Here is a 254,736-nt window from a genome sequence, read left to right as displayed (position 1 = left end):
CTTTTAATCAGCCGCTTCCTCTCCGCAAGCTGCGCAGGGTCCGATATGGCACACCGGACATAGAAACCTAGTTCTAGCTGATTCGAGCGGCACGAAACATATGTCTTTTCCCTGCCCTGATGCTTTATTTTTAGCATCATTAGTCGTTGCAATTTAATTCCTTCTGATGAATGCAAGGAACAGAACGAATAAAACAAAAGAAAAGCGTAGACGCGTCAAAAGCGCTTCGAACCGCTGAAGGCACGGCCGGCGCAACTGCGGCAAATCAAAGGCGCGTAGGCGGTCGACGGCACGTCGACGGCACGGATGGAGCGTCCCCTTTGAAACGGGGTGGTAGCAGCGTAGCAGTAGCTATCATGCTCATTTTTCTCCATATATCTTAATTATTGATTTAAAATGGTTAACTAAACCATCATTCTATTTATTAAATTTTGCTCCTACATTACTAACATTATGTCACTTCTTATGTCACTTATGTCACTTCTCTGCTTTTAAGCCACCAATCTTCCAGTCGTTTTTTGCTAGTTTCCACCGCCGGTTTATTCACCCGGCCACTGTTATCTCTAAACCCCAGAGCTTCAGGAACAGTGATTGCGCCTGCATCAACTTCCGGATGGATACCATTGCATTCGAGTATAATATGGGGTGCGTTCCAATACCCCCTCGTAGACGTCTACTTAGACGGCTACGCGAGCAGCCGCCATCTTGGGACGCGTTCCAATTCTCGCGAAGCCGTCTCGCGAAGACGGCTTCGCCGAAGTCAACATCGATGCAGACTACTTTGCTGTCTAAACATGGCGGACAGAGCGCGTTTCGCGCTGAGCGAGTCGTGCGTGCGGTTGTTGCAGTAGTACGGTGGTCGTGCCAAGGGTCGTGCTCTTTGCGAACGCCGGAATATATGCATATGAACGATCTTTCAAACGTGAGTTGTTACGTCAATGTATGCGCTAGCTAGAGGCTAATTTAGCTGTCTTTATGATCGTGAGATTCATAGCACTGCAGATTCTTTTACCGCGCTTAGGAGGAAAGCGTGCGTTGGATGCTGTTGGTGTTCTTTTTTAACGACGAGTTTCTTCAGTCGTGATGTTATCGACGAACTCGTCGCTTTCTGGGCACCTCGCCGGGAGTCAGAACGGCTGCTGTACGGCGCACGTGTGTGTTTCTATATTGCTGCAGTAGCCGTGGCAAACTCTTCCGCGGATTTTCAGTTAATCTCGGAAGAACGAACTCGCCTGACGATGCCGACTTGTTGCGCATTGATTTTTTTTTTTGTGCCTGTAGATTATTAAAACGAGTTGTCTTTGGTTTCCTCGTCTAGTGACTACAGATAACAGGTGTAACGGCACAGTTTTTCGTTTGCTGTAGCCGGTTATCACCTTTCGTCCGTAATCCCCTCAAGTTTACAGTATTTTGCATGTTTTCATTCTTACAGCCGTGTGAATGAGACATCTGAGAAGCATGTACACTTCAGCGTCAGTAATAAAAAAGGAAAAACGGACTAACGTTCTCTTCCGTCAATTCGTGATAGGGCTCACTGCGTGAGAAGTCTGTCTGCTACAAGTTAACCTATTAACAGTCTATCTACGTTGTGGCGATTACACATGCAATATTGTTGCTGCAAAAAATCGGCGAACCGTTAAAAACGTGATTTTCACCTGTATTGTCGTAAATCTTTAAAGAAAACAGCGTTATAATAGTTGTTAAAACGGTTTAGTTCAACCTTTATGCCGCGAGGTGACGCTAGGCGTAAAGAGGTAGACGCGTTCCAATACGGGCCGGCGTTGCTGCGACCCGGTTGGAATAAGCTAGAAGCTTGGTGCAACCGGGTGAAAATAAGCAAATCGTTATTGCAACCCATGGATTGGCTTGGCTTTGTTTGTTATTTTCGGATTGGGGTTTTTGCAGGAAAGCCAAAGGCAGATCACGTGTCGTGTGTTTGTAAACGACGTTTGGAAGATTTTTGCGCCGTGCACATTTCGTGCCTCAGTGCTCATCTTGCAGTTTCTTCATGGATTACGTTAGTAACGACAGAGGCGATAGACGCAGTAGAGAGTAGAGGCTTCGTGCATCCATGGAAGTTGAAAGAGTGCTCCTACCTGCGGACCCCGTCGGTCTCTCCGTTCATTCTGCAACAAATCATATTTGCGTGTTGCTTCACGAACAGGGCATCTTGGATTTATTTTTGAAGCATGAGTGGTGCACAGTGTGGCATACTAGAAACCAAGAGCATATGTAAAAGGCCTGTGTATGGGGATCGTGATTTGGTTTGTGCTGCCATGGAAGAAGAATATTCTCAACGTGTAGGTGGTCTTGGCTTTCGTTTTGAAGGTTGCGATGTTTATGTAATCACCGTATGTGATCGCTTGGCTGATTCTGGAAGGGTGTTTATGTGCTCTTTCTTTTGCAATGCCGGGCACTCCAGATAAAACGGGTCTTTTCGAAGCTGCGAGCAGTTTTCCCAAAACTGCCTTAGCGAAAGGACACTTCTATTTCGCGTTATTCACGAGGTGTGCGCGTTCGCGTAGTGTACAAGAGTGTGTAAAAAATATTTAGCATTCACCCGTTCCTACGTTCCCTGAATCGCACAGGGTATAGGCACTAAGATGGAGCCGAAATGGTGCCTTTCGCCCTCAATATATCCCAATATTAACTTCGAAAAAAATATCCAGCAGGTTCGGTACTGGATTTTCTTTTACCGCTTTTCTCAAGTTGCGTCGCCTGTCTGCACGCATTTTTCACGTTGCCCGCATTCTGCTGAAGCTGCCTGAATTGAACAAACCTCTATCCACTAGTTTGATCCAAGGCTTTCTGACCGACCGCTCGCGGTTTTTATACTGCTAATACTCAGTCCTCTTTTTCAAAGTTTTCTTTCAGCTATGTGTTCCACAAAGCACTGTCCCTTACTCTTAACAATCTCCCTTCAGTAACTTCTACCATCCACATTTTAGTTGATGACTGTGTACTTCGCTGCTCTGTAACCAACTCATCTGACGCTTCTGCCTTATATCTATATCTAATTTGCATACAATAGTGATGTGCTATGTGGCCTCCATTCCTGAGAAGCTTTAAACTGTTGATTTCTTCTCACCACTGCCAAAACAACACATCCTACTTACAAAATTAACACTAGTATTACTTTTTCAAAGAATTTGTTTAAGTACCTTGGTGTTCACCTCACTAGTGGCTTAACATTGTGTTACCTTGTAAGCCATGTAACTAATTACTCTAATAAAACTGTTGGATACCTCTATCGTAACCTACCCATGGCTGGCACCTTCTTGTGTAAAATTACTAGATTACAAAATCCTTGTGTGATCACAACTTTAATATGCCAATGATATAGTTGATCCACACTACTGTAACTTTACTGAACCTTATGAGCCTGTTCAAAACCATGCCACCAGTTTAATTCCCTCGAATACTCCTTCAGCATCACTGCCATGAAATCTCTGTTACAGTCTCTGTTCTCATCACTGTACTTCATGCCCCTGCCTTTATCACAAGCTTTTCATACAAGACCTCATGGCAGTCGTCTCGGCTAACCTGTGTATAGAACACCTCGCACAGGTCATCCTAAAAGTGGCGTTTCACCGCATGCCCGCCCAACTACATTTCATGAGTCATTCTTCGCAAGCACTGTTCACAACTGGAATCATCCCTCATCAGTGATCCTGTAAGCTTCAATACTGCCATCGAAGAACCTGTCTAATCATAGCCATGTATACCACTAGCCTGTCGCCATTTATAACTGTGCACAAGCCCATTCCTTCTGTAAAGTCTTGCATTAGGACCTCTGAGGTATCAATAAACACATAAATAAAATAAATAAAAGCATGGTTGATAAAGATTCCTTACAATATGGGAACTGTGATTATGTTCGGCAGGAATATATATATATGTAACTGGATCATGTTGAACGGTGTTAAGCTGTCTTTCCTGTGATATTGAGCTTAGAAATTAGGATACTGAGTGATAACACTGACATGGTGGCTTGTCTTTTGAACTTAGAATGAACTTAGAATTTAGAATTTGATTGCAGTATTCCTTTATTTGCATTCATCCTCAATGCAGGGGTGGAAGTGCTGCTTCATTCTGCTCCAGCCTGCTTTCCCTGCTCCAAAATTGCTCCAACTTGACTGCATCAATGTTCTGACATTAAATTTAGTGGAGCACGGTTTTGCCGCACAGTGGGCCATTACTGGTATTGACAGCAAGAATCGCAATCCGAGACAATTAAGTTAAGCGACTATGAGAAGCGCAGCTGGGCAATGGTCTGTTATGAGTTCTGTATACAGGGTATGTGGCTGGTGTAGTCAAAACGATGGCAGCACACCGGTAGCAGAGGTGTAATGCATGTCACCCGAGCCTAATACATATAAAATTTTAATATTACTTTTAGTATGCAGCATAATGTTTGCGTATAAGCAAATTTGAGGAATTCGTTACGGAAAATGTTCTGTGCACTTGATATAGCACCTACTCCCGGCCTTTTGAATCGCCTGTGGTGAGGGAAATGAGATCAGCAAGTGAAGCAGGCGCACCAAACTACTACGAGGTAGCGAAGCACTGTAAGTGGTAGACGAATATGTTTACTTAGGACAGGTAGTAACCGCAGATCTAGATCATGAAAGGGAAATAACTAGAAGAATAAGATTGGGATGGAGTGGATTTGGTAAGTATTCTAGTATCTTACCGGTATTGCTCAAGAGGAAAGTATACAGCAGTTGCATCTTACACTTACTCACCTATGGAGCTGAATCATGGAGGCTAAGGAAAGGGTTCTATTTAAGTTGAGGACAACGCAGATGACTATGGAATGAAAAATGGTAGGTGTAACGTTAAAAAATAGGAAGCACTAGAGTGAGTTAGAGAAATAACGAGTTAATTACATTCTAGTGGAAATCAAGGAGATGAAATGGGCATGGGCAAGGCATGTAATGCGTAGAGAGGACAACTGATGTTCGCTTAGGGTAATAAACGATTCCAAGGGAAGCAAATCGTCGCAGGGGACAGCAGAAAGTTAGGTGAGCGGATGAGGTTAAAAAGTTTGCAGGAGTAAAGTGGATGCAGCTAGCACAGGTAGAGGAGTATGGGAGAGGCCTTCACCCTGCAGTTGATATAGCCTGGCCAATGATGATGACTACGAGCCATTGGAAACTTGTCCAGCTGCAATGAACTACATGGTTTGTTTCTAGCGATTCTGCTGTGAATACAAGCAGGTGCTTCACCATCTAGCCTGTCATGCCTACGACAAAAGCACACTTGGAACTCTTATGGAGGTGATGCCACTTAGGTGCCAGTCACTAAATGTGTTTTCAAAAGTGTTGGAAAGTCATATACAGGGCCTATCGCCAGTGTGTTGAAACTAAGATAGCTCAAGCAATAATTTGAACAGCCACAGAGGGCCATAAAGTAATGAATTTGAAGGGGAAAAAGACTATACTTAAAGTGTCACCTATCTTCCCTGAAGGCCTTACTGGCCAGTACCCAGAAATTTATCTGCACAGGTGCAGGATCAAAAAGAATATGCACAAGATAGAAAGCAGAAATGTACTGTTCATTGATGTGAACTTCAAACTAGTGGCAATACTTGAGTGCATCAAAGTGGTGAAGTCCACCTTTGAATCTTACAAAACAGTATAAATCTCTTAGTTAAACGATCTTCAATGATGTGTAGAAGGCAGCATTCCATTTGCTGCTATTTAACCCTTTGACTGGTTTTGCTGTACAGGTGCTGCGGCCGCATGCCGTCCCGCGGCGTTTTTGCAGTACAGGTATTGCGCTAAACGCATGGTATTTGAAATAGCTCGACACTGGAGGTGATTTTTTTTTTTTTTTTTCGGAATATTCGACAGTCAAAGAGTTAAGTGAGGAAGCTAGAATTCTATTATTAAAAGCGAGTAAAGAATCTTGCTCCAAGACATAATGTGATTGCTCCAAAACTCTCACTTTATTGCTTCAAAGCTGCTCCGAAGTTACTTTATTATTGCTCCCTGAGCTGCTCTAAAATGCTTGAGCCTGCTTCCACCTGTGTAAATATGATTACTTTCTTCCCCTGTACGGCGCTTCAACCAAGAAAAAACTCGGTTATAATTTCTTTCCCGTGTTTTTTTGTTTGTGTGACTAAACTATTTAAACTAATATTCTGCCTTGAGGTCTTAACCAACTTAATAATCTCCTTAATAATAAGCGAAGCATATAAGCAGAAGGAGTGATCACTTTCACTTCGACGTTAGATGTTGCAGAAAGTCAAGTTCATCATGGTTGACAGCAAAGTCTTATTCATTGTAATAAATTTATGACTGTATCAATACTTGTGCATGTTACTATATTGGAATGAGGTCTTTGAGATTGAGATAGATGTGGTCAGAGATAGGGAGATGAACACAGCACTGACTGTCAACTGAGGTTTATTGGAAAACGGAGGAATTTATGCACATTTTCATAACATGTGACTCAGCCGAAGTCAAAATGTCATATACACGTGTACCAGTTTTCTCTCCTAACAAAGCATTGACAAAAAAAAAAAAAAAGTAACAATAAACAAGAAATCACAAAAATCCAAAACGCAAGTGAAGTAGTATACACCATGAGCAAGCACATGCCTCACCGCTAAACATTCGATGAAGACAAATGAAAAAGCCAGGTTGAGCTGTACATGGGCTTCTGTTGTCAAAATGTAAAGTATGAATGAGCAGGATTAAGTCGTGTCATTAGCCTTAAAAACCACCAGATATAGAACCGAAAACTGCCATACAAGAAAAGATATAACATACTAAGCATTTTGAGTAAACCTACGCTACTTACAGGATCTCAAGTTCTTTTTCACTGAGCATTATCGAAGGTGCACTGACGCACAAGCCCTTTTTCTGTTTGATGACTCTTGCCTCCAGAATCTCTGTTGTAATCTGCTTGTTGCTTCTACCAATAATCCTTGTTTTGTGAAGCCCAGTGCTTAAAGTCTGGCTCAATCGGAGGGGGTCTGTAGTGTTCGAGCATTGGTGGAAAGGGAAATAAAGAAAGTGGCTGGTTGCTTGTTTTGCAAATCATTTTATACAAAGGGGAGAAATCATTATTTTTCTCCATCTCTGGTTTTTATTAATACTCAATGTGAAACTGTTAAACTGCTAAAACGATAGAGAAGAAATCTTCCAATTACACCACTGACAAGAACAAAACAATGGTTACCTGGTTTGTATTCTTACAGTCCTCATGCTTGAATTCAAGCTTGTGGGGATCTCGGACCCCTCTTAAATATTACGGGGGGGGGGGGGGGGGGGGGGGTCTCTGACACACCCCCTGGCTTTAAGCCCTGTAGAAGCCAGGGCATACAACCTGTGCACCTGCTGCAGTGCAAAGCAACGTTTCCTTCGCAGATGTTTCTTTTTTGCAAGTTTTTCATAGGTATAATTGTGTTCTCAGAACCGTTCATTGAGGCATCTACCCGTTTGTCCAATGTAACGTTTCCCACAGCTTAATGGGGTCTCATACACCACACCTGTGCTGCAGGGTACAAATAAAGTCTGGTGTTCTATGCTGCGTTGCTGCACACCACAAGTTTGAGTGATGCTACAAAGCTTCGATAACTTTTCCGGAGCTGTAAAAACTACTTTGATGTTTACTTCTTTGCCTATTTGTTTCAAATCATGCGATATGCTGTGCAGATAGGTTATTGCAACCAGATTTTGTTGTTGTATTCTGTACGCTGTGTTAGGCATAGCTTCCTTGCTGTTTGTTTTCATTTTTTTGTAGGTTCCTTCAGCAACTGAGATGACACCATGTTCCGGATAGCCAGCTTCTTTCAACCTGTCAGTTTGATGAATGAAGCTGCTTTCCAGGAATTTTCGAGATTATCTCATTCTTCTTTTGATACCTCTTCCTTTCCTCTGTCACATGAATCTCATGTCAAACGTAAAATGGGTACAAATTTTCTCTCCATCCCGGCACATTTCATTTTCCGCACTTTTCTTCCCCGACTTAGTGGGTTTGGCTAGTCTTGCACCAGCTGACGGACTGGTTGGCTTTGGTGACCCGTACTCAGGACATTCTCGGTGCCTAATACTCCGTGTCATTTAAGTTTCTTCCTCCCTCTCCCAGTGCATTTTTTTCTGTACCGTTTCCACCTAAAGCATCTTGTACCAACTATATCTCCCATTTGCATTAACCTAGAACACTGCTTTTCCTTTGCACCACTGCCATTCAGTCCCCCATTTATCTTGACTCTCCTCCTTTTAATTGGTGTACCTGGCTGGAGTCCTCCATGTCGAAGTGACAGATGGCCCTGGTTCTACAAGTTGCAAGCCTCTTTGGCACTCATTTTTGTAGCCAAATAAAGTTTATTACTACTACTTCTACTAGGTCTTGAAGTACAGTTTAAAGAGTTGAGGAAAGGTCTACAGGGACCAGCATAGCTGAGAGCGAAACTTAAAAAACACAATAAGACCTTAAACGTGGGTCGTTTTATTTTGCAGTTTATAACTTATATTTTGGATAGTTCCAATGAAGCTCTGAATGGTCTCTTTTGATCGTGCTTCTATACCTTAACATTTCTAACTGAAGGTATGAATGCATTCTAGAAAAGAAAGCAAAAGCCGTCAGGGCTGGGCTTTTTTTGTGCTTCTAAGTGTTGCAATTTTTTAGAAAAATTTGGCATTGGCAGAACAGCCAAGTTGAGTATTAAATTTTGGTAAAATGAATTCTGCTTTGCCCAGTACTCTTGCTGAATTTTGGGGGTGCTATTAAAATCACTTGTTTTGACATTTCAAAAGCCTTTTTCTGTTTCTTCTTTGGCTGCATATACTGCAGCTAATTCTCTTGATTTTAAGTGAGTATCTCAATTTTAAGGCACTTTTGATGACTCAGTACTTGTGCCTTTTCCTTTCTTAGAAATTTTTGCCTCAAATTCAAGTTAGTTTTTTATTTCATGCAAAGAGGAAGCAGCCACAGTTAAGCAATTACTGTAAGTGTCTTGATGAGCTGGCCCATCAGGTGATTAGGAATGCTTTGTATATACTGATTCACTAAATGAGAAGCATGGGCATGTTCAACTCAAATAAAATTAGCTACCTTTTCTTAATCTTCAAAAAGCATTTGATACAGTGAACCATAAGATTTTAACTACCAAACTGAACTACTTAATTGTCTTCTGCTGTCCATTTATTGATATTCTTATGAATTTTTGCATCAGATTAAACAACCAAATCAAACCTTCTGATAATGTATCAGTAAAGGGGGTTGTAAAGGGTGGGGTTTATTCTATCTCCCATACTTTTTTCCTTAATTTAATAACACAAGCCCCAAAATTTAAACTTCCACGAGTTTGTCCTTCTAGAATGAACAAATTATGTCACTAAGTGTTCTGACAATGCAGTTTCAGTGAATAAGAATCTGTTGGCACCATGCAGGAGGTCATGCCGACGCCCATGTCAGTATTTCTACCTATATCAGTGTAAACTTTCCCAAAACATAATTCTGTTGGCGTATTTAGCGCAAAAAATTTTTATGCGCGGGCTAAATTGAAACCACTGTGATGATCGAGCGCGTACCTGGCCATAACCTCCTCTATTTTTTCGAAAAAATAGAGGAGGCTATGACCTGGCTCCCTTATGAGCCCGTTTCATATGTGCGGGTATACCTTGCTCTCGAAGCTTGCCGTCCCTCCTGTGCGCTACGAAGGAGCAAGTGACAACTTTGTAGCAGTACGCTGCCATCTACGCTACCTGCTCGGGTAGTTTCGGCCGTACACAGGCGAAACCGAAACTATACAGCGGGTGAGCGCAAATCGCCACGCTAGTCATGCATGCTGAATACGCGCCACGCACCGCCGCGGGTGTCACTCCTTTCATAATGTTCGGGAGCGCCCGGGAGGAATGGCTAGCGAAGTGATCGTACAACGTACACCCGTACATATATATGCCGCGCGCACGAAATTATCCTCGACCGAGAGGTTTCGTTTTCTGCCATGCGCGGCCTAAATTCATGTGCTAAAAGCGGGGACGATAATGGTGTTTCCAAAATTTAAAAAACTGATATAGATATTATAATTGCGACCTCAGCAAACCTATAGCTGTTAGTAAATGAGGCGCTAGTGCGCATGACTAGTTAAAAAGTATTATCAGTTATATACCAGCGCCTGCTTAATTAATTGTTATCGCACCACATACACGGGCACAATTAAAAGCCTCCAGCCGAACCACCCCGTGAAACTGCATGTTAATTCTGCAATGCCCGCAGTCCCGGCATAGTTTCTTTTTTCACGACCCGCACCCGCAGCAGCGGAGGCTGCAACGAATTGCATGCCGCCCGTAAGCGTGTACGTGGCGTCGATCGGCATTGCAGTGCACCGTTGTGATCATTTAAGAGCCAACAGATCCCGTACGTCTTTGTTGGCCAGCGTGTATAAACGAACTGTCTGGCGACTCGAGCAGGGTAAGCCACGCTAATTCGACCAGGAGGCGACTTCGTGCCAGGAATTGCATGGTTGCGATTTTATAGGAAGTCGAGATTGAATTGCGATGGCCCAGTGGAAGCTAGGTGGAACGGAACTGCATGGCCATGTCACAAAAACGTTGCAGCCGCGGGCAAAACCAAGCACCCAACAACGCAACAGTGTCTTCTGCAGCCCCCCCCCCCCCCCCTCCCCCTCCCCCGCTGTGCTGGTGCAGTTGGCGTACTCGACTTCTGTGTCCAAGGGTGTGGGATTCAATCCTGACTGGGGTGACTGCTTTTCGATGGGAGCGAATACTAACAAGGCGCCCGCGTGTACTGCGCGGTACGGTAAAAACCCAGCTAGATGGTCGAAATTCTCGGAGCCTTCCACTATATACGGCGTATCTCATAGCCTGATCGAGTTGCTTCGGGACCTCATAAACCAAACCAAGCCATCTTTTGCAGTGCAGTTTAATTCGTCCCCCACGTACCCACCTCGCATACACAGCATATGTAACGCGACTCATTCGAACATTTGACCTCGAGAGCTATTATTCGAACTGAAGTGGAAGCGCGAATTTTCATGTGGCACTTGATCTCAGTGCGTGGTTATGCATATGTTTGTTGTGAACATAAAATATAGAAAAAGAAGTAAATTTTTTTTACTATATATTTTGGGCGGCCGGATTTACAAGCAATGGTATATCCAGCAGCCAAATGGCCGTTTATATCGAACAATTTGTTCAAATTATTCCATGTTGGTCTCTAACAAATCCAGTGCGTAAGACATGCATCAGAGTGAATCGCCGAACTTTCATCCTCTGATGTGCTCTTTATTCGATTCGCCGGTTACGCGACTGCCATAGGGCTGCGCTGTAAACTAAATTCGATAAAATATTTTATTTATGTGCTCAATTAGTAGAGATGGCTTACCTGCTTATAGTGCAATAATCAGCGAAAATTGATGGCCATTAGCAACCAAACTGGAAAGAGGGTTGAATCCGTGCCGCGGAGGGCGTGGCGTCACTAGGGGAATCGACGGCGACGATGCGCCGGCCGACAGCTGCCAGTCGATGACCAGACGCATAGCATGCTTGGTTTGTAAAGGTGACCATTGCACAAGTGCTGCCGATACTTTACGTCGCAGTCGACAAGAAAGAAGTGAAAGCGATTAAGTTGACTTACGTTGCACTCTCTCCAGGCGTTTTAATTGAGCAGTAGCCCGTCCATGTTTGGTGTCGGTGCTGCGTTTTCATTTTTAGTATCAACTAAGCAGCTCGATTAGACCACTATTAATTGTGCTTGAGGGAGTATATATGACAAACACTAAGTGACGACTAGATATATCAAATTTTTTTTATTAAATATAGTAGTTGGCAGGGCCCTTACCTGCAGGTATACTTAAAGCCTGATAGCATCTGGTTTAAGCACCCTTCCATATATATTTCATGGAAATCAGGTTAAGCCTAGCTGAGTCCACTTAGAAAGGTACCCTCTCGCAAAACATGGCTTGCCAGTGCGAAAGCACGAAGGTGCTGTATAGAAACTAGCAGATGTCGTCCTTGCATGATGGAAACTGGCAGCTTGAAATATGAAATCTATGTGTGCCAGGAGGAATTCTATGTAATATTAAGCATTGCAATACTTTGCTTGAAAGCATGTTTCTTTTTTTTTTTTTTTTGCTCATTAGTTTCATTCACAGTGCACATGGGGTGTCCACTCAGAAACATCTACTCTATTTTCCTTTTTCAAAACCTTGCTTTGCCCCTCACAGAGTACTGCCAAATTTTTGAAAATTTCTCACTGCAAAATGGGAAAGTGTGCCAAGCAATTAAGTAAGGCAACAATGCTATGCTTCAGAATACTCAGGCTACTGGAGGCATTAAGCTGAAGGTTTCATCATTAAAATCTTGTCAAACATGAGGATAGTCTGAAACTGAATTGATAAGCTACTGATGTTAATACTGCATTTATGGTTCCAAAAATGGCTGGGATCACACGTGTATGCTGATGGTACAGTGTAGCAACTTTTGCTGCTATACGTACCTTAATTATTATTTCTCCATTTTTTGGAACGCTGTCATCTTGACAATGCTATTTTTTTAACTGCCAATTTTACTTACAATTACTGTGCCTAAAGGTGTGGGAAAGGTTATACCAGAAACTGAAATACACATAAATTGAGCAAATGCAACAAATATTTCAGGGGCACTTCAGCACCGCTGTTAAGGAAAACATGCCACAGCATTTACGACTCCTGTATCCTCATCCCTGTACATTTAGTTGGCTACTGGTTGACTCGCCAATCTTTGTTTGCACTTTTATCACACATACCAATTTGTAAAATTACCAATTACCACATTATGTAAATGAACTCCCAACTCACACATCTGACGGGATTCTGAAAGGCAATGAGTTCTTCTCATGTCAAAGGAGCTGCTTGGGTAGGCAGCTGGACCATACCATGGCCCTCACATCACACAGACCAGTCTATCCGGTCATACTATCTGCCACTCATCCTTGTCACTCAAATTGCCTTTTTTGGTAAATATGGCCTTTTAATGCAGTCAAATTAAATTAGGCGAGGGCTTGAACTATTGTTACATGTAAAGAATTACTGCACACACTTTTTTTTTATGCCCTTTCAGTATGCTGCTTCACCATCCCAGTAGCATAAGAGGCACAGCAATAGTGTATTAAGCGGGTATCCAAGGTTAGATCTGATCTCATTGCTACAAGCATGTCACCTCGCTACTGAACACAATTCACTTTGAAGGGCCAAGAGTTCAATATTTTAGTAAAGTGATTAGCACTGCCAAATGTTTGAGCATTACATGAGGTGACAGTATGGGTGTAAGCAAGCATTGCAATTAAGAAAGTTGCTGCTCATCTGCAAAATACTGAATTAAACCAATCTAATGCAATTCAACAAACACCGCCCACTTTGCCATTTTATCATCAGTCCCTGTCTGCAGTTCGAAACATCTTCATTGGGCTTACCTCTAAAAATTGTCTACGAAACATATCTGTGAACTTTTCTTACTTACTGGTTTTGCGGATTATTTCCAGTCTCAAAAGGAATAACAAATACATGTGGTTCTATGACACATACAGTAAATACTTACCTTTCTAGGTAGGTTACAAAAGGGAAGTAATGCAGAAGGTTGGCAGTCTAAACATAAATGAGCGTGTCAACATGGTGTTTTGGCACTGGAGTGTTTATTACTCCAATCATGTGCGTTAATAATGAATGAAAAGGCACATAAGTAGGAATACTTTATTTTGACACAGAAGCTATGGGAAGCTATGGCCAACATGTGTGTGTTGCCATTACGCTCTTAAGTGAAGTGCAGACTTGTGAGTACACTGTTGAGCCAGTAGCACAGAGAGCAGTCAACTTGGGCCAAGGAATGCCATGCTTTGAAAGGTGGGCAGCTGTTGTGATCTCTCGACTAGTATCAGTCACGTGCAGGGTCGGCTGTCATGGGGAGAAAAAAACAAAAGAATGCAAGCTCAGAACAATAACAAAACACCCGGAGAAACTCAGAGACGTACCAAATTTAAATAAAAAGATAACAGGACTGCAGACTATGCAGCAGCTCATATATTCTAATAGTGGATTTGCATATGGTCACTACACCCTCACAAAGGAAAGAAGCAAAAATGCTGAATTCATGACTCGTCAAAGGAACTAGACAAAAAGAAAAGTGTGCACCCTGTAGCATAGCTCAAGAACGAGAAAAGCCAAAACAGCGAAAAGGTTACCCTAAGTAAGGCCAGTACTAGTGCTCTCTGCATGCATGTGACAATGTATCACTGCAGTGCACATGCACAGCAGAAATGGACACCATGGGTAGTAAAGAACTGATATGAAGTTATCAATACTGGCCGCAGACATCAGAACAGACAGCTGATTTTGCTTTGGTATAACGCAAGCGTGCGGGCTTTGGTAGGTTGTGAAGCATATAAATAAACGTTGAGACATCTTGAAAACCATGTGTGCACATTTTCATTTGCTGCTGCATCCAAGAAGTTTCGCTTGCACTGTTCATTAGACGACATGCGTTGCTCTCAGACTGTAGCGTTTGTCGACTACACAGCATGATTCCAGAATCGCGACTAATTCAGCTGTGGACTTTTCATTTTCTAAACTTGCGAAATCCTTCTTATGGGCTGTGAAAAAGAATGAGGAACTGTTCCACCCAAATGTCTATAACGCACATGATGGCAGCCACAAGTCATTTTGTGCCAAACAGTAGTTTCCATACAAGTAACAAGAAGTTCTCAAACTGTGTGACAGGACCACAGCTATTTACTTGAGGGTGGCCACAGCAAACAGGCAACAACCACAAGATGGCCAAATCCCTCATCGAACTGCAGCACCACAACAGTTGCTACAATGCCAGCATCATAAAACCTCTGGCTGTCTTTGATATACAGTCCTCATCACAAATACACCAGTTCATGTTGTTAAGGAGGCTGTCCATGAGCATCTTACTTCTCATAGCAGCTAAAAAATATTGCAAACAGAGACCAACACTTGACTTTAAGTGCAGTAGCAGCACTACCAACATTCAGTGTGTTAATGGAGTATAGACACCCTGAAACAGATAAGACAAAAAATCAATAATAGATTATTTGGCTGTTGAAGATAAAAATCAGGTGATGATCTGTACAGAGCAATGTCTTGCATGTCGTTAACAAGCAAAATGCGACCAAGATTAGGTGCATATGCTCCTGTAAGATGAAGTGCTGCACTGGCCTAGCCCAAGCAGTGCGGGTACCTCCAGTCAAAACGCTTTCAAGTGCCATCATCCATGAGATGGTTGCCCAATAGCAATCGGAATTTTCATAATGCTGCGTTCCTTATCTTCAGCCAGCATTTTCACTCTTCCCAATGGATGCAACCCTCCCCAAAACTCCAAACTGAAGACATCAATTCAGTCATGCAGAACTGTCAATAATGACCTGAACCACAAACCAACTTGGAGAGGTGGAAGCAGGCTCGAGCACTTTGAAGCTATAAAACGGAAGTTTTGAAGCATTCAAATTGTTTTAGAGCACGTTTCTAAAGTCAAATGATATTGTTACGGACGACATCAAAGAAGAAAAAGCGGGCAGTGGCGCGGACAAGAGCGCTCGCGCTAGGCCCGGCAACACTTTTCATTAAACGTCATCTCACTGTCATCGACCATCTCTCTGTCCTGTGTTCTCCTGTTTTCATCGGCTTGCCGTATCGTAACATTTGGTTGGAGGTGCTGGTACTTCATCATCACCCCCCCATCCTGGTCCGGAGCATCAGCACCCTACGACTTCTTGCGCCGTCGTAGAAAGGTTAGGAGGAAACGCAAAGTAGCCAATAGCGTGCGTATGTAGCCTTCACGCCATGCCAAAACTGCCATTCGTCAAGCGTAGGTACTACCTCCATCAAAGAAAGAGAAAGCCAATATTCTTCTCGAATTAATGTATCTTGAACTGGAGGTGACGGCGGTAGAAGAAAGACAAGAAGCTCAGGTGGCGTGCCCGCCCTGTGGTGTGCGAGAGGTGCCGTTATATCATAGGTCACAACAGCACCGCCGCCAGGGCCGGCGCGTGTTCTGGCTGCAATGCTCTTCGCTGATTCTGCATGAAGAAGATGGCGCCGCTGCGGCAGCAAGACTGTATCTGTGGCTGAGGCGTCACGAGTGTTGAACACCAACCTTGAAAAAGATTGCACCTCATCAAGCGTTCGAATGTTGGCCCTTACCAGTGGTTTGTATAAGGTTTCCAGTTCCTAGCCTCCAGTGGTATACAGTCGTTCCCCCTTTAATATGGACGACCCGAATTATGGACAGTTTTTCTGGGGACGAAACTTTTTCAGTGTAGTTATTCCTCGTTAATATGGAAACTCGCTGTCTGGACAATGGACAGGGGAAGAATGTACACGGCCCACTTGGGCCCATGTATTTTTGTCTCGGTAATATGGAAAATGCTTGAAAAAAAAGCAGAGGAGTCCGAACGCAAGTTAAATAAGGGCACGCCGCCCGCGAACCTACGCAACAGCCGATACAACCGGATGCCTGAACGAGTCCTGTGGGGTTGGAAAGAATAAAAGTGAGCGTGGGGCGCAAGAGCGGAGAGGAACTTACACAGCAAACCGAGGGTTGGCGTAAGAAAGACCCTGAAAGGGGAGAACCAGGAGATTTCTGGGTGCAGCAGCAGTGCCGCCGCAGTCGGGAAAACAGCAACATGTGGTTGCAATAAATTCTGCTGGACGTGAACAGAGAGGCCGGTAAAAGCGTAAGAAAGAAATGACAGGAAGAAAGAAAAGTGCATACAGTGGTGGTGGGAACTGAAGTTTTCTTTCCCAAAGCACAGTATGTGTTCCATGAAGCCGTAAACTCTTTTCGGTGAGAGTTAAGACACACTCACAAAGTAGGGCGACAAAAGAAAGGCGATGTACGAGCATGCAACCGAGACCGGGCGTCCCGTCCTGGGCGCGGTTCCCTCTCAGGCTCCTGGTTTTCGTCCCTGTTGCTGCCGAACTGCCACATTTTGCACCTGAGGCGGGTCCGCATGTCGGCTTCGCTTTAAGTCAACGATGTGGCCTTGACAAGGTCTGAGCTCTTCGTAGTCGGCTAATCGTCGTTCTAAACTGTACTTCAGCTTGCAGTGTTTGTCTTACACGAACACATAGAAACGGCGCCAAGAAGATGGGATGCTCTATAGCCTCCGCATAGCAGCTTGCCAATTTGACTCTTGCTTCCTTACGGAAACAGTACAAGGCAAAAAAGAAAGAATCAGAAGAACGGAAAGGCAGAAAGGTTAACTAAGCAAGAAAGTGCAAAGTATCAGGAGCCTGTAACCATCAACTGGAGTCTGGATTTTGGCATGGTGGGAATTAAACGCAAAAGAACAGAGCTGAACGTCGGCGCGAAGCAAGCAATCTGTGAACACAAGCAGCAAAAGCCATCTCAGTCAATCTAAGCCTTGAGGGACTAGTATCGACAGCTCGACTGTTTCCTCGCCTCAGAAGAATCTCAAGCAGCTACTTAGCGGCTACTTTGCTCAGTGCCGAGCCCATTTTGAAAGTGATGGTGAGTAGAAAATCGGACGCCGATTCATGCTCGAAAGTTAAACCAACACCAACACAAAGCCCACCATCACGTGTGTCATTGTACGCGAGTTGCTTCAGACTCCACTACCAGTTTTCGAAGACAACAATGATAAGGATAATGCATTCAAAATTGCCGGTGTTCTGTCAAAATTTGTGTCAAGTGCACACCGTTATCTACAAAAGAAGTCATTAATTACAATTCTTTTTTTTCTCAATAAAATTCTTTTCGTTTTATTCATGACTCGTTATTATGGATGACTCGCTTTATGGACAGTTTTGTTCGGAAACCAAAGTGTCCATATTAACGAGGCACGACTGTATAAAACTGACCATATGTAGAAGTGCCTTATTGCAGACCAGACTGTCTGTGCTCGCTGATAGCTGAAACAGCCTCACCTGGCGCTACTCTAATTTATTAGGCGAACTTCACGCTTCACCACACCAGCGTAACCCGCACATGGCATTTTACGCTTTAAAACATGCAGGAGCGGTGTTTGACTGCTGCTCTTTAGTAACCGAGGGGAGTAATTTCATATATTCGTTTGTATCGTTCAATGTGGCCGGCGCACGCCTAATTGTTTACGACTCTGATCGACTCGATTTAAAAATTGCTCATTCAAGATTTATCTTATTCCATCATCAAGGACATTTCTAAACTCTATCAAGCCTTTGCGGCTATTTCAGTTATGAGACGTTCCAATCAACAGATTGAAATGAAAACCATACCCACATTTGGTTTTGAATTTTTTCACGTGGAGAAAAAAAAAAAAGTGTACATGACGCCAAAAAAACAACAAAAGGGCTATGTCTCTGGAGCAATGGTCCCAAATCGGCTCAAAGTGTGAGGACGCCGTAGCAGAGGCTTCCAGATCACTTCGGCCACCTGGGATTCTTCAATGAAACTGCCATCGTTAAGTATATGCCTGCAATGCTTTCAGCTTCGACCAAAATGCTGTTTCCCAATTAGGATCAGACTAGGGTATCCCAGCTCAGTACTCGAGAGCTTTAATGACCAAGCCACCGCGGTGCCGTAATAAGTAAATAAATAAGCCAAGAAGACTAAACTTCTTTCTCGGAGCGTACCATGGTTATTTTATCCATTTCGCTGCAGCTACGCCGCGAATGTGTATTTTACTCTGACAAAGTGACTATAAAGGACATCGGCCCCATGTGTACAAGCCCGAATCCGGCTCAGACCCGTACGTTTAAGCCCACTCAGAGTCCAGCAAAAATGTTCATGTGTCGGCCCAGACGGGCCGTGGGTTGAGCCACACTCAGCTTTTGGGCCTGTCCATGCCCACGCAGTGTCGTGTGAAGCGCGTGCTACCTTCACTTGACGCTTCTACAGAAGGTTTGACGATCTTCTATTTTTTCGGTTCCTGGGGCTGCCTTTCAGTGGGTCGCTTTCTACTTTTCGATGTCTGAAAGGTAGGCAAGGCAGGCAGAGAATATCGTGGGGACCGCTTCCTTTGCTAGCAACGCGCAACGCTTTGCAGCACATGCCCATTTAACTCTGTCGTCCATGTTTTGGACACAAACCTGGGCTCCAAGTGCCCCTCACAAACAGTGGCTGTATAGCTCGGTCCTTTCTTAGTATGCCGGCCACCATAGCTGAAGTCGTTTGACATCTTTTCGCACCGAAGAAAGCTGACATTTTTCATTGCAGAATACGTAGCCTGTATTGCAGTGGTGAACAATGCACTTTTTTTTCCACATTACATTACATTACAACTTAGAATATACCGTGATCGAAGAAAGGCGTGGAGTGGGGGCGTCAGCGAGAAAAACAAAATGTGCACCGATGCAAGTTGAGAACTGACTGGCAATCCTTGCGGCACCCAGCGAACCCGCGGCCACCAACAGTCAACGCAGTCTCTCGGCAGCCTAAGGAAATCAGAGCATCGGTATTGCCACTTACTGTTCGGTGCGGAGCGACCCGTTCACACACTTCTAACACCATGATGCGGAGGTTGTGGGTCTGGGCCGACCAGTGGCATATGGTCGCTTTTTGCTAAACAATTACCTTTCAGACAAACTAATTATGAATTATCCATTGATCCCCACGCCATTATGGGCATAGAGCAGGGGGTCTCAAACTCATATTGCTACGTGGGCTGCATTGAGAAAGCTTTTTCTCTCATGACCCAGGAGCCAGAAAGTCATAAAACAACAGGAAACAAAGTACAGTAAATAACAATAAAATGAACAAAAATAAGCAAAATTTCGTTTTGTCAGACCAAGCGCTCCTATTATTGCAAAAGAAAAGCAATGTCTGCTGTTTCCACTTCAATGCCGGACAAAAGCAGCTTCAGGATCGCTCAGAGAGAGGTACTGAAATGGTACACCTGTTAATAAATATCACACTTATAATCTTCAACAAGAAAATCAAAAAAAAAAAAAAAAAAAGAACACTTAGAAATAAAAGAGAAGGCAGGATGTCTGGCTCCTTGCTTTTGAAGGCATAGTGATGTCAAATGAAAGTTCACGCAGATTAAGTGGTCAACGCCTTTTCAAAAATGAATGCGTACTAACTGGTACAAAATCTGAGTTTATTTTAGTTGGAAATTAGGGCTGGTGGCAATGCTTTCAAAACGTCAGCTGAAAATTTTGAGCTGGCGGACTGCAGCACGCAGCTCCACGGGCTGTGCGCCAAGGCCCCTGGCATAAAAGGATAATCTCTGATGAGCGGAAAGAAAGTGTTCGACATTGGGCTGCATTCCCCATTCTCAGCAAGGGAAACTAGAATGCTTCTTTGCTCGTCAAGTGAAGAGGATATACATTAGGCAGGCATTGCCTCTGCTACGAAATGGACACCACCGTAGGCAGTGTACACCTGGACAATGTTTTAACAGTACCACGTGACCGTCGACTGCCCGGCGCTGCTGCGCCGGAAGATGCAGGAGATGACAAAGCAATAGAGTGCGAGGGCGTGCTCACAATTCTTGCTGCTGCAGTGAACCTCGTTTGCTACGCTGCTTTGATCAATGTGAAGCAACCCTGCTACAATTGGCTGGCAGGCATGCCGGTGCCCGGAGAAGCTGTCATTGTTTGTTTTTAGCCGCAATAGTATCTGCATATCATGCGAATATCTCCAAAGTACACACATTTCCGATAAAAAATCCAACATGCCCCATAACTCTTGCCATCGATACTTTTGAAAAATTGTTGTATCGGTACTCTCATTGCATAAAAAAAAAAAAAAAAAAAAAAAAAAAAAATCCTTGAGACACCCAGGGACAAGTGTAATATTTGGAACGTTACAAGTTTGCACAGATTGAAGCCACAAGCACATAGCAGAGCGCTCCCAGAACTCCGATATGAAACTTGATTCAAGGGGTTGCTGCCAATGGAGCAGAACAGCCAAGCAGACAACACTCGCTGAAGCAGCATGATTACATCTCCCTGCTTGTTCCCTCTCCTGATTTCCACTTTGCTTCTGCTCGGACAGTCGACGCTCAAGCGATACTGTTAAAGAATTGGCAGGGTGTATATTCTGTGCTGCTTGTCTTGCAAGCCATTGATGCCAATCTTGCAGACCTCATTTTATCTTTCACAGTGGTTTGCAAAGCTATAAAGTTATTGCAGCAACTTTGTTACACGCACAAAAAAGCGACACAACCAATCTGTGCAGGAATATCATTCGTTAAAGAAGGCAGCTTTGCCAGTTTTTCACAGCAAATTGAGAAGACAATAAAGCGTGGTTTGATCTTCCATCTCGTGCAAACATTTGTTTGTTTTTGGAGCTAGTCTGGTTTTCTTAGTCTGAATCAACTGTTACATTGCACACTGTTTGCAATGCATTGATTGCATCTGAGAAAAAAAGGCTGCAAACTACAAGCTGGACACTGCAGCTGCAGGAATGCTTGCTTGCTTGATTCATTCATGCACTCTATGCAAACTGGTGACCTGTGCCATGTTCCCCATGTAAAAGTTAAAACAAATGACCAGTCCCGGTGGCACAACAATTGTTTTGAAATTAAGTACAGGGCTCACCTTGAGGCGTTGGAGCATAGGCTGCCTCCGCCTTTCATAGTCCCATTTGTTCAGCCTCAGCAACCAGCAAGCCCATGCTAGACTCCAAAACACATATCAGGATGGTCCCTGCGTACCAAATATTAGACGTCAGCTTATAAGCGATGTTTACACACACAAAAGAAATTAAGACAAGTACATGTTGATGCATTTTAAACACAAGGCGAAATCGCTTACCTCACCGCAATTAGAAAGTGGCCCTGCATACACATGACAGTGCGCAGTCATAAAATGAGGTATTAAATCATTATTCTACACCGCGTCACAGCAATGAGGGTCACACAAAGGGTCACGTCGCACAAATGGTTAGTACGTCGTGGTGCACCGAAACAAAAGCTTCCCACACAGGCCTGAGTGATCCTCGCCTTTCTTGCTTCTACGCGTTGTTTTGTCATGTCCTAGTATCTCCTTAAGTCCCTCCATCAGCTCAAAGACGTTACAATCATTAATTATTCGTCCAGACCGCTGAGGAAAGCTTACCCAAGTTTCCCGCCGTTTTCAGGCGCACGCAAGACTGGTAGTCAGGCGTGTTTTACATGACTGAGACTTTCGTGCGGTTGGCCTAATAAGCGGTATTTAACCGCATGTTCCTTGGTGTCGAACTACGTTGAGCTTTCGATTGAAACTTTCTATAATACACCTTCGGGCCGTTCGGGCCCACTGCCGGCCAAGCAGGCTCAATGGTCGTCAACAGAACATTCGGGCGCACGGAAGTTGAAAACTAAATGTAGAACTCCAGACAGCGGGCAATGACTCAATACATGCATACTGAAGTATCTAAAGAATAGAAAAAATTGCTTACGTACCGTACAACACGAGAGCACCCAGCTCTCACGGCTCCCACCATGAAGGACGACGACCAGCCATTTTGCTACTAAAAGCAACACAAAACCGACAAAACAATAGCCGGATGTGACGTTATTCTTAAACCGGATAAGACGTCATGGGTTGCAGCAAGCATTTTGCTCCTGCAACCGGGTCGCAGCAGACGGCGCCTCCAATACGCGAACCTGTAGACGTCTACGTAGACGTCTACGAAGCAGTCTTGCTAGACGTCTAAGAATTGGAACGCACCAATGGTCAATTGCTTCACTGGAGTTCAGCGTTGCCAGATTGGAAAGTGGCCGCGACACCAGAACCTCGACGAAATTTCCCCAGATTTCCCCAGAATCTAAAAAATGCTATAAAATGATTACAAATGACCACGAAATAGCTGTCATCACTCATTTGATTAAAATAAAAGCATGTCATGCAGCCCCAAATCATCACTTTGGGCGTCATATATGTATGAGCGGAACCCGCGTATCATATCATCGGTGATGACGAATTTTGATCACGCAGAACATTATGACCTTGGCACATCTGCCTGGATGACAATGTTGAGCGAATCCGTACAATGGCATCCAAAGTTTTCAGCGACTCTTGCTTCAGAACATGGTCTTCACACATGTGACTTGACCGAATACCCGCTCCACTGCTGCATTTGACACTGGGCATGAGAGACAGGCCAGTGCATACAATGCCAGTTCCTAGTAGGGCTTTTCACCCATGGTGTTTTCGTCTTTGAAAACTTTGACCCATAATGTTGCAGAGTCCTCTGGAAGTTTGCCGCCGAAGCCGCGGCCTCCTCACTCCAAAGATGCATAACAATTCCCCTGTATTACACTTCAGTCACTTCCGTCCAGGTTTCCTTCTCTTGAGATTGAGTGGCCGCTTGCGCATCCTAGTGCTAAACGTTTGGATCAGCAGCGCCCCTGAGTGGTTTTCCCCAGATATCACCACATTTTGTCTGGTGTAGTAGTTCGTGGACTTGGACACCAGGACCTCCAACAATTCACCAGATTTCCGAAATCTGGTGGCGAATTTCACCAGATGGCAACGCTGCTGGAGTTTCCACATACAGCACATGCGTCATCTCCATTGTTAAACTTCTTTTTGTAGCTTCGTCAAGGTCAATGGCTTCGTGTTCTAAGGCACCCTGATCTAGCTTCAAAAAGTAGGGCACTGCCTCTTGAGTTATCAAAGAAATCTTCCTTCCTGATCTGCATTTTCCACTTTCGGTATAATTCCACACTCTGTTTTTTTTTCCATCGAATTTATCCAATTTTTACCTTCTGTGTTTTTCACCTGTTGCTTAATGCTCTTTATTTCTCCGTCCTTGTTACTAGCATACTTACTAGTTAGTTTCCTAGTTCTTTTCCTCCATTGTGAGTCAACGCTTTTTAGGTACAGGTATTTAAATACCTTAGCTGCCCATCTGTTACTGTCCAATTTCCTCAGGCGTTCCTCATATAATACTTTACTCTGAGCTTCCCGTGGATGGAATGGATGGATGGATGGATGGAATATAGGAGCGTCCCCTTTGAAACGGGGTGGTAGCAGTAGCTATCATGCTCATTTTTCTCCATATATCTTAATTATTGATTTAGAATTGTTAACTAAACCATCATTCTATTTATTAAATTTTGCTCCGTACTTACGATGAGCAGCGCCCCTGGCGGCCAAAGTTGGAAGGCATCGCCGGTGCGGCCACCTCCCCCTCCGCACGGCACACTAGCAATATTGCGTCCATAATGGTCTAGGGGAGGCGAGCGTTCCGAGCAGAGATGGATGTAAAATTTTCGCCGTACAGAGATAATTATGACACGCCGGATTTCGTGTTTGATTATACATCAGCGTTTGATTATTCTTCTATTCATCACATGACGGCCCTGAAAAAGCCCGAGAAGTATAAAACTATATTTAATTACAACAAACGTCAGGTTGTTGTTGATCTCTCAGGTAAAGTCATTACCTGTTGTCCTTCTGTTAAATGATTAACGCCGCTATTGCTCGAAAACGTAAAAAAAAGGAAAACAAACTTTGAGCTTGTGCTATTGGAGGAAGCAGATACGTGTGCTATAAACTGATGAATGCATCTTATTCCAGATTGCGAGCCCGAGCCGTGGCAATCGACCATCATTAGGACGATCGTCACCTTTTTTTGTTATCTTTTCCTCGTATTCACTTTTCCCGTGACATGCTGGGTCTGCATAAAGGTATTTCATTTCTTACAAGGACTGTTCACTTTTTTTGGCCACTTGCTAGCCGAGCCGTCTGTGCTTGTGTTTTGCGCAGAGAGTACCGTCCTTGGAGAGGATCGCAGTATTTCGTCTTGGAAAGCTGCAGCCTGTTCAGGGCCCAGGTAATTTACAAACAAAATAATTCTGGTGTGTCTTAAGAAGCAAGTTATAACTGGCTATGGTTCGTATAAAAACCTAAAAGTGGCAGACCAGTGGCTATGCACATCAGTGGAGCAGAAGGAAGCACAGGACGACGGCGACAATGAATAATGGGGACGCAAATGATAAGGAAACCTAGTTGTGAGGACACAAACACTAAGGTAAACAAACAGACGAATAATTAATGCTCCCCTCTATTTTTTTTTTTTTTCGGACTCAGTGTTCGTTCCCATAATTCACAATAGCTTGCACTGTGTGGAAGTTCTCATTTGGTGTTTAACGTGACAGCTTGATATCTGCACTGTGAACATAAATTCTGTACTTAATGCTTGCATAAACATGATTAATGTAGTTGAAGACTGAACTTGGTTGTACCATGCCAAACAGAAGGCAATGTTAAACATGAATAAAGTCACTAAGCTGATATTTTTAAATATTCACATCTGGAGGTTTGAAGAGCTACCTGCCCCATATGTGCATAGGTCATGTGGACAAGTGCAATGAATCGAACAATGAAAATCCTAGTTTGGCATCACATCATACTAACAGAATTATGGTGTGATAGGATTTGCATCGTGTTATAAAAGGTGCCCTATTGTTGGCTTGCACCAACATCATAGTGGCTGCCATGTTGGAGGCTAGCAGTGCAGTGAACGTGCACATTTTTCTAACCAGCATGACACTGCCTGCACTTGCTTGCTCTGTGGAAGCTTGCACCCAGTAATCCATTGTGTCACCTATGACACTGCATGCAAGCTGTCTGCTGAAACTTGCTGCAAGGTTCTTGAGGGTAAGAGGGAGAGCATCGAAGGGACACTGGCGACAACTCTATCCAGTTACTGTTCTCAGTAATAAATTATTCGCTTGCTGTGTTAACATTTGTCCAGCTACAAAAAATTTACTTATTGACGAGAAAATTGGATTTGAATACCTTCCTGTCAGTCTATTCAAACTTATGATGTAATTGAATTTCCAAGTCTTCCTGCCAGTTGATTCAAACTATGATGACCTCAAAAAGAACGGGGTTGTCACCATTCTAAAGTGAATGGCTTTTAATGTATCCTCTGAGATCCACGCACAGCAATTGATACAGGCTTATGCATTTTGCTTTTAAGTAATTTCTAGCATTGTTTTCAGCGAGAGTGGTCTCTTGGTGATTAGAATGGTTAGTTTGTTGGTTTATGGGGTCTAACTTCCCAAAGTGACCTGGGCTATGAGAGATGACATAGTAGAGGGCTTTAGAAATTTCGATTACCTGGGGCTCTTTAACATGTACTGCCATCGTACAGCACATGAGTGCCTTGCGTTTTGCCTACATCGAAAAGTGGCCATCACAGCTGGGATTCAATCCCGTGTCCTTAGGTTTAGTATTCAGCACCTTAACCACTGAGCCACCGTGGCGGTGCTTGTAATAAGAAGGCATTTTCCTATCAACGCAGGCCAGCTTCTATCAGTCCTCAGTGTCCCTTTAAAAATGCGCTAGTACAGAAAAAAAATCTTTTTTCTTTTTTTATTAACATTATCATTAAAGGCCCTGTTTTGAAGAAAATCGGCTGCTGTTCGCGTTGTGAGAAAAAAATCACGAGTATGGCTCTGGCAGGTGGTAGTCAGGAGTTGACATGGCCAAGCACTGATTCGGGTTGGGGTGGCATAATGAGACATGGCAGGAGCTGCCAACTTGTGTTGTTAATTTGAGGTTGGAGGGCAGAAGAGGAATCTGCCATCTATGGTTACTACTGGCAGTTCTGGTTCACAGGTGGTCTTTAGCAGTGCTTCATTAATTTCCTTCAATTAGTCCTGTTTACATGCTGTTTCAAAATCTTAGTCCATTGCATAGGCATATCTTTTTATGTCGCTGCTATATCTGCTGCATGTCGCATTTCAGGTCAACGAAATCTGTTTTAACAAGTCTTAGAGGTCACTGCACTTCAGTTTTCTTAGGCTTATCAAGATTCGCTTCCAAAACATTTGTTGAGTTATTAGTTTATTAATCCACTGTGTGTAACTAATAGCACAATGCCATACCCAGGCTAGCTGAAAGGGATAGATTTTAAATGGTATTTTTGCTACTGTAAAAATGCACCATTGGTGACGAGAGTGTGATGCAAAAAGTAGGGACAGATTGTTCTTTACAGGCAAGGAAATCGAGTTTCTGTGTTTCATTTGTAGAGATAAACGTGCTCGCAGTTGCACCAATTTTCTTTTTATGATGCAGGCCTAGTGCTGGTGTTTCCTGTCATTGACTCCTACATGAAAGTGGATCTCAAGCCCAAGGTTTTTGAGGTGCCCACACGTGAGGTATCGTGCAGTGGTACCAGTGGTGTGCTTTTTAAGTCACATGCACTGTATCCAGGTGCTGACTGGTGATGGAGCCATAATTGAGGTGGGAGCCGAGCTACATTGGCAAGTCGTGCACAGTGTGCGCTACGTGACTCGGGTGAAGGAGGTAGATGCCACTGTGGGTGCACTATGCCAGCAGTGCTTGGCATCCCTGCTGGGCTGCAGTGACCAGGATGACATAGACCGGCGCAGGGAGGCCATTGAAGCCACTCTGCTGGTGCGTGTTTGCCTCTAATTTCTATGCGAAGTGCAGCAAACGTGTTGCCTGTCTTCTCAGTGGTCCTTTGGAATACCTCGTTTTAGGTTTTTGATTCAGTTTGCTCAGCATCTGCAGCACATGGTCTAGCACCTCTCCACTATTGTTTTCCGATTGGTGTAGTGCATAATTGATCGCAAACTGACCACGAGTTCATCTTCATTGCCTCCGTAATGTACCTGCCATGCTGCAACGCATTCTGGCACCAAAAAAATTTGAGCCTGAAGTCTGCCCGTCATACTTGGGTTACAGTTTTCAGTTGTAGATGGTGCTGCTGGGACGTAGACTATGCTTTTTGTCCATTTGCTGTGCAGTGTTGGTGCAGAATAAAGAACTGCAACTGGTCAAAATAAATCTGCAGCACTCCACTTCGGCATCCCTCATTGTCCAAGTGCATATCCAGGATGCTCCTTCAGACATTGTACCGCGCTATGCTGGTGCCATGATTTCTTGAATGTGACCCAATGCTGCCAGTGCTGTAGAACCCCGCTGTTGCTTTTCTCACAGGACTGTGTGCAAAAAGAAAACTAAACAGGGCTAATTTTCAGTCTTCCTGAGTGTAAAATAAATGCTGCTTAACTGTTTGAATTTTAAAGTACTCAAAGTTGTGTGAAAAGTTTTCTTTATATTTAGCTTGTGTGCCTGTTTTTCTGCTGAGCTGTTCTTGCTAGCTTTAATGTTTTCTTGAAAATTACGGGTTTTATCCTTTAAAGTCTTAACATTATAAATATTTATTTGCTTTTATGCCTGCATACGTTTATATAGAGTGCTATATCATGTATTATACTGAGTTTACTTTGCCTTGTTTCTCACATATTGCAGACCAAATTGAATGAAACTATCCTTCCATGGGGTTTGGAAGTCATAAAGGTGACGCTGTAAGTATATGAAGTGGTGATTTCCTTGCCCTTGAAGCTGCAGTTTGATTAAATATTTTTATGTTTATGGCAGTCATGTTTGTGAGCAAAGAGCAAAAAAAGAACATCTTGACAAGTGTGATAGGTGTTGCATGTAAATTGTAATTATAGGTTATATTTCTATGGTTAAAGCTATCATTGCACAGAATGAAAGTAAATACCAGTTATAAATTGCCGTTTCTCTTTATTTTGCAAAAATACTGATAATGGTGGCATCAGGAAACACATTACGGAATATCACAGAATATTAACCTTATCTTTATTTACACAATACTGCAGACCTCTTACAATGCAAGCTAGATGAGTTCACTAAGAATTTAGAATATAATTTGAGGGCTAGTAAAAGATATCGACTGGATATATGATTAGAGGTACATCAGAATCTCAGTGATACAAGCCACATGTGGTTGCGAAAAAGTTTGTATGTCGCAACAAAGTCTGCATGCAGAAGTATGAGCACGGGAAGTTCATTTATGCAGATCTATTTAAGGCTGAAGGGATTTGTGTACAGAGCAGCTGATAAATGCAACATCAGTGATGTGCGAGCGGCATGCTGACGCAAACTGCTTCCAATGCATGCAGTGCAATAGGTGATTGTGGCGTCAATTAAATATGGGCTATGTACCACCACAAACACTTCTCTGTGCATACAATGTGACTGGCATTCATGAAGTCAACAATATGCAGCCAACAGGTAGTGCTAGAGGTTGCGCCACCTTCATATCATCCTTTGGTGTGAGAGTGTGTTATGAACATTATTGCTCATTGTATGCAGTGCACTCCCATGGGGAAATTTTAAAAATTCTCATTACCCAGAAGTTCATATCAACTGTGTAGGCATCACTGAGGTTCTGCTGTATACTTATTTAATAAGAACAGTCTGTAGGTCTGTAAGGTTATTGCAGAATCAAAAATACTATAAGGCAAGAAAAATGCAAGCTAACAGTTAGCTACACAGTATACGTCTGTTTAGACACGCTGTTCAGGATCTACAAACTTGAATGCTTTGTGAGAAGTTGGAACATGATTAGTGCATGATTAATGTAACAGCGCAAAATTTTGTTCATTAAAGTTATGTATCGGCACTGAAATAAGGCTTCTCGAGTGTTAACAGTGCCATTTCTTATTGCAAAGAAAAAAGCCATGTGTATAAGCGAACCAATGATTTCTCTTTGTGAACAGAAGTGCTGTTATTTAGACATTACTTGAAGAAATGTTAGTGTTAAAACAGCACATAGGTACATCTCTTTATGTAAATGTGCATGAACTATCCCCCTAGCGAGTATTATTTAGACATTATGCGGACCTCTGCCTGCTTATTTTTGTTGAATCATTGTTCTGCTATACCTTTCTGTTAGCACTTCACTTGTGCATGCATTATTTTTTTTTTCTCAACATTTTCTTTCATTCTGTGAATAAAGCTTAGTTGTGAGTGAGCATCTGTTTTGTGTCCATGTTTTTTATGCGCTGTTATATTAATTGTACCAAAAGATGCCATGGGTTGACTCATACCAGTGAAAAACATGCATCCAAATGATGAACACAGTGCCAGCAGCGGTGTAGGGCAGTATAAGTTGACAGAAGACTAAAGCTAGCCTTCCTGTTGCAAATAATCATGCTGTTTAAAAACTTATTCTTCTGGCTAAACCAAAAACAATGATCCCATCAATAATGATGTACAGTCCTCATGATTCGCACATTATGCTCTACTCCACATATATCATCGTATACTGATGAGTGAGCATTGTGGGAGCACCTGTGGCCACTTGCCCACAGTGAAGGTGGATTATGTTGGCATAGTGTGCTAAGGACTTATGGGCCATGATTCTTTTGCCCTAGGCAGATGAGATGTTGGCCTGTCGTGATCTGTGGTTGATCGTTGTGTTGCTCTGTGCTTTACAACAAAAAACTGGAAACGGAGTAAATGGGCGTGGATGCCCAGGGATATAGCAGTACCGTGCATTCCTGCACTAAAAATCACTGGTGGATACAGCAGTGTTAAGAATTCTTAGTTTGAAACTGCTATATAACCCTAAAAGGGATCGCCTTTGTCGTAAAGCAGCGGCATGACTTTGTAAATGTTGTAGACTCTGATGATCTCTCTTCTTGCTGGAAAATGCCTTCATGACATGAGTACTAGTATTATTCTGTTTGAAATCTTCAAGAAGTTTACATTAAGGCATTTATAATTTGATGTTCTTGCATCATTAAACAGACAAATAGCCTAAATGTGTCATAAAATTCTGGTTGAAGTGAAGGAGTTATGCATTAATCTTGCTATTGTTAAATGCAGTGCTTTTATTTTGAAGAGTGTTTGTTATATTAATCAATGCTTGCACACTTAAGGGTGCCTTGTTCTCTGAGAAGTATACATCAAAGAGCAGGGCTCTTTTCATGTGACAGAATTAGACCACTGGAACAGCTACAGCCTACATAGCTGGGAGCATGTACCACTGTTCTTGTATGCATAAATACGGATAAGAGTGTACAAGTGTGCACATACTTGCACAAAAGCAGTGCAACAGGCCTGAAGTAAAGTGTCAAGGTTACTGTCTCACATTGCTTAGTGCAAAATAGCTTCTTGTGAGCGGCAGCACATTTGTTTTCGGTGCATCAAGTTTGGCAGTGTCCCATTAGGTTTTCTTTATACTGCCATTTCCAGCATTGGAGTACATACTGAGTGTGTCCAGTGAAAAAAAAATCCTAAAATATGTTTTGCGGTGTTTCTGGTGCAATCGTTGCACTATACAGCGTTCTGGATATCAAGCTTTCTTTAACCTTGCAAGGTGTTCTATAAATAATTGTGTATATTGAAAATTCAGAGATTTTTCTGGAGCTCGGAACAGCTAGCAGTGATTTTTTTGTTTTACGCAAATTTAGAACTCTTTATATCCTAAACATAGCTTTTTTGTGTAAACTAGCGAACGCAGGTAATCTATCTTGAAACATCTAGCCGGGTAGTATGTCCTCTGCCATTTTTATGCAGACAAATGTAATAATATAATTTCTCTTATGTCTATTGTCATGCGCATCTTTGAAAGAGTCAATACGAACCATTTGATTCCTGGCGTGCTCATTAGACAAATCCTTGCTTATCTTTTTCGCATTTTCAAACCAATGTGACACTTTGTGTGAAATTTTGTACATATATATAAAGCAACTACTGTTGGCATTTCCCATTAAAATTCAGACTAATGGTCTTTCTTGAAGTCTGCACAAACTATTAAGATGGAAAAATTAAGCAAGCAGCACTTAAACAGTCAAGGTCTTTAAAGGATAGTCTACTGAATTTTAGCAACTACCATATTTCCTTTGTGGCAATAAAAAGTTTCTTACCTAAGCAAATGTATGCCTGGGCACAGTGCTGAGAAGCATTGTAGAACAATTTAAGAAGTACTTTTTCTATATTGGTAGTAGTCTACAAACTTTGACATCTGAATCGGAGTTACTGTTCAGCGCCTGGGCAGTAATGAACATGACTTAATTCAGAGGTGTAGGCTTTCTTGTAGCTGTCATTTAAAGAACTATAGTGGTTTTCAAAAACTAGTAACAAAATAAGACGGGCAATACCTGTCTTATGTATTTGCAACAATATTTTGCAATTAGTAGCACCAACACTACAAATATGGTGGCAGTTTGCATTTTTTTATGCATTTTAGAAGTTGGTGTAAAAAACTTTGTTAGTTTCTGTAAGCTGCCATGATTAATTGTAGGAGCATAAGCATTGAGGTAAATTCCTTTAGCCTTTTCAGCAAAATAACATTTATTACACTCATTTCTCTTTTTGAAATGTTATATTGGCAATTTTCACGATATTGATTCCACGTTATGTTGGTGATACAAACAATGTCAAGAAGGATCTCCATGTACAGAGCTGTGTCATTTGCTTCATTGCTGAGCGGTCATACTTAAGAGGGTTTGAGAGTCTTAAAAACTTGTTTATTTTTCAACGTGTTTTGTTGGAGCTTGGCATGCAAGTGTAGAAAGGAATGCTGATTTCAAATATGCATTTAGGTTTAGAATATCTTGTCAGGAAAGGAAAGTAAGGCAAAATAACTGTCCTATTTGGGTTGTTTCTTAGTGTTCGTTATTGTAACAGGCATTGCAAAAGGTCCACCGCATATTCTAAAGCTTTCCTTTTCTTTCCTTAGTTATGATACATAAGCAATTAAACTAATTTTGATCAGTGATAATGATCAAATGACATTATACAAATTTCTTTAGCTTTAGCACGTGCAGTGGACCTTTCAAAATGTGTACATGTTCCTAAAAGAGGCCCTTTCCAGCAAGAAATTACTGTAATGGCCCATAAGAACTGGATATGTTATTTTGCCATGTCTTCTCTTCCTGGTGAGGTATTTGAAATGTAAATTCATATTTGAAATCTGCATTCTGTTTTGCATTTGCCTGCTAAGTTTCAACAAGATGTGTTGAAAAATAAAGAAAACATCTTAAGCATTGTTCTCAGATTTTTATGGCAAAATTATCTCTTATGAGTCTGTTATGTGAATGTTAGCACACTAATGTGACAGAAGAGCTGCCAAGTGTCTTTTTCTCAAGTTCCGTCATGCTGGCAATAAAGAGGAGGCTTGGGCACAGGAAATTTCCGCATAGTTGAATGCTTGCAGAACCATGACAATGTAGGAAGATAATTTGCCTAAACCAGAAAGGTCCATGCAGATATACATAGCACATTTCTTTAACAAAGATATCTGAGCACATGACCAAGAGGCAGAGTCCCAGCATGAATTAGCTTCGTGTGTAACTGCCTCTGTGACAGCAGATCTCATCATGCCACCCACTGTAGGAATATAGTGCTTTGGTTATCTGCAGGGAGGGGGAGGGTGATTTTGTATGAATTTCATTTTTTTTTATCTAATTATTGTTCCCATACGTTCACTGCGGCAGGTGATATGAAATGAATAAAATAGAGCAGGAAGAATTCTGTTGTAGCAGTCATATTTATGTCCTGCCTTCTGTTCATTGTTAACAAACAAACATAGAATGCAAGGCATAGGTAATTGCTCTGTCCAAACAGCATACAAAAAAAGGCAGCCTCAGTATACTTGTTTTCCACTTGTAGGCATGATTAAAAATCTTTATTTGTATTTAAAGTAGCACGTGGTCAGTAGAACTTATGACCATAAAAAAACATATTAGGGCACAGATACATCAGTTAAAATTCGAGTGGCAGTCAGCAACTGGCGGACTTTTATCTGTGGAAGCAACATGACAGTTGCTAGGTCTTGCTTATCTGAAGTGCTAAATGCAGAAAATAGTAGTAATTAGACAAGGGCCTTCATAATTGATGTCAGTGATTTCCAATTCTCTCCAAAGATAACCATTACCATTTTGCTTTCATGCCAGACTATCGTTTCATCCTTATAAGCATGAGTTTGTCTTTAAATTTTAAAACAAGCCTAGTTCTGCCCATGCTGACCTCATAAGCAGTCCTCTGTTCTGTAAGACACCATCGTACTGTTTAATTGATATAGGCAGTGCAAATTGACAGTACACACTCCAGGTTGCCCAGCCCAACTGCCAGTAGAGTCAGGTGGAGCAACGAAGTTTGAACACAGGTTGCCACCATCTTTTCTCGCCTTGCCTGCTTTGTCAATTGATATGTTAATTACTGGCAAAACTGGCAGTATTTCATTAGTTGTCACAAGAGTTGCGCATAAATTGTTTGAAGTAATGGATTACTTGTCATAAATGATATTTTTACAAAAAATTTTAATGGGCTGATTATTTTTTGCAAGGAGTAACATTCTCGATAATCCAGTTACTCTTTTCACTGACCATTACTAGCAATCAATTTCTTTCGATTCGAAAAAGAAGTTTTGATCACTGGTATGACATCAAAATCTTCAGTTTGGGAGCAAATACTAGTGCTAGTGGGGAATAATGTCTCTTCACGATAGACAATGTCCGGGCCACAGAAACGTCACATGAGCAAGAATGTTGACATGTGAACTCAGGTCGACTGCATTTGACTATCTTCATGCTCTACGTTTGAATTTCTTTACAATTCAACATGATGTCCTGTTTAGTGAGCTTGAGCTTTGTCCCCTCAGAGCTCAGAACAACAAAGTGTGACAATTTGTGTAACTAGGAGCTGGTGCACAAGTTCTTATAACCGTGCCTTTTCCTTCACAGCATACACCAAAAGAGCTTAGAGCCCTTGCTGCCGTTTTTATGAATGCGGAAGACATACTGATGAACAGTTGGAGAAACAACTGCAGGTGAAAATTAACAGTGTGTGATCACGTAACACCTGCACCAGCTCATTCTTGACAGTTTTTTGCAATGGACTTTTTTAAGCAATAGCTTATACAGCTCGTTTGGCCGAAATCCATTGGCGTCGTAATAGTGGTAGTCATAGTTGTCGGAACCGTGTCGGCACTGCTTGTCGGAAATAATTGGGGGTTGAAAAAATTTGTATCATGTTAATTTGGGGTTTTAGTGATTGATGATTGGTGTGTGATAGGCAGTGCCAAGATTACTTAGGTCATTGTAATTGATTATTGATGAAGTAAAAAAAACGAAAAAAAAAAACAGGAAAAAGGGGGTTCAAAAATGTCAAAATGCTGAGAATGAATTGTTGATACTATTTAAAAAGTTTAGAGTGTGTAATTGATAAATTATTTGAAAAAATAAGAGGATGGAAAAAGGGGGTCTTCAAAGGCATCAAATTGGTCTGCATGAAAAGTCATTGCTTATGCTAATTAAGAAAATGTGTAATTAATTAGTTAATAGAAATTATTTAAATGAAAAATTAGAAAAAGGAGTTCAAAGGTTTAAAAATGCTCAAAATAAAAAGTGAATGCTTGATGATCCTAATTAACAAAATTTAAAGCATTAATTGATCAATTAATTGAAATAATTCTAGCGTTCCTGCATATGCTTCAGCAGGGAACATATGCAGGAGCATCAATTCAGGCTTGCTCTAAGCACTTTAAAGGTGCCCAGCAGTGTAGCTGTCCATGTCTCTCTCTTATCTTGCTCTATTTGCAGCAGAGCTGTTACCTCCTATGATCAGGCACACCACACGTCTTTCCAAAAGCCGCAGGTAGCGTGCGTAGTGCTGGTATCTGGCCATATTTGCACCACAGTATTGGTCGTCGCGATGCCATGTGAACGCCTGGAATTTTAAGCCTCATGCGAACGAGTGGGCACTCTTTGCACATACGCGCCAGTGCGGAGCACATGGCACAAACGTGATGCCGAGATTTGACCGTGCTGGATCTCCACCTTTGTGTGCACTGTAATGCCCTAATGCCCTACCTATCCCGCATTGGCAAGAGAGCTGCCCTACAAAAAAGTGCACTCCAATATGAGAGCTTCTCCGCAGTTCTCTGTGATGATGTGTATATTGTGGGCATGTGATTTCTTCTGCGGAAACATGTCGCATATTGTTTGGTGCTCAAGCACAAGATGACTTACTAGCAAAAAAGCTGTCCAGTGTGTAGATGAAGGTGGCAAAATAACAAGTGCAGCAAAGTTTAAAGAAGGCTAACTGGTTTTGCGGCAGCTGCAGCCAGGTGTAAAGGCAGGAAACCGTATCGCGCCAGCTTCCAACTGTGTTCTTCAGAGGTGAAAATAAAGCTTTAGTCAGCTGCTTTAATCAAAGCTGTTGCAACTATCCCTGTTTCATAGAAAGTTTAGACCAGGACTACAGTTTGCATCTTGCAGAAACTAGAGTTATGATAACAGACGAAAAACCTGTATGGATTTAGTCTTCGAAAATAGTGCATTCTGTGTATCTAATTACTTTAGTCATAATAAAACAATGCTTATGGGGCTTAAAGCTCAATGTTTATGTGTAAGTTAAATGCAGGAACAGAAACAATGTGAAGGCATCTGGACTTCCGATATTGTGGATATGATATCATAAACCTGCCTTGAACATGTGCACTATGCTTGTGTCTGTATTTCAAGAAAAAAAAAGGTAATCGCTGGTTTACTTCGGTTAGCTAAATGCAACATAGGTACAGCAGCAAAATCACCAAGACTAACGAAAATGCACAAAGATAAGCAGTGTGATTTTCCCAGTGCATCCACATTGCAGTTTAGTTTAACAAAGGCAATCTGTACTTATTTTTTTTCTTTCATTGACAGTTACGCGCAGATGTCCCATGAGTGCCATATTGCACTAGGTTTCAATGGTTTGTGGTTGCTGTAAAAGCCTATCCTGAAGAACACATGAAACAGTTGAAGTGACTTTTTCTTATATCGAGTTGAATGGAAAACCAACCAATGGTCTCCCACATGTTCATCTTATCCAAGAAATCGTCTTAACCGAGTTCGCCTTGACAGGAGTTTGCTGTAGAGTTAAAGTTGGAATGAAAGTAATGAGACGGTAATCGAAGGTGATCGTTCAGTTTCTTTTAGATGGCTGTTATTGGTCACTGAGATAGGTTACATATCAGATGAAATAATTGTAATCGGTTACTTCTTTCCTCTAATTTGACGAAACTTGTTACCATTGTGTAAAGACATACCGGAATATGCCAATATCTTTTTACTCATTGCTGACAGCAGACGTTTACATTAACGCTCACTTGTGGTCCATTTAGTAATGCCATCTGAACTATATCTCGCTCATTTGCAAAAAAGTAGAATGCTTTGATGTTTGGTGTATTGTAAACTCATCTTTCATTTTAAATGTTGATCAGTTCAATTTGCAAGTCACCTTGAAGGTTAGTGACATCAGACGAATTGCACGTACTTATGCCAGTTATCTGCATAAAATTCTACAGGTCTCTCCAATATCAAAGGGAACAAAGTCACAGCATTAATTTATGAAATACTCTAGAGTTATATGTGACAAACACAATTTTTCTTTTTTCTAACTAGTTTCCACTGCCTGTAATATCCAGAAGTAATTTTCGAACTTAGTAGACCTATAACCAAATTTTATTTGTGTAAACTGGTTGTTCCCATGAATACTAGTGAGACCTGTGTGGTGCAAGCTGGGTCTTGTGGCACAGTGTCGTTTATGAAAATTAAATTTTTTAAGTGTCCATTGATGGTGGTGCCATCTTCATGTAACTAAACCTGTAGTGAAGTTCTGCATTACTATTTCAGTATTTCAGTTCAAACAACTTTAAAGGCTGCTGCACAATGTCTCAAGTTTAAAAAAAAGAAAAAAAAGAAACACAACAGGCACGTAGAAGCATCTCTCTATCCCAAATTGCTGTCTTGCGACTAACTCTTTTGCACCATGCTTGTCCAAAGTCGTGACTCATCAACCTTTAAAATGTTGAAGGGTCATATTCTAGTTACATAATGTATGTAACCTTTCTGGCTCTTTGCTTGCGCATTTAATAGAAACTGTTCTCACACACACCACATACGCAGGAATGAACTTCTGTTTCTTGACTGGCTTGGCAGCCCAATTAAGTTGAAATTGAAATTAAATGTGTGTAACCATGATCATTGTTTTTGCTGGCAAGAGGTTTCACATGGTAATGGAGGTAAAAAGAATGTGTGATGGTTTCTAATACCTTGGATACCATAGGCTGTCCAGCAATATCACAGAGCATGAAGCCTAATGCTCTAAAGTGCCATTCTCACTTTTATGTTCAGCCTGAAGGCTAACAGATGCATAAAATTTTCTGCTTCTCACCTGTTTGTAGATGTCAGTCTGCTCACAAGCCGATGGTGGTGAGCACTGGAACTCACTTTTGCATATCTGGTGCTATAAACAATTGTTGGTTATTCACCCTAGGAAAGTGGCCCGTGTGGTGAAGACTGCTGAACCAAGCAATCCATTGACTCCTGTTATGTCGGCCTTGAAGAGTGCCCTTGGGTTCCCCTCAGAGCACTCCAAAACCCAGACATCAGTGCCTAATGGTCCAGGTAAGTCCTTGGAGCACAGAGTGCTGAGAAATGGAGCAGAGGTAAGAAAGAAATGATCAGCAAAGGTTAGTCCACTGGTCCAAATCAAATGAAAACACATAAATAGACACGACAGGGTTTGTGTAAACAATTTATGTTAGGGGTGAGAGAATATTGAAATTATTTTACACAAATCAAATGTTAATAAAAATTCTTTTTGAGTATTCAGTGAAATATTTGTTGATTGAAAAACTACTGAAAGAGGTAAACAATCAACCTTTGTTGCCCTTTTTTTAAATTGTGCATGGCATTTGCTAGTGGGATGAGATAAAACTAGACTGACTGATTACTAAAAAGATTTGCAGCGCTAAAAGTAACTAGCTAAAAGTAAAAAAGTATCTTTTTAGTAACTATGAACCAACAAGCCCAGCTTGGAGTCTTGCTACTGACTGATTAGTCAGCACCATGTTAACAGCTGTAATGTAGTCATGAAGCTGAATAATCCATGAACTGACACTCAACTTGCAACTAAAATAGAAGGCATAACTGATAGTAAAGCCCTGTTATGTATCGGTCTTTATGAAACCGGAAAAATGACCAAATTACCCGAATGTCAAGTTTTCAGTTACCCCTCCCCTCTCTCCAAAATAAAAGGAATTTCCATACATATGGAAATAAAAATGTAAAGCATTGTGAGGGCTCTGCATCATGTAAACAGCGAGCAAGCCATGGCAAGTATGCAGTTCTAGGGTGTTGGAGAAATCGTGCTGATGTAAACAGAACGAACGCCAGTGCCAGAAAACTATGACCAGCAATGTGCCAACTGATCTGAAAGTGATGCAGCTGGGTTAGGGACAGCTGGCGAAGGTGCGGCCAATAGCAGGGTCATCGCGAGCCGATGACAAGGTTCAAGAAGCAAAACTATGTGGCCAGAGTATTTTTGGCCTAGTGACATGGAGCCTTCTGTTACTTGCAAGTCAAGAGGCTTGCAGGCTACAGTGCACCTGCAATAGGTGGGATATTTACACTGTCTCTCTCCATGCACCAGACACCTCAGCACACCTCCGCTCTGAGAGTCCTATGTAAAATGAGCTTTGCTGCATATCACACTCAACCAAAATTAGATGGCAGAGCTTGTAATGGAAGAGTTGTTATGGTTACATTATGGGCGAGCACCTTGGGTGTGTATATTGAGTATGAAGCCCATTACTGTACAAGTGAAGCAAGCAACATCATTCTTTTTCATTTTGGTTGTTCCAAGTGGGTATTCAGCTATCTTGCTATGCGTTTTTGTCAAACACTGTATGTGGAAAAGCTCGCTTTTGGAATTACTAGCAGTGTCCAAATCTGACTGATCCACTCGGTAAACTACGGAAAAGAATGTGAAGAGGATGCTCATATATTTTCCTGGGACTTTAAACTTGACCTTTGGATATTCTTCTCAAACATTGTGGTTCTGTCACGTTTGGATTTATGAAAGCCTGCATATTTGAATATTTTCAAGTATCTATTTCTTGAATCAGATATGAAGTGAATAACAAACATATTCAATTTGTATTCAAATTTTCGAATATTCTCACACCCCTAATTATTTAACACATCTGTGCACACACTACCATATTTATTTTTCCGAAGTGATTTTGAATATTAAAAATTCGCAGCACACCAAGTTCGATAACAACTATAAATATATTTTTATATTACGGTTAGCCTAAACTGCAGATACCCTGCCGCAGTGGTGCAGTTGTTAGGGCGCTCGACTGCTGCACTCAGGGATGCGAGATTGAATCCTGGCCACAGCGTCCGCTTTCCGATCGAGGCAAAAAGCAAGGTGCCCATGCGCTGTGCGCTGTGATTTCAATACACATTAAAGAACCCCAGGTGGTCGAAATTTTCAGAGCTCTCCACTATGGCATCTCTCATAGCCTGAGTTGCTTTGGGACATTAAACCCCATAAGCCAAGCCAAGCCAAACCTAAACTGCACTTGAAGCGCTTTTCTGAAAAATCTAATGTACTTTTACACAGTTAGCCTTGATGAAAAAAAGAGAGGTCGTACAGAAAAGTGTATGACTCCAGCATTGAATAAGAGCATGATAGGCATGGTTGCAGGCTGGTGTTGGTGGTTGAAACTGCATGATAGTCAGCCAGTTTTGCTGAAAACAGTACATGTACAGTTTTATCTTTCGCCATGTCTTTTCCTTTTTGTCTCTCTTCCGTAACTTCTGCATTGAAATCTTTCTTCATTTGTGTTCTCTGCCACTCTCTGGGCTGGAAGGGTGGCTAGCTAGTTAATATGTGGCAGATGCTCGCTCATGATCATCACCAGCATAATCTTAGTTTTTTTTCCCTTTTCTCTCTATAGTGTTGCTCACAGCACAGCTTTGACAGCCCATTTTTTAGTTGTGCAATCACAAGTCACAACCTAGCACTAATTTAAATTTTGTAAGTTTTGTAAGTATAACAAAAAGTTACTTATATAATACTTCCGGAATTGTTGCTTAGTAAGTGAATAACTGCATGCATAGAGCACGTTAATCAGACTTTCTTTCTCATAAACCCTGTTAGAACTATGGGGACACACATAAGTTGTTTGTATTATGCGTAACTTGTCCTGTGCTTCCGTGTTTCCTTATTCTTCATGCATATCAACAGAAGTTCGTTTTGTCCATAGAGAATTATTCATATAATTCTCTATGGACAAAATGAACTTCTGTTGATTGGAAGATTGGAAGAAAATTGCCTAAGTAAAGCTTTTTAAATACCAGCTGCAAATTACTGGAACACTCAGAGTTTGAAGTTTGTTTGTATTAACGCCCATTTAAATCATTCAGTTTTAGCAGTGGCACAAAATGCCACATTTTTGGGCAACTTCTGGACAAGTAACACCATTCATAATGTTGCAAAAGGACTCTACTTCAGTTATTAGTATTTCTTCAGAGTGTTTTTTTAAACTTTGTCAGCACTGAGTGGTAGCAATTCAAGCATGATGTCCAGGGTGGCATCTTCGCCTCACACTGAGCCTGGTCAAAAACAGTGAAGCTTTGTGTGAAAAGATAGCATCCATTTGTCTTATTTTGGTTTGAAAAGAGATGATCGCTGCACCCAGTCTGGGCTATTAACAGGCGCCCATTTGCAACTTTTGTTATTGTCATTTGCACAAAAATTTACTGCTTTCTGAGTCTCTTTGAAGGTACTTGGCATATTGTAAAAGATTCCATGCCACCAGCAGTGTAGAGGATGCTGTTTCCTACAAGACAGCCTGGGTTTGACCTTGACACTGAATTATGAATTAACCCAAATGGCAATGCTGCTTGCAGGCAGTTGCTTGTAATTTTTTCTGAGTGGAAAATTTAGCACGAAGAGCTAATTTGTAACTCTTTGTATTTGTTTCTGAAACACAGTTTCACATAAAAGTCAGCTGTGACATTCATTGTACTGTGTCACCTATGCCATGTTGCAGGTGGCCTACATGCTGTGCCAGCAAGCCCAAGTGAGCCACAGTTTGAGCAGCTAGTGCAAGTACTACACCAGCTGGCCCTATTTGCTGCTCAACAGGAGGAGTTTCAGGGTGTCTGTGCTACTTATGCACTTAAGATTCGTGGGGGCACAAAGGATGGAATCACAGTTCACATCTGCTTTGACCAAGGTTTGTGTAGCAATGGCTGTTACAGACCTCATGAACAGATTAGCTTTGCGGAAGTACATGTACTGAGGCTGGAACTGTTATATGCTTGTCAGGTCAGCAAGGTGAAGTGATGTGTACTTGGTGTAAATGTTGCTCCGCTTGCATCAGGATGTTAATGGCACTTGCTTTGCTCAATACCAATACCCTGCCAACGTGTGTCTACCTCCATTCTTCAGAACTTCAAATCAACAAATCTGAAAGTAAGGGGGTGCTAGTGTTTTACTAAAGGTGCATCTAAAAACTTATGTTTCAGTTATATATACATGCTTTTGGCGTCAAATGAATTGCAAACAGTGGAGCACGTGAAACAAGTTTCAGATCAGGCAGTCTGCCTATTGTCATCAGAGATAGGCGCGCTCATCCAGGTTTGCGATGATAGATTCGCTTCTGTTTTCTTTTACGTTCTTCATTTTCTCATTGTGCCACTGGAGCGCTACATTCATTATTTTCAGGTGGCGATTTGTACAATGCAGTTTCACTGACGGTAATGACTGTTGCCTATGTGGGTGAAGCGAGCTCCCTTAGCTCGCTGGCCTACAGTGCTTTGATTTTGCTCATGTCATCGTGCCCACTGCTGTTTTTTAAATTTTTTTCAGTGGCTGCTATTCCTTTTTACTGATTTTTGCTCTCGCATTTTGCTTCCAGTGCTTGGAAAGTGCCCTGTAGGGTAACTGTTGTCTCTCATCTTGCTTTTCCAGGAGCATAGCTTAGTTGTTACCCACTCCACGAGCAGGTACACATGCTTTTCTGTACACCACTGGCAATGTGCACAGTGCCAATATCTGGACATCTCTGTTCGTGATAATGTGCATAGTGATGCCCCGTTAGTTGAAAATGCAACCTAGGGGGTTTTAAGCCTCAAGTCAACAAATGGGCACACTTTGCGCATAAGTGCCTTTTAGTTTGTGAAAGGCAATGTGCGACTTGTGACACACATGTGGTGCCGAGGTCTGGCTCATGTCAGATCTTTGCCAGCATAGGCACGATGATGCCCTACCTTCTCCGCACTGGCAAGAAAGCTTCCCCCACCAAGGAAGCGTGCTCCCGCAAAACAGCTTCCCCGCCGTCCTTCATGATGGTGTGTGAAAGCCTTCTTGTGGGGGTGCACGTTCTTGCATTGAAGATTGGAGTATGTTGCACATTTTTTGAAGTGAAAAGCTTCACTAGGCTCGTCAACACCGTGCTTCGCATGAGCCGGAGCCCCAGATTTGCCACTTCTGCGCATGTGCGAAACCGAGTGACGTCATGCATGGCGCAGGTGGCCGTCGTCGCCGCTGCCGCCACTGACTCCGTCGCCTGACCTTTCGTCGCCGCCATGCACTACTGCTCGTATGCACCGTCGCTTCTCCTTCTCACCACCGTTTGACATTTCGCTGCAGCCATGTGTAGTGCGCATTTGTAGGGGGTGGGGGGGTATATAAGGAGCGCTTGCTCATAGAACAGGCACAGACACTCGCCATGGAAAAAGAAGAAGAAGCAACGGTCGGACGTCGCAGAAACACTGATTCAGAAGTGGTAGCTTTGGAGTTAGCTAAAGAGCAGCGATGATATGAAAAGTGCAAGGCTAGACGAGCGGCTTTTTGCTTCGAGATATCCAGGCTCAACCTTAGCTAAGCCACTGCTAATTTTTTTTTCCCCTTGACAGTGCCTTGAGGACACCCCATCAGTGTTGTTACATGGGATCAGCACGGTGCACGGTCTCTGCGAACATTTATTGGACACGCGAGACAATTCATCTTAAGCGAATTTTATTTTTACATATTTCTATAGGAATCCAACCAATGGTCTCATATTGCCCATCTTGTCCGAGAATTCATCTTAGCTGGGTTAATTTCAATGGGAGTCTACTTCTGTCTGTTTTGCTGCAAAACTGTATTTTGAGCTGCAGCTATTTGACACCAGTAATTGACATCTCGCAGGTAATGTGGAGCTCGTTCGTGGTAGTGACCTTGGCAGTCGACGCAAGGCAGATGTGACACTGTGCCTCTCAGCTGATGACCTGACATTGATTCTGTGTGGCAAGGAGTCTCCCATGCAGGTGTACATGGGTGGCCGTATACAAGTTGAAGGAGACTGGTCTTGCCTGCGTCGTTTCATGGGTGTCATTGACAAGTGCTCTAATGGCTAGGAGCTGCACCTTTTTTTTATGGCAAGTCATTTAATTTGTGCACTGCAGTTACTACACTGTCACACGTGACAGTGCTGTGAATGACAAATGAAAATGTGTGCATTTATTTGTCACATATGCTCAGCCACCCTCATCATGCTGATTGTATGTAGACAGGTTTGCAGAAGGAGTGCTATAGGAATGCCTGTATGATCAGCCGTCTGTTGTACTGAGGAATTTGACTGATGGAAATATAGCTGAAAAGAGTACTACAGCGTATAAATTATCATATGAACTGATCGTGTTGAGAGACTGCAGCCATTATTTCATGATTTCATTGAAAACCTTAGCTTGCTAGTTTCATTTTGTTTGGAATGAAATAAGATGCCTCTTAACATTTTGCTGAGGAACCAGACCCGGGCATCATGGTCACATATGCTTGGTATGTTGGTCGTTTCAGGAGTTTTGCAGCATACAGTTTGTAAAAATTAATTGAAGTAGCAGTAAAGATACAAAACTCCTACTTTAATATATACTGTAATATACACAGTTAAGGCGTACCCAGTAAGACACGAAAAACTGCACACAAAGCAGCAGTACGCCCTAACTGAAAACAGATTAAATATGCCCACTCACTAGGCGGCGAGAGAGGAAAGAGCTTTCTCTGTGGGTGTGTCAATAGCAGGAAATGTGCTCATTGTATACTACGCCATGTTGCTGGCACCCGTCTCTTGAAGCATCACCATGATCTGCACGTTAAAATGACTAGTGGAGTTTCTTTTCACTGCATGATGGGGCTTATGGCTGCTTAACAAAAGACAGATTCAGCATCGTATGCAATGGTAGGTGTGTGCTAACCAGGTGTTTGCAGTAAGCCACTATGCTGTGAGTGGGCACCAAATGCATGAGGTTTAAATGCAGAAGCTGATTCTGGGATTTCATGCTGCTAAGTCCTAAATGGAAGTGCTGCTAAGTTAGGTATGTTTTAACGTGCTTTTATTGTATTGCCTGCATGATTTGTAGAAGTCGAGCAAAACCGTTCACCATACTCATGTTTTTTAACATGAAAACAGTGCATTAAAAATCAAGGCTTACTTGCTTCATTTGAGGGATGTTGTTTTTATTCTTGTTAGAACTGACTGGCCATATCCTTAGAACGTAAAGGAACATAAAGGAGGCAAGAACTTTGGTGTTTATTAGAATAATATTTACTACCATATTTTCCAGTGTATAAGACACCTTTCTATAAGACGCACCTCTCATATTTAGAGGCTTTCAACAAAAAATTTCGTATATAAGACTCGCCCTTGTATAAGATGCACCTCAGTTTACCCAGGTTAGGGCAGTAGTACTTGACTATACTACATGCTTGCCGACCATCGCAAACCACTCTGTGCCTGCAAGAAAACTCGTTACATGCAAATGATAAAAAAAAAAAGAAAAAAAAAAAGGAGCACAGTGAAAGCAGCAACACTTTATTGTCACTCAAATCCTTGAAAGACTTCATCTTCGCGCGCGCTATCAAAAAAAGTTTGCAATGCTGAGGCATCCTCTTCGCGCTCATAATCACTGTGGCTGTGCTCAGGAACTCTGGTGCATGACACTGCAAAACACTGCAGGAAGTGGAAAACGCGTATGCATTAGCCACCAAACAATGTAAATCGCAACTGTAAAAGTGAATCGGCTTGCCCTGGCTTGTTTTGGCAGTGTGGAAAGGGTGAGGAGTGCAGATGCCACCATCTTTTTGCATTTTATATTACTAATGCTAGGTGCCTGTGAGGAAGTCACTACTGTTATCGTTTCTTGATAGAGTTCACCTATGAACATTGTGCAAAAAAAAAAAAAAAGACGCACAGAAGAATGATTGTATAGGACAAACTACCAGAATTTTGTAAAAGAACCGTGTCTTATACTCCGAAAAATACGGCAGTTTTAAGCGTCTCTCATTCAGTAATGTTCAGTCTGGGTGGTAGTTCTACATATATTATCTTTGTATATAAACAGTACCTCTTGCTGGGCTAGTTGCTGTGACAGTGTGTTAACAGAAGTTAAAACAACGCTAAATTTTACACAAACCACACAGAAATACGAACAGGGCGGGCGCTGTCCTGTCAGCACCTGTCCTGTTTTTCTTTCTGTGTGGTTTGCATAAAATTTAGCGCTATTTTTACTTTTTTTAAGGCAACATCTTTGTATATGTGTGCTTGAGATCAAAGATAGGAGTACTTTGGGAGCAAATGCTGCAATATGTGCTAGTCCTTTATAGAATAGGACATCCCACTAGATCTACTTGTGTTATTGAAGGTTCATCTGCTTACCTAAATGGATCATTAAATAACATACTCTTCGTAATTTATTATTGTGTTGTTATTGCGATCATTTTATAATGTATCTGAATATTGTAACTATGCTTTATGATATCTGCACTTCATAGTGCACTATTTTTGTGCAGGTTGATATCATGACAGTATTTAAATGCCATATGACAAATGAATAATATTGTTTTTATGAATTGATTGTTCAGAGCCAGATTGTTATGTGAGAGACAAATTGCACATAACCTCATGGTTAACATTTTATGCAGTGTAAATGTGTGGTGGTTATGGTTATGGACTTACCTTTTTGTATAGCCATTCTTTTGTACAGCTTAAAAGTAATCCATACTGCATGACTTGTTATGCTCTTCCTACTTGTAATCGTGTCCCCATGTTCAGAAAAGTATTAGCATTTTAATTTCTCTGTATCATTAGGTTAGCTTTTCCGTTATGCATGATCTACATGTGAATGACCTGCTTCTAATATTGCTGGAACATTCTAGTATTGAACAAATGAGATAGCAGTGAGCATGAGAAGTTTGGGCCTTAACACGGGTAAACCCCTAGCTTTCTATGGCAGACAATTTTAAATTCTGCCAATTGAGAACAAAAAAAACCTGCAAAACAAATACTTGACACTATTGTATTAGGAGCCAAGACGTTAAGTACTATAATGTGAATCCTTTTTTTTTTTTTTTTTTTTTCTCGAGCTGTTTTCACCATCAGGCTAAAGAGATGGTGGGAGAAAGCAGCTTTTTAATGACCTTAGGACAAAATGCACAGCATGCAGTTGTAAATAAGAAGGTGGGTGCATTCTTTAGTTTGATTATTAAAAACAAAGCAAAATAAAAAGTGCCCTGCTGCATAGCTATGGGCACAAAAGGAAGGCGGCGTGAGAAAGAAAAGTCACTGCAGGTGTTGACGGGAGTAGAGAGAGTGAAGAGCAAATGGATGCAGGAGTGGGCAGCTTGAAACACTCAGTTTCAGGTGCACAGAGATGACAGTGGCTGCTGCTGCTGTTTGGGGGTTCGTGCATTGAAGTATCGGAGGCTTAACTTTGCTCAATTATTGCTAGCGGATCTGAAGCGTTGCTGCTGAACCTTTTATAAGGTGCAAGCTGTATGCATCTCTTGCATGTGTACAAATGGCAAAATTTCACTCAGAATATTCCTAGAAATTAAATGAAATTACATTCAAGCCATTTTGACCACTGGTTTGTAGAAAAGAAGGCATATGCATGTGTACCAATAACTTGGTAAAATGACCTCAAATATTTTATTTATCCATTCCTCAGTCTCTTCGAAATGCGAAAAAATCAGCGTTGGAACTGAATATTGCTTCAAGAAGTATTATGAGACAGTTGACTGATAGAAAAAGGCCCGAAAGCTCAGCAATTTCGAAAATGTTCTTTTCCTGCCCAAGATAGGCTGCATCAATCTTACATCCATGCGTGTAAAAACACACAAAACAACAAGGAGTTCTATTACCAGAAGACAAAAGCAATCAGAATCACTATTTATTTTATAGTTCAGTAGTATTAGCACACAAAAAGTATGGCATGTAGGTGCACTACTGTCCATTTGCTGGCATTTTTTGAAGCAAGTGGAACAACATATATCCCTCTGTCTTACAAAGGGTTATGGGTTAACTATTTATATGGCTAACATTTCATGGGTTAAAGGGCAGCTCCAGAGGTTTTTTGACATTCGCATATTCTGGTAAAAATTTTACTGTAGGTTTTAATGTCAGCCCTGATGCATTCTACCAAATTTGGATGCTTTGCAGTAATCCATTCGCGTGCAACTTAATTTTAAAATGTGCAGTTTTCATGGCCTCAGTTTAGACTATTTCTGTGGGCAACACTGCTTTTGTGATGTCATAAACATTATACTCGCATTACTGCCCACTACCCGCGTAATCATGAAATTTCGAAGACTATTAGGCTATCTCGGGCATTTTATATACGTGATGGCTTCCAGACTTTATTTTCACCATTGAATGCACACGAGTGCTTTTCCAGTACAGTATGAGACGTCACCATTTCGTCGGCTAGAGCATCATGTCTGGCCATGAAACCAGTTTTGGTTTTGATTTCCTGTTCTTCATTTTAAAAATAGAGTTACTCGAAATTTCGAAAAACATTTTTGTTTGTGTCAGAGTCAGGGCACCTTGAGGAATGTAATGCAGTCAATAAGCAATCAATAACTCAGAATAATAATAAAAAAAACACTGGAGTTGCTTTTTAAATTTTTTGTAGGACAGCAGGAGACATGTCTTATGTATTTGCTGTTGGCATCAACCTATGTGTTGCTCTTGTATATTATGATATTGTCTGTGCTTTTCTTTTACACCTTCAGCCATGGTTGTTATAAATAGGTTGAGATTGTACTGTAACCATGATAGTATTTCTTTTAAAATTTTTTTGAGCTCTGACACACTCGCTGCAAATAAGGTAAAGCAGTCATTTTCTTATATTGTCATTCCTCCTGATATCCATAGAGGAATGGCATAAAGATGCTGAAGTGCAACTGTAATACTGTTCCTTGAAAACTATTTAAATTCGCTAGTTTTCTTGGAATTGTGGAAAATTAAAGGCCTTAGAGTAAAGTACTGACACAGCACCTCTGGCACTTGCTAGCGTAGTTTTTTCATCTCATTACAATCACGTTATGATTTTGCCGATTATAGCACAGTCCTTCCGGTGCTACTAAACTGAACTTCTGCTGCTCAACACGTAGTTGGATTTTATATGGTATCAAAAGACCGCCTGTCCATTGTTGTGCTAATTTATATTGCTTATGTTTGATGCTGCATTTATAAAGAAACTGCATTATTATCTTGATAAACTGGCATGTAAACAACAGATAAATTTAGATACTACTCTGCCTGACATGTAGTCATTAATACAGTTGTGACGTCATGAAAAGTGGCCAGACATTTTGCAATAAGCTAAGCTTTGAGGAAAAAAGTATTGAAATTTTTTTAATACCAATTCTGCATTGTAAAAACCTTTTATTCAACTTTATTTTGCAGTGCTTATTCATCTAGGCAAGCACCTAATTTATTAAAAGGAGTCTTATGTAGCATCATGGCAACACAAGGAACATGACCAGCAAAAAAAGACCTTGATAAAGCTAAAGGTGCAGGCGGTTCATTCTTGCCATAATTCATATGGCACTGCTAAAACCATCAGCAAGTGTTCTTTTCCACATGTTCTTTCTTTCAATCTGTCCTACTATCATTGCAATGTCCAGTAAGATTCCATCAAAGCCAAAAGTAATAGTGTCATGCATTGGGTATTGGCACTGGAATCGCATTAGGTGTCGCACGTAGTATCAGGAGGGCCACACATTGTGGGATTCTAGCTTGAGTCTCGCTCATTGGCTTGCAACGTGGTACATGGTTTACCTACATGCCATGCAACTGACCGGCTGTTAGCCAGTCATTATTTTTCACCGGCTGCACTTCAAGATATCCAAATTTGGTCAAAAAACGTTCTGAAATAAGCAGTGGCAAATATAAAGTATTGGTATTAGTTTACCGTGCAACAAAAAGAACTTTTGATTTAATGATACTTTAGAGCATACGAGGTCAAGCTAACAAATGTCTATTTGTTTAATGTAAAGTAGATGTTACAATGCAGTGCAAAAATTCGTCCAGAAACAGCTGGCATGAACGGGCTTTATGTTGGTATATTGTTGTGATAATATGCAGTATTAAGTTGCTGTATACTTGCAACATACTGGCCTTAGAAGGCATCATAATGCTTTGTTTTGTGTTAGTACCTGTTGTATTGCACAGCATTAGCTTGGCCTGATGCTTGTGAGAACATGCATGCTTACCGGACACTTCCACAGCCATTACAATTTTGCACTTGTGGGATTGAGCGCCTCATGTTCTTTACTGTACGAAAGGATGTCTTTAGTCCTGGGAGTCAGCTTGTTCCAGTACCTCACTGCTGTCTGAGAACATCAGGGTACTTTGCAGAAAAATCTTTAGGTGAAGCATTTTTTTTTTGTCTAACTTGCATTTTTTTTTTTTATTGCACTTTGCTTGCTTGATGGCATTGCTGCATGAACACAAAAATGTACCGCCTAATGGATTGACAGTGATGTCACTGCAACACAAAGCAGTCACAAAAAAAATGATGCAGGTTCCATTGCATACTGGACAGTCCTAATTGACTCACAAATGCATTATATACACACAAGGATATCTTGTAGCTTTTGTCTATAAAGGAGCGATCCACTTAATGTCATATTGATGCAAGTTTTAATTGGCAATCAGGTTCAAAAATGTTACAAAGCAAGACTGACACCCTCACCCTGCATGCCAAATTTTTTGTGAAAATTGCTCATAGGCAAGATTTTTATCTAGCCTTTCAATGCTAACGTCTTTTCTGTAATGGTGAAGAACAGATATTATCAAAAATGCACATGTATGCATTGAGAGGAGAGTGCCTCCAACACTTGTTTTTGTCAAAGCACCTCCTTTGCACAGCAGTGACAAGCAGTAGCTGCAATCTACAAGAGCAATGTATGTGCACAGTCCAAGACGTATAAAATCTGTGACAAGTCAGAGAGCAAGGCTGAACAGATTCTCCTGTTGTCAAGTTGCTCTTCATGGGAAGAAAAGAAAACACAGACAGTACCTCTTTATTCAAGCCGGCGTGTCGTAGTGCTATGTCCTTCAAAATGGAACTTTACTTTGCAGTGACATGGTGACATGGCTGACTACTCAGAGTTCAGAAGTCCTTGGATTGTTAATTATTTCTTAGTTGGAATTTGAAGATGATTTGTTGGCCCCAAATATTTACTCAGGTATTCACATTTCAATTTTATTTTTTATCTGTTTTTACCAAGTCAAGTGTCACGTCTTCACAATATATTCGAGGTATTTCATTTTGTTCTTTGTCCGATTTTTGATGCTACCCTTTCATTTCACACTTGTTTCATATGCTAATTGGGCTCTTTAATATCGAGATTACATTAAGGAAAGAGAAGACTGTGCAGTCACTAGTCAATTCACTAGTAAAATATGAGCTCAGTGGAATTACGTTTTATGGTTTTTGCAGTAGTTTGTTGCTTGTTACACTTGAATGCAATATGTAATGAATGGACAGTCTTTGCAAACATCGGGCTCTCTTTATGGACACACTGAGTACTATTTTAAATGCACTTCTTTTTGCTTTTGCTTCCGCCATGTAGAACCAGTGACACACTTAATTGGTTACTGTTATTTGGACAGTCGATTTTAATTACAGTAAAGATTGACAACGTGGAATTACTTCATTTTAAGATTGTTTTTAAATGGCCTTCATTTTCTGTGAATGAAGAAGTGAGCAAACCCATCAGGAGTTATATAGTTTAGTCTCTCTTGCAAGTCACAAATACATTCTGGATAAGGGCAGCAAAAAGGCAGTATTGAGGTTTTTTCTCGTGCAGATTGTTGATTTATGTCTATGGTGCTCCTTCTTAGTACTTGCAGTACAGTGGTACTGCCTGTGTCAAAATTTTATGGACCAATGTACACAACTTTTGTGTGGCCTCCAGGCAGTATGAAGGGACCTGTGGGTACTGCTGAGGCTTGAGAGCTTATAGAGCAATATCTCCATGCTATTGTATGCCTCCAAAGACCTCAAAGTGCTGCTAGAGCCTTATCAAGTGAGCCACAGACTGCTCTAGCCTCTGAGGCAGCTACCTGTAAAATTCTGACATGCTGTTGTCAGAACACACAGCATGTGATTATTGCCTACTTATTGCACCTGTTCTTGGAAGCACACATCAGTAATGCTTGCCAAAGTTAAGAATGTTTATGCCACTCTTCATGTGGTACCTCATGTAGAAAGACTATCTTGCCAGCAGAGGGATTGTGATATCTGTGCATTTTCTTTTGTGCATCAAAGGCTTCCCTCTCATGCATCATAGTAACGGCAAGTGCTATTGTGTTGTGCTAATTTTCCATTAATTTTTCGATTTCTTTACGACACATACTGGCTTCATTTGACACAGGTGCATGTGTATTTTGTGTTGTGCATTTTTCAGCAAAAGACTTTTAGAACCTTTGCAACATCAAGTGGAACCGCATCAAGCCCTGTTACCTATTTTCTGCCCTATTTCTGCAGTGTAGTCACATGTAATCAAGCCACAATATTTCAGAAACAGTAATTTTGTTATTGTAGTTGTCTTGTGCATCATGTTATTACACAGTGTGAAGCCCTGTCTAGAATGGCTATATTGTTTAACTGAGGACAATAAGGAATGGTCGTTTTCTTTTTGTCAAATTATGTGTGAAGACATCTTGTACACTTCCTCTGCATGAACTATCTAGTCATAAAAGAAAATCGAATTAAAACTGGGTTAGTTGCTTTGTTTTTGTTTTTTTTTCTTGTAAGAAGCTAGATTTCTTCTTCAAATAACATGTCTTTTGCGTCGACAATATGCTCCAAAATGATTTGAGGAAGTCATTTCTGACAAGGAGTAAAGTTGTTGTTTTTTTTTTTTTTCTTTTTTAAGTGTTGAGGATACCAGCCTCTGGAATGGTTAATTTTAATGATGAGAAGAAAATAGCTTGGTAGTCCTGAAGATGCCAAGAAGTAGAAAGTTTTATTCTTTTGCTGTACTTCTCACTGCCTTGATGTTCCTTCCATGCTGTAACTGTGTACTCTGGAAGAATAGCCATGATTATTAATTATATTAACTTATTTGGAATACTTTAATTAGTACATTTGTATTATAAATGTCAGCATGTTGATGCGTTACTGATGAGCCAGTCTACATTCCATGAAAGCAGTTGTTTTCTGGCACAGAATCCTGAAGGATTATAGCATCTTTTTTTTCTTGCAAGATGTGATAGTTATAATTTTTCATTTTCCAGGAAAGCATCATGCTGTTCTTTCATTCCATCATAGCAGTGCAAGTGAGTATTAAACTGTGGCAGATGCACTTGCAAAGTACTACTTGAGAATTTAGGGCTTGTTTTTTATAGAAGCCAGGAACTTGTAACATATAACACTGGACTACACGCATAAGGTATAGTGGTAGTCATGTAGCTGTGCACACACAGGAATAGACGCATGGGCAAAAATGAAACCAATGTTGAAAATCTAGCATTGGTACTTGGATGGTCTAGTGGATTCTCTTTGGAATAGCTTAGGTTTTTTTAGATATGTTGTAGACTGCTCAGTCATGGACAAAACGTAGCTGTATGCAGTTGCACAGAAAGAAAAAAAAAATTAATGCTGCATTGCCCCAATATCCAGTCAGATACATTCCAGCAGATGAAGGAAGCATGCCCCGTTTAGGCTTTCAAACCTTTCAGCAAACTGGATCACATGGGCATGTATAAGTGCATTTTTTTCATATGCATCCACGTCTGGTAGAATTTTGTCCATGACTGCACATAATGTTTTGGTTATCATGTAGTCACTGTGTTGTACAATCATATGCAGTCCTTGTTGGTTACTAAAAAGCTTCCCACAATAATGCTTGCATTACGCTAACACTGCAAGTTTGCTTGACTATTGTACAAGTTTTTTCAAGGATAAGTAAAGTAATTAAGGAACTGCTTGATTTGTAAGAGTATTTTGTGCAAGATTTTCTCCCTAAATGGTCCAATACCATGGAGGCTGAGTGCAGCAAGACTCTTGTCTTTGCACAGGTGCATACAGCTGCATCAAAAAAACAGAAAAAAAAACAACAATGTCCTCCTCCTTTTTTGAATTGCTAATATTATTGATTTAACATTCAATATACACTGTAAACCAAGGCAGATGGTTATCTTTTGAAGTTGATATTGAATCTCATAGTAGCTTTAGAGGATATTCTTAAAACTCTAGTTTCTCAATTGACACATGAAACAGATGTATTTTGGGAATAAGCAGCATCCACAGTGCATGAGAAGCACATAGTATATTTCCATAGATATGCCAATGCTCATTTCGGTCTTTCTTAGTTTTTCATTGGTAGGTCTTATACATCATAGGCTTGTACATTGGGAAATGTGGCATTTTTCCCAAGAATGCAGAATAATAATTTCCGCATATACAGCTTTCATCACAGCACTCTGTGCAAAGTTTTCTGTACTGTATTGTTGAACGCTTGACCACACAGTCACAGAATATAACAACAGGTCAGCAGGTTTACCAAAATCTGAACCCTTTTTAGTTTAAAGCAAACTAAAGTTACACAAATAGAAGCTGCTTTTTTTTTACCTGCATTATGCCTTTCTGAATCTATGTTCTTGGCTGTTCCCAGGCTACATCTAAAAAATGCAACTCAATTGTATGCGCAGTTGTGTACAAGCTACCTGGAGTTCTAACTTTATAGCAAGGCACAGATTGCTGCTGTTTAATGCTTGACTGACATTATTGGGTTGTAATAACCAGGTCGATGAAACATATTGTGATTTGTAGTGTTTTTGGTCCAAAATATGCAAATAAATATTCTTTAAAGTGTACTGCAAGTTGTTTTTTTTCTTTTCTCCATGTCATTCGCCTTGCAGGGCATGCATTAAAATAGCCAAATTGCTCAAATATTTTGTTGGAACTCACTGACACTTATCATGACAAGCATCAATGCCTGTCATTACACCTATTATAAGCCAACACTACTGATAGGTGTCTGGAATTGTTGGCAGTGTTTGATGTTGGTGAAGATAACATTTGTATAAACGACGGGTGTAGATATAGCTCCATTCATGGCTTCTTATGGCTCCACTTCCTACAGTGACACTTTGGGCCGCATTATGCAACAATCACATTTCAGACCTGTCGCAAATCTGTTACCAAGCAATTAGCCCCTCCTATAGGACAATTCTGTCCAGCAGACATATTGACCGAGAGGGGGTGGGGCTAATTATTAGGTTTGTGGCAGTTTTGGTGATGCGATTGTTGCGTAATTTGGCCCCTAATGCATGATGAACTCCCAAAACAGTCTCGATAGCATCTGCAGAGGGAAGGAGAGGGAAAGGAAAATGTCCACAGTGGGGAGAAGGAGCAAGTGTCGAGAGCCCCTGGAGGCTACCTCCACAGGTAATGGAAGCACGGCTTTGCCAGACGTCCTGAAGGACAGCATTTGCTGCCAGTCCTCTGTTTCAATGTCACATCGTGCCACCACACACGATGATAGGGCCATGGAGCAAGGCCAAGCTCCACTGCAGGATAAAGTGTGTATGCATGGGATACCGGTTCCTCTCCTCACCGGCCTCCCATGCATACACACTTTACCCTGCTGTGCACGTGTGTTGTGTCTCTTCGCATGTGTTTGTGTTTGTTGCACCACATTTCTGGGTATTATGCAGCACCAACTAGCCCCTCAAGTTGTTATTTTGAGAGGAACCGGCATCACTGTAAGTTGAGTCAGGCTCATCCCAAATTTGAGGTGGGTGCTCATACCATTAGGTCACTGCTGCAGTTGCTATGGGGTACGAGGTGAGGGAAAAAGATAGCCATTTCTAATTGCTGATATCTTTCCCTACATTTAGTCAGATAAGCAATTTAGAGTATGAATAAATTTTTACCAATATGACTTCTTTTAAATGCGTTAGGCATTAGTACAACATGGACCACCATAACATATCCTACAACCACTAAATGACATGTAACCGAATCTCTTTTCTACGCAGTTTTGGTCGCATAAGGCATGAAAAATGCTGCAGTTGATAATGCCTAATTGTTCACTATAACGCAATGTGCAGTTGGGGACAAAAAGTTCATGAAAAAATCTTTATGTAACTGGCCAAACAGTGAATGAAATGTGCTTAATCATAAAGGGACATGCATGCCCCATTCAGTGTAAAAATAGCACAGGAAAAACAAGCGAGGCAACGAAGAAATGTGTTTTTACACAAATCTGCATCCTTTAAATGTTTGTCTCTGACTGTACATAAGCCACCCTGCTTCAAGAGTGGTAATAACGAAACTACAGGTCATCCAGCCAAAGAAAACAAAAACAAAAAAAACGTACAATTGAAAATTTTCAGTTGATACCATTTGGCTGAAAACAAATGGTCCGCTTTGCCACCCATTGGGCTCAACCATTCAACTGAACTGGTGCTTCCAAATGGAAATATTAGCTAATATGAAGAAAAAATGGCTCTTCACTTGGACTCTCACACCATACCCATTTAGCCAAAATAGTTTGAACTGGCTTACCGAAAAAAAAAACAAAAAACATTTGAATCTTTATTCCTAGGAGTGGTAGGAGACCTGTTTTTGAGCCAGTATTTTTTACAATGGAATTGGAATTATGAGAATTACATGCTTTTACAGAAATCGAGGCAAGCATTCATAATGCACGAGGAACAAAATTTAAAGAGCACTGCAGAATCTGCATTGGAGTAATGCGAAAGCACGGATGCTGCTGTTGGTTGCTTAATTCACTTTTTGTTTACCCATTGTAGTCTTCGGTACTTTCAAATTGCACGCCAATCCCTCCCTATCCCCTTTTTCGGCTCTACTTCCGGTTGTGTGACGTCACATCCACTACAGCATGAACCCCTTTCTCTCTTTCTGCTTTCACTTTCTTCCTTCCCTTACAGCGCGGTCCAGGTGTCCACAGAACATATGTGACAGATACTGCGCTTTTCCTTTCCTGTGAACCAGTTATTCCAATTAATTACCTAATTAACTTTTTGGCCTAATTTTTTCAGACACGACATTACATCACTCTCTATCGAATGACACCACTAATTAATCCCTACCATTTCTCAATTAATCACAACTGCTGCGGACACGATTTTGCAGATACATTCTGCGGACAGAAATCTGTGAGCATAGCGAAGTAATGCTTTCGCATTAATATAATAGGCTAAACATATACAACTCTTACACGACCTATATACCCCATTCATGGGACTTTCCAGCTGGGGCCAGTGACCCATCATTTATTTGTCTTTTTATTAGGCCCATGCTGATGGTGGACATGAGCATAAAAATATTGCAATATTCTGGTAGATCTTGCCACTTGGTGGCAGTAATGAGTGCACAGCTCATGGCTTAAACAGGAATTGATATTTTAAATTGGGCAAGAAAGTCGGATTTGAGCAGATAGTAGTGCCATGCTTTGTCCTTTCGCAGAGACAAACGTAATAGCCACCTGGAGCTTCTCAAGTGAATACACTATATTTTTTATGACTATGCCACACTGCTACACAGTCATATCTACTTAAGGCAGCCTAATTTTCTTTCAATAAACTACAGCTACTTTTATTATTTAACATTGTTTGATTCGCTTTTAAAATGCTGTTGGGAAAGAAATCACAACTGAAGATGCTACTATGCAGCACCGCTATAGACAAAATGGTTGTTGGCATCTGTGGTATTACTGGGTTTGTTTATTGTTTTGAAGCAAAAGCTTCACTGGCTTCATAACACCATGTATCGGCCAAGGTCAGCCTGTCCAGCCACTTGGCCTTCACAAGGGTGGAGTAACCTTGACCTGATTAACTATACGTGTTCACCCAAAGGTATACTGCGCCTTCATTTCCCCAAAACCTAATTTTAAGGACTGACTGCCGGCAGATGTGTTGCGATGGGTGGGAAATGGGGAGGCATCCATGTGCTTTGCGATGTCAGTGCACATTAGAATCTCAGGTGGTCAAAATCGCTCCGTAGCCTTCCACTACAGCACCTCTTTCATTCTTTCCGCTTTCACTTCCTCTCTCCTCCCTTCCCTTAACTGCGGTGTCCACCGAGAAGTACGACAGATACTGTGCCTTTCCTATAAACTAAACAAAAAATCGCAGATCGAAAAGGCAGTGTTCAGAGGCTATCGTGGCTACTCTCAAGGCGAAGCTTCAATGTCTCCCTAATGGTTCCCACTGCATCTTGAGGGAACCCAATTGGAACAATTTTTTTTTTTTACTGGGATCAAATATACTGCATTTTTGTTCCTGCCTTACATCAATAAACACTCCTTGCAACCATCTTTTGGCTGGTGAAACCTATACAGCATCAAAAACAAATTAATTATAAACTATTTTGCCATCACATGGGAATACAACATTTATTTTATAAGACATACATTTATCAGACATATATTTTAATGTCTTAGGTATACAAAGAATATAGGCATTAAAATTTAGGGTGCGGTATGCAGCCATTTAAAAAGATTGTGAAGAAATCGAAGCAGGCTCACAATCTAAGCACAAAGAGACTAGTCTAACTGAAAACAGAGATTTTATTTAAATTAGAAAAAACCAAAATAATGAGGTACAGGTGCTTCCATCATCAGCTAATTTTGCAAGTAAATCTTGTGTCAACACTGATTTTGTTGCATGGATCCTGGAAGCTATTCCCACTCCTCCTCAGTAATGACAACAGGAGTTTGAATTGACTGGCATGAAAATTTTTAAACCTATTTTTAATGGTGACAAATACACCTTGTGCTGATGGACAAGCATCAACAAGGAATATTAAGCATGAAATGTTTCGAGTACTGTCAGCACTAATTTGCGTAATAGAATAGCGCCACCTCGTGCCCATGATGCAAACCTACCCTCTAACAGACACCTCTGGCAGAGATATGTGCATTTCCTAGAGATAGGAGTATTTTAAGCAATCAAAGTGCAATCCGCAATATTACTGAGTACTTATGATAAAAAAAAAAAAAAAAGATTTTCGAGGTTAGGTAATAGGCTAGTGCCACCACACAGTCTCTCCGTAAAACAGTGGGACAATCGCAGTACTGTGGGAATGGGCGCAATACTGCAGGCACTGTACTAAAGGAGGCATTGGCAAAGCATGCACGGAGCAATATGCAATGCCTGCCCCACAGTTTGCTTGTTCAGCTCGAGTAACCTGTGACAGCTGTTGCAAGCTCATGTTGTAATCCACCCTGCATCATATAACTTGAACATACTCTTTGAATTTAATTTCTGATGTGTGCAGCTAATTGGTCATTGGTAGAGTTCAATAGTTAGCTGGAATGAGTGTCACAGGCTAGAAACGGTGCCAGAAAACGGGACGGTAGAAGGCATGTAGACAATGTACGTGCAATTTTGTCTCTCGTTCACTGTCCTATTTTTTCACACCATGTGGCTCAATGGCAAGGGGCGCGTGACTGGTGAACCCAAAGACACGGTTTCAATCCCGCCAGCAACGGCCACTTTTTGATGGAGGCGAAATGCAAGGCACATATTGAAGAGCTCCAGGTGGTTGAAATTTTGGAGTCCTCCACTACACTGTCTGCCACAGCCCGGGTTGCTTTGAGACGTTGGGTAAGGCACTGGGAACAGTATTGCTGCTGGTGCTAGGTAACAGGTAAAAATACTGCTCTAGTTTCATTCTCATAAAATATGAACCAGGCTCGGTAAGCTGTTAAAGTTACGTGGTTGCTGTATACGATCACCACTTCACGATTCCTCGTTATTGAAGATAAACTTTTAACATGACTAAGTACAACCACTGAATCAAAGAGTAAAGGCCGCTTTTATTTTCAAACTTTGATCAAGTGCAACAAAATTTTCACAAAACACATGGCTCACAGAGTAAGCATGAGCACAGAGAAACAAAACGGAGGCTCATGCACGTACAATAAATAAAAATGGTGACTGCAAGCCAGTAAAATCACTAACAAATGGAGCAACGGAAAATATATGCCATGTTAGCCAATCACAGTAGAGTGGACTAAGCCCATAAGGCCAAGGACAGAGACCAGGCTCTTTGGGCTTTTTTTTTTTTTTTTTCATGCATTCTAGATGCCTGTAGCCGAGAACTCTCTCGCAATGCAAGGAAACAGCTGAAGGCTTGAGTGCCAAGCAGCATCCCACTATCAGCAGCCTGTACACATGGGCTGTTCTGAATCTTCAACCTTTAACACGCACTTCCAAGTGAACTAAATGCTTAGGATATTGGAAACGGTTCCATTAAAATATTACAAACTTTTCAATTCCCAACAAAATATAGTTTCTCACTAACTGCCTCAGTATAAGAAACGTGCACTCTATTGAGGGAATGCCCAATGAGGACTTCATTTTGACTCAAATATAGAGCCACAGTTATAATTCTCTGGCAGCAGGTGAGTTCTTCCTTTTTTTTTGATGATATGCAACACAGCTTTTGAACCTATTATGAGGATGCTTCTCCATGCTCCTATGACTGCCTTGTGGGGCAAAACTGGTCATACCAGTTCCCAGTTGCCTGCTTTATTTGCCCGTTGCCACTTGGGTAAAAATAAAAAAGCCAAGCGCAGCTGACAACTGTTCCATGTGCTTGCTGCTTTTTCAGCTATTCTTGACAAAGGGGTTATACAAGTCCGAATCCCTGGGCATTCTGGATGGCTAGCCGCAGCTTCTCCCGCATGACTGCCTCGCTTGAATACATTGGAAGATCAAGCAAGTTGAAGCATGTGTGGGCCACAGGTAGATGGCTGTCATCCACCTTCATCGGCTGCAGGACAATCTGTGACAAAATGCACAGCATCAAAGGAAGTGAATAGTGCTGCATCAGAATCAATAGAGCAATATATATGAATGGGAAGTTACAAATCATGAACGAGGTAATCTGCCTCCTTTTTAATTAAAATTTCAGCTGTGGCATACCCAGAGTCCTTCCTTCGTTGCTGTCATCCACCTAAGCGTGAAATACTACTGTCCAGCCACTGACTTACGAGAAAGACATCAGCTCGCTTGTGTCGAACAGAACTAAATTAAAGCGTTTTAGCATGACACCATCAAGAGGAGCATGTGACACTAGGTTTGGTTCAGCAATCCAGATATAGTAGTTTGCTGCTTTGTCACAAAACAAATGCACAAACCACATGTTAGTAAATTTAGACTGTAAATTTGAGACCAACATTAAGTTATTGTACAATTAAGCAAGCAAGAGTAGATTTAAGGACAGGACTGCCCCCTCTTCTTTCCAAAGAAAGCACGAGAAAACACATTATCTCCTTTCAAGCACACAATTTGTGATGTCTTAAAATATGACTAAAAGAGAGTTTAGCAGAAGCTCTCTGCATGTTCATAAACACCAGAACAATGTGGCAGTATAAGCTAATCATGTCTCACTTACACATATGTTTTAATAAAAATGTGGCAGTCCTGGCAGTACAGAGAATACAAGCATGTTGCACATGATGTATAAGGGGCGTACAGATGCATTTACAGACTAAGCTGGAAGTGCATCAATATATTTTTACTTCACCATAGCATAGCTTTCAGTTTCTAATATGCCATTGAGGAAATAATGAAAGCCAGAAGCATTTAACAGTATCAATCATTTAAATCGCCTTTAGAGAAACCCTCAAAGCTTGCTACCTAGATTTGCTAGGGTCTTGATACATTACTACCAGCCCGCCACTAGTTAAGCAGTAAATTGTGCTGTTCACATTTTATAAAGATGTAATAAACAAGAATGATGACTCAAACTAGCGCATGTTGCTGATGTGATGCATCCTGGTTAATGTGTTGTTAGCATCGCATGTTAGCAAATATGGTATTTTACCAAAAACTTGACTTTTATAACTCAGAAATTGTATTAAAGCAAGGTATATGTGCTTACAACCCCAAAAATTCCTGCCACTGCATGCAATGCAACATTCCACCGGCCACGACTGGTTCAAAAACAATGACTCTCTTGATGTAGGGGTTTTAAGCACAAACAAATACAAGGACACGAAAGGCGAGACACACATACAAGTGCTAACTATCAACTGACTTTATTCGTGGAAGGCAACACCATATATAGGTCGAAGGGTGAGAGATAATGAAACGAAAGCTAATAACCATGAAAAAAAAAACAAAAAGATCACAAGGTAAAAGCCAGGAAATCAAGGCGCATGTGCATGTGTTACACTTGAAAAGACACTTTTGCCATAGTCAACAGGTAGTAGTGTTGAAAAAGTTAATCTCAGCAGCGCATGCGCCTTGATTTCCTGACTTTTACCTTGTGATCATTTTTTTTTTTTCATTGTTATTAGCTTTCGTTTCATTATCTTCCACCTTTCAGCCTATATATGGTGTTGCCTTCCACGAATAAAGTCAGGTGATAGTGCTTGTGTTATTGTGTGTCTCGCGTTTCTTGTCCTTGTATTTGTTTGCACTTAAAACCCCTACATCAAGATGAACTACCAACTCGCCTAACAGGAAGTTTTAATGACTCTCTTGAACAGCAATAATGATTGCCTTGCCACTGCGAAAGAAACTGTTGAGCACTTCAGCGAGAAACAGACACCAAAGCCGTTCTCAAAAAAAAAAAAGAAAAAAAAAAAAAAGATTTGTAGATCAATGTTTAGGTATACGCCGCCAGCAACCCTCGATGTTTTCAAACAGTAGTAGTGGGATCTCGTAATAAGCACCCAGCTGTTGTCCATGGTTATTTGATGGTGTGAGATAACAGAATTTGAAAAGCAATTTTACCAATAATTTGAAGTGAAAAGGATCAGCACACGAACAATAACTCAAACGACCTGAAGCAGGTGGATCTCACTCTGAACTACATTGCATGTGTTACTACATTGATTTGAAACTAGCGTATGGTCACATGTGAGCTGCAGCACACCTTGCATATAACTTATGTGACTGTTGATACAAGATGGCATATCCTTAACTCTCTAACTTGGATGAGCAAGGCATGTCACAAGCTGACTCATTTCTGGCTCCTGTCGAGTCCTGCTCGTCATGTCTTTTTTGTTACTTTGCAATGAGTAATGCAATGCAAGTAATGCAATGCATTGCAAAGTGGACTCATTGCATTGCAAGTAATGCAATGAGTAAGGATCTTCCAAAACTAATATTGGTCAACCACCAGATGGCGGTGTGGGTGCTAAAAGACCATTCTGGCTAGAATGTCATTTGAAAAAAAAAAAAAAAAAAAGAAGTATGTCCGTTAGGGAGTTAAACAAGCATGTGCCTTGATCGTCATGCATGATGCGTAAAACAGAAAGACGGAGGCTTTCACGTACTACCAACAGCAACTGACGGCCGGTGTCTGAGTAAACCTTTCTGTATGGCCATTAGGATGTATACAGAACTTGCTGTTCAAGGTTGGGTCTTGAGCAGCATTCAAGAACAGCATAACAAGCATGTGCCTTGGAAGAGCTGGACACGCAGCCAGCCAAGCAAATGCCTTGTCTGAAATACCAAAGCCACCCACATATGAGACAAGATAACCTGTCACTAGACCACTAAATGCAATAATTCAGCTGACCCTAAAAAAGGCACCTCTTGAAAATGCTTTACCAATGAGAAAGCCAAGTGCCAGGTCGGGGAAGCTTGACCCGATCAGAAAGTTACCGGACAACAGCTGAAAGAAAATGCATCCCCAGTCTGCATACCTACACAACCATGGAACCTTCACAAAGTTTACAATGAAGTTGCTATTACAAGCACTGTACACTTAAAACAAATGACAGTAGAAAAAAGGAGGTGACCTTAGAGCACCAGGAAGGTGGTTCTCTACCCCCAGTGGTGTAGCCAAGGGTAGCACAACACTTGCAGGTTGAAAGCATAAAAGAGCAAGGAAAGTTACCTTAATCTCGCTCATTCCAAGAATGGGAATTCGGTCTGATCCTGTCAGGAAAACTGGAAAACAAATAAAGAAAAAAATGCACTAACACAATAAAGCCATCGCAGGCAAACAAATGCAATCCCACTGAAGAAAACACATTCCAGCTTGACCCTCGCATGATCTTTTCATGACCCTCAAAGCAACCGATTTGACCGGGCTGCTAAGGTGCGCAGTGTTCAACTCTTTCCTGCGCTACGAAAGTAGCCCAGGACCTAAAATGGCAGCGCCCTTCATCCCCTTTGTAAAATCGTGTATACAAATTGCTCAATGAAACTATAGTTAACTAGCTCATTGCTTCTCAGCTCATGACAATATTCTGAATAACACAAAAAGAAAAGCATAGAAGTTTGCTTTCCTTGCTAGGAGTGCATATGAGCAATGCCCCCAACAGTACTTACAGTTTGTTCACATCAGTAAAATGTAGGGGTGTGAAAGCATTACAAATTTGGAATGCGAATCAAATATGCTTAATATTCAATCCGTATTCATATTAAAAAAAATTGATATTCATATTTTTGGAATATTCGAAAATGACTGAATACACCGAAAATTTTTGAATTCACCAGTTTCACCGCAATGTTTGACCACATGGACTCTGCAGTGAAGCATTCTCAAAACATGACAGGGCTGTTTTGCGAAGAGATAACTTCCCTTCTGTACGAGGGAGGGGCCTTCCCAAAAGTGTGAGCAAAGTGAAGCACGTGACAAAACTGGAAAAACAATGTCGTTCTCACTTCAGTTTCCTCTCAAATGCAGGCAACCATTGTACAGGTGTTTGTCAAAAATACAATTCCTTCGATGCAAACTGTTCGCGGCAGTTTTTTCAGGTTCATTTGGTAACAGCTTTCATTTAATTCGGACATTTTTTCCTGGTCCCTCCAAGGCTATAGCGAGAGTTTACTGTATTTAGTGGCAACGTGACAGCTCCACTCAGTTGCATGCAGGCCCTTCCTGTACAAAAAATGGTACATGAAATCCTGCATGAAATTTATTACACTGGATTTTTCAGTAGGCTAGGCACTTCTAGTTTAATTTTGCTTGCAACTACAATGCGAATGCTGAAATAAACGATAAAAATTTTTCTTTTTTCTTTCTTTTTTTTTTCACTGCTCAGATATTGCATATTTAATTCAATATTTGAAGACACTGTTCTCCCATATCCATATTCGAGTCACATTCAAAGGTTGCAATACTCGCACAGCCCTAGTAAAATGGTGTCCCATTTTCCCTCACACACAAAAAAAGAAATGAGTCATATCTGCATCCTAAATTACATGAAAATGTAATTGCATATATCCACTCACACCTAAGGAGATTTAGTTACGGTTGCATGCCAATGTTTAGTGCTTACTACGAGTGCCATGACCACTATGTGAGTGGTAATCACAGCTTAGCAATCTCTGAGATGTGTGCGACACCAGCGTGTACTACACGACTGGGGTCATAAAGTACTACTTTCTATTTCCATCAGTAGTATGTATTTTACCTATTTTTATCTCTCGCAAAGTTTGCAGCAAAAAAATTTGTCAGAAACCTATGAAGTACTGCCATTTTTCTCCTGGTAACGAAAGAGTTAATAGAAACTAACATTTTGAAATGGCAGCGACAGCTAAGTTACGTTTCCACACAATTCGAAAGCAGTTAGTTTGCAACAGTTTGGCACAATTTTCCCATTTTTTATCAGGATGATGCAGCTTTTCTGGTTTAGTACCCTTGGACCTTAGCTGGTAACGCACTGTACATATACTGCCACATAGTTGCTTCAGCCACTTGCAAAGTCAGCCAAGATTTAGTAATGAAAATACTGAAAAAACAAAATAGTTAAAAAAAAAAGTGCATGAAAGAAGAATGCAATTTCGCCATGAAAGAGACAGCAACTCAAGTGACCTTTACTACAGATTAAGAAGAGACCCTTTCTAAAGATTCAATTCCTTTCTGAAGGCACTCATGGCGATTCCAGAGGACACAAAAGCAGAGCACCAAACCCATGCTAGGATGGTTTCAACGACAGAATAAATGCCAGATAAGGTGATTTTCTTGCTGACCTTACAGGCATGTCACATGGAAAACGCTGAGCCAGAACAAATGCTATCATTATTTTGACCACCTCCACAACAGCTCACCCGAGTTGCACAGCTGGACAGCCACACTTTTGCAAGGACCTCCCAAGCCTCTGCTGCATGGAGCGTTTTTTCCCATAAATTCAATGCATGTGCGAAATGCATGCAGCTGTGTCGTTTAAGTGGCAATACCACAGCCGTTTATCGCATTTGTGTCTTGCACTTGTGATGCTGTTAAGTTTGGCAGCAAGCAGTGCAAATATGCATGCAAGAAACTCTCCATGGGGTGAGGCTTAAAAAAATCTTCAAGAGTTCAGTGATGAGTATAAAAAACTTACGCAGAAACTTTTTCTTTTCATCATACTCAAGGCTGTGGAAGACTCTCCAGAACATTCGTACAGTTGGATGATTTCGGTGAAACTCATCTTTGTATTCAGCATTCTAACAAAATGAAAAAAAAAAAAACAGTTAGAGGGACACTTCGCCGTAAGGGTGTAAGCGCGATGGTGACCTCAAGTCTTCTGCGGCAGTTCCACACTGAGAAATGAAAAGAAACTATGCAGTGTTTATACTGTAAAAGCCACCTTTGAATAAGAAATAGTGGAGGCACAAAGAAGCGTTCCGTCCGGATGTACATTCTATACTGCAAAAACTTAATACTGCCCGTGTGCCACCTTTTGGGACAACAGTGTGCATCAGATCGCAGGAATTTTCCGGTTGCCGCCACATGCTGGCACCATTACGCCATGTCATATCAAGCAAAGAGGATATGAAAGTCCACATGTACTTCAATACTTGGTTAATTACTACTTCGATAATTAGAACCTCTCTAATTACACTTGTTAGCATACACTCTTGAAATAGCAGTTTATATGAAAGGCCCCACAAAATTCATACAAACCCCTGCTTATGCTGAAGCCATAGCAGCCTGCTTTAATTGTTAGCCTGCCTGGCTGGCAGGTTGTTGTTTCAAACCAGACTAAAATTTACAGATATTTTTCTTGACATGAAGCCAATTACTTCATAAAGATGTTACATCTGACATGCAGCACATAACTGAAACTTCTTAATTATTATCATTCCAGACCTCCACACATAACAATCGTTTCTCGACACCATGCAGGTGTGACACGGGTTTCTCGACACAATGTTGACACTGCCTTTTTTGCTGAATAGGAGCTGTGAAGGTTTCACTTTAAAAACTGGGCTACACGCCACTTCATTGCTGAAGGCTGTAAGCTACAGAGCATGCAATCTTGGCATGACTGCATTATTAACACATTACAATAGAAGCCCTTTACAGTAAACTCAGATATAGTAAAGCGAAACCGAAGTCCCATTTCATTTTCCATAGATGACTCTACATTTTTTTCCCCTTTATAGTAAAGACATTTTTGATAATCTGTTATAGTAAAGTGTGTCTGTCCACGGCGACATACTTCCCACGATATGACGTCACCATGTGTATGCTATTTCGAATCATCATGTTTTTTTTTTATTTTCTTGGAAAAAAAAACTTTTTTTTTCATTGGCTTTACCAACATGCATCCCAGCACTGAGGAGAAACCAACTTTACACAGTCCTTGGAGCCGTGAGGGACAGCATGCGGCGCGCAGGAAAACAAAGTAAAGCTGGCTACGAATGAGGAAAGAAGGTGATGTGGTTCATTCAGAAATTAAAGAGAGTAAAAGTGAAGCAAGTAGGGAAGGAAAGACGGGGTCAAACATTTGCAGCACTGGGCAGCACAAAACATGAGGCAGTGGTGGAAAGATGTGGAGGCACGGCATGTGTGGCTTTGCTGCACTTGATTGTAGTATGCATTTCTCATTTGTTTCCGCTTATATGACAGAAATAGCAGAAAATGACTCATTCATGCAAGGCTTTAGTTTTCACATGACATGAAACTTTGCTGTATTCGTAGCCACACTGCATTCATGCTAAAAAGGTACTTCCACAAGATTAAACAAAAAAATCTTATAATTGAAAAAAGAAAATTGTACAAAGAGATGATAAAAGAAGGATAGAAAGTATCACGGGGCATTTTTTTTTCTATAAAGTAAGATGTGCTTAGTAAGCAGCCATTTAATTACCAGACAGCACATTCGGGCCAATTGACATCACCAATAACTGATATAGTAAAGACCTTAATATAGTGAAGACTTTTGCCATTCCCAGTGACTTTACTATAAAGGGGCTCTATTATAATGCCACATATCAGTGCTATTTGTCAAACTTTCACCACTTATGCACCATGCATACCTTCTCAAGTTCATCCCAGTTGTAATTTTCGCTGCCAACAACCAATACCATCAACTCCTGAGCATGAAACAAGTCCTGCAAGGCAAAGTAAACATACATACACAAACATTGTCTCAGTTCCCTTATGGACAAACAAACTTCGTGCACAAACTCTACAAGTGTGCCAAATCTTAGTACTTAACTTTTTTGTGCAATTCTGAGAAGCAGCAATTTTACTTCAAACCATACACTGCATGGTTGAAAAGTGTCTAAATGGCACTCCCTATGTGGGCTAACTTCTCAGCAGAGAAGTAATCACAACCGAACACTGTCTGAGCGAAGTGTGAATTGAAGCTTAAAGGTCGGCCAAAAAAAAGGAAAAAAGAAAGAAAGAAAAAAAAGAAGATTGAAAAATTTATTTAGTAATACGAATAAGTTCAGGACGATAATCAAAATTGCTCTTCTTACATTTTGAATTTAAAGCTCTAGTAGCAACCAGAAGTACTCATCATTCACATTGCTTTGTGTTGAGTATGAACACAAGCTGTGCAATAAGTACTGAATAACAAATTTCTTTCAAAGAATGTCTCTACTTGCCAAAACTTTGCTGCTGCAGACCTTGTAGAAGCCTTGAGAAAAAGCATCAAAGCAATGCTGGACAGATGTAGTGAGGACAAAATCCACATAGAGATCCACATACTCCTGCCTGCAGTACCATGAAACATTGTACAACGTCAGATAATGAGTACTGCAGTAGCCAATCAAATCAAATCAAACTTATTTTCCAACAAGTAAATGGTCGCCTGGGCTAACAGCTGTACAAACAGCTTGACAAAGGCCCAGGAAACCCGTACACAACATAGCAGAGGTAAACAGCAAATTCCAGAAGTTCATTAATAATTCGGCTATGACATCCAAAAGTGTTATACAATACATACGTCACTGCATCAGGATATAAAAACAAAAAATAAAAAAGTTGATCAATAATAAAATCAATGAAAAAAGCTAAACAAGGCAGGAAGTGCGTAAAGGCGAGCATAATATTTAAATTAAGAACAGATGTATGTATGGATTATATTTGCACAAAGTAGGTTCTAAACTGCTTAGGACTAAAACCAACAGTGTCTTTATATTTGTAGAGAAAAACAGGAGCTTATGAGCCAAGGATTGTAATTTGTAGTCTGTTCTAAAATGTGGCAGAGACCACATGTCAGTGCATCTAGTGTTTACTATTGCAGTGCGGTGTTCAAGAGATGCAAGTTTTACCAAGAAATTACCTATACCTGTCAAACCGAAATAAGTTCACTGTAACAAGCGATAAATATTATCCACGTGGATCATATTAAGTGATGTTATTATGGGTTGAATATTTGATGCTGGTTCTAAGTTTACGATGAGACGAATAATTTTTCTTTGCAAGACAAGAAGCTTGCTCATATTTGTTTAGTTGTTGCTGCCCATACTAGAGTACAGTAGTTAACGTGAGAAAGGAACAGAGCATAGTAAATTTGCAGTTTAGCACGTATGAGGAGCAATGTGTGACAGCGTGAGATTGCACCAGTAACAGTAGAGAGCTTTTTAGAAATATGGTTTATATGAGCACCCCATTTAAGATTCGAAGAAAAGTATACACCTAGAACTTTATGCTCGTGAACTATCTCTATGTGCTGGTCTTGGAAAATGAGTGGGTTTACCTTGATTTTATTTGCTTTGGTCCAGGCTGAGAGTTTAGCAAGGACATCATTAGATCTTAATACTAGTTGACTGACATTATTAGCAGAAATAAGTAGGGTACTATCATCAACATAGATTACAAATTGAACTGAGGAGTCAATGTTGACAATATCATTTATATAAGTGTTAAATAAAAGGGGGCCCAAAACACTTCCTTGTGGTAGGCCACATACTATTGGTAAGAGGTAAGATTGCAGTAGAGCCAAAACTGTTCCACGAATTCCATAAGATGAAAGTTTATTAATGAGAATACTGTGATCGATGCAGTCAAATGCTTTGCTGAAATCAATAAATATTTCGGCTGTGAGTAAATTATCAATATTTTCCAAAATTATTTCCTTCAGGATTGGCAAAGCAGCCTCAGTCGAGCGACCCTTCCTAAAACCATACTGAGAGTCTGTTAAAATGTTTTTCTTGTGAAAAACGTTTGCAATACGATAAAAAATTAGCTTTTCTAATCCCCTGGAAAACACTGGGAGTACAGCAATTGGCCTGCAATTGGAAACAAGATTGTGATCACCTCCTTTATATAATAGACACCTTTGCACAATTCATAGCAGTGGGAAATATACCTGACTCAAGTACTAGATTGAAAATATGAGCAAGAGGAGATGTTAGCAATCCTAATACATATTTAATGGGTTTACTTTGAATATCGTCAGCATCTAATGACCTACAGTTATTTAGACCCGTCAAAGTGCTATACATTTCGTTTTCATTAGTAGGATCAAGAAATATGCTTTCAACACTATTATAAGCTATGGCAACTGTGTCTGATGGAGTACAAATTGGTGTTGTAGTGCATGCAATGCATGTATAAAATAGATTTTACTTGCTTGCATAGCAGTACAGCCAAACTCAATATGAAGGTCATCACCTCAAGGCTAACCTACTCCGATAAAATGCTAGAACGTGGCTTATTTCACAATGCAGCGATAGATGAAAAACAGTTAAAAGTCTGCTCTATCCTGCATCATGTTTATGCGAGAAAAATGTTTTGGTCCATTTCACTGAAACGGAAGTGAAAACCACCAAATACCATTAGAATGCACAGTAGCAGCTTCTGCTGTTGTGCATTCTCGCAGTCTTCACGACCGTCATAAACCCCCAGAAACTGAGTGTTATTGCTTCGTGTGGTGCATGAATTCGTTCACGGCATGATCATGGCCTGCAGCTGTGCCACAGTACTTCGTGAAGCGGCATGGACATTACGAAAGCATGACTGGCCGAGAAATTCTAATGGTTACAGCTTAACACGATCCAATTCTGCGGGGCACCACTGCGCATGCAATCACCACTTTGAGTGAACTGCATGCTTCTCGGAGGCGCACACGCACTGGCAGCTGCGCCTGCCATATCGTATCGTGCTAGCACATGTGCATGGGTGCCGCGCGAAAAACGACTATGACTCTCTATTATCTATATATAAATGAAACAGTGGGGGCAGTAAAGTTCGTGACATGTAAAGCTAATTTTTTGCAGAAAAGTAATTTTTTAAGTGTGCATAGATTTTTCAGACTGTTAGATTATTCGGACCATTTGCCGGGTCCCGCATGGTCCGAAAAAACGGTCGGCGACTGACTTAGCAGCCTGAAATATGCAAAACAATGTGGCAGCCTTGTTGACAGATGTGCACACCAAACATTTTCTGCAATGCTTGTTCTAAAAGAAAAAGCTGTAGTGCAAGGCACCAAATGAGGTGCTTGTTCTAAAAGAAAAAGCTGTAGTGCAAGGCACCAAATGAGGTACAAGGTCACGCAATACAGCATATGCAGTGTCCAGATGCCACTGTATTCTCCAAATGAATTTATGGCTTTTATGGCTAGAAAAGACTACAGTAGTACCCCACTGTTATGTTTGCGAATGCTGTGATTTTGTAGCTGCTATGTATTCATGAACCAGTCTTGTTCCAGCAACCACAGAAACCAGTGCATTGCAAATCCACTTGTTACACTGCCATCATGGTAGCATTCCCGCATGGCATGTGTTGCCTCGTGCTTTGTGCGAGACTGGAACAATAGGAGCTCGCACTGCATGCATCATGTGCCACACGGCAGAAGTATCGTTGGAGTTTCGGCTCGCATCAAAGTTGCAGTGGACGGTGCTTTAGGAAAAATCACCACTGGTTCTAAGCAGTAATAAGTTTGATAGTGGTACACTGTAAATGCAATAACAACCTAATAAAAATTGGATACACTTGATTCCTGCATTGAGGCAAGCCACTCGACAGCCGCCACAAGCTTTCAATCAGCTTAGGCTGGCTTCACCATATGATGGATGATGAACCAAATGCTGGCTTACCCGCATAACAGCAGTGTCATGTTCAAAACAAGCATGCCTAACTGAAGACCCCTTTCAAGTAGACTCTACGTTCATCTCATCATGTGGCTTTACATCGTTAGTGCTGCCAGCAGGTGACCTAGGATGCTCATCTAACCCGGCTCAATGCATGCAGCGATAACTTTACATGCATGAAGTTGCCATTAGGAAAATAGCCCTCTTGCAAAGGCACGATGTGCATATCGGTACATCGAAAGTTTCATCAGCAGGAGTTTGATAAGCATGAATACCACTGCTATACTTTTGCGTAGGATTTCCAAGTGGTTATTCAGGCTGTTCGATATAAACAATAAGTTAATATACACCTGCATTATATCCAGGTTCAACTGTACGTGAACGCAGAAGTAACCTACCACTGGGATACGGGGCAGGAGTGCGAATGTATGCAAAGATGCATGCAAGCAGAGGCACGCAAAACTTTTCTAAATACTTTTCTCATTTCACAGTGTAGTCATGGAGGAGGCCATTTTTCAACAGTTGAGGAATACTTTGGAGAAGTGTGTAAATTATGATACAAGTGTGTAAATTATGCTACATCAATTTGAAGCTGTCTTTAAAATGCCACAGTAAACATGCATTGTGAAGCCAGACATTCCCCAAAAAGCTGCACTACCCACTGGGTTTTTCTTCGAATTGCACAAGCTTCTTGGCAGTCAGATGTGCTTCTGTGTGCACATTACCTACTGTCATTCGAACTAAACACACTAGATAGGTCTGAACAGAATACAGTCCTCAAACAGCACAATAAATGAACTTGGCATAGTTGCAGACAATGGTGCCACTAGACCAACACTGTTTTTAAACTTAGGTGGTGCTCACGGATGCCAGAGGCATTGTCTCTACTGTCATCTGCTATAATGCATAATGCTCTTTAATTTACTTGCCATAAAGTTTTATAAGTGCTTTTTTATATAATGCTATCTAGGCAGTCTAGATTCAACTGTATTAGTGAATAAATGTAGTGCATGCGGCCGTCTGTCGGGCTACACCAGAAGCTTGCGAGAAACAATGAAACATCCAAAGGGTAGCACACCATTCTAGGGAATGCCCGGCTCCACAACACGTAATTATTGTGCCGCTTTGAAAAGACATTTTCAAAATGATGTAAAATAGCACTGTGTCACACATTTTTTTTCAAAGTACTACCCAGCTGTTAACAAACTGCCACCCTCATGGTCACTCTGTGAAACGTGAAAAATATTTTAAGAAGTTCTTCTTACATCTGCTTTTAAGGGTTGCACCTCTACCCTGTCCCCCAATGGTGGGGTGACTCTCGCACCCACATATTGTGGCACTTTAAAAATGCATTGTCTCGAAATGACATTTCATACTTTTGCGATCCGTTGTAGAATGTATTCAGCTTTTTTTCTTAACAAGTGAAGAACATCATACATGCACTAAAATTGAACAATTGCATTCGAAGACTTCTGTTTATATGCATTGCTTTGAGCGCTCATCCTATTTATTATCCCCAGACAGATCCAGCACCTGCATGCACCCCATAAGTTTGTAAATGAGGCATTGGTATACACATATGTTGGTCAAGCCTGACTGAAATTGCATGGCAACAAAAATCGTAAAACATGACTCCAGCCACCGGAGGATAAATTTTCAATTTTTTGAGAAACATATTTGCCATTTACATTTCCACAAGCAAACCATTATGGCACACTGAGGTACAGCGTACCAGTGACATTTTAAGTAGACCATGATTATCACTTCAGTCAGAAAATGCAAAACATTGTGCTGCCATCTAGGAGCAACTATTCAAAGTATGTTATTAATGTCATGAAAGGTCTGCCAATGTTCCACCAAGCAGAAACTCAAACCAATCAGCTTTACATAAATTTTGATGCCAGGTTATTCTGAATGGGCCCATGAACTATCAGGATTGTCATAGTGGAAGGCTTCAGATCAGAGTTCTAGAGTTCTATGATGTGCTTTGACATTGCCCAGCATGTGGACGGTTTGCATTTCCCCTCCACTGAAATGCAGCTGGCGCGAAAGGGATTTGATCCTAACCATGGGATTTGTTTTACCGGTCTTACAATGCTCGATTATGTCTCGCGACACATTTATTGACATGACAAATCTCATAACATGCTTTAAACAAAAGCTGTTCCTTATGTCATAGAAAAAGAGAACTGGCAAGCCTAATCATGTGTACTGTAACTTAAGATTGTGCCTTGGGACTGGTGATGAGCTTCATAATGAGCACAGAACAGTGAAGCAATGTTCGCTAACAACTTACCGGTTTTCTTTGGTTACTTTTATATGGCTGCCACCTTTCTTGAGCTCATGACTAAGTGTGTGGCCATAGTGCTCCACTGAGACCTAGTAAAAGAGAAAAAAAAGAAAAAAAAAAAAAACAAAAAACGATTAAGCTTTGCCGTAACAGTAGAAGAGATAGTGCCTTCAACACTGCTTTTCATTCCACCTTTTCGTCACTGAGTGACTGACACAGAGTTTGGCAAAGTGCGAAACGTCTAAGTTTTTTTTTTTTTTTCAGAAAAGAAGGCGCATTATCTATCTTTTTTTCGGCGGACACCTACACTCACAATGAATGGCATACAATGCGAGGACCATATGTCGTCAATTTGAATCCCTATCGCAAAGTAGCCTCCAACTGTATTAGAAGACGGATGCTATATGGGAAGCGAAATGGTATGACACCACTCTGAATGCTGAACAAAGATTGGCTGCAGCACAATTTTGATACCAAATCATGTGGATATTTTTTTCCCGACACATTTTTCTTGAAACTAGGGTATGGCGATAGCAACAGCAATGACGGTAAAGGCCACAGCGGCAGTGGCACTTTCCCAACAAAACGAGCTGTATATGCTCTCACATAAAAATTCCAAGGTTGCAGATTATTCAGGAAAGCAAGTTGAAATAGTACTGAAAAACAATGAAATTAAAAAAAAAAAAGATAATTTTACCAATATGCTCTTATAAGCTGTGCAATTTGACTTCAATGCTGATAAAATTGTTCACTTCTCTAACACAACTTGATGCGAGTTTTAGCCTTTGCCTCTGCATTGCCAACACAAGGTGGGCAACTGCTCATGCCTCCCAACCTCTGCATGAAAAATTCAACTTGCACCTATGCCTCAAAAAATTAGCTTATTTCTGTAATTTCTTACTGTATATGATTACACACTGAGTTACGTTACCACATGTTCATGCACAAAATTAATGAATATTTGTTCATTACCTTCATTATCTTATCTATCTGCATGAGTCCAATCATAACACAAAAGTAGCTGTTGCAGCAAGCAACAGAAAAAAACAAAACAAAGGTGCATGAATGTAACACAAGTTGCGAGGTTCAAGACCACAGTACACAAAAAGTTGGGTAGATGTTTGCAAACAAAATTAGTGCCACATTTTCAAAGGAAGGAAGCTAAAGCATTCTCATGTCTCAGCTGCCTTCGAAGGAAACAGTATGACAGCTGCTTACTGATATTACATAATTTCATGCATTGCTTCTGTTTCAAGACAGCCACACACAAGATTCTCAGGTTAGGCCAATAACCACATAACCATGGAGTCCCCCAAAGGTGCTATCATGTCAACTAGACTGCTTTAGAAGCCTCGAGTTAAAACAAAACTTCTCCTAATCAACTCTTGAAAAGCGCTGAATCTTCTTGGCAGCAATTAAGCTATAGATGTCTTATTATTTACGGCAGCATGAAAAAAATTCTAGGGGGAATTCTGGACCACTAAAGAGTGATGAGGCAAAAGCCTCTATTGCGCGGCGGTCCGAAGCCCTCCAGTACGACACCTCTTTCCCTCTTTTTTTCACTCCCACCCTCCCTTTTTTTAAGGCTCTTTAAGGTGTCCGTGGAGAATTGTGATATATACAGCACCTTTTCTTTCCTGTAAACCAATCTGACTCTCCGTTGATTCCTGCTGTACCACGTGTATGCTGTGTGGTGCGGCATTCAAGAAAGTGCCAAATGAAAGGCGCCGCACAGACGCCTGGATCAGACGCCCCTGATGATGCCATCATTAATTTCAAGGTACAACATACTACACCACTGATGACATCATCATTTATTTAAAGATACACCATATTACACCACTGATGACGTCGCCATTAATTTCAAGGAACATACCGCACCACTGATGATGTCATCATTAATTTCAAGGTATGATATACTGCACCACTGATGACATCATCATTTATTTCAAGGTACGACATACTACACCACTGATGGCGTCATCAAACTAAATCTTTACAAAGGAACACAATCGTGGCCATGACCACGAGCCATCAAAGGCTTTCGCCTTAAAAATTGCACAGCAGCAGCATCTGAGATAGGTGTCCATGAAAACTGCATTAGACACTGAGAAAAGCAGCAAGTGCGCCTTCCACCGGCAATAGCAATGCCAAGTCTTCCGCACCCATAAAAGGGATTACTGTCACTAAAATACTGGCAGTGCGATGGGCATAAGATGGCCACTGTACTACGACAGAACGAAATGAAGAAGACTTTTATACAGCTGATCTCGAAAAAGTCAAACCCAGATATTTTGAATTACTACTTATATTAAAGGGACACTAAACACAAGAGTGAAATGGGCTTGCATTGATAGAATACCAGTTCCTGCTCACAAAGAGACACCCTTACTGAAAACAAACTTCTAGTAAGGTAGAAAAGAGCAATAATAGAGATACAGGCACAACCGAAACGGCCGAACCTCGCAACTGCGAGTCACGTGATGCGCAATAAATCTTTAATTATGCTGCATGTTTGAATCGAGTAGTAGGTTTTTGTTTCCAACACAATAACATGCTTTTATCACGTGGAGATAATGGTGAAAAGGCAGCCTAAATGGGACAAGGCAAGGAGAAACATACTTGGCGGCGCCACAGGCGGCCTTGTTTTTAGTTTCGGTGATGTTCCGGCACAGGTGTGCTCGCATAGTTTTGTTTTCAGACTACTAGGTTTTCTTTGAAAGATCATTTTTCGCCGCACACCTGCGCTACTTCAGCCCGTAAAAGCCATCCCACGATCTGTGGGGTTGAGGCCGCTGAAGTGCAGGCCAGTGGTCGCTGCGAGAACTTCGATTGTTGTTGGATTCAGAAACTGGATCCATGGCTAGTGCAAGCGAAACTATGTTGACAACGGCATGATGCAAAGGCCGGTGGTAGCTTTTGCGCTTTCATTTCGGCTGCTGCTAGACCAGATCGCTCACCGCGGACCAGCGATCACGTAGTCTGTATTACGTCATGGACTGCGTCATTTTATCCACTACGTAGTTGGGTTGAACTGTTTGAATTCAACCGGCAGGAAAAAGAAAACTGCTTTCTTATCGCAATATCTCATCAATATATGCATATTTTGCTGCCGGACAAGTATCAGCAATGTAAAAAAATATTGTACTATCGGATTCTGCTAGCATAAAAATTGTCGTTAGTTTCCCTTTAAACAGTTGACGAATTCACACGGCAATCTCATGCAAATGTATAGCACTACTGAATACGTTTATCAAGCTCCTATAATGAAAACATCTGATATATTACGGTTTCTTTCCAAGTGGTGCTGAAAAGCTTTTCTCTGTAGTTGCATGGTTGCACTTTAGTGGATGCTAATGAGTAATTACTCCCTTATCATAAATCTGTTTCAGCTCGAATGATTGGATGACTGGATCATCACTTAAAACATGCTGGTTCAATTTTGTAATGTAAGAGATTACCTCAAATGTGAGAAAAAATGTGTTTTCCAGGTCTTCTCCATCATAGTCCAAAAGGTTCTGAAGACCCCTACATTGCAAATAAAACACAACGTTAGCACAGCATTCAAAGTCCTAGCCATTGCACACCCAAATATGAAATCTGCCAGCTTACTTGGCTAAAGTAGGGGAAAGGTCCTGTAGATCCTTCAGTGTTGGCTTCCTGCATGAGTTAAAATGTGTTAGTCATTACAAATGCCTCAAACCTGCACAACTCCTGCAACTATGCTTGCATGTCACATGCACTAAGGAAAAAATTATTTTTACTACATTCTATGCAAAGCGCACTGCTAATCTACAGGAATGTTTTAGCAGAACATCGCTACCAAACTGCATAGCATGCCTCAGCAGAAATCAACTACCCCTGCCGCAAACTTTTAACTATTAACTAGAAAACACACTGCCGCACTTATTCAGTTCCAAGATGCACTTTTCTGCCAGAGAAAGTCACCTAAAAATGACATACTCGTTAGGTTCAAGTGCCAAAATGAAACCATGCCAGTCACATCGAATTGTCATATCGTCACCAATGCTCCCAAGTTATGGTGCTCTGCAAAGTTCACTGAGCGCAACGCTGCCCCCACTGCCACTCCTGTAGAACAATAAACTTGCCATGGCGCATCACAAGGCAGCATATTAGACCACTGCCAAGGTCTGAGTACTGGATGCAGATTAGATTATGAACTTGAAGAATGAGCTAAGAAAAGTTGTTGTGCATTAAAATAAAATGACCTCATTGTGTACTGGGGCGAATCGCAATCAGACGGCCTCTATTGCATTTTGTGGTCTTAGACTCTGTGCGTCGAAGCAGCTGGCAACGAGGCAGAAACGTCTAACACGGACGGAGTTCATACCCAGCCAATGCTTGATTATGAAACTTTGCGAGAAAAATGTATATCTTCACTCTGAAGGCACACAGGCATCACTTAAGAAAGGCAGCTGAGGTGATGAGGCTGCATTGTGGTATTAGAACAGCTAGAATTGAGATTAACTGTCTCAAGTTTTCTTTCTGTTTTTTTTTTTCTTACTGAAGCAAGAAAACCTACTGTGCTCTACAATCGAAGGCGTTTTGCAAGTTTTTCTGACTTCAAAAAATGGATTCACATTATAATCAAATAAATACTGTAATTTTCTAATCATGGAATTATGTGGGAGAAAATTTGACTTTACAACTATATTCCACAAAATTCAAAGCATGAGTATGTGCTGCACACCATTTTTCACAGCATACAATACAAATCATTGCATGACTAAACACAAAGTCGGCAAAAAGGCTTTTCATGATTTGGCATGCAGGCCATGCAAACTATCTTTATTCACTCGTTTTAATTCAGCCACAAACCATGCAAGCCATTATCATATTTACTTGTAAAATGAACCCACTCACATAACAAATTCCTCCCTTGCCCACTTTTGTTAAGAATAAAAAAAAAAAAAAAAAGGATCTAGCTTGTGTGTCCCCCAGTTTCACACCACCGCCATCGCAATCCACAGTGTATTCCTTCGCAGCGTGCCAAGATGCTGCGCAGTAATCACATCATGGCATGTTTATCTTCCGACATTAGCTCCTCCAGTAGTGGGGAGGGTGACTGTGCACTCCAGGCAGGAGTGCTAATGGTGGCTCGGGTAGTGGCTTGCTCGGTGCACTGCATGAACTGCACGTGCCCAGCTGCACAAGCTAGGTGCTCAATATGTTTGCTTTGTCACGCTGCAATTGGGGAGACCACCATTCACTGCCATAAAATCGTTGGAAAGTGTGATAACTGCCGAACCATTTTCAAGCAAACAATGCTAAAAATCGTGATCTAGCTAACTCTGTGCTTTTATTGATGATGATGGACAAATAGATAACCGCCGAACCATTTCCAAGCAAACAGTGCTAAAAATCGTGATCTAGCTAACCGTGTGCTTTCATTGATGATGATGAACAAATAGATGAAACATAACCTGCATATGTTAAATTTTGACTCCAGCAAAAAAGGTCAGCCTTTTTTCCTACGTAGTGACACCCCCCCCACACACTTTCCCCATCAAGCTGATGTCAATTTTTCTTGAAAAAGAAAAAAAGAAAGTGGGTACATTACACTACCAAATATGGTATTAGTACTGAAATGTCATGGCACAACACTATATTTCAATTATCAGCACATCATTGCACTACAATATATCATTTACATAGTGTAGGTGAATGAGTAATTTAGCAACATAGCCAAAAAGTTTTGTGACGGTATCGTAAAAACCCGCATATACAGTCGAACCCGAATATATCTAACCCAGATAATTCAAATTTTTGTTATATCAAACTCATGGAATATTCCCTTGAAAATCCCATGTAAAAGTATAAGAAAGCTGCGTGGTATATCGAACTCAATTTCACCAGTCGCTTGATATATCGAACTCAGCACTATGCATTGGAAGGTGCACCTTCCCCAAAGACGACCGCATCAGCCTCGGCCATTTGCCGCGTGACGTTTTCAAGCCATAAGCGGAAGGAATGACGGAGAACAGTTCGGGGAGCCGGCTGCTTCAGGGCAGCACCGTGCCCTTTCTCCAAAGGCACGCGCATCAGCGGGGATCGTTTGCCGTGCGCTAGCACGTGACGTTTGCAAGCCATGTGCGTGACAGAACCAGAAGGAACCAGTTTGGCAACAGGTGGTACGGAGCAGATGCAGCCAATGCAGCTGTGTTGTTCAGGAGAGGGGAAATACGCGATAGAGCAAAGCGCAAGGGTGTGCCCATTCTTCTGCCAAGCTTTCTCTCTCCTTCCTCTTTCTCGGTCTTCATTCACAGCAGCATGCACTACGCATGCGCCGACAAACCAGCTCAGCCCGTGGCAAAGAGAGCGTCGGATGCTTTCTCCAGTTGCGTGTTGTTGTGAACCCCCTGCGCGCGCAGCTGACGTGCGATGTGCGTCTCGTATCGTCATGCTGAACGTGCGTAAGCCATGGCGGCTGCGAGTGTTAAGAAGCGGCAGATTTTTTTAGAGCGCAGCTCTTTGGCGCCCGTTCCTGCGTTTTGGGTCGTCGTTGCCCTCATGCCTTGTAACCAGCTCCCCCCTCTCAGCCCCCCAGCTCAGCCCCAATCTTCCTCTGTGGTAGCGACCGTGCGTGCTCTCCGATTGCTGCGCGCGCTCCTGATACCACCGTTCGCCGCTGTGTACCCCCCCCCCCCCCCCCTTTTCCTGCGTGGCGGCGATGGTGCTCTCCAGTTGCCAAAGTGCTGGCTTGCTATCAGTGGATCACGGTGCGTGCATCCCAAGCTGAAGCGCAGCCACGTTGTCTTGACTCGCGAGCGTTGTCAGTGGCATCAGTCAGTCGCTGCTATCTCTTCACCTCACAACGTTCCTATGGGTCCACACGCTGCCTGACACAACCTACCGATAACTTAAGTGCTCTCTTCATTTCTCCGACCAGCTTCCTTCATGACAGCCAAGAACTGCTGGTGGATTTGTTTCTTGGAATATGTGTGAAAAATAAAAAAGTTGTCTGTAATTGCACATATATGTCTTGCTGGAAATCTTTGCCTCAATCTATTGAAAAAGGTGAAACAGCTGATGAGCTGCGGTCAAATTTCGCATTAGGAAGCAACGTAATCATCAAAAAAATTTTGTTCTTTTTTCTGGGGGGAGGGGGTGTTTTTGTCGTGCTGAACGTGCGGCTAGCGTAAGCTATAGCGACTGCTGACATTAAGAAGCGGCAGATTTTTTTTTTTTCTCTTTTGCAAGAGTCGACCATCCTTGCATCTATGAATCAATGATAGCATGCGGTCAGCTGCAATCATGAAACCGGCTTTTAGCATTGTTCGCTTCAAACGGTAGTTGCTGTATCACGCTTTCCAATGATTTTGTGGCAGTGGACTACGCCCGCCCCAAGCGGGCATGATAAATCGAACCAGGCTTTCGCAATCAAGTCATCACGGGCACTCTGCCAAGTTTGCTCCCCGCCACCGCAGGAGCTACTATCAGATAAACATGCTTTGACGTTATCTTTGCACAGCATCTTGGTGTACTGCCAAAATTAAATGAACTGCGGATGCCGCGGCCGAAACGGAGCGACTCGCCACCGAGTGGCTGTTTCACATGCAAGCAAAAGCGGTCGCGATTTCTGCCGCAGCGCGAATAACTATTGCATCGCCAAGGCAGAAATCGTGAGCATTTTCACTTGCATATGAAACAGCTTGTCGGCGGCGTGTCCCTACGTTTTGGCAGCGGCCTCCGCAGTTCAAAAACCTACTTTGAGCTGTCGTGACGGCTCGAGCGACGCAGTTCCAACAAGTTGGAAATTTTTCGCTCAGTCGCTGTGCTGTGAACCGGCCTTAACTCTTATTTTTTTTTTTCAAATTCTTGGGGGTAAAAGTGGAGGGTGGGTTCATTATGCGAGTGGGTTGATTATGCGACAAATACGGTACTATTTTGCATGATTGCAAGCGGCATCTAAAGCCGATTCTGTATTTTGAATTATCTATATATCGAACTATTCCGCGATCCCCTTTGAGTTCTTTCTCGATTTTATCATGTTCTTTAACGATTTTATCATGTCAGATTTCTGCCTCGCATTATATGCGGATCCGAAAAAATTGCAGCCTAAATTTACAGTTCAGGCCTCGTGAGGCTTGCGGTGAGAGAAAGCGCTATCTAGTGGTGGCGTCAGCTGACTGTTTCGATAGTTTCAGTTTCATCACGCTAACTCCAAAATTCTCGTAACCAGGATGCCCGCGACACACGTGTGACCGGAAGCATACCTTAAGTAATCTTTCACACCCAGCGTGAGTCTCTCACGGGCCACTCCAGCCATGTTGCCGTGCCCTACAGCTGAATTTCGGATGCTCGACCAGGTATTTCCAAGGAGTGCGTCGGTCATGCTTTCGAGAAATGCGAAATACCGAATGAATTTAGAGGTACCGAAAAAGGTTTTACACAAAAAGCTGTCTCTAGCAAGGACTCTCCTCAGACAATACACATACTGGGCAACAGCAATCACGAAAAATCAGAAACTGCGAACACTTCCGGGGTGCACATTCCGGGTGCCTGCACGTAGTGTTATACAGAAAAAGGCGCAAGCGCAGCGTATGATGGCCAGCTGCTTCTAAGCTGCCGTCTCACGTCCGAGCTGGAAGCGTTCTACTATAGTTGAACCCGGATATATCGAACCGGGATAACTTGAATTTTGGTTACATCGAACTCACAGAATATCCCCTTTAAAAACCCATGCATAAGCATAGGAAAGCTGTGTCGTATATTAAACTCAATTTCACTGGTCGTTCGATATATCGAACTCTGCATCACGCACTGGAAGGTGCACTTTCCCCAAAGACAGTCGCATCACCCTCGGCCGTATGCTGCGTGATGTTTTCAAGCCACGCACGGAAGGAATGAGAGAGAAAAGTTTGGCGACAGCTGGTCTAGGGCAGCGCCGCGCCCTTTTCCCAAAGGTGCGCGCATCTGCGGTGATCAATTGCCGAGCACCAGCTGCAGACGTTAAGAAACGACAGATTTTTTTTTTTTTTTTGCGTGAGTCATCCAACCTTGTCGTCGTGCTGAACGTGTGGCGTAACGTAAGCTATGGCAGCTGTAGGCATTAAGAAATGGCAAATTTTTTATTTTTATTTTTTGGCAAGAGTGGTCCATTCTTGCATCTATAAATTAGCGAAATCACGCGGTCAGCTGCGTTTATGACATCAGCTTTTAGCATTGTTCGCTTCAAATGGCATTTGCAGCTATCATGCTTTCCTGTGATTTTTTTGGCAGTGGACTACGCCTGCACCAAGCGCAGCGCGATAAATCGAACCAGGCTTGTGCAATCAAGCCATCACGAGCACTCTACCAAGTTTGCTCCCTGCCAACGCAAGAGCTATCAAAAGTATAGTCAAAAGATAAACACGCTGAGAAGTTATTGCTGCACAGCATCTTGGGGTGCTGCCAATAAATGAGCTGTGGATGCGACGGTCGAAACAGAGGGATATGCCACCGACTGAAGGCTATTTCACATGCAAGTGAAAGTGCTTGAAATTTCTGCCGCGGTGACGCAAAAACCTGTTTTGAGCTGTCGCGCTGGCTCCAGTGAAGCAGTTCCAACAAGTTGGAGACTTTTCGCTCTGTCGCTGCCGCTCGTCGCTGAGTTCGCTCAATCGCTTGCATGCGAGTCGGCCTTAACACATTTTTTTCCAAATTCTAAATGATGAGTTCATTATGCGAGTGGGTTGATTACGCAACAAATACGGTATCATTTTTCACGACAGCAAGCGGCGTCTCAAGCCGATTTCTGTATATCGAATTATTTCACGATCCCCTTCGAGTTCGATATATCCAGGTTCTACTGTAACTGTAGAACTACCAAAGGACTATGTGGCTTAATTTCGCGATTGACGGGTTGAATGTGAGCTGCTCTTCTCCTCACGGTGCACACGTATGAAATTCTCAGATCATGTGTGTTGGAGTGAGAAGGAGAGCAAACCAGGACCGGCACATGATGGTTCGTGGCACTAATCGTGGTAGCATTGGACTCAAATGTACAAAGCGCATACAGTCTCGCGGGGCAACTGCGAAGTGTAGTACAAATAAACACTTTTGCTGACCTTTTCTCATTCGCATTATACGCGGATGAAAACTATATATATATTTTTTTCTGTTTTTGCTATCCCAAAATTGCTTCCCGTTTTATATGCAGGTCCGTATGATATGCAGGTTTTTACGGTATATCAAACCACATGCTTGTTACAAGAACAGTAGTTAATTGAGTCATTTCAAAAGATGAGGTAGCAAAAACTATGTCTAGTAAGCAATACTGTGCCACTGAACAAAACACATGATGATACTAAAACCTGGCAAAATTTTTTATCATAGGACTACTAGCATATGATGTCTTACCAAACAAAAAAAGGTAGGGCAATTAGTAATTCCATTTTTTATCTTTCTTCAGCAACACAGAATACACATGAAAGATAAATATTTAAAGCTATAAGCACTTCATACCCTCTTACACAAATAGACAGAGTAGTTACTTCCATTCTTATCTTACATGTCAACAAATTTAATTTCAAGTAACAAAGTCTTCATATATTGCTCACAGCGCATATCTTCAGCTAAATACATAGTATGCCTAGGAATGAATACTAACTGTTTGAGGAGTTTCTTGTACAAAACTAGTGGAAATGGCAAGGCTATGATGGTGAAGTTGTATATGGCCAGGCCACAGACGATACCAATCAGGTAGTACATGACGTCTTCCTCAAAACTCTGAAAAAAAAAAAAAAAAAACTTTTTCAGAAAGAATTTTGTAAAAGTCATGCATATACTGTTTGTTTCAATGAATATGAACGAAAAATATTCTTTTTTGAGATATCAGGATGCCTTTCGTGACACTGTTATACCAGTTTTGGTAGACATCACAGAACAGGTGAAGTAAGCTAATTAAAAAAAATTAACAATACTTAACTTTCAAATATTAGTGTTAGATGCTTGACGGCAATTGAAGGTTTGTAGCTGGCCATTAATAATATCTAGAGCTGTGTGAATAGCAAACTTTTGGTGTGAGATGAATTAAAGATTGAGGGTGAATCAAATTGAATATTTTCCAAATACTATACTTTCCAAATTACAAATAGAACCTTCTGCGAACCATGGATTTATTAGAGATGTGCTAATAGCACATTTCTGGCTTATTTCAGTTTGTGGGGTTTAACGTCCCAAAGTGGCTCAGGCTATGAGAAACGCTGTAGTAGAGGGCTAAAAAAAATCCGACTAACTGGGGTTCTGAAATCGCACAGAACACGGGCGTCTTGCTTTTGCCTCCACAGAAAAGTGGCCGCTGAGGCTGGGATTCGATCCCGCATCCTTGGGCACAGTAGTCGAGCGCCCTAACCACTGCGCCACCGTGGCGGGGTGAATAAAAAAATTTTCAGCGCTTAGAAAAATATGAATAATGAGAATAGGTAGCAAACAGAATACTTTCTAATCATTTTGAAAATGAATACATGTAATTAAAGACAAAAAGAAAGAAACATTTCCCTCAAATTACAGCTGTGAAAAGAAACAAAGATATTGCAAAAAATTTATTTTCACTCATTATCAGCACAATTTGTCAACAAGAAATTATTAAGAAAACAAGAATTAGGTAGTAAAATAATTTGTTTACAAATACTTATTTGATAATAAGTCAAAGTTAGAAGGAAAATGGGAGGCTAATGAATGCTGTCACGAAGCTTTGTAAGGTGGCTACCTCCTTAATGGAGGAGTGATCTTGGTGGTTGATTGACGGCCAGGCACGGCACAGGAAAAATGCAACAAGACACCTCTCGCAACAACACGCAGAGGAGCAGCAACCTGAGCGGCAACACTAGCGGGACTAGCCCCTCCATGCTCCCTCACACGCCTGAAAACAAAGCATCAGTTGTGGAATACCACCTCGGTGTTGTTTGTTTCAAAAACAATTTGCTTCACAATCCTACTTAGAGCGCGTGTGCCTATGTCATTTTGAGGGAAATTGTCGCTGTGGCCAGACATACTTTACCAATACAAAATTTCACCACAAATATTTTAACAGTAAAGGGGGAAAAATGTATAGTCGTCTATGGAAGATGAACTTAGACTTCAGTTTCACTTTACTATAGCTGGGTTCTACTATAACTACGAATGGTTTGCATGCATGGCAGTGAGGCACATGGTGACTATGAAAGTGCACAACATGCAAGGTAAAAAATATCCACTTACAAGTTTATATTACCTAAATGAAAGCTAAGGCAATCAAAACTCGTTCACTCCATGCACAGTTTTTGACAAAAACAATGTGTTGTAGGTACTGTTATCAATGGTGAGGTGGCTTCAAAGACTTAAAGGAACAGTGCCCAGTTGTCATCCCTTGACAAATCAGAAATGGCGGTGCATTATGTGCATGCACCAGTGCATTGCAAGCCACTTCAACAAGACCAGCAATGCTAGAACACCTGCAATATGCACTATGTGCCACACCCCTGCATTCCCTGTACTATCCCGCCCCAGGCATCAAAACAGGGCATTCATCTCTACGTGCATTATACTGGCTCAAGCTCAGCTTGCAACAATGCTGTAAATTTACTCTAACCTTACACGGGAACCACTGAGATCAATCCAGCAACAGCATGCTAGGGAATAAGGTCCTTTCTCACCTGCGTGTTAAACCAGATGCACCGGGACTCTGGGTACTCAGTGAACATTCCATACTTCGGATCCAATATCTCCTTTAGCAGCAAGAGAAAAAACTCCTGCAAGTGAAACAAGTTCGTGCAAAAAGTTTACAAAGGAAAAGAAAAAGGGAGTGCACAGACAGATACACAAGACTTCGCAATAACTACATTTGCACAAGGGAAGCGGGGCTAAAATCACAATTTTTCACCCCCGCAAAAAAAAAAAAAAAAAAAAAAAAAAAAAAAAAAAAAAAAAAAAGTTTTTAAATCTTTCTTTTCTTTGTACTGAGAATGTATTAAAGAAACTTCTCACCAAGTTTGGCTGTGATCTGCACAGTAGAACAATAAACTTTTTTTTGCGAGATGGGATGCCCTCATCACCAAAAAAAGTGCCGATCAGCGCTGATTTCAAGACTCAGCCGCATAGCTGGCAAGAAGCTGAAGCCAAAGTGGATCTCCAAGTTAGAATGCTTGTTTCTCGTGCTCTTTAGCCAAAAAGGACCTGCTATGAGAGTACAGCAGACAGCCAAAAAGAAAAACGGAAAGGAAAGGCAAATTTCGGGCCTGACAACTGCGGATTGGCTGGTAAACCGAAACGCGCTGACTATAACGCAGCACGTAACCTTTGAATGCTGTTTTCACACCACTGGGAGCCTGGCTAATCGAAGTGCTCGAATATGAAGCCTAGACGAAGATGCACGCCCAGCAAGCAACCAAGTAAAGTACGTATTTCACGAGCGCAGACAAGGGCTGTAAAGCTAAGAAAAAAAAGAGGCAAATCGAAGCAATCGCCACAGAGCAGTGTCGTGTTGGAAAGGACAGCCCAATGTGACCACCAGGCCACTTTGATTTATTAATTTAGGCCCCAAGTTTGAAAGCCATGTTCTGAAATCTTTGAACTCATTTTGTTTTCAGCTTGCACTTTTTGCAAGAGGAAAAATACCGTTTCCAAACTCTTTCGCCACACGCTGCTTTCAAGGTGGTTTCTGAGCTAAAATTTTATAAGGAACAAGATCAGATACTTTTTGGATTTCTAATTATTCTCTAAGAAATAAAGTATCAAATATGTGACATATAACGACAATGGTAAAAAAAAAAAAAAAAAAAAAATGAATTGCGTATTTAAAGTGCTCAGATTTTTACAAAAATGTCATAAAGAACCCACAATTGGCCTTATCCTGCAGAATGAATGACCTATTAAGTTGTCTAAGCCCAAACAGTTAGTACATCTTCTAGTTTTTTGGAATGATAGTTTTCCTAAATTGACACACTTAATTACTCATTACAACAGCTGCAACTTCTTTTCCATTTCTGCTAGGGCGATGAAACTTGAAACATATTCTAATAAGAGAAAGATAAGCCATCCCTGAAGATTTTATCGAAATCAAAACTTGGCCCTTTAGCCCTGCATCCCCCTTAATTAGGCATGTTAACATTACTGTTCTCATACCAACAGCATTGGCACAAGTACAAACCATTTTGACTGCTCCTTTTTCCCTACAAGAGCATGATGATGCACATAACGCAATGTGTTTCACTGTTGACCATATAGAGGAAAGATAAAAATTATGAACATTCATCCAGAATTAATATTACAGATGTAATGTCCAAAATTAACAGTATGGCAGTACCATGCCCATGAAAAAGGAAATAACAAAAAAGAGGTCACTTAATGCTAAGGTGTACTACAAGCACAGATTCATACAAACAAAACAGAACTAAGATAATAACATACTATAAGATTAAAAATTTGTCTACGGTAAAACACAATGCATCGCTGAACTTGAAATTTGAGAAAAATGCACAAACCTGAAAAAATGCTTCAAAGAGAACAAACCTGCAGCACCGATTCACAGTTAACATTTAGACTTTCAAATACCTTTCATATGAACATCGCCAAAATAAACGCTTCAACTGATTGCTTCATGTCCATTTTCTCAATCACAGTATAAAAAGCCCAACCTCTATTATATGTCCAATGAATATTTTTTTTCCCGCACATTGTGACACAATATGAATATCCACAGTTGTGCATGTTACATTGAATTCAGGCATTTTAGACATCCATGCTATTTTTCATCCAGATTTTGTTATCCATGTAAAGTCCCATGGATACATATTACTGTTGGACATTGCTGTTTGGATTATACTGGTACATACTATATTGAATGTTGATGGTTGGCTAGGAGTTGGACTCAAACACAGCATTTCAAAGTGCCATCAGTAACTTATCACAACTTTACGTATAAAAGTTCATTAACTATGGTTAATTACAACATGTAAAAACATTTTATATTTCCTTGTCATGGTCCTTTTGCACTATTCATTATGCTAAATATGCAAAATAATATATGTCCAGCGCTATCACTATGACAGCATAGCAGTGGTATAACTAAGACCCCTCCCTCAAAAGTACACACACACACATGCATACACATTTATTTTATTCTAAAAAAGAAGAACAAGGGCAGATGATACCTCTGGGTCCTGGGAGAGAAACTAAAGAGGGTTGCAAAATATGCTGCTCAGATAGTGTAGACTAAACTTCTTTTTTAGCAGAAGCCTGGAAAAGAACAATTTACCTAGCTTTTGCAACATAAAGGTGGTTATATCAAGGAATACATAAACAGCTAGGAATGAGGGGCTTTTAAGGTAATTACAATAGATGAACCCCGTAACAGTGACTGAGGTGGAGGGTGGAATGTAAAAACAACCCTGTACCAATACATGGTTTGCTAGAATTGGTCCTTACAAAAAAAGAAAAGACACTCTATGAACTGGCTTTATTTGCCACACTAACTAGTAATAAACATGCTACCCTTTCATCACACCCATCAATAGTGAGCACAAATGAGCACAGCAGCACTGCTTTGGCTGATCATTGAAACCAGCAGCTCAAGTGTAAAAATAGCAGGCTTACATGCAAAAAAGTATGTGGCCCATGACAAGCTCTGAAGTTTGGTTTGAATCATAGAGTTTTATGTCCCAAAGCAACTTGGGCTCTGAAGGATGCCGTACTGAAGGGCTCTGGGAATTTCAACCACCTGGGTTTTTTAAGCATGCACTGATATAGCACAGTACAGTAAAACCCCGTTGATACGCTTTTAAAAAAATGTTGGGAAAGTATGTATTATCGGGGAAAATGTATGATCCGAAATACCTAATAGTACTAAAAAAATTTTAACTGTTGAATGAGGTACAAAGACATTTAGAATTGACCCTTCCACTGCATAAAGGTGTAGATTAGCATTTATAGACATGAAGTATGCACAGCTTCTTGTTTAACTCTCGCAGAATTCAGTCCGCATTTGAGCTTTCCTAAGCACTGAAGGGATTTAGCAACAGACCTGATTCGTAGAAGGAATGACGAGCCAGGATCGCCTCCTTGGTCTTTTTTCGGATGCTTCACCTCCTTACACTAGTGATGTGGAGAAGCCATCGCGACGGCTTACAGTCGCCGCATTTTTGCTCACGCCCCTGGCATAATGATCCCCCCAACCCCTCCCTTTTGCCAGTGAAAATTAAAAAAAAAAAAAAAAAAAAAAAAAAAAATACTAAAAGGAAAACCGTTCGTTAACGCTTCCTTGCTTTTTACGCAGTCACCGTCGAATTCGCTGCAAACTTTTGCTGTGCAGGCCTTATTTTCACTTTATCATTGGAACCCGGGATATTGCAAATGCCTTTTGAAGCGAAGTGAACGATGCTGAAAGAGCCAACGTCATGATTTCGACTGACCGCATGCTTTCGTTGATAACCTATGGGTGAAAGAATGGACGACCGGCACAAAAAAAATTTCTCGAGCAATTATTATTATAACTTTTTTTTTTACTTAGAAACTCTTAGCACCCGTCCGACATCATAGCCTTTCATGGGTGTTGGCTGGGACCACACCGACAGAAATACTTATTCGTACTTTTGAAATAATGGGGGTCAAATTAACAAGTATTCAGCTGCAAGCTTCTGAGGTTGTGCAGAAGGGAAGAGCAGACAGCCGCCGTCGCGGCCGCTAACCCCTCTTCTCTGGTGCCGCAGGCCGCCGCACCGGTCATGCGCCACTTCGAATTACCGCGCTTTCACTGTAGTTGTAGTTATCAAATAGTTCATCCCCATGCCCTTAAGGCACCGTAAAAGAAGCGACCGTGTTCCTTCTCATGGAGTCATGTTTCTGAGGGAACGGGCGCCTCGTGTTTGTTGGCTTCCTTCGATGCTTTGCCCCGTTGCGACTGTGCACTGCAGGAAAGAAACTATGGCGAGGGAGCACCGCTGATCAGTTTTTCACGTCGCGAGCGTATTATAACACCATAACTTGTCAAAATTTTGAATGTAGTAACCGGGAAATCATGTTTTCCGGGTACGTATTAACCGGAAGGAAAATAGTGAAGCTCTTTGGGGGCACTTTTACTACTCACGATTTCGAACGTATGAAACGGGAAATCGTATGAACCAGGAAAGTATCAACGAGGTTCTACTGTACACGGGCTTCTTGCATTTCCCTGCCATCAAAAAGGGGCTGCTGTGGCAGGGGACGAATCCAAGTCACTAGTTCTGAAGTGTCACTCGGCATCTTTCTGAGTCACCATGGGGTGACAAACACATGGCTTTCACATGGCAGTTACGCATGGGGATTTGTGTCCTCTCGATCGAAGACAAAAGGCTGAGGAAAATAGTTAAAAGTAGATTGTGATGAGTACAATTGCGCTTGAAGGCAGTGCAACATGTCATTACAGACAAGCCTACTAAGCAAAGACACTAGCTATTTGAGTTTAAAAAAAAAAAAAAAAACAAGAAAAGAGAAAGGAGGAAAATTCTTTTTTTTTTAATTTTTTTTTAGAAAATTCACAAATTCACTAAATAATAAAAAGTGGCTCATTCTAAGACAGCGCAGGTCTTCCAGTGTCACCATATTTGACAAGTCTATGCTACAGTAATTCTTAGCGAAATATGTTCCATTATTGCAAACTTCAATCAAGCACTTGGATAGCTTGGCTGCACAGAATAAAATGTTACTGATCTGCACCATAACTTATGAGGAGCACAGGTGGAAGCGACAGGCAAAAGCAGAAAGCACAGGACTATCCTTTTGTACAATTCTCTTCAGACCTAAACCAGTGTTTTTCATTGATTCCCATGGCTGCACCCCCCCCCCCAAAAAAAAAACAAAAAACAAAAAAAAAAACATGCATCTTATGTAAATGCATATAGTATTTAACTTCGGAATTTGCCCAGACACAAAAGAAAGATTTAGACTAGGGGGTCCATATTGTTTAGGTGAATAGGGTAATAGTGGAGCAACAATGCACAGGCACGGAATTCTGTGATGATTGGGCGGGGGGTGCGGTAATCTCTCTGAGCATGCGCAGTTGCACCCCACTATTACCCTATTCTCCTAACCAATAGGCTACCCCTATTCTAAAACTTGCTAATAATATTAAACAGCAGAGAAAGAGGCTTGCCTTTTTCACACCCCCAGCATCCACGGCATCTTCTCCATGAAACTGGACCTGGTCAATAAAAGAAAAAAAAAGACAGCAACAGCATTACTTATTAATAAAGGAATAACATTACTGTGGCAAAACACAGCACAAAAGTAGATAAATACTGTAAGTATTCTTAACGCTCTAGGAAGTGAGGAAAAATGGGAGGGGGCTGGAGGGGGCACTAATTTTTGCCAGTGCCTCTTTGACACAGTGATATTTAGAATCACACACCAAGAAGCATCTGCTTCAAGACAGCGTTATTTTACCAGTCCTCTGACTGGTTCACAGTTTGCAGTTTGTCAATTTTTACCTGGTAGCAGATCTGATCTTTTAAATTCAATTACAAATTTAGCAGTCGTAGGCAAAAACAATGCGGCAATCTATGTACAGTATTGCCTAGAGTATCAATAAGAATAAGAAAAATGCAATCAAAATTTGACGTCTATAATCCTCACAGGAACATTGAACACACTCCATCTAATTCCCCCCTCCCAAAATAACAAATTGAATTAAGCTTGTGATGTCTTTGACAAAAAGGACAGGCTGCCGTGTTCAGAAGTTAATGGTGATGTAGCATAGCCTCTGGACACCAAAACTGGTGCTACACATGCATTTTACCCATGAAGTCAGCTGGTGATGGTAACCACCTGTTTTTCATTTACTGGTTTTCTCCAGCTTATAAAAGCTTCATTCTCGGTAAAAGTGGTCTCTATGCGACTCAAATGCAGACATGCAGGCCAAATTTTATTTGTCCTCCATGTGTCTTTATAAGCCACAACATCTGCATTCTGTCAGTCTCAACAAGCACACTCGACCAGCTTTCTCAACAAATAGCCATGCCATCAAGTCACCTTGAGAGGCTTCTTGAGGTCTGCAGCAGACTGGTCAGCCAGCTGGTTAAGAGTGTCATTCACTATGTTCTCACGGCCAACGTACAATACCAGGTACGGGTTAGAAGGTGGCACCACGGGCAAAATCAGGCTGGCAAATGTCTGCTGGCAGGCTGATTCCATTGCTTGCTGTAAAAACAACAGTGCATATTCATGAAGTTTGCAAAAAATTGAAAAGAATAGAAGTTGCTGGTAGTAGCTTGAGATTTTGTTTCTGGGAAGTAGAAGGACCGGAGCATTAATTTATGGCATACAACCATACTATAGAAATGTTCTATACTTAAATGAAGTGCAAAGTAAAATAGTGTATGCCACTTTGGTGGCCAACCAAACAAAATTTACACTAAGCACATGCCAGCAAGTGTTTTCCTTCTGTAAAATAGTGCACATAGGGATAGAAAATCGGCACGCTTGTGCAAGCATTTATAAATTTCAAATAATATTTGGTCAAATATTCAAGTGTTCAGTATTTCACTCAACCCAAATTTGTGGCATTCTAAATCTTGCAGCCTTCCTCTCCGAAGTGAATCGCTTTACAGGAGCACATGCTTTGTGTGGTTTCGGTTCAATGCACTGCACATTCTGGGAAATGAAATTGCATAGTGTGTATAGAGCAAGTGCACATCAACGCAATCACAATTAAGACTAGCAGTCAGATGCAAGAGGTGTTCAAGGACAAAAAAACAGCACAACTTCTATTCTTTCCATTCATTCACCCGCAACTCGGATGACTATTAAAACAGTAAGCTGTGATCAAACTGTCCAGAGCCCACAGTCCTGTACTTGCGGATCTCTGTACAACACAAGCTCTGGAGGTTACTCAAATGACCAAAAGTCGGCTTTTGTACTACCCACCCTTCATTCATGAAAGTGACTGCAGCACAAGTGAGCCATGTACTGCATGGCATGCGGAGAGGATTCTGTTAGCAGACCAGTTTGTGCACAAACTGACAGTTTCTTTTTCAGACGTGGAGCTCCATGAATCATGGCACGAACAGGTTCTGGCATAAGAAGCGTAATACCCGTGGCTCTGCCGAAACTATAGTAAAATAGTAACACCTTGTTATAATTTTACCCTAGTTAAGTTGCTCATTTGGATTATTCGAATGAGGAGCATGGTCCCGACCAACACCCATGTAAATGTCTATGGCATGGGATGCTCGTCAATTCGTACACGGCAGGCTCACACCAGTTAACTCGAACGAGGTTTATGTTGCGGTACAACCCCCCCTCCTCCAGCTCCACGAACCTGCATGGCCCACAGACCTAAGGCATATGTGCTATGACAGGCGCGCAGAAGTCCCTTATTGCTAAAATATATAGTCTAGTAGCATAGTTTGTTTCACTTCTCTTAAATCCACACTGCCATCAGGTACGGGCATTGGCCAGTTGTGCAGTTTTGGGCAATGCTTTGCGTGTCATTGGTCTTTCAATCTTATTTTGGAATGGGGCCATGCCATTCTAATGCCTACGCTTATTTCTCTCTCTCTTATCCTCGTGCTTCCTCCAGTCTTTGAGTATAGATGCAATGAATAGAATATATCAGCATCCTTTCTGAAATGGGGTGGTGACAGTTGCCACCATGCTCTGCCTTTTTTTTTTCTCTATACAGTCGAACCCGGATATATCGAACTCTAAGGGGATCGCGAAATAGTTCGATATATCGATAATTCGATATACAGAAATCGGCTTGGGACAGCACTTACGATGCGAAAAAACGATACCGCATTTGTCGCGTGACTCACTCGCATAATGAACCCACCCTTCACTTTTGCACTCGAGATTTTGGAAAAAAAAAAAAAAAGCGTTAAGGCCAGCTCGCTCACATGCAAGCGTTTAAGCGATCTCAGCGACAAACGGCAGCGACAGAGCAAAAAATTTCCAACTTGTTGGAACTGCGTCCCTCTGCCGTTCGAGCAGCCACCCCGGCAGCTCGAAAGATTTCTGTGTCGCCGCGGCAGAAATCGCCAGCGTTTTCGCTTGCATGTCGCACTCCGTTTCAGTCGTCTCATCCACAGCTCATCTCTTGGCAGCGTGCCAAGATGCTGCGCATCGATAACGTCGCGGAGTGTTTATCTTTTTATAGCTCCTGCGGCGGCGGGGAGCGAACTTGGCAGACTGCCCGTGATGGCTTGATTGCACAAGCCTGGTTCGATTTATCACGCCGCGCTTGGGGCGGGCGTAGTCCACTGCCACAAAATATTGGAAAGCGTGATACGGTAGCTGCAAATGCTGTTTGAAGCGAAAAATTCTAAAATCCGGTGTCATGATCGCAGCTGACCGCGTGCTTTCGTTAATTCATGCATGCAAGAATAAACAACTCCCGCAAAAAAAAAAAAAAAAAAAAGCAGCTTCGTAACGCCATATATTAAGCTACGCCGCGCGTGCAGCACAACGATAAGAACAAACGACTCTCGCAAAAAGAAAAAGAAAAAAAAAAAGATAGATCTGCCGCTTCTTAACTTCCGCAGGCGCCATAGCCACGTCAGCCGCAGCGCGCAGAGGGTTCGCAACACGCTGGAGAAAGCGTCCGACGTTCTGTCTGAGAACGGGCTGAGCTGGCTTGGCGCATGCGCAGCGCGTGCTACTGCGAACGAAGGCCGGGAAAGAGGGAGAGAGATAGCTGGGCAAAAGAATGGGCACACCCTTGCGCTTCGCTCTGTCGCGTTTTCCCCCTATCGTTCCCACCGGTTCTCTCTGGTTCATTCACGCACATGGCTTGCAAAGGTCACGTGCTGGCGCGCGGGAAACGATAACCGCAAATGCGCGCGCCTTTGGGAATGGGCGCGGCGCTGCCCTAGCCGAACTGTCCCCTCTCATTACTTCCGCGTGCGGCTTGAAAACGTCACGCGGCAAACGGCCGAGGGTGATGCGATCGTCTTTGGGAAAGGCACGTTTTCCAGTGCGTGGTGCGGAGTTCGATATATCGAACAACTGGTGAAATTGAGTTCGATATATGACGCGGCTTTCCTATACTTTTACATGGGATTTTCAAGGGGATATTCCGTCAGTTCGATATAACCGAAATTCGATATATCCGGGTTCGACTGTATTTCTTTAATCATGCAGGGGTGCCACAGCTGAAATAGGATTTGTAGCAATTTTTGAAGCAGAAAAATCTTAGTTTTGGAGCAGTAAAACCCATATTTGGAGCAGCTTACAGAAAAAAAAATTCGGCATTTTGGAGCAATTTCACGGGAAAGAAGCCTTACTTCCTGTACAAAAATAAGGTCTGAACATCGAACTATATATATACATGTGAGCCATAAAATTTAGTTGGTTTATTTTTTTAGGCTGTCTCACTTCAATTATGTTTTAGGTTCATTGGGCAAGTACCTGCAAACCATTTACAAATTAACGCCCGAGAAACCCACAAGGTAGGGATCTATGCACAAACCTGTAAAAAAGGTTAATCCATAGGTACACTATACAAGGCCAAGCAAAGGAACTACAAAAAATAGTTTGTATCAACACTGCAAACAAATTTATTGCAGTTCTAACCACGTGTAGACAGGAATATCGACTAGAATACATCACGACTAGCACCAACACCAAATAGACAAAAATGTCCACATCATGACTAGGTGCAAGGCGAGCTAAGTCGCTCCTGCGCTATTACAATATAAATGTCTTACATGTCTAGTGCAGATGTTGTTTGCATGTCAATGCCTCGCATTTTTTAACATTTGCTTTTCCAGTTCCTTGAGTTCTTTAAGGGCTTGCTCAAGGTTTCCATTCCCTGTAGTCAAAAGCAAGCGACCACTTTCAACCTTGTCCATGTCTTTCTCTTTGATGCCAAAGTTTATCATCTCTTCAGCCTTAGTGAGCAACACCTTGCTGGCTTGCACCTGGCCTTCCAATGCTTTCTTTTTTGCTTGAAGAGTACACTGGTTTGAAACAACCTCCTCTCTTGCCCGCTTGCTCGTGCTTTCTTAGGCACTCATCCTCAGAGCATACTTTGCTCGAGACTGCCTCACACATCTCAAAAGGTCAGAGCTGATGGGCATCTTACTTGCATCACCATCATAGTGCTGAAGGTAACTTTTAATGTGGCGCATTCTGTTAACACTAACAATATTCAGAGAGCTCTGTCCATCTAAAAGGTACTTATTTTCAATGAAGCCTCGTTCTAGGTCAGCATTTTCGTGTGGCAGAGAAAGCAGTGCTTTTACAAGTTTCGAAAGCATGAGATACTTTGTTTCACCTGTTATTGTCTTCATGCAAAATATCTTTGCCCAGTAGTCATCTAGCCTTCCTTCCAGGGTGCCTTTGCTCTGATCGCACTTCAGCATGAGCCATTCATCGAGAGACGACACCTGACCATCACCCAAAACCTGAGGAAGTTGCCCCACAATGTAGCGTAAGGACCGCACTTCCTGCTCAGCATTCTCATACTGTAAACCCAGAAACCTTGCATGCATGACCACCTTATTTGTGAGGGGGAGCTTCTGAAGCAATGCTTTCGAGCAAGCAAGGTAAAATGCCCGAGCTCCGAGGCGGAACATTTTTTTCTCCGAAGGGTCCCAGTCTTCCATAGCTTTTTCTGTGTCCAGGCCAACTTCTGGTCGTGCCTTCCAAAAGGCAGCATCATCCAGGTTAGGCTTGGTTAACTCCTCTGCACTCTTGCTGCAAAATATTTCGCTTCTTAAGAACCGACTCAGAACTCGTCAACACTAATCCTAGAATTTCTTCATGAAGGACATGCAGAAGTGGCTCCCGCCTTTGGAAGAGTTTCTAGAACCCGGTGAAAAGCTCTGCAGCATTCCTCAGAAATAGTACCTTTGCATAAAGGTCCTTGCTGCCAAAAGCTGCAGCAAGTCTGCTGTGTTGGGTCTGGACACCTGGTCGCAGTCTACCACAGTTCTCCAAAAAAAAGGACTGCAAGTCAGTGAATTGTTCTTCCACGCGGACTAGAGAATCTTGCAATGTCAGCCAGCGATTAGAGACGTGTCGGAAGACATGAGGCTCTATCCCCAAAATTTCTTGATGTTCTTTCAGGCCCTTGGTACGCACACCCCCCCCCCCCCCCCCCCCCAGGGTGCTTAAAATAATAATAAACATCCCTGACAAGTTCTTCAACATCAGAACAAAATGCATCCAAGCCCTTCGAAAATGCATTGTGCACTTTGTGCAAAGTGCACAATGCATCAACAAGATTTGGGTTTAACTTTTGTTTCAGCTTAGATTTCACGCTCTTCATGACATTAGGGCCATCACTGAAAAAGCAAAGAAACCCTTGTTTTGGCAACTCAGTTAGGGCATCCTCTATGCACCCTACAATTATATCCCCAGTGGCACGACCGAGGTTAAAAGAGTTAAAGTACACGACAACAACTTGCTTTGCACTTTCGGAGAAATATCTCACCAGCAAATCCAACTGCTGCACACGCTGCTCAGGCTTTGGAGTTTCGTCAATCATTAACGAAAAGAAAACATTTGGCCGACACAACTCTGTCAAAAGCTTTGATTTGAAGTAAGGCCCCAGACCATCTGAGATGACATAAGAAAGTTTTGCCCTTCCACAGGTAAAACTCTTCGCCACATCACTGTCGGGAAACATCCTTTTATAGATGTGTGTTGCTGTGTCACCCCATGAGTAGGGAATGCCTTTTGAAACAACAGACATTGCAAATATGGCTTCAGCCTCACACACTTGGTCTTGCAACGAGGAACAAGGCCTCCCCCGTGAAAAATCTATCGTAGCTTGCACAGTCTTGGGCGCCAGTAGCACACCACTAGAATCTCTATGCTTTGCCGCAACCTCCACATGCTTCTTCATGTTTGCATGGCGCTTGACAGCAGCAGTACCATGCTGAGCACAGCAAATTGTCACATTGCACAAGATACAAAAAGCATCCGTGTCCTTGATGCCTGCCCTGCACCAACCACTGATCACATCATTGTTGCAGTCCACTTCATTCAGCACCGAGGCATTGAATTTCGTGCACCGCCCTGTGAAGAAAGGAAAAAAGTTCATTTTATAACAGGCAAAATGTTCACTACTATTACCAGCAAACTACAGCCGGAAACTGATCTTTTTCAGCCTCCAAAGGGACCAAGAAAGTACAAATACTCGGGCATTTAGAAATAAAATTTATCGAACGAATCGTTTGAATGTACTCACCTTTACTCATGATGAACGCCTATCGACACTGTAGCGGTGCAACCAGCTGGGGAAACCAATCCGAGGTAAGCATCCAAGACCGTCTCTCGGCGTCGACAAGCGGCGCACACGAGCTACGGTACTATACACATGCTCACCAACTTGTGTTCACCTCGCACGTGTTTTCTTTTCATTGCTAGCGTTTCATGCATAGTTTCAAGCCACCAAGCCTCGGGCTGGATTGGATTGGCCACTGGCACAACTGCATGTTGCCAACGCAGCTCCGATTTTTCGCCAAATCTAGCAAGACTACTAACTTTCGCGGCTAATCTGGTGTTTTGGCGCAGCATGGCGCAATTTTAACAAATTTCACACTTTTGGCGCAGCTTCGCGCATAAATATGCAGCTGTATCAAAATGGCGCAATTGCCGCAACTTGCACCCCTGTTAATGTTGCTGCAAATCGGTCGACTATTTCATCATTTCCTTTATCAAATTTTCACTCTTACATTTTTAATGTTATGCCACCTTTCTGGTTTTCGACCACCAATCTTCTAATTGTTTTTCGCAAATTTTCAACGCAGATTCGTTCACCTGACTACTGTTATCTTTAAAACCTAGTATGTTGAACTGTTAGGTTTTGAAGATGCTTCATCGCACAGTCTGTGCAGTGAAGAGGCACTACAGCATCTATGAAAAGGAACAAGGAAGCACTTTTTACTTTGTAGCAATTCTTCGACATTGCCAACAGTTTGAGGAAAGCAAAGCACTTGACGAAACCCCAAAGAACTGTTGTCATCACTCAGCTTCCATCTCGAATGTACAAAAAATCATATTCCAGGCATTCACTAGATAAAATTCCTCCGATGTAAACTGCTTCAGGCAGTTTGTAGGGCTATTAAATAATTCCAACTTTCAGATATTTTGAACATTTTTCTTGGTACCTTGAAGGCTTAAGTAACAAGATTTTACCGTAACTAAAATACTGCAAATAGATCAACATCTTGTTGTAGGACGACTCCCTCAATTTAAGGCGGTCATTTTTGCGAAAAGTTGATATAAACTTAAATGGGTGAAACAGAGCTTCAATGCACTGTTTCTTTCAGGTACTAGTAGCTTTGTGTGTTATAAAAATACACAATTTTGAAAATGCTTACAGTGCCATCCAATCTCTTTTTGTGCACCCGAGGTATATGAAGTACTCATTTCAGAATCATTCGAAGAAAATTGGTATTTACTTTGAATTTACTTTGGACTCAAGAACCATTATTCACGAAAGCCTAAAAATTGGCACATGAAAAATGGTCTGCTCCAAATGTCCTTTACTGTGTACTTGTGCCTTTCCAGAAAGAAAATGGAAACGAAAATGGAAGAAAAACAGAATGGAAGGAAACAGAAACTTGCATATAGGATTAGTACCGTTATGACATCAAACCTGAAATTACAAAGATATCTTTACCATTTTTCAAGTACAAATTAATAACCCCACAAAATCATCCCTATCTGGAGCTAATTAATAGGGCAGAAACTCTTGAAGATTTTATGTACGCTTTTATGCTTTCAATAGCCATTAACTCTTACGGGAAAGTGACAGAACAGATTTCCAAAGGGCACTGGAAAAAAAAAAAGTTTAATGAGTAAAGTATTTAAACAAACCTGTAGTAGCATATATCAAAACGTACTATTTAAATTCTCTCTTATGCACATAAACAATATTTTACTTAAGAATTATACATAACATAAAAAAAAAAATTTTGATTCAAATTTTTAGAGGTGAATAGACCAGAAGTGAAAAAGGCATGACATAAAAATAAACCATAAAAAAAAACTTCAGAATAGTATATGAACTATGGTACAATGCCTCCTTGTCATACTTTTGAAACCATGGCTCGCATATCTGCATGTTTGTCTCTTTGATGTTAATTTTTTGAGACCTTAGAAACAACAAGCCACTCTGAGCGGCCTATACTTACATAAATATTAACACGATACTGCTATAACACAAACTAAGCATTAGCACCTATTTAGGTGGTCTTTCTAGCACATAAAGAATATAAGGTTCACATTACACATAAAATGAAGAAATCTTTCTCATAAAATTTGCTAAAAAAAATACAAAAATAGAAAAAAGGCACAAATATCAAAATGGAAATGAAAAAAAAAAAAAAAAGAATTCAGAATATACTAAATGCACTACACTGCCTCTTTTTTTAGTTGTAAAACTTGGCATGTTTATTTAGTTAAGTTTTTTGTTTTGTTTTGTTTTGACTTAAACACCAATAGTTCCCACTCGGTTAAGAAAGCAGTTGTTGCAAATCTGCATACAAATCCTCCTAACTACACCAATAAAATGCAGTGAATACAAAGTACTAGGGACAAAATATAGTATATGTGGTCTGCTGTGATGATGTGCCATTCTCAAAACACGGCAACATTACTAAACTGTTAAAAATGCTTGTTTTCAACTCTTCTCTTCATCTTGTTCTTGTCCTGCTCATAGCACACTTTACAGTCTTTGCATTTTTGAACATTTTGCGGTTAATGGTTGGCTCATCACACTGGGTGATGCTCTCAAGAAGCCACCGCAGGTACCGGAGCTTTCATTGTGACAGTTGGCTCGCGTTGCCTATGCCAGCAAGCACTTCCAAGAGAACTGGCAATGCAATAAAGTGACTTCAAGACATTATCTGTGGTGGAAGCAGACCACTGTAGACTTGGAGGCTTGTTTCATTGCAGCGAATCACTCTCCCCTCTGCAGAGATTAAGTGCATGCTATGGTGTTTCAGTGTACGTTCGGTGACAGCTGGTCACACCCTCGGCTCGTGCAAAGCTCAAATTCACTATGGTTGGTAGCCTGTTCCCATCGTAAAACCCACTAGATTAACTCAGCAGGTGTATGTTTATGTCATCTGCTCATGTAGCTCGGTCTTTTAGACACAAAAGACAAAACGAACAAAAAGATGACGGCTGCAATGCATGTTCAAATTATATATATAAAAAAAGTAAATAAATAAAACATCTAAAGAAAAAACATTTAGTAATTCTACATAAGTATCGCCATACACAGCATACATCAGCATCACAATGATTCCTTTGGAAACACATTCTTGCAATATCCTGTGTTGGATGTCCTGTACCTCAATGGCGTAATTGCCTTGCAACTCGGTAACTGATGAGTAATCAATCACTGATAGCACCGATAGGCCATAAGGATGCACTGCAATTCAGTCCAATATTAATAAAATTTCCACAATCAAAATTTGTTAACAGGTTAAATGTCACAGTACACAAAGAAAAGTTTCACCTGCATCTGAAGATGAGAGTCTGTCTGCAGGATGAGCGTCTTGGCTTGAGCATTGAACACAAAGGGGTATTCACAGAAGTATACCTTATGGCTCTAGAGGGAGAGAGGAAAAAGAAAAAGCAGCGTAAGGATTTACAAAAACTAACACTTTCCCTTCCTCTTCCAGTCTAAGCTGCAAAGAAAACCAACAAATTGAAAGGAAGAACCTCATTACAAACCAAAATAACAGAAGCACTGTTCCGTAAATATTGCTGTATCTTGTGCATTATTTCCTTGAAAGGTGCCGCACACATTTAAAACACACAGGTATTTTCTTCTTAATTTAAATCAGTACACCATTCCTGGAGCCTAAATGCAGCTAGAAATTACAAAAACTTGCAGTGCCACTAACTAGTTACCTTTCCTATAACTACATGGTAAAAATAGTACTCTAAACAGCGCTTTGACATAACCGTTTAATCGAAATCGGTGTTCAGCTAAATGCAGGCTTCTCAGCACTAGATTGCTTGCACTTTATTACAATAATCTCAGAGGTTTTGATTTGAATACAATACACTTCTTTTAAAACAAACTTGAAAGGATCATAAAAATTTGTTAGTCTTATTAAAAGTGCCCCAATAAAGCACATGTGAGCATACAGTGTGTAAAAATATATGTTGCATGAAAGCAATGAAATTACTTTGCAGACAGAAGGTAGCTTATGACTGTATGCTAATGAGTGTGTGCGAGGTAACAGAGGCATAAATTAAGGGATTAGTGATTAAGCAAAAGGCAAACTGCATGTGTGCCAACGAAGGTCTACACGGAGAGCTACAGACACTACAGACAGGAGCCGTTAATGCTGTTGCATAATACCCTTAAATGTGAAGCTTAATGTCGCCCTGATATTTACCTTTCGTTGCCTCTTTTTTCTCTCTCTTTTCTGTAGCAAATGCTACTTGAGTTTTCTATTTTTTACTCCTAGTGCTTCAAAGCCTTCAAATGGCTAGCTGTAAGATACAGGCTTTGAAATCATGTTATCAGTTTTTTTCTCTCTCTCGTTTCACATTTTTCAAAGCGTGGCAGCTATCCAGTCCCTGAGCAGATACATCATGCATATTTTTAACTGCTTTATTTTAATGTGTCACATCTCTGCTCCTAGAAAACTCATGCTGCAATGTTGCGTCAGTTGAGAATTCAGCTCTGATCTAGCTGTTTGAGCCTCATGTCGATGAGCAGTGCACTCTCCACCTCTGCATCTTAGCGTATTTCCATCTCCTAGAGCCAATGCACAGCAGGTAGCTCGAGTTCAATGCTACAATCTGGTCATGCGCAGGTAGCCGTGAAGGTGCTTTGCTTTTAAAAGACGCAAAAAATCACCCTTGCATAGAAGCTTCCCCACATTTTCGTGCAAGGGTTTAGGAAAACTTTTTTGTAGTCTCTGTCAAGGGAAGCTTGTTTATTCCTTTCTTGCCTTGAGAATGCCACGCAGATGATTTACTAGTAGCGTTGCGTAGATCCTATGGCTCAAGGTAGCTACTCAAGTCTGTCTTAACAGAAGTACACATGTGACAGTTCATATTAAGTGCCTTTATTTTACACTCATCCATGAGAAACCAACGACATGCTGCGCACTGTTTGTCATCATTTGACAGAGAAGCTATGGGACTCTCTGTTACAGATCAAAGCTTGCCTCACAATCTGCAAAATTAACAACCCACTAATGCGCAAGGAACATTAGAATCATTACAATTATTCACAATCATCACAAATAGGAGCATCACAAAGAACCTAGTTTAGAGAGGATTATAAGCACAAGAAAGAGTGCCTAGGCTCATTACATTGTAACCGCATATTGTTTCCATCACAGGTATACCAACTAAATCTGCTGTCATTAGCTAAACATCGATGCCTACCGCAGCGGTGGTTAGTGATTTGAACAATTCCTCTGCATGTGGGAAGTGCGGAATTCGATCCTGTGCTGCCGGATATCCACTGGGAATACAATGGTTAAAATCATTTCCCTGGCTTGGTGCTTGGCTCTTCTGGGTTGAAATGCTTGGCAAATGGGCCTTTGACCCTTGTGTCATGGCTCTCTTTAACCAAAGCTACTGCTACACCATATAAACTCATCATTGTAAATGTCAATGCCTCGCGATGTAAAAATCTGTGCCAGATCTCAGAATATTCTTTTAACATAATAAAGATCATCACTTAGTTCCGAAATAAGCAAAGAACCTTAGAATAAGCAACGATTATATACATTAACAGGTTAATTAGTGTTTGGTTTGGTTTGTGGTATTTGATGTCCCAAAGCAACTGAGATTATGATGGATGCTTGGATGGTTTCGGATCATTTCAACCACCTGGAGTTCTTTAAAGAGGAAATGGCTGCAAAGACCATTGATGAACGTGTTCAATACGCAAAACGAATGCTTTTGAGAATTCGCCCAAAGTATAACTACTTGGAACAGAGCCAGGATTTATTAATTTTAAAACGTTTTCTAAATTTGTGAGCTGATTGGTCAATGTGTAGTGCCGGGTTTTGCAACTATTCTTCACTCTCCATATGTCACGAGTATGGTGAAGTCATGATGAGTGACAGGCCACTAGAACCTGCCCTTCACTGCAGCCACAATGGTCACAACATCATGGACAGGCTTCCGATAGTTGTAGAAGTTGTCTGCTTGTGTGCTGTGGGAATCCCTCAGGGTATGTGCGAGCGAGGTCAACACCTTCGCATTTATGGTTGTCTTTGTCACTGGCCCGTGAGCCTGGTGAGACCACTGACGAGTCACTATATTCAAGGCCATTGTTCACCCAGGACAGGGTGAACCTATAGGGCTCGATAACCAATGCGGCAATAACTGCCAGCAGTCGCGCTTTGAGCTCCAGGTTTAGCAGATAATGCAGATGAGAAGGTAGAAAAAAGCAATATGTAGTAGGGATAAAATCCATGCTCAGGAAAATGAGCACAACTGGAATTCTGCTAACCAAATGTCAGCCTATGACTTATTCATGGGTGGTTCACAGCCCCGGGCTGTTTTATTTTTTTTTTTCAAATGTCTCGGAGTGTTGAGTGGAGGCGGGAGAGGAGGAGTCCATTTTTAATCGCTCATATCTGTGGTGTTAATGAAGCTAGCTCAAAAATTCTTGCACTGGAGTGATTAGTGAGCGAATACCTACCTCTCATCTGCTTTACTGAACCTCAATTTAGGCATTTCACAATCAGTTTTGCCTCCATCGAAAGGTGGCTGCTGCAGCCTGGATTGAACCCGGGTTAAAGTACAACAAACAAGATAAAGAAACAAAAAACAACACCTCGCAGCGTCTCATCTAATTTGCACTGAAGGCTTTATAAAGAAAGGATTGCAAACAGTGCAATTTTCAATATTTTAGATATATTATATACATTAAAAAAAAAAAAAATAGCCCTTAAACTTGACTCTTGATAGTGATTTGACTTTACAGTGCAAGAGCAGATTGGCTACAGGGGGTCGTGGCTAATGTTTTAGGTCAGCAGAAAGTGCAGTCAAAGGCCCATTTCCACCAAGCACTTAGGCCAAGTGAAGAAGAGCTGAGCACCACGCCAGGAGAAAGCACAACTCAATTGAAAAATTATCAAATACATACTTCGCAGCACTGAGGATAAAATCTTTCACTTTACACGAACATTCTAGGCACTATGCCACCAGTGACTAAAATTTTGTTCAAAGTGACCTCCTATGAAAACTTAAATTGATTCAGTGTCCCGTTTTTTAAAAGGGTTATAGAATTTTGGTGGCATATTTCTTCTTGTTAATGATGCGTAAGTCATTCCTGTATATCGATCCACAGACAGTTCTTGCCTACGACCGCTAAATAATTCCTACTGAATTTTCTTTTCTCACCAGTACCACAGACAGTTCTTGCCTACGACCGCTAAATAATTCATACTGAATTTTCTTTTCTCACCAGTTTCAGTTTCAGTAGCTTAGAGACCACTGTGATGTCACAATCAAGCCTTGATGGGCGGTAAAAACAGCGATATAACCACCGATTCTTTACTTGCAGTGATTTCTGTTCTTGAGGCAGGCTGGCTTTCATCATTGCAGCGAATTCAAATGACACAGCAATGATTATATTGCTGTATTTTCATCCCCTGGTCGTTGAAACCGAAACACGTAAGAAAAGAAACTCTATTATAAATTATTCAGCAGTCGTAGGCGAATATGACGCGGCGATCCATGTACAGCAATGTCTTAAACATCATTGCAAAGGATAAAACATGAATCCAAATATTATGTGTCTACACTCTTTTAAGCACCATGTTTCAGCTCACAGCACTACAAAACTTGCAAGCACAACACCAGCAAAAGCTTACCCTATCTTCTCTAGTAGTCTGAATCCAGTGGATGTAGTCTAACTGAACATCCACCTTATCTGTGACATCAGGTATATAGAAGTGTTCATATGAAACCAAGCCACCACATTCCTTGTTCACCTGTTAGGAGAAAAAAATATGTCATAAAACAACCAACACAGCAATTACTAGCAGGCTTATATATACAGCAAGGATGTTTTCCTTTCAGTGAAAGAGATGGCACGAGGGCAGAAAGCACTGCTTCGACACAACTAGCACACAGAATGAGGAGTGCAGTAGCACTAGTGCGGTATTTTAACATTGTGATAATGACCTAAACCCATTTACAACCTACAAAGCGTTTCTGACCTCAGTGAAAATGCTTTTGAATCATATTCTGGCTTCTACCTATAGTTTTTATAAGTGCTATTATTATTATTATTATAATTACTTTTTTTTTTTTTTTTTCAGGAAAAAGGTTCTTCTCATCACCTGTTGCTGATGGTAGGCCTTCATAGCAAGGCACATCAGATATAAAGTCATTACGTGTTTCCATGACACTTACAGTAGTTGTAGTGTTATATTCTAAAAAAGCTAAAAGGCTTTTTGTATTTTGTATAGTATTTGTTTTTACTGCACTCACCCGCAATTGTTAAATTTCAAGCAATACATTTTTAATCTGTAGAGCTGCTCACAATCAATATAACTGAAGTCTACAATAAAAACATAGGCAAGTAGAATTTAGCTAGCTCTTTTGATGACTTGACAAACATTTATTACTAAAAAGACCCGAGGTATGGTGGGGTGAGGGGTGGGGGGGGAATTTCAAATCCTAAAGCAATGAACAAAGCAAGTGTTTTGCACTGTTCACATCCTGCCAATGCACCAGGCTGATCGAGCATGGCTTCAGAGAAAGTAGCAACAACCCACTGCCCTTAAACATGCATGTTACAGGCACTTTCACATGCTTTGGTATGAACCAAAACCATCCTTGAGCTGAGGGAACCCAATGAATACTATCAACAAAACTAATGTTACAATAAAATATCAATACACTCAACCCAGATACTTTTTTTTGAAAACCTTACAACTGCATTTGAATACCTCTGTCCAGATTTGCCATGGCAGCAGCAAATATGATATACATGAGAACAAAACCGACGAGTATATTACCTGATCCTGTCAGAAAAAACAAAAAAGAATGCATAGGCCTGAAGGTCATCTTACTGTGTTGAGCTTGGCCAGGACGTCAAGAGCCAGTTTGAGGTGTCCATGGTTCTTCTTTGTCTGGAACGACAGGTAACTTCACAGAAATCTTAACCCTGCATGCACACCATCTACCAGGAACCAGCCTCAGCTTCACTTGGGCTACTGCCGCAAGATGACGCAAAAACTTATCAGAACAGTCCCTGCTGCTAAGCAAATTTGAAGGCCACCGGAAAATACTGCATTTGCTATGATACCCCAAGAATACAGCCCCACACCACAACACTCCAACTAGTTTGATGAGTCAACCATAGTCGCTGCTACCAGTAATTACTGGTCGCAAGAAAGAAAACGAGAGACTTCTTGCCCTTCCACGGGTTTATAAAATAAAAAGAAAAATGCACCACCTAAGCGCACACCCATGATAGCAACCACTCGCTAGCCCATCAGAGCAAATCTTTAATGCTTGCCAGGAGGCCAGGAGCATTTACATGTACAGTCTACTATGTAAAGAACGACACCACCACCAAAACCTGCTTAAACTGCAAAGAAACTGCCTCACATAATTACAAGTAAAACCCCGCTATAATGAAGTGGCATACAGCAAAAACCTGTATATAGGAAAGTGAAACTGCAGTCCCATTTTGCCTTCCACAGACATGCATAAATTTTGTTCCTGTTTACAGTAAAACAATGATTACCCTTTGCACTCACTAACATACTGGTACATTTTCACGTTTCCCCACTGCAGTCTCATCGACATACCTGTACACGTTCTGTACTGTGCGCTCAAGAATTCGTGCCAGAGCACAAAGCTGAGGAAGTGTGCGATGAGGAGCTAGTTGGTAATGCATGAACGAAAGCTGTGCAAAGGATGAAACACAGGGAAGAAGTGGACAGGAAGGGTGCGGACTTGCAACTGCTCATTGAATCACGACCTAAATCCTTCGACAAGAACACTCCACATGTGCACTAGGCACTGCGCATTTAAAAACTTCAATTCTTTCTTATACAGAAGGATTGAAGCCTCAGTGACACACTTTTCTGGCCAATATCTATCTATCTGCATTGCTTCTAAGATTTCGCGTGCTTACTTATCCTTGACGCCTCCAATTATCTTAGTATGCTTAGTAAGATTACAGGCCATACTAAGATAATTGGAGGCACCAAGGATAAAAAAACAAGTGAAATCTTCGGAGCAAATGTAGATAGATATGAGGGAAGTGTGTTAGGGAGGCTTTGATTCTTCTGTATAAGAAAGAATTGAATTCCAGAATTTACTATTATTAAGAAATTCCCGAATATCAGTTTCTTCAATCGAATATAAACCGAATGCAAACATATTTGTATTTCAATGTTTGCACATCTTAAAAAATAGCAAAACTTGTTACAGTTGAATCCCGCTATAACGAAATTCACGGTGCACGAAAAAAAATTCGTTCTCGCGGAACTTCGTTATCGCAAAAATTTGACGTGAAACGCAGAAAGAATTGCCCAAGCAGCAGCAAAGGCGTTTAATGCCAAAAATCTGTAAGCTTGGTTTGCTTACGCTTCACGGCGAGCAACGCCGTCGCGCGATTTTCGCACTCGGTCAGCAAACCCATTGCAACATCGTCGTCTCGGACAGCAACGAAATTCCTGATGACATCAAAAGCGTCCATCACCTGTACGGCGGTTGCCGCAGCCGGCGCTTCCTGTACGTCGTCGTCTTCTTCATCGGAAGAGTCCTTATCATTCCGGGCAGCTTTTATGATCTGCTCATCACTCACATCTTCGTGAACAACAACACAAGCGTCAGCGCCGATGTATTCGTCGAGCTCGAGATTAGGCGGCACGGTTCCTATTTCTCCCAGCGTTTTCCAGGCGGCCGCGATCCCCGGAGCCGGTGACGCCTCTTCGTCGTCGTCTGTAACGCCTGGTGTTAGGCCAGCAGAGTGTACGGGTCGACCTTCGGCAAATCCGGCGTGCCTGAAACAGTTCACAATTACTGAGCGCCCCAGTGTGCTCCAGGCAGCAGACATAATCTGCAGTGCCACGTACAAGTCCACCTTCGTGTCTCGGCCGGTTTCAGTGTTAAAAAGCAGCCGCTGAATTAACCTCCCGCGGTAAGCGCGCTTCAGGCTAAGAATCACGCCCTGATCGAGAGGCTGTAAGACAGACGTGCAATTGGGAGGGAAAAACCTCAGCTCCGTGTTAGTGAGCTTGACTTCGTCGGAGTGATGCGCTGAACAATTGTCCAAAAGCAAGCAAACTTTACGGCCCTGCCGCTTCATGTCGCGGTCGAATGCCATCATCCACTCGGTGAAAATAGCGCGGGTCATCCACGACTTGTTGTTCGCCTTGTACTGCACAGGTAGGCTACGAGTTCCCTTAAAACAGCGCGGCTTGGCACTTTTGCCGATGACTAACGGCGGACGCTTGTCCGAGCCATCCATGTTTGTGCAAAGCAGCACTGTGATGCGTTTTTTGCTGTGTTTGCCGCCGTGACAGCGCTGCCCCTTGAAGTCGAGCGTCCTAGCCGGCAACATCTCGTAGAATAGCCCGGTCTCGTCGGCGTTGTAAATGTCTGCAGGCGCGAAGTTGCTTAAAATTCCGGCCATGTTACTCGCCTTCCAAGCAGCTGCTCCGTCCACGTCTGCTGACATTGACTCGCCGCACAACACTTTTCCAACGATGTTATGGCGGGCCTTGAGACGGTTTAGCCAGCCAATGCTGGCTTTAAAATCATCAATGCCAAGTAGGCATGCATAGTTCAAGGCTTTCTGCTGGACGATGCTTCCGGACAGGGGGACGTTGCTGGCTCGTGCTTACACAAACCACGCATGCACTGCTTTGTCCAACTCTTCATGGAGGGGCCGCGTCACCTTTTTGTGCTTCGAGGATGTGCCTGAAGCAAGTGCCATTCTCACGCTGTCCTTATTGCCTAGAATCGTTGACAGCGAACTTGCAGGAATTCCGAAGTCTTCAGCAATTGCCGCTTTCTTCCTTCCGCTTTCTGCTTGGGCGATTATTTGAGCTTTTTGCTCAAGGGAAAGAGTTTTGCGTTTTTTCACTTGCGTTGCCATCGTGTCCTGCGGATGAAAACTCGTCGTAGTCGAAGAGAAAGGCAGCGAGTGAACAACGCGACCACGACACAAAGCCAAAATGGCGGAACTGCAATCACGTGATTTCATGCTTAATGTGGCTTTGGATTTGACTTGGACTTCTCGCCAATAAAACTAGTTTCGATTTTGAACGCGAAAATTTCGTTGAAGCGGAAACGCTCTGCAAAAATGGTTCGTTGTGCAGAGAAATTTAGGCCATTAATTCTTATAGGATACTCGCGGGGAATAAAAAATTATTCGTTGTCGCGGAAATTTCGTTGTGGCGGTATTCGTTGTGGCGGGATTCAACTGTATGAACATTTTAAAGAAGGCTGCGTGAATTGCTGATAAAGGGAAGACAGTGAAGAGTAGATAGCAGCAAGAAGGTATGGTACACAAAATTTACAGCAACATTGAGGTTTAAAGGACACTGTAGAGGAGGACTCCGGTAATTTCGACCCCCTGTGTTCTTTAACGTCTACTGACATAGAACAAAAGCACTTGCACTTTGCCTTCATCGAAATGCAGCTGCCAGGTTGGACTTTCATCCTAGGGCTCAGCAGTAGAGTGTCCTAACCACTAAGCCATCATGGCAGAGAAAAGTAGGAGAGGGAAAATATGCACTCACTCATGGTAGGACAGCAGGGGTAAGCATGAAATGCGTTGCAGTACTGGCATAGCGCATTCTAGATAGAGACTGAACGTTGTTTCATAGTCTCTCTCAGCCAAGCCCAACCATGTGTCTACGCTACTGCTTTTGCGGCAAAATGCAACGTCCAGGACTACTACCTTCCGCTGCCTATGCACTTTACAAAGGGTTCTACGGCGTGCCAAACGATAGCATCACAGCTCTACATGAGACTAGTTGCCTACGAGTGCACAGATTATGCATGCTGCTCTCGCTTCGCTCACATGTCATGAAGACTGAAGATACACTGCTCGGACTCTGCACTGGCTCATAACCGTCGTATGCCGCTTCTCCCATCCAAAAACATGGAAGACCTTGTTGCTGCCTTCGGGGGCAGTGCAGCACATCGGCACCAGGAGGGAAATTTTAAGTTTTGCCAAAGCTCATTTAGGTTTGCAGCCGTTCCCCTTTCGGTCCGGTGCCAAGGTCACTCGTGCAGTATAACAGAAGCTAAATGCATTACAAGCTTAAAAAAGGGTGACCTGACGTAGTACTGAGTGGTGCAAAACAAGGCAGTGGGGGCACTGTGTGGAAATGGTTTTGCAGTGCTCTAATGCACTACAAAACTTTCGTCTCTCAAATGATACTGACATCATTGAAAATGACACTATACTGATGTAAAGCTTTTGTTTCAATAAGACTCAAACTCGCCCCTTTATATCATGTCATTTTATCTGCGCAAATTATAACTATTTCATTACAACCTTTTTCTCTTTTGCAATATAACTTCCCATTTCCTGGCCTAATACTGGTTTGTCTTTATTAGTTACGGTTCTTATGTTCAACCATTTTTTTTTTCTCTGATCCTATGTATGCATTATATGCTTACTCCTGTCTAAAGCGTGTCACTCAGGCTGGCACTATGCTTCTAAATAAATCAATATATAAAAATGTAGCACTTCCACAACATTTACATGAAATCGAAAACCTACTACTAACAATGAAAATATATATCATTAGGATACACTGGGCAGGTCAGAGCAGGATGGAAGGTATTTCTAAACACTGTGCATTCAATCAGTACAAAAATTACCAGACAGCTTCCTTAAATCCATGTCATCACTAAGAACTAATATATTGTAAGGATATTAGTACAATAAAGATTTTTTGCTGGTCCACGCAACTTCACTACAAGGGGGTTCTACAGCAACACCATAAAATACATTTGCACTACTCTTTCCTTAGACAATCTACAAGGCTACTTCCCGGGGCTGAATGCTTAACTGATGGCTGCAGACAAAGCCAGAGAAGAACTGTGAGACCCAATCAAGAAATCTTAATGGCAAGCACCCAACATCTCTCTTAGAAAGACATGCCTCATAACACAAGAAAGAATTTTGTAAGCCTTAAATATGATTAAAACAAAAAAAAAAAAAAAAAAAAGAAGAAAGAGAAGTGAAGCTTGCACTACAGTTTGATGCCTGGCCGCAGACACTCACCTGCATCGGACGGGAGAGAATGTGAACGACGCACTCTTTAAATATCTAGAAAAGAAATTGAAAACTTTTTAAGCTGCTAAGATCAGATGTAGTTTCTATGGTTTCTAGCAGGGTTGTGTGAATATTTGGAAGCTTCGAATATGAAAGCGAATAATGCAGTATTCGAATCGGGCTTCGAAGCTCAATAAATAAAAAAAAAATGAACTGTTGAAAGAAGCAGTTGATGATTTAATATTCTTTCTAACACCGTTACACAACTGCACTGCTCTGGATGTCGGCAGGCATTGTGCACATGGCATAGTAGCCATGCCTACAAACTCTGCTTTTGGTGGTTGCTTGGTTTTGCACATCGTCGACAAGCGCACATGATGGGACAAAGCCCGAATGCGAAAGTGAGCATGCCGTGGGGAGAACTACGCTGCATCTGCCACATGGAAGGGCCCAAAAGCTGAAGATGATAAAAAAGATAAGAATGTTGAACTACCACCACGACCGAGGTTAACGCTCCAATGGCGTTGGCTCGCGTAGCTGCTGTGTTGTTGCTAGAAGCCAACTTCAAAAATGGCAATAGCTTAAATTTTACATCCTTCGACAGCTGATATTGATACAAACTATAGTCGACGACGAAGCAGAGACAATCAGTGGCTAGTTGACGTAGACGATGAAGTGGTTGCTAGTTGGCGTAGACGACGAAGTTGGTTGCCTGGAACTGCGCTCAGACCGCTGCTCGGACCGCTCTCGGACTTCGGCAGTCTTCTAGGCTCAGGGCGTTGCCTGGACGTTCGGCGCAATACCCGTTACAGTCTGGTGGAGTGCGCTGGGTACGTTTTGCCACGTTTACACGCTTCACGACGGATCTTACTCCGGTCCACCAGCGACTCAGTCGCCGCCTCCGCGGACAGTCGCCTGAGGTTGGGCCCCTTTCCACCCCTACGAGGATCACGCAGCTGCAACTCTCGAGCCACCTCGACATGGCCACTGATCCCAGGCTCTCAGCTCCGATCCTTTGCCACCCGCCGCGAACACCACCATCTTTTCACGGCAACGTCTTCGAAGACGCTGAGGATTGGCTGGCTACCTTCGAGCGAGTGGCTCGGTACAACGGCTGGAGTGACGAGCGAAAGCTCAATAATGTTTACTTCGCCCTAGAAGAGTCTGCACATACGTGGCTCGAAAACCACAAGGGCGACCTTACCGCCTGGCAAGCATTTTGCCATGAACTTCTGACCACCTTCCCCAACGCCGATCGCCGCGAGAAAGCTGAAGCTGCACTTCAGTCCAGAAACCAGCGGCCAAATGAAAGTGTACGCATGTTCTGTGAAGACATGACCCGTCTTTTCCAGCGCGCAGACCCCAATATGAAAGAGGAGACGAAGCTTCGCCACCTCATGCGTGGAGTTAAGCAGGAGCTGTTTGCGGGCCTCGTTCGCAGTCCACCGCGTACCGTTGCTGAATTCCTCGCGGAAGCAACGACCATGGAAACGACGCTTCAACAACGGGCCCGGCAGTACAACCGAGATGTTAGCAGCCTGGCCCCAGATGTTTTTTCGTCGTGCCATGGAGGCGGTGCGGACGCCTTACGTGGCCTCATTCGGTCGGTTGTTCGAGAGGAACTCCAAAGTTTCCGTCTGTCTCAGAGTGCGCCAGTGACCTCACTGACCGAAGTCGTCAGAGATGAAGTACGCCAGGCTGCTCGTGAATTCCCAGTCACCAACGTACTGCAGCGCGGCGATGAAATGCCCACACACACATCCGTTGTTCCTCAGGCAGCTGTCTACGATCCTGTCGCTACCATGCCTCTACGGGTTGACGACAAACGAACGTACGCGTTCGTTGCACGTCAAGCAGCTGCCTGTGGTCCTATTGACCCGACACCGGTGGTTAGTCACATCAGTCCGTATGACGTATCGGCTCAAGCTGTGGTGCCTGTTACACGCCCTCGCAAGTCGGATGTGTGGCGTACGCGGGACTGCAGGCCAATCTACTACCACTGCGGGGAGGCCGGCCACCTTTACCGTGCATACCCGTATCGCCGAGTAGGGCTTCGCACCCGATGCGCCCTGTCCACGGAACGGCGAACGGCCGCTCGAAATAGAAGCTCATCTGTCGGCCTATGACAGGCGCTATGACTCAGGATCGTCACCTCCGCTGCAGTACCATTCCCCAAGCCCTCGCAGAGACCCCAGCAATACTGAGTGGCGTTCTCAAAGTCCACACCGGGAAAACTAATTCCAGCGGTCTCCGGAGGCAGGGCCGCTGCTGTCGGAAAAATTGAAGATCCTCCGCCGCCGGTACACCGATACGCTGATTTCTCACAGGGGCAGGGTAGCGACAACATCCGACGGGCTACTTCTGATTTGTGCGTGACACTTGACGGAACTAACACGATCGCGTTACTTGACACCGGTGCAGACTATTCAGTGATGAGCCACGCCCTCGCCCAGGAATTGAGCAAAGTTGAGACGCCATGGTTGGGCCCTAGCATTCGCACGGCTGGAGGTCACCTCATTAGCCCGGCCGGAAGGTGCACAGCCCGAATCGGCATCCGCGGTTTCGTCTACGTTGGGGAATTCGTTGTCTTGTGCGAATGTTCGAGAGATTTGATTCTGGAGCTCGACTTTCTGCAGGCAAACGGTGTTGTCATCGACCTACACGAGGCACGAGTCACATTCTCGACCAAACGGGCAGTGGCACGCTTAGACACCCGCGATCCCTGTAGCCATGCTCTGCGTATTGTGGAGGATGATGTCACGGTGCCACCACGGTGCAGTGTCGTAATGCGCGTGCAGAATGACCTATTTCATGACTTTGAGGGCATGGCGGAGGGTCATATCCCGCTGCTGCTTGAGAGGGGTCTCATTGTTGCCCGAGGCCTCGTCCACCTACGGGATGGCTGCACTACCGTTCTGCTCACCAACTTTTCGAACGAATTTCAGCACCTCGTCAAAGGCACGGTAATCTCCTTCCTCCAAGACGTCGCGGAGTGTCCACATTTGTGCACCGTGGAAGAAGCCCTTCAAGACGACACTGGACCTCGTCACGTTCTGCCACCTATCGAAATAAACACCGAGTTATCGCCGGCTCAGAAGGATCTTCTTTCGGCTGTCTTGGCAGATTTTGCAGACTGCTTCGCAACGTCTTCCAAAGTGGGCCGAACTCCGGTCGCCAAGCACCGTATAATTACAGACGAGACCACGTGCCCCGTATGCCAACGCCCATACCGCGTTTCTCCAACGGAACGAGCAGCGATTCACAGACAGGTCACCGAAATGCTTTCCAACAATGTCATTCAGCTGTCTACAAGCCCGTGGGCTTCGCCGGTTGTTCTCGTCAGAAAGAAGGACAATACTCTGCGGTTCTGTGTCGATTGCAGAAAACTTAATCTCGTCACTAAAAAGGACGTTTACCCACTTCCCCACATAGACGACGCACTCGATCGACTGCGAGATGCACGATACTTCTCGTCACTAGACCTAAAAAGTGGGTACTGGCAAATAGAAGTGGATGAGAGAGACCAGGAGAAGACTGCTTTCGTGACACCCGATGGCTTGTATGAGTTTAAGGTGCTACCGTTCGGCCTATGTTCGGCACCGGCCACGTTCCAACGCATGATGGCCACCGTTCTGTCCGGTTTGAAGTGGCAGTCGTGTTTGGTTTACCTGGACAATGTCGTCATATTTTCGACCACCTTCGACCAACACCTAGAAAGGTTACGCCTTGTGTTAAAAGCTCTCCGAGACGCCAATCTGACAATCAAACCGGAGAAATGTCACTTCGGCTTTGAGGAACTTCGCTTCCTTGGTCACGTGGTCAGCGCAAAAGGTGTTCGCCCGGACCCTGAAAAGACAGCTGCCGTTTCTGGTTTTCCGCACCCTACTGACAAGAAAGCGGTTCGACGGTTCTTAGGTTTGTGCTCCTATTACAGACGCTTTGTACGAGACTTTTCGCACATCGCAGAACCGCTAATCACACTGACTCGAGATGACACGCCGTTCCTGTGGGGAAGTGAACAAGAGGCCGCTTTGCTTGAGCTTCGCAGTCGCCTACAGAATCCTCCGATACTAGGCCATTTTGACAAAAACGCCGCAACTGACGTTCACATTGATGCCAGCAACGTTGGGGTTGGTGCAGTACTAATTCAGTGGCAAGACGGTGCAGAACGGGTCATCGCCTACGCGAGCCGAACACTTACCCGCTCCGAAACCAACTATTCAACAACTGAGAAAGAATGTCTGGCCGTAATATGGGCCCTCACCAAGTTCCGACCATACCTCTACGGCTGACCTTTCCGCGTTACAAGCGACCACCATTCATTATGCTGGCTCGCGAGCCTCAGAGACCCCTCAGGACGATTGGCTAGATGGAGCCTTAGATTACAAGAGTATGACGTAACAGTCGTATACAAATCAGGACGGAAGCATCAGGATGCTGACTGTCTGTTGCGCTCGCCCATCGCCATATGTCCAGAAGAAACGGCCGATTGATTTTCCCTTTCTGGGGGCTATTAGTACAACAAAAATGGCGCAGCTGCAGAGAATGGACCCAGAGTTAGCGTCACTCGTCGACTATCTGCAGGGCATCGACGCCCGTATTCCCCGTGTTTTTCATCGTGGGCTTCAAACGTTCACTCTGCGTGGTAACGTGCTCTACAAGCGAAATTTCGCTAACAGTGAAGAGACGTTTCTCCTTGTTGTGCCCCCCGAGTTCCGCCGAGATATATTGAGTGCCTGTCATGATGAACCCACCGCCGGCCACCTGGGGGTGAGCCGTACACTTGCACGAATTCGTCAAAAGTATTATTGGCCCAGGTTACTCCCATCGGTGCGGGCTTATGTACGCTCATGTCGTGACTGCCAACGTCGCAAGTCTCCGCCATTGAAACCCGCTGGATTTCTTCAGCCTATTGCTCCGCCGAAGACCCCTTTCCATCAAGTAGGCATGGATCTTCTCTGTCCTTTTCCGAAGTCCTCGTCTGGCAACCGTTGGGTAGTCGTCGCGACAGACTACCTAACACGGTATGCAGAGACCGCGTCCCTTGTTAAAGGTACTGCAGCCGAAGTTGCTCAATTTTTCGTTCATAACATTGTCCTACGTCATGGCGCCCCCGTTGTGGTAATCACTGACCGTGGAACAGCTTTTACGGCTTGCCTAATCTGGTTGGTCATGACTCTGACTCACACTAGCCATCCGACGTGCGACGTGCGACGGCGTATCACCCTCAGACCAACGGGCTGGTGGAGCGCCTCAATCGCACCCTCACCGACATGATTTCTATGTATGTGGACGCAGAACATCGCACCTGGGATGCGATTTTGCCCTATATAACTTTCGCGTACAATACCGCCACTCAAGAGACGACGCGACTGACCCCGTTCCAACTTGTCTTCGGTCGCCAAGTGAGCACGCCGTTGGATGCCATGATGCCAGTTAGTCCTTCTTGCGGCTCTGACGCCGAACTTGACGCCAACATCTTTGTTCAGCGTGCTGAGGAAGCGCAGCAACTAGCACGCCTCAGAATCCACCGACAACAGGCGAATGACGCTGCTCGGTATAACCTCAGCCGAAGAATCGTCACTTACGAGACGGGCGACCTCGTCTGGGTTTGGACACCTGTTCGTCATCGCGGCCTATCTGAAAAATTACTGCGCCGATACTTCGGCCCTTACGAGATTATTCGCCGTATCAGTGAAGTCACCTACGCCGTTGTTCCCGTAGCTTCAGCTCCATCCCGAAGGCCACAGCATCCTGAAGTCATGCACGTGGTTCGGCTGTAGCCCTATCATGATCGTACATGACTGAACTTTTCGTCAACGCTGCTGGGTCCTTGTGACACTTTAGTGCACCCTTTCGCTGACTTCTTCCTAGTAGCACCGCGTCGCATCGAGTCGATGCTACAGAGGAGGGGGGCAGTGATACAAATTATAGTCGACGACGAAGCGGAGACAATCAGTGGCTAGTTGACGTAGACGAAGTGGTTGCTAGTTGGCGTAGACGAAGTTGGTTGCCTGGAACCGCGCTCAGACCGCTGCTCGGACCGCTCTCGGACTTCGGCAGTCTTCTAGGCTCAGGGCGTTGCCTGGACGTTCGGCGCAATACCCGTTATACCGTATTTACTCGCATAATGATCGCACCCCTGAATTTTGAGGTCAAAATTCCATTTTTTAAATTCCCCGCGTAATGATTGCACCCCGAACATGGAGCCGCCTGGTGGTTGATCTGCAGTCATCCCGCAGCGAATGCATTCCGACGAGTTCCCAACCTAGTCTAGTAACGTTGGAGTTCCCACGATTCCATGCTTTGCGGCGTTCACCATTTTGCAATTCGGCAGCGTCGTAGCGTGCTTTGTGTTTTTGTGCGAGTTTACGCCATTTCACCATGGGGCGGTATGCCAGTTACACCGCCGCGTTCAAGCTCAAGGCTGTCGACTATGCACTGGAGCATGGCAACCGCGCTGCTGGTAGGCATTTCGGCGTGAACGAAATAAGGATACGCTATTGGAAGAAGCAGCGCGAGAAGCTGATGGCTACGAACAAGACACGGCGGGCTTTCCGTGGACCCAAAACGGGCAAGTTCCCTCGTGTTGAGGAGGCGGTCCTAGAATACGTGAGGGACCTGCGCAAGGATGGTTGTGCAGTGTCATTAGAAATGATACAGACGCAGGCGCGCACAACTGCCAGGAAGCTGGGAATCGCCGCAAAGGATTTCCGCGCTAGCTCCGGTTGGACGACTCGCTTTATGCGACGGAATGGGCTTTCCCTGAGGCGGCGGACGTCGTTGTGCCAGCGGCTCCCAGCCGCGTATGAAAGCAAAGTGATAGACTTCCATCACTTCGTCACTAGGCTTCGCGAAAAATGCGGTTACCTCATGTCGCAAATTGGAAACGCCGATCAAACTCCACTGACGTTCGACATGCCCCGGAATACAACTGTGAACGAGAAGGGTGCTCGGAGCGTCCTCGTGAAAACGTCTGGCGCAGAAAAACAGCGATGCACAGTCATGCTTGCTGTGACGGCCGACGGGCGGAAGCTGCCACCATACGTGATCTTCAAACGGAAGACTATTCCGAAGGGAAACTTTCCCCGTGGCATCCATATACGTGCACAGATGAAAGGGTGGATGACTGCAGACCTGATGGTCGACTGGATCAAGACTGTTTGGGGAAGAAGACCAGGAGCATTTCTGCTTCCCTCGCTTCTGGTTTTGGACAGTTTTAGGGGTCACCTTGTGGACAGCGTGCGTGCCAAGCTGAAAGAGCTGCGCACGGATATTGCAGTCATTCCTGGCGGCCTGACTTCACTGCTGCAGCCTCTCGACGTGTCTTTGAACAAACCGTTCAAGGACAACGTTCGACGACTTTATGCTGAGTGGATGGCGATGGGCCAGCATGATTTGACGCCGAGCGGAAAGATTAGAAGGCCATCCGTGGAGATGCCGTGCTCGCGGATCACAGAAGCGTGGAGCAGTATCCCCGACGAGGTAGTGGCTAAGAGTTTTAAGAAGACAGGCATATCTAACGCTTTGGATGGAACGGAAGATGACTTCCTGTGGGATTGTGAAGATGCTCCCAGCGACGACACTGCCATTTCCGATGAGTCGTGCAGCAGTGAAAGCGAGGATGGCGAGGATTCAGACTTTGATTAGAGTACTGACGAAAAAAAATAAATGGGCATTGTGCACTCCATGTGATGCTTAATGTGCGTGTTTATTGCGAAGGTAAGCCTTACTCAGCTTTTATTTTTGGTTGTAATCGAGATATATGTTCTAAGACGTCTGACCTGCAACTTGTTTGCGTTTTCGGTGCTCAAAAATTTTTTGTAGAAAATTTACCCCGCGTAATGATCGCACCCCGAAATTTGCGTCAGTATTTAAAAAAAAAAAGTGCGATCATTATGCAAGTAAATACGGTAATATTAAATGAAGAAGTGAAACGCCAGTTACTCTAGGTACCGCGATGAGAAAGCTGGCATCGTGAAGCCCAGGACTGACACCTTCGTAATTTTTTCTCATTACAGCGCAGCCCCGATTACACGTCCGTTTTTTTTGCGGAAACATGTATTTTTATGACAAATTAGTGCAGCCGCATCGAATCTTTGAAATATATAATGCATTGAAAGTATGGATGACACGATGTGCCTATATGATTGGTGTGAAGCAACCACCCAAAATAAAAGCTTGCTAGCGGCTGCTTAATCACTCTATTTTATACAGAGTGTTTAAAGTTATTCAATACAAATTTTTCTTTCAAAAGATACGAAAGATACACTGGCGTGGTAACTTCAGGTGAACTGTAATGCACGACAGACATTATGCATGTTATACAGCCTAATGATCAGCTGGTCAATTAACTAAAATTAACCTTCACATTACTGATTTTGAGCAGCAACGGTATATTGTGAAATTGAAGAATCGAAGGTGGCTGTCAACATCAAAGGTGAGTCCCCTTTTTAATTTTCTTAATTGACGCTGTGCTCGAAATACACAAAGTCCAAAATACGCATCAGAAAGCTTGCTGAGTCGGTTTTCACACAATGTGCATTTATAAAATGGCATCACTAAGCGTGGTATATTATTGCCAAAATAATCTAAAGATCTGCTACATTATAAAATACACAAATTGCATCTGTATCTGATGCATAATTAATTGAAACGAAGCCATTTCTCATAAATGTGCAATGCGTGAAAGCCAACTAAATGACCTTTCCAATGAGTATTTTTGACATTCAATGTTGCCCTTTAGAACTGCCCTTTAAGATCAATGATAAAAAAGTTAGTAAATTAGTTTTAGTTAATTAATCATCTGGTCATTATGCTCTATGATGTACATAATGTCCCCTTGGCTTAAAACCCATCTAAACTGATCCCACTGGTATCAGATTTGTATTGCATAATTTGAAATACCGTTTACTTTACTGGGTAATGTCACATCATCCTAACCTTCTAAAATTGAGCACTTGTGAAGGCTTGGCCAAAGGTGTGAAGCAGTGCTTCACACATGAAACCTATGGCTCCCGGGTAGGGGGCAACCTTTTCCTGGGATGCATTTTTGAGCCTATCGCTGTCAAAGCCTTGAAGAAATCAATTATATGTTCCTATTAATGAAAGGTCATTGCCTGATGCTAAGTTCATAACAAGAACAGACATTTTATGATTAACTAGGAAGTAGCTTCGCTGTGACTTCAATGCAGCACACGTTAGGCCTAGTGCCACTGAGCGAATGGCGCGCTAGTATTGACAAGTATCCTGCCAGCGCTTAAAAATGCCGAGCAGCATGCCACCGCAAGAAAATGCGCGGCTTGCGCTTGACAGCACGTTTCGATGCATCAAACATGCTTGCACCCCATTTTAGGTTTTGCAAAGCATAACACTTCATCCTTGCTGATGCAAACACCAAGCGGACAAGCAGAGTTTGCACTGCTGAGGCCCCCACCTCACTCACCCGGGGCCTTGAACCATGGGACCTCTTGTTTCATATTTTTGTAACTTCTAGCGGATTCTCAAACAACCTTTTAGCTTGAACTTCAATCATGCGTTCTCAGCTCAAGGACAAGCTCAGCATGCAGAATGACGCGTTCACAGCCATTACGATTTCTACACAGTCAAAATTATACACGCATAGAACAGTTTTCTGGGTAACATTTTTTTTTAAATTACCAGCTGCCAAGTTGGCGATGCGGCCTTTACACAGGGGAAGCCCTTACGTGAGCATATACACGATTTTACAAAGGGGTGAAGGGTGCTGCCATATTGGGGAGCTGGCTGCTCTCGTAGCACAAGGAAGTGTTGACTTCCCCCTTAACAACCCAGTCAAACTGGTTTCTCCAAGGGTCGTAAAATGGTGTATACAGTAGCACCACTTTTTCTTACACCAAGAGGTTTGCACATTTGCTGTATAGATTTACCTGACTGACAACAAGCAGTTTCCTCCCTTAACTCCTAGTGTCCTTAGCAGACAGCATAATGATGTGATTTATAGTATGGGACTGTTTTCTGACTGTACGCTCAAGGGCAACCATTGTATATAGTTCAGTGCACCTCCTGAACAAGATAATTAATATACAACATTCAGGCATTCATAAAAAAAAAAGCAAAAGTTGAATCTAAGCATTTCACTGGCAACCAATACTGGTCAGCTGTCATCATCATTGACCTGTTCCCAGAACGATGTATACAAGTTCTATTTTCCCCATAACACTACAAATAAAAAAAATTCCTACTTAAAAAACAGCCTGTAATAAGTACAGCGAAAGCTCGTTAATTCGAACCTTGACAATTCAAATTTTCTGATAATTCGAGCTACACTACTTGGTCTGGCAAAGCCCATAGAGGTCTGTGTACCAAATAGCCCATTAATTCGAACACAAGTCGGTTCCGCTACAAATAGTTTGAACGTGCCGTTGTGCCTAGGAAGCCTGCAGCCCAACACAAAGGCAATGAAACACCCCTGCAATAGGGCGACATAGTTACAAGGCTGCGCATGTCCAAAACAGGGACAGAAGATAAAACCAGGTAAAACCTAACTGGTGTCATGACCGCCGTAGCAGCTGATTGTGCCGGAGGGTACATAAGGAGTTGGCGGTTATGGTGGTGACAGCTTGCTCTCTGTTCCGCGTGACCTCAGAGACTTGCAGCTAAATATTTGTTAATTTGACCCTCGTTAAGAAAAAATAGATAAGTATTTCTTTCAACGTGGTGCCAGCCAACGCCCATGAAAGGCTATGGCGTAGGACGGGCGCTATGGGTCTTACACCGGTTAGCTGCGTTCGCCAAAATAGCACTCCTCAAACCTGAACTACATGTTGAGCAGTTGACCCCGCACCTCTGACATGCGCGCAACAGAAAGTGTGATGACACACAAATAGTCACATTTTGGATAATAGGCCAACTACTCAGTTTCGGTTTCGGTTTTATGAGCTTCGCGCCGTCCGCACCCACGGCAACAGTGGTCACTGGCTATGTATCAGCCAGGCTGATCACAGTTGCACAGAGTTTCAGGTTGAGGTAGTGGATTTTTTTAAGCACTGCCATCGTGGTTCTGCCACTGCTTCTAAAATGTATGCTCGTCAAGTGCCGTTCAGTATGTCATGTGGTGAAGCCTCACACGTGATGCAGGCTGCTTGTGAAGTGGCACTGTCGCGACCGCGTCGCATTGTGAATGATACCAAGGAGGTGCTCGCCATTTTCGAGCAGTTCCACTTTGATGCTCCCAACAGTATGCATGCAATAAATAAGGCATTGACTTCAATGCGAAAAATAGTCATTGCCGAGCTCTTGCACTCTAAAAAGCAAGTGACCATTGCCAAATATTCCGCCAAATACCATGCCTACTCACATAATTAACCCACATTTTTTTCTTTCAGGCAAATTAATGTCAGCTTGGGGGGAGGGTTCATTATGCGGGAAAAACGGGATTTTTTTTTGCGTGAGTCTTCCATCCTTCCACTCATCGGTCATCAATGAAAGCACAAAGTCAGTCACCAATCCCACACTTGCAGGAACACTGCAATGTATGCATGCCAAGGAAAGGAAATAGTTGGGGGGGAAGGGGGTCATTATGCGAATGGGTTCATTACACGAGTAAACACAGCAAATTTACCGTAATGCAAATAGTTTTGTCAGTTTTTCGAGGCCATTAGATAATTTGAACGTCAGATAATTCAAACTTTTTCCCGGTCCCGTGAAGTCTGAATTAACGAGCTTTATCTGCAATCAACCCAATGCAATGTGATGGTGACCAAACGAAGCTTAACCTATCTGGAATAAAGTGCTCTACTAATACCATTTTTAGTGTAAGCAGCAGGCAAGTAATGCAACCTGCTTGTTCAAATTATGAGATAAAATTTACACTAGAAACTATGGTGCCAAAGAAATTCTACAGTTACCCAAGACTGAATTAACCAATATCAAATTATTCAGGTTTTACTGCACTTGAATTGTACTATCCTCCATATTGTCATTTAGTCAGTGTAAACCACTCACAGCAGAAATTTTTAAAACTGTGCAAGCATGTACAGTTTAAGTTTTTGCACTTTATTTACAACCCAAAAAGCTTTCTTATGCAACTGATGTTCCACATACTTGCACTGCAATATATTCAGACTAATTATAGGGGTGGGAACTCTGGGTTGTGGCATATACTAATAGAGCATCCCTAATAATTCATCAAATGCAGGCAGCATTGTTGACTGGGTCACCCACAAGCACCTTTCCCATTTTTATTATTCAAGCATTAATCACGAAGCACTGAACAATTTATTATGGCCAGGCACACTTTTGAGTGAGTGTACCTGGCAGTTTGGTTTGCTATCATTCCCAAAGCTAAGCACAGCACGAGTGAGCACAAAAGGCACACTACTGAACAGTAAAACAGTTCTCACAGTCAAGAGGTCTTCAAACTGGGCTTGAGTGAAAAGGGACCACCATTTGCCTGAAGAAGAAAGAACAAAACATTGAAAAAAAAAAATCATTTTCAGTATAAGAAGCAGCAATCAACTTTAGCCAAACTGCTCTTCGCTGCTTCAATGTTACCAATGCAATTTGTGGCACTATCAGGTAAAAAAAAAAAAAACATTGAGCGGCTGACACTTTGGGGGCTTTATATGTGGCACACCCACTCAAAACCATCACACCCCTCACAGCCAGGATGTGAACTTATGAGCAAAAAGGAGTGGAAAGAGAGAGAGAGAGAGACACTGAGCATGTATTGATATTAGTAGCAAGGAAAGATGAGCATACTGTCCTTATTGTTTACTCTGTGACTAACCTGCAAAGTATGGCAGAGGGTTTCAAGCTTAGTTACGTGCTTAGTCAAGTCTTCATAACCACCTCTGAATACCAGACTAGACTAAGCTTCAGCATCTGAGAGGACAACTTAGCCCTTTTCATTCCTTTCTCGTAACCCCCTTCTCCGCACAGCACAATAGCCCAAATGTGCAGCTGACATATGCGGGACAAAAAAATAGTTGCCAGTCACATTATTATGCTGCCAGAGCTCACAGCAATGCAGGATTTATAGCTCTGAGGCAATGAAATGTTCTGATCACCACATACAATGCACAGAAAGCCCTAGCTACTCTCAGACTGAGGCATGTGACTGCATAAAAAAAGATGAAAAAGAACACTAATTTTCCTCGGTAGTTGAAAGTGTTCAATTTTTCAATAGAGCCTTTGTGGTGAGCATTTTAAATTCTACTAGCAAGCATTTTGTTCAGAAGCATAAAGTGTTTTGTGCAAGGAGGTGTCAGTTACTATTTTTTTGTCAGGATAGTCCGCCACAACATTTAGCCTAAAAGTGGGCTATGTGACCATAAAGGAGGTGTGCAGCTTGTTAAGAAGCCTTAAGGCAAGAAAATTGTGCCACACTGCTGTTACTATACTTATTGCGCTGTACTAAAACTTTGGAGAAATTTGTGACCTAAAACAATACATTTTTGCATTCTTTTTTAAATTCCATTTGCATATTTTCAGACATGATCAGACTGCGTGCCATAGTTTCTGCTAGTTACAGGATGTAGTTTTACATGAAAAGGCACAAATGCATCCCAAAATTAAAATGTAAAGCCCTGTATCATTGTCGAGAGTAATGAAGTCAGAGCTAGATATAATGAACACGGATATCATGAATCAGTGGCTAAACCAAGCTGTTCATAAATATTTTTGTTAAACAATGCAATTTTCACTTCACTGTATACACAGATCGTGGATTGACCTAAAAAGGAATATACAGAACTTGTGGATGCCAAAGCGATGGCAGGCTTGCTGCACTCTATGGGTCACTGATGTTAGATGTGGCAAGCATTCATGGCAAGGGCCGTGCTTTTGTCTTCCACTGTAATATTTTTATCTCCTGTACTCATGTTGGCTGTCACAGAGGCAGTGAGAACAATGAGTGCTTTCGCACTGAGGTACAATTTCAATGCTTATGCAGCTGTGATGAGGGGAAGTCACTTTAGCTGGTGCGTGATCCACAGCTGTTGCATGCGGTGAGTGCTGCATGGGGGAAGTCAACCAAACTGGTGCTCGGTTTTTTAGCGCCTTTAGAATCACCATGAGCCCCTTCAAAATGGAGCCAAACATTTAGAAAAAAATCTCCTTTTCTTTTTTTTTTCTTTTTTTTAGTAAGGGTTGCCTGAGGCACAGTCCCTTCACTGACTAAATTGACATTGTTCTGTTTTGATGAAGATTTATATATGAATTTGTACTAGTAATCCAGTAGCTTCGTGCTGTCATAGAGCACAACAAAGTTGTATTGTATAGCAACAGAAGACTGCTAAAAGGTGTTGGTGTCTTATTTTTCAGCCAGAATAGTGGCATGTCTTATCTCACTGCAAAATAAGTTACTCGTTGTATCAGGGCATGCATGCATCATTGCTGCTGTTGTTTTAAAGGACATTTTTCCAGTTCCTGAGACATAAGATGGCGAAAGAAAAGCTGTAAAAAAAAAAAGCTTGTTCGCTGCAGAAACATATCTGGGCAATCTCATTTTTTGTATTTTGGATCAGTTAAAATGAAGGTTGCATTGAAAGAGAGACTCATATTTAGTGCTAGTCATGAGCAGAAAAAAAGGATAAAGGAATTAAGAAGCACTTTAAGCCTTCTTCGCAGAAACAGCCATAAATGAAGCATTGGAACGACCTTCCCCATGAAATTGCAGCCATCACCTACCCATCAACCTTCCACATCCCACCTGTCACCATGAAAAAAAAATGTTTTGCTTTCTCATGTTAACCCCACCTCTTATGTAAAACCCCCAACAGGAGGTCATTAAGGAAATAAAAATGAAATGAAATGAAACAAGACTGTGCAGGCATAGATTTATGGTCGACACCTGGAGAGGGTAGTTAGAAAGGGTGGTCCTATTTCCACAGTGCATTTCATGAACCTTCTTCGCAAAAAACATGAACAAAAATCACAGCTCTTACTAAGGACCTCAGAAGCACGCGCGCCAAGGCGGGAGATGCAGAGGCAGTATTTGCCCAGCAGAGTTTCCAGGTATCGACTCGGCTCTCTAAAGAAGTGGCAGAGTGGCAGCAGCAACAGCACACGCATTGCCTCAATGTCCGAGGGACCTGTGGCTAGGCCCTTGACCATCTCCTCAAGGCATGCAGCCACCTGCAACAGGGCAAAGCATAGCACACCACCAGCAGGTGTAGCCTGCTACCAAAAAAAAAGCACAAACAGCAGCATGAGCAGAAGGTGCCGTTATAAGTCTGTACTGTCCTGTAACTCAATTTTAATCCACCACTGTATTTTCCATGCATGGACCTTTCCATTGCTAGGTTTCTTTGTGCAATGCTATTTTGCCCAATTTCTTGTATGGATAATTTTCAGCCATTCAATCTTTCTTTATTTATTGCATTTAATTTCTCCCTAGAGAGAAAATGGAGCAGGAACTGAATGAAGGCTCATGGACTGACAGAAGCCCCAAGGAGCAAAGTTCGGTGCTAAGCGCACACTGATCACATACATTGTTCAATATAGCCTTGCATGCCATTTCTTCCCTACCCCATGTTCTCATCATAAATGAATAACTGTGGTCAATGAAACTGCATGTGACTAAGCACTTACTTACCTGTGTTCAAGGAGTACACCCTATGAGCACTGATTACATAGTTACAATTGCCTGGTGACGGTTTTCAGCACTGGGCTACCAAGAGAAAGCTACACTTATTCCGTCTGAATGTCTTATATGTTCCTTCTTTCAACTCTTCTGCAGCACAGCCTATCCCATGTACATGCACAGCAATGTTCCCCTTTCTTTCAAGCACAGTTGCAGTATACTGGTTTCAAGACTAGTTTTGGCACTGTGCAGCAGTAAAGGCATTTCCTCTCAGAAATTAGAACCAAAGAAAAAAATGAAAGCATTTAATAATTAGGATTTCAATCAAGTCATCTATTCGCAATTAGGTTTCAGCTGCGTTTTTTTCTAACCCTTGTTTTTTTCTGCCAATTTTCACTTCTGTCATAAAAGGCCTTGGATTTCTAAATGTATTAAAAAAACACAAAATTGGCTGTCCTAGTATAGCAGTAACCTATCAGAAAACATGCAGGAAGAACGCCACTTAACATGCTTTTGCTCTTTGTTACATAACCATTGTTGTCCCAATTACGAAACAGTCGCTTTAGCTTTGTATTCTGTTTCTTTCTAAACTGGATTACTCTATTCTGCTCAAATAAAATGTAAAAAAAAAAAAAGACAAAAGAGTAAAATTACAACTTAGTTTTGGCTCAGTCCTATTGTGAAACAAAACCAGTGCTTAACATTTTGGCCAGTGCTAACTTCTGTCTACCAACAGTTTATATAAAGATTCACCAACATAAGCTACAACAAAGCTAAAAGGAAATTCTGCAGCATATGTAAATTCAGACTGGTGAGAACTGTGCATGCATGAAAGCAACAGCAAGCCTGAAGCATCTAGTGAGAAAGTACTTGGTGCTGACATACTTATAACACCCATACCACTCTACCAACACCTCTTTGTTGCTCACTTACAGAGAATGCCATATTTATACTTGGCTCTAAACCCCTCACCCCCCCCCCCCCCCTCCCCCCCTTTTTTTTTCAGAAAATTGAATTTGGAAAAATCGTGCTACAAACAACCCATGTCAACGGCATCACAAGATGTCCATTAGGCCTTTTTACACTGGCAATTGGCATGACTGGCATTTTGAAGAATTAAGGCCCAACCATTTTCGTGCGGGGCTTAGTGGCAAAGCAGACAGCTTGCAGTAAGACCTTGTCCTGTGCCTCTTACTGTATGCTGTGCTTTTTAATGCTGAGCTCTTTCACAAAAATATACACCAACTAGCCCCCGAGCAAGTATTACTAGGCCCAACTAATTTTCTGCACTTTTTTTTTTACCATTGCCACCATTCATCAGAAACATAACGGACATCCCTGCTATTACTCAAGAACGTAATTACTTCAGTGCTTGCAGAGACCAGCCAGCCATGACGGGCAAGGATGATGACATACAGCGACAGTGCTGAACTTCAAAAGCAACGAGAAAATAGATAAAAAGCTGGCCTCAAGTGCCTGCACAAATTATACTTCCTTAATTTTCACAAATACAAAATGTGAGTGCACATAGAAATGGAGCATATTATATTTGGTAATTAAAGTCTTCAATATAATTTAATAGTGCTTGATACTGGGAAAATTGAGGTGAAGTGCAGCTCTGGCAAGAATATGACACAGCATAGAGAGTATTACTTAGAACATTAACAACACATTCTCATGAAGCACAGCACTCAAGATTCAGAGAGAAAAGTGTATTGGAAATGAAAGTAACACTGAACTGCACCTCCAGCCAAAAAGCTTTGTGATTACCTTCCCATGGCATACTTGAAGGCTTCTTCCGTTAATATCAATGAGAAGCATCTAAACAAAATTTCGTTAAAGTTACCTTCATTCAATGCAAGCGCAGCTAAGCCAAAAAAAAAAAAAAATGGTCGTTCTTTTTTACTATGCCAACTAAGGCTGAGGAGAATTTAACTTCCTATGCATTCTTTTGAGGCAACAATTTCACCATTACAAAGACTGACACAAGTGTTTGATTCAAATACTGATTTCATCTCATTCATGCAAGCAGAAATGACAATGAAGTTCAAAAAGAAACTAACAACACTTACAAATTCCTTTTCTAATGGCAGTACAACAACCATTACTTTCGACCATCAAGAGGATGCTATGTATTACAATAATACTAAATTCTGATACGTGCTACAAGCAGTTTATGTTGATAACAAAATGCAATACAGTTAAACCTCTATGTAACGAATCTCCATGTAGCGAATTCCTCAATATTACAAGTTTTCGATTCCCCAACGCCACCCCCATTAAAGTGCATGCATTTGAAAACTCTATGTAACAAACATGTCGCGGCAGTTGATCTTGATATAACGAACTCGCGGCGCCGACTGTCTATTAGCTAGTGCTGAGTCACTGGAAATTTGGCACAACTCCGCAGGTTTCAGGACGATAAAACACGAACTGAACTGAGAGGAATGCCTACTATAGCAACGAGCGACCGCAGTTGATACAGCGCTTTGCGTTTCAGTGCCGACGCCTCATCTCCTTGGCAGACGCAGCAATCTTCGCTGCTTTTGCTGTTGGAACATGGCACTACAATAGTTCATGGTTAAAAGCGGCCAAAAATAACAGAAAAAAAAGATGCGGGGCGAGCAGCACGCGTCCATCGCTGCCACAGGGTTGCTCGCGGGCTCCCGCGCGTTGGTAGCGGAAGCAGCGGAGAGCGCTGGTAATGCGAGGCAGAGTCGGTTTCCTCGAACAACGATGGTGAGAGAGCGCGCGTGCGGCGATGGCGCCGCCGCGCATGCCCATGCTCTAACTTAACATTTCAGCAAGCTACATGTGTACATACATAGACAAACCAGTCTGAAATGATGACTAAAACTATCAGTATAGTTCCATGCAGCCACAAGAGAATGAACCATTCATGAAATATAAGCAGCAGCCCAAGGATGCAGGCAAGTGAGTCGCAATAAGCATAACTGCGAAACTTTTCATCATTCTTTGCCTTTTTTACAAATGTGTTTTCAAATGGCTGCAGGGCCATTCCACTGAAACAATGTCCAGGCAGCACCACCATTCTGACATCTACCATGTAGGTGGTTCAAGTTGTCAGGATTTCAAATAGTGACCAGTAGCTTTTGGTCGTCGTTCCGCTGTTTGAGGTTAGCGTGTCTGTGACTATCTGTCTCAATAGTGTGTGTGGTTTCATTTCAGTGAAAGTACAAAAAATTAAAACAGACTCATCAGTACACCGGTTCATACCTTTGTTCACCATCTACCCTAAGTGATTCATAAACAAAAGTCAATTTGAACAGAGACACTCAGTGCATTATCAGGATAAATGGCGCTCTGAGGAAGTGCACTTTGATTCGAAAAGTTGCTCACCACTTCTGCCACAGAAGGGTTCTTGGCATCATGGATACACTGAAAACCATGACGAGCTGCCTCCAAGTCCACACCAGGGTTAAGCTCACTACAGTTAAAGTGTCCATCGTCTTCTTTCAAGTATGATGCATTGAGACAGGCAGAGGATGAAAACACTGTCTCCAAATAGCTGCAAAAACACAGAGCAGACATTTTTAGCCAAAAACAAAGTGTGCACAAGTTTCATTACAGAAAAAAAAAGAAATACAATCCTGCCGTTGTGCAGCTGATCAAAATACAATAAACTGTCGTTAACTCAAAGTTGTAAAATCTCGGAAAAATTTTGAGATAAGTGGAGTTTCAAGTTAAGCAAAATGCCAAAAATTCCCGGCGACAATCCCTTGCGATCAGTCGCGCGATGCCGCCGCCAATGCCTGCCATTGCCGCTGGTGCACACCACACCGAGCGACGGAACTCTGCTACAGAGGCGCCTTTTCAGTGTTGCTTTGTTACCGCCACATCGTCGTTCTGTCAGGCGGAGTACTATTACGCTATATCCCGTTTCTAACGCTAAACAGCATGACGTACGGTAAAACAGTGATGAATGTTTTTGTAACGCATCGCGTGTAAAAAAAAAAAGGTCACAGCTCAGCGGTGCGCTACTACACTGCGATGCAAGCAGTGTAGTATCTAGCCACACTAGCCTTTTTATTTTCCTTTGCTACCCTACCAAGCTTTTACTGAATTGTCTCGATGCACTTGTATATGCACGGATCAGACAAAGTGAGCGTCTCCAGGTTCTTTGCTCAAACTGGACTAAAAAAACCAACTTAAAAAAAAAACAAAAAACAATAATAATAATAAAAATAAAGCCAGGACAGAAATTGAGTAGCCCAAAGCCTTTTGTGATTGGCTGCCTATCGAGCTGCTTCTGGGTGATACGCGAAATTTTCTACAAACCCACAACCTGAGTGCGACAGCGACGAGCGAAAATGCTTTGACGGCCCTTGGCCCGTCGCATCCGTCGACGCTCCACTGCACAAAGGGAGCTTTTGTACTAAACAGAAAAGAATTATCAGAAAAAACTCAACTTTATAATTTTTGAAGAAAAAACTGAGTAATACTTGGCCGCTTCGCACTGGCAATCGGCCCGACATAAGCGTCCTCGAGCTCCTAAACGCGTCGCATAAGCTGTTGGTCGCCGCCTTTGCATTCGACTTTGTTGCGGACACCACATACACAACAAAAATCAATCAACGCTTCGTGCACATAGCGCAACGGAACAGAACCACACAATCACTAAATGGCTCTTGCTGGTATAACCCCCCCCCTCCCGCGCGATCGGCGCTCACGTGACTGCTCCTAAAGCGAAAAACAGCTGCATCTGCGAGAATTTTGTATTCGCTTTTTGAACGCGACCGCATTCGGCACTTAGTATAAGAACAAAGCGCTCGCTCAAAGATTTTGCGGCAATGACCTTTGCTTTCGGTACTTTCGGTCAAAATTTCGAGATATCCGCATTAGGCCCGAAAAATGGTTCGAGTAAACGGGAGCTAATACATAGCACCTATGGGAGGTGAAAGCGCGGCGTGGAAAATTTTAGACGAACGATTTTTCGAGATATGTGAGTTCGTGTTAACGAGGGTTTACTGAACCATTTTATATAATAAAATAATTTGATCCAGCATCTCCTAGTTGAAAAATTCCGATGATGTCTTGTTCATTTGTTTTCTTGGAGAAAATCGGAAACAATGTTACAAGTAACGTTGGTCAGAGGCGACTCGACACAAGTGGTAGTGTCATCGTCATTGATGCGCATTTTAGGCTAGGCGGCGCAAGCTTCCGTCTGACACAAAGGGCAGACCCATTACCATCTATCCATTTTTCAAAGAGGTCACATTTCGCTATTTTGCAAGCAGTGTGCGGTTGGTGTTGTCGTGTGTGCTACAATGGGGAAGTATGCGAGCTACACGGTTGGATTTAAACTGAAAGTTGTGCAGTACGCACTGGAGCACAGAAACCGTGCTCAAGCAGACATTTCAGTGTCGGAGAAACCAACGTTTGCTACTGGCGAAGTCAGCAAGAAAAACTTCAGGCTACCAACAAGTCACAACGGGCCTTCCGTGGTGCAAAGTCCAGAAAGTATCCGCAAGTGGAGGAGCAACTCGTTCAGCACATACGGCACCTTCGACATGACTGTTGTGCCATGTCCCTCGAAATAGTGCAGACTGAGGCGCGTAGAATTGCTCGAGCACAGGGCATCGAAGCGAAAGATTTTAAGGCAAGTTCCGGATGGGCAACGCACTTCATGCGACGCCATGATCTTACCCTGAGAAGACGGACAACGTTGTGCCAGCACTTGCCTTCGGCAGCATACGAGGACAAGGTGGTGGACTTTCACCGTTTCGTAAAACGGCTCTGACAGCAAAAGAATTTCATCTTGTCCCAGATTGGGAATGCAGATCAAACCCCCCTTTGTTTCGAAATGCCAAGAAACACCACTGTGGAGGACAAAGGTGCACGAAGTGTCCCCATTAGAACACCTGGCGCGGAGAAGCAAAGATGTACTGTTATGTTAGCAGTGACTGCGGATGGGCACAAACTGCCGCCGTATGTCATTTTTAAACGGAAGACGCTTCCCAATGGAACTTTCCATCGAGAATACACGTCAGGGTTCAGGAGAAATGCTGGCTGAATGAAGAGTTGATGCTGGATTGGATAAAGACAGTCTGGGACCGGCGGCCAGGTGGCCTGTTGTATCCGACCATACTCGTTTTGAACAGTTTTCGCGGACATCGTGGACAGTGTTAAAGCGAAGCTGAAAGAGCTGCGCACGGATACTGTCGTGATTCCGGGTGGCCTCACATCTGTACTGCAGCCTTTGGATATGTCCTTAAATAAGGCTTTTAAGGACAACGTTTGAAAGTTGTACACTAACTGGATGGCTGGAGGGCAGCATCAGGTAACTTCAGATGGCAAAATTAAGAGGCCACCTGTGGAAATGTTGTGTGGTTGGATAGTGGAAGCCTGGAGAGAGATCTACGATGATGTCATCAGAAAAAGCTTCAAGAAGACGGGGATCTCCAATGCACTGAATGCGAGCGAAGATGAGATGCTGTGGAATTCGGACAAAGAAAGCGAGTCCCCAGTCAGTGATGATGAGTGTGTGCTCTCGGACTCTGAATCGGATGAGTAGAGCATCAGTGCATGTATGTAAATAAATTTTTCGTGTGCGTGCCCTCGACATCTCTCGTCTATTCATTGAAACGTAAGTAGCTTTCCTTTTAATTTTTATGCTAGGTTTATAGGCAGTTATGTGAGAGTAGTCATGTTCTTGACATATGTTAAATTTAAAACGCAAGAATGCAAGTAGAAAAATTTTCAGAAATTTTACGCTGCTAGGTGCACCCCAAAATTTTAGCCAAATTTTCTGGAAAAAAAAGAAAAATTGCACCTGTTTTGGAGTACATACGATATTGCACATCCTATCACTACCCAATACTTAACGTGGGATACCACTGCCACTAAGCCACTGTAGTACATGGGCCCACAGTATTGGAAACAGTAATGAAATTCACAGCATGATTACGATGTGAATTTCCCTCACCAAACGGGATTCCATTGAATCTTGAACTTTACTGCATGATTATTTAAGGGCACTTCACCTTCTGCAATATCAGCAAACTAGAACTAATATTGCATCGCTTAAAACATTCGGGTGAATACAAAAAAATCTATATTCAATTCGATCCAAACGTTTCATACTTTAAACCCAGAGTACATGTCTCAAGCGAATAATGTTTCTGGAGTACTAACTTAAGCTAGCTTCACTCTACAGTGCCTCCCATGAAATGGCACCGTGCCATTCACACAGCTAAAAGCATCAGCCACACAACGATGCAATCCAATTACAACAAACAACCAAATGCAAGTGGTGGTAAAAGGCGATAAACTGGTTTAACTTCCATGCCTTCCACTCCCTGTAGCCCAGCCGAGAAAGTGGCAAACCAAACTACCTATGGTCCTATAGGCTCGGATTCACAGTGTGAATGAGGTCTGCTTTTGAGCTACTACTTACTACTGCTCGTCTAGAAAAGTGAGTGCCAGTGCGAGCAAGCCAGGTATAAGGCATGCAGTTCGAATTTTATTGGCGGAATCAACTTCAATATGAACTGGATTCATTAACTGATATGCAGAGTTCCATAATTCATGGCAAGAACAGCCACTGGCCCGAGATTCATAATATCTGCAGTTGTGCTAAACCTACACAAACCCTTCAAAGAGGCCCGCTACATGTGAAGGTTGACTCCCTCAATTTGAATGTCCATTTTTGCAAAAGGTCAGTATAGTTTCAATGAGTGTGACAAAGCCTTAGTGCATTTTTTTCTGGATTTTTCGTGTGATGGTCTTGTTTGCCAAAAATATTATATATATTCACTTCAAAATTATTTGATTAAAATAACTATTTACTTCCCAATTCTCTCTGAACCAAAAAAAATGTTTATTTCCACAATCCTAAATATTACTCTGTCAGTTCAAGACCTACACAAACAGGCCTGGAAACATCACAGAAAATGTATTTCAGTATACTATATGATTCAAGGTTTCAACCATGGCTACTTCCAGGAAACAGTATTTCCATGCTCTTATTTGTGAAAAATAATTTTTCTGTGAATAAGCATTTCACTTTTTTCCCCAAAGGCTCCCACGAAGAAGCTACTCTCCAGAATGAAGTTTAAATAAAATGCCACCCCAGAAGGATGAGGCACTTACGCAAGCAGCTCCTGAGGCACCTGCTCTGTGGCTAAAAGGAATGGCAGCTGTTCCAGAATGTCATTATCCAGGCACAAAATCTGTGTTTCCTTCAAATGGAAGCGCTGGTCCACAGGACGAGGAGCATCTGCCTGCACAGCAAATTCCATTCACGTCAATGCACAATCATGCTTCCCAACGCTGAAACTTCTAAAGGTTAGATGAACCAACCAAACTACTCAAAAAAGAGAAAAGAAAGAAAAACTCCATCAATATCAATGCAGACTTCAAACTTTTGGTACCGACCATCATATTCACCCAAATGTAACATGGCAATAACTGCAGCCTGAGGGTCGACTTTGAAGATGTGAGCAAAAAGAAGTAAATAAATGTAATCCAAGGAACAAGGCCGCACTTTACTTAACTCATTACCATGCTTATTCAAATCGATCACCAGTGATCGATGCTTTAAATTTTCATGTTGAAATGATTTCTCGTGCACATAGCTCCACCCAGTGGTTAGTCTAGGCACTGCACTTTTAGAACCAGTTTAAATTTTCCCGCCATGGCGATGTTCCGATTTTTTATAGGCCTTTTTGAGAACTAACGTGCATGTGTTGCTGCAAAAGAGGGCGTGGCAGCCGCGCTTGCAAGAAAAAAAAAACCTTGCCACTCGTGGTAATGCAGCATCAAGATCAATTTTTTGTGATCAAAGGTCTTCCAGAAAGTCAGATATCAAATCATATTGTCTGCTCTGTTATCTGATGATGTTGAGTGGTGAAAATTACCCGAAAATGGTGCCAGCTATTCACTAGTGAGCTTTGATTCTGAGTCCGGGTGGTTTTATTCCATGAAAACGCATTCCTGAAGGTCTGCCGCATGTCCAACATGTATACCCAGCCTTTACAGCCAGTTGACAGCAGTTTTGGTTTGGTGCCTCACGAAAAACCAGGAACTGCTTCACTGCATGGCACGAGAAATGAGACTGTTCTCACCTGTAGTTTTTTTTTCCATGAAGCTGAAAAACGGCACTGTACAGATAGTTTATTTTTTACACATTGCTCCTGGGTCATTGATCTTCAAAATGTATGTATTCCAAATTTTTTCTTTCTTAATAATGCATCTTAAGATATTGCCTTTTCTACTTTTTTTATCAACTTCCGATTTTTTGTTCCCCCTAACAAAGTTTTTGCTTTGTAACTTATGTTCTTGAAAAGAGCATTCCATTATGTGCAACTTTGTTTGCTGCAATGTGTGCTGCAGTATTTTTGTACCGGCCAAAAATATACTTCGACACCTATGAAAAACGGCTATTTTCTCGCGGTAACAAAAGATAGTTATATGGGGTTTTATGGCACATTAACCAACTCTGGCTATGATGTGCCAAAACAAGAGTTGAAGCTGTGCAGTAATAAATAAAGAAAGAACCTCCATCCTGTGGTGCTCTTGAGAGCATTTTATATAGTCTGCCTATGTGATTGCAAAAAAAAAAAAAAAAAAAAAAAAAAGGATAAATCTGTAAAAAATTTTAATATTCACTTTTTGGCTATGTGGAGGAGATTCAGAAGTGGGAGCAGGATTCAGAAACAACAGATACAGTTTTTTGTGGTCATGTAGTGTCGGAAGCAGAAATTGCATACAATACACAGCTACCAGAAGAGCTCGGAAAAATTGCCTCACAATGCCATTGGGTGACAGCGTCTGGGAGTGAGGAAGCCAGTTTGGGACCATTTTTAAATCGACAAGAGTGTCAGCTTGGCTTGACATGTAATATGCCTCCTCGCCTAAATGCTCTGTCAGACACAATAGCAGCCCCGTAGGCGGCATGTTTTTTTCATTGCATGGCTGAAGTATGATGCGGTGACTGGCATTCGCTGCACTGCGATATTGCTAGCACAAGTAAGACACTGCTTGTGTGAATGGTCACCTACTTTTGAATGAAAGCTGAGCGAAAATCACAATTTTTCACAAGTCTGCCATGCTGCAATTCATGGAAACAGTCGCGACTAATAAAGCAGAGTTACTGCAAAATAATACGGCTTTCTGTGGCCATCTCCACAAGTGTGATGCGGCAGTAGTGGAGCCTCCTCACAAGTGCCGCCATGTGTGGACGGCTTTACCACACGAACAACGAGCAGCTTGTGATGGGTGAGCACCTTTAGTGCACAGGAAGAACCATGCAGATGCAAATGAGAATACACATTTGAGCCCAAATGGCGAGATGTTTTCTAAAATACATAAGCACCACTGACACGTCAATCAGAGCACAAAATGGCAAGCAGCTAAGCTTGGCTCGCAGATGTGTGACCAATAGCTACTACTGCCACAGCCTAATATATAGTGAAGCCCAGAAAACAAAACATATGCTGACAAGTCACCTGCAACCACTTGGTGTGCCATTCAGACGTCAACACAGCTCCCCCCTCATACCGCATCCTGAGTTAAGTGGTTGGAGGGGCCTAAATCTTCAGCTCACGTAGTGCCTCAAACCTGATGAATACAACTCGGGCTATCACTCTTTTGCTTGGGAGCATTGGGCCAAGAAAAATGGGTGAGTAAAGTAAGTTAAAGAGAAATTAAAGCATGAATTAAGCACCTTTAAAATGCATTCAAAACATGGTCAGCCCACCAAAATTTGAAAATTGCTCGAATTAACTGAAAATACAAATTATCTGAGTTTGAAATCTTACGGGTCTATATATTAAACGTAGTCAAAGCTGGATAGTGATTGCCTTTGCCACACCCAATCATAGCAGCAAATGTGATAGTACTAAAACCTTTTAACTGCAAGTGCCGCATGAAACATTCAAAATGCCCTAGGTAGCACGAAGAGGTACGCCTCTGCCCAGCTTAACTTGCTAAAGCACTCTGTACACACTACTGTATCGCAAACTCGGTTTTTCTAAAAGCATGCTCCAGGCAGTGGCTATGATATTCCTCAAGTGAATGTAGCCTCTTTCAGCTTGCAATTATGGCACTCCTTTTACGCCTACTAGTGAACGTGGCAAAAGGTATGTCTCAAAACAGTAGGCTTGGTGGCATGTCTTCAGCCATTTTGCTGCCAACAGATTTTTACACTTGTACCAATATCTCAGTATTTTTTTTCCTTATTTCTTGTGTCATGTTTATCTATGGAATGCAAATAATACCACAATCCCTACAGTACTGGTTTTAATGTTAATTTTACAGTTTCTAACTATTTTGACAGTTTGCAATAACTCTGTACATGGTTGAAAAAAATTTACATCGATATTTTTTGTTGGAAAACAAACTGACTTTGCATGATGCCTGGGCATGTTATTTAGGCCAAAAAAGATACTTATCTTAAAATAAATGACAAATGGTGCTTGAATGGGTCAACCTTGTTCAAGACATATCACTGCTGTGACTGGGTATGGCACTGGTGAATTCTCTCAAGGTTAAGCTACACATATCTTAAATGCCCCCGAAAAAGAAGGCTAAACAGCTGCCGTACGTAGCTCATCTTGTACAGCAAGGTATATGACATCTGAAAGTCATGGGTTCTGCTCCCATCAAAAGAAAGTGGTTATTTTTTCTTCTACTTTCTCAAGAAAGTTATCCCCCATCTTAAAATATTACCAAATTAGTGTTTTCCTCCAATTGACATAACACTTCATTTGTCCAGCATGTTTTAAGGTATGTCAGACATGTTTCTATATAACAGAGTCCTTCCTTCTCTAATAGCAGTGCTTGTGACCATTCGTGACAGTTTGTCTGCACTAGCAGAGAGCCTTTGTGCTGCAAAGCCGACCCATTTGCTTGTACGTACAGAATCCACACAAGCAGTCTCTATAGTGCATAGCTAGTACCCTAGACATCATTAACAACATCTGCTATACAGTGCAAGCATTTTTGTGCATTATACGTGTGGTGTGGGCTCCCCACACTATGCATCATCTCAGAGGAAGTGATGATGCGTCTTGTCTCCAGAGGGTGACATACCCTCAGCCTATGTTGAAGTCGTCTCCAGGAGACGTCGTTGTGCCTGCACAAGAATTTCTCTGCCGCTCCACACATGCCTTAATTCTACCGCGTGAATCCAACCTTCCCGGCAGCAACTCACCGTAAGGGGGTAGAGTTGAGGAGAATCCGCGTGGGTGCTGCATTGACACCTGCGGTCAAATCCTCCTAGACCTCACAGACTGCTTTGCTCACTTGCCTTTTCTGCCCAGTTCCCCCTACGGAGGCGACGCTTAATCATTTCCTAACAACTTGTCCTGGACTTAGCGCGTTACACCTTCGAAGCCATGCTTACCACCCTACCCGGCCACCTGATACAAGAGTACGGACACATGGGTCCCACCACCGAGAGTTGTTGGCATTTATAGGTGCCACAGATATGCACCTTTTATTTAGATCTCTTATGCCAAAGGGCATAATTACACAACAAAAAAAGACTATACAAAGGAATAACAACAGCATCTCCTTGTGCTTTCCTTGGGTTCAAATACTGAAAAACTGTCCAAGAGCAGCGAAAAATTCAATAAACACCACTTTTTAAAATATGGATTACCTATTAAATATGAGTACTTCAAGGATGAACTTTTCAGGGAAGCTCACTGGCACGAAATTATTAGTAGGTCAAGACACTAAGCAAAAAACACAGAGGTTGAGTCTTCAACAAACTTCAGCTCAGACAAAAACTCATACTCAACTAGCTCATGCTCATAGTCACACTCATCTAAGCAGTTCTTATCCAATTAAATACCCTAAACATCAAAAGAGTTATGCAATTTTATTTTGTTGTAATGGTCCTCACAACCATGCCAATTGATACTACCTGCTGTACAATTTTAAGGATGAAGTACAACCCATCTATAGTAAAGTCACTGGGACCTGCAAAAATTTTTACAATATCAGGATCCTTACTATATCAGTTGTAGGGGATGACATGGTTTTGAAGATGCTGTCTGATAATTAAATAGACACTGAACACATTTTGTTGCTTACTTTATGAAAAAAAAAAAAGTCTAAAATACCTTCCATCTCTCTCATCATCTGTTCATGCCGTTTTTTCAGTTATAAGACTTTTTGTTTACAACTTGCAGACGTACCTCTTAACCATGACGGCAATGTGGATACGAATACAACCGAGTCTGATTTCGTGTGAAAACCAAATCTTTGCATGAACACAGCACACAGCATCATTCTCCGCTGTTTCTGTCTTTTAAAATGCAATAGATGAGAAAAGCGCATGGCAGTCAAGCACTGCAAAAACACACACAGCGTGCCTCCAGTTTTCGCCACTGCTGCTTCGTGCTGCACAGTACTGCAAATGTATGGCTGTCTTCCCTTCCCCATTTCTCACTGCACTTTTCCTCTCCTTTCCTTTCTGAATGTACCATGCCACCTTCTTTCCATATTTGTAGACAGCTTTACTTTTTTTTTTCCTGCACGCTGCATGCCTCGCCGCTACAAGACCTACGTAAAGTTGGCTCCTCCTGGGTGCTGCTAAACCTGGTGGTAAAGTCAGTTAAAAAAAAAACTTTTTTTTTTTGTTGTTGTCTGTTTGTTTTTTTTAGTTTGCCAAACGATCCTAGGTAGCAGGCATGTGGCGATGTCATTTGGTGGAAAGTCGTCGCTGCGGCCGGACGCACTTTACTATAACCGATTTATACCACAAATGTCTTTACTATAAAGGGGGGAAAATGTACAGTCGTTCATGAAAAATGAACTGGGACTGCAGTTTTACTTTACTATATCGCAGTTTTTATTGCATCTGAGTTTACTACAGCGAGGTTCTGTTGTGTTGATTTATCTATAAGGGATGAGATAAAAAATTTAATAAGATGTATCTTTGGCAATCAATAACGCAGGCAAATCATTACCTTATTTTCATGGCAAAGAAGGAAATTTCGGTCCCATCCAGCGATGATTTTGTAGACCACCAGAGGTGCATCCGGATCAGATGAAGAAACACCACTGCTTTGTGCTGTAACATCAAATGAGGCAGTATTAGCAAAAGCATAATATAATTCACGGGTACAAAAAAACTGGCACTTCTTGAAGCTAATGAACATTCCATCCATGCAAATGATTTCAATATCTTTATTCACTGTAAAATAGCAAGATTTGTTCTAAATTATACTTCCTGACACTTTTCACTACAAACTTCCCAATATACATTGCTGTTATGAACTGTTATAGCTGTAATTAGTCATGAACTACAATGCAGGCAAAGTCATGCAAGTCCAATTTCCTTGCCTTAACGTGTCCTCTACAGTAACATGCACTTTCTTCAAGAAACAGAACTGATTTTCATATGACAAAAAGTAGGTGTGCGCAAATACTCAAAAATTTTGAATAGTGCATCTAATATCCTCCTACTTGATTATTAGAACAAATCAAATGGTATATCCTAAAAATTATTCAAAACAAGGCAAACATGCACTGAATGTTTGTAACTTCTTCAGGATAATTGTCACGAGGTTCAAATAATGCCTGCCATAGTAGTATTCTTCCAGGACTGTTGGAAAAACAGGGTGCCCAGCGATGGCACATACAATCCTACGGCCATCAGTATGTGCAGGATGAAAGGCCCATGTGGCGCCGTTCATAATGGTCATGTATGGCCACAATGGCTGAATGACGAAAAAGGGCTCAAGCAAGTTCAGCAAACCTTGCCTTGATTCTCAATCTTCAAGGCTGCAGCTTAAATAGTATTTTCCACTCCTCCTGAAAATTGATGTCACCTGTCTCCTGTCCTGGAGTGTGCCTCTAGTTTTTACTCTTCCGTCATTAATAAAAAAATTGAAATTTTTCTGCATGCACAACTTAGCACCCATAGAGTTAACGTACTGAGTTCACTCTGCAGTCCTTTGTGAAGATTAGTCTTCAGTGATTTATAGCAGGCTTTGCCACTGGAGCTTCGATGCTCTATGCCACTGTTTGCTTTGTGCACATATTTGCAAAAGTAGTGAAAACTTATCTGGAGTTTAACTTTGCTTACATCGATTATTAAAAGAGTGAAAAGCACTGTTTGGCATGGCTTAGCATGGCTGTTTAGCATTGAGAAACTGGCAAAGGCTTTAGCAAAGAGCTAAATGTCTTTAGTTGGTTTGGTTTTCAGGGAAAGCAAAGCAGCAGTATCTGTCTCACATCTTGGTGGACACCTACACTTACACTTAACAGCATAATAATCTCATGACAAAGCATACATTAAAAAAAAATGTATAAAAACAAGTGTGGCATTTTCATTAAATAGTTGTGAGTTTGCGCTCTGTTCGTCTTGTGTATGTGTGTGCTTTTATGACTGTTCAATTGTTAGTGTATCATTGCGCGCTAAGAACTAGCATGCAGAACCAACTGGCCCCTATCATAGCGCTGCATACAACTAGAGGCACATATATCATCAGCTCGAATCTCTGTCACAAACTAGCTTCAAACTTTATTAGCAGATGGACACTAACCAGGAAAATGAAATGGTATGGAAACTGCTAAAAGACAGGTTGGATCACGTGATACTTTTGCTGCCACTTCCTGTCCACACTTCATGCCTATGCCACTGATGCAGCAAGTAAGGCTTTGTCTAATATTCGATTCGGTAGCAGAGCTACACTATTCGTATTTGATTCGATTTGTAAAACAAGAACTATTTGCATATTTCTACACAAAACCTTAGCCCAAACTAAAAAGAAAATAAATTTTGTTGTAGTGCATAAGTGAGGAACTAGTGTAGAGTTAGTGATTTTAATTATTAATGTCTCCCAATAAATGTATTCGAGAAATAAAGGCGATAGGAACAAGTTCCCATCTTATCTTAAAGTTGGGCAGTTCTAAATCAACAATGAATGATACAGATTAGAGAAGACATTTTGCCTAGAATAGTCTATCCAAAACATCTCGAAACAACCACCTCCAAACACTGCATTAAAATCCTGGTCCTTGGTCATACCTCAGCAAAAGCCAGCAGCTGGCGCCAGTACACATGATGTTTCTCAATTTGCAAAATATTTGAATTTCATGCCCTAGTTCTAGCGTGAGCCTGTTTCGGGCTAAGGCAACATCATTAGAAATGTCGCTAGGTGTTCTTACTGGCCCTGCCATCCAACTAAAAGTTATTTTCATGCCCACAGAACTACTAAAAAGAGATGCCACTAATTGTAAATAAAAAGTTCCGACCCATACTGCATTAGTTTCTCTCATGCAATTGATCAGCCTTTCTAACTCTCTGCTATCACATACAGGACACCTCACATTCACCACAATCTTCCCACATAAACAAAACTGTTTTTCTCATCTGTAAGCTGCACTTCTTTTTTCAAATGAGTTTCTCATTGCATGGCAAAGACAACTTTAAACTTGGTCAGCTGAAAACATATTCTCCGTCTCAAAATACCCAAACGTAATATACATAATGTAATCAACACCACACAAAACCTCAATAATAATACTTGCCACGGTCAACTGACAGGAATAAAATACTCACTACTCTTTCTGTGCAATCAATAATAAGCAGTGCTCTGTTCACACTTCTGTCTGCAGCGACAGCATAACAAGGGTGCTCAATTTGGTAAAATACTATGGCAGGTGCCTCCGTACCGGTAGAAAGTACTTACAGTACAGGAAACCACAAATGCTTGTTTCACTCTGTACCTACTTTACACACATGTGATGCACAGACTTAGTGATAGAATGTTCACGATTGATGTGCCATATTACGCTGGTTCCATGTTGCCCTCCAATGGTTTACACTTTCCATGAAACGCCAACAAACAAGCCCGGCATGTAAGGCAAAGTATACTATGCTTAGATATCAGCTAGAGCAAAGGACAAACTGATAGAGAGTGTGCTTAAACCAACTGGAAGCATCCACATTATATCCCATTATGTTAACGCTCAACTTGCTTATAGTATAAAGAGGCTGTGCAAATGTTTCATAACATAACACTGCTGCAGACATTTCCTCACACTGTTGTTCCAGTTTTCCTTAACAAAACTTTCGTTCATACTTTGACAAGAGCTCTAACAGAAAGGAAGTTTGATACCATATACATATATGTTGAAAATAATAGATTGACTAGTATATCTATTTTGTAGCTATAATATGCAATAGATTAACTAGTAAATATGCACATACTTCCTTAAGCCTGAACCTCTGTTAATGAGGCAATAATTCGTATGCAAGAAAGTAAGAAATAAAATTTCAGAGCAAGCATATTTTCCAAACTGAACCCTTCACTCATCTAATAATAAATTGAAGTTACTAACAAACATTAATGGCACATCGCTGATAGAGGAGACCCATAGGATGTAGTAGAGCACTGCTTTTCAGGTGTTATGTTTGCGTGTGCTCTTCCCCACGCTCACCTTCATGCTTTTATAAAGCACAAACAGGCATCTTTACAAAGCTTTCCATTTGTTTTTAAAAAGAAACTAAACAGCTCAAAATAAATTACCTTTAGAACTGTTAAAATAATAAATAAAAGTTGCTACAAATTTCTTCAAGCAACCATGTAGTCATGGCCTCACAAACATTCAACACACGGTCAACAAATCCACCCATTTTTGGATGGGTGGATTCTCAGAACTTCTCAGAGTCGTCTCCCATTCCATCATGCCACCAGCACCAGACAAAACATGCCAGCAAAAGAAGCGCCCAAGAAACCAGCCAGCAAGTTTGAGCAGTCAGTCACAGCGCCTATATAGCCCTTCTACCATGCCTTCCGCCATCTACAAGTGCAGCAGCCACAATGGAGGATGAAGCAGTGAAGAGTCGCCTGCCTGGCAGCTTGGCTTAGTCGTCCATTCTCATAGAGCAAGCAACTTGGCCTTGCAAGCTTTTGCAAGTGCTTGGTGCCAAAACAACAGGTTTCCCAAAGTCATAGTACTAGCTAAAGTGGAGTTTTCATAATAGCATATCCAGCCCTCATGAACAAAAATTTGTTACTTTTCAATGCGAAGGCCAATGATTCATTTCTACATATGAGAAAAAATTTGAAGTGCCAGGCGTATAAAAATATTTCCTAGCAATTGCCACAATGGTTGAATGGTTGAAATAAACATCCAATGGATCATGGAAACGCTTTCTGTTTTAAAGATGCACATGATGCTAAGAGTTCGAAAAGACAAAAATATTACTACGTATTACTTGGAGGAAAGTCTGCCAGCATGAAAATGATAAGGCGTGCTATGAAGCATATATTTTCATCAAATATTATTTACTGCCTTCAATAGTTTCATCAAGTGCTTTGAATTCTGCGTTCATGGTGAAGTGTAGACAGCAATCACATCACAACCAGGCAGGTCTTCATTCAGCGAGCTTCAATGAAAGTTGCACTGAAGCTCAGCTGATTCAGTGGTTGTTGTAGCTCTGCCAGAAGTTGATAACGTGCAAATCATGGGCTGACATAGTGCTGACAAGGCAAAGCACCATCCTGGCTGCCAGTGCATACGAGTGCAGCTGTTGCAGATGTTCCTGCCATTGACATGTGGTCTTACAACGTCATAACCTGCCGACAGAGACACGAGAGCATTCTGCAGCACAAGCCGGAAAGCTTCAGACCACGTAAAATGGCTACACATTGGAGAGAACTATCTAGTGCTTATGCATCCAAAGGAAACAGCCAAAGTGTACATTTGCACAAGAGTCTTTCTCTCTACTGCACTCAACCATGGCATGCATCAGGACCTCGGTGCATGAACAGACATGTCAAACCACAATATGCACACATTGTGGAAAAGAAATAATAAGTGAATGCAATCTCAAATCACGAGCCTTCCCTCCAGCTACATTTGATTCTGCAGACTTCCACGCAGTAACAACCGTCACCACAACTCAATAAATCTGTTCTGCTCACCACATGTTTAAGGTCTTTCTCCTTATAGGTAATATGTTAGATATAGGACCAGCTTGGAGTCTGTTTAAACCTAAACTAGCTAGGTGTAAGTGCTGTACCAACAAAATGGTCTCCTTAAAATGTGCTTCCCTATATAATTTAGGAAGTTTTTGCTCTGCACTAACCATTAAAAGTAATATGATAAGACTCCTTCATAGACCAACCCATCCATAAACTCAAACTTGGAAAAACCAGGAAATTGGAGCACTCAACATGCCAGAGCTGCCATCACTGAGTATGAAAACAATACCTCGTGCACCCACATATCATGCCAGTGGAAGCAAGGAAGTCAAGAGGCAAAAGCAAGTAGCAGTGATGAGTGACAAAGAGCTAGGACAGATGCAGGAAGAAGAGGAATTTCACTGCCTGCAGAATTTGAGGGAAGGAAGGGCATCAAGCTCCTTACAGGACTCTGTGTCCTCAGCATCCGACGTGTCCAGCAAGGCCAGGTCGGCTGCTATAACCTCGTCAGGGGTCAGCCTCTCATCATGGCCAGCAGGAGAAGGTGGGCCAAGAGTGCGCTGGTCTTGGCCAGACCCTTCTTCAGAGTGGCCTGTGGGCCATGTGCCCTCCACAGGCAAGGACTCTTCTTTTTGGACAAAAGGGCATGCCACAAGACCAATCCAAAGAGCCAAATGAACAAACATTGCTCAAGGTACCAAGCATTTCCACAAACATGGTTGCTCTGGTCGCATATATACATTCATTTCGTAATAGGCTCAATGCACACTATCAGGGCCTTTACTTCAGAAATACTTGCAAGCAATACCCAAGTGATCTGTTTACCAGCCTTCTTAGAATGTGAAGGAGCTAAAGCCTTGGATGATGAGGTATTTCGTTACCTAAAAATTGATATCACTATTTCATTACCAAGTTCTAAAAAGCACACTGTGTGCTTCTTGCAATATTGCTTCTCTACAAAGCACTATAGTAGGACATCACCAAGAATTAGCTGGCAAACATGCACTATTAGTACACACTGGGATAACAACGAAGTAAAGGCAAACCTGAATGTACTGAACCTGCATGAAGCAAATTCCTCTATATTACAGTTTCTAAAACTCCCAACACCCCCCGCATTGAAGCGTGTGTGCTTGTGACTGGCTTAGTCTATAGGGTTTAAGGCTCCAAAGCAACTTGGGCTTTGAGGGACCCTGTAGAGGAGGGCTCCGCAAATTTTGAAGCCCATTCTTCTATGTTCACTGATATCTCATAGTACACATCCACCTTGGTTTTCAAAAACCCTTATCAAAAAGCGGCTGCCATGACTAGGATTGAACCTGCGTCTTTGAGATAAGCAGCTGAGCACTTTCACCACTGAGCTACCACAGCGAAGCATGTGTATTTGTGACTTGCATATAATGAAGGTTGTGTGGCGGTTCACCTCAAGATAGTTAACTCCCTACTTCGACTATGTATCAAGTAAATCTGTATTACCTGAAACTTGGCCAAACAACATGAAAGTTTCACGGCGAACAAAAAAGAAACATCTACAATTGGAACGATTGAACACAATGATCACAAAACACCGAACTTAAGTGCAATTACCACTTTTCCATGCCAAATACAGCTGTCTCCTCAGCTTTCAGTTTTGCAGCAAAAAAGGTCAAGGATGAGCATTGCATTCCTATCACTGCCACTCGGTCGCTAACAAGGTACTGGTGCTGACAACTGCACCATGAATACGTGAGAGCAAGAGGTCACTTTTGCTATGATGGGATGCAGCTGGATGGGTACCATGCGGTCTGCGTTTTTCATTGTAGGTGTGTTGTATATCAAGTTGCTTATGGCTGTTTTTAACAAAAATGTTGGTTAATGGTGTAAATTATTGTTTCTGCAAGTCTACCCCCTTTTCGTTTTGGTTTTTTCCTGTTCCATACCACCAACATGCTGTCGAAAAACGTCACAGGAGTTGGGTTCCTGCGAAAACAACTTGAAGAAAGTCCCATAATGCTCTTGAGTGCAAACAGGCGACTTTCATCCAACATGCAGCAAAACATATAGAAAAGCGTAAGATGAGCAATATCCGCAAGGATAACCTGGACATGAGGTAGCTGATGGTAACTGTATACACCAAGTGATGCGCCCGTGGCAACGTAGGCAAATTGAGGTGTATTCATTCTGGTAATGTTTCTTGTTTTGCTACAATCCAGTGATCATTTGCACATCATTATCTCACTCAGAAACTTGCTCACTACAATTCCTGTTTCGATGAACATACAAAAGGAGAGAACTTCAAATCGCAAATGAACCAGGTGGAAGAAGCCAGTTTTCCCCCTTACTGTTTTACCAAAGATCTCAAGGCCCTCTTGAAGGAAATGGCTATGAGGCCCTACCAGTACAGCTAGAACAGAACTTCGAAAACTGCATTGATCCTACTAACTTCTACAGCCAGGCCTGTCACATATTTTCTATATTAAGAAAAGTGGAGAAAAAAAGAGTTGCCTCCGCAGTTTCTATGTCCATACCCTTCACCGAATGTACCACAAAACACTGCGACCACATTAGAGCTCTGTGTGAGTTATTTATGGGACTCTTACTGCCTCGGTTAATTTGGAAACAACTGTGCAAATTACCGCATGTCTTTACAAGCACACAGAAAAAATAAAACTAAAGATGAGAACATCCCCAGAAAGAAGTGGCCGCCATACTAACACGTACACATATTTAAAAGGCAAAGGCACACAGAATTAAGGGGCTCAAGATGACACAGAAAGCTAGTACAGTTAAACCTCTCTGTAACTAATCTCCATGTAGCAAATTCCTCGATATTAAAAAATTTTTCAATTCCCCAATGGCGCTCCTATTGAAGTTCATCTATCTGAAAACTCTATGTAACGAACATGTCGTAGCAATTGACCTTAATATAACGAACTCGCAGCGCCAACTGTCCCTTAGCTAGTGCTGAATCATAAAAATTTGCCAGAACCCCGTAAGTTTCAGAGTGATAAAACATGAACTGACATCTGCAGGATACGTTGTTGGGCGAGTTGGTGGGGGGGCGTAATCGTCTTTTTTGCGCACATATCTTCTCATCGTCATGAACTGACATGAAAGGAGCATCTATGATAACAAGCGACCGCAGTTGATACAATGAGCCATGTTTTAACGCCACCGGTGCATCTACGTGGCAAACACATAGCTGTCTCTGCTGCTTCCGCTTTCAGAATGTGGTCCTACAATACTTCAAGCTTAAAAAGAGTGAAAAATAACAAAATGAAGAAAAAAGACACAGGGCGAGCAGTGTGCAACCATCGCTGCCACACAGTTGCTGGCAGGCTCTCGCAAAACGGTAGCAGGCCAAACTGATTCCTCCTCCAACCTCCTTTCCCGCACCCTCAGACGCATTGCATGAGCAGTGGCGGAGGTGGAAGATGCTGCCAACACTGTGATGCCGCTCTCACAGCGCAATCGCAAAACGTTTCACTGCTTCTACCACTTCGAATAATTCCGATTTACTGTAAATACTTTCAAGGTGCTTTCCCTTACAATCAATTCTTAATCTGGTTTTCGTTACGGATTGTCCTTTTGGGTCTTGACGCGAAAACTGCATATAACAAAAACCTGGATGCAGTGAAAAATCGCGGACATTTTACAATTTCGTTATAACCAGGTTTAACTGTATACTCAATTGAGTGTGCACTCTGAATAATGTATCATCATCATCATCATCAGCCTGATTATACCCACTGCAGGGCGAAGGCCTCTCCCATATTTCTCCACTTAACCCGGTTCTGTGCTAGCTGCATCCACTTGACCCCTGCGAACTTCTTAATCTCATCCGCCCACCTAACTTTCTGCCGCCCCCTGCTACGCTTTCCTTCCCTTGGAATCCAATTTGTTACCCTCAGCGACCATCGGTTATCCTCTCTTCGCACTACATGTCCTGCCCATGTCCATTTCTTCTTCTTAATTTCTACTAGAATGTCGGTAACTTGAGTTATTTCTCTGACCCACTCTGCACGCTTTCTATCTTTTAATGTTACCCCTACCATTTTTCGTTCCATAGCCCTCTGGGTTTTTCTCAACTTAAGTAGAACTCTCTTGGTTAGCCTCCACGTTTCAGCCCCATAGGTGAGTACAGGCAAGATGCAACTGTTGTATACTTTCCTCTTGAGCGATACTGGTAAGCTGCTAGTCATAACCTGCGAGTGCTTGCCAAATGCGCTCCATCCTAATCGTATTCTTCTTGTTATTTCCTTTTCGTGGTCCGGATCTGCGGTTACTACCTGTCCTAAGTAGACATATTCGCCATTCCCTTAATTTAAAGTGACGTTTCATTTTTCCCATTATCATCTTGCCATTTTCCTGTCCTTTTCTTTTCACTTGTGCAGCTGGACCATATATATGTCCGCCAGCAAATATATGCTGATGACTTCAGTGCTCTTTCACTGCTTCATCAAGAATAAATTCCTGACCCATGTGCACAGCCACAGGTAGAAGTTCGATGTGGGCTTGCAGGAAATATCATGACTGCATTGCCTCGCCAGCCAGTATGCTGGTATTTGTTCTAGAGAATGTAACATGCAAATATCAGTTCTAAATGCATCCAATCTCAAGGTGAAAAAAAATTTCAGTTGAGTTCCAGTCAGAATCAAGTGAGCCAAGAGGAAACACACTAGTATGGACTGGGAGTTACACTAGTTGAGATTTTCACCTGCTGTAGTGTGCAGAAGTGAATCAAATTTTTCCGGTATCTGCATCCCACAAGCTTTTGTTCATACGGCTGCACACATTATTTTTTGCTGGTATTTACTGCAGTTGTTTAAATGACTGCATTAATGAATGCACATACAGTCGAACCCGGATATATCAAACCCGGATATATCGAATTTTGGTTATATCGAACTCACGGAATATCCCCTTGAAAATCCCATGTAAAAGTATAGGAAAGCCACGTCATATATCGAACTCAATTTCACTGGTCGTTCGATATATCGAACTCCGCACCACGCACTGGAAAGTGTGCCTTCCCCAAAGACGATCGCATCACCCTTGGCCGATTGCCGCGTGACGTTTTCAAGCCACGCGCGGAAGGAATGAGAGGGGACAGTTCGGCTAGGGCAGCGCCGCGCCCTTTCCCCAAAGGCGCGCGCATCTGCGGTTATCGTTTCCTGCGCGCCAGCACGCGACGTTTGCAAGCCACGTGCGTGAATGAACCAGAGAGAACCGGCATGGCGGAAGTAGAATGGTGGCGAAGGCTGGGCCCAAAAGCGGTTCAGCGGTACCGCAGCATAGCCACAGGTCGAGGGGCCAACTACTCAGATTAGGAAATTATATTACTACAAATTAAAACGTATCAATCAACATAAAAAGATAGACATTTTGATAACTTCGTTTGTGCATGAGGTAAGGTATTTTATAAATACATTCTTAACTTTTTTAAAAGATCTTGCAACACTCTTATCGCCCCAGCCCCTTGATGTTGCATCGGTCAGGAGGCGCTGCCAGAGGTAACCAAGGCAACGGAGATAACGAAGCTGACGAAGCACGAAACGGTTTCTTATAGCTGTCTGCTGCTCATCACGAACTGCCGTGGTGCGGGCCTTGGTGCGCCCGTGAAAGCGTAATTTAGTTTGAAAGTCTGAAAATGTCCCTTTCGCGAAGATTTTGACGTCCTTGCTGGTCGCTGCTCTGTCGCCGTTTGGTGAGATTTAATATTTCCCTGCAGCCGTGTTTTTTGGTTTCGTCCCCTTCGTCGTGCGGGCAGTGCGAAGTCTTTTTACAGCAGTGTATTGCGCTTAGCTTTTTGTCGCAAGATGAGCCCGCACAAAGTGAGGAAGCGATGTCCTGTGGCACGTTGCGACAGCGTGGGCTCAACCGTCGGTGTCTTACCGCTTCCTGGCTGACTTTCACCGGTGAGCAGATCTGGAGGTTGCGCGCATAGACTCAATGTATGCTCTAATGCTCCTGTGTTAAGCACGTTTGTTGATTCTAAAGCTGTCTGGACTGGTGCGACCTTGAAATTGCTTGAAAACTGCTGTATAATTTCTTCCGAAGAATTTAAACTTGAAGAGTGATCCCAGTGCTCTATGCTCCGCGTATGTTTTGATGCACCTACTAATTCATGACATTTTTATTTCAATTGCAGCTGTCATAGCTTTGTTTTCTGTACATGCATGTTTCATATCTGGTGATGTTTTGTGGCAGTTACTTCAAGCCTTTTCTATGCCTCAGCTGTGATCATTGAGATGATTAGCGCGCTTAAACGGCGCTACTGTTTGTGCTGTCAACGACATGCATTTTTATCGTTGTGATTTGTTGCTGTATTTTATTGGTTGATGCAATAAACCATGAACATGAAAACCATAATTGTTCACTTGGTATACTCTGTGGCGAACTGGGCCCGACTGCTCCGTTGCACCAGTGTTTCTGGACCGCACCTTACTGTGCTGAGGGACAAAGTAAATGGCCAAAGTACTTGCATGACTTGCAGCAGTATTTGTATTATGAATTGGCATGCGTGGTCTCTATTTGGAAGTGTTGCTGCCTTTCTATGCCGCCACCTTTGCCAACCACTTTCATTGTGCTGGAGCAACTGCTTATAAACAAGGGCGTAAACAACAAACTCGAGTTCATTTAGATGGCAAAGGTTGGCGCGCGCTGAAAGGAAACAACCTTCAAAAAATGCAGGCTCGTCAATGCAACGCGGAGGTTTAAAAAAAAAAAGCTTATAATTCGCGCCAAAGTGAACGTATGGGTGACGTCATTTGACGTCATGGCCCCCCAATTTTCATTGGTCGCTGGAGCCCATAAGCCGCCATGTTTTGTACGTATGGGCGTCTATGGAGCCTTCGCTACCATAGTACATATACCTTGGAACCGGTGGGAACGAGAGGGGAAAAACGCGATAGAGCGAAGCGCAAGGGTGTGCCCATTCTTTTGCCGAGCATACTCTCTCTTTCCTCTTTCCCGGCCTTTGTTCGCAGTAGCACGCGCTACGCATGCGCCAATCCAGCTCAGCCCGTTTTCAGACAGAACGTCGGACGCTTTCTCCGGCGTGTGTTGCAAACCCTCTGCGCGCGGCGGCTCGACTGAGGCTATGGCGCCTGCAGAAGTTAAGAAACGGCAGATGTTTTTTTTTTTTTTTTTTTTTTTTTGCGAGAGTTGTTTGCTTTTATCGTTTTGCTAGTTGTGCTGTACGCGCGGCATAGCGAAAGCGTGGCCAACATGGAGCGTTTTTTGCACGCGAAAACGCCGAAACGCGTTGCACGCCCGACGCCCACGCCGGCGTCGACGATTTCACTCCCGCATGGTCAGCAGTCAGTCGAGCGGCGTTTTTTTTGCCGCCCAGTTGCGCGACGCACGCGCCCCCATCCGGCCGTGCGTAGAAGGTCGCGAACATCTTGTTTTCCCTGTCGCCGCAAGCTTCAAGTTGTGGTTTCCTCTCTTTCTTCTGGGTCAGGTGAGTCAAGAAAACAGGCAAGGCATCACTTCCAACAGCTATGGATCTAAATGCAGAAGCCATAGCACAAGGGAGGTATCAGAGGTCCGCTGGCAAGGCTAGCAGCTCATAAACAACCTCCGAGCTCAGCGTAAACACTCGTGGCCCCAGCGGACGGCCCACCTTCACCGAACTCTAACCTAAAAAACCAAAAAAAAAAAGGAAATGCACGGTGCCCGATGCCCGGACCTTGCTGTCGTCGCCTCGTGCGCCCCCGCGACTACGAAAGACTACATTGCTGCTCGGCCGTTTCGGCTGAGAAACCCGAAACTCTCGGCGCCGTCGGAGCGCCAAACCCCCGTCGTTATAGTGAACTAGAATACTTTCTAGTGGCGCGAACGACGGCGCTCCGGCACGCCGCTTTTCACTGACACCGCCAGATGGCGCCACTGCAACATCTTCTAGTCGACTTTTCAATGCTTTCTTGCAATAGTGCGACATAGTACCAATGCTTTTGTGCGCCTATTCAGTAAAAGTGGTGATTTTTTTCCCTATGCCGACGTATGTGGACCTCCACCTATAACAGAAGGCGTTTCATTCGACATTATTCGAGTTTTCGCCGTTGCACTAGGGTGAAAGCGCTCTTATTTCACTGGCGTCTGCTACAGCTCATGCGCGACGAGTTATCGCGCACTGTAAATCATTACAGCACATTAATTTGTACGGGACAGGCATTTTTCTGAGCCCTGCAGAGCCCGCTTTATTACAGAGCCAACTCAGCTGTCAGCAGCAGACTGGTAGCAGAGTGGCCAGGCATCGTGCGCATGCACGGGTTCTCGCATCTCTCCAACCACGCCGCAGTAACTTTCCTTTAGCCAATAATGATGATTATATTACACTGTGCTATTCGGTATCCACTGGTAACCAGGAATGCTCATTTTAGTGCTATATCTGCTTAGCGTTAGGAAATTTGCCAACTGGTAAAGTGAGGAGCAGCTTCAGGCTGTTACATTTTTTTTTTTTTTTTTTTTGACAAAGTGGTCATGAAAAAAAAAATTTCTACGCTTTTAAACGAAGCCGGCGATATTCTGTGGCGTCACCATTATTCTCTGTTCACAGCAACAATATCTGTTATAAATCACCGCTGTAAGCCAGGTGTTAAAATCCTTTCATCATCTCATATGCATAACATATATGCCAAAAAGACATACATGAGGAGGGCAGAGCAGTTTTGTTTAGGTACTTGACAAGGCTTCTGTTTTATTTTATTTGAGTGCATGGGACAAAAGCCATCAAAAATGAGTTGTTTTGTGAAATTATTGACTACACAAACAGTCCTAAGAACATCCATTTGCTCATCTTCAGGTGCATTGAAGCTTGACATTGCACTGGTTAACGCATTTTGTGAAAAAGTGTGTGCGGGTAGTTAAGCAGTGATTTCAGCTGCACCAATTTGACAGTGGTCAGAGCACCCAAGTTAGCAGGTTTGCTTGGCCAGTAGCATATACTGAGTACAAGCTGTCTGCTTGAATTTAGGCTGAAGCAGGTTGTAAACACATTCTCAAGGTCAGCCACAAACTGGTATCACTTGAAGGGTACAAAAGGCCTCTGTTGTCCTTAAAATTAGTAAAATTAGCAAAGTTTAATAGATGTAACTTATCTTTTTCTTTTCAAAAAAAGATTAAAGCCTTTCTCACAGTTAGTTTGAGGTAGGATAGAGAGACCACAATTGTATACAGCTGCCAGCCAAGTGACTCACCCCAGGCAATTTCTTATTTTGAAGTTAAGTAATTAGTAATTATTTTATTTACTAACTATTTCCTTTAGACAATAACTGGGTTTGCAGAATTTGAGAGCGCCTTCTAAAACCTCCATTTCATTTATTTCCGATAAAGAAAGCCTCATATCGTTTTTCCAAGCTCTAAAGAAAGCCCGCGAAATACAAAAATTATCAGCCTGTATTGAGACTGGGCTGTTGAGTCACGGCCGCTACTAATTTCTGTCACTCAAACCATGCACGGGTGAGAGCACCACAATATCGTAGCGCATGAATGCGTCAGTCACGTGATATTTTTTTTTTATTTCGCGGGCTTTCAAAGAGGTGCGAAAAACTATGCACGTGAGGTTTTCTTTATCGGGAATAAATGAAATGGGGGTTTCAGAAGGGCCTCCCCAACTTTGCAAATCACATTTATTTGAAAGAAATACTTAGTAAATTAGAATTGCAAAATGAAAAATTGCCTGCACCGTTTTTTTTTTATCGATATTTATTGTCTTAGGGCATCAGTAGGGTATGATATGAAGGATGAATAAATGATTAAATAAATGTATCAGCTAGAGATCCAAGGACATACCATGACTATGCAGAATTGAATTTAATTTAATCTCAGCTGTCTGCTTTATTGAGCCAGTGGTAGTATTCGAGATCACGCAAACAGTCGAAGCTTTCTTCCCCGAAGTCTTTGTTTTGTTCAGACCTGGTGCGCCAGGTGGCTGTCAGCAAGCGGTCTCTTTGGCCCATCTCAAATGGTTTATTTTTAACCCTTGGCTGAAGTTAGCTTGGACACGCGGTATAAAATATGTCGGCTATCATTTGGTGTCACAGGCTTAATAGCAAGAATCTGCACTGAGCACAACTCTCTGCAACATCAATATTGCCCACATCCAGCCTTGGCTTTACGGGTTTGACGGTAATACATGCCGAACAACCCGGCAAGAGTGTATAGGCACCACATCAGGTGCCAGTGATGGCTTTTCACACGGTATATCCTCACTTCTGCCGTTGATCATATATGTGCGTAGTCACACAGCAGGATGAGATGCGGCTATAAATGATGCTCACACACTGTCGATGCTTCTGTGAGAGGCTTTTCCTGCCTTCACAAGCTTCGTTTCCACTTTCTGCGATGTTTGTTGTCCCTCGGAGCAGCAAACAAAGGTGACTGGAGCACCCGGATAGCCGAGCTTCGGCATCTCGGAGCAAAACAGTGCGAGTTGGTCTTTTTCCTGGCCATTTCGAACTGCACATGGTGCTTTTGAAGCGCTGAGATGTCTTAGTTGTTGTGATGAAAGGCAGAACTTAAAGTTCGAGGGCAAAATTGCAAGAACGTGCAGATTGCACAGCGCGCCAAGCCTTGACTTCCCTTTGCAGACGCGCGCGCGGTCCTAGTTAACTAAGGCTCCTCCAAAAAAATGGAGGAGCCTTACTAGCAAACGTAACTGCAGCGCCACCAGCGGCGGTCAGTGGCATCCGGCATGCAAGAGGCGCCCATTTTCCTTCCGTTCACGCCACTAGAAAGTATTCTAGTTCACTATACCCGTCGTTCTTTCCGCTCTCCCGAGCTTCTCTCTCTCAGCCGTCGTGGGCGTGGCTTCAACCGGAATCACATGGCGGTTGCTCCGGCTCTCATTGGCCCTCTGCCGCTGCCGACTTCCGGTGTCGGCACGTCGTCGGCGTTTTTATCTGTTCAGCCAGATCCTGACGATTTGGCAAAATCGTCCTCTCCGGCGGCAAAAAAATGCTCCGCCGCCGTCGACGCCGGCGAATCGCCCGGAAAAACGCTCCATGCGGGTCACGCTTAAGGACGTTACGAAGCGTTTTTTTTTTTTTTTTTTTTTTTTTTTTTTTTTTTTTTTTTTTTTTTGCGGGAGCCGTTTATCCCTGCATGTATGAATCAACGAAAGCACGCGGTCAGCTGCGATCATGACACCGGCTTTTAGCGTTTTTCGCTTCAAACAGCATTTGCAGCCACTTTATCACGCTTTTCAATGATTTTGTGGCAGCAGACTAGCCCGCTCCAAGCGCGGCGTGATAAATCGAACCACGCTTGTGCAATCAAGCCATCACGGGCAGTCTACCAAGTTCGCTCCCCGCCGCAGCAGGAGCTATCAAAAGATAAACGCGCTGCGACGTTATCGCTGCGCAGCATCTTGGCACGCTGCCAAGAAATGAGCTGTGGATGAGACGACCGAAACGGAGTGCGACATGCAAGCCAAAACGCTGGCGATTTCTGCCGCGGCGACACAGAAACCTTCTTTCGAGCTGCCGGGGTGGCTGCTCGAACGGCAGAGGGACGCAGTTCCAACAAGTTGGAAATTTTTTTGCTCTATCGCTGCCGCTCGTCGCTGAGATCGCTTAATCGCTTGCATGTGAGCGAGCTGGCCTTAACGCTTTTTTTTTCCAAATTCTGGAGTGCAAAAGTGGAGGGTGGGTTCATTATGCGAGTGAGTTGATTACGCGACAAATACGGTATCGTTTTTTCGCATCGTAAGTGCCGTCCCAAGCCGATTTCTGTATATCGAATTATCGATATATCGAACTATTTCGCGATCCCCTTCGAGTTCGATATATCCGGGTTCGACTGTATATGTGAACCTTCTCAAGACGTACAGTTGCATGCCAACAGGTATGCATCATGCACTGGCGGTGAAAACCTTCTGATGCATTATCTAACAAAAATTAATTGATGTCTAATGCATAGCGTATGCAATTATCATTATTCTATCCGTGGCTGTACAGTGCCTGTGTTCACATCAGGGTACAATAAGAAAGACAGATTAGGAAAATGTATAAAGATCACAGAGGATTTAGTAAGACAATACTTCAATCATGTACTGATAATCACAAGCTCTAAGAAAAGGTGACCATAGCCACGCCGCTAACTGAAAGAATAGTCAAACTGCAGTTCACATGTATATATATATTGCTGTCCTCATCTTTTAGTACAATTAAATTGTGCTTCTCAGTAACAATCTTTATTCTGAAACAGCAAAAAAGAACTACAGAATACTAGGTTTTCTTGAAGACCATGCCTCCAGACTTATGTCAGCAGTATGTGGCTGTACACCAGTATCGAACAGTAATATAAGCACCACTCACTGCTTGCATGGCATCTGCACACAATCGTATAAAAAATTACAGAGATCTATTCAAACAGTCAGATAAAGTAGCCCATTGTTAACTGTTCCAACGATTGAATAACGAGTGAAAATAGCCCCATAGAGAACCATGTACAGACCTGCCAACCGCACAGTGCTCAATCTACTATAGAGGATGCCAAAAAATACTAATCTTTTTTGAATGACAAAAGCAGAGCAGTCTAAACTAGAGTTCCAAAAATTCACGCAAACAAAACTTCAAAAAGACGTATTTGAAGTGAAAGGCTGGGACAGTACTGAAGAGGTTACTGCTTTTGCCTTCCGCAGGAAGTCCTTGTCGAACACCTGATTGTGACAAACTCCAGACTCCTTTTATTTGTCAATTAACAGTTGTTCTAGGCCCCTTTTTGACATGGAGGAGCAAAACCTGGTGCACGTCTTCTTCACTTTGTTAAACACTTTTTCACACTCTGCATTACTGCGTGGGAGAGTGAGAATGCCTAACATAACTTTTGAGAGCTTATCATACTTGAAAGTATGAAGTATGATCAATGTCCTGAAGACTAGCAACAGAGTGCCCTGCTCGTCTATGCACTCCTGAATGGTTACTTTTACTCGATCAGAAAAGCCATGAAGAGACACTCGGCTCGAATAGTGGCTTGGTCCACTTCAGAATTAAAATGCCCACTAATCTTATCATTGGTGTCAACGATACTCGCTAAATCCTTATTCTTCTTTGTACTGAGATGGAGCAGAAATTCCTGATGACTGGCATGCGCAATATTCACATCAAGCAGCAGTAGGTGCAGAAAGCGTACCTTTCCCCTTTGCTATATTTTTGTATGCACAAAAAATCGGTTGAATATTTGGGCATGAACACTTGAAAGTATTTCTTGTAGACATCTCACAATCACACCTGCAGCAACTACGCTGCCAACACAGTAAACCTAACTAACAGCTTGATGGCCTCGGCTAGCCAAAAAGTCAACGATCGCGATGACGATGTAGCCGTACTTTATTGAACGGACAAGATCTGATAAGTAGTGGTCGGTGCATGATCTATGCACCGACCACTACTGCTGAAGAAGCGAACGTTGAGAGATTTTATGCGGACCTACAATGCCTTTTAGACCGTACCCCATCATCAGACGTCGTTTTTCTCATAGGAGACTGGAATGCTAAGGTCGGGAGTGAAGAAATATCCGGAATTATAGGCAAGTTCGGTCTTGGTGAGCCAAATGAAGCTGGGCAGAGGCTAGTAGAGTTTTGTCAAGAAAACAACCTGACCATAGCGAATACTCATTTACAACAGCACAAGAGGCGCCTGTACACATGGACTTCACTGGACGGTCTGTACAGGAATCAGATCGATTATATTCTTTGCCAGCAGAGATGGAGAAGCGCTATACAAGCAGTAAAAACAAGGCCTGGGGCCGATTGTGGCACCGATCATAAGCTTCTAGTTGCCAAAATTAAGCTTCGATTGAGGAAAACGCAGAAAACTAGAAGGCCTTTCAGGTATGATCTGGATCAAATTCCATTAGAATATGCAGTGGAAGTGAGGAATCGATTTCAAGAATTAGATCCAGAAGACAGAGCCCGAAGAGATGTGGACTGATGTTCGTGATATAATACAAGGAGTTGCTACTAAGGTAGTTCCAAAGCAAAAGAAATGCAAGAAAGCAAACTGGTTATCTGAAGAGGCTTTGCAAATAGCTGAGGAAAGGAGGATGGCAAAAGTTATGGGGGAAAGAGAAAGATACAAGGTTCTCAATGCGCATTTTCAGAAAATAGCAAGAAGAGATAAGAATGCCTTTCTGAACATACAGTGCCAAGCAGTTGAGGACAACAGCCAATTAAGGAACACAAGAGCTCCGTATAAGACAATCAAAGATATCAAAGGAAGCTGGGAGTGATAAAGGACAAACGAGGCAAGGACCTCACTGAAGCCTCAGAGATAAAGAAGAGGTGGCAGGAATACACAGAACTGTACAAGAAGGACCCGAATGTGCAAACCCAATATAAGACGGTTGTGACTACTGATCTCGAGCCGGGCATCCTGAAGAGAGAAGTTGAATGGGCCTTAGCCAGCCTTGCTAAGAACAAAGCTAGTGGAATTGATGGCATTCCAGCTGAGTTGCTTCAAAACCTCAACCATGACGCTGTTAACATTCTGCATACATTATGTCAGAAGATTTGGACAACCCTGCAGTGGCCACAGGATTGGAGGAGGTCAGTTTATATCCCCATTCCAAAGAAAGGCAGTGCCAAAGATTGTTCCAACTACCGCACGATCGCGCTTATTTCGCATGCTAGCAAGGTGATGTTGAAAATCCTCCAAGGTAGGCTGCAGCAGTATGTGGATCGGGAGCTTCCGGACGTGCAAGCTGGGTTTTGCAAGGGCAGAGGAACTAGAGACCAAATTGCCAACCTTCGCTGTATCATGGAAAAAGCAAGAGAGTTCCAGAAACCCATCTACTTCTGCTTTATTGATTATGCGAAAGCGTTTGACTGCGTAGATCACAGCAGATTGTGGCAAGCTCTCCAAAAGATGGGAGTTCCAATTCACCTCATCTGTCTCCTCAGGAACCTGTATGAAGGGCAAGAGGCCACAGTCAGAACTGGGCATGGTCTTATTGATTGGTTTCCGATTGAGAATGGAGTGAGGCAAGGCTGCATACTGTCGCCCTGCCTATTTAACCTATATGCAGAGTGCATCATGAGGAAGGCCGGTCTGGACGAGTCTTCAGCTGGAGTGAAGATTGCTGGAGAACGTATCAACAACCTTAGATATGCAGATGATACCACTTTAATGGCAGAAAGTGAAGTGGAACTCAAGAGACTTCTGATGTGCGTACAAGAAGAGAGTGAGAAGTTTGGGCTTAAACTGAACATTAAAAAGACAAAGATCATGGTGTCTTGCCCTATCAAGTCCTGGAGCATCAAGGGACAAGAAGTGGAAGCAGTGACAGATTTTCTGTTCTTGGGCTCCAAGATCACCTCGGAAGGAGACTGCAGCCATGAAATTAGGAGACGCCTGCTTCTGGGAAAGAGAGCAATGGTTAGCCTTGACCGCCTAGTAAAGAGCAGAGACATTAGTCTGCCAATCAAGATCTGTATAACTCGTGCTATGGTCTTTCCAGTTGTGATGTATGGATGCGAGTGTTGGACTGTGAAAAAGGCTGACCGCCGAAGAATTGACGCGTTTGAATTGTGGTGCTGGCGAAGACTCTTGAGAGTTCCTTGGACTGCCAGAAGATCAAATCAGTCGATATTGTCAACCATAAACCCTGACTGCTCATTGGAGGGTCAAATTCTAAAGGTAAAGCTCAGCTACTTTGGTCATCTGATGAGAAGAGAGGAGTCGCTGGAGAAAGATTTGATGTTGGGAAAGGTTGAGGGTTGCCGGAGAAGGGGTAGACAGCGAACGCGATGGTTAGATGGCATCCTCGAGGCACTGTAGATGAAGTTATGTGATGTTAGGAAGATAGTGAGAGACCGGGAAGCGTGGCGTGACATGGTCCATAGGGTCACGAAGAGTCGGACACGACTGAACGACTGAACTGAACTGACTGAACTGATCTGATTGGAGTAGAGGTACCAACAAGGGATGTGGCAAACAAATAAAATGCACCGCAGAGTACACAACCCGCCATGAGATGGCGCACGTGGCATAAAACCAGCTGGGTTCGCGTTTTCGCACGTTTACTCGGTCTAACCCTGCTACCTTTTTTTAATCAACACACAAATCGAGAAAAATCGTAAAATGAGAGTGGGCACTATGATACTCGTAAGAAAGCACTGAAAATGAAGCACATTACGATAAAATCGTAAAGCTTGGCAGGTATGCATGTAGCTCTGGTGTAGCCCTAGTATTCTTGCACCCACTATGTGCCAGGTGGCAAACATAGCTACCATGTTGCACGTCGCACCCTCTCTTGGAAGCCAGTGGCAGTCATCGCAAAAGCGACCCGCTCTCTGGCTCTGGTCGTCAGCCTAGTCTTCTAAAGCACTATACCGGAAACGGGGATAGTGGCAAGTGCCAATGTCATGAGGTGAGGACAAAAGAAACAAGAGCCTGTTTCCTAGGGAAACAGCAGCCAGGAAGACAGAGAGACAGCAATTGCGACCTCAACTAGAAAATGTGGAGACCTCTTCCATCAATTTAGCGCAATTTTGAAGGTGTTCACAGTGACTCTGGAGACTGCGAAAACCTGAATGCCAATGCCAGTTAGGGTAGCTTCCCCATCCCAAAGCAACATTGACTATGAAAAATGCTACATTGGAGGCCTCTGGTAATTTAGAACACTTGGGGTCCTTTTAACCTGCATTGGGTCCTTTAACGCATATAGTACATGGGCACCTTGTGTTAAAGACATTACTTATTCACCAGGATCGAACCTGTCTCTTCAGGATCAGCAGCTGAATGCCCTGAACAGTAAGCCATACTGGTGAGCGCTGTAGTGAAGGACTCCGGAAATTTCGACCACCTGGGGGTTTATTAACGTGCACTGACATCGCACAGCACACGGGCGCCTTGCTTTTCGCCTCCATCGAAAAGCAGCCACCGAGGACGGGATTCGATCCCGCGTCCTTGGCAACAGTAGTCGAGTGCTGTAACCACTGCGCCACCCCGGCGGGGACATGTAGAAAAATGACGAGAAGAAAGTTGCCACAGTTTTCACCACTTCTGTGACAGCCAACGTGACTGCAGGATGCTTAATGCAAGACAACAGCTGTCCACCCCACTACTTCCGGTGATGCATCCATGATAGGCCCGACACATGCAAAAGAACGATGACAGCCTAGCCACTGAACCTACAAATTACTACATTCTCCATAGAGCTGTTGGAAAGTGTGAAATAAAATGGTAAAAGTGCCTACTGCAAGAGAAAGGTGGGAACCATGAAGTGAACGTTTGCAGCACCATAACCACTTGTTCATGTAGTGCAGTGAAGCCTTGGCAGCGCTTGGCACTGAGGGGTTTGATATATCCAGCCTAAAGTAAAGTATATTCAGTCTGTACAGTGTTAAAAATATGGTGTGTAATACAGCCAATAATTCATAACATACATGCATAATACATCCATGTTCAAAAGTACTATAAATTACCACAGAGTCCCAATTCCCTACCATGGCCAGCTCGCCCCCTCCCACCCTCCTCGAGTTTTCTCAGCCCATACTGTAAAAACCTGCATATAATGTGAGCTGTTTTTCCCGATTTTCGCATTTCAGAGTTTCGCCTCGTATATTATGTGCCAATCTGACAATTTTCAGCATAAATTCGCAGTGCCAGTCTCGTTATATTCAGTGTTATCAGCATCAAGTGCTGCCTAGCAGTGGCTCTTGATGCCACTTTGCCACTCTTACCTCGCAGCACATATGCAATCGGAAGCAGAACGAGTGCACCTCGTGTTATGTCGCGACCATCGTGATCGGGACTGTGGAAACAGCACTCTGCATTTTTGCTACACCATGGCTTGAATTTATCAAAAGTCAACAAAAGTCAATTTGAAGATAGAATTTTCTCAACTGTTCAATCCTCATCACACGTAATAACTGCCTAGGTCAGTGAACATTACACAGGAGAAAAAACGAGTATGTACTTCCACCACTGCTCACCATCAGCAGCGCCTGCCAAATGTGACTCAAGAGCATGCTCGAGAGAAAGTGCTAATGCATGTTTTCTTTCGGCATTAACTCATGAGAAGCAGCATACAAACAGCTACGAGTTAAAGACTGCTGAACTTTTAATATATTTTCTCTCAATAATCGACAACTCGAGTTTTGCACAACTTAAGCTGTTTTCCTGGCTTTATGTCCTTACAAAACTTTCAATACAGACTGAATTCTTTATAGCACGAGTGCTGTAAGAAGTCATACAAAGCACAAGACAAGGATAATGTGCACTGTTACAATCTTGAACCTTGGACTAATAAAAGCCAACCAATTTTTCAGACTAGTATAATATTTCGGACTTTCCAGAGGAACTATTGGCACTTCTTAAGGTCATGTACATATTTATGACCAATATTTCGGACCCCAGAGGAAAATAGACTAAAAACAGACGTCACCATTGCTGTGGAGCCAGTTTTTTTTTTTTCTACAGAGTTCATTTTTTGACCCAAGTTAGGAATGAGTGGGCATCACAGTCCCAAATGAGCAGCCCTCGGCTGCCGTGAAAGGCACCACCCAGCCAAATTGGCTTGAACAGGCTTGGCTATCTGTACCTCAGTGTTCTGCTCGATTTATTGGAATTCTCTTCCTGCAGCAACCTTGTGGCATACTCCTCCATACCTACAGACATGACTAACAGAGCAAGAGATTATGCTGAAATGGGACAGCATCCATCGTTGCTTAGACCCCACAAGTGGTGGAAGGAACAAGGGGGGACATAGGTGTGGGGGTGCAGTAGCAAGCTTTCTTTTTTCCCACTGAGGCTTCGGGACCATCGTTACCCTAGAAAACAGTATTCTCACTTCATGCAGCTGCCTAGAGCAGCATGGCGCAGGGGCATGGCTCGTGAGGCATTTATGGCAACCCAGCAGCCATGTCTCATACCTTGTTATTGGTAACATGAGGTAGGGCAGACATGACAAAAGCTTGACGCTGACTTGAATAAAATGAAGGAAATATCACGCTTGCAAACAATGCAGGAAGCAGGGTGAAGTTTTCTATTTTTAAAGTGTTTTTTTTTTTACAGCAAAGGGGCTTTTTTGCAGTTTACTAACTTTTCAGACTGTTCCGATTATTTGGCCCATTTCTCGGGTCTTGTCTCGTCCACAAAATCAGTCAGCAGTGTGTTTGTGACATGCAAATAGAGTACAGTCAATTATGAGCTGCACTATCCTGTGCAAGACGTCTACTTCATGCAGTATTAATGATGTAAGCCACTGCCCTGGAATGTGCAAGCCGCATTATTCTTAGCCTTCTTCACAACAGCACCACTACTTTTCACAGCAGTTTAGTTCCGGCAACGCAGACTGCATGCTCTTTCCTCAGCTATCCTTGTATGTATTATTTCTTAACAATAAACTTCCTAACAATTGTTTCTGCGGGATTCAAAGTTGTGAATGTGAACTTAGTGCACAATGTTAACAAAAAAGGTCAGTAGCAAATAACAAGAATAGCCCTTTATTCACTCACCGTCAGGCATCCGTGATGTCTGGGGGCGAGGACTAGGTGGCCTGTCTAACTGAGAAGGGTGAGCCACACCATGCCACAGCCCAGGTATGGCCACAGGCAAGGCAGATGACTCCAGTACTCCATTGCCCAGCTGACCACTCTTGCCCAAGCCAAAAATATACAGCTTTCCTGACTGGGGAGCATATGCCACGGTGTGGCACCTGCATTGTACACAGTTGATCCACATGTAAGAAACAACAATTGACGCTGCGACATTAGCATAAGAGCATTAGTTTCCTTCAACGTGATGCCTAAGATGGCCCAGAAGAAGAAAACAGCAATAAGATAACAAATTTTCAAACAAAAACTCAGTCACTGGCTAGTCTGTTCGAACCACTGAAAAAGTGCTAAAATGTGCCATTAGTAACAACACTAGTGCCTGCACCAATTGACTATACTCAGTGTTCATCTGACATTTATGCTTATGTTTTTTGACTTCCCAAATCAGTGCTACAATCTCTTTTTGCATTGCATTTCTATCTGCACTCCAGTAAGAAAACATAACAGACTGGTAAGCTTGTGCAGGCACCAATTCATTTTTTCTGTTCAGTTCTCTGACACTTTCCGTGCGACTCTTGAAGCAAGTAAAAGGAAGAACAGTCTTGTTTGACTAGCTACAATGCTCACCGTCCACATGCAAGCTGGGTGATGGCAGTGCCCATCAGCTCAACGACACGCCGTGGCAACACTTCATTTCCTTTGACTCCATGGCCCAACTGCCCATGGGTACCAGCACCAAATGTGAAAACACCTCCATCCTGTGAACATAACATGCAATTGCAAATCTGTCCTACTAAAGGTAATAAACGAGGCTTTAAAAAAGACTGACAGCACAAGACAGCTCATAAAGGCATGTAAGTTAACTTCCCAAAACATCAAATTATGCTGGCTAAATTAGCAGATTCAGAAAAAAACTGCCGGTTCTGCCGACTCACAAACCAAACGCAAGCCAACATCACACTGAGGTGGAAGCCCGTGACTGGAAGTACTGCTCCAGCCAACACCAATGCACTTTTATAAAATATTGACCAATTGTTCAACTGCAACTACCAGAAGTGTTAGCTTTAGGTATAATGTTTACATACATTTTTGTTTGCTTTTCCAGTGAAAATTGTTTCAGGATAGAAGCCATATAGCCCTACATTCTCCCCTGGAATCCAAAGCATCAGTCATAAGACCTTAATGATTTAGTTAATTAAATGACACTTAAATCAAATGAAAGTCAACAGAATCTAATGACAATTTTTTGGTTCCTTTAACGAAGCAAAATTTTTTATAGGTGGATATAATGAATTACATAGCCTTGGAAGATGAAAAATAACCATCCAGTTCCACACAGCATTTACTTTTTATTTTATTTTATTTTTTTTTTTTGAAGTGGCATGCAGTGCCATCAAGCATTCATTTGAGTCAGTGTTTAAAATTTTTCTCTTGCATGCTTTTTCAAAAAGAATTACAGCCAGGTTACAGAGTCAGGGGTGCGATGTATGCGGTTGTTTTTAGCAGTAAAATAAAAGCAGACATTTTGTCGGTTTTTCTCCATTGCAACATTAGTATCCAACTGATATTTTGGACTTGCGCAAGATCCTGAACTGGACAGTCACTAGATTGAATTTGCAAGTTACTTTATATCAGGGTTCTCCCCACGGTGAGCAGCAGTGGTTTTGCCATCCACCTCTCAGGCCGACAACCCACCTTTCCAACCACACACTCACCACTGCCCACCTCTCGTGCTTCAAGTTTGCTATACTTTGGGACAACATTCTGTGACTGTGGACAATTATGCCATTTCAGACACTCCTGCACGAATCAATCCACGCGCTTCCTCCATTGTTCTAACATAATGAACTGTTGCAGTTTGAGGATGCTTCCCTGCAGTGGTCATAGTTCGTGCAATGAAGCATTTCCATAACACAAAGGGGTAATTCGTAATGAGGCACCATTGCCACTGCATTGCTCTGCGAAAAGGGCCGTGGTGATAATTTCAATTTTGGAGCAACTCTTTGCTCACACTCCCAATAATGTGCGCAAAGCAAAGCACTTGATGAATCTGTAAAAATTGCCGCTGTCAAATAGTTTATGTCAAATGTATACACAACCGTATTTCAGGTGTTCACTTATTAAAATAACTATGATGTATACGGTCCTAAAGCAGCTTTTTTAGGACGATTCAATAATTCGAACTTTCGGACAATTTGAACTTTTTGCCTGAAGGCTGAATTAACTATATTGTACTGTATTCAAGAAGAAAAACTATGCAGCCGTCTGTGCCGTCAATTTTCTTTCTCAAGACGTGTGCTGTGTTGTCACTGTTTGGTTTACATCGCCACTCCCCTTCCCCCCCTCTCTGGTCATCAAATGAAACCCTGCTTTATGCATATATGTATAAACCACCTGTCATGGCTGGCAGGTGACAAAGAGAACAGAGGGGCATCTCCCTCTCCACTTGAGGAGGGGAGAGAGAAAGGCCAGAAAGGGCCTACCAGAGGAAGAACCCCGAAGAGGCCTACTATGAATGAAGGTGGTTCTGATGCAGGCAGAGGAATGCGTAAGATGAGGCTAGTTGCCATGGGAACCCAGTGAATGGCTACCACAGTAGAATAACATACAGCATAGATGATGATGACAAGGAAGGGAGAACAGCAAGAATTGATGAAGGCCGTTACGTCATTTTGACTCCCTTTAGTGGCAATGAAAGCTCTCATCTTGCATTGCATGAAGAAAGAGGTAATGCACTCAACCAGTCACTTTAGCTGTACGATTATTTAAAATTAATTTTACCACTTATTATGTCCGGTAACACAAAACACATTATCATTTTCTATTTCAATGCCATCACCTCTAATGCCTATAAAAGTAGATCTTGCAGATACAGTTAAACCTCACTAAAACTTTTTGTTGGGCGAGTTGGTAGTTGCTCTTGATGTAGGGTTTTTAAGAGCAAAGACAAGGACAAGAGAGGTGACACACACACACAGAAGCGCTTGAGAGTGTGCGTGTGTGTGTCGCCTCTCTTGTCTTCATTTGAGCTTAAAAACCCTACATCAAGTTAAACCTCACTGTGAAGGAATAGAAGTCAAAATTTTAATACGACAGCACAACTTCCCGAGGCCTAACCGGCTCACCATTCCCTGTGTCACCAAACTGTCAGGTGCTGACAACTCTGGCTTTGCTGAGAGGGTGAGGTCCTAGCCTTCTAGGGCCCTTGGATCCCAAGTTGGACATGCTGCCCCTAGGCCATGCAGGCTCATTCATGTAGCATTGTTAAAGCGGGGCTTTATATCTATGTCGCTCCTGGACATTAGGCAACATATGTCATAGTCTTCCTCACAGTGTGCCTCTAGCAGGTGATGGCTGGAAGACAGCAACATCATCATCTATATTTGCCATCTGTCAAGATAAATTACAACAAACTAGTGCTCTCATACATTATATTAGGTTTAGCCACGTTAAACCTCTGCAATTCTTTTGTTCCAAGTATTAATTTATAATGACAGCCATAAACCTTATGCAAAAAATGTCTTCCCCTTGCTGTCTGTGCACGTTCACACTATTTTGGGGGATTCTGGATACTGCAGCCATCATCTAAGGTACTCAAATATTGCTCTGTACCTTGATGTACACAGAAAGGAGCTAAGGGTAATGAGGTAAAAAAAGCGAGGGTTCCAGCTTTGTAGTTTTTGTTATTAATGCGCAGTATTCCTTGGCTTATGCACACCATCGACGGAATGTGTATACAAAACGTATACGCAGTGGCTGTGTAGTTTATGTCGAGTATAACAGCCACAAATGTTATATCGACCGATTGCTTAAGCCGAGTATATACTTTACTAATTAAGGTTTCCATTAACTACCAATAATTAGATAATTGTGACTAAGTTGAAGTTGTGCTACATCATTAGGTCATATATTGTTAAATAGCTTATGATGAGTACAATTGCACTGAACTAATTATATATCTCAATTTATTAATTATGGTGAAATTGAACTTCCATCTACAGCATCAAGTTGTAATAGTTGTGCTTCACTAATTGCAAGTATAAACTACCATTAATTAGCTAGCGTGAATAGAAACTGAATTTTCAGCTATGTCAAGTCATACATCGTTGAATAGCTTATATCGAGTACGACAGCACTACACTATTTGTAGGTCTTAGTTAATAACCGTTAATTTTTATATGTTAACAGTAAATGTAATTAACTTTAGGCTACAACGTGAAGTTATATATCGTTGAAAAGGCCTCAACGAGTAGCATCCACAATCAAATGATAAACCACGCGAAGCCATGTAAAACTCATAAAATCGAGAATTAACAGAGTTAACACTACTCTTATTCTACTAAAAAAAACATCCAACAGAAGCTAAACAGTAGAACTTAATGGTATGCATTAGCAGCTTGTAAGGGGACCTAAGTGCCCCAGTAGCTTTTTCTCGCTGGGATCGCGGTACGAGGCCAGCAGGAAGCCGCTGGCAAATGTACAGTTCTTTTTGAGAGTTAATAATTGAATCGTAGAAGTTAGATCGTAGAAAACGGCCCAAAAGTGAGTATTTGCTTATCTTGTGATTTGCCAAGGAGTACTCCTGTCTGCTAGCAGTTACAGAGCACTGTGTTAGTCAGCTAGGAGTTCCTAACTTCACGCGTCTGTTTTTTTTTATCCTTAACTCTTAGTTTCCCTTTATGCAAGATCTATGCAATCCATTTGCGAAGTGTCACAGGATCGGACATTCAGCTAGCCTCAGTGCCAGTAAGTAGTGCGCAAGTAGGCTGCATATTAGATCATCTACTGCTAATGGTCGGCTGTCTGGACTTGATGTATTTTGTGAAGATCGAATCTCCCCAGCAGAATTGTCCAAGCGATGGCATGCACCCACAGTGCAGCATGGGCAGTCATACAGTCAAACCCGAATATAACGAACTCGGATAGAGCGAATTATGTTTTATATCGAACACTCGAATTTCCGCTAGCATTATGCATATAAAATGTATTTTTTATAACGAACTACACATCGGACATAGCGAACTCAGCGCGCGCGATCGGTCGCCAAACGCCCGCCAACGGGCGGGCCTTTGTGCCGGCTCCGAGTTCTCTCCGGGCAGCCCACGCTGCCGGGCCGCAATACTTCTAGCGCATGCCATTGTCAGATGGGAGGGGGATTGGCGACGGCTCCGTTCCCCAAGGTCTCACACAGCGCATACGTCATCACGCGCCCGCTAGGGTGCTTCTGCTGCTTCTGCGCCGATGCCACGCTTCCATAAAACGCAGGAGGGGCTCTCTACAGCAGCTTCCACGAGGGACCCTCCTGTACGCATGCGCGGCCGTCGCCCGGAGTAGCGTGAGTAGCCTTTAAAATCTGCGCCATCGGCCAGCCTCTCTTTGCAGCGCTCCTATTCGGCAGCTGCCTACCATGTGATCAAAGACGTTCGAGCAGCTCCGGACCTATTGCGCTTCGAGAAAGAAGCAACGCCGGCCAGAACTGGTTTCAAGTTTGGGCGAAGGGAAGGCAGCCTCCGAACAACGAACGCGTCAGTGGCGAACTTTCCCGCATCCTCGGAGCTTTCTTTGTTCGCGTTTGCAAGTCGTGCTGCTGCTATCCTCACGATTCCGGACGTGCCTATGTTGCTGCTGGCTTGCATTCCGGCACTACATCCTGCAAGATGACGACGAAGCAGCGGCGTGCCCTACCGCTTTCCGACAAGCTGGAGATAATTCGCCACATTGGCCGCGGCGAAAAAAAGTCTGACGTTGCCGCGCATTTCAAGATTCCGCGGAGCACGTTAAGCACCATTTTGAAAAACCAGTCGGCCATCAGAGGCAATGCACAGGAACGATCAAATGGTGACGGCTTTTGCCACCGCAAGCCGGCTTACGACCAAGTAGAGAAAGCGCTGTACCAATGGTTCTTGGACGTTCGCGCGCGAAATCTGCCGGTCTCTGGCCCCATGCTACAACAGAAGGCAAAAGATTTTGCCTTCGTCCTGGACGTCGAGGGGTTTACAGCGGGCAGTGGTTGGCTCCAACGATTTAAAGACCGCTACTCCATCACCGGTAAGGTGGTTGCAGGTGAAAGCCAAGCAGTGGATGCTGAGAGTGCTGAAAAGTGGGTGCAAGATGTGTGGCGTGCTGTCACGGAGAGATATGAACCGTGCAATATTTTTAACACCGACGAGACTGCCTTGTTTTGGCAACTGCTGCCGAGAAGAACCTTGGCGCTAAAGAATGAGAAGTGCCATGGCGGCAAATTGAATAAGGCCTGAGTCACCGTTCTTCTCACGACAAACATGGACGGTTCATCAAAGCTGCGGCCGCTTGTCATAGGCAAGTTCAAGTCTCCTATGTGCCTGCGAGGATGCACTTCACTCCCAGTCACATACAACTCAAATTCTAAGGCCTGGATGACCAGAACGTTGTTCGAAGCATGGCTGCGTGGCTGGGACGAGGAACTTGCAACGAGCGGGCGAAAGATTTGCCTCCTCCTCGATAACTGTTCTGCGCACCACTGCGGCGTCACGCTCAAGAACATCGAGCTTTGTTTCCTGCCACCGAACGCAACAGCGGTTTTGCAGCCCCTCGATCAGGGGATCATCCGCGCTTTCAAGCTGGGCTACAGGAAACGCGTCGTTGAGCGGCTGTTGGTGAAATTGCGGGTTAACGACGAGCTCAAGATTAATTTGCTGGCCGCAATAGAAATGATTAACCGTGCCTGGCAAGACGTGACGCAATCCACAATCCGCAACTGCTTCCACCATGCTGGACTATGTCGAGAGGATGCAGAAGCTGCTAGTGAAGCGCGCACTGTGCAAGATGACAGCGATGTTGCCACGCTGTGGGAAGAACTCGCTGATGTTCCGGACGCTGTGCCCAAAGAAGTTGCCCTGGAGGATTTTCTCACTGTTGACGACAACGTAGCCGTGACAGCGAGCCCGTTGGACTCGGAAATTGTTGCCGACATGCTGGCATCTGGTGCGAACGAGGAGACCGAGGAGCCGCCGCCGGAGGACGATCGCCCTCGCCCGACGTTGCACGAAGCCCTCGCTGCTACCGATCTGCTGCGCCGATACTGCTCCGGAATACAGGGAAGCGGACTGGAGTTTGTGGAAATGATGTCGCGTGTGGAAAGTGCGATTCTCGCTGATGGAGTTAAATGCAGTGTTCAGGCGAAGATCACTGCCTACTGCAAATAAGAGAGCATTTATCTGCAATAAATTTCTTTTGTAGATTCATGGTGAGCGGCACGGTTTTTCTTTAGTTAGTGCGTTTTCGCTGCGCTGTCTGGACATCGTGTATAACGAATTTGGTACTGAAGTTCGTTATAAACGGGTTTGGTTATAGCGAAATACTTTATATAGCGAACAAATTGCGTTGAATTACGCAGTTCGTTATAACCGGGTTTGACTGTACTTAAGTCACCCCTCTGCCAAGCACCAGCTATCGTACGGCACCAAAATGCGAGCAGCAATGCAAATTATCAGGCCATTTTTTTAGCACATCTGCTGCAGCTGCAGCAGGGCTATGAAGCGCACAGCAGGAGTGCTACGGATTAATTTTGAACATTTGAAGATCCTTAATGTGCACCGAATCCTCGACACGTAGCCATTTTTGTTTTTCATTTCCATCAAAAAACAGCTACTGCCCAGAGGATCGAGCCTGCATCCTTTGGCTCAGCAGCACAAGGTCTTTGGACAGCGTTAAACACTTTCGCAATTAGCAAGTCACCAAGGTATACTCGTAATAGGGCGTGAGATTGCGATATGACGTTATCTGTGTAATGCCAGAATGGACAACTTACCTTGACCTAAATGCAGTCTATGCAGAAAAAAAAAAAAAAAAAAGAAAACGAACAGAGCCCAACGACTGAAGAACAGTGCGATTCTGACATTTCAAAATGAAAAGAAAAAATATTCTTGCCCAGTGCGCTTCCTCATCTTTAATGTACAACACCATTATGAATTTATTCACTGCCGCAAAGCCTGTTCGATTGTGTTTTTGACCCATAATAGGTACCTGCAAAGTTGCTCGGAAATGTGAACAGCACAGGAAGGTCCACGGACCTTTCGTTGGTCATTATTTTTCTCTTAAACATTACACTATAAGGACTACCAAACCGAGAAAGGCCCTCATACGTTCCACAGCAAGCAATCCAGTGACCGCAATCCCCCAACATGGCGATGCTCATTTCGGTTTTCCTCTGGTAGATGGAAACATTTTTGCATAAGGTCTATTAACAAACTAATCCACGGTCACTCCACACCACCAGGCTCTATTTACTAAAGTCAGCTAAGACAACCCACTGCTGGGTTTACTTTGTTAAATTGAAATTTTGCAACATAACAATTTGTAATCTTGCATGCAGAGAACTTTCCAGAGCATTTCACAGACCAATCGGAGGGAAAGCTTTGAATTGTAGTGGAACTAAGCATTATGTGCGTGATGAGGATGACGTGGATGTATATTTTTGGTTTCACATGCATCTCCGCCCACCTGAATGCGAGTTCCCGATCACATCACCGCCACTGCAGCGGTGGCAGGCCACGTCAGCTTTCTCGCCTGGCTTTCTCCATGTCAGCAACAGTGAAAACAGTGCTCTCCATCACATTGATGAACTGAAACTCCATTTCGGGATGATCGTCGCTTTGCGCCACAAGCGCGAGCATGTGCATCTTTGTTTGCATGCACGCATAGCATCAGAATGAAAAGTGAGGTCGTCAGACGAGCGTGTGTGCCTACTCTTCCAGCTTTTTTTTACCGAGCTTAACATGTAAACGCGATAATCGCAGCACAGGTCCCTTTGATTACAGGTGCCTCATCTCATTCAGAACCATTCTGGGCAGGATTGTGACCAATTGCAATGTTTCGGGAGGTACTAGGTTCGATCCCTGCTGCCGCCGGGTACCCACCGGTTTTCGATCAGTACAAGATTTCCCGCGGCCCGGTGCTTGGCTCGGGTAAAATGCTTGAGAAAGGGGTCATGGACCAAAAAAGAGAGGAAAAGAAGGGCCACATAATGGGCTTCTGCCGCAGGAGGTGAACATATGATTGTCCGATAGCGGAACGAATCACTGGTCCATCGGCGCAACGTTTCAAAAATCCACAAGCATTTCAACTGCAACCCAAAACTGTTAAGGCCACACCCATTTATTTTTTGTTGTTGTTGTAATTCAATTCACGAGCACCTGCCCGAAGTGCAGGCACTCATGCCGCCTAGTGGTTTCCCCCAACATTACGTTCGCGGACCTCACCTGTACTGCCCCAGATGGTGCCGCAGGCAGTGCGCTTTGCACCATCCACATTTACATTGGCCATGCATTCCTCATTTGTCTTCCGGGCGGCACCCACCTTCCCATACGTGCTGCAGTTCCAGTGCACACTTCAATATGCGCGTCAGTACGCATTCTGCTCAGCCTTTTGCGCTCGCAGCAGAATTCTTCTCCTCGTTCATTTCGAGGCAGCAACGAAATTTCGCTACATTGGAAGTGTGGTAAAATTTACTTCGCTGTACTTGGGCCAAAAATACATGAGATTCTAAGGGCATGAGGTTGTCAAAACAAGAATATTTCGTTACATCAATGATTACACTGCACTGAAGTTCAATACAAAAAGGTTTAACTCTACTTAGTTGCAAAGCCTGCAGGCCATGCTTTTCTTCCGATGCTGAGCTGTATTAGTTGTATAACCGAAATGGTACTTGACGCATTTTATCGCATTTCATAGTAAAGGGTCTATACGTTGATAAATTATGAACATATGATAACATTTTGTTCCGCCGCAGTGGTTCAATGGTTAAGGCGCTCGATTCCGGAACCCAAGGTCATGGGATTGAATCCCAGCTGTTGCGGTCGTTTTTGAATGGAGGTAAAAAGCAAGGCACCCATGAACTATGTGATGTCAGTGCATGTTAAAGAACCCCAGGTGGTCAAATTTCCGGAGTCCTCCACTAAGGTGTCTGTCATCAACCAACCAAACCAAACATGTGACAATTGTGTTCCTGGAGCGACATGAAACAAGGGCTATTTTGCTATCTAGAGACCCCCAGCAGAATCAGTGCGAGAGGGAAAGACAATAGCCGTACTGTTGACCCCTCCCAAAGGGAGCTCTTTCGAGAACTGTTGCCACAACATCTGTTCCGTTCTTCTGGTCTCAGTCTCGTGTCCCCATTGGGCCACCTTCTGCCGACGCTAGGCCATGCATGGGAAGTGAACGGGGAGACTGCCATAGGCTCGGGCAGCAGCAGATGCGTACGTTTTTCCCAGCCTTGGCCGGGGGAGTGTGGATTGTCTGACAATGGCAGCACGCACGCACCTTGTACGCTTGCTTGAGACCAGGCCCGAAAGGAGTCTGGCGCCCGCCTGTGCAACGCTGATGCTTCTGAGTTGGGAGGACCCAGTTTGGTATGGTTCTCCGTCACCGCCGGCCAGTGCCGATGGCGAAACATGAAGAGCCATCGACATGCGGCCTGCATCATCGTGATGTGCTCCGCAGATCCCTCATCCTCCCTCGTCATGTGTCGTGTGCTTTGACCCTTTGGTTAGCAGTGAAACTTGTGAGCGCCCTTAGCTTTACTGCGAATACGCAAGTAGCTTTTGCTTTATGCGTGGGGGCGTTGCAGCCCCGCTTTCGGGTGCTGCGACTGGGCTAGGGATTGTAACGAGGTCTGGGGCTAGTGCATTGTTTGTAATGCAGTGTTCTGTATCAAAAATATGCGTGCTTACAACTTGCACTCTTCCTTCCTTCGGAGCAGAAGCAGAGACGTGCAGTGCATACTGGCTGTACCCTCGGCATTGCTCCTGCCCCGAATTTTACAACTTGCACTCTTCCTTCCTTCGGAGCAGAAGCAGAGACGTGCAGTGCATACTGGCTGTACCCTCGGCATTGCTCCTGCCCCGAATTTTAAAAGAAATCCCACAACATGATAACCTTTATCCTTACTTTTGACGTTGCAGTGTGCTATAAACTGGTGTGTCAACAATAGTCGACAAGTCGCCAAAGCTATCCGAACAAGTTGAACTGAATGACTCCATTTAAATTCAAGATGGCATCTTTGGTGGCGATGGAGAGCCAGTCGGTCGTAGCACTAAGGCCCGTTCGCATTTTGGTTGGGTTTAAGATAGGAATGCTATGTTAAAAAAAAAAAAAAAAAAAAAAGAAAACCCGCCCACAGCATTGCTGGCATCTGTATCAGTTCGAAAAATCTAACTTTTAGACTCCATTTAGTCCGGAATATAGGTCATCAATATGTACAGTCTTTGTCAAAAGTTCAACCCTTTCGCTGTCGGGCGCTTCTGGCCGTGACGCAACCTCAGTGTCGGCTTGGTTTCAGGGAACGAGTATATCAGGGAATGAGCATAGCAGTTTATTTTTTATTATGATTACTATACCAATAAAATAGTCAACGGAATATGCAGATTTCAGTGTTCTGCAAGTGTTGTTATTTAACATCATCATTATCAGCCTGATTATAAATTCGATAAATGAGGATAATATAATAAAAAAAAAAAAAAAACTGCTTGATGCTTCTTGAGAGGCCGAATCCAAGCTCGACTGGTATTTATAACCAAATGAGCCATCGCTCCAGTCTGCAGTCGAAGGTCCCGCGCGGTCAGCTAACCGAAAGTAACCGCTCTCACGGAGGGTACACTTTCGGTGGCCTGCACAATGGAGATAAATGGCACGTTGTGAAATAAAGACGACAGAGGGAGATAGAAAGAGGCTGAAACAACCTCCTTTGCTGCTGCTAGCAGCAAGCAAGTGCGCGGCAAGATAGAGTGAAAGCGGCGATTGAGTCATGGGTCGACCTATCGGAGAGGCAACGGCGCGAGCCCCAGAGCTTGACGTGCCGTAGCAGACACGGCAAGAAAATAAAAATCTGCAAACCTGCGGCAGATGGCAGAACCCTTGAACCCGCAATGCATACACACGCCGCGAAATGCGTGCGCCGCATGATCACTCGCGCGTAACGACCGCGCCCCCCAGCAAAGAAGGTGGCGGGGGTGGGCGCAGTCGCTCCATACTCTTCACAATGTGGGGCGAAAATATGAACTTGTAGAAATATTTTGACAGATGGCGCAGCCTGTCCAAGCGTGCCAGCTTCATGTTCAGGCGCAAAGTTTTGAATGCACGATAGAGAATGTACCGGTACGTCGGTGACACTGTGGGGGGAAGCGCGAAAACATACCGGTACGTTCGTGACAGCGAAAGGGTTAAACCCAGGCAGTCTGCTTCTAAGCCATGTAAGCTTTGTTTGTGGGATTTAACGTCCCAAAGCGACCCAGACTATAAGAAACGCCGTAGTGGAGGGCTCCGGAAATTTTGACCTGGGATTTTTTAATGTGCACTGACATCGCACAGCACACGGTCATCTTGCTTTTCGCCTCCATTGAAAAAGCGGCCGCCACAGCTGGAATTCGATCCCGCGTTTTTAGACCTAAACTTACAGTTCTCTGATAACCACGTTTGTTGGGCGTATAACCCAAGATCTAACAAAAGTTTATTGCCTTACAAGAGTGCACACTCAAAACTAGTGAAACGTGGCATCATTATGTCTAGTTGTCTTGCTGCTCTACAGAAGTCTTGTGAACATTCCATGTCATCTAGTTTTCAATGTCAGATTGAGCGACTTTTGTCTGCTGACTACCCTCATCATTTTATTCTCAGCACTTGCGAAAGCCTGCTGCAAAGGCTAAAAACTTCGGGGAAAAAAGAGCAACGCTCCGTTGAAAAACCGCCTTTTGTTATGCCATATATTCATTGCCTTTCCCATAACATCAAGAAGATAGCACAAAGGTATGGGATCCGTGTTATTTTTTCGGCGCCCTGCAAACTGAAAAAAGTCTGTCCACTGTTGACAAAACAAAAAGAAAAAAGGGATCCGAACACATGCAAGATCAACCATCAGTGCAAGTTCACCAAATGCATCTCAGGTGTCATCTATGAGATACCACTATCGTGCGGGCGGTCCTACATAGGACAAACTGGACGTTGTTTCAATGAGCGCGCCCTGGAGCACAGACGATCCCTGCGTACAGGCACGGGCAGTAACCTACCCATACATTGCAAGAGCTGCGACAGCAAAAGCTGCGTGCCTTACCTCGAGCGGACAAAATTCCTATCAAAAGCTAGAACAAAAACAGAAAGAGAAGTTATCGAGGCCTTTTTAATTTCCAAAAAGGGCGGGAGTTGCGTCAGCTCGCCTTCTTTATCACTTTCAAACAAGGAGATACAGTTCTTAGATGGCCATATCATTCCTTCTCATCAGCACTAAACCACTCGTGTACGCGGTGTTCCTGACCTACGCAGTTTTTGCGTCTTGATCCTTGTATTATCTTGTTTAGCGCCCTTATAAGTGCCTTGATTCTTAAAAATAAATTCGGTTGGAAGTTCTGCGCTTCGTGTGTGCCTCTCTGTTCTTCTTGTCCCGTCTTTTTTGCGCAGTTTTGTATTTCCTTACGACATGAACCGACTAGCCCAACATCACATTTTACTTCGACTACTGTTCCCAAGGACGTGGGATCGAATCCCGGCCTTGGCAGCCGCTTTTCGATAGAGGCGAAAAGCAAGGTGCCTGTGTGCTGTGCGATGTCAGTGCACGTTAAAGAACCCCAGGTGGTTGAAATTTCCGGAGTCCTCCACTACTGCGTCTCTCATAGCCTGAGTCGCTTTGGGACGTTAAACCCCACAAGCCAAACCAAACCAAACATGAATGATATGGCTCAGAAGCAAACCACATGGGCTCTAAACTTTTGACAAAGACTGCATATGTGCATGTTCCTATAAGGTGTGCAATAGTTCCTTGGATGAAGTTAAAAGTTATTAGTCCGAAAAATCAGTTGGCTACTGTACTGTAGTTTGTCGCAATGGGGAAAAAGTTACCAAATGTCAGCACTTACTTTACTGTTGAGAAACAGCACAATATACCAGACCCCGACTCTGTAACCAGGCTATTATTCTTTTCAAGAAAAGCATGCAAAAGAAGCATTTTAACCACTGGATCAAACGAATGCTTGATGGCACTATATTTGCAATCCGAAACTTTGCTTCTGTAAACCTTTTTATGTTTTCACAGTTCCTTCCATGAGTGAAAAAGTCAGCAGTGCATCGCAAACACACTTAGTCATTAAAAGTAGGTAATGTTACTGCAACCTGCAGGTGACTAGAAGTAAAAGGACTAATAAATCTCACAAGTTGTTTGCAGCAAATAGTTCCTAATATACTTGAGCAGTGTTGAACTGTACTTCAAACAAGTATTGCTACAATCCAAAAGAAAATTTTGCCTTTATAATTGGAAAGCACAATGAGCACATCATTCATTGAGTAAATTAGCAGAGCAAACCCACAAGAACACAGCAGGAATGAAATTGTGTATAAAAAAGAGGTGGGAAACCCCCTTTAGCAATTTTGCAGAAATAAAGTTTGGGAGTTTGCGGAATGAATTCCCTGCCAGTTATGGTTTTATAAAAGATGCTTACTGCAGTGAGAGCAGCCGTGTGATTCTCTCCACAACACACATGCTTGATTTTCTGTGAGCGGAGAGGCTTGATCACAGTCGGATGAGGTCGGTCCTTTTGGTCGCTCAGCCCTAGCTGACCACAGCTGGAAAAGTAATTCACAGGACATTGCTTTGAAAACTGGATGCATAGACAGGATGTGCAGTTAAGAAATGCACTGTTAAACGCTGACTTCTTGTACGCTCTTGGAGTGACAGAATTACAACAGCTGTACTGCTTTGTATTGACACAGGAAACGCTAGCACCATCAAAGATGAATACAGAAAGAAATGATATGGGACAATCACAAACTTCTCTGTTGGTCCTATTGTCTCCCGTCTGAAGTATTATGCACCATCTTGCCTAAACCAGCATTCTTTCAAATGCTTGTAATGACATTCTTCATGGTGCTTTACTAACTATGCAACCAAATGAATCAATAGTCACCTGAGCCAGTGAATATGAACACTGAATGCACAAAATAAGTACCTAGTAACTGTGGCAGCTAGATCACCACAGTGGCATGATGTCACACTTCTAGGTCGATGGACAGAGCTCATGTGTTCTCTTTGCTTTTGACAGTGCAAATACACCACAGCAAAGACTACATACTAATACCGCAAGACATACTTCCCAAACCATTTTTACTACAACAAAGCGTGCAAATTTCAACATAATGTGAAAACAGCAAAGAAAGCAAAGGAAACAGGGCATTTTGTTGTGACAAAGCTGCCTTAGCATAAAGCGTATGGAAGGTATCAGTGTTTTTACAGCACATACCCACGTATTTCAGAGTACCCATGTCTTGAGCACAGATGCAAAACATGAAGGCAAAGAGGACAAGTACCTTTGTTAATGCCAAGCCACTAAGATGCTTCCTCCCTTTAAACCGAAGAAAATATCTGCATTATGCCAAATGATTCAAGGTTGCTATAAATTAAAAAGGACTTAAGATATAGTAACCACACAAGTTGAATATCTTTAATTCTTGTTAAGTTTTAACTGGAGATGTGCAAAATTTAAAATTTAAAATAAGAATTAAATATGATTGTTATTCAGGATAATTTGTTACAAGAAATTGATGCCAAAAGTTTCTCAAGGGGAGACCTGTGTCTTAACAGCTGCACCAACAGCTGCAAAACCACAATATCTAGGCAAATCATCTGGAGATCGGGTTTAAAAGCCACAAAAGTACCCTTTCCAATTTATTCGTCAGTAATTATGTGCACCAATAACATTCAAATAGTAAGGTTTTGCCTATGTTAAATTCCACAAATGAATTTTCCCACCTATTTGTGAAAGACAGCCAACCACCCGCTTTGAACAACCAAATGCAAAAGCGCACATTTTTTAATGTGATAGCATTAAACGCTTCATTCTCCAGAAAACTGAGCAACAGTGCTATGTTCTCAGCGCTGTGAGCAATATATCATGGACACGGTATGGCAGGTGGCAACTGGCAAGTGACATAACCAAGCACTGACTGAGCAGCGGGTTATGTGATGTCAGGTGACCACAGGGCACGGTCGAGTAGGCAGGTGATGCACACTCAGTTTTCTCTTCTGAGATGGGAGGGCAATGTGGAAACAGAGACCATCGGGTTCTTTGGATCCAGAGTTAGACACACTTCTCCTATGCCACATAGGCACATATGTATGGCTTGGTTAAAAAGTGAGTTTTTATATTGAATGATCTTTCACATAATGTGGTAGCTTGCTAGCGAGTGTGTGCGAGATAACAGAGGCACAAATTAAGGGATTAGTAATAAAGCAAGTAGAAAAGTGCATGTCCATGAACGAGGATTTGCAATGAAAGCCGACAGATGGGGGCCATTAATGCTGACACATTATATCCTTAAAGGTGAAGCTACGTGTCTTTTGAATTAAAAAGCGCAAGAAAAGCTATTTGCTAAAACAATTGCAGGACTGCATAAAAGTGGAAATGGCAAAAGCCACTTTACAGAACTTTTTTCTATAATTGCATAGTCACTGTCATCCCTACTACCATCATTATCATCGCTGCTATCCTTATCAGTAAATGCATCATCATTGTCATCGCTACTATCATCGCCATGCTAGACAAGGAGGATTATGATTGGTTTCTTACAAGCTCAGTCTGGAATAATGGCCTGCGCGCTCGGCTAGGAATACAAGGGATAGCGGCTCGATTCCCGACAGAGACAAGTTTTTGTTATTTAACTGTCAGTTCGTGCAATTTCCTGCAAACAATTCCAGCGGACATTTCCGCAGCGCATGAGCCAAGACAAGCTCATGAACCCATGGCTTTCGCATTAAAACATGCATAGGCAATAGGTATCCCATCCATCGTCTCTGTAATGCGAAAGCTACCTTCATTAGCACCAAACACATGGATGATCAAAAATTATGCTTTTCCTCTCCCCCCTCAACTCAGCCCACATCAGCGCACAAGAAAAAAGAAAAGACATTACAGCACCCCACCACGCACCATCCTGCCTGCATAACTTCGAAGTGTCCAATTAGCGGGTGCACCCAGCAAGCCCCAGTGACGTTAGAGGAGGGGTTTGTGTGCGGTTCGCATAAGTAGCGCATGGGCATGTGTCGTCCAAATTGGTGGCAAGAGGTCACCAGGAGCACTTGTTAAAAATTTTGTAAATTATAGGCTCAGGGCAAAGCTTTCAAATTTGACTCAAATACTCACAAAGACCACCTCTATAGATTGCTTGCATTAGAATATCACCAAAAGTAGCATTTCAGAGGCTCTTTAATAGCCTTTCCATAATGCGTTATAAACATGGCACACCCACACATTAAAGAATCCAACGTGGTTGAAATTCTCTGGAGCCCTCCTCTATGATGTCCCTCACAACCAGTCACTTTTTGACGCTAAACCCTGTAAACATCAAAGCCCATACCCATGGCGCGCATTTCATCACCTTCTAAATTCTTCTAGCACGAGCTCTACTGTCTCGTTTTGATGAACTATGATATGGGACTCCAAAAGAGCAGACGCCCCCAGCAGGCCAAGCGATCATGTGTGAATCCCACCTATTTCATGGTGCACTGTAACCCAAGCACCTCTGAAATGCATGTACAGTAGAACCTGGGTTATTATAAATCTTTCAGGGGAGCATGCAACAGTTGTATGATCCAAATATCGTATCACCATGCAAAACTTGTGCATTCGCATTATGAATATATTTCTTTTTCCCACGCACTATAGGAAAGTACTCCTATTTCTAACGTCCCAAAGCGACTCTGGCTATGAGAGACGCCGCAGTGGAGGACTCCGGAAATTTCGACCACCTGTGGTTCTTTAACGTGCACTGACATCGCACAGCACACGGGCGCCTTGCTTTTCGCCTCCATCGAAAAAGCGGCCGCCGAGGCCGGGATTCGATCCCATGTACTGTTGCCAAGGACGCGGGATCGAATCCCGGCCTCGGTGGCCGCCTTTTGATGGAGGCGAAAAGCAAGGCGCCCGTGTGCTGTGCGATGTCAGTGCACGTTAAAGAACCACAGGTGGTCGAAATTTCCGGAGTCCTCCACTACGGCGTCTCTCATAGCCCAAGTCGCTTTGGGACGTTAAACCCCACAAACCAACCAACCATTCTAAAAGAGTTAACAGATTTCCTCGCGTATTTTGCACTCTTGCTTTCTTCAAAGTAAGACTACAAAACAGGCATGAGCAAATTATGCGATTACATGATCGCATTCTAAAAGCTCTACAAGTGTCAAAATGCGTCATGCAAATGCCGATCACCAAACACGTAGCCCTCACTGGCACAAAAACAAGAAGACATCAAAATATAAGTTGATGCCGACAAAGAGGCAGCTCGGATAGGTGGCTTTTGACAGAGCCTGGCTGCGTTCCCATCACTGCGTGTTGTGCAGCTGCCACATAAGCCTCAATAACTACGGTCTAGCAGAAATATGCCTGCTCCGACACTTTGAAGACATTTTACGGCCCCCGGTACAACCATGCCAGCCTCTGCTCAGACTCCATTTAGAACCGCCATAACTCCGCGGCAGCAGACAGCAGTGTCTGTATTAGGCATTCGTGTAATAGAGGAAAACAAAAAAGATTAATCTCATAGTCTGGTTGCAGTGCAAACGTAGGACTTGAGTGCACTTATGCCACAGCACACTTCGTGCAGAGATGAGCGGCCTGTGAGGCGACTGCAAGCCACTCATTCGATGTCACTAACCATGACAAGCTCACTCCCCAAATGAACACAGAAACGTCTAATCTTGTCACCACACGCACTGCTACCAATCTAAAACTGATTTCCAAAATGCTTTTGTCAGCGAATCATGTGGAAAGCAAGCTAAGCGAGAGCATCCACGGCCACGAGTTGTACGCGTGGATTCAAGAGCTGTCAGCAGAAATGGCACTGCAGGACACTGTATGCTGGGTCATATCCTTACACTACTTGTTTCCGTACTGATCACAATTCAGAACACCGGGCTGATGCGACGTCTGCCAATAATTTATTAAAGTGCTCCAAGAAAAGAGTCGTGCATAATTTTTCATACTATAATTAAGGTCTTTAGTGCATTGTTCTTGTGGAGGATACACCGGCCCTCTGGCAGTCCGGTGTCAAAATGCAGGTCATAACACAAGATGTGGACACATAAGCGAAGCTCAATTGTAACAGTTCGCATGAAAAAAACTAGAAGGACCCTTGAAGGAGGGTTGAAATCTGGGTCAGTTGGTACATAGTCTTAGAGAATAAAAACCAGCCAAGGGACGAGGAATCCCCTCCCCTGCCCATGAAAGAGGAAAAAGAAGAAAGAATGCTTAAAATGCAGTGATGCCTTGTGAAGAGGTTGCATTGCACTAATAGTAAAAAGCCTGTAAAGATTGCGTAGTTCTGGCACGCAGTAACATGAGCATAAGCAAAGGAAACAAATTGTTGTTGGAACTGAGACTGCTCTTTAAGCACCATATAGCGGTGTTTGGACGGCTTGTGAAGCTCAAAAACTGGAGCCATGTGGGCAAGTTACTTTCTAGGGAGAGGGTCCTTCCAGAGAATAAAAACCAGCCAAAGGATAAGGACGAAGAAAGACGATGTACACACGGAAGCGATGATGCAGTCAATGACAATAATGATGATGATGGTGGTGGTGGCAGTAAGGATGACAATGCCAATGCCATTGGTGAAGAGTCCTGTGAAGTGGCCTTTGCCGTTTCCGCTCTTAAGCAGATTTAAATGCAGTACTATTTTTTTTTTACCACACATTACAGCTGTCACAAGCTGCAGAAAAATCATTTTAGGATTTAAGCTTTGCAGAAGAGTCATGAAAAACTGGTTGGTTGGTTGATTTATGAAGTTTAACGTCCCAAAGTGACTCAAGCTGAGAGGTGCTGTCTCCGGAAATTACGACCACTTGAGATTCTTTAATGTGCACTGACATCGCACAGCACTTCGCGCCTTGCTTTCTGCCTCCATCAAAAAAGCGACTGCCACAACCGGGATTTGATTCCACATTCGTGGGCACTGTTGCCCTAACCACTGCACCACAGCGGCGGGGAAAAAAAAGTATTTCTAAAAAACAATACATTATGTTTCCATAATCTAGAGCAAATGGTTTGTTCAATGCTAAAATCAGGTAGTGGACTAAATATACGTTCCTGTATTTTTTGCATTATAGTTATGCCAATGGTTTCCTGAAACACAGGCACTCAATATTTATGTTTTACACCAAAAACTGCAAGGCAAAACAACATGACTTTTTTGTCATGTTGCTTTGATAAAGAACAAACTGATGAAAGGGCACCACAATAGACAAGGCTCACCTGTTACGGCCCCAAACGAAGACAGTGCCTGAGGGTGTAAGGCCAACACTGTGTGTTGCCCCGGAGGCCACTTGAGCAAGAGGCACGCCGCCTAGGTAGGTCACTCGACGTGGCAGCCGCTCATCTCCGGACGAGTCCCTCCCAAGGCCTAGCTGGCCATGAGCATTACCACCCCAGCTGTACAGCTCCCCATTATTAGCCAGGGCAAGGCAGTGCACAGAACCACACGCTATCTGCACAACATGCAAGGTGGCCAGCTTCTTGATCACCTTGGGCCGCAGACGACTCTCATCCTCAGTTCCACAGCCCAACTGTCCATTGCGGTTGCAGCCCCACGAGAACACTTGGCCAGCGTCGCTCAGCGCCAGTGAGTGTGCCTCACCACAGGCCACTGCCCGAATCTCATGTGCAGCAAGGGCAGTCACTTGCTCTGCACAGGAGGCACGCGATGAGTGGGCTCTTAATGAATGCAAGCATAAGACATCAAAAAACAAAGATGCAGGACTTCCACAATAAACACCGCTCAGCATGAATAGCTCAAAGAAATCAAATATGCAGTACCAAAAAATTTTAACACTTATCTGAATTAAACGTCAAACCAAACAAAATTGCAGCTCGTAGTTAAGCCTTAAAATGGAGATACAAAACTATCAGTTGACAAAAGCATGAACCATAGTGGATGAAAAGGAGCCCTGAGAAATTATTGGAACTAAAATCAATACTATGGGCTTTTCCTGCAAGCATGAATGGCTGGATAAGAAAAAGTGCACCACTGACCAGACTTATAATGAACCTGACTGTCAGATGAATTTCTTTCGTTGTATCTGAATTTTATAGTACTGGTAAGTGGACCAGTCCTATTACAACTGAAAAAATAAAGAAGTTGCATTTACTGCTTTTAAAAGTGCATTGTGCACACAATGGGTTTAAATAAAGTGACATGCTGCTACGGCAGCTAGGTTTTTGATGCAACCACAGTGTGAAAGCAGAGCTCCTTAGTCCTGAAAACAAGAATGATGAAGTGGAACTTTTTTGAGTTCGTCTGGGTTCACGCTTCTCATGTTTAGTTTTGGGTTCTGTTCCAGAGCAAGGTTCCATTCAGGCTCAAACTGGTTCAAATGGATTCAGTACAAAAAAAAAATTCGAATAAGGATGAATTTTGCAATTTCTTAATCAATTTCTCTAACCAGTTGAAGCTGATTCCATGATGCTTTAAAAAAAAAAGACAAAATACATTTTATGTAATAACTTTTGACTTGACCCTCTTGACTGCCTATGATATGACTACAGAGCCACAAATTCACATAAATTAAAGAAAAATCTTTTTAGCTAGATATGGTATTGCATGTCTAAAAATTGAATAATGACAACATAAGACAAAATGCTGGTTGTTAGTATACTTTTTCATTTCACTGTACTCTGCTCAAATGTTGCATGGTCATGCTTCCCAACACTTGAAAGAAGGAGAATGGAAATGAATCAGCAAGTGGAAGGAAGGTTAGCTACAAAGAAACATAATAGACACAGCAGATGGTTCAGCTTTCAACATCAACCACTTTCAAAAGCTTTCAAATGATGCAACAGAACAAATTCACCAGAGGAGTGCTGAAACAAGTACTGACCTCTATAAATGTTTATGTGAAACCCATTAGCTATGCTGATCTAGTGAGGAACGATGTTAAAAGAAAATTTGCTCCCATTTTTTTTTTCTTACTGCCTCTACTGCTATCCTAAGTCTGCCCTTCTGAGCTTTTCCACTGCCTACAACACCCTCGTTTCTGAAGAACTGTTCTAAATATAGACTTTACTACGTAGCTACTGCTTCAGACAATGAATGCTTTTGAAAGTAAACACTGCATGATGGGACTTTAATGTCGCACCTATGTGTCACATTCAAGTTGGCACATGGCTTAGGAAAAGAAGGATAATTCACATGCGGTGATTGCGAATGAAAGTAGTCTTAATGTGATTAAAATTCTCAGCCCAAAGGTGAACAAGAGTCAATAAACTCAAGGTTAATGGTTTAGGATTAACAAACGTGAATTATGGAAGCATGCCGTTTGCTTCATAGGAGTCCCTCTTCTCCTGTATTTTCATTACTTTGCAGATAAGGTGCCATCTAGCACAGCTCTAATTACCTAAACCTACACTGCAAGACCAGTTGTTTTGATTAAAAAAAAAAATTGCATTGGCTTAGCTCAGCTATGCCAAGATATACATAGCAGGAGGTAGATTCCCTTGGCTGAGCTTGCTGTGGACATGTATGTTCAGCAATGAGACATTGGGTATACACATCTTTTATTCATTTTGCTTGACAGAGACGAAGACTACTCAACGATCTGTGAAGTAGCATGCAGCGGTCTCAATTTTGTCCATACAATATTTTAATTTGAAAGAGTCTCCAATCACAGTCTCATACATTGGATTACTAACCAGTGACAAGTTCATTTGGTGCCACAGTCTCTCGCACACACTACACGCATCCAAATAGACTGTTCAGAAAGTCTGCTTCAAATGTCCGGGTCGCAGATGCACTTTCGTAAACTCGAATCGAGTGATCAGTCATATGACATGCCTTCAGATAATCTTCTGTTGGTTCCCGTTGACTGAACTCTTCCAGAAGCCCCATTTTGGCGGCTATGCTCAGTCTATTATGCTTGGCAGTCTGGCATCACCGTTTGGCAAGCCGTTCCTCTCTCTGTTTGGGCATCTCCACTGCTCTCTTCGCCTTATGCTCATTCTCTCTTTGCTGTTACTATGCGCCGCTTTTACACTCTGCCAGCGGTTGCGTTTCGATGGAGGCGAAACGGAGAGACACCCGTGTGCTGTGCGATGTCAGTGCACATTAAAGATCTCCAGGTGGCCGAAATTACTCCGTAGCCCACCCCAACAGCTCCTCTTTCTCTCTTTCTACTTTTTCTCCCACCTTCCTCCCTTCCATTACAGCCCGGTTCAGGTGTCCATAGAGCAAATGCGAAACTCCATGTGAAACTGTATCGAAACTCCATTTCGACTTTGTATCTTGTAGTATCGGCATCGAAAATACAATTTTTCAGGGTATCGAGTATCGGTCTCGAAGATACTTTTTTGAAGTATCTTGCCCAGCCCTGTGCATACTGCAGCCTCACAGAAAGTGGAGATACAATTGGGCAGGCAAGCAAGCCATATCTCATGAATGGCATTTAAGCTTCTCAAATCGTTGTCATTGTGGGTAATCATTGATTGTCTGCAGTAGTAGCCTTTACCACGCCTCTTCTTCGAATATTGACACTTGTCCCAGCAGGCACACTCACATACACTGATTGACCATGCATGTCCTCTTAGGTATGCTTCACTTGTCTGGCGGTCACCTATTTTGGAATCACCCCATAGGCCAGCATTCATAAACAACGGTTTTTAACATGCTGCCGAAAGCAAATTTCCATGTGTTGGAACATGTAATCTCATCTAGAAAGACAAAATGACAACTTTAGCCTCAATTTCTGTGCAGTTCCCCTCTTTTTTTTTTCAGCAGGCGGCGAGTTAAAATAAAACATTTATCCGCAGCAAGGTGGCATCATATGTCAGCAAAATGGCATCGAGCTCGCATCAAAACGCGCTACAAATTTGGTGCCATTAATGACAGCAGTGACGAACAGCCCAGAGATGACTTCACGAGCTGCGATTTCAGCTCGAATGATGAACTAGGCACAGCCTGCAACTTCAACTGGTGGCCTAAGGAAAGCATAGTACTTTCAATTTCAACTTGCTCTTGAGTGTTTACACTTGTTCCTGCTGTTTTATTTCCATTCACTAGGACTTCACCTATGATAAGGCTTCAGCAAAATGAAAAGCTCTGGCAAATTGAGTAGATCCTCCAGAATTTCAACAAGTGTGAAGTTCTTTCAGCCACATCGCAGATTTTCAATTCCAATTCCAAACTAGATCACACTATGCCACCCTCTGCAAAACATGGCAGTTTGAATACGTAAAAACTGTAAGCTGTGCTAAGAGAAGAGGAAGACAAAACTGAAATGATTTTAGCAATTTAGCAATGCTGTTAGGGGAATGACATGCCTGCAATGTGGACTTCAGCACATTAGAAATTAGTTCCTTGATAATTTGGCTTCACTGTATTTTGTCAGTGCAGTTGGGAGAATGGGTACAACCACAGCAAGAACTAAATGGTGACCACTGCTTCTGAACAGCACTAAAAGAAAATTGGCAGATAGGTATGCCAAGTTTTGTAGCGAGAGCTACACTCGGATACCAGTCACGCATTTCGTGGTGGCCAGAAGCCAGTTGTGCGCATGCACCGTTACCATGGCAACCGTAAAGGAGCAGCAATGGTGGTGTACGCTTTGCCGTCGCCACAGCCAAGCTCCCGCTTCACCGTCGAAGCCCCACGTGACGTCGAAGCCATGCATGCGCCAATACCGTGGTAATCAAAGAGACCCCACAGGTGCGCCGTGCGCTTTATCGCCGCACGCCGCTCTATCACCCGAACTGTGCGTTGCATGTGCAGCATTGCATATAAAAAACAAAGATGAAATAGGCAGCTGTATCCCTACGTTTACATGGATGCGGAGGAGCGTCCAGCCACTGCTAAACAGCGGTATGGACAAGAGATGATTGACTCTTCCGATCCTGAGGTTGTCGTAACCTGGCACTTGGCTACACAATGGGGAACTACTATAGGCGTTGTATACCAAAGAGACTCTACCAAATCGAAATACTGTTTAGACAAAATTGAGACAGCTGCATGCTATTTCACAGATCATTGGGCAGTCTTTGCCTATGTCAAGCAAAATGAATAAAAGATGTGTATAGCCAATGTGACTCATTGCTAAACACACAGTGACCACAAGAAGCTCGGCCAGGGGAACATACCTCTCAATACGTATATCCTAGCATAGCCAAGCTAAGCCACTGCCAATTTTTACAACTAATAAAAGAGACCGCATAGCATATCGTTATATTCTGAATTATTTTTATTCCTGTGTTTTATTTTGATAATCAAGCTTTTTCTTACTTTTTGGATGTTTTTAAGCAGCCCTGCAGAGTGAGATTCTTTTTCATGTATAAAACTAAACAAACATTTGTCTGCAATTAAAAGAATGTCTAAATAGCCGTATTTTAGTATATGTTACAGTGAAATTGTGCAAATATTACTTTTAATACAATTTTTTCAAAGACTCTTCAGAGTAGCCTGTTTTATTCCATGGTCCTGAAAGAGTTAATACCAAGAAGTAGCTTACACACAATCAAGCCTATTTTCAAAAGTAAGAGAACAGGTATGTACCCATTTTTGTATTATTCTGAATTTTTTTTGTTACTATTTTTTCTTTCAACATTTTGCATATTCTTTTCAAAAGATTGCACTGAAATATATATATATATATATATATATATATATATATATTGTTACTTGGCTGTATTCGCTTTTCGTGATGAGGATGAAGAAGTGGAACAGACTCCGAGAAGACGACGACGCTGAGTGTTGTGAAGTCGGTGCCCTGATCAACGTTAGTTGTGCGGACAGCTTTCGGACTGTAGATCTTCCACGTAACATCTCTTGGTGGAGGTGAAGCTATTCGATCCCCTGTCACAAGCTGGATCTCCGCAGCGGCCGCAACGTCGGAACCACTACAATGACTGCAGACGCCTCTACCTCTACAGCCGCCACACCTGCTGTTGTCATATCCCCCCCCGTGACCCCGGAACCTTCTGCGGGACCGACGAAGTCGACGTAGACGACTGGCTAGCCCTATACGAGTGCGTGAGCAAGCACAACCGGTGGGATCTCACACTCATGCTCGCGAATGTAATCTTCTACTTGGCTGGGGCCGCGCGGGTGTGGTTTGAAACCCACGAGAACGACCTAACATCTTGGGATATCTGCTAACAGAAGCTCCACGACCCGTTCGGAAAGCCTATTGGCCGCCACATCACCGCCAAGAAAGCGCTCGCCTCTCGCGCCCAAACGTCTACGGAGTCTTATCTCACTTGCATTCAAGACGTCCTGTCTCTATGCCGCAAAGTCGACCAAGGAATGCCTGAGGAGAATAAAGTCGGCCATGTAGTAAAAGGCATTGCCGACGATGCCTTCAACCTCCTGTTGTGCAGGGATTGCTCCACCGTGTACTCTGTGCTGCAGGTGTGCCGACGCTTCGATCAGGCGAAACAGAGGTGCATATCTCACCGTTTCGACTGGCTGCCGAACACGGCTACTAGCTCCTCCTGTATCGATCTCCCGACTCCTCAATCGTCTGCTAACGACAGCACTTTGACACGCATTGTCCGCCAAGAGCTTGAGGCAATGACTCCCGTGGCCTCACTGTGGCATACACCCGACAACACCCTGGCTACTATATCACTTATTAAGGCTGTTGTTCGCCAAGAAGTTGCGAATATGGGCCTCCCTTTTCCCAGCGCCACCGACACCGTGGATTCAGGACCTGCCCCTCCAGTGATTGCTACTGCCTCATCCAGCGCCGGTTTCTCGCCCCAATATCGGTACCGCAACCCAAATGAATGGCGTACCCATGACAATCGCCCCATCTGTTTTACTTGTTCTCGCGTTGGCCACATTTCCCGTCACTGCCGTAGCCACTGGTACACGCCATCTCGTCAGTTCACCTACGTCGACCGCCGCGGAGACTATACCCCTCGCTATTCCTCACCTCACCCCGACCAGACCCGTGCTGACCCCGGTTCCACTGTCAGTGCTACCAACCGTTCACCATCCCCGCAAGCACGACGTTCGCGTTCTCCTCTTCCTCGCCACAGTTCGTCACCGTCCTATTCCAGCCACTTACCTGAAAACTAGCCAATGCAGCTCCCGGAGGCGAGGCTACATTTATGACCCGGACCGAAAAACCTCTGTTGACCCCTGTCCTACAGAATAACCGTATCGACGTCCTTGTGGATGGAGTTCCCGTTTCTGCTCTAACTGATACAGGCGCCCAACTCTCCGTTCTCAGCTCCACATTTTGCCGTCGCCTCAAGAAAGTCCTTACGCCAGCCCTCTCATCCACAGTTCACGTCACCAATGGTAGCCCTGCTGCCGTGGTTGGCATGTGTACGGCGCGGGTTACAATTGCTGACCGTCAGTGTTGTTCACCGTCCTACATGAATGCCCCCACGACATTATCCTTGGCATTTACTTTTTAACAGCCCACTCTGCCCTTACTGACTGCTCTAGCAGCCTACTTCACTTGGACCTTCCTCTCTGCTCTGAAGACCCCTCCTGCTCACCCCGCCTTCGATCAGCACAGTTTAGCCACCTTCCTCCTGAAACTGCCATTTACATCCCTATGTCGCCATTTCCACCCGTCCCAGATGGCGACTATCTCGCAAGTCCCATAACTGATGTCATGCTGCAGTGGCACGTCACCCTTCCTCATCTAATTGTGCACATCTCCCAGAACCACACCACTCTCCCTGTCCTTAACTTCAGCTTTTCAACTCAAGTTCTGCCTGAGGAAATTTCATTAGCTGCGCCGTCCCCGATGACCGATTGTGCTATTTCTGCTCTGTCTACAAATCATACAACTGCCGTCCCTGCCAACACCCCCTCGCTGTCCACATCGCGCTCTCATCCGCTTAACAGCATGATTACAGCTGATCTGCAACCTGAATTCGCCGCTGAGTTACACAAGCTTTTGTTTACCTACAGTGACCTTTTTGACTTCGGAACCCGCCCATTGGGTCAAACGACAGTTGTCACCCACCGCATTGACACCGGGGACGCCGGTCTCATTCACAGGGTGCCCTATCGTGTTTCGCTTGCCGAGCGACGTGTCATTCAAACGGAGGTCGAAAAGATATTAGTGAACGACATAATCGAGCCTTCCAGTAGCCCCTGGGCATCCCCTGTCGTGTTGGTCAAGAAAAAGGATAACAGTTGGAGACTGCATTGAGTACCGTCATTTGAATAAGATAACCAAAAAAGATGTATATCCTCTTCCGCACATCGACAACGCGCTTGATAGTTTGCACGAAGCCAGCTACTTTTCGTCCATCGACCTTCGCTCTGGCTACTGGCAGATTTCTGTTGACGAGAGAGACCGTGAAAAAACAGCGTTCATCACTCCTGACGGCCTCTATCAATTTAAAGTCATCCCTTTTGGCCTTTGCAATGCCCCAGCAATCTTCGAACACATGATGGACTCTTTGCTCAGAGGCTTCAAGTAGACCACTTGTTTGTGTTATCTTGACAACGTAATTGCTTTCTCCTCTACATTTGACAGCCATCTCCTTCGCCTTTCTACAATCCTTTCACTTTTTCGCCGCGCTGGACTTCAACTAAACTCCAAGAAGTGCAGCTTTGGTCGCAGAGAAATCAAAGTTCTTGGTCACTTGGTTAATGCTTCTGGCGTTCAGCATGACCATAACAAGATTCGTGCCGTCAAAGATTTTCCCACTCCACGTTCATCCAGCGATGTTCGAAGTTTTATTGGCCTATGTTCATATTTCCGACGATTTGTCCCGAACTTCGCCGCCCTTGCTCGTCCTCTCACCCACCTCCTCAAGAAAGACGTTTCATTCTCTTGGGGGCCTGAACAAATTGCAGCTTTCTCGAAGCTTATTCCTGCCCTCACTACTCCACCCGTCTTGGCCCATTTCAACCCATCCGCCAATACTGAACTCCCGCACCGACGCAAGTGGTCATGGCATAGGAGCTATACTCGCTCAGCGACAACACAGCCGTACAAGGGTGATTGCGTATGCTAGCCACCTCCTCTCAACACCCGAACAAAATTATTCTATCACAAAGTGAGTGCCTGGCGCTTGTCTGGGCTATTATGAAATTCTGCCCTTATTGGTTTGGCCGCCCTTTTACTGTGATAACAGACCATCATGCCTTGTGCTGGCTTTCCTCTCTCAAAAATCCTACTGGCCGTTTGGGGCGCTGGGCGCTACGATAACAAGGATACACCTTTTCCGCCGTCTACAACTCCGGCCGGCTTCACCAGCATGCAGACTGTTTATCACGTCATCCCGTCGACTCCCCTAGTCCTACAGACTCTGACGATGATGCATGTGTCTTGCCTGTCTCGGCCTTTGCTAACATTGCCAACGAACAGCACTTAGATCCTTCTCTGCATTTCATTATCCTCCGTCTTACCTCCGACCGGCCTGACCCATCTACCGACGTAACATGCCACCAGATGGCACAGACCTTTTGCTCGTCGTTCCCCAACACCTGCGTTCCACCATCCTTGAACAGTTCCATGATGCTCCCACAGCTGGCCACCTGGGTGTCTCTCGCACATACGACAGCCTGCGCCGACGTTTCTACTGGCCGGGCTCTACCATTCTGCCCAGCAGTACATTGCCGCATGTGAACTGTGTCAGTGTCGGAAGAAGCCCACAATTTTGCCTTCAGGTCATATGCAGCCGATACCCATACTGACTGACCCGTTTTCCCGTATAGGCGTTGACCTCCTTGGCCCCTTTCCAGTTTCCGCCTTGGGGAACAAATGGATCGCCGTCGCCACCGATTACGTTACTCGGTACGCTATTACCCGAGCCATCCCGACCAGCTGCGCCACAGACGTCGCTGACTTCCTTCTAGAAAATGTGATTCTTCATCATGGTGCTCCTCGTGAATTACTAACTGACCGTGGCCGCTGTTTCCTGTCGCGAGTGGTTGACGAAATTCTCCGTTCGTGCTCCGTCCGCCACAAATTCACCAACGCCTATCGCCCCCAGACCAACGGCCTCATGAAGCGTCTAAACCATACCCTCACAGACATGCTGGCCATGTCTGACGACCATCGAGATTGGGACATTCATCTCCCCTTTGTGACATTCGGCTACAATTCATCTGTCCATTCTACCGCTGGATACTCCCCATTTTATTTATTATTTGGCCGACACCCGTTACTACCCTTCGACACCTCTCTACCCGCGGTAGACGCCACCAGTACTTGCACCATTGATGCCCGCTGGATAGCTCATGCCAGGCTCTCTGCTTCCCAAAACTCAAAAGATCCGGTACGGCAGCCGCCACCGTGATGTCCACTACACTCCTGGATCTCTCGTTTTGCTGTGGCTTCCGTGCCGTCGAGTGAGCTTGTGTGAAAAACTTTTGCCCCGTTACACTGGCCCTTACCGTGTTTTGCGCCCCGTGACCGACGTCACCTACGAAGTTGAATCTGTGTTTCCGAAGCCCCCGTCCACAGCTCCAACCTCCGAAATAGTGCATGTGTCTCGTCTAAAGCCCTATTATCAACATTTTATTTCGCTAACATAGACCGCACCGGGACTGTGCTTTTCCTGCGGGGGAGTAGTGTTACTTAGCTGTATTCGCTGTTCGTGATGAGGATGAAGAAGTGAAACACACTCCGAGAAGACGACGACGCTGAGTGTTGTGAAATCGGTGCCCTCATCAACGTTAGTTGTGCGGACAGCTTTCGGACTGTAGATCTTCCACGTAACGATATATATATATACACAATATTTTTTTTTTTCATGCTATGTATAGACCTTTTCAGGACCCTCAGAGAAACCAGTTTAACAGGTTGTTAAAGTGGGCAAACGTCAACTCTTTCGTGTGCCCAGTACTCATAATGGCAGCGCCATTCACCCCTTTATGAAATTGTGTATAGTACTTAAGGACACATTATTCAAGCATGTCAAAGAACATTTAAATAGTTACATTTTGGCATATGTTGCACTACAACTGTTTTGAAGCACTGCGTTTATAAGTTTGATATAAATATAAGTTTTTTCCAAGCCCAGGACCCCTAAAAGAATCGCCTGTATATTTTTTTAAGGTTCCAAAATAGTTAACTGTAGTTTCAATGCCCCTTTTTCTTTATTGTTATTTGGAAAGGGGGTGTTGACACACTCTTCATGGGATCATGGAAGCTGTGAGACTCTCTACAGTCTCTGCACTGGTGGGAAGCTCGCAAGTTCACAGCGTCCTTATTAGTTTTAACCAAGTGGTACAGTCAAAATTGTTCATTTTATCTGACATGCAAACGTCGTCGCACTATTAAGTATTCCGATGACAGTTTTACGCTTGTTCGCAATAGGCGAGCCTTCACTGTAACTGCGGCTGGTATAAATGCGCTAAACTTTTTTTTATCACTCAAGCATTCAAACACTACAACAAAATTATTGTGTCATTCAACATTAAAATCAGTGACATCAAACTCCATGCAAAATGTAACAGCAGCTTCACATGAGCATATTAATAAATAAGCAAGCTGAAATTTGTATTAGGAACCATGATACAGGCTTTATGAAATCAAATGAGTACATAAGGTCATCTGCTATAAACCAACAGCTATAGGTGCCCCCACCAAAGTCTGTGGGCATGAGGTAAAGGCATGAGGTCCGTACCTTTACTTCAACACCTGAACAGACTGCATAATTTATTATCAAGACTCCTTGAGAACAAAGCTAATGCTTAAAATGTTATTTACCATACTTTGCTATCGGAATCCAAACTTGGGAAGCAGTCACAGGGTTGAACACTGCACAAAGCCACCAACCCTAGGCTACTTACATATTGCCGAGCGTAAGCCCCAGAAATTGTACCGGCAAATTGTTTAGTGTACTAGCACTAAGGCTTCCAATCTAAAAAAAAACATTGTCTGAAGCCAGCTAGACTTGCAGCAATAAACTAAATGTGGCTCCAACTGCGCCATGGTTCCGTTTCGATCCCACAGCATCGCGAACAGATTTGCTTCGCCGGCCACTACATGAAAGCATTACGCTATCGTCGCAGCTAAACCCACCGCATGTTTAACTGCCACTCTCTTTCACTGCGCACTGCATAGGTATGCCGTGCATGTCATCCGTCTTCTTCAACTTCCATCCATATGCAGTGGATCCAGAACACTCAGCTATCCCCACTTAAGGTGCATCAAGTGTTAAGATCTTATACATCCCTAATCACCAATTTTGCCAATCTTTGCCTGAAGCCTCACCTTGAAACTCTAGCCTTGAATCGAAAAGCGAAATGAAATGTGGTCTCAGCGCAGATACTTTCCATTTGGCCGACTAAGCTGACCTGGCTGTAATTTTATGTTGTTGCTTGGCAGTACATATAAACACAATCCCAAGGGCTCCATATTCTGCAGTTAGGTCTCTGCTAAAACCATCTAGCAGTGTACAAAAGTGAGAAGCCAGGAGTGGATACAGTGTACCACTGGCACTTATTGTTCAGCTGCCCTCCCTAACAAAAAACTTCGGTGAGAGACAAGTTACTAACAATCAAATAAAAAACAATGTATATAATGGGAAAGGCACAAACTCCCTAGTATGTAATTTATTAAAGGCACTAACTCCTTACTATGTAATTTAATTCAGACCATGGCCAGTTTCCATACAAAACCCAAGTGCATGTACGGCACACTTTCAGCAATTATGTCTACCACAAGTCATCATCTATAAGTGCAAAAAATTATATATTCACTCCAGAACATAGTGACAGACATATTTGATCATTCTTTATGTAATTCGCTTCCACAAGTTTATCACTATATCTCTGCTTCCGTTTAAAACTCTGATATCATGAAGTTCAGGCTTAAACAAGCAAACCAGGAAGTGCATGGGCGAATGGGCAAACATTGACTGGTCTGGCCTGAGCAAAACTTCTTACAAGAGGTAGGATCTCTCAAGTCATTCCGGTGGTACTAGGATATACTGCTGCACTACTTTTTACGTGAATAGGAAGTGTTAGGGCATAGTCCTGCATGCTTTGCGGGGAATGAAATGGTAATGGGTACATCATACATACTTATCAGTTACCTTCTCAACGTCGTGGCAGCTTCTGTGGAAATAAAGCACACCTTGTGGCTTATGGAATTTTCGCACCTGCTCCTGCACCCGCTAGAGGCATACCATACGTTTAATGTCATGCCAAGGATCAAAGCAACATGTGGCAAATAAAGGTACATAAATTTTACATTTAATACTATAAGTATTAAATACATATATGATGTACCATCAGCAGGTTTTGCCTTCCTCACCCAGCTTGCGCATAGAGCGATCTTGACCCAACTGGCCAAAGTCATTGGAGCCACAGCTGTAGACAGATCCATTTGCCAGCAGCACGAGTGTGTGCCTCTGACCACAGGCAACTTCCCGCACTGCCCGTGTGCCGAAACGTCTCACCCGCTCCGGCCGACTAACTGCCGTCTCGGTATCCACCCCATCTGCACAGAGCATTAAGAAGGCCACAATGAGACATGCACGCTTATCTCCAAGGCTTGCAAGGTCAGCACAAAATAAAGAGCATGGTTCAGGACTTTTAGTACATGATGAAAAGAAAGCACTAAGCCTTAACTTTATTAACAATTGCTTATGCCAGAGATTGGTATTTGCAATTAGTATACCAAATTAGTTAACTCAGCCCTGCCAGTTCTAGCAGCTAAAAAACTAAAATAAATAACATTTGTTCACAAATCAGCTGTTTTTTAAACATGCTCGTCTAGGATGTTATATTCTCAACCTTTTCCCTGAGTGAGTCCCAGCTCTCCGTGCGGTCCTAAGCCCCAGGAGTAGAGCATCATAGGAGCCCCTGGGCCAGCAGGACCAAGCGATGGACTGGCCCTCCCGCTGCCACCTCCCGCTGCGTCCGAGTGTGACCGCTTCATGTCCTGCACTGCACAAAAAATTGCAAACATATAACATAACAAGGATGGCAGTAATAAACAGAAGAAAATGCATGGCATGGTATGGTATGTGAGGGTGGGCATCCCAAAGCGGCTCAGATATATGACGGGGGTTCCAGAATAGTTTAGATCACCTGAGAATTTTTGACATGCATTGATATCATACAGCACACAAACATCTTTTATGTTTTGCCTATAATGAAATGTGATCGATACAGCTAGCTTTGAACCCAGGTACTCCAGCTCTCTAGTTGAGTGCCTAACCACTGAACTTCCACAGAGGGTAAATAAAGGAAAACATTTTGCCCCTTGCTCAAAGTCGAGATCTGTAAGAAAATATTCATCCTATGATTACAGTTATCAATAGAACACAAAAGAGAGAATGGAAAGGCAGGGATAGTAAATCTAGGTGCTCAGGTTGCTATCCTACATGGGGAAGGGGCACATAGACAGCGACAGCGAAAGGAAAGAAAAGCAACGTTCCTCTTATTTCCAAGAGAAACAAGCATTTAAATGAAAATGTGCGCAATAGTGGCATTTACATATATATGTAGGACACCATAACCAGTCTCCATTGATGACCATGCCATTTCATATTGCACATTTCATCACTTAAATAAAAAAACAAAATGAAGTGTCCAAAAGCAATGTCAGTGACAGCACTACCATTGGCATCAACAATACCACTAAAGATAGGCCTGAGTGCACCCACTAGGGGTACGATAGGTAGCAGTAGAGCGGCCTGCCGATGTAAATTCTCTGTTTTGATAGGACAAAATTCTGAGACCTTTTTTTTTCACAGAATTTTTTGAAGTGCCCACTAATAAATCTGCATTGCTTAAAGATCTATGCTATAACCACAGCAATATCCGTGACTGCAACAGGGTGACTTGCAACTTCCACCTGCCCTAATGCTTTCTTATGCACACATAAAATTTCCAAACACAAACCTTGCTCCATATATACAAACTCTGCTGCATACTGTCTGCTTTGTGGAAACAGTAAATTACATGCAATAGCCCCAACTTGTAGCAATTATGCTCATCATACACTCCCCATACTTTAGAACAAGAATCATTAAAAAAAATTCATCAGAATTCGGACAGTATGTGGAGAATCTGCCAACATCTTCTCAAAGCTCACCTTGATATCACAAGCTCCGGCAGTTTTCAATTGTGAGCAGTGTGAAATTGTCTGCCACACAGCAGGCACACACCTGCAAAAACAAAGGTTGCGGCTATAGTTCTGTTTAGACAAAAAAGCAACTGCTGCTGCAGTCTCGTCCAGGTGTAGCAAAAATTACTCTCTGTTATGAACACAGAGAACACCGACTGTCATTTAAGGCCCCTAACAATAGTGGATCTAACCAAAAAAATAAAGCCATGCAGCGGCAAGTATTTGAATATTTGTGATGCTATGGTACAGCTAGAAGGAGTTCTAACAGAAGTAATACTGTCAAAATGCTAGGCATTCTAAAAAAAAAAAAAAAGAGAGAGAAGAAGAAGAAAAGACTATTTTAGTTGTGTCCAGGAAGGAAAGCAAGCACCACATGAATTCTATGCCAGTGAACCTAACTAAGCCGAGCATAACTGTCTGCAATGTAAAGGGCATCAAAACAAACCATACATGATATTGCACACGCTGGTACTGGCGCTGATCTGATCAAAACCTGATGGTACATTTGACTTGGTTCAAGAAGCAATGCGGGGTCTGATATAGATGGAACATGCAATGCCACGAAATGCTGCGTTTGGACATATCAGCAGTCACGTCATTCCGTCTGGCAGGAACGCTAGACACTCCGAAAAAAAAAAAAAAAAAGATAAAAGACTAAACCAGCGCCACTTCACTTTGCTATAGATGTTTCTACAGAAAGGAAGCTGTGTGGTTGAAGTTCACGCAATAGAAACAATGTGCACCCGCATAAGAACTATCAATACGGAGGAAATTCCTTGATGTGAACACTGCATCACACCACAGTCATATTTTAAAACTCGCAGGCAAATAGAGACAGAAGTAGTGAGACTGCCAGTAGGTGGTCCATTTACCACGATCAGAAAAATAAAACAAAAACTGCTTCCAGCCCATTACCAGCCAATTAGAAACCGAACTGATATGTGATATGACCATACGATCTAGCACAAATATACAAGAACGGGGATTCGTAGTCGATTGAGAAGGCTATAGCAAAACGCCGAATCCACTCAAATGCGGAAAACTGAACGTCATACAGAAGAAAATGGAATTATTTAGCGGATGAGTTGCCTGTTTGAATCGTTCCTGTGGTTACAACGTAACGCGTAAGCTGTGACTGCCATAAGAAAAGCTCGATTGGTCACACAAAGTCGCAACGCACAGTAGAGTATGCACCGATGAAGACCTCACACATACAAAGCAGAAGCGGTACGCGTCAAAGCAGCCACAGATCGCATGCAGTGTACACATGAAACGTAGAAAAGATTCCTCCAGCTCGGTCACTGCTAATTCACCGAAGCCTATAGTCCGTCTGATGGAGTCGAATTACACACCTTCGACGGCATTCCAAGCATACAGTGTCAGTCGATTAGCGCTCGTGAATTCGTGTTCGCGATTTACGGCCCTGCACGATACGATACCTGCTGTTATGCGGTTATGTTTCCAGCCAGCGTTAAGACAGGAAGGAACGGATGGAACGAGAAACGCGAGGAGGCAAAATAGTGCCTTTAGACATCTGGCCAGGCCAATCCGCAGAAGTAGCCGAACTACAGTGGCTAGAAAAGTGTGCGGACCGCACTGCCGACTCTGAAGCCCCATGCTGAAGCCCTTCCGCGATGCTCCGGAGCGGGAGAGATCCAGGGGGCGCTGACAAACGGTGACAAAAGTTAAGTCGAGTCTGATGATTTTCAACGGCTCAACTGATCAGGGTCTTAAAATACAAGGCCATGAAATACCCAGAGTAGCAGAATATAAATATCTGGTGGTATGGGTAAACGAAGGATTGGCATACATTGGAAAGCATGAGCAATCATTACCAAAGGGCGAAGGAATGCCGGGATAATGAAGCATAGGGCATTGTGGGGATACAACAGGTATGAGGTTTTGAGGGTATTTGGAAATGAATTATGATGCCCGGACTTACTTTCGGAAATGCGGTTTTGTGCCTAAAATCAGAGGTACAGTCGGCATTAGAAATAAATCAGAGAGCCGTTGCACGATTAGCACTAGGTGCCCACGGCAAAACCACAAATGAGGCGGTACAGGGAGATATGGGCTGGGCATCTTTCGAAGTACGGGAAGCTCAGAGTAAAATATTATATGAGGAACGCCTGAGGAAATTGGACAGTAACAGATGGGCAGCTAACGTATTTAAATACCTGTACTTAAAAAGCGTTGACTAACAATGGAGGAATATAACTAGGAAACTAGTAAGTATGCTAGTGATATAGTGCCTAGAATATACTGGCTAGTGTGCCGAGGGCGCGCTGGCGTGTCCGCCGCGGTGATGCCTTCCCGCCGCCACCGCGGGGCGGCGCTACCAATAGCTAAGGTGCTATCGCTCCGCGTTCGCGGCCTCGGCAGCATAGGCGGCATATAGGTCCGGATAGCTGCGCTTTTCACTGCGAAACCTGTCTCTTGACGGTTTAAGCGCACTTTGTGTCTAAAAACAGTCTTGGTGGAAGACATTCATACCGTCCTAGTAGTGTGCGGAGAAAATCATACGCTCAAATAGTGCTCGAGGAAGCGTTTAACAAATACTGTCTGGTCCATGTCTGCTATATATCTGTTTTATTTATTCAGCTGAACCGGATAAGGTCTTAAGCAGAACACATATTGTCTTCCTGATATCCAGCGAGAGAAGAAATTTGAGAAAACCACCTAAAGTTGACACGTTGGTTGCAATAGTTTGTTAATCTTTGATTAAACGATCGAGTCCGGGCCGGATTCAATATATTGCTATGAAATATTCCGATGACGATTTTATTTGATCTAGAGCCACTCGATTGCGATCCACGCATCGCGATTGCGGATGTAAGGTATCGTATGCATATTTCTTCTGAGTGAGCGCTCAGTCAGCCCAGGTGGTTGTCCCGAATTATGGGAACTATATTCTCAATCACGATCTAACCCGGAACGGATCGACGACGACTGTTATTTTCCGTGTGACACAGGTATCAGAAAATACCCTTAATATTTTACACTGTTCATTAATCCAACTTTGAATTTTATTTACTCTTCGGTCTTTTCTTATGGTCCATGGTATATCGCGATGCCGCAGTCAAGTGCTACGAACGTCAATACGTATACGGCGCCTGCTTTCGGATAGGTTACGTCGACGTTTCTGCAATTCAGTCATGCTTATTGCTAAGGTGACATATATCAGGTTAGTGACGTTTTATAGCGTCACATATATGCTACAGAAAAGAAGGGCGATCTTGCTTTTTCGTAACATATATTGCACGCGCGCATGTTTTCAAAGATCGCACGCGACAATAAACACAAGCACTCTGAATCTGACTTCAGTTTTTGTTCTTACTCTTTATTCATTTGTTTTATTAGGAAGTCACTTAATTGTTGCTTCATACATAAATGATTATTATGCGGTGTGCTTTCTTTTGTAACAGAAGGAAAGGCAAGAAACAAAAGTGGTGATTGTATCACTGATTCTTTTTTTTTTTTTTTACAAAGTCTACAATATAGTAAAATTTGAGAAAAAAAGGCGCAGCAACAATAAACAAGTAAAAATATAGAAATGCACCGCTAAAGGTTTTGAAGAAAGGCCGCACATATGACACCGCAATGATTTTAAAGTAGTCTGATACCAATTTTTGGTGGTATTTTTTTTTTTCACTTGCTAATGATGCGCTAGATATTCCTGTATAATTCTCCACGTGGTTTCTCGCTTACCACCGCTAAGTAATTTATAATTAATTTTACTTTCTTCACCAGTTTCGGCTTCGCGGTTTCAGCAGCGGAGCGGTTGTTGTACGGTCACAATTGTCTAGGTCACGCGCGGGATTTAAAAAAAAAAAAAAAAACCCGTTAACCACAGACTCACTTATTAGCTCCTCATTTTGCGCTTTCAATAGAGCCACTTGTTCTGCGCTCCATGCCAGTTTTCTCCTAGCTCTTCTCAGAGCGCGAGAAATGTTGCAGCATTTATTTGGCTAGTTGCATGCTTTTTCCTTCTTTCTGCGCATCTTGTGCAAGCCTCCGCTGGTATTTGCATTAGGCGCAGCTAACCCCTTCAGTGTTGACGGTCAAGCGGCACTTTTTCTGCAAAATATATTCCCATGAATGATATGTGCTTCCTGAATCAGCTGGTTGCAGGCCACATTCGGAACAAAGACCCTCCAGCTAGTGCACTCTACCTATATAGCTCTATCTTTAGCTTTAGATATTGTTGTATTGTACGCGCTTGTTTTTTTCCTTTCCGAGAATATACATTGTAGTGTCTACAGAACTGCGTTCAGGCTTCCAAAAGTTATCACTTTTTCTATGTACAAAGTGACAAAGTTCTTTTTCTTTCTTTTTTTTTTTTAGGCTAGATAACGCGCTTAGGCTACAGATCCAGCAGGTGCTTCGGTTAATTTGGTCCAAGTTGCAGGTATGTAAATTGAGTCAAACGGATCCCGAGGCTCAAAGCTGCACGTCTGCTGCTGCGGGCATGAGTTCTCGCTCGGCTCTTCTGCTGCCAGCTCCTTGGAAGCATTGTCAAACATCCTTGACGGTGCGTGCATGGCTGTCGTCTGCACCACTGGCATTACGGCACTGCGTTTTTGCCGTTTAGCGGCCGGTTGGTCACAGAGGTTCCTCAACTTTCTTTTCGATGTCTTCTTAGGCAGAAGATGGTTCGGATAATGGTCGAATAGCGTTGGCACGGTTTCAGGCTTAATTCGTGGTCTATCTCTAGCGAGCTCGTTGACGATGCCGCTTACTGTCACTTTGAACGTTCTCTCGATGTAGCTCTCCTCAAAATATTTTTCGCAGACAACACACACTGAAGTCAACTTGCGGTCCTGTCTTTTAATCAGCCGCTTCCACTACGCAAGCTGCGCAGGGTCCGATGGCACACCGAACATAGAAACCTAGTCCTGATTCGAGCGGTAGCCACTCCGACAGAGCGACACGAAACATGTCTTTTCCCTGCCCTGATGCTTTATTTTTAGCATCATTAGTCGTTGCAAATTTAATTATCTCATATGAATGCAAGAAACAGAACGACTAAAACAAAAGAACAGCGTAGACGCGTCCAAAGCGCTCGAACCCACTGATGGCTCGGCCAGCGCAGCTGCGGCAAATCAAGGGCGCGCCGGCGGCCGACGGCGTCGACGGCACCTTTACGATGAGCAGCGCCCCTGGCGGCCAAAATTGGAAGGCATCGCCGGCGCGGACACCTCCTCCCATTGAGAGAGCCCTCCGCACGGCACACTAGCCAGTATATTCTAGGCACTATACTAGTGACAAGGACGGAGAAATAAAACGCAACAGGTGAAAAACACAGAAGTTAGAAATTGGATTAATTCGATGGAGAAGAAACAGAGTGTGGAATTATACCGAAAGTGGAAAATGCAGACCAGGAAGGAAGCTTTCTTTGATAAAACAAGAGGCAGTGGTATACTATGCGCGCGAACATGTTACAATTACTAAAAGATTGAGTTCTTATTAAAATATGAAATTCTATGACTTAAGTTTTCGGTAAAGTGAGCTAGAAATGTAATTTCTAGTTCACTATATATAGTTGCCGATAATATTGTTCCTTAAGTGAAGTGCTTGAAGCAGCTAGAAAGGCGCGCAGTCAAAAGAGTCGGCATAAAACACACTTCGTCGTTCACATCGTCGTACTCCTTGCATGCGCTATAGGCCCGAGAGTTGAGCACTGTTGACGATTAGTCTTTCTTGTACATTGCGCTTTCTCGTTTTAATTTAACTTAATCAACACTGCAGTCTACGCACCGCAGCCGCGAGCTGTTGAGGCCACTCTTCGCCAGGTAATTCCAGCAGTAATCGGCTGATAACGTGCTGAAATACTCTCTAGGCATACACCAAACTATTTCTAAGCAGAAGCGAAACTTACGCTTCAGAATATTCGCACGCGCGAACTGATTTCGAAGGCAGCGTTGCTTGGCGCAGTGTAGGCACGCTGCGTTTTTGCCTACACCCCATGTCGCTGCCGATCGCAGCGCCACCTAGACCTTCTTCACTCCGACTACGTCACGAAGATGCGGTGGCGCTGTCGTCGTCAGTGACTTTCGCGTGTCGATTTCGCCTACCGTGAATGCGGAATGGGTTGCTGCTGCCGGAAATAAAATAGCCCCATGTCGACTAGTTGCGTCACCGTGGCATGTGCCGAAAGGCACAGAAAGAGAAGTTTAATGAGCTTGCACAGATTTCTTGGCGATGAAGGTAGCCGTAAACAGTGGGTGGCCGCGGTGAAGCGCCAAGGCTGGATACCGACGCCGGCTTATCGGATATGCGGCAAACGCTTTGCCATGGTTAAGCTAGAGCTTATTCACTTTTACGCCAGAGCTGCACAGCTGCTTAAAGGCCAGTATATTGTAATGCGTAGGCCTGTTTCTTTGTTAGAGCATGCATAGTTGTGCTTACCTATATGTAAACAATTCCTCAATTACGTTTTTTTTTTTTTTTTACTTTGGTAATTGTACGTATGCGATAGTGAGCTGCTGCATGAGTGATCAGTGTCGAACTCCTTCTTGGTTATGCTGCACGGCTAGCCTTTGCCGTGTTCACCTCAGATTATTTTAGTCTCATCAGTGATGAAGATCGCCACCGCGCGTTGACAGCCGCTGATTTTCTCGATTGAAGCTGCATTTTTTTTTTACTCATCGGTTTTAGTTGTATTCAATGCGGTTGATTGGGATTGCGAGTTGGTGGGTTCAGCATGGCCGAGTGATATATGGGCTCGTGATTCAAACTCAATGAGGATTTTTATACGTACTGCATCGTGGTGCAGGGCACGTTGAGGCATTCTGAGCTTATCATGCATGGTAGCCGGGACTGAACTGAGTCGCCCTAGCTAAGGAACCACCACGACCGCTGCAGCTGGTAATTGTAATTCAAGCTAAAAACGTGAATACCCGCGGGGATGAAGTTAACGCTGACAGTCACCCACGAAGAGAATAGATACAACAGACGTGCGGCGTGGCGATTTCAAAGAATAACGCACGGATAAGAAAATCGAAGTGTCTAAAGGTACGTCCGACGTATCCATTCGATTCTCGTAAAGATACGGCGGACGTCGATATACAGGCTCATGGCTATATGCACGTCGAACGCGGCCACATTCCGCTTGCTACGCGTGAATGAATCTTATCCTCTATGATATCAGATAGCCGCGACTTTCGATGAGGTGCTACGAAGAGTGCATCCGTTCTAACATAGATCACGGTCTTCACTTAGGGTTGTGTACGGCAAGCATCGCTGTCACGCACATAGCTGCAGGCGATACTACGTACTGCACCAGCTCCACCAACTGGCATCGAGATACGCACATTCACGAGCAGCTTTCGCTTCGCACTAAATTATCACCTCGATCTGCCGGTAATGCGAGCGAGCTATTCCTAGCATTTGCGCTGTCTTGGGTCCTGCATCGACCTCCGAAGATCTAGCGCCGGCACAAAACACACACACACCTCGCCGTGCAGAACATTTGGCAGTCCAAATATGTATGTGAAATAGCATTATTCTCGTTCCTCACATGCAGACCGAGGAAACAGGATGTTTCTAGCTAAATTCTTCGTTTAAATTCTACCTCAGAGCCGTGGCAAAAGACATGCCGAATCTACTAGACGCCTGCGCTGCTACTGCGGCGAGCTGCACATCGACTCGTCGAGGCGAATACCTACTGCACCGCAACGCAAGAGTGCACAACCGGAAAGCCGGAAGCGCGAATGATCCGAATTCCCTGTGAACAGCAATGTTCTTTGGTATTTAGGGGAAGACTAGACTAAAGTGCTTAGCCTGCATCTTTTTCTTGACGTTGAATTTTGCGTACATGTAGTTTAAACCCCCGCATGCCCGAGGTTAGCGTGACCCGACTGAACGGCCGCGCAGCTTTGAAACGATCGGGATCGATATGCATGCATCGCCGGACTTAGGTACGCGGTAGAAAATGTGCGCTGCACATTTCGTTGCAGAAGCTGACTTGGAATTTTGCAGAGTGCGCCATGCAAGTGATCGTTGCTACAACCACGCATCCATGTTCCAACGGCTGGCCCACCCCGAGGCGCATAAATGTTCAACCGTGGACGTATCAATGATCGAAGAGCGGACAGATTTTCACAATATTGGGCGCGAAATCGATAACTACCAGTGCTCAGTGTTAGAGAAATTCTGCCTTGATCATGCGCAATTCAGTGTTTCAGGTGTGGTCAGTAGCTATAAGTTTGAACAGTTCGCCTGTCAAGTCAGCGGCGCCAGCGATGGACTGGCGGAGCGATTTTCCACGCTACACCGCTGTCTTGCTAGAAAGCCTACCTAGGCGGCGTTTGACATTCAGCTGCTTTTTGTGGGCCCCGTAATTTAAAGTAACGCCTTCAGAAATGCGTTAAATGTTCAAAAATGTATTCTCTTCAACAGTTTCCCTCCAGGCTGTCAAAGCAGGCGGACGTTGATAAAACAGTTGAGCACTCCAGTCTTTAGAAATCTGTAGAATCGCCTTCAGTTTGTAAAATTATTGGAATAGGTCACTTTCCGATCGCTGGGACATAGACCCACATGACAGCGCTGTCACGTGAATAAGGACCACACCAGACCGAAAGCTTGTCTCATATAACATAGCTAACCAAGGTATACCTTACAGCATTGTGTTGATTTTTATGGTGCATAAGCGACTAATGCTGCCATGCACCAAGAACAAGGTTTAATGTATTTATTTTGTGTGTAATGACTAAAATGTTCTTTAGGATGTAGCTGGTTTAGGAACATTTTAGGAAACCAAAAATGCAGGAAATTTGCACTTCTCTCCTAGGATTATGCTGGGATGGAAAGGGATCTGTTGCAAAATTGTACAAAATGTTTCCTCTTATTTTCTCGACTCTGGCGCAAGTGTAAGATATGGTTTATTGTTAGTTCATCTCCACACTCCTTGCATATTGGTTTGTCCTCTTTCATAAGTATGAAGCTGTGTGTGAGGTGTGGGTATGTGTTTTGTGAAGATGACCTAAAATGGCCTCCATGTTGTGTTTTTGATTACTGCATGATTTCCATTCCTTAATGACAGGTTTGACAAGTATAGTTTGTAGTTTATTTCAATGTTTCAAAAATCCTGCCATTTCACTCTCACTTTTCTTTGTACAAGCTTCTTGGTATCTTCATGCAGCATATTCACCCTCTGTAATTTGGCATTGCGTCAAGGTAACCTGGTTATTTCTTTTCATCACCTTTCAAGACAACTGTCCCGATTTCATAAAGTGTAGGGTTTCTGACGACAGGAACTCCTTGGAAGTCATAGAAATAAATGAGATCCACAATCAGGAGCTATCTAGGGTATGCATATACATGTCCATCGCTCAGTGGAATGGTGTCAGTACACTGTTAGAACAGGCCTTGTGGTAACAACAACCATTGTCTGAGGTGGTCCTTTAATGGGCATTGAAATGCTATGTAACTACAGGTACTGATAGAACTCTTGATCATGTTATTTGATGATGCGATCCTTGCATGCATATAGGTATACATTTCAGAATCTGCAGTGCACCACTTGACCATTTGCCACCAGTTTGTGTGAAAATGTATTTTTCATGCATGTTAACCAGTATTTAACAGATGACCCCTGTGCACAAGCCAAAAGTGCCACGAGCCAAATGTCACGAGGCCACACGACATGGCAGGAGCTGTTAAGTCAAGCTTACAAAGTTATATTTGAAATATGTTCTGGGACGTTTCAGCTCCAATTAAGAAAGGTTGAGGCTTACAGAGGTCTATGCCTGGTTGTCTATCACCTAACAGGGCAGCCTACGACCGTATGCTAATGAGTATATCTGAAATAACAGAGACATGAATTAAGGAATTAGTAATTATGTTTGTAGCAAAGGGCATGTAAATTAACGGGAATCCACAGTGGGATCTGCAGACAAGAACCATTAACGCTGGCACACCATACCCTTACAGGTGGAGATTAGGAGTCTCCCTATTTTTTTTTCTGCTCAAAGTTTGTCATTTCCTTCGTTCTTCCAGATGAGGAAGATGTGAAAATGATAGCATCGAAAATTCCAGACCATCGTTAACAAGGATGCTGATCCCAACAGTGTAAAAAGGAATTTCAGAAAAGATGGGTGACTAGCAATGCTGGCAACAGTTGAAGCTAAGTGGAAAGGCATGAAATTGAAATGCAACATATGCAGAGATATGTTGTGAGACGACCAGTCTGTGGTGTGCGACATCTGTCTTCGTTAGTTTCATCAAGTGATTGGCCAAAGCAGATGGGGCTTGTGGTTTTGTGATAAGTGCAGTGTAGTAGCATAGATGCAACCTTGCCCATTAATAATTGGAGTGGAGTAAGTGCATTGTTTTGTTTTTGTAAGATGTGCATGGTTTCCATGCAAACATTATGAGAATTTTTTTCCTAGAGAATGTTTGCTGAAATGTGAATATAATGTGCAATAAAACTAGTGTTTTCCTGCTATTTACTTTTCCTTGTATACATTAGTTCTGTGAAGAAAACCACAGGCTAGAAGGAAATGTAATGGCATGCATTTTGATACTTGGCCCCGTTGTGCTGGCTCAGTAGTTAGAGTGCTTGGCTGCTGAACCCAAAGATGCAGATTTGGTTCCAGCCAGAGCAGGAACATTTCAATAGAGGCGAAACAATAGGCCGTCATGCACCGTGCGGTGTCAGTGCACGTAAAAGAACCCCAGGTGGTCAAAATTATACCGGACCCCTCAACTATCGTGTTCCTCATAGCCGTAGTTATTTTGGGATGCTAAACCAAATATATATCACATCATACTCTAAGTAAGATGTTATTCATGGTCAGTTAATCATACATTAAATGATCAATTTTTTTCTGCATGGTACAGCAGCTGTTGTACAATTTTACTTTAGCCTTCATGAAGAATATCACACTGGCTCCACATGGCCTTCTGTTGACCCTTGATATGCGTCACAATCACACACCCGAGTATGTATTTGTCTAAGGACACCTATGCATGCAAGGAGGGGACCGTTACTTTCCATTTGTCAGAACTGAAATACACGATCCACATCCTTTCTGTAATTCAACTGCCTGCGATTTGAACTGTCCAGCATTGATGCAAGTTTCAAAGAATTGCAATTAGCAAATTAATCCAAGCAGGAAACCATGCCAAGAACTTCTTCGGTTTCATTTTTAACAACTGTTTGAGAACTAAAATTAGCCAAGTGTTGCAAAACATAGATGAGAGGTTACAAAATCTGAAAAACAATGCAGCCTACCTGTGGCATGTAGGGTTTCACATTCTAAAGTGACATATGTAGCTATGAAAAATACCGTAGTGGAGAGCTCCAGACTAATTTGACTGCCCGGGCTTTGTACTTTGCGTTGACATCTTGCAGGAAACAGAAGCATTTGCATTTCACCTGCACCAAAGTGCGACTGCCATCACTGGCATTAAACATCACGACCTTGGGGCAAGTAGCCGAACGTGCCACTAAGATGTCGCAGCGTCTACGTACATGCTATACACGTCAACCTTTCTAGCATTAAAGCTGTCACATGCATGGCAGATATTCATGTTCAGCTTTGGACTGACAAGTTTAAAAGTGTACTAATTGTATTTGTCTAGCATGAAAAACAAAGGAAACTATGGAAAAACGAAAAAAAAAAATGAACATATGTTGAAAAAGCACTAGTCATTAACACATATAAAGCATATTCGTTCCTTTATTAATGATAAAGTGGCCTTCAACAATAGTACAAAGCCTGAACATTTAGGAAGGTGCTGTGCCAGGCAGCTATTTTACTGAAACCTGAACCATTTCACCTGTAGTAATGCGCATCCCGGCGGTGTGGGCTGGGCACTTATTTTTCGGTCCACTCCAACATGCGAAAACTGCATCATGTGCATTCCCATTTTCCGAGTTTTGAGCTCTGTAGTGCAGGCTAACAAATTGCACAGCGAGTGTAAATAAATTACCACTGCACCTAATAAACACTGACATGCACGTGCAACGTCGCCGTTCATAAACGGACACACTGATGTCCGTCCGGACATAGGCGCGTACTCATCACAGCACTCTTCGTAGTCTCACACAGCACTCTAGTAGGACGTAATCCGTACATCACAGCATCTCACGGTAAGCACAAACCACACCTCCAACAAACACGAATGACTCGATGCTTGGGTTAGAGACACGCCGGCGGCACCCAGCTTTTTTCAGCGCCGCTTGTATATGTACTACGTAGAGCTTGCAGCACCAAACCTCAATGCGAGCAGAAAGCGATGCGTTACGTGACGCATCTCATCACAGATGGAAGTGAGGAAACTTTGAAGAATCAAAACTACATAACTACATAACGACAGTCGTAGACGTTAATCCACATGATAACGAGGACCAAATGAGCGGGCGTGCGGGCCGCGGGCTGGCCGTCAACACCGCGATTACATGCGCTTGCGCTCTGGTCGTGCTTGCCACCCTGGCGCGGTCCAACTCACGTAAACTTATCATGCCATCACGTAGTATATCACCCATTCTAGGCACTATTCTTGCCACTGTACTATTCTTTGTAATTTCACATTTCACGCATGCAGTATGTAGTACATACTTCTTGCACCTCGCACGTACACCTCATACCAACTTCGATTTGGCTACATATGGCTACCATGTTGTTGCTACAACCACATCTAGGGATCTCGGACCCTGACGGCTCCCCTTTCTCTCTTTCCACTTTCACTCCCACCTCCCTCCCTTCCCTTACGGCGCGGTTCAGGTGTCCACAGCTACAAGTGTGACAGATACTGTGCCTTTCCCTTCCTGTGAACCAACCAACCAATCAACCATCTCGGATCCGTCTGGCTCTCCCGACGGATCCCACTTGTCCCAAGGCCCATATCGGAGAAAAATGCGTTGGGTCCGTCGGAAGAACCCTACCGATCGGGTCCGTCCGCCGTACCTCTGAAAAATATTTCCCGGATCCGTCCGTCGTATCCCGAAGAAAAACGCACCGGGTCCGTCGGACGTACCTTTAAGACCTTTGATCGGGTCCGTCCGACGTACCTTTAGCCACAGCCTAAGAAAATCCGTGCGGTGCCAAGGCGAAATACCTTTGCTACTGTTGCCATGCTTAACTAAAAGCTGCTAGAAGCTAGCGAGGGGCTTCGTGCTTAGCAACAACGTCATTTGCCGCTCGATGGGAAGATTCATCCGAGAGTGCAATAATATGTTCCGAGCGGAATATTTCGTACGTAGTTTGCGCTCGCTGTTTACGAGCGAGAAAACTCAGTCTACTGACTCGACTGAAAGCAGTTGTAAGAACTCAAGGTTTTGAAATTCTCGACGCGCTCCGCGTTGTTTGCATGGGCGAAAACAGCAAATATATAATAACGTCGCTCATTTTCCCTGGCGGGCAGCGAAGCTTCGCTTGTGCGTCTTGAACCCACGCTCCGTCTTGTACGGCGTACGGGGCCGGGCGCCGCGTGCCGTGTACGTGATATATATGTATATTGTATCGCTTTTGTGTGCACCGCTGAGGCTCAAGAAATTATCTTATTTCTCCTGCCAAAATTTTGGGAGCCTGCACCTCCCAAAACACGCTATTGACAAGCTTGGCCACAGTGCCGCTCCCGTGCTTTTTGCCTACCGTGGGATGGATGGATGGATGGAATATAGGAGCGTCCCCTTTGAAACGGGGTGGTAGCAGTAGCTATCATGCTCATTTTTCTCCATATATCTTAATTATTGATTTAGAATTGTTAACTAAACCATCATTCTATTTATTAAATTTTGCTCCTACATTACTAACATTATGTCACTTCTCTGCTTTTAAGCCACCAATCTTCCAGCCGTTTTTTGCTAGTTTCCACCGCCGGTTTATTCACCCGGCCACTGTTATCTCTAAACCCCAGAGCTTCAGGAACAGTGATTGCGCCTGCATCAACTTCCGGATGGATACCATTGCATTCGAGTATAATATGGTCAATTGTTTCACTGGAGTTTCCACGTACAGCACATGCGTCATCTCCATTGTTAAACTTCTTTTTGTTGCTGCGTGTTCTAAGGCACCCTGATCTAGCTTCAAAAAGTAGGGCACTGCCTCTTGAGTTATCAAAGAAATCTTCCTTCCTGATCTGCATTTTCCACTTTCGGTATAATTCCACACTCTGTTTTTTTTTTCCATCGAATTTATCCAATTTTTACCTTCTGTGTTTTTCACCTGTTGCTTAATGCTCTTTATTTCTCCGTCCTTGTTACTAGCATACTTACTAGTTAGTTTCCTAGTTCTTTTCCTCCATTGTGAGTCAACGCTTTTTAGGTACAGGTATTTAAATACCTTAGCTGCCCATCTGTTACTGTCCAATTTCCTCAGGCGTTCCTCATATAATATTTTACTCTGAGCTTCCCGTACTTCGAAAGATGCCCAGCCCATATCTCCCTGTACCGCCTCATTTGTAGTTTTGCCGTGGGCACCTAGTGCTAATCGTCCAAAGGATCTCTGATTTGTTTCTAATGTCGACTGTACCTCTGATTTTAGGCACAAAACCGCATTTCCGAAAGTAAGTCCGGGCACCATAATTCCTTTCCAAATACCCCTGAATACCTCATACCTTTTGTATCCCCACAATGCCTTATGCTTCATTATCCCGGCATTCCTTCGCCCTTTGGCCTTAAGTGATTGCTCATGCTTTCCAATGTATGCCAATCCTTCGTTTACCCATACCCCCAAATATTTATATTCTGCTACTCTAGGTATTTCAAGGCCTTGAATTTTAAGACCCTGATCAGTTGAGCCGTTGAAAATCATGAGACCCGACTTAACTGCGCTGAAACTGAAGCCTAGAGCGTCCCCTTCGTCTCCGCAATACTTAACTAGAGTTTGCAATTCTTCCAGACTCTCAGCTAGCAGCACAATATCATCTGCATACATCAAACCGGGGAGGCGCTGCTCTATCGCCTTTCCACCTAATCTGTATGACAGGTTAAAACCTAGGTTACTGTCTTGTATCCTCCGTTCCAGGTTTATCATATAAAGCATGAACAGCACCGGTGATAGAGGACAGCCTTGTCTCAATCCTTTGCATACTTTGACATCCTCCGTACTTCTTATACCTTCCCACGTAATTTCTACTTTGTTATCCCGGTATATTTCCTGTAGGAACTCTATTATCTCATAACCGCTACCTTCTTCTTTTAATATGTTCCACAGGAGTTCCCTGCTTACGTTGTCGTACGCCCCGTTTATGTCCAGGAAGGCCAAATACAAAGGTCTATTTTCCACTCTAGATATTTCGATGCATTGGGTAAGCACGAACAGGCAATCATCTAAGCGCCTACCATTTCTAAAGCCGTTCTGAAGTTCTCCGAGTATCTTGTTACTTTCAACCCATGCTTGCACCTTTAATTTCCCCGCCTGCATGGCTAACCTGTACATTACAGATGTTATGGTAATCGGCCTGTAGGATTTTATGTGCATCCTTTCTCCTTTCCCTTTATAAATCAAATTCATTTTACTCTGCCGCCAGCTGTCCGGAATTTGCTTTTTCGCTATGACTGTTTCCAAAGCTTTTAACAACGTTTCCTTACTTTTTGGACCGAGTTCATTAATCAGCTTGATCGGAATTCCATCTATTCCTGTAGATGTGTTTTTAGGAATATTTCTTTCTGCCTTTTTCCAGTTTAGATTGGTCAGTTCTAAGGTGCTTTGTATTCTGCTACCTTGTGTTGCTTCCTGATTTGCGGAGATTACCCTATCGTCGTTCTTAAATGACTCGGCTATAACTGATGTAATGTAGTTCACTGCGTTGTCTCCCTTTAAACAATTTCCCTCGTTATCTTGAATCCGATCTTGCTTTCTTTGATTCTTCTTCCCTAGCCAGCTTATATGGTTCCAGAATTTTCTTGCTCCGCCTCTAGAGGCATCGTGTATATCAGCCATCCAGCGATCGGTGGACTGTCTTATTTTACTTTGGACGAGGGCCTGCACTTGAAGTTTCTTTTGTCGATATGATTCCCATTTTTGGTCAATTTCCTCCTGAGAAGCCTGTGCTTTCTTTGCCATTCGGTGTTCCCTTGAAGCAGCCCGTCGTTGTTCAATAGCTTCCCTGATTTCCTTATTCCACCAGCTCCGTGGCTTCATCTTTCCATTCCAGCGGTTTGCTACTTTAACCTCCTGAATTTTACTCCTTATGAGTAGTTCTACCTGTTCATATACCCAGTCTTCCATGGGGCTTTTCTCTATTGCTTCCTCTATATCTGCTGCTATCTGCGCTATTTGATCCCGTTTAATTTTGCGTTTATGTTTTGTCTAAGTTCCATTTCTCTTTTCATCAAGGGCCCCATCTGCAGACTAATACGTTTATGATCACTTCCCAGACTACACTCCCCTTCTTCGTCTATTTCCATTTTTGTGACCTTGCTATAAATTTCCTGCGACATTAGACAATAGTCAATGGTCGTCTGCCTGTTGCGGAATTCCCACGTGATTTGGCCTTCACATTTTGTTTTTCTATTTACTATAACTAGATCGTGTCGCTCGCAGAAATCTAGCATTAGCTTCCCGTTACAATCCGTGTATCCATCCAGATCGTCGATGTGGCCGTTCATGTCCCCCAGCAGAATAATATTGGCCCCGTTTCCAAAGTGGCTTATATCGTCACTGAGACATTCAACAAGATCCCTGTTTTCTTGCCTGCATTGATGTCCTGTTCCTAAATAAACTACCCCTAGCCATGTCCTTATGCCGGCAATGGTTCCTGAAACCCAGATATGCTCTTTACAAGATGATTTAATTCTTTGCCAATTTGTTCCCTGGTGTATCAACATACCTACGCCTCCACCCTTTCTTTCCGTTCTCGTTCTGTTGCACCCTTCCCAGACGTAGCCTTCTATAAACGGTGGATCTTCTAGATCCCTGAGATGAGTCTCGCAAAGAGCGTACACACCTATTTTGTCATCCTTCAACTGCTGTTCTATCTCTAGCCATTTCGCTCTTTTTCTACCTCCTTGCATGTTTATGTAGCTGATCCTAGTGTTAAATTTCTTTTTTGTACTTTTCTTTCTCGACCTACTCTTTGCCATTTTTGGGGGCTCAGCCTCCATTATTACACTTTCTTCTGCTTCACTCCTAACTACCTCTGTGCACGGAGTCCTCGCGGACCCCCTAAAAAAGCTACAGCCCTGCCTGCCAAGCGCCAGCCGATCTCTGCTCCGACCCTTCTGTTAAAATGAATGCCATCTCGCTGAAAAGCCCTACCAAAACCTGCTTTATGTACCTCCCTGTTTACCTCAACCACTTCGAAACGCTTCTCCAGGCTTAACTTTCTTATGTCCTGATTAACTGTCACCACGTCCTTTTCCATCTTTCCGTTCAATCCTAGCACCTCTGGTACTGTGCATACAACTATCTGCGTCTGCTGTGCTATCTCCCTGATCTCGTCAACTTCCTTAGCTAAACTTTCCACCACTCCTGCAGCGTCACCATTTAGGACATCGTTTAGACCCGCGGCTACTATTACCATACTGCGCTCTGCGGAATCCTTCAACAGCCTATTTTTACTCTCTTTTAGTACAGCCCTCATTGTTCTCCCTGGGAAGGCTCCAACCAACACTCTCTTATCACCCCTTACACGTTCCAAGATATCTCGCTTGCACCTGTTCATGTTAGAATCTCCGGCGATAAGCACCTGGGCCTTCTCTCTCCCTCTCCAAACTGTTGGCTCCTGCTTTCGGTTATCTGTGTCCTTATCTCTGGGATTTTCATTCTTCCTTACTTCTTCCTTTTTTTCCGGCGTCTTAGCTGCTTCTAAATAACTCTGACGGTTCGGATCCGCCTGACCTACTTTGCTTATGCCTTCCATGCCAGTGCTGGCCCCAGCCAAACAAGGCAATCCAGGTGGCGCTGCAGATGACTGCAGCGCCACCTGGATTGCCTTGTTTGTTTGTAAACATGGAGGAGGTCTATAGGGGAGAAAACCTGGGCCAGGGGGCGCTGCGCCGCTCTGTGCGTCAGCGCCCTCCATGGAGATCCCGTCAAAACCTACGCGCAGTGCGGCCGCGTCGCCTGCTCTCCGCCGCATAGAAAAGCATGCTGTCGTCTGCTCCGCGCTGCTCTCCAGCACGTGTTTGCGCGCGCGCGCTCGGTTGTTTCTCTCCTCCTCCGGCCGCATTCTGGCCGCCGTCGCGCTCCAACAAAGGGGGCAAGAAAAAAAAAAAAACTGGAATGAAAAAGTGACGGCGCGCTTTTTCGCAAAACTCGTGAAAGTGTTTTTCTCTCTTTCGTGTTGAAACGATGGTTGTCGGTTTTTTTTAGGTATCTCGTACCGCTCGTATCTCGAACCTCTGTTTGTAACTGGCGGTGCCGCAGCAGCCATCGCAGAACCAAGTCGGCCTCAAGAAACAGATATATGTCATTAATGCCATCACTCGGCGCTTATAAAGGGAAAACACATACGTTTATCGTCCTATCCTCATACGCGATCCTGCTTCGGGAGCTCAAAACCGCATTCGCTAGAGGAGATAACTGAACTAGGGATTGCACAGCGTAGCTGTGGAATTAAGAAGACAAAGGTTTACTTGGAGAGATGTCCCCTCCTGCATGAAAAGTCGTTAGGCATTTCCTCGCTCTTCGTCTCACGGAGAGAGGAAACTGCCGAAAGAATGGCATGCCTCGGCTTCTCGTCAGTGATCCAGGTCGTTAAGAAACCTCTCATCGTTAAAGGCAGATAAGTGATTGATTTCGAATGGCAGCGCCACAGCAGCGAATTCCCCCTGACCGCTGTCAGCAGGAACCAAAGGGTAAGGCGGCATGCTTTGTGCCTTTGTAGGGAACGCGTCCTAAGCGCGCCGAAAACAGGCACCACGGCGCCGGCAGCATCGCCTAAAACGTCTGTCCGCAAAGAGTTGTATAGGCCCCTTTCAAGTGAGCAGTCACAAATGGAAAGGAAGCTCCCCAACCAGCGCCCGGAGCACTCGTCACTGTGTACACGCGTATCAATTCTCAACGAGAAGGCTGGACCTTTCATTCTCTGAACAACATGGAAGAGACATCAATAGGTGCCACCTCAAGTCCTTCAAAATACCTGGCGCTTGCCTCTGCCTTCGAGTACCGAATTCGCGTTCATGTTTTTTTTTTTGTCTGAGCCTGCCAACAAGCGCTCTTTGAAAACAATGTCCGCGGCGATCAATTAATCATAATTTCTCACTTTCGAAAGCACCGATAAAAAGCGTGCCTCCAGCCAGCCTCTATGTCAGCCGGGGCACAGAAAAAAGCAAAAATAAGAAACACCACTGGCAAAGAGCGCCGGCTTTGCGCGCACAGACGCACGACCATCCCCCCTCGTCCTCACTCTCCTTCTCCCGCTCCACTTGCACGTGCGGCTGCCTGTAGCACGCGCTCCCGAGCGAGCGGGCTGCGCAGACTCCGCAGACAGCCGCGCGCAGCGCGGGCGCGGATGCGCGTAGGTTTTGTAGTTCCTCTCCGCTCCGCTGGAAACCGAGCGCTGGCGTCGCGGAGCCTGGTGCGCTGCAGCTTTGGCCGAACACGTGGCGCCGTCTGGGAGGCGCCGCTGTAAAAGGCGGCTGTCTGGATCCGCAACCGTGGGTAGCGCCGACGCTGTGTTCCGATTTCTTCTTGGTTCCCCGTAAGAATAAAAAAATAAGCGCCGACTGAAACAAAGGCCTGTACTTAGTCATTTCGAATCTCATATCGCACCCATTGCTTTTCGTTTCGGCTGCGCATTTCCCACTTTTTTTTTTTTTACAGCACTTGACGCTAGGTTTTTTTCAAGCATGCATGAGCGATCATTTATTTGTATCAAGCGCGCAGCACGCGAAAAACACACAAAATAAAAACGTTTTTTTTTTGCTTCTGGACCCAACTCGAGCTTCTAAAAGTTATAACAACTACTAAAATTTGTTGTAACCAGCGCTGGCAGGTCTTCGGATACGGCCTGTGTTGTAGAGAGCGCAGAGCATTCCTGCCCAACGGGAGCTTTTTTTTTTTATTTTTTTTTCTAACGACTTCCTAATGATAGTTTCCAGCTGTTCTCGGCGCTCGCTTTTGAGAAGCCTAGCCTGACGTAGAAGACGTAGAAGCACGACATGGAGAGCGAAGCACATTGCAGGAGTGCGCCCTTTCTGACTTGACACACGTTCATGGCTCCCCGCAAAGAGAAAACGTCATTTTAAACTAACAGCTCAATCTGCTGTTGTGTTTATGGGTGTCATAATAGTTATAAAAAAAACCCGTCGAGAGGCAATCGAAAATCGTTTTTTTTTTGCGGTTTCCTTGGAAATCATACGAGAGCGATGTGTCGCATCGTTAACAGTGACACCCGGCCTTGCAGATGCAACTGGCATCCGTGATATTGCGTGGGTTTGCCAACAACTACATACAAAAAAATGAATTACATATGTGGTGAAAAGACGCCGAAAGGGCCGAATAAAACTTACCTCCAAGCTGACTTCGTAGAAGGCGGTTTTCATTTCGTTAGCGCATTTTCTGAAGATATCCGAGGGCCCTTCTGCACTGTGAAGTTCCCCGCGCACTCCACGCACATGCTGGCTTCGTACAGTTTCTGACCGCGCACCAAGCAGTTGTTCTTAAATTAAGTGTCAAAATTCCCGATCACGCGAAATCCCCCGAACAGCACGCGCTGTGGAGCTTGCTCAGCCATGGCTATTTTTCCGCGCACTGAACCGTCACAACTTATTTCGACGCATCGAGTAGAAAATAAAAACTACGGTAGAACTGCCGAGCGCCGAAAAAGCACGTGCACGCAAGGCCCGACGCCTTAGGGTACATCTCCAGATACAGCCTGCTCGTCCCATCCTGTGGAAGACGTGATTCCTTTTTTTTTTTTTTTTAAAGAGCCTTTCTATTGACCAACGGAGCCCAGCTCTCGGCTGTTGCTTCTGGGGGGTCTAGCATGCCGTTTCCACATACACTGCCACCGAGGGGAAAAGCCAGTGCTGCGCATTGCACACTGGCTTAGTTTTTGTTTTATTTATGTCTTTACTTTCAAAGTGCCATATTGTTCGGGTTCCGAATTCCTACTTCAAAGGAAAAAACAAACCATAGAGCCACCAGCAGACGCGCTCGCGCGCCGACGATGCGCTGCGCCCAAAGCGCCGGCGGCCTTCTCCCAGATGGCATGAATGGTGTTGCGTCCGGACGGCGGCTTCAAAGGGACATCTGGCCAAGTGCCTTTCCAAGAGGCCACAGTGAACGACTTCCTGTGCCACGCATTCTCTTCGGTCCTTGTTTCGACGTGTATCGGGAATTTATGACTGTCTGCGCCTTCTCCACCCGAAAAGAGAAACACACAGAGCAGTTGGCGCCGATCTCAGAAGAACTGCGTTTACGCTGTCCTGTCTAACTGCTCTGTTTTCGTCACTTCGCGCCGCGGCCGAGACGCGACTCCGGGGCCATTTGCCGTGAAGCGGAGCGGACGGAGCCGGCGGCGCAGCCCTTTCCAAGGGTTTCGGATACCACCTCCAAGGAGCGGCCGCTTCCGCCGCGGTCATAAATTTTAACCCGCGCCCAGCTGCCCTTTGACCCTGGGCGTTCCTCTAGACTCTCTCCCGCAGTTACGTCATGTGACGGGCGTGCCTAGGGACTCTGTGTGTGGACCTGGGGAGAGAGAGAGAGAAAAAAATTTTATTAAGCATATAATCAGTAAAAATTCGCAGGAGCTGGGTGGTCGGTGCCCCTAGTCCAGGGCTCCGCTGCAGCAGCTGACTTGCGGACTAGCTGGATAATCCAGGCTTGCTGGTCCAGGTTGTCGCTGGTCAGGGCCGCCTCCCACTGCTCGTGTGTCGGGCATGGCACTATTAACGTTGGGTCAGGTTTGTCCTGGCATTCCCAAGAGATGTGAAAGAGTGTGGGGCTTGCACCGCACCAAGGACAGTAACTCGTGTATTTTGTTGGGCTTATCTTATTTAAAATTTGAAGATTAGGGAATGTGTTTGTTTGTATTTTTCTCCAGTCTATAGCGTCCGAGGAAGGAAGGTGTTTGTGTGGTGGTGAGAAAATTCTTCTTTCTAACCGTAGGTGTTCCAGCCTGTCGCCGTAGGGTCCTAGGAGAGGGGTGAGGTAGGGATGGGGACCCGCCCGGTTTGTGAGAGCTCGGGCTAGATCATTCGCTACCTCATTTCCTTCTAGGCCTTCGTGTCCAGGTGTCCATGTAATTGTGTGCGTCTGGGAGATGGAATGTAATATTGCACACGCTCTTTTGTGAGGTTTTCCGGCCAGGTAGTCCCTGCAGGCTGGTTGGGAGTCCGTCACTACGTGTGATGACTTATTTTGGTTGTCTTGTGTTTTTATGGTGATGGCTATTGCCAGTGATTCCGCTTCCGCAGGATCCTTGGCATAGATCGAAGCCTGAATAATTGGCCTCTTCTTGTGGTCAACTGCAGCTATTGTGAACTTGCCAGGTTCGCCGTAAGCCCCTATGTCCACGTAGACAACTTCCGCGTCTTTAGACAATTGTTTTTCCAATGATTTGACTCTGGCTTTCCTTCGAGCCTTCTGTAACTCATGGTGCATGTGCTTGGGTATCGGGTTCACATAGATGTTTCTTGTGGATGTCGGAATTTGTGATTTGATCTCAGAAGTTCTTAGTGCCTGCCATAGCCCTAGTTTTGACAGGATTTCCCTACCCGCCTGCGTTGTTGTTAGGCGTTGTTTCTGACTCTCTAGAACCGCCTCCTTGAGCTCCTCGAAGTTGTTGTGCACTCCGAGTGCCCAAAGACGTTCCGTTGATGTTGTTGGCGGGAGGTTTAGGGCCGTTTTATAGGCTCCTCTTATGATAGTGTCAATGGCCCTTTTATCAGTGAATCTAATTTCGTGATATGGGAGCCCGTAGGTAATCCTGCTAACGACTAGGGCCTGTACAAGGCGGAGGGTGTCCTCCTCCCTCATTCCTTTCCGGTGCCAGGTCACCCTTCTAATCATTCTGGAAATTTGGTTGACTGTGGTTTTGAGTGTTTTGATTGTATAATCCACTCTCAAATTGCTTTGCAACCACAGCCCCAAAACTCTGATCTTGTCCTTCTCTTGAATTATCTGGTCTCCTAGAGAGAGCTGAATTTCTCCTGGGGACTTGTAATTTCTTCTGTGTAGCCTGATAAGTTCGGATTTTTCTGGGGAGCATTGAAGACCACTCTCCCCGGCAAATTCCTCGACTAGGTCTATAGCGGCTTGCAGAGCTTCTTCTTTTTGCGCCAAGGATCCCTGAGTAGCCCAGATGGTGATGTCGTCCGCGTATAAAGTGAAGCCAATATCAGTGCGGGTCAACAGTGTTTTTGCTAAATTTATCATTGCTATGTTAAATAGCATTGGAGAGATTATAGAACCCTGCAGTGTACCTTTGTTCGGCATGGGTACTTTTGGTGATCGGATCTCTCCAATTCCTATGGTGGCTGTGCGATCTGAGAGGAAAGCCTTCACGTATTTGAAAATTTTCTCCCCGCAGTTGATATTGTTTAATTCTTGCAATATGGTTTGGTGGCCAATGTTGTCGAATGCTCCTTTGAGATCTAGTGCCAGAATGAAATTTTCGCCTTTTCGGGGTATGGCGTTGATGACTTCTTCCCTAATCCGCAGGAAAGCATCTTGCGTGCAGAGTCCCTTGCGGAAGCCCAGCATGCAGGAAGGAAAGATGTTGTTTTCGTCGATGTAATTTTGGAGCCTATAGGTGGACTACTTTTTCATAGAGTTTTCCCAGGCAAGAAGTGAGGGAGATAGGACGGAGACTCTCCACAGCCGGTGGCTTTCCAGCCTTTGGTATGGTGATGATATCCGCGTGTCTCCAAGCTGATGGGACCTGTCCCTTCTTCCACAGTTCTTCGTTGATGTACTTCGTTAGGTCTTGCAGATGTTCGGTGCTTAAGTTCCTAATCATAGCGTAGGTGGCTTTGTCTCCTCCAGGGGCAGTGTTTCTTGTAAATGTACGGGCGGCTGAGTAGACCTCCGCCAGTGTTATGGGGGAGTCAAGGGAGGGGTTTGGTTGACCCGCATATGAAGTTTGGCAAGCCGGAGTAGGGTCTCCTATGTATTTCTTGTGCATGGCGGTGATGAACTCTGCATCTGTGCCCGGGTATTTATGGGCTATGGTGTGGAGGGTTCTTCTCGTGGCCGTTTTGGTTTTTGATGTGTCTGTCATGCTTCTTAATACTGACCATGCTTTAGCCGTGCTTAGGGTACCTTTCAGCGAATTGCAGAAATCTGCCCAGTTTTGCTTGGCGAGCTTTATAGCATACTCTTGTGCTTCAGCCGTAACCTCTTCGTATCTTCATTTTAAGTTTTCTATTTAATTTTTGCATTTTCCACCGTTTTAATAGACTTTTTCGGGCTTCCCATAAATGTAGGAGATGTCTGTCTACTTCTGGGGTTTTTGTCGTTGTGTTGATAGTCTTGGTCGTTTTTGCATGAGCATTCTTCAGGCTTTGAACCCAATCTTCAATTGTTGTGATGCCGTCGTGTGGCCGTCTAATTTGTCTGAACTTATCCCAGTCTGTTATTTTAGTAGAGCCAATGTTCCTTTTCATACGGGTTGTCATTAGGGATAAGCTAAGGATTTTGTGATCGCTGCCAAGTGTTTCTTCTAGATTGGTCCAGGTGCAATGTCTTATGTTTTTGGTGAAAGCTAGGTCTGGGCAGGTGTCGCTGCTTACACTGTTTCCTATTCTAGTGGGGGACATGGTGTCCGTCATAAGACAGAGGTCCAGCTGCTCAGCCGCTTCCAACAACTTGGTTCCCTTCGGGGTGTCCTTGTGATAGCCCCATGCCGTATGTACAGCGTTTAGGTCCCCCATAATAATAAGGGGGTTCGTTCCCGCTATGCGTGTGCATTCCAGTAAAAGTGGCTTGAAATCTTCCTGCGTGTTGCTTGGAGGACTGTAAAGGTTTAGAACAAACACACTCTGCTTTCTTCTCTTTTGAGAGATGATCTCGATGAGAATTTGATTAATTTCACTGAAGGGAAGGTCGTGCAGTATGACTGTTAGTGTGGGGGCCACTAGTGTAGCTATTTTAAGTGCCGTGTCATGGGTGTATGTGAGGTATCCTTTCAGGTATGTTGTGCATCCTGTTTCTTGGAGACAGATGACGTCCGGAGGTATCGGTTGATTTTGAATAAACATCTGCAGGGAGCTGCGTTTCTTCTTGAAGGAGCGACAGTTCCACTGCCAGAGCTCTAGGTGGTTTGGTTGCCGGTTAGGGGAGGCAGCCATCAGCGTTACTCGCCACTGACTCGCAGTCGCTGAGATCTGTCATGCCAGCGGACCTTCGGTGGGTTTTTAGTCGAGGGTCATAGGGGATTCCCGTGCGTTTTCGCACCCCCTGAGTTATTATTTGGATTTTCGAATTGAATTCTTCTTGAACTGCCGCAAATTGAGTTTGCGTGGCAATTTGTTGGTCTTGGAGTTGTTTGGTTAATTGTGTCATGGTCTGCTGCATTTGAATAATCATTTGTTGCAGTTGAGTAAGAATGCTTGGTGCGTTTTCTTGAGTGTGAAGTCCGAGAGTTTGCGTAAGCGTTTTCTGCCGTTGCGTTTGGAGTACACTCGCCTGTTGAGGTTGAGATGCGGAGGAGTTTACAGCATTTTGTACCGGTTGTGGCTGTATCGATACTATTGATGAGGGTTGGGGGGCAGTTTGCTTCTGACCCATTTGTAGGAGTTGTTGTAGTTGTTGTTCCACCTTATTAAGGCGTTTCTGTTGTTCTGATAGTTTTATTTTCAGTTGTCTATTTTGCTCCTCGAGCCTAGTGCAATCCTGGCATGGACCATACCCGTTTAGAGCAGTGGGAGAGGCAACCTGAGCCCAGCTTACCCTTTTGCTGTCGTGCTCTAGCTTGCACGGCGTCGCCCCTATCGCTTCTGGTGGTCCCTGCTGGTTGGGCCTAATCTGTTGTGTCTTCTGTTGGGAATAGTAGGCTGTCAAGTCCCGTCCCTTGGATCTCGATCGGGACTGGGGTCTCTGTTTCTCTGCCAGCTGCTGTTCCTCCTCCTCCGATGAAAACCAGCGGCGCTCCATCGGCTTGATCTGCTGATCTCTCCGGCTGACGTGCTGCTTGGGGGGCTTCTGTTGCTGATTGTTATTGCTTTGTTTAGCTTTGTTGTTGTAACGTCCGATATGTGCCCTGAGGCGCTGCTTGCAGGCCTTGTCTCCCGTTGGGTGGTTTCCCTGGCAGGCCACGCACTTGGCTTCACAGGTGTGGTTTTCCTCTGGTTCATGAAGGCCGCAGTTCCGACATACGTTGGCGTTGGGTGTTGGGCAGACATCCGCTCTGTGGCCTGCCTTGAGACAGTCTTGGCAGATCTGTTGGGTTGGTCGATATGGGTAACATGCCGTCTCTCCCCCGTAATAGATGACGTAGCGGGGGAGAATGGGGCCTATGAATGTTAGCACTGCCGTGCGAGACTTTCCCAACATTCGTGCTTGAACGATCTCGACCCCTTGTGGGCGTAGTCGGATGTTTGATAGAAGCTCCTCTGATGGTGTGTTTGGATCCACTCCATGAATAACTCCTCTGATGACGTCCTCAGGCGCCGCCAGGTAGACGTTGACTTCGTAAGCCTTGTTTTCCAAGGTCAGACTCTTGATGGGCCATATGGCGTCCGCAGTCTCGTCGTAAGGAGTGCTGACTATGATGATCGATCCTGTGCGGGGTCTCACAATAAATTTGGAGAAGTCGCACAATTCCGGGTTGTTGCAGGCAGCCACGATGGCTCTTGAGAACTGTGTAGGAACGAATTTTCTGACTTCCATGCCCTTCTTTGGTCTTATTATCACCTTATAGTCAGTTTTAGGAAGGGGTGGTAATTTCCTCCTCTTCTGAGACGTTGTTTGATCCATAGCCGGCTGTACTGGCGATGCTATCGTTTTCTTCGGTTTCACGACGGTCTGCAGCAAGTGCGTCGGGGGAGCATAGATCTTTCCTGCGATCACGACTTGTTCGCCTCTTGCTAACCTTTGACGATTCTTCTTGCATATGTTTACGTGCCAGTTGGAGTAAAGGTCATCCGGCGTCCAGGCATGACCCTCTTCCATGTCATTAGAAGTTTGGATTTGGACGTCTAATTCCATTCCCTGGTGTTTAGCAGAGTGAGCTGGGTCAGCGGTTGTTGAACACAGACCACTAGATCCCGCTTCGCCTTGGTCTAAGGTATCCATGCGCTCTGGATCGGCATTACTAGGCCTCGCATCGCCTAGCATGGCCGCCGCCGAGGAGCTTCAAAAGCCCATTTCGATGTCCAATAAAACACTCACGGGTTTGAGAAAGGCCTCGGTGAATTCCGGATGACTTCAGGAAGGTCCTCGAAACAAACTTTCCAGGATTTGTTGGATTTTCCAGACAATTTCCTTTCTTGTTAGCCGAGCCCAATCGAAGTGCGTCCGCTCCCGTCGGCTTCCTCTTCACTCTCTCTGGACCTGGGGAACTTTTTCGCTAGATATACCGAGCTCCATCTTGTGCGAGCTCTCTCTCACTGTGAACCTGGAACATGTAACCTCTTGTATAAAGTCTCTTTCTCTTCTCTTCTCAACTGAGCCTCTCGCTTCTTCGAGCACGGCACCGACACCGGAGGAGCCGATGGCGTCGCTAACCAAGTCTCAACAATGGGTAGCGGCTTTCTTCGCTTTGCTTTTGGTTTATTTTTCAAAACACACACACACATGGTACATGTGTCAGTTATGTACGCGTGTGACACGAGGCAGGAAATTACCGACAAAAGTTTTCTTCTCACAAGGTTTCTGCCGAGAAGAGTAAACTTCGCGTTCACTCAGCCGCCTCTCTCCGACGAGCAGACATACCACATATGGGTGCGCCGGCGGGAGGTGGCGCTACTTGTTCCGGAGCAGTGGCGCCTCCATACCAGCGCACTAGGCCCATAAACGTTGCTTCGATTGAACGGTCATGGTAGCCATGGCAGAACCGGTACTACCGGTAGTACAGCCCATGGCCTACTGTACTGCCACAGTTATCAGTTAACCGCTGTTATTTAAAGGCCCACTGTCCACCCTCCGGTCGAAAATATTTTCTTCCCCGGTGACTGCGAGACTTCGCCCCTAGAACGCAAGGCCGCAAAATGTTTTTGAAAAGAGTAACTAATAACGCAGTTACAGCCACAGCAATCACCCAATTCTGTCATGCTTCTCTCCTTCCGTTCCCTCGCAAAGGTTTTTCACTCTCCTGCCCGAGGTCGTCTAGCCTCCGCAAGACAAATTCCCCTTCCTCCTCCGCGTTTGGCGGGAGGTGGGGCGTGGCACTCCGCGAGCGCGGGAGAAAAAAAAAACCGGCCGAGGGAGCGCGCGCCCCTTGATTCAGTCTGGTCGTGGCCTGGTCTAGAGGAGGCGACGGTTTAGTCCGCGGTTTGAGCCTAGGGCTAGTTTGAGCGAAGAGCGAACGGAAGAACCTTGCCTGCAGCACATGCAGACGCATTACTTCATCTGATCCGTGCATATATATATTGTGAGAGAAGCATGACCTGTGGAAAGGAGAAAAAAAAAAGGAAAACAGAGACGTACCGTCACGAGGCGAAGACGATAAAGTGGTGAAAACGACAAAGCGGACGAAGCTCGGGCTGTCGTGAACGCTGGCCTTACTTGAGGCCATCTAAGTGTAGCGCCCACAAATCGCTAATTGCTGACAATAAATGTTTTCCAATCCAATTCGTAGTTGACGGCTCCTCTTTATCTCTTTCCACTTTCACTCCCACCTTCCTCCCTTCCCTTAGGGCGCGGTTCAGGTGTCCACAGAGCAAGTGTGACAGATATTGCGCCTTTTCCTTCCTGTGAACCAATTATTATTATTATTGCTGCGCAACCCATCCGAACCGCTTCATTACACTTGGTAGAGGTGTCGCCTGTTCCCAACCTGGAGCTCCGCAGGCTCACCTTGCCCACCCAGCTGAAAAAAAAAAAAAAAAACAGTTGGTTCTAGCTGGAGAATTTACATTTGGTACCATTTGAATTTTCCAGTTGTGTTCTGCCCCCAGTTGGCACCAACCAGCTAGAATATGGAAAAAATGAGATCTATATGCCATAGACAAATGGACTGCATCCAGGATAGGTTACATACCTCCTGTGCAAAATTAAAAAGAAATGCTTGCACCACCTTACTTTTTGTAATGTTCCGGTGAAGTAGTAGTGAGTTGTGCATGGGAGGTGCTAGCTGATAGTTTACAAGTGAACCAAAGTTCTGAAATAAATAAATTACTGAAGTAAGGCATGCCCATATATATATATATATATGGGCCAGTAGCTTGACTTGATGTAATGCACTCACCACTTACGCCATTCGCCGCGATAGAAATAAATTAAATATCCACGCTTAATGGGCGAATGCCACTGGTTCCATCATTGAGGTCTAATGACTGGAGTATATCTATATATAAATTCAAAAGCATACCACACACACACACACACACACACACACACACACACACACACACACACACACACACACACACACACACACACACACACACACACACACACACACACACACACACACACACACACACACACACACACACACACACACACACACACACACACACACACACACACACACACACACACACACACACACACACACACACACACACACACACACACACACACACACACACACACACACACACACACACACACACACACACACACACACACACACACACACACACACACACACACACACACACACACACACACACACACACACACACACACACACACACACACACACACACACACACACACACACACACACACACACACACACACACACACACACACACACACACACACACACACACACACACACACACACACACACACACACACACACACACACACACACACACACACACACACACACACACACACACACACACACACACACACACACACACACACACACACACACACACACACACACACACACACACACACACACACACACACACACACACACACACACACACACACACACACATATCATTTCCCCTTGATATATATGATATATATATCAAGGGGAAATGAGGGTCCTCGTTATAATACATGAAGGAAAGAAGCCAACAGTCGGCGAGGCCAAGGAAAGCGTTGGGGATGGTACTTTATGTCTTTTTTTTTTAATGTTTACTTGGATAATCACAGAAATTAGTAATGTAATCTGTTTAGGGGAAAGATAATTAGACACAAAGTAGAAGAAAAAACAACGTGCCGATGGTGGGATCCGAACCCACAACCTCCACGACCTCCGCCAGCGTCACGTTCTACGTGACGCTGGCGGTAACAAAGGACGTCCCACGTCCGCCGCTATGGCTGAGGGTGGCGCTGGTGAACACTCTCAAGGTGAACACTCTCAAAATGAGCATGATAGCTACTGCTACCACCCCGTTTCAAAGGGGACGCTCCTATATTCCATCCATCCATCCATCCAAGGTTCGTATACCATAGAGTTCCTTACACTAACTAGAGGGAAAGCTGAGGGCGCTGCACTTCAGCCACCATGGGCCCGCTAAGAATCATGGGCCGGTGTGCTACTTGTTGCGGGACAGTCGGTTTTTCTCGGATACGTGGAGTGGCGTTACTGCGATGTTTCTTTTTCGTCATCCTCATCATTTGAAGGTGCGTACATAGACCGCGAAAGCCATAGTAGCGAAGGCGCAAAAGCAGACGTCGCCAATAAATGGTTTCTGTTTTCCGAAATGCCACTAAAAACTTCTTTCAGTGATTGCACAACCATAAATATTTTTGTAACGTTTTTTTATTTCAAAGTTTGCCTATTAAGTGCGAAATATTGGTATTTGTGCTGCTGAAAACTAAGCCAATAGGAGACAGGACCATCGCTTATATTGGATAAATCTCACACTGGCATTCTGTTTCTCTCTCGTTTTGTAATTTATAGTCACAATATTTAATCTTAGGACATTATTTACGGTAGAACAACGTTTATCTTTGCATTAGTTTTGGCCAAAAGTTGTAGTTCTGCACTCGGTAGCTCACCGGCTCATGATGCTTTGAGCGCCCATGGTGGCTGAACTGGCTGTCTGGAAACTCCATGTAAACTCCCATAGATGACAGCACAGCTTTCCCTCTAGGTAAGAGTAAGAAACTCTATGTCGTATACAGACAACATAAATACCCAAGAAAGTAGCAGGGGGGACAGCGGCCGATGTAGCTCAGTTTAAAGAGCACCGGACGCGTTATTCGGAGGTCGTGGGTTCGGATCCCACCATCGGCACGTTGTTTTTTCTTCTACTTTGTGTCTAATTATCTTTCCCCTAAACAGATTACATTACCAATTTCAACCAATACATTACATTACCAACGATTACATTACCAATTTCAATTACCAATAATGCAACCATCCCTGACGAGTTGCTAACTACGTACGAGTATGTGCTTGCTCTACGGGACAGACTGGAAAATACCTGTAAACTTGCCCACGAAGAGCTGGAGCGCGCAGGAGAGCGTTACAGCCGCTACTACATCAAGAGCCGCAAACGCTCACTCAAACCGGGAGAGCAGGTTCTTATTCTTCTTCCCACAGAGCACGATAAGCTGCTCATGCAATGGAAGGGTCCTTTTTCGCTCAGCAGCTGCAGGGGCGATGTCGACTATGAAGTGGATTTGGGCCATGCCACAAAAATATTCCACATCAACATGCTCAAAGAATACCAGCTAAGGAAAGGCGGCAGCATCGTGGCAACTGTCGGTGCAGTAATGTCGGCAGAAGTCACAGACGCTGGTTCGAGAAATTTCTAGTCTTCCTGACGGGGGGGGGGGGGGGGGGGGGGAAGGTTTCTCGTTCAAACGGATCACCAGCCTTTGAAGTTAATAAAAGAAACAAAATCTGCGAACATCCGCGTTCTTCGCTGGAGTATTAAGCTTCAGAAATACAACTTCCGTGTCGAGTATATTAAAGGCAACGAGAACATGGGAGCAGAATACAGGAGCCATCTGGAATAGTTGTTCAGCTTACATTACTGCCTAGCTGCATTGTATTTATTGTGTAAGGAAACTCGTACGTGATGTGCCTGTATATTTGTGCTCACTTGATTGTGATCAGTGACTTGTGACATGTGCCCAAGATATGACTGACGAACTACAGTGTTGTGGTGATTTCCGGGGGGGGGGGGGGGGGGGGGGTTGTACTGTGTGTACGCAACCGCTCTGGATCTGTACTGATCGAGCTGCTTTGGTAAGGCGAAATAATTAATGGTGGTTCATGCTTTCACGACCCGTACAAGTCAACCCTCTTGGAATCGTCGTTAGATTCCTGGCAGACGAGGAGGGCTGCTACTTCGCGCGCTGTTACTTCGGAAGTGCATAGATCAGCAGCGTCGACTTCATTATATGCGCACTAACGAAGGCGTACCCCAGAAGAAATAAATATTAAAATCAGTTTCGAGAAGCGGAGAGAAGCACTGACTCACTGCTGGATGGGCAGCTCAACCGAAGCTTGAGGGAAAAATGAACAAGGGAGTAATCGGGATAATTTAGGCCACTTGTGTTATTTAGCGTGCACTAACGCCGCACCAGCACATGCGTGTCTTGAGTTCCGCCTCCATTAAAAGACGGCCGCAGCAGCCTGAATTGAATCCGCGTCATCGGTTTCAGGAGCCGAGCGCTCTCACCGCTGCAGGCGATGTAATCAAATGTAGCCCATTGCATCAACGGCGAAGTGCGAAAGCTGATGTCAGAAGGCAAGCGCGTGCACGCTCGGAGCAGAATTAACTGTTTTTTAATTTCTTAGGTGGCGAATCTTAGACGCTGATTACATGGTCTTTTATAAATGCTAAGGGATTATATTATGAGGACTTGCCGGTCGCAGTTGCTCCACTAGGGGCTGGAAGAAAGCTACGCGTTTTGCTTGCGCGTGAACGAAGTATGATAGCAGAAGCGGAGCAGTGGGGCGGAGGCGATTCCATCGAGATGTGGCGGGAGGAGGAAACAGATCTCATTGGAAAGACCGTAATATGCGCGCTTCCGTCGAAACCGACCGTGCTCTATGTTGGACTTCCGCAGAAAGATGGCCATCGTCCGCAGCTCGAGGACATCGCAGACGAAGCGGAACTGTGTCTTGGCGAAGAGCGGCTGACAGTGCTCACCGAGTACAAATATCTAGCTCGACTAGCAAAATGTGTAGCCTCCAAGTACAATCGGTGCTCCAAGTAATACTCCGCCAAAGTTGTCTACGGGGGTGCAATAGGTTTGTGACGGCTCGTGCGCGTGAACTAGGCTGAGAACGCCAGTCAGTGACATTTCTTGGACGATGCTGACCACGCCATGCCGGCGTCGAGTGGCCAAACTCTACGCATGCCCATATTTGCTATCTCGGCACGGAAACCTGCACATTTATGGACAGCCACCGACTACTCCCTGGGGATGTGATGGGACCTCCGAAAGGGCGAATGCCGCGGGGGAGCTAATAAAGGCAGCCGACGGCTGCGGAGACGGGTCAACCCGAACGCGGCGGAGAAAAGGAGGCGCAAAGAAACTTTACAAATGTATTAAAACCACATTTATAAACTAAACGAGTGAGGCGCAGTATACTAGGGGTTGGACTTTTCTATTTAAACCGAAAAACACCGATAAAGGTACGCCGAAAGCGTTTTAAAAAGTTCGGCTTAAACCGAAAAAGGTCAGTAGCTTTTCATGCACACCGCGAACTCTCGATGACGGGAGAAACCTGCAACAGTGTTCAATCCAGAGGCATGATGTGGGACCGTGGGATCGTTGGTTTAAGAACAGCGGTTGAGGGTTTTTTAGGCATTGTTCATGGTATCACGAAGGGGGAAAGAATGGTAGTCGTGCTTCCCGACCCTCATAAACATATCAAGCGTCCGAGGAGGGGCGCCTGCAGCAAGGCAAGCACTGCGAGTGGCGGAGGACAGACCAGAGAATTTGCAAGGCAAGTGTATTCGGGAAATCGCTGAGACCCAAGCCCGCCAGTTTCTTGCCACGTGACACTTCTCAGACACAAGCCGAGAGAAGTGCGTTTGTTTTTTAAGTGATTTGGTTTATGCAAAATTTTTATCGTAATAAATAATATTTCAGTTACTCTTTTGTCAAACGTGTGAGTTTATCTTTTTATATATGCGTTTTGTCCTAACGCTAATTTTCATCATGGCAATAGCATTTTCTCCCAGGTTCTTAGCTGTATGTATGAGAAACTGTATATTAAATAAAAGTGCATAAAACAACGTGCAAGGGGAAAAAAAGCTAAATATACACTGCGGGACTTTTAACTGTACACGGATGCCTCTATCTCACCGAAAAAAAAACGATATGTATTCAGCAGAAACTAATAATCACATAAAAAAAAACGGAAGTTGTGTTTGCAAATTAACGCCGAAAAAAGTCAGCCGAATTGTCAGAAAATAAAAACCGAAAACTCCAACCCCTACGTATAACGTACGAATATCACCAAAAATGTCGTCTCTTCGCCGCTGGAGTGGGACCGCCACTTAAAGGAGAAGGCGAACGGGAGAGTTCAATCGTAGGCAGTGGACGGGCGAACGGAAGACGGACAGGTCAGAAGACTGGGGCTGCGCCACGATCTGGGAGCCTGGGGTCTAGCCGCCGTTCAAGTTCGGTTTCTCGCCTCCACGCCTGAGAGCTCATTCCAGCACCAGCTGAACGAAGGCAGCAACAGCAGCGTTCGGCATAACACTGCCTGGCCGTGACGAAAGCCCAGCCCTTCTTCGGAACCCCTGCCGCACTACGCCGACGCAGCGACACAGTGACGGCGAGCCGTAAGCGAAGCTGAGCCAGCTGCTTTGATTATATACGTTTAAAACTGTATCCCGAGTCTTTGCCTCCATCTCCTCATACCCAATGTGGACCCAGGACCACTTTAAGTAACCCGAGTCATCATGGTGCGAGACCTGTGGATGCTTGTCCCTGGGCTCACGTTTGCAAACGCGGTGATCGCCTCTCAGCGACTATACACGCGGTGGCAACGTGATTGTGGGCGTGTGGCGCTGAACTGCCACTGTAAAGTCGCAAACGAGGCAACACAAGGGGACATGGGGTGGTCTAGTTTCGAGCTCTTGGGAGGCTTCGAGCAAGCTGAGCTACCGCGGTTGTTTCCCTTTCATGGCGCCGGAGCGATGGGCGCTCCGCGTGTTCCTGTCTGCGACATGCATCGAGACGAGCTGAACGCATCTACCAACTCGGAAAGAAGTTCGGGCTTTTCAAGGACCCCATTGCAGCAGACAAGCTGGCAAATGAGTTGTCGAGGTGGGTAGCGGAGGTTGAACGCGTCCTGTGGCGTGCGAGCATGGAGGCGAAGACCACCGTTTCTATACCGGAGCCATTCAGAGCATCGGTTAGTACCATCTGTATGACAACGGTATGGGCAGTGTCTTGCTCTTTGAGGCCAGAGCAGGAGCTCTCAAGGTTCACATACCGTATACCTCTTACAAAATGGGTATTGAAACTCCATTGTCGGACTATTGACCACTTTTTGTACCCACTGAATTTTGACAGACATTCAACCCCTGCTGAATACAATATTCAAAGGGCCAAACCTTTTTTATTGCGTTCTGCCCAACATAATTTCTCTCACCTTTTTTATATAAGCTTTTTGCTGTCATTTTTCAACGTTCACAAAGAAATTGGCGTATATTGTTCATGCTGACCCATGTTTTCAAGTGGTTTTAGGCGCCAATGATAATACCATGTAGCCATTTCGTTATGCTTCTCTGATGTCACTTGTAATTAATGATTGACCAGATTGTGCAACGGAATATAAGAGCAGCATGCAACTGCGTGCACGCTCACGTTTTATAAAAGTATATGTGCAGTTTTTAGCATTAACGTGCAAAATTAGCTTATGCTTCGCTACAAAGCAGCGAAAGTATGGCCCTGAAAACTTCAAATATTAATGCAAACTCATCACTGAATGCTAATCGAAACTGGTAATAGGCCACCTTCTGTATGTCGCACAAGGTAACTGTAATGCTAGGACACATGTATTCTATATTTATCATAAAACAAGTTTAGTGAGTCATCACACTGATGAATATGATCCTGTATTTAACCTACTATGTAGGGCAGGACAGAGCTTCATTAAACCAGTTGAACTATAATATACTTCACTGTCTGATATATGTATTCTATATTTATCATAAAACAAGTTTAGTGAGTCATCACACTGATGAATATGATCCTGTATTTAATCTACTATGTAGGGCAGGACAGAGCTTCATTAAACCAGTTGAACTATAATATACTTCACTGTCTTATATATGTATTCTATATTTATCATAAAACAAGTTTAGTGAGTCATCACACTGATGAATATGATCCTGTATTTAACCTACTATGTAGGGCAGGACAGAGCTTCATTAAACCAGTTGAACTATAATATACTTCACTGTCTGATATATGTATTCTATGTTTATCATAAAACAAGTTTAGTGAGTCATCACGCTGATGAATATGATTCTGTATTTAACCTACTATGTAGGGCAGGACAGAGCTTCATTAAACCAGTTGAACTATAATATACTTCACTGTCTGATATATGTATTCTATATTTATCATAAAACAAGTTTAGTGAGTCATCACACTGATGAATATGATCCTGTATTTAACCTACTATGTAGGGCAGGACAGAGCTTCATTAAACCAGTTGAACTATAATATACTTCACTGTCTGATATATGTATTCTATATTTATCATAAAACAAGTTTAGTGAGTCATCACACTGATGAATATGATCCTGGTATTTAACCTACTATGTAGGGCAGGACAGAGCTTCATTAAACCAGTTGAACTATAATATACTTCACTGTCTGATATATGTATTCTATATTTATCATAAAACAAGTTTAGTGAGTCATCACACTGATGAATATGATCCTGGCATTTAACCTACTATGTAGGGCAGGACAGAGCTTCATTAAACCAGTTGAACTATAATATACTTCACTGTCTGATATATGTATTCTATATTTATCATAAAACAAGTTTAGTGAGTCATCACACTGATGAATATGATCCTGGTATTTAACCTACTATGTAGGGTAGGACAGAGCTTCATTAAACCAGTTGAACTATAATATACTTCACTGTCTGATATATGTATTCTATATTTATCATAAAACAAGTTTAGTGAGTCATCACACTGATGAATATGATCCTGTATTTAACCTACTATGTAGGGCAGGACAGAGCTTCATTGAACCAGTTGAACTTTAATATACTTCACTGTCTGATATATGTATTCTATATTTATCATAAAACAAGTTTAGTGAGTCATCACACTGATGAATATGATCCTGGTATTTAACCTACTATGTAGGGCAGGACAGAGCTTCATTAAACCAGTTGAACTATAATATACTTCACTGTCTGATATTTTGCAGAAGCCTTGGTGTTTTTGCCAGTAGCTTGTTGCCGCAAAATGAAGCACAGTCTGCATAGGAATGCTCCACCGCTGTGTTTGTCTTTCGAAAGTTCTACTCTTTTTTTCTTTCCTTTCTTGAAGTGCACAGCACGCTAAAATTAAGTCGCTTTAAGCATTTGGGTATTCTAATAATCACGGTTTGATCCCACGGAGACAACAGGGAACGAGAATAACAAAAACATTTGATGTATTAAAAACAAAAGTAACAGTATTACGCTCGTTTTCTTTCGGCGACTCTTTTCTTCAAGCACGCATTCGGCCGCCTTTCCGTTCTCCTCTTCCCCACTTTCCCCGTGCCCCGCGGACTACACCAGCAAGTCGGAAAGAGTCGGGGTCGCTTCTTCTTGTCGGTTGGGGTGGGAGGCTTCCCGCATTGTCTCTGCTCTGCCTTGTCCGTCGTTTATACTCGCCGAGGCGGCATTGGCTTCAGCATGGACGGATTCGCGCAACGGCGGCGGCTTCCCCTTTTCCCCGCAGTGAAACTGTTTTTCTGTGCCCCGTTTCTGCATGTACAATTCCCAATGCTTTCCTTGGCCTAGCTGACTGTTGGCTTTTTTCCTTAATGTATTATAACGAGCACCCTCATTTCCTCTTCATTCATCTGCTTGTAGCTTACGGGGGTCTCGGTTCTGGCAGTCTTGAAGCCATAGGTAGCGTAAGAGGGCTCTATGACAGCTTTCGCCCTCGCTCTTGATCGCGTTCTACGTGACGCTGGCGGTAACACAGAACGTTCCACGTCCACCGCTATGGTTGAGGGTGGTGCTGGTGAACGCTCTCAAGGTTCGTATACAGACAACATTAATACCCAAGAGAGTAGCAGGTGGAACAGCGGCCGATGTAGTTCATTTGGAAGAGCACCGGACGCGATATTCAGAGGTCGTGGGTTCGGTTCCCACCATCGGCACGCTGTTTTTCCTTCTACTTTGTGTTTAATTATCTTTTGTCCTAAACAGATTACATTACTAATTTATGTGATTACCGAAGTAAAAAAAAAAAAGACAAAGTACAATCCCCAATGCTTTCCTTGGCCTCGCCGACTGTTGGCTTTTTTCCTTAATGCATTTTGGTAAGTGTTTTGCTTTTCCTTTTCGTGTTTATGCCAGTCTTGTATGAAGTGTGCTACAAGATAATGAAGCGCGTATGTGCATAATTTTAGCAGGCAAGCCAGTCTCATCGGAAAAAAAATAAGGGGGGAGGGGGGCGGGAAGAGAGAACGAAGCTTGCCTCTACCGCGGGCGCTGAGGCCGGTGGAATGTCAGTCGGGGTGGCGACATTTTCTTTCTTTAAACGATGACCGTTTTTGACAGGTACAGAGTTCACTCTTTCGATACAGTGCTCGCGCTGAGACTGGCGCATAATTAGGATCAAAATACGCCTCTGTCACACATTGCGGATTATCTGAATGTGTGCTGCTGCACCATTTTGCAGTACATTTTTGTTTCCACTGATTTCAGTGCCTATAGTTGATAATTTTGCTTGAAGTTTTTTGAGCAGTAATGTTTGTCACCTGCTTTGCCATTTATATTCACAATTCGAACTTTGGCGGCAGCATATATTGTTTATCGGGGAGAAATGAACCGTAGGGTAATGCTGCCGAGTTGTGGAGGCAGCGGTCGATGCTATCTAAGCAGTAAAAAACAGCGCCAACTCATTTTAGACAAGAAATGCAATTACTTGAGCTAGGACAGGGTACAGCGGACAGATGGCCTTGCTTTATTCTTCGGTTAGTATATACCGCACCTTAATTATGATTTTCATTATTTATTTCAGCATACACATGCGAGCAGTTCCCGGACGTATCAGCCTTTTACACAAAAGCAGCCTGGTGTCATACCCTGCTTATGAATTGAAATGAAACCAATAAACAACGCAGCTCATTTTATGGGTTCACCAGCAATGCAATCCTTATTTCTTCTTTCTCATTAACGCGCATTTTAATTCTGTGTTCCATTTTCGCTGCGGAACAACAACAGAACCATGATTCTATATTATGCTCGACCAATCAACAATCTAGTCAGGTCAGTGTAGGTTAACGAGTTAGGGAGTAAGTATAATGGGGCTTAAAAGAACAAGATTTTTTTTTTTTTTTTTTTTTTGCTGTTCATTTCAACTTCACTATACTTGTGATTAACCAGCACTGATCTGACAGGATTGTGGACTGGCTGAGCAGAATATAGAATGTGGTGACTTATTGCAGCTAGTATATCCTCCTGAGACCCGGAATGCATTTGGGTGCACAAACGCAGTTTTGCATTAATGCAAACCACCTCGTGTATATGCTCCTGGCAAATCAATGGTCGTGCACCTGTTGTTCAGGAGTAGAAAGGTAACAGAAAATCAAAATGCGTCACTTACAGAGTTTACAAAGCAGTTGAACCCGAAAGTGGTGCGGATTTGGCAAACGCCCTTAAGTAACAGATGGGTCACCATTCGATAAGCGCTGAACACGTGGTCAACACGGCATGCACCTTCAAAGGTGTCGATGATTATTGATAGAGTTTGAACAGCGTATGCTGACACATCTGGTCCGAATTTCTATAGACACCCAACATGCATTTTTGTAAGGGTAGCCGGTATGACGAAAACATCACGTGCACACCGGGTCGTCTTTACGAAGCCTTAACGATCGAACACGTTGTAGCGCGGCCGGTGCGCAAGTCTCGCGCAGCGCAGGCGCAAAATTTTCACACGCCTAACGATCTTCTTGGCGGAGGCGCGAGCGTCGCCACCAGAACACCGGCCAAAAGGCGACTGTCTGAATGGTTGGGTGTAGTGCAGAAGCCATAGAAGCCTCATTTTGTGTGCGGATAAATATTTTGATGTGATGTGTAATCTTTGTTGTTTATTGTTTCTTACTACGACTGGGGCACTAACATGGGGCCCACCCGATAAAAGCGGATAGTTAATAAATCATCCTCATCGTCACTCAAAAGCGCATACTGCGATGGGCAAACATTGTGTCGCTCGCCTTCTACGCTGCTTGGCTCGTCTATACTGTCTCCAGCGTTTGTGTCGTTTGACTGAGTGTCTGCGAGGAAACGCACTCTGCGTGGCAACAATTGTTTAGGCACACGAGACGCTTGCGTGATTCGAAGAATTACCTGCGGATGGCAAGCCTCTTGGTGGCATGTCTGGCATTTGTCAGGGCGTTTTAAATATAAATTGTTTTTCTACCATACTTTGTCACACCCTCCTTCGAAGCACTCGCCATGTCTTCCATCAGTGCTCTGAGAATTTAAGAAAAAATAGTTCGGTTAACTTTGTTTCAGTTTTTTTTTATGAACCGCGCTCGCTACTCGCGGCATTACTCGAAGCCCAACTGCGTCCTGAGCATGGGCCAGAACATCAAATTTGTGTTTTTGGTCCATCTGCCCCAAATTATCAAGATGAACATCAACCAGTGAGTGATCTGCCCTTTGAGCGAAGCCTGGCAATGTCTATGCAGCCCATGCTTCAGCTTCCAAACATACTGTACGAGGAGCTGAGCATGCATTCATATGGACCTGCAATCCGCCATTCGTGCCACCATCGCGGCTCTAAAAGCGCTCTTTGGGAGACGTACGTACATGGCTCCTCTTTGGTTAACGGCGGCTTACAAAAAAAGCGTTGCTGCCTATCGATAGGCCACCCAGCTGTGCATACCGATGGCTTAGAGACTAAGAAAGCAACTATTAATTACCTCCATGGTAACCAAAGCTTACCGGTATCGCTCAAGAGGAAAGTATATAACAGTGGCATCTTACCTGTACTCACCTGTGGGGCTGAAAAGTGGAGGCTAACCAAGAGAGCTCTACTTAAGTTGAGGACAACCCAGAGGGCTATGGAACGAAAAATGGTAGGGGTAACATTAAGAGATAGAAAGCGTGCAGAGTGGGTCAGAGAAATAACTCAAGTTACGGACATTCTAGTGGAAATTAAGAAGAAATGGACATGGGCAGGACATGTAGTGCGAAGAGAGGATAACCGGTGGTCGCTTAGGGTAACAAACTGGATTCCAAGGGAAGGAAAGCGTAGCAGGGGACGGCAGAAGGTTAGGTGGGCGGATGTGGTTAAGGAGTTCGCAGGGGTCAAGTGGATGCAGTTAGCATAGGACGGCGGATTAATTTGGGGAATATGAGAGAGGCCTTCGCCCTGCAGTGGGTATAGTTCGGCTGAGGATGATGATAACCAAAAGCCTCACAAACAGGATTCTTCAGGCAAACCACAACGTGTTTCTCGTAACGAATGTTTTGCTTTTTTAGGCCAGGAAGAAATCAAACACCACTACTGTGTGGATCCCGACCTTGACTGCATGTGGAACGCCTCCTAACACTACAGTGCATTTTGAGTTACCATTAAGGTCTCGTTGTCATCCCAACTGCACTCGGGCCTTAAACTTTCGTTTGGTCTCCAACGTCGACGTTGAAGGACTACAGACACCAAATTTCGTTGGCATTTTTCTTTTTGTCAATGATGTGTACGACATCCATGTATATGGATCATCACGCGGTTTTTGCCTACGACCTCTAAGTAACTTTTCATTGAATTTTGTTTTCTTGCCAGTTTCGGTTTCAGCAGCCGAGAGATGGCAGTCACATCACAATCAAGTCTAGGTCACGCGCGGCATGGAAAAAAAAAAAGAAAAACAGCGATGTAATCATTGACTCTTCATCTTTTGTATTTCCTGTCCTTGATGCAGGCTGGCTTTAGCGTTCTGGTGAATTAAAACAACACAAGAACGATTATATCGCTGTTTTATTCATCCCTCACATTACCTAGACTTGACGTCACAGCCATCGCTCGACTGTTTAAACAGAAATCGAAACTGGTGTGAAAAGAAATTCGATTATAAATTATTCAGCTGCCGTAGGTGAATATCATGAGGCGATTCATGTACAGTAATGTCTTACGCATTATTACAAAACATAAAACACGAACTTAAAATATGACTCGGCCCTCTGCAGCGTCGGCCGCACTCACCGTGTCTTATCTGGGAAAGGGGCCCTCTAGCACTGTTATCGCGCAAGGCCCACCAGCACCACCAGCCTTCTTGTACTAATATGCATGCATTTTACAGCTTGGCAGTATAAACTGAGCGCCATCCGTCGTGGCTACGTGCGCAGGCCCTTGCTTTGTACATTTCAAAAGGAACCTGTGCCTGGAGGCGCAGAAGCTTACTGATGTTGCCACTGCAAAACTGGCGACCACGAGATCACCCCTCCCACCTGGCTAGCAAAGCAGAATGAACACAAACTATTCTTCATGACAACCTTGAACTATGCGACAACCAATGCAGATCTCCGACTGGTCTGCAGCTCTCGGAGGGATGATGACGACTGGCCCGAATTTCCAAAGACACGCTCATTTGATGCTCCTGCCTAACAGACTTACAGCGATAAAGTGCGCAAGGACCTAGCCAACAACAGACTAGAAAACGTGTAGCGCCGCATGCCGGAACCTCTGAATGATTGCATTGTAGCAGGTGATGATCAAACTGCTATCTAAACGTAGCTTAGCTGCAAGTAAGCTATATCGGCTACTGTGTATATCTTTTAAAAGCACTGAAAGCATGTCGTTCTACCAGACAGATTCTACGAATAATGCGCATGTTAAGTAATCGGAGACAACAAAAAAGACGGACAAAGGATTTTAAAGGCTACAATTCCTATTTTTTTTTTTATTTACTCATTATTTCTTTTTTTTTTTTTTTTTCATTGGGAGCACTCGTTTTAATGTACCGCTATGCTGGAAACAATCATAACGATACCGAGTGGACGATGAGGAAATGCGGCGCGCCGGCAAGCCTGTGATGCTTGTGCTTCCAAACGCGTAGCTCGTTGTCAACGCTCTTCACTTGCCCCAGCAATTCGTGTGGCGTCGGTGTCGGCTCGAAGGCAGGATTTCTTCTGTTTTTATGCATCTGCGAGTGCGCCCGCCTTTGATGGGCACGTGTGTGTAACGCGCCTCACTCTGATTCGCCACACACCCATGTGATGCGTCGCTCTCTGATTGGCCAAAGCTGTGTGAAAATGGTATGCAATGCATAGATCGAGAAAGTGACAGTTAAACACGTAGGGTGGTTGGTTATATGTATTAATGCAGCGGCCAGGGAAGCATATCTGTACGCGCTGTCATGGGATCGAAACCTGCAGTTTCGACGGTGTTCAACGTTCTTGTTTTTCAGAGCCACAGGTGTACTCAAAGTGTCTGATTAGAAGAGTGCAGACAAACGGGTCCAGACGAGCGCACAGTAAGGAGGGTCCACCGCCAGCAGCGTTGTCGTCGGTGCAAAACAATCGCGCTTCGTCTTCTTGAGCGCCGCGACCGGCAAGGAACAAATTTACCAGTTCCTTTTCTGGAGACAGTTGCAAACGCGGATAGTTGTGTCCACGCGCGAACTTTTCAGTATGCATGTTAACCAACTAGCCCAACTATTCTGGAACACACTTCACGCGCTTCCTAATGTGGCACTTGGTTGTGCATTCTTGCAGCCGACGCTTCGAGATGACTTTCTCACACACACACAAAAAAAAAGCGTAAAAAAGGAAAAACCAAGCAGATGTTCAAAGCCACGGAAAGGGAGACAAAGAGAGGGAGACATCACACCCCAAAGTTAGCAAACTTGACTACTCACAAGAGCATCCAGTATCATGGTTACGAGACGTTGTTGCGAAAAAAAAAAAAAAAAAAGCTTGCACACTTGTGTCAAAATTGGTTGTCATTCGCCTCAGAGTTCAAAATACATTGCAGGGTTTCAAAAAGAAAAGAATACCAAGGCGTTAACGCAATATACTTGATACTCATTCCTGTAAAGTCTATATATAGGTATTTTGCTTTACGCATTATAGGCCGCACGAGGTGTGCGATCACACCCAAGTTAATGTCACTTGGGTGTACCCTGAACTTTCATCACGATTGAAAATACGCAATTATTCCATCTAAATACGTTTTATTTTGCTTCAGCTGAGAAAGGCTAATTTGATGTAACAGAAAAGCACTCCGATGTACAAAGTATGGTGAGAAAAGAACGTCCTCAGTTACAGCCCGCGTAAATGTGAACTTCAATAAAAGCTTGTCTGGCAAAGAAGCACCTTCTCATTTTCTTCATTTTCTTCTTCTGTACTAAATACAGTGCATCAATGGGGGGAGTGTTGTTGTGTTGCTGCCGGGAATTCAGAGTCCCCGAACAGCCTGGCGCTGCAGGTAGGCGTTCCGGAGGTCCCTGCGCAGGCTCTTGCCAGTGTCAGATTTCGGGATGCTGGACACAAATTCCACTCCTCCGTGAAGGTGCTTGTTCAGTGCGAATTTGGCTGCAGAACCAAAGATGCTCGGTCATGCGCGTGAAATTTCGTTTTTTTTTTTTTTTTTTTTAGCAGCAAAGAAAAAAAAAATAACCACGATATCTCACTAAACAACTCGATCTTCATTCGCAAAGCGTCGGAAGAAAAATGAAAACCCCTACTCTCCAGTTACGTATCCCAATAATTTTACATTAAATGCACAAATGAGCCAACACTTCGGGCGTTATGCGCACGTGTACGTGCCAAACCCGCGACGTTTTGGAAATATGCTACAGATAGCAGTGTTTCCTTTCAGGCAAATTTAGCAGTCTTCCTGTAACAGGGGGCGAGCTTTATGCTAAATAGCAAAATAACATATTTAACACATACGTTAGAAACAGTGAGCTTGGCAGCACGTCTTTAGGCTGACGGCAACAAGGAAAAATGCAAGTTAACAGAAAATAGGGAAATAAGTTATTGGGGCGGAAAAAAAGGAAAAAAGTAAAAGCAATGCCACGTTCCGTCCAGCACTTATTTGACAAATTTGGGTTTTGAAGGTGCACTTCCGTCATGCTTGCGTGTAGAAATACAAAATCACTACCATTTCCGTGCCTGGTTCCATTATGAGTTCTGCGTTTCGTAGCTTATAGTTGCCGTTTCTATTGGTCAAATTCGGACGAAATTAAGTTATGGGGTTAAGAGACAAAATTTTAAGGTTGGCGACCCATCCAAAAATGAAAATCACCATTGAGTTAGCCATACTCAAACACGGCCGAACTCAAGCGGCGGCGGCAGCGCAAGCTCTCATGCATAAGGCCTGTGCACTCGCCGCGGGTACAATGGGAGGTCTTCTTTCATTTCTTTCAGCATTTATGAACGAGTTGCGCTCTCTTTCGCTGCGAGGGGAGGATATGCTACATATACAGTAACACTAACACAACCCTGGCAGCTCGCTTCTGGGGTGAAGGCCGGTACGCGCCTGCTTTCGCGCCTTCAAGCGCTCTTTCGCGAGTGTCATGGTGCCGAAATAAAAAATAATTGCGGAGGGTTCATTTACTTCGCAAATTTCAAACGAGATATTTGTTACAAAATATAAAAAGGAGGAATCGTCCTCCAGCTTTACTGGAATAGACCGAGTATAAATTACATTTTGCGATCGTATACACGGAAAAGCTGTACCTTGGTTTACTTCGCGTGATTATCCCCCTTAGCAGGTACCAAGTGGGTGCGAAGCATGGTTCATGGCGAACTGAACAGGCGCTAGAGTGAAAACAAATGAACGCGAGCATCGAGGATGCATACTTAATGTGTGCATCCTTTGACTTCCTCTCTGTGCACATCGTATATGCGGATTTCTGTTGTATCAATATATCACCGGTGAATATTGCAGGAAGTGGCATATATCAAAGGCAGTTCATGTGGCGCATCTAAAGATTGGCAGCAAATATTGCTGAAGAGAATGAGCCGCTAATCACCTAAACTAAACATGAATTCTATTTGTCCTCCGCATGGGATGAGTTTACGGAGTGAGGACATCCTTGGAGTAATTATTTAGCTTTAGTTATATGTGTGTGAAACAGGTTCAATGCATAGGCTCAGGCAGCAGTAATATATCTACTTCGTCTTATCCCTTACAGTGTGCGACATGTGCTGAAAACCCAATTCTCTGTTGTAATTATTCTGCGTCGCAAAAACACCCAAGTAGCAGCGTAGTATTGTAAGGTCAACCGCGTTGTACTCTACAAAAGCTTTTTTTTTTTTTTTTTCGTAATACCAGAGGAACTGACGTTCATCAAAAATGTAATGGCAAGACTGCAGAAGCACAGAACTTATCCCATGAGTATTTTTGGCCACGTAGGTCTGTTCGCTGTCGGAAACGGAGCGAGCGCGTTGTACTATGTTTGCGTCACATCCATTGTTCGCTGCGATGCACCGAATTCTGCTAGCCTGTTACAGTTAGGGGCCGAGCGAGGAGGCTAACCTGTTCTGCCCGCATGCATTATCTCAATGAATATGCCAGAGCTATGGCATTTTTTTTTTCACTTTTGGACAAGTTTCTGCCTGCTCACACATGCGCCGCAGTTTCGGGCGCCTTCACGTGTATACCAGAAGTCAGGCTGATCGTTGACCCGCTTGACTTCTGAAGCCTGAAGTTCTGTTAGAGCAAGTTGAAAAAATTCATACTTATCGCACTTTTTGTGCGCTTCGGACGGCACGTTCACCGTAACCTGTTCTGAGGCGATGTGCACGCCTCAGAACAGGTTACGGTGAACGTGCCGTCCGAAATGCACATCGCCTCGGGGTAACAGACAACGTTCATTACCGTCCTCACATGCGGATAGCCGGAAAGCTTGCGACACATGTCTTTGCCTGCCACCTACGTTGCTAAACAGTGAGGCTAGTTTGTAGCGGAGAAGCTGACTTCGTCACAACGGTTGGCCTTCTCGGCCGCAGTGCACTTTTGACATTACCTTGAGTCCACACGTATATGTTTTCTGTAGTAGATTTAAACTTTATTTGCCCTTAACGATGAACACACACGCCTGCGCGAGTGATGCCTTTGTGCCTGGAATAAGTGACCTGCCTGGGGTCCGACTCCTCTTTCTCCAGCGTATGTGGCTAGTGCCATGGTTCACTGCTGCACCCCATTCTGTAAGTCCCGGCCAGGGAAAACTCCCGGTGTTTCCTTTCACCAATTCCCGACTGATGAAGAACTCTGTTCCAAATAATTTATCTGCATTTTACGTGAGAGTTTTTACCCGGTTTATGGCTCTTCCGCAAGATGCTGAGCCAAAGCCTGTAAGGATGGTTCACGGCTGGCGCATCTATAATCTATGACCCTCAGTACTACGGCAAAAATCATCATATAGGACGCGCTAAGCGTTCCTCAAGTTTACGACATCTCGATGATGAGTCCGCGAATAGCACTACTGAGTGAATGCATAAAGAAAGTATAGTTTTGGGGCCACAGGATTGGCCATCCTCCGTGTTTTCTTTTCAGCTTATTGCATATCAAAAACGCCATCCCAGAGCAACCTTGCCAACTCGCGTCGCACGCGAGCGGTTGGTTTATGGGATCTAACGTCCCAAAGCGACTCAGGCTATGGGAGACGCTGTAGTGTCGGGCTTCGGAAATTTCGACTACCTGTGGTTCTTTAAAGTGCACTGACATCGCGCAACACACTGGTGCTCCGCTTTAAATAAAAGCGTCAAAGAAACTGCACCATCAATGAAATATGCTTGAGGGCCTAAAAGGTACTCTTTAGAAGACAAAGACCTTTCTTGGCTCATGTGCGCCATATACAGAAAGTGTGATCAAAAAACGTCCTTCGCACTAGCACTTCCACAGTTTCCACAGGGAATCGAACCGCTATCTCTCCGATCCCGAGCCGAATGTGCTAACTACTATTCCACGCCGGGCTCGTGAGAACATGATGAAGACTAGCGCTCGGAAACACGGACAACACAAAGAAGGCAACACATGCGCTAACGTTCAATTGAATGTTTATTACATGCACGTAGATCTTTTTATACAAGGTGAGTGCATCAGAAGGCATCTCGCAATCCTATCCCACTGCAATCACTAGTGCCACAGATAATAGTTTTTGTTCGCGTCATCATCATGTCTACATCATGAACAACCAACTCGCTCAATCTGCCACTTCCATCGTGAGAACAGATCGTAATTCTCCTTGTCTAGCGACAAGCCTGCCATCTTCATGGCAGCGTAGGGGGTGCCACTGTACCTTGGCGGAGGACGTGTGCTCTCTCCCTAGACGCGATAGCTATCAGATGCGCGATGTGAATATAGGCTGAATCCTATGTCTCCAAACACACGGACTCTGGCCGCAGAGAGCAAGCGTCGGAAACGGCAGGAACAAGGACGGGCGAGTGATTCTCAAAATACCCCTCAACCTCTGACAATGAGGGTAGAGAACTTGCCCCAAAGGCTGTCGCCTTATCGTTTTTAAGAGTCTTATTGGCTCCTAGAATTTTTTTATTACGTGATAATATTGCTATCGTTGGCCCACATACTACAGCCCATCACAGGGCTTGCAGTGCCACTGTAAATAAATAATAAACTGCCAGTGCAGTTCTCTACCGAAAGGAAATGATCGCTGTTGCGTGTCGCTGAGCAAGGAACAAGAACGTCATTCTCACCGGAAACTAGCGCTCGTAGTTCAGCAGCGGTCGCTTCGTTCGCCAGGTAGCCCTGGCGTAGCACAATGAACGCCCTCGGCGCGTCGCCGTACTCGGGGTGCGGCACACCAGCCACGGCTGCATCCTTGACGGCCTCGTGCTGAAGCAGCATGCCCTCAATCTCGGAGGGCGCAACCTGTGTGTCCATGCACTTGAACATCTCCTTGATGCGATCCACTACGAAGAGTTGGCCGCATTCGTTGTAGTAGCCGATGTCCCCTGCATGGACCGCGCGCGCACGAACAGCATTACGCAAAAAAAAAAAAAAAAAAAAAAACCCGCTCAGTGTACTCAGGCCTACTCTGGCTGATGGATTAAAAAACTAGTAGCACCAGAAGGCAAAAAAGTGCACCATGAAGCAGCTGCATATTAGGCTTAAAGGCAATGTCAGCAAACGGTCGCTCTTTGAAGACACGAAATACTTCATCAATCGTTCTGGTGTTGGCCTTTTCTCAGGAATTTCATGGAAACATCACACCCTGCAGGTTCGTTTCCTCTCTTCTTGATAATATGTGTGGCAGACGCAGAGAAAACGCTCACCAGGTCAAGCATCGCCTCACTGCGTTATAATAATCTCATTCTCTCTCTGAGCTAAAAAAATAAAATAAAGTTGCCGACGATTACGTTACTTTCTAATGCGAAATTTGAGCACAGCTAATCAGATGTTTCACCTTTTCGGACAGCTTTTTTTAATTTTTCACACGTATCCTTTCAAGAAACACTCCACTAACAGTGCTTGACTGCCATGGAAGCTTCATGGTGGGATAAATGAAGAGATCAATTAACTTATCGGGAAGTTGCGGGAGGCACAGCGTGGGCCCATAGGAACGTTGGGCGACGAACAGATAGCAGCGACTGACTGGTGCCGCTGTCGAGTGAAGAGAACGTGACTCAGCGTTTCGGCTTAGGATGCACGCACCATGATCCGCTGGTAGCGAGCCGGCGTTTCAACAACCGGAGAGCACCCTCGCCGCCACGCAGGAAGAGGGGGCGGGGGAGGGGGGTGTAAGACCAACACCGATCTGTGACGTAAGCGCGATGCGGTGGCGCTTTTGTCACCAGGCTGGGCCGGTTGGGGGTGAAAACTAGGCTTAGCGCCCATAGCAATACATGGACCCGAAAAAATTTCAAAGCAATTTTCTAATTTCACGGCGCACCTATGGTCTCGTTATTCGGTAGAGAGCAACCATGAACATCCTAGAACAGATCACGAAAGTATGAAATCTCATTAACGAGGCGAAGTATTTTTAAAATACCGCGAAACGTATGCGGGTGCGAGTTGGGAGGGCGACTCATAGAAACACATGTAAACACAACTTACCGCAACGTTTTACTCGGTTCAGCAGCGTGAACCCTTCTTTTTTTTTTTTTTTTTTGGTGAACGTCTTGTATCACGCCCCGACATCATGTGGAGTGGTACACTACATTCCCTTGCAAGTACTGCAAGTCTGACGACTTGCGGGACCGTTCACAGCACGATAAACTGACCGCGCACAGTTGCAGACGGCAATGCACCACCGGCGCTGTCGCTAGCAGACTCTCCGGAGCTGGAGGCGGCCGCGGTGGGTATCGCCAGCTGCGCTGTCGTCTGCTGCAATGCGCGACTCTCGTTCGGTTCGTATTGTCGTACGGCGTTTGACAACTGCCTTTTAAATATAATTCTGCCTAGGATGTATCACTTGAGGGACAGTATTATCAAGCTAATTTACTCCATGTGGCAGCATATCAGATTATAAACAAAACTACGTGATTCGCTACATGAGCATTTTGGGGGTGTTTGGATTCACAACATAGATTATTCGGAGAGTTTTAAAAATAGACCGCCTCCGCAATGACGCAGCATACTTCTTCGAAGCACTGGCCAATGTTTAACGACCGGCCACCACTTCTGGTGCTCTGCGAAACGAGAAAAATGTTGCGGTAAGTTGCGTTTACTTGTGTTTTTATGGGTCGCCCTCCCAACTCACACCCCCATACGTTTCGCGGTGTTTTAAAAATACTTCGCCTCGGTCATTAGATTTCATACTTTCACGATCTGTTCTAGGATGTTCACAGTTACTCTGCACCGAATAATGACACCATAGGTATCTCGTGACATTAAAAAACTGCTTAGAAATATTTTGGTTCCCATATTTTTTTTGCTTCAAACAAAAAAAGCGAAAGAAAATTAGTCACATTTTTTTTCTTTCAGGGTATTACCGAGCATAACCTCTCTGCATTTAGGAACCCCGTAGCTGATGCGAACTGGAATACTATTCTCTCGGAAAAAGATGCCGAAAAAGCATATGAGACTTTCATGTACACTTTGAAACCCATTTATACTGCCTGCTTTCCAATAAAAACACTGAAACGAACGCGGCGTTGTCGAAAGCCTTGGATTAGAAATGAACTTGTTACCAAAATAGACACGAAGAATAAGTTATATCATAAGTTTATCAAAACTAAAATGCAAGTGACCTGCATGCTTTTAAATCTTTCAGAAATCGTGTGGATAAAGAATTAAAAAAGGCCAGAAAGGATTACTATACCAGTAAATTTCAATCAACTGGTGGTCGTACCGATATTGTGTGGAAAAACTTGAACAGCCTATTAGCCTACAAATAAGAAAAAGAACAAATTACGGCTATAAATGTAGCCGGGAAATCTTTAACTGGTCAGAAATTAGCCGATGAGTTTAACAACATTTTTGTGAACCTCTCTAGAAATATGTGTCCACAGAATAATCTTAACGATATTCCTTGCACACTCGATACTATATTTCTTAGCCCAGTTGATGACTGTGAAATAATGGCAACTTTCAACGATCTGAATAGCACAACAGCAACCGACATCGATGGTGTAAAAATGAAACCTATCGCTTACGTCATTGACTTAATCTCACCCTATGTGACGCTGTGACGTTACACCCCACGTGACACACGGGCTGGCAGGAGCTGCCAACTTGGGTCTCTCGTTTCATATGGGACGGTTATGTTGGAATCAGCCTGCTAAGACCCTGGAATTCCCGTTACCCTTATAGGCCACTAAGGCACGTTCAAATGGGCCGGTTAAAGCGGGGCTTTATATGTGGGCTGAGGAAGAAGAAAAAGAGAAGAACGCTCGATCACCCGCAGCTAATTTCGCTCAATATTTGGTTCAGCAGCGTTGAAACCTTGTAATTTTTTTTCTGTTTCGCCCAACAATGGCAAACTACTATAAGTCCAGCCGTAGCTGAATAAGAAAATTCTCGCCAACTACACTGTAAGCGGAGTAATACAGGAAAAGAGATTGCCGCAAATACTTTCCTTGAAAATGCGTCCGTGCAGCTCGAACTCACCTGTCCGAAGAAACCCATCCTCGTCGTAGAGGCTAGCCGTTGCG

General features: G+C 43.6%; 3 protein-coding genes and 1 long non-coding RNA gene across 13 annotated transcripts in view; 1 reads left to right on the top strand and 3 right to left on the bottom strand.

Moving 5' to 3' along the window:
• Window positions 1–13,691: 13,691 nt before the first annotated feature.
• On the bottom strand, window positions 13,692–22,497 carry LOC146203397 (uncharacterized). Its single transcript, XR_014703858.1, has 3 exons — window positions 22,363–22,497; window positions 21,518–21,625; window positions 13,692–13,906 (listed from the first exon to the last, which is right to left on the bottom strand). It is a non-coding gene; the product is annotated as an uncharacterized LOC146203397 (long non-coding RNA).
• A 1,567-nt stretch (window positions 22,498–24,064) lies between these two features.
• LOC146203396 (stomatin-like protein 1) lies at window positions 24,065–52,757 on the top strand. 3 transcript variants are annotated; one of them, XR_014703857.1, is made up of 11 exons: window positions 24,065–24,337; window positions 24,485–24,594; window positions 24,674–24,740; window positions 26,993–27,075; window positions 27,131–27,334; window positions 28,196–28,251; window positions 38,021–38,151; window positions 41,592–41,777; window positions 43,736–43,965; window positions 50,952–51,058; window positions 52,283–52,757. XR_014703857.1 is itself a non-coding variant. In XM_084588733.1 (10 exons), the coding sequence occupies exons 1-9, from the start codon at window positions 24,163–24,165 to the stop codon at window positions 43,942–43,944; spliced, it is 1,221 nt and encodes a 406-aa protein (XP_084444859.1). In that variant the 5' UTR covers window positions 24,065–24,162; the 3' UTR covers window positions 43,945–43,965; window positions 50,952–52,757. The 3 variants fall into 3 exon arrangements, 1 of the variants encoding a protein (XP_084444859.1); XM_084588733.1 differs by having other exon boundaries at window positions 50,952–52,757; XR_014703856.1 differs by having other exon boundaries at window positions 24,066–24,337; window positions 43,736–47,042; window positions 50,952–52,757.
• A 6,891-nt stretch (window positions 52,758–59,648) lies between these two features.
• Window positions 59,649–204,087, bottom strand: Herc4 (HECT and RLD domain containing E3 ubiquitin ligase 4). 8 transcript variants are annotated; one of them, XM_084588726.1, is made up of 31 exons: window positions 203,970–204,087; window positions 202,498–202,570; window positions 201,192–201,344; window positions 200,710–200,895; window positions 187,742–188,171; window positions 181,946–182,069; window positions 168,111–168,241; window positions 167,445–167,644; window positions 148,443–148,625; window positions 143,027–143,130; window positions 137,199–137,329; window positions 132,447–132,615; window positions 128,449–128,638; window positions 125,905–125,954; window positions 113,531–113,575; window positions 108,342–108,401; window positions 107,136–107,255; window positions 102,794–102,886; window positions 93,349–93,516; window positions 92,474–92,521; window positions 87,003–87,098; window positions 84,977–85,095; window positions 82,602–82,721; window positions 77,977–78,024; window positions 77,826–77,892; window positions 74,371–74,453; window positions 68,643–68,751; window positions 68,067–68,141; window positions 66,146–66,248; window positions 63,709–63,761; window positions 59,649–60,639 (listed from the first exon to the last, which is right to left on the bottom strand). In XM_084588726.1, exons 3-31 carry the CDS (start codon window positions 201,334–201,336, stop codon window positions 60,484–60,486), a joined length of 3,606 nt encoding a protein of 1,201 aa, XP_084444852.1. In that variant the 5' UTR covers window positions 201,337–201,344; window positions 202,498–202,570; window positions 203,970–204,087; the 3' UTR covers window positions 59,649–60,483. The 8 variants fall into 8 exon arrangements, with proteins under 8 accessions (XP_084444852.1, XP_084444853.1, XP_084444850.1 ...); XM_084588727.1 differs by having other exon boundaries at window positions 201,192–201,339; XM_084588724.1 differs by having other exon boundaries at window positions 203,883–204,072.
• A 42,738-nt stretch (window positions 204,088–246,825) lies between these two features.
• Window positions 246,826–254,736, bottom strand: part of LOC146203394 (putative 4-coumarate--CoA ligase 1) — a 44,894-nt gene continuing 36,983 nt past the window's right edge. The window contains exons 8-10 of the mRNA XM_084588723.1: window positions 254,693–254,736; window positions 251,338–251,595; window positions 246,826–247,206 (exon numbers count right to left, since the gene is read on the bottom strand). The exon at window positions 254,693–254,736 is cut by the window's right edge and continues 101 nt beyond it. Of these exons, the coding sequence (XP_084444849.1) occupies window positions 247,070–247,206; window positions 251,338–251,595; window positions 254,693–254,736 (439 nt within the window). The 3' untranslated portion in view covers window positions 246,826–247,069. The remainder of the gene's footprint in view (window positions 247,207–251,337; window positions 251,596–254,692) is intronic.

This window comes from Amblyomma maculatum, chromosome 1, assembly GCF_055883805.1.
Source record: "Amblyomma maculatum isolate TAMU_Amacu chromosome 1, ASM5588380v1, whole genome shotgun sequence".
NCBI lineage: Eukaryota > Metazoa > Arthropoda > Arachnida > Ixodida > Ixodidae > Amblyomma > Amblyomma maculatum.
This window is presented reverse-complemented; position numbering and strand designations above follow the sequence as displayed.

Bases quoted from the DNA above. Each gene is read 5' to 3' on its own strand.
- LOC146203396 (XM_084588733.1), top strand. From the start codon at position 24,163: ATGGATGTAAAATTTTCGCCGTACAGAGATAATTATGACACGCCGGAT. The intron at 27,335-28,195 runs GTGCGTGTTTGC...CACATATTGCAG, and splicing joins CCATTGAAGCCACTCTGCTG to ACCAAATTGAATGAAACTAT. The intron at 41,778-43,735 runs GTTTGTGTAGCA...GACATCTCGCAG, and splicing joins TCACATCTGCTTTGACCAAG to GTAATGTGGAGCTCGTTCGT.
- Herc4 (XM_084588726.1), bottom strand. From the start codon at position 201,336: ATGAAGCGGTCACACTCGGACGCAGCGGGAGGTGGCAGCGGGAGGGCC. The intron at 125,955-128,448 runs GTAAGAGCTGTG...TTTCTTCTTCAG, and splicing joins GCGTGCTTCTGAGGTCCTTA to GCAAATGGTGGTCCCTTTTC. The intron at 74,454-77,825 runs GTAATCTCTTAC...CTCTTTTACTAG, and splicing joins CATTTTTTCTCACATTTGAG to GTCTCAGTGGAGCACTATGG.